The sequence below is a fragment of the Watersipora subatra genome, chromosome 7 (assembly GCF_963576615.1).
Source record: "Watersipora subatra chromosome 7, tzWatSuba1.1, whole genome shotgun sequence".
NCBI lineage: Eukaryota > Metazoa > Bryozoa > Gymnolaemata > Cheilostomatida > Watersiporidae > Watersipora > Watersipora subatra.
In genome coordinates this window covers 24,455,226-24,712,970 of record NC_088714.1, presented here as the reverse complement: position 1 = coordinate 24,712,970, position 257,745 = coordinate 24,455,226, and the positions used below count along the sequence as shown (strand labels likewise).

The 257,745-nt window shown below is 34.6% G+C and overlaps 15 protein-coding genes across 20 annotated transcripts; 5 read left to right on the top strand and 10 right to left on the bottom strand.

The window, feature by feature from the left end:
- Positions 1 to 26,098: 26,098 nt before the first annotated feature.
- Positions 26,099 to 40,307, bottom strand: LOC137400247 (probable glutathione S-transferase 8). Of its 2 annotated transcripts, none has more exons than XM_068086575.1 (6): positions 40,243 to 40,307; positions 30,335 to 30,432; positions 30,081 to 30,242; positions 28,828 to 28,920; positions 27,189 to 27,430; positions 26,099 to 26,488 (listed from the first exon to the last, which is right to left on the bottom strand). In XM_068086575.1, exons 3-6 carry the CDS (start codon positions 30,214 to 30,216, stop codon positions 26,324 to 26,326), a joined length of 636 nt encoding a protein of 211 aa, XP_067942676.1. In that variant the 5' UTR covers positions 30,217 to 30,242; positions 30,335 to 30,432; positions 40,243 to 40,307; the 3' UTR covers positions 26,099 to 26,323. The 2 variants fall into 2 exon arrangements, with proteins under 2 accessions (XP_067942676.1, XP_067942677.1); XM_068086576.1 differs by lacking the exon at positions 40,243 to 40,307 and adding an exon at positions 33,049 to 33,099.
- Positions 40,308 to 41,125: 818 nt separating this feature from the next.
- LOC137400241 (probable glutathione S-transferase 8) lies at positions 41,126 to 53,660 on the bottom strand. Of its 2 annotated transcripts, XM_068086570.1 has the most exons (6): positions 53,611 to 53,660; positions 45,188 to 45,287; positions 44,934 to 45,095; positions 43,786 to 43,878; positions 42,147 to 42,388; positions 41,126 to 41,446 (listed from the first exon to the last, which is right to left on the bottom strand). In XM_068086570.1, the coding sequence occupies exons 3-6, from the start codon at positions 45,067 to 45,069 to the stop codon at positions 41,282 to 41,284; spliced, it is 636 nt and encodes a 211-aa protein (XP_067942671.1). In that variant the 5' UTR covers positions 45,070 to 45,095; positions 45,188 to 45,287; positions 53,611 to 53,660; the 3' UTR covers positions 41,126 to 41,281. The 2 variants fall into 2 exon arrangements, with proteins under 2 accessions (XP_067942671.1, XP_067942672.1); XM_068086571.1 differs by lacking the exons at positions 45,188 to 45,287; positions 53,611 to 53,660 and having other exon boundaries at positions 44,934 to 45,112.
- Positions 53,661 to 54,264: 604 nt separating this feature from the next.
- Positions 54,265 to 61,867, bottom strand: LOC137400113 (probable glutathione S-transferase 8). The gene is made up of 7 exons (XM_068086427.1): positions 61,730 to 61,867; positions 58,764 to 58,803; positions 58,480 to 58,562; positions 58,227 to 58,388; positions 57,244 to 57,336; positions 55,634 to 55,875; positions 54,265 to 54,682 (listed from the first exon to the last, which is right to left on the bottom strand). Exons 4-7 carry the CDS (start codon positions 58,360 to 58,362, stop codon positions 54,518 to 54,520), a joined length of 636 nt encoding a protein of 211 aa, XP_067942528.1. The 5' UTR covers positions 58,363 to 58,388; positions 58,480 to 58,562; positions 58,764 to 58,803; positions 61,730 to 61,867; the 3' UTR covers positions 54,265 to 54,517.
- Positions 61,868 to 62,480: 613 nt separating this feature from the next.
- Positions 62,481 to 74,764, bottom strand: LOC137400269 (probable glutathione S-transferase 8). The gene is made up of 6 exons (XM_068086598.1): positions 74,704 to 74,764; positions 66,537 to 66,636; positions 66,283 to 66,444; positions 65,133 to 65,225; positions 63,502 to 63,743; positions 62,481 to 62,801 (listed from the first exon to the last, which is right to left on the bottom strand). Exons 3-6 carry the CDS (start codon positions 66,416 to 66,418, stop codon positions 62,637 to 62,639), a joined length of 636 nt encoding a protein of 211 aa, XP_067942699.1. The 5' UTR covers positions 66,419 to 66,444; positions 66,537 to 66,636; positions 74,704 to 74,764; the 3' UTR covers positions 62,481 to 62,636.
- Positions 74,765 to 75,375: 611 nt separating this feature from the next.
- On the bottom strand, positions 75,376 to 82,961 carry LOC137400121 (probable glutathione S-transferase 8). The gene is made up of 7 exons (XM_068086432.1): positions 82,824 to 82,961; positions 79,857 to 79,896; positions 79,573 to 79,655; positions 79,320 to 79,481; positions 78,337 to 78,429; positions 76,727 to 76,968; positions 75,376 to 75,775 (listed from the first exon to the last, which is right to left on the bottom strand). The coding sequence occupies exons 4-7, from the start codon at positions 79,453 to 79,455 to the stop codon at positions 75,611 to 75,613; spliced, it is 636 nt and encodes a 211-aa protein (XP_067942533.1). The 5' UTR covers positions 79,456 to 79,481; positions 79,573 to 79,655; positions 79,857 to 79,896; positions 82,824 to 82,961; the 3' UTR covers positions 75,376 to 75,610.
- Positions 82,962 to 83,574: 613 nt separating this feature from the next.
- On the bottom strand, positions 83,575 to 90,599 carry LOC137400260 (probable glutathione S-transferase 8). Its single transcript, XM_068086588.1, has 6 exons — positions 90,583 to 90,599; positions 87,735 to 87,834; positions 87,481 to 87,642; positions 86,231 to 86,323; positions 84,596 to 84,837; positions 83,575 to 83,895 (listed from the first exon to the last, which is right to left on the bottom strand). Exons 3-6 carry the CDS (start codon positions 87,614 to 87,616, stop codon positions 83,731 to 83,733), a joined length of 636 nt encoding a protein of 211 aa, XP_067942689.1. The 5' UTR covers positions 87,617 to 87,642; positions 87,735 to 87,834; positions 90,583 to 90,599; the 3' UTR covers positions 83,575 to 83,730.
- A 4,602-nt stretch (positions 90,600 to 95,201) lies between these two features.
- LOC137400576 (glutathione S-transferase 1-like) lies at positions 95,202 to 99,191 on the bottom strand. Its single transcript, XM_068086905.1, has 5 exons — positions 99,169 to 99,191; positions 98,916 to 99,095; positions 97,933 to 98,025; positions 96,317 to 96,558; positions 95,202 to 95,366 (listed from the first exon to the last, which is right to left on the bottom strand). The coding sequence occupies exons 2-5, from the start codon at positions 99,049 to 99,051 to the stop codon at positions 95,202 to 95,204; spliced, it is 636 nt and encodes a 211-aa protein (XP_067943006.1). The 5' UTR covers positions 99,052 to 99,095; positions 99,169 to 99,191.
- Positions 99,192 to 103,175: 3,984 nt separating this feature from the next.
- Positions 103,176 to 109,090, bottom strand: LOC137400115 (probable glutathione S-transferase 8). Its single transcript, XM_068086428.1, has 5 exons — positions 109,025 to 109,090; positions 108,771 to 108,932; positions 106,288 to 106,380; positions 104,605 to 104,846; positions 103,176 to 103,577 (listed from the first exon to the last, which is right to left on the bottom strand). The coding sequence occupies exons 2-5, from the start codon at positions 108,904 to 108,906 to the stop codon at positions 103,413 to 103,415; spliced, it is 636 nt and encodes a 211-aa protein (XP_067942529.1). The 5' UTR covers positions 108,907 to 108,932; positions 109,025 to 109,090; the 3' UTR covers positions 103,176 to 103,412.
- A 7,636-nt stretch (positions 109,091 to 116,726) lies between these two features.
- Positions 116,727 to 119,594, top strand: LOC137400188 (glutathione S-transferase 3-like). Of its 3 annotated transcripts, XM_068086509.1 has the most exons (6): positions 116,727 to 116,857; positions 116,947 to 117,015; positions 117,548 to 117,711; positions 118,213 to 118,311; positions 118,415 to 118,656; positions 119,299 to 119,594. In XM_068086509.1, exons 3-6 carry the CDS (start codon positions 117,576 to 117,578, stop codon positions 119,458 to 119,460), a joined length of 639 nt encoding a protein of 212 aa, XP_067942610.1. In that variant the 5' UTR covers positions 116,727 to 116,857; positions 116,947 to 117,015; positions 117,548 to 117,575; the 3' UTR covers positions 119,461 to 119,594. The 3 variants fall into 3 exon arrangements, with proteins under 3 accessions (XP_067942610.1, XP_067942611.1, XP_067942609.1); XM_068086510.1 differs by lacking the exon at positions 116,947 to 117,015; XM_068086508.1 differs by lacking the exons at positions 116,727 to 116,857; positions 116,947 to 117,015 and having other exon boundaries at positions 117,462 to 117,711.
- A 7,554-nt stretch (positions 119,595 to 127,148) lies between these two features.
- On the top strand, positions 127,149 to 145,233 carry LOC137400234 (glutathione S-transferase 3-like). The gene is made up of 5 exons (XM_068086565.1): positions 127,149 to 127,270; positions 137,766 to 137,912; positions 142,045 to 142,143; positions 144,011 to 144,246; positions 144,938 to 145,233. Exons 2-5 carry the CDS (start codon positions 137,777 to 137,779, stop codon positions 145,100 to 145,102), a joined length of 636 nt encoding a protein of 211 aa, XP_067942666.1. The 5' UTR covers positions 127,149 to 127,270; positions 137,766 to 137,776; the 3' UTR covers positions 145,103 to 145,233.
- LOC137400057 (uncharacterized) lies at positions 127,789 to 132,212 on the top strand. 2 transcript variants are annotated; one of them, XM_068086366.1, is made up of 8 exons: positions 127,789 to 127,925; positions 128,168 to 128,221; positions 128,460 to 128,567; positions 128,832 to 128,908; positions 129,031 to 129,175; positions 129,466 to 129,570; positions 129,747 to 129,792; positions 131,217 to 132,212. In XM_068086366.1, the coding sequence occupies exons 6-8, from the start codon at positions 129,520 to 129,522 to the stop codon at positions 131,438 to 131,440; spliced, it is 321 nt and encodes a 106-aa protein (XP_067942467.1). In that variant the 5' UTR covers positions 127,789 to 127,925; positions 128,168 to 128,221; positions 128,460 to 128,567; positions 128,832 to 128,908; positions 129,031 to 129,175; positions 129,466 to 129,519; the 3' UTR covers positions 131,441 to 132,212. The 2 variants fall into 2 exon arrangements, with proteins under 2 accessions (XP_067942467.1, XP_067942468.1); XM_068086367.1 differs by lacking the exons at positions 127,789 to 127,925; positions 128,168 to 128,221 and having other exon boundaries at positions 128,319 to 128,567.
- A 5,343-nt stretch (positions 145,234 to 150,576) lies between the features above and the next one.
- On the top strand, positions 150,577 to 153,750 carry LOC137400233 (glutathione S-transferase 1-like). Its single transcript, XM_068086564.1, has 5 exons — positions 150,577 to 150,637; positions 151,790 to 151,945; positions 152,468 to 152,566; positions 152,643 to 152,884; positions 153,521 to 153,750. Exons 2-5 carry the CDS (start codon positions 151,810 to 151,812, stop codon positions 153,683 to 153,685), a joined length of 642 nt encoding a protein of 213 aa, XP_067942665.1. The 5' UTR covers positions 150,577 to 150,637; positions 151,790 to 151,809; the 3' UTR covers positions 153,686 to 153,750.
- Positions 153,751 to 157,159: 3,409 nt separating this feature from the next.
- LOC137400230 (uncharacterized) lies at positions 157,160 to 239,943 on the bottom strand. The gene is made up of 10 exons (XM_068086557.1): positions 239,866 to 239,943; positions 238,475 to 238,594; positions 231,774 to 231,835; positions 227,115 to 227,424; positions 225,723 to 225,842; positions 225,115 to 225,176; positions 191,915 to 192,224; positions 190,429 to 190,548; positions 189,509 to 189,570; positions 157,160 to 157,565 (listed from the first exon to the last, which is right to left on the bottom strand). The coding sequence occupies exons 1-10, from the start codon at positions 239,918 to 239,920 to the stop codon at positions 157,551 to 157,553; spliced, it is 1,236 nt and encodes a 411-aa protein (XP_067942658.1). The 5' UTR covers positions 239,921 to 239,943; the 3' UTR covers positions 157,160 to 157,550.
- Positions 232,751 to 235,283, top strand: LOC137399600 (uncharacterized). The gene is made up of 4 exons (XM_068085779.1): positions 232,751 to 233,056; positions 233,584 to 233,808; positions 234,031 to 234,929; positions 235,274 to 235,283. Exons 1-4 carry the CDS (start codon positions 232,751 to 232,753, stop codon positions 235,281 to 235,283), a joined length of 1,440 nt encoding a protein of 479 aa, XP_067941880.1.
- Positions 235,738 to 238,329, bottom strand: LOC137399599 (uncharacterized). Its single transcript, XM_068085778.1, has 3 exons — positions 238,107 to 238,329; positions 236,816 to 237,087; positions 235,738 to 236,685 (listed from the first exon to the last, which is right to left on the bottom strand). Exons 1-3 carry the CDS (start codon positions 238,327 to 238,329, stop codon positions 235,738 to 235,740), a joined length of 1,443 nt encoding a protein of 480 aa, XP_067941879.1.
- Positions 239,944 to 257,745: the final 17,802 nt, after the last annotated feature.

Here is a 257,745-nt window from a genome sequence, read left to right as displayed (position 1 = left end):
GGAAAAAATGAAAATGTTAGGGAATACAAGCTGAGACGCAAAAGGTAAAGACTTGGAGGTATATATGTTGTCAAAAAGCATAAAAAATTCTCATAAACTAGTTAATACAAACTATGGAACACGAGCTATGTCATGATAACCTGTAATTCCTCACAAACACTTTTACACTTCTATAGCCTGTTTTAGGGGTTAAGATATTATTATAAACAAGTTTTTTTTATAATGTCCGCCTAAAGAGATTTTTAAAGCCTGATTGAATAGTGTCAAACCGGCCATTGCTAACACCACCGTTCTGGTGTGCCGGGCAGTCAGTTATATTTCGTAGGCAAAGCTTCTTGGTTAGAGTGGATCTAAACTCTAACACTTGTTCCGGAATTTCTCTCGCCAGCTCCTCATGAGTTTTGAGAAATACGCTATAAAGACTGTCATTAACATCCGCTTTCCTGAGATGGTCGGCGAATGTTGGAATCAGTTTTCCCCGACGGGCAATTCCTCCATTCACTGTTGCCATGATTGAGATGATGTCTCTCTGTAACAGGTCGTAGTGTGTCTGGTCAGTATCAGATGATCTACAAGTCACGGCGTCTTTTTTCTGTCCACGAAATGAGGCGTGGAATAGCTTTAGAGAAGCTAAGAAATCTGAGCTGGTACGCCAAACTCTTGCTCTCTCTTCCTTTGGTGCATTCTCTGGTATCAGAGCTTTAAAGAGTTCCTTTGGAAGCTCCTCCATAGCACCATTTTCCGCATTGAATTGTTTGAGAATTTTCTCAATCATTGCACAGTCGTCTGGTCTCAGGTTAGGTTGCACTCGCTTGTTCTCGGCACTAGGAGCCGGGTCATATTTGGAACCTGTCAACATAATTGTGGTATCTGGTAGATATGTTTTTAAAGCTGGCTTAAAAAATGATTCAATCCTCATTCAAAAATCAACAATTCAGCTCCCAAGTCTTTAGCGACATACATGTAGGCTGTGACAAGAATTGATTCAATTCAGTATTTAAGCGCGAAACACCACCATTAAATTCTCATTTCTTTAGCTATCCTAACTTCATTGAATCAGTTTAATTGAATTCATACAAATAGACAAGATCGGTTTGGTATCAATTCTTTCCAAAAATTGACTTATGGCTATATATCAAAATAGCAATAAACCACAATCACTAACTTAACTACACACAACAAAATTTCCACGAGTATTAATGCGTTTAGCAATTGATATAATTGTTTATTATTTTTGTAGTTTAATGAAACTAGCTGCAAAACAAACGCTATCATTGTTGCAGTTAACTTATTAACATGAAAGCGGCCGACTCAATTGAAAGCATAATTAACCCACTGCAGATAAACCATAGAAATAAACATCAATGATACTTACCCAGACAGATGGTACAGACCATATTATAGTCATTCAATTATTAATAACAATCAATCTTGTCACAATCAATACTCATAGAGGATCTATTCTTCAGACCTGAACCCTTGTATATAGTACATATCAATCAATTTATCTTTGTATAAGTTATCCTGCATTACTTATTTGAAGTCATCCTCTCATGTAAATTTTCTTTTAACTTTTACACAAGTAATCTCAAACTAAATATGAATTGTTCACTACTATCTTGCATTCAGGATTCTTCTACAGTTTCCGTTTTATTGGATAATATGCCTGCAAATAGAGGCTTTTTGTTATTTTGTTATCAGCAAAATAAAAGATTACTAACTAACTTATTAACTCGAGTGCCCATCTCTAGTATCTGGTAGGGGTTTATATACATGTGTTATGAATTAGCATCATCATGGTAATGACACAATCGTTACGTATGTTTTCACGACGCGGTTTGTTTGCAAGGTTGCATCATCCAAAATGGAAATGACAAAGTTCCAAAAGTTAAGCGAGTTTTGTTACTAGTAGACTTTTAATGAAATGTTTCAAGATTGTGAAAGACAGAAACGGGACTTGCGAATGATGTGCAAGAAAATGCTGCGCAAGCTATTCCATTTTAAACATTTTTCATACTTCAGTCGTTACTATTTTGAAAGCCTGCTGCTAAGCAAGACAGGAGACACCGTTATGACCTCCAGCGTAGAAGTCCCTATTTGTTTAACGAAGTGTCAGCGGTAATCCGCATCATGTGACTGTCCATTGAAAGACTTCGCGCACAATAACTTAACGTGCACACAACTCCAAATCCGTACGATGGAAACAATGATAGATTCCTGTCAATGAAAAGTATCCTACTGTTATTTCTACTGTTAATAGTTAGCGCCGGTACTAGTATACCTTTATCTGACTTGTGGTCACTCAGCCTCACACTGTTGGAAGCTTCCTGCACCTGACAAGACTGTACCAATAGGATCTGTAATTCAACAAACATAATCAGTCTTTATCAGAGCATATTTGTCATTTGAACTTTCTCATCAATCTTTTCAAGAATGCTGCTAATCTACTCCGTGTGTTCATGTCGGGAACTTGGCTATGAAATTGCGGAGTAAACCATGATTTTTAGACGTAGGTTTTTAGGATTACATTTTTTTGAGGAGTTTACTTTAGGGCTGCACGTTAACATCATCCCTGACTGCTAAGTTTTTAAGTAATGCGTTTCATAAAACTGCCTATAAAAATTACTGAAATATTGCGCAGCAATTTGAGAGTTGTGTGAACATGAGAGCATTGGAAACGTGCGTCAAGATAAAGTACTTTGTACTGTTATAATGGTACTTATAATTATACCATCATTTATAGTAAGATTTGGGAATTTTTAATGTTTTTAAGGAAACTGAAAATAAAAGATTTTTCGTTGGTTGCTACCACAGCATCTGATTAAATTTTATAAAAGCAAGGTTAATCTTTAAGTACTAAGAAATATTGCTGGCTTAATGAGATATTGAAATAATGATATAGTATAGCTAATAATGATTGACCGAGCACATAATGGACTTCACTGCTCTCATAAATTGCAGTAGCGTTTGTGGACATTTTTGTTTCCTTACATTCAGGATTATTCGGGAAGCACCAAAAATGGTGACATTTTGCTTTCAAAACTTTGGTTCAACAGATAGTGTGATACAAACTTTAGGCTTCTCGTTCGTGGCTGGGTTACACATGGCTGATAGGATGTCTTGGAACCTTAAGTCTCCGTCTTTCACATAGATTGCGCCCTTTTTACCATGCCCTGTGACGACTACCATCAACCCCGAGCTGTCCTCCTTACTCGCTGCCGTTAGAATCTTGACAAGCATGTCGTCAGCCGTAAGGTCTTTCCAGACTGTCGGCTGCAGCTGAAAGTGCTTCAGCACCTGCTCCAAAGAGTCACATTCGAGCTCGGCTCCTTCTCGGCCAATCGTACCACACAGTATGATTATCTCCGGGGGTTTTGGCAGGTAGTAGTGTCCATTTTGTTTTTTGGCCCATGCCAAGAGAGATTTCATTCTTGTTTGCTGTGCAAGTTTACGGGGACTCTTTTTAAGGCGGTTATTGAAGTGAAGAGCATTTGCTCTGTCCTCATCACTCAGGAGTGCCAGAAATTTCTGTGTTCCGATATAGTCGTTTTTTATGGCATATATATGCAGGATTGTATTCCCATCTGTCCCCGGAGTTGTAGCCATCTGTTTCGCCTCTAGTGTGAAAACAGAGCAAGGTAATGCATAGCCATAAAATGACTTAAAATTTGTTACAATTGTATATCTGTAGAGGAGTTATCTGTAAAGATGTTGAGCATTGTATGATTATTTGGTGTGGTACTATGAAGGTGTAATAAGCTCAATTTGTATGGCAAGGTAGGAAATGCTATTTTAAGAAAAAATACATTTAACAAGTTGTTCTTTGACAATGTTGTTTGGAACAAATACATAACTAAACTATTCACTGTTAAGCTTCAACTTACTATCACGTTCACATATGAATTTGTTCGCAATGAAAAACTCCTTTTTACCGATTACCAGTTTCTTAATTTAGTTTTTATACATAATTCAAGTTTTTACATATAATTTTTTACATAGTTTCATGTAATTCATGACTTTTAATGCTATTATTAATTGATATTACATTGAAGATTTGTTTTTAGCTATGAAACGATTTGGACAAAGTATGTTTTCTTAAAAGATTATATATTTTAACATATGAAGCAAATATCAAAGCAGTCTAACTTTGTATGTCGAGGGTTGATTATAATAGGGGTTGTATTCCCGAGCAGGTTTTTGTCATAAAGCATGACAACTTAGCAAAAAAGAGCCGTAATAAGGATAACGGAAGTTTTTCAGCTGCCTTTTCATCATATTTGTTGTATTATGTTATCCTCCCTTTTGATGTCCGTCTGTCTGTCCGAAGCCAGGGTTGGAGGAAATATTTCATTGTACATGGTTCAACTTTCAACATGGTGGACTGACACTCTAACAACTGCCCCAATTAACCACCTTCTAGCAGTTCAGAATAGTTGCACGCATACTTCTTATGTCTGACGATCTATCACGACACACTAGTCTGCCCTGCCGGGTACTAGTATCTATGAAGATCTCCGATAACAATTATTGCTGATGCTTATCTACCATCATCAGATCATACTCAAGTAATTTATCATGTACTGTTGTCCAACCTGATCAAGGCATAAACTACCTATTGTATTTTAGCTAAAATTGTGAAGGTTATTTGGTTTGAATATTAATGTATAGGGATAGCTCTTTAGTTATATATGTTCTTACTTAACACCTTCCTGCTCTTAGTCATGGAAAAGATTTTTAGATATAACATCATATGAGGCAATGTTAACAAAAACACGTTCGCGTGTTATTTGTTCACTCATTAAAACTGCACTAAGAAGAATTTATCGTACTTGGTTTACAATAATAGGTGAATTTCTACTCGGCACCTGTCAAAACATATATTGAATACTATCTATTAGAACATCTGTGAATCAATAAGGCTTCGATTAATTTAATTTAGGTAATAAAACCATCAATTGCCAATAGAATGCTGTCTTAAGAAAGCATTGCTTATCAATACCTGTAATCAATACGTAATCTACTGCTCTCCATGATCAACACAGGTTGTTGTGATACAGATCTTTTTTGGCCCATAATTTTGAGGCTATAAATTGAGTTTTTATACAGCGGTAAAGTAGCGACACACCCCTATGTGGCGTTGCAACGCCATCATAGAAACAGTTGTGTCACTCTCATTCGCTCAGTATTCACTCAGTATCACGGTTTGGAAGCTAAACACCCATGTGATGCTCCATTTTTGTGCCAAGAAAATGTTCCCAGCAAATAACGCCATCGCACTTGCATAGCTCTTGCTTTCTTGTCGGTAAATATGTGGAAACAACAACCTTGACATGAAGCGTTGCACAACCATTGCTCTCTATAGCTCCTTATAGAAACACTATCTGCTTGTCGACCCAGCATAGCCCTTCTGCACTGGCTCACTCAGGTGTCGCTAAGCTATATGCTGTATAAAAACTTAGTGTTTGTCTCAAAGCCCAGTATGTTGGTTTCTGTTTAGAGCACTTCTTACTCATTCCTCTATGGAAAACGTACTTCAGCAGAGAGCACACTTGAAGATGAACTCGCTAAGAATTTTAGTTGAGCTTATCAGAAAGTATTGGTGTTTTTTTATTATTTCCGATTTTTTCATGTTTGAGGAGATCTACATGTAACTGCCAGGATGTTTTAAGATTAAAATCGACAAACTTCCTTGTGGTTAAAATGCTCAAAAGCAAAATATGTGCCAAAATGACATCACTAGTTGCTTAGCTGCAGCGTAATTTGCAGCATCTCTATTATGTTGGTTTTTCTGCAACTATAGACATCATAATCGCACATTTGCCTGAATCAGAGCGTTTTAACCACAATCAAGTTTTGTTGATTTTAATCTTGAAACATCCTGGCAGTCAGATCACCTCAAACATCAGAAACAATCGAAAATTATAAAAACTACTTATGCTTTTCGATAAAATCTACTAAAATTTTGTTTAAGTTCATCTTTAATGCATTTTAACGAGCCCAGAAATGTTGAGCTCTTTGCTCTAGATAAGCTACATCATATGCCTTATTACTGCCCAATAGCAAAGCATATTATACCTATTTGCAAAAGTTTATCGCAGACTATCCCTATTCACAACCATGAATAGATAAAATTGTGTCTTCAGCTGTTGAAGTACCATGTATTCATCTTGATTTTGTATCATCAAACATCATCCACGCAGCATCCACTTACCTGAGCTGGTGAAAGAAATTATCTCCAGCAAACTTTTTACTTGGACAATTGGCACTTTAGACAGTATGTTCAAGCGGTCTAAAGCAACGAGATTGTTTATGAGGAATTTGGCTAATTCCTTATTGTTGTATAGCAATCCTCGAAAACCGCTGTCACCACAAGGGTTCTGCTCTGTTATGATGTCAACAAGCAAGTGGCTGTTGTGTGACACTTCAGTGAGGATTCGCAGTTCATTCCAATGTTTATTTCTTGCAGCAAGATGCATGACCTTACACTGATCACCATGTCATGTTATTTCCAACCGAGTTAGCCTCTCTTCGAGGTTTAAGGTTTCCAAAACCTTTTTCACCATTTCAGGCTGTTTGAGGTCTACGGCCTGATGCAAAACTGTTTCACCATTTTGATCGGTAGTTTTAAACAGAGAGAGACATTATTTTTTTGGAAGGCTGCCAATGATGCTGGACAGCGTGTCTAAGCTCTGCTGCTGTACAGAAATGTGTAGTGGCGTGCTACCATTTTCGTCTTGATGTTTCAGCACGTCAATCTTCTGTTCTTCTGGGATCTCTTTTAAGATTGCCTCAACAGCAGCAGTACTGCCATGGCTTGCAGCTTGATGCAGTAGCAAATTCTCATTGCATGGTGTGTAAGGCACGAGAATCCGAATGCATCCAGTGAACTCCTTTTTGACCGCAAGGCCAATAGCTGTTCGTTCAGCTTTTCTAGTTTTCGGTGCGAATACGAATGGTAGCGCGGATTTAGGCAGTAGGTTTATGAGCTGTTCAAGCAAGACCTCATTATTTTTCTCGACAGCCATGTGCATCACGGTTTGTCCTTTTTGTGTTTGCTGCTTAAATAGTTGTTGACGAAGCCTTTTTTCAACAGATTTTACAAAGCAAGAGGCTAGTTCAAGATCCTCATTTTGAATGCAAAGATGCAGAACAATTAGTTGACTGCTGTTGGTACATGGTGTCTGAACTCGTGTTATGTTGCTTTATATCAGTGGTAGGGTTTCTGAGGTCTCTTGTACATTATACTTAGTGTCTGAACTCGTGTTATGATGCTTTATGTCAGTGATAGGGTTGGTGAGGTCTCTTGTACATTATACTTGGTGTCTGAACTCGTGTTATGATGCTTTATGTCAGTGATAGTGTTGGTGAGGTCTCTTGTACATTATACTTGGTGTCTGAACTCGTGTTATGTTGCTTTATGCCAGTGATAGGGTTGGTGAGGTGTCTTGTACATTATACTTGTTGTCTGAACTCGTGTTATGTTGCTTTATGTCAGTGATAGGATTGGTGAGGTCTCTTGTACATTATACTTGGTGTCTGAACTCGTGTTATGATGCTTTATGTCAGTGATAGGGTTGGTGAGGTCTCTTGTATATTATACATGGTGTCTGAACTCGTGTTATGGTGCTTTATGTTAGTGATAAGGTTGGTGAGGTCTCTTGTACATTATACATGGTGTCTGAACTCATGTTATGATGCTTTATGTTAGTGATAGGGTTGGTGAGGTCTCTTGTACATTATACTTGGTGTCTGAACTCGTGTTATGATGCTTTATGTCAGTGATAGGGTTGGTGAGGTCTCTTGTACATTATACATGGTGTCTGAACTCGTTTTATGATGCTTTATATCAGTGATAGGGTTGGTGAGGTCTCTTGTATATTATACTTGGTGTCTGAACTCGTGCTATGTTGTTTTATGCCAGTGATAGGGTTGGTGAGGTCTCTTGTACATTATACTTAGTGTCTGAACTCGTGTTATGATGCTTTATATCAGTGATAGGGTTGGTGAGGTTTCTTGTACATTATACATGGTGTCTGAACTCGTGTTATGATGCTTTATATCAGTGATAGGGTTGGTGAGGTCTCTTGTACATTATATTTGGTGTCTGAACTCGTGTTATGATGCTTTATGTTAGTGATAGGGTTGGTGCGGTCTCTTGTATATTATACATGGTGTCTGAACTCGTGTTATGTTGCTTTATGTCAGTGATAGGGTTGGTGAGGTCTCTTGTATATTATACTTGGTGTCTGAACTCGTGTTATGTTGCTTTATATCAGTGATAGGGTTGGTGAGGTCTCTTGTACATTATATTTGGTGTCTGAACTCGTGTTATGTTGCTTTATATCAGTGATAGGGTTGGTGAGGTCTCTTGTATATTATACTTGGTGTCTGAACTCGTGTTATGTTGCTTTATGTCAGTGATAGGATTGGTGAGGTCTCTTGTACATTATACTTGGTGTCTGAACTCGTGTTATGATGCTTTATGTTAGTGATAGGGTTGGTGAGGTCTCTTGTACATTATACATGGTGTCTGAGCTCGTGTTATGTCGCTTTACGTCAGTGATAGGGTTGGTGAGGTCTCTTGTATATTATACTTGGTGTCTGAACTCGTGTTATGTTGCTTTATATCAGTGATAGGGTTGGTGAGGTCTCTTGTACATTATACTTGGTGTCTGAACTCGTGTTATGTTGCTTTATATCAGTGATAGGGTTGGTGAGGTCTCTTGTACATTATACTTGGTGTCTGAACACGTGTTATGATGCTTTATATCAGTGATAGGGTTGGTGAGGTCTCTTGTACATTAGACTTGGTGTCTGAACTCGTGTTATGTTGCTTTATGTCAGTGATAAGGTTGGTGAGGTCTCTTGTATATTATACTTGGTGTCTGAACTCATGTTATGTTGCTTTATGCCGGTGATAGGGTTGGTGAGGTCTCTTGTACATTATACTTGTTGTCTGAACTCGTGTTATGTTGCTTTATGTCAGTGATAGTGTTGGTGAGGTCTTTTGTACATTATACTTGGTGTCTGAACTCGTGTTATGTTGCTTTATGTCAGTGATAGGGTTGGTGAGGTCTCTTGTACATTATACTTGGTGTCTGAACCCGTGTTATGAATCTTTATGCCAGTGATAGGGTTGGTGACGCCAGAAAACGGAAGGCTGACCTGTCAACAAATGAAGGTTACATTTGTACTGGTTATACAGCTTACCTCACCCATGAACCTTGTTCTATGTGAGTTGATTATCAAAAGTATTTATAGCCTGTATCTATTATTAAGCCTCGTTATCAGACATGTCGTAAGTCATGATGGCTTAAGTCATGTGATTATATTATGCTTTATCCCTGCCCACAAGATTTCAAACAAGTTTATCAAAGCATTTCAGGCTTCTTTAGCCTCACCAACCATTCTCATTGGAAAAGTAATAGGCTGCGCTATAGCGTTCAAATGTAATCGATGAAAGAGATTTCATGTTTTTTACAAAAATATGTCAACTGAGCAATCAATCACAAGGTTTACGTGAAGCATTGAATGGTATTGTCAAAAAGCTCCTGTGAGCCGTATGAGATGTTATATATGTGTATATATCCATCCTGACATGGCCTTATGTGTATTATATTTATAGGTACACATATCCATCCTGACATGGCCTTATGTGTATTATATATATAGGTACACATATCCATCTTGACACGGCCTTATGTGTTTTATCTATAAAGGTACTTATATCAATCCTGACATGGCGTTAGGTGTATTATATATGAAGGTACAACATAAGTACCTCTTATATAGTTATCATATGTGTGAACATAAGTAGGCCTACATTCTTATATAGTTATCACGTAGCTACATTTCTGACTAAGCTCTAGTTTAGTAGCAGCCTATATGTAACCACACCTTTTTTACCTATCTCTCGGGCTACTTCTCCCTTTTTATGGCTGTAAGGGTGGCCCTGTTTTCTTGGTCTATAATCGTATTCCATGTCTAGCGATGTATAAAAGTTATATCTCATTATAGTAGTTTCTGTAGCCACACCCTGCCTTGTTGTTTAAAACTTCACTCATGTTTTTACTGCTCTGAATATGGCCTTTTTCAGTCATTTCCGTGGCTACAATCTATCTAGTTATTCCTGTGAATATATACATACTCCTGTCTAGTTATTCCGGTGACTACACTTCAGTTTAATTAGGTTTGTGAGTACACCCCTGTTCAATTATTCTGTGACTACACACCCGCTTAGCTACTACTGCTGCTAGTATTCTCCTGTTTAATTACTTCTGTTACTTCAGTCTTGTCTAGTCATTCTTGTGACTACTCCCCACTTTAATTAGGTTTGTTCAAACATCCCTGTTCAGCTATTCTGCGACTACACTCCTGTTTAATGATCCCTGTAACTATTCCTCTGTGTAGTTGTTTCAGTGACTACACTAAGCTACCTGTATATTCTCATCTGGTTATTTCTGTTACTATTCTCCTGTCTTGTTTTGTCAAGGCCGCGCTACCTAGCCTATCTACTATGTGTTTAGGTGTGCCATGGCCTTGCTGCACTCTCGAATCAAGCATGTACATTATAACAGTCCGACTTCATCTGGCGCACTTGGTACTGTTTACAAGCTACATTGTCATGGAAAACTAAACCACAGCTTCACTGTAACAAGAAGAGTCAAACCAATTGCATCATCTGGGTCATGAGGCTTGTTAAGTCACCTTGACCTTGACAACTCGTGTGATGTCAGACCTCATGGCTTCATTCAGTACCATGAGAAGATATTGCTCTTACTTGAGAGTCATGCTGAAACATGGATTAGAGAGGGAGAGAAAAAGGGAGCTAGCTGTGATATGAGATATCAAGGGAAGTAACTGTTGCTATCGCAACCCATAGAATCCATTTGATTATCTTGTGCTGAGAATTAAACAGGACATTGTCTCACCTGTATCTTGTATTGTTTTGAATGTTCAGAAATGCTGAACATTGAAACTCATCTTGGTGCTTTGCTAAATTTTAGTTTTTAACCTTTAGGAAAATGAACCTCTGCCGGTTAATTTTTAAAGTATATTTTGTGCGGAACAGCAAAATTGAATAAAACTGTGCGGTAAGTTGACATGGTAAGTCAAATTAGTGAGACATGGTGAGTTGGTAAGCGCGATTGACATGCAACATACTGACTGATGACACCGTAAAGCATAAAAATAATGTCATCAGCCAAAGGAGACTAGTTAGGTACAAATTGTTATACAAAATTAAATACTTTTTATATAATAAACAAGAGTTGTTAGCTGCAATAACCATCACATAACTGAGTATTAGATCTGGAAAAAATGAAAATGTTAGGGAATACAAGCTGAGACACAAAAGGTAAAGACTTCGAGGTATATATGTTGTCAAAAAGCATAGAAAATTCTCATAAACTAGTTAATACAAACTATGGAACACGAGCTATGTCATGATAACCTGTAATTCCTCACAAACACTTTTACACTTCTATAGCCTGTTTTAGGGGTTAAGATATTATTATAAACAAGTTTTTTTTATAATGTCCGCCTAAAGAGATTTTTAAAGCCTGATTGAATAGTGTCAAACCGGCCATTGCTAACACCACCGTTCTGGTGTGCCGGGCAGTCAGTTATGTTTCGTAGGCAAAGCTTCTTGGTTAGAGTGGATCTAAACTCTAACACTTGCTCTGGAATTTCTCTCGCCAGCTCCTCATGAGTTTTTAGAAATACGCTATAAAGACTGTCATTAACATCCGCTTTCCTGAGATGGTCGGCGAATGTTGGAATCAGTTTTCCCCGACGGGCAATTCCTCCATTCACTGTTGCCATGATTGAGATGATGTCTCTCTGTAACAGGTCGTAGTGTGTCTGGTCAGTATCAGATGATCTACAAGTCACGGCGTCTTTTTTCTGTCCACGAAATGAGGCGTGGAATTGCTTTAGAGAAGCTAAGAAATCTGTGCTGGTACGCCAAACTCTTGCTCTCTCTTCCTTTGGTGCATTCTCTGGTATCAGAGCTTTAAAGAGTTCCTTTGGAAGCTCCTCCATAGCACCATTTTCCGCATTGAATTGTTTGAGAATTTTCTCAATCATTGCACAGTCGTCTGGTCTCAGGTTAGGTTGCACTCGCTTGTTCTCGGCACTAGGAGCCGGGTCATATTTGGAACCTGTCAACATAATTGTGGTATCTGGTAGATAGGTTTTTAAAGCTGGCTTTAAAAATGACTCAATTCAATCCTCATTCAAAAATCAACAATGTAGTTCCCAAGTCTTTGATGACATACATGTAGGCTGTGACAAGAATGGATTCAATTCAGTATTTAAGCGTGAAACGCCACCATTCAATTATCATTTCTTTAGCTATCCCAACTTCATTGAATCAGTTTAATTGAATTCATACAAATAGGCCAGATCAGTTCGGTATCAATTCTTTCCAAAAATTGACTTATGGCTATATATCAAAATAGCAATAAACCACAATCACTAACTTAACTACACACAACAAAATTTCCACGAGTATTAATGCGTTTAGCAATTGATATAATTGTTTATTATTTTTGTAGTTTAATGAAACTAGCTGCAAAACAAACGCTATCATTGTTGCAGTTAACTTATTAACATGAAAGCGGCCGATTCAATTGAAAGCATAATTAACCCACTGCAGATAAACCATAGAAATAAACATCAATGATACTTACCCAGACAGATGGTACAGACCATATTATAGTCATTCAATTATTAATAACAAACAATCTTGCCACAATCAATACTCATAGAGGATCTATTCTTCAGACCTGAACCCTTGTATATAGTACATATCAATCAATTTATCTTTGTATAAGTTATCCTGCATTACTTATTTGAAGTCATCCTCTCATGTAAATTTTCTTTTAACTTTTACACAAATAATCTCAAACTAAATATGAATTGTTCACTACTATCTTGCATTCAGGATTCTTCTACAGTTTCCGTTTTATTGGATAATATGCCTGCAAATAGAGGCTTTTTGTTATTTTGTTATCAGCAAAATAAAAGATTACTAACTAACTTATTAACTCGAGTGCCCATCTCTAGTATCTGGTAGGGGTTTATATACATGTGTTATGAATTAGCATCATCATGGTAATGAGACAATCGTTACGTATGTTTTCACGACGCGGTTTGTTTGCAAGGTTGCATCATCCAAAATGGAAATGACAAAGTTCCAAAAGTTAAGCGAGTTTTGTTACTAGTAGACTTTTAATGAAATGTTTCAAGATTGTGAAAGACAGAAACAGGACTTGCGAATGATGTGCAAAAAAAATTCTGCGCAAGCTATTCCATTTTAAACATTTTTCATACTTCAGTCGTTACTATTTTGAAAGCCTGCTGCTAAGCAAGACAGGAGACACCGTTATGACCTCCAGCGTAGAAGTCCTTATTTGTTTAACAAAGTGTCAGCGGTAATCCGCATCATGTGACTGTCCATTGAAAGACTTCGCGCACAATAACTTAACGTGCACACAACTCCAAATCCGTATGATGGAAACAATGATAGATTCCTGTCAATGAAAAGTATCCTACTGTTATTTCTACTGTTAATAGTTAGCGCCGGTACTAGTATACCTTTATCTGACTTGTGGTCACTCAGCCTCACACTGTTGGAAGCTTCCTGCACCTGACAAGACTGTACCAATAGGATCTGTAATTCAACAAACATAATCAGTCTTTATCAGAGCATATTTGTCATTTGAACTTTCTCATCAATCTTTTCAAGAATGCTACTAATCTACTCTGTGTGTTCATGTCGGGAACTTGGCTATGAAATTGCGGAGTAAACCATGATTTTTAGACGTAGGTTTTTAGGATTACATTTTTTTGAGGAGTTTACTTTAGGGCTGCACGTTAACATCATCCCTGACTGCTAAGTTTTTAAGTAATGCGTTTTATAAAACTGCCTATAAAAATTACTGAAATATTGCGCAGCAATTTGAGAGTTGTGTGAACATGAGAGCATTGGAAACGTGCGTCAAGATAAAGTACTTTGTACTGTTATAATGGTACTTATAAATATACCATCATTTATAGTAAGATTTGGGAATTTTTAATGTTTTTAAGGAAACTGAAAATAAAAGATTTTTCGTTGGTTGCTACCACAGCATCTGATTAAATTTTATAAAAGCAAGGTTAATCTTTAAGTACTAAGAAATATTGCTGGCTTAATGAGATATTGAAATAATGATATAGTATAGCTAATAATGATTGACCGAGCACATAATGGACTTCACTGCTCTCATAAATTGCAGTAGCGTTTGTGGACATTTTTGTTTTCTTACATTCAGGATTATTCGGTAAGCACCAAAAATGGCGACATTTTGCTTTCAAAACTCTAGTTCAACAGATAGTGTGATACAAACCTTAGGCTTTCCGTTCATGGCTGGGTTACACATGGCTGATAGGATGTCTTGGAACCTCAAGTCTCCGTCTTTCACATAGATTGCGCCCTTTTTGCCATGCCCTGTGACGACTACCATCAACCCCGAGCTGTCCTCCTTACTCGCTGCCGTTAGAATCTTGACAAGCATGTCGTCAGCCGTAAGGTCTTTCCAGACTGTCGGCTGCAGCTGAAAGTGCTTCAGCACCTGCTCTAAAGAGTCACATTCGAGCTCGGCTCCTTCTCGGCCAATCGTACCACACAGTATGATTATCTCCGGGGGTTTTGGCAAGTAGTAGTGTCCATTTTGTTTTTTGGCCCATGCCAAGAGAGATTTCACTCTTGTTTGCTGTGCAAGTTTACGGGGACTCTTTTTAAGGCGGTTATTGAAGTGAAGAGCATTTGCTCTGTCCTCATCACTCAGGAGTGCCAGAAATTTCTGTGTTCCGATATAGTCGTTTTTTATGGCATATATATGCAGGATTGTATTCCCATCTGTCCCCGGGGTTGTAGCCATCTGTTTCGCCTCTAGTGTGAAAACAGAGCAAGGTAATGCATAGCCATAAAATGACTTAAAATTTGTTACAATTGTACATCTGTAGAGGAGTTATCTGTAAAGATGTTGAGCATTGTATGATTATTTGGTGTGGTACTATGAAGGTGTAATAAGCTCAATTTGTATGGCAAGGTAGGAAATGCTATTTTAAGAAAAAATACATTTAACAAGTTGTTCTTTGACAATGTTGTTTGGAACAAATACATAACTAAACTATTCACTGTTAAGCTTCAACTTACTATCACGTTCACATATGAATTTGTTCGCAATGAAAAACTCCTTTTTACCGATTACCAGTTTCTTAATTTAGTTTTTATACATAATTCAAGTTTTTACATATAACTTTTTACATAGTTTCATGTAATTCATGACTTTTAATGCTATTATTAATTGATATTACATTGAAGATTTGTTTTTAGCTATGGAACGATTTGGACAAAGTATGTTTTCTTAAAAGATTATATATTTCAACATATGAAGCAAATATCAAAGCAGTCTAACTTTGTATGTCGAGGGTTGATTATAATAGGGGTTGTATTCCCGAGCAGGTTTTTGTCATAAAGCATGACAACGTAGCAATAAAGAGCAGTAATAAGGATAACGGAAGTTTTTCAGCTGCCCTTTCATCATGTTTGTTGTATTATGTTATCTTCCCTTTCGATGTCCGTCTGTCTGTCCGAAGCCAGGGTTGGAGGAAATATTTCATTGTACATGGTTCAACTTTCAACATGGTGGACTGACACTCTAACAACTGCCCCAATTAACCACCTTCTAGCAGTTCAGAATAGTTGCACGCATACTTCTTATGTCTGACGATCTATCACGACACACTAGTCTGCCGGGTACTAGTATCTATGAAGATCTCCGATAACAATTATTGCTGATGCTTATCTACCATCATCAGATCATACTCAAGTAATTTATCATGTACTGTTGTCCAACCTGATCAAGGCATAAACTACCTATTGTATTTTAGCTAAAATTGTGAAGGTTTTTTAGTTTGAATATTAATTTATAGGGATAGTTCTTTAGCTATGCATGTTCTTACCTAACACCTTCCTGCTCTTAGTCATGGAAAAGATTTTTAGATATAACATCGTATGATGCAATGTTAACAATAGCATGTTTGCACCTTATTTGTTCACTCATTAAAACTGCACCAAGAAAAACTTGTCGTAGTTGATTTACAATAATAGGTGAATTTCTACTCGGCACCTGTCAAAACATATATTGAATACTATCTATTAGAACATCTGTGAATCAATAAGGCTTCGATTAATTTAATTTAGGTAATAAAACCATCAATTGCCAATGGAATGTTGTCTTAAGAAAGCATTGCTTATCAATACCTGTAATCAATACGTAATCTACTGCTCTCCATGATCAACACAGGTTGTTGTGATACAGATCTTATCCATAATTTTGAGGCTATAAATTGAGTTTTTATACAGCGGTAGTGTAGCGACACACCCCTATGTGGCGTTGCAATGCCATCATAGAAACAGTTGTGTCACTCTCATTCGCTCAGTATTCACTCAGTATCACGGTTTGGAAGCTAAACACCCATGTGATGCTCCATTTTTGTGCCAAGAAAATGTTCGCAGCAAATAATGCCATCGCACTTGCATAGCTCTTGCTTTCTTGTCGGTAAATATGTGGAAACAACAACTTTGACATGAAGCATTGCACAACCATTGCTCTTTATTAATATTAGCTCCTTATAGAAACACTATCTGCTTGCCGGCCCAGCGTAGCCCTTCTGCACTGGCTCACTCAGGTGTCGCTAAGCTATATGCTGTATGAAAACTTAGTGTTTGTCTCAAAACCCAGTATGTTGGTCTCTGTTTAGAGCACTTCTTACTCATTCCTCTTTGGAAAACACACTTCAGCAGAGAGCACACTTGAAGATGAACTCGCTAAGAATTTTGGTTGAACTTATCAGAAAGTATTGGTGTTTTTATTATTTCCGATTGTTTTTTATGTTTGAGGAGATCTAACTGCCAGGATGTTTTAAGATTAAAATCGACAAACTTCCTTGTGGTTAAAATGCTCAAAAGCAAAATATGTGCCAAAATGACATCACTAGTTGCTTAGCTGCAGCGTAATTTGCAGCGTCTCTATTATGTTGGTTTTCCTGCAACTATAGACGTCATAATCGCACATTTGCCTGAATCAAAGCGTTTTAACCACAATCAAGTTTTGTTGATTTTAAACTTGAAACATCCTGGCAGTCAGATCACCTCAACATCAGAAACAATCGAAAATTATAAAAAATACTTATTCTTTTCGATAAAATCTACTAAAGTTTTGTGTAAAGGTGCGTTTACACTGGCCGACACCGAATCCGATTAGGTGCCAATACCCCGACTCAGACATTTCACGTATCGGTGCTGACACCGACTCCCCCTTTACATTGCAACAATCGAAGTATTTTTGTCGGTACCAACAGCCAATCACAGCGCTTCATCGTTCTGGCCTTCACCCAACCACGCAAAGACGAGGACACTTAAAAATCAACGCGCTTGATGTGGAAAATTCCTCTATAAACAAGTCTGTATCAACTTGTTTTATCAATGAACTAACTTGATTTTTTGGTACTCTCGCGTTCACATCGTTGCTAGCCATGCTGATTCACTATCAGAAAGAGCGCGAGGGAAAGTTTAATGAGGCTCCTAGCTTCTGATTGGCTGATGAGCGTCCGATTTGTTGGTGCAACTGGGCACTGCTGGGTTGCACCGATACCAATTTTCAGATCGGTGCTGACACCGATCTCTCTGTTCACACCTGCCGACACCGTCTCATCAAATTAGTCGGTACTCGACAAAATCGGCCAGTGTAAATGCACCATAAGTTGGTCTTTAATGCATTTTAACGAGGTACCAAAAATGTTGAGCTCTTTGCTCTAGATAAGCTACATTATATGCTTTATTACTGCCCAATAGCTAAACATAATACATGTATACCTATTTGCGAGAGTATATCGCAGACTATCCCTATTCACAACCATAAATAGACAAAATTGGGTCTTCAGCTGTTGAAGTACTATAGATTCATCTTGATTTTAAATCATCAAACATCCACACATCATCTACTTACCTGAGCTGGTGAAAGAAATTATCTCCAGCAAACTTTTTACTTGGACATCTGGCACTTTTGACAGTATGTTCAAGCGGTCTAAAGCAACGAGACTGTTTATGAGAAATTTGGCTAATTCCTTATTGTTGTCTAGCAATCCTCGAAAAACGCTGTCACCACAAGGGTTCTGCTCCGTTATGATGTCAACAAGCAAGTGGCTGTTGTGTGCCATTTCAATGAGGATTCGCAGTTCATTCCAATGTCTATTTCTTGCAGCAAGATGCATGACCTTACACTGATCACCATGTCGCGTTATTTTCAACAGAGTTAACCTCTCTTCGAGGTTTAAGGTTTCCAAAACCTTTTTCACTATTTCAGGTTGTTTGAGGTCTACAGCCTGATGCAAAACTGTTTCACCATTTTGATCGGTAACTTTAAACAGAGAAAGACATTCCTTTTTTGGAAGGCTGCCAATGATGCTGGACAGCGTGTCTAAGCTCTGCTTCTGTACAGAGATGTGTAGTGGCGTGCTACCATTTTCGTCTTGATGTTTCAGCACGTCAATCCTCTGTTCTTCTGGGATCTCTTTTAAAATTGCCTCAACAGCAGCACTACTGCCATGGCTTGCAGCTTGATGCAGTAGCAGATTATCGTTGCATGGTGTGTAAGGCACAAGAATCCGAATGCATCCGATGAACTCCTTTTTGACCGCAAGGCCAATAGCTGTTCGTTCAGCTTTTTTAGTTTTTAGTGCGAGTACGAATGATAGCGCAGATTTAGGCAGTAGGTTTATGAGCTGTTCAAGCAAGACCTCATTATTTTTCTCGACAGCCATGTGCATCACAGTTTGTCCTTTTTGTGTTTGCTGCTTAAATAGTTGTTGACGAAGCCTTTTTTCAACAGATTTTACAAAGCAAGAGGCTAGTTCAAGATCCTCGTTTTGAATGCAAAGATGCAGAACAATTAGTTGACTGCTGTTGGTGATCTTTAGCAGGGGCAGCCCGGCATCTTTTGGTATCATTTTTAGCAGTTTTGTTATCAGTGGTATAGGTCTCCTTGAGCCACACTTTGCTAGACTGTGGGCTATGGTGTCTCCTTGCGTGTTTACGCACTGTAAAAGCTCAGGAATGTCCGAGATGTTCACGAGGTCTAACGCAGAGATGATGAGTTGGATCTGGGCTCCGTAGCCTAACAAATGGAAGACAGTCTGGCCATCTAGAGTTTGGATTAGTAAAAGTTTGCGTCTGTCCTCCGGGTCTACACATTCAAGTGCCCAAAGAATCCTTTCCCTGTTTTTGGTACCAGCTAATACGTGCAGGATTGTCTCCCCACTACTGTTTTGTTGTTTGAACAGATTGAGCCGTTCCTGTCGTGGAGTCACATCAGCTAATTTCTCAAATGCCTCCTTGGTGCTCGATAGCAAGGTACTTTCGAGTGTGCTCATCGTAGCTTGGTATATTGAATCCGGATTAAGTTCCTACTTTGTAACACCTACAAGTAGATTAGATTTTGTCCAAATCTCCAAAGATAAAAAACGCATTGGCATGCATGGTCAGCCTGTGCAGCTAACTATGCATTGTCGGTATGAGGTCTGTTGGCAAACATATCTGCTTGGATAGTCACTAGTTAGAAATGATTTTTCATACATAAACAGCCCAATATTTATGATGGTCATTATGCATTGCATTATTGCAGAGTTGAGGTTATCTCAAGGTATCCTAGTTAGGCAATAGGTTGTGTGAATTTAAATCAAACCAACAACTAAAACTGTTATTAATTTAATATGCCATTACCTATTTTTAAACAAACGACTTTTCAAGTTCACCTGACAAAACCATTACTGTGAGAAACAGTTTTGCTAAAACATTTAGTGGGCAGCTCTATCAGCCACCTGCTAAATGTTTCCGGAAAAATATTACCAGTTTATGATGTTGACTAACCCTTAGAGGCATGCTGGTTCAGTCATATCATTAACAGGATGTCATCAGCATGCGAAGAAAGACTATAATTTTCTATAGTTAAGTGGTATTATATTGTCCAACTTAACTAATTCTGTCACATTTTCATCTGATGCCTTGCAGTTATTCATCTAGTAGAGTGTAACTATGAGCATTTGTTATATAAAGATCACACCAGTCACTGTACAAACTTGAGTTGTATAGACATTTGAATGATGATGTATAAGGCAATTCCAGGTCATTAAACAGTTTATTGAACAAGCCCTTAGTTTGAACTTTAGCACCGCGTCATTCTTAATACCTCCACTGCTAAATTCTAAATCATCTAGATCAGAAGTGCTAGGTCTTTTACTGGTTGTTACGTGTTATATGTTTGCTAATCATGTTGGAATTTAATCCAATTTTGACTCGCTAGAACACAGGTACATCAGTTATGCTGTTAGATTTCACATTATTATTTTGCTCTACTTTATTAGCAATAATTTCATTTCAAACAGAAATGTATTCCAAATTATGCCATACAAGAATCATAAAAAGGGCAACAGCTCATTAATCAAATCAAAGATATGGTTTGATACATGCATCAAACTAAACTCTATATAGAGTTTAAGATTCCTTTCTCTGTGAGTAGAACAGATACCAGGTGAAACGTTGTTAAAGGAGCTAGTGATAACAATATTTATTAAAATAATTGTTAGATGTTATATGCAACTTGTTCATAATTTCAAGTAAAAATCGAGGATTCAAACTATGAAAAATCTTGGAACATTGACGTAAAATAAACATTAAGCGTACTCAGAGTGAGAAGATTTGGAAATTGTGATGAGATATCAAATATACTAAATACATACAAGACTCATTCTCAGTGCACTCATCTCTAGTTAGTTGAGCACTCCGCTATCTAAAAACTTTCGGAGTGTATTAATATTTTAAAAGTTTGATTGTAATAGTTTTATAATCTATGGACTATACAAGTTGTAAGGTCAGTCACTTTCATGAGACAATGTAATATGCAGTCGGAGGCGAGCGTATAACTTCCTGTCTATACATAATGTAGGTTGACTTTAATGGTGTGATCACATCAAATTCTAGCATTCTAGAAAGTATAGATATTTTTCTATCATTTAAGCTTTTGTTGTTGTTTTAGGTGACCTGACTGCCAGGATGTTCCAAGATTAAAAATAACAAAATGTGATCACAATTCAAACGCTCAGAAGAACAAAGTGTGCCCAAAAATAACAAAAATAGTCGCATTCCTGTTTATAAGTGATAATTATATGGTCTCATCAGCATCGGGTGCTCATATGTTTACAGAGCATTTAGAGCAATACTATGGGACAAATCATTTGAAGCATCTATAGCATTGTACATGTATCCGAGGCTATATTTGAAGTTATATTCTCACAACCATAAGCAAATACACAATAAAATGTATGTCAATAGAGACGCATAACACTGCAACTTGAATGCAATAGCCAATGTCAGTAACAAGAGGGAGAGACAGCCACATGACTTAATTAACATAATTTTGAATAAAGTCTGGGCAGTCTTTTTCTTCTTCACGTTTTAATTGCGATCAAGTTTTGTCAATTTTAAATCAAATTATAGAATAATGTCTATCCTTTCCAATAAAAATCTATCGGAATTTGATGTGTTCACGTCTATATTAGCTGGCGTTCGTAAATACTCAAAGTTGGTGTGACTCTATTGATTCTAATCTTTAATTGCATACTTCAACAATAATCATCAAAAGAGTGGCTATATTTCTTGGTGTTCCATAAAAATTCCATGGTGTTCGAAGTGTTGCTTTCTGTACAGGCTAAAAGTGGGGCCCACAATAAGTTACCTTAGCTCAAGAGAAGATTAATGTATCAGCAGAAATTCAAGTGTTACAGTTGAAGCCGATATGTTAAACTTAAATGATTGCGTCACATTCTCAATGACTTATTTCAATTATTTAGATACAGAGGGAGAGTGATAACATAGCTGATCACATGCTATGTATCAGAATGAGTAATGTCAAAAGCTTGCACAGTGATACATTCAGCTTTTATTAACTCTATTGTTGAGTATTGCATGGGAACAGCTGGATAAACAGTGTGCTCGGCTCACAAAAACAATGCGCAGCGAACAAACGCCTTCTTTTTGTAAATGTAATTACTATTCTTATTGGAGTTGGGCAGGTTATATAGCCTCAGTTAACACTGACTGTAAATACCAAGGTTTGGGTGCCATTTCACCAAGGTTTGGGTACCAATCATTATCGAAAGACTGGGTTTATTATTGAGCAGTCTTTATTGTGGTAATCAATAGTCATATTTTACAACATGTTTTTCACAAGGCACCAATGTACCGACTTTCATTTGCCATCATGATGAATACACGCCGTGTACGGTGGGAAAGGTTAGGTCTCTTCCCTCTGCCTAGCACTAAACTATGCACTCACTGCCTATGGCAGCAGCACAAGATGCCCACAGGTAGAACTTGTAACAACTAGCTATTTTGGATTTAATAGCTTCTGTTCACAATCAGAGCTGACATTTATTTTGGAGGATGGTGGACCCAGCTTCTGAGATGAACAGGCAGCCACATATGCAGTATTATTCGATATACCTTCCTAAGTAGCTTGACGACAAACAGCCTTTTATGGTCATACTTGTGAGGTTTACATGAATCTCACAAATATATCTCGTGAATAAGGCAGGTTCCCTTATTTACAGTTAGTATTCTGTTTTTATCATCTGCCGGACATGTCTAGCTTGTGAAATATTGAAAAACTAGTGTGCCAAAATATTGGTGACTGTTTTAATTATATTTTAAAATGCTTTGAATGTTTAGATGTAATTCAAATTTAGCAAACGCAATGCAGTACAACTGATAGAGGCTCCACGGGCCATTAAAGGACAATGCCAGACGAAAAGTTGATAAAGCAAAACATTCTTTGCATCATATAGCAAGCATTTTGTCAGTTTAGTGTCCATTAGCAATCTATCTAGGTCATCACTCACAGGCCCATTTGCTATCTAGGTCATCACTCATAGGCCCCTCCACTATCTAGATCATCACTCACAGGCCCATTTGCTATCTAGATTACCTCTCATAGGCCCCTACACTAACTACGTCTTCTCTCATAGGCCTCTACACTAACTAGGTCATCACTCATAGACCTCTACACTAACTACATCTTCTCTCATAGGCCTCAACACTAACTAGGTCATCACTCATAGACCTCTACACTAACTACGTCTTCTCTCATGGGCCTCTACACTAACTAGGTCATCACTCATAGATCTCTACGCTCTCTATATTATTACTCATTATACCTCTACGCTCTCTAGTTATCACTCGTATACCTCTACGCTATCTAGTTATCTAAATAGTTTCCCTAACTCTGGTGATAACCAACATGATAGATTCACAATTGCAGCCTTCCGGTTTGTATCATCTTTCAACTAGTAACTAAGCATCATTACTAACACGGTTCCTATTATAACATTCCTACAAAACTGGCTTTCTTTATACGGTTATTAAATGGTCACAGGTTGTTACTGTCAGGCCACATGAAATAGGTTTAAACTTTTTTTGACAATCTATGGTGTTTTTGTGATGGCTGCGATTGACTGTTCGTTTTTAAGCTATTAAGAGCTTGTGATCACATGTCCACATATTTTGCACCTACAACGCAGCAGAGTAAGACATGGTGAATCTTTTGATACCAAATAGCTGTAATGTGCATTTTGTTGCAAGTCAACTTTTAACAATCATAAGCAAATACAAAATATGTTAACTGAGATGGGTAACACTACCGCTTGAACGCAATAGCTGATATCATAGCAAGACGGATAAACAGGAAGTGCCATTTTTTTAGCAGTTTAACTGCAATCGAGTTTTGCCGATTTTAATCTAAAAATGTCCTGCAAGTCAAATTACCTAAAACAACAAATAAAATCTCAAATGATTGAAAAATACACTTTCTGATAAAATCTTTTAAACTTTGAGTTGAGTAACCCTCCAAGGTTAAAAACTGTCAACTATCATGTCTTTGGATGTGATATGCTAACCACCATATCCAAGAAACATTAGAAGGAGCTTCTTCTGATTTGTAATCAAATCATGAAAAGATATCATATGCCATGTAAAAACGTTTAGTGATTTGATTACAACTTAGAGAAATCATCTTTAAAAACCACAACAGTTGAAATGAACACAAATATTTAGAGTAGATCTCACACTGATTGAAGAATGTAAATTGAGGAGAAGATATTGGTGCTCCTAGAATCACTAATATGCTGCACATGCTGTCTTACATACATGTATATTGAAAGTCAAGTGATAGTTCTCCTTCAAATTGAATGTTACGGCCTGATACTGCCATGTTTATATTGTAAACATGGTATTGTATATATTGTAAATGATAGTTCCCCTTTTATTGGAATGTTACAACCTGAAGCTGCCATGTTTTTGCAAATTTATTCACCATGATGATGTCTGTCCTATAAATATTTCTTAAATCATGCCCCAACACTTAGAAGGCTGGGCCTGACATAATTCGGGGAGTTGCTTTCCCACCTGATTTTATGCCGGAGCGGACTCGAATGCGTAGCTTCAATGTGGTTGTTTGTACCTCTGGTTTCTTGAGGAATACGGAACGTTAGTCACTTTGTGCCTAATATGTGTTCAATCAATATCTGAAGTTTGAAACCGATTGGACTATTAGTTTCTTAAATATCGCCAAAATAGCGAGCGCATCTCTAACTGACCAGCAGTAAAATGACTGCTGGCAGAACATTAGTTTCTAAAGACACACTGATTAAAACTCTTAATAATGAACAAACAAATTATAAAAAATAGAAAGCTTTTTCCTCAGCAAAAATGAGGTTTATAGTAAAACTAATTGTTTTTCTATTCATAACAAATATAAACACTCTATCAGACTTGATGTACAGTAATCATTATGTTTCTTCAGTTGTCTCTAGAACATCACTTCCATGAAAAAGCGTGAAAAAATTGCACTACTTGATTTCTGATTTTTTGATTGGTTTCTATAAGATTGGAGCTTAAAAATGATGCTCAGCTCAAAATGAAAAGTGTTATTGTAAGTATTTATCCTAGTTAATGGAAAATTGTTAGTGTGGTTAATTCTGGATCTGGAGACCCTCTAGTATACACAAGAACAGATCTCAGTGTTAAATACTGGTTAGCCGTGCTTTCCACCATAGTTTACAATAACAAATAATCATAACATTGGTGTTAAATGATACATAAAATTGGAATATCGGTGAATGATTGGAGGAAAACATTTTAATCAGATAAAGCATACCAAATCGCAATAACGGACAACAGCCGAACAACAAAATGTTTACTCCAGCTCTGTTACAGCTCAAAAATTGTTGCAATTTCTTTATATATTAAAAAAACATACCTTCGGCGAGTTTGTTGTGTAGCTGACCAAAGCGTGTCATGCTCTCATCACAAAAAATTTGGTTATAGTCCAGCGATTGCAAAAGAGTTGCCTTTGCCCGTGATAGCTAATTGAATACTCCAATGTATTCAAATTGTTTGATTGTATTAATTCAACTACGACAGGTACGCCACTTGCTACACAAAGTAGCCAATGGTTCGATTAGGCTTTTAATTTGTTTTCGAAGCATTCTGAATGGCGTGATATTTGAAGATGAGTAGTGGGGAAGTTCCATTTCCCAACTCGCTTTGGCTTATTTTACACTCTGTTGTCATTCGTACTTAATCATTGACTGTCAGGTCTTCGCATTCCTAACGATCATTTGTAGAATACATTGTTGTCTCACTATTTTCTATTTCCTATGAATGTCAGTTACCAGAATGCTTTTAAGCTAACATCTGAATAGTGGTAAGATTAAAATCAAATAGCACGCATATTGTAACCCACTACAGCAGTAAATTGCAAGGGTATCAACTTGTTATTTCTGACATTTTTACTGAACTAGCAGTGCCATTGTGCAATAGCAATACCTTTTCATACGAAATATGATAGAACCGGGCTGATCCGCGAAAGCTCCATTTAAAAGTTGCCATAATTATAAAAATAAGTATTTATTAAGCAACTCAACTTTGTATAGAGCAATGATTGTTCTATATTTTGTATGGCTTGAACACACCTGGGGTTTTGGATAACAGCAAAAAGTGCTCGGCAGAAATAAACAGAAAGATAAATAGAATAAACTAGTGAAGACAATCACACATGGAGTTGCTCTCTTTTTGTAAAACCATATGCTGTAACTCTTGACACAAATTATTGTCTCTATATTCTGACAGTAAATATACTAATCTCAGTTCCTTAATAATGCTTTATACTGTAGCCTCGGGTCGATCAGCCAGGTATTTAGTTAGCTTTGAATCAGCAGCTACCTTCGCTGTGAACTGCTTAGCCCATGGTGTCAAGGTCATGATGTCTGGAGTACCGGTTTTGCTGAATTCCATGGCCGCAAACAGAAACAGGTCAGCTAGGCCGAGCTGCAATGAAAGAAACCTCATAAAAACATCAAATTGTCTACTTGCACAATTTGGTAAGACAACTCCAAACTTACTTACAGCCTCTGCATGTGTTTTTCTTAGCATCTTACATGTAAATGCAATGAAGTTTTATCGATTTTAATCTGGAAACATTTAGACAAGCAGATCACCTCAAACATAAAAAGCAATTGCAAATGGTAGAAAAGTACTACTACTTTTTGATAAAATGTACAAAAATGTTGTGCAAGTTTATTTTTAATGAATATGCACACAAAAAAGTGATTTCAAACAAATATATAAAATAATGACATTGTACGAAAACCCGATACTGAGCATAAAAAGTTTTCAGTTCAATTTGTTATGCCACAAATTCTATGAATGTCTTTTAAGGTTGTTTAAGACACAACTAAAAAAAATTTATTTATTGTGTTATAATCTTGCCATTATTAGTACCATTTCATGGAAAAGATTTTACTAATTAATTTTTACAATTAGCTTCAGAAGATCGAATTTTTTTTAGTTATGACGAAAATAGTGAGCATCAAACATAACAAAAATTTTTTTGAAATTAATTTGATGATGGAAAACTCTAAAAATAAACTTTGCCGGCAAAAAGTTGAAGACCTCAAGAATAATAGTAATAATAATAAGAATTTAAAGGCTCAAGTAAACTTATCTTTGTTGACACTGTCACGCTTACCTCATTACTGACTATATATTTCTTTCCTCTCTTTTTAGCCAAAGATTCGACATACTCAAGAACCTTTGTCCATTTAGTCTTTGCTTTTTGCAACAATTCCTCGCTGTTCTCAGGGACGGGTACGAGTTTGAAGACTTGCCAATTGTAGATATTAGGTAACGCATACATATTGATACAATCTTGGGCGCACTCAGTAACCAGGTCATGCAAGGTCTCCTCCCATTGAGTTTTTCCGCTTAGCCCTAGAGCAATAATCATAGTGTAAAGAAGGGAAGCGTGTTTGTTTAAAAATTACCTCCTTCACCTAATAAATATCATGACTCACTAGTACCGATCAAAATGCCTACATTTATCTCTGACAAGAATTTTATCCTTAATGTAACTAGTGATAAACTTGTACCAAATATTTAGTCAATTTTATCAGGAATAGCGGTATTTTTTATTATGTGCAATTGTTTTTTGATGTTTGAGGTGATCAGATTGCCAGGATATTTCGAAATAAAAATTGGTAGAACTTGATCTCGATTAAAACGCTCAGATCAAACGAAAGTGTGATAATGACGTTTATAGTTGCAAAGAGACTTATGAAATCGAGGCGTGTAACGCTTCAACCTATAGCAATAGCCGATATCAGCTGTCGCACTGACAACTAGTGATGTCATTTTACACGTATTTCTATTTCTGAGCATTTTAACCACAATCAAGTTGTGTTGATTTTAGACTTGAAACAAACTGACAATCAGGTCATCTCAAACATCAAAAACAATCCCTAATAATAGAAAAATACTGATACTTTCTGATAAAATCTACAAAAGTTTTGTGTAGATTCATCATTTACAGATCCATCATCTAGGTCATAAGGTCATAAGGTCATAAGCATTGGTTTGTAGAAGATGAGTGTTAGACAGAATGGCACTCCATGCTTTAAATGCTGGATCTTAGACTACAACAGGTACCCTGAGGCTAAGGACATCTTGGAGAATAGACACACCGCGAAAGAATGTAGATTAAAGCCTAATAATGTCAGACACCAAAGAATAAAAGGGCAGCAAAACACAGGCAGCAAAATAAAATTAGGGACATACTTTTCCATCTTTAGATCAGAGGAAAGTCATTTCCTTGCAATATTTTACTGCTTGCCTAAGTAGGTTTATAATGTGTATTTATTTATTAAATCATATAATAAAAATAGAGAGAATTAAATGAAAACTTTTGATTTAAATCTGTAACTATAACATGGCTATTGAAATATACAGTTTCACAGAACCCGTATTTTGCAAAGAATATGGCATTTTGCTAAAACCATTTTTGCCATGATTGATCATTATTTGCAGGGTCTCTATTTAAACTTTCACTGCATGAGAAATGGTTTTGACTGAAAGGCTCTCTCCCTGGGATTGTTAATTCGACCCGTTTTTACATCCTCTGTCCTAGTAAAACTGTCACCACTATGAACCCCTCGTGATTGCTTGGATAATCATGATCTATAAACATTGTAGTTGCACACAGCATAATCATAATATGTCCACCAAATCATTTACAACAAACAACCCATTAGAAACTGAGATTTAAGAACCTAAAATCATTGAGAATTTTTGCGAGCGCTCAGAACAAAATCCAGCCTCGAGAAATAAGTTACCTAGTTTTCTTGCTACGTGTCTCGCTATAACATTGGAGTTACACAGCATCCCTTCAGTGGTCTCCAGAACAGGTAGCTGGCCAAATGGTGTCTCTGCAATAAACTTATCTTGTAAGAGAAATTCATAAATATTAGCTGAAATATGAGCCTGTAGAAACTCAAATATAATGCAAACATTGTATTTGAAGTAAATCGTGTTCAAATATTTGAAGAACGGTGCACATCGGCCCTGTAATACGCATCAGATTAAGAAAACTTTAAACGGTATAAAAATTAAATGTTGACCATGCCGTCGCTCTTCAGATTACAACTCAGTTTTGCTAACACTGCTTCTTATCTTTCTATCTAAGAAAGACGGAATTTCTAGTATTTGAAAAGGCTAAAAAAATATCCACACTACGTTATTGCTTTAGAACACAGGCTAAGGCATATCAGCCTGCAATGCCTAAAAGTGAGATTATCTCAATGTCATTTGTACAGACAATAGTGACTCGCGCCATGTACGATTTTCTAATTATTTACTTGTCCAGACACCTTTTAGTTGGTGGCTCACGAGGATTTTATGTAATAAATTGATTTGAGCCATCCTTGCAGGACACACTAGTGGCTCTACCAACCGGCAGATTCTTCACTGAACCACAACTTAGAAAAATCTTACAAAATGCTGGCCACTAATAAATTTTCAGTCAACTTGTGAAAGACGTAATGCCATTATTATGGTAAATTTTAGGTGATGTAACTCAACATGCTTTGGCTTTTTTATTACAATAATGCGGAGTATTTATTTTCACCAATTTATCGACCACCTAATGTTTGATTTTTTAATAGTGAGTACTAACCAAAATGGCACCCAGCCTTTGAAAAACTGATTTATAGAGCTTTGAGTAGTGGTGGATGCCATTTTTATTTTTTCATTGAGAGCAACTCAATACCATTACACTTGTTAGCGAGCTAGATGCTGGCTCGCTACATGAGCATTCCAAGAAATTTCCCCCCTTTCCCAAACAGCCTACCTTCTTGCAGAGGAAGGGGGGGGGGCACTACCGTGCAATAATTTTTCTCAAGTGATTGCTAATGCTATGGGTGTGAAAGGACAGACAAACAAACCAGACAGACCATATTAACAACTTCTTCCCTCAGCCAGTCATCTAACCGCTTATCTAATGATGAACAAAGAATTGTCTGCTGAAATCCGCACACAAGATGGCACCTGCCATTCAGGAAACTGATTGCACTAGGTCATCAGTACTTACTCGGTTTGTATGCTGCAAAGTCATCACCGGTGATACGTGTGTCATCAAACTTTTTTCCAGCCACTACGTAAAGCATTCTGATAGCTTCTCCTCTGGCTCTCAGAGGAAGGTAGACCAGCTTGTCTTTGGTGGCCATTTTTAGTTAGCTTTCTAACCTGTGATCTGCAAGTGAAAATAAAAATTTGTTCCTCAATTTTACCGCTAGCAACAAGCACAAGGGTTGCTTTCTTTTGAGAAATGAGAGCAATACTTACCAGCTGTGCACCCTGCCAATTAGTCGCTCGATGTGTCTATTTAGTGACTGGCTGGCTATCACTGCAAATGGCCCCTTCTACCATCTTAGCAACAGCATCTAAAGCAAACAGGACAGCTTAATATTTTAGTGCTGCGATGGTTTTACAAACTAAAATTAAAAATGCGGGATGTCACATTAATAGTTGTTAAATATAAGGCGTAACAACCTTTTCATTTTACAAAATTTAGATTTGCTTTTCTCAGCATAGCTTTTATCTTAAGGCCATGTTAAACCACCATTGATGCATTCTACCTGCTTACCTACCAACTCGTATAATAGCATTGAACTGTTGTTACAGACCTAAAGCAGATATTGTTTTAGATATGAACTTTATTAATATGGAACCATGAGACATAAAATAATAACGATTATTGAAGTAAAAACACTTTTGCATAAAACTGTTCTCTGTGGGTTGGCAAAGTGTTGGTGTTTGGTAAAAGGTGTAGGGGATTTTATGGGTACATAGAAATTTAATAGATGGTCAGGTAGGTTGGAGATATGATTTGAGTATTTTAGACAGCAAATATATTGAAACACAGCTCATCAGCATTTCAAGCATTTAGACGCTGGGCATAACTGTCCATATCAGGTAACATAACCCTAAACATAGTTTTTGAAAGCATTTTATTTTGTTGTTGTTTGTTTTGGAACTGTTTTAAAAATAGGTTAAAATTTAGTGGTATTGCACACTTTTCGCAATAAACAAAGATTTGAGCTGCTCAACTTCTCAAGATACAATGCAATACATGAAAAATTAAACTCAAAGAATCAACCTTATATCTTGCAAATGCACCTCAACAAAATAATGTCCACTGGCACCAACCACTTCTGACTTCCCCTCAACAAAACCAACTTTACTAACCTGAAAACTGTAGAAAGAGCTGAAATTAAGGCCAGAATGGGTGCTATTCCTTTCTTTGATGCAATTTTTTAACATCTCTTGAAGTGGTTAACTACTAGATGTACCAACTGTGACTTTATGTCATAGAAGGCAAAAGGTTTTCATTGCACTTTTTTGTAAATAACAATCATAACATTTGCCTACGGCAAAGATTTATTATATTATAAAAATTCTAAATGAAAGTTCTTCATCTGACAGTGAAGTGATTTGTATTGAAAAGGTTTATAGCATTGTCACAGCTCTAATATTTTTAGTGAACGCAAAAACTGCTGTGTCATGTCTACTATTAAAAAAAATCAATCCTGCGTCTCCCACCTCGCATACAAACAAACAGCTTCTCTGACTAAACCAATATAATACCCTTGTTCTCTTCATCATATTTGAACAGAGTAAACAGACATCAAATGTCTACCATCATACGAGAGTGAAATCTGCTACTTGCTACACCATTCAACTACTGCTTGCAGTGCTGGCCTTTTTACACTACAGCCATATATAGATAATAACATCACAAAACAATTTCATACTCACTGCATGGATCCTGTCATATTGCAAAAGTGGGTTTAGCTAACCTGTACAGTACTTAAAAATGCCTGTATATTCTAAAGCATATACATTAGAAATTGTCTTAAAGGCTGACTTGCAACATAATTCACATTACAGTTATTTGGTATAATAAGATTCACCATGTCTTACTCTGTTGTGTTGTAGATGCAAAATATATGGGAATGTGATTACAAGCTGTTAAAAGCTAAAAAACGAACAGTTAATCGCAGCCACACGAAACCGCCATTGTTTGGATTCGCTTTCCAAAACTGCTCAAATGGGACGTAGTTGTTACAGGATGGTTTCTGTTTACACTTTCATGCAACCTCATTCGTCGAAATATTTTCACTAATATACTTCACGCATTCAATAAAACCATGTCTATTGTTCTTACACGCCTGTTTTATCGTCATTGTGATGCTGTCACTTTTAGTACTGATATCTTATAACTTACCGTAAAAAATCGTTAAACTTTTTAACCTTAGCTCGAAGGAGTACATATCATTGTCTGCTAATCATGACGAGTCTGTTGGTTACCTGTGATAATCGAAAAGTACTGCAAAAAATATTTGCGAAGTATTGGGTCACATGATCAGATTACGACTTGACGATTGAATAATGTCGAAACAAAACTGTAAAGTAGCGAGCATCTAAATTTAATACGGGAACTTCGGTAAAACCTGAAGTGTTTGTCATAAACTAGTGCTACGATATGTTTTATAGCAAGCTTTTTATTGGTCTTTCAATACACGTGAGAACATCACATGACAAGACGATAACCGAACTGTAATGACAACGTCAGATAAATAAACAGATTCCAATCTATGGCGGCTTTTCGTTTTTGAGCTTTTAAGGGCTTGTAATCACATTTCCACGTATTTGGCACCTACAACACAACAGAGTAAGACATGGTGAATCTTTTGATACCAAATAACTGTAATGTGAATTTTGTAGTAAGTCAACCTTTAAGAGTTGCGCTGACTTATTTACAGTGGTTTTGAGAAAAAAATCTAATTTTGGCTACTTGAAAATAAGGAGTTTCATTGTATTCATTATAATAACATTGATACAAGCTGATCGAACTAGAGGTAAGTTTTCAGCGGTATTATTGGATGTAAGTACATTATAACTTACACTACAATATGTTGTTTAGTTCAGGTAATATTTGTTCGTGATGAAACAATTGCTTAGATAACAGCCACTTCATAATATGGGTTACCACTTACTTCAAACACCAACGCATATGGAATATTTAGTTGGTGAACATAACCTCTCTATAGCTCATTGTTGTTTAAAGGTTATTTGAAAGGAGAATTTTATGAATTTGTAGTTGTGAAAGGTCTTTGACTTGCCAACCAGCTGAGAAACTAAAAACAATTGCAATTAAAACAATTTCTAAGAAACAAGGCAGTGATGCCCTATGAATCTACGAAACTGGGAGCCTAAAGGTCGCGTCATATAAATACATCTAGTGATTTCATTACAAATTAGATCTCATACTGATTGAGGAATGTAAAATGAGGAGAAAATATTGGTGCTCCAAGAATCACTCGTATGCTAAACATGCTGTTTTACATATATTGAAAGAGATAATTCTCTTCAATTTGAAAGTTACGAACTGAGGTTGCCATGTTTATGAACATTTATTCCTGGGCCTGACTTAATTCGAGGAGTTGCTTTCCCACCTGATCTTATGCTTGAGCAAACACGGCTGTGTAGCTTTGTTGTGGTTGTTTGTACTTCTGGTTTATAGAGGCATATGAAACTTTGGTCACTTTGTGCCTAATTTGTTTTCAGTCAAATTCTGAAACTTGTAACCAATTGGACAATTAGTTTCCCAGATATCACCAAAATACCGAGCGCATTTCTATCTGACCGGCAAATATAAAATGTCTACTGACAGAGCATTACTTTCTAATGACACACTAATTGAACTTTGAAATTTGAAACCGTTTAGAATTCTTGGTAATGAAGAAACAAATTAGAAAAATCAGCCAGCTTTTCCTCAGCACAGAGGAGCATCATACTAAAACTATTTGTATTTCTATTCTATGTAACCATTAACATTCCATGTAACCACAAACAAAGCTTTATAGTAAAACTAGTTGTATTTCTATTCTATGTAACCATTAACATTCCATGTAACCACAAACAAAGCTTTATAGTAAAACTAGTTGTATTTCTATTCTATGTAACCATTAACATTCCATGTAACCACAAACAAAGCTTTATAGTAAAACTAGTGGTATTTCTATTCTATGTAACCATTAACATTCCATGTAACCACAAACAAAGCTTTATAGTAAAACTAGTGGTATTTCTATTCTATGTAACCATTAACATTCCATGTAACCACAAACAAAGCTTTATAGTAAAACTAGTTGTATTTCTATTCTATGTAACCATTAACATTCCATGTAACCACAAACAAAGCTTTATAGTAAAACTAGTTGTATTTCTATTCTATGTAACCATTAACATTCCATGTAACCACAAACAAAGCTTTATAGTGAAACTAGTTGTATTTCTATTCTATGTAACCATTAACATTCCATGTAACCACAAACAAAGCTTTATAGTAAAACTAGTTGTATTTCTATTCTATGTAACCATTAACATTCCATGTAACCACAAACAAAGCTTTATAGTAAAACTAGTTATATTTCTATTCTATGTAACCATTAACATTCCATGTAACTACAAACAAAGCTTTATAGTAAAACTAGTTGTATTTCTATTCTATGTAACCATTAATATTCCATGTAACCACAAACAAAGCTTTATAGTAAAACTAGTTGTATTTCTATTCTATGTAACCATTAACATTCCATGTAACCACAAACAAAGCTTTATAGTAAAACTATTTGTATTTCTATTCTATGTAACCATTAACATTCCATGTAACCACAAACAAAGCTTTATAATAAAACTAGTTGTATTTCTATTCTATGTAACCATTAACATTCCATGTAACCACAAACAAAGCTTTATAGTAAAACTAGTTGTATTTCTATTCTATGTAACCATTAACATTCCATGTAACCACAAACAAAGCTTTATAGTAAAACTAGTTATATTTCTATTCTATGTAACCATTAACATTCCATGTAACTACAAACAAAGCTTTATAGTAAAACTAGTTGTATTTCTATTCTACGTAACCATTAACATTCCATGTAACCACAAACAAAGCTATATAGTAAAACTAGTTGTATTTCTATTCTACGTAACCATTAACATTCCATGTAACCACAAACAAAGCTTTATAGTAAAACTAGTTGTATTTCTATTCTATGTAACCATTAACATTCCATGTAACCACAAACAAAGCTTTATAGTAAAACTAATTGTTTTTCTATTCTATGTAACCATTAACATTCCATGTAACCACAAACAAAGCTTTATAGTAAAACTAGTTGTTTTTCTATTCTATGTAACCATTAACATTCCATGTAACCACAAACAAAGCTTTATAGTAAAACTAGTTGTATTTCTATTCTATGTAACCATTAACATTCCATGTAACTACAAACAAAGCTTTATAGTAAAACTAGTTGTATTCCCATTCTATGTAACCATTAATATTCCATGTAACCACAAACAAAGCTTTATAGTAAAACTAGTTGTATTCCTATTCTATGTAACCATTAATATTCCATGTAACCACAAACAAAGCTTTATAGTAAAACTAGTTGTATTCCTATTCTATGTAACCATTAATATTCCATGTAACCACAAACAAAGCTTTATAGTAAAACTAGTTGTATTCCTATTCTATGTAACCATTAATATTCCATGTAACCACAAACAAAGCTTTATAGTAAAACTAGTTGTATTCCTATTCTATGTAACCATTAACATTCCATGTAACCACAAACAAAGCTTTATAGTAAAACTAGTTGTATTTCTATTCTATGTAACCATTAACATTCCATGTAACTACAAACAAAGCTTTATAGTAAAACTAGTTGTATTCCCATTCTATGTAACCATTAATATTCCATGTAACCACAAACAAAGCTTTATAGTAAAACTAGTTGTATTCCCATTCTATGTAACCATTAATATTCCATGTAACCACAAACAAAGCTTTATAGTAAAACTAGTTGTATTCCTATTCTATGTAACCATTAATATTCCATGTAACCACAAACAAAGCTTTATAGTAAAACTAGTTGTATTTCTATTCTATGTAACCATTAACATTCCATGTAACCATAAACAAAGCTTTATAGTAAAACTAGTTGTATTCCTATTCTATGTAACCATTAATATTCCATGTAACCACAAACAAAGCTTTATAGTAAAACTAGTTGTATTCCTATTCTATGTAACCATTAATATTCCATGTAACCACAAACAAAGCTTTATAGTAAAACTAGTTGTATTTCTATTCTATGTAACCATTAACATTCCATGTAACCACAAACAAAGCTTTATAGTAAAACTAGTTGTTTTTCTATTCTATGTAACCATTAACATTCCATGTAACCACAAACAAAGCTTTATAGTAAAACTAGTTGTATTTCTATTCTATGTAACCATTAACATTCCATGTAACCACAAACAAAGCTTTATAGTAAAACTAGTTGTATTTCTATTCTATGTAACCATTAACATTCCATGTAACCACAAACAAAGCTTTATAGTAAAACTAGTGGTATTTCTATTCTATGTAACCATTAACATTCCATGTAACCACAAACAAAGCTTTATAGTAAAACTAGTGGTATTTCTATTCTATGTAACCATTAACATTCCATGTAACCACAAACAAAGCTTTATAGTAAAACTAGTTGTATTTCTATTCTATGTAACCATTAACATTCCATGTAACCACAAACAAAGCTTTATAGTAAAACTAGTTGTATTTCTATTCTATGTAACCATTAACATTCCATGTAACCACAAACAAAGCTTTATAGTGAAACTAGTTGTATTTCTATTCTATGTAACCATTAACATTCCATGTAACCACAAACAAAGCTTTATAGTAAAACTAGTTGTATTTCTATTCTATGTAACCATTAACATTCCATGTAACCACAAACAAAGCTTTATAGTAAAACTAGTTATATTTCTATTCTATGTAACCATTAACATTCCATGTAACTACAAACAAAGCTTTATAGTAAAACTAGTTGTATTTCTATTCTATGTAACCATTAATATTCCATGTAACCACAAACAAAGCTTTATAGTAAAACTAGTTGTATTTCTATTCTATGTAACCATTAACATTCCATGTAACCACAAACAAAGCTTTATAGTAAAACTATTTGTATTTCTATTCTATGTAACCATTAACATTCCATGTAACCACAAACAAAGCTTTATAATAAAACTAGTTGTATTTCTATTCTATGTAACCATTAACATTCCATGTAACCACAAACAAAGCTTTATAGTAAAACTAGTTGTATTTCTATTCTATGTAACCATTAACATTCCATGTAACCACAAACAAAGCTTTATAGTAAAACTAGTTATATTTCTATTCTATGTAACCATTAACATTCCATGTAACTACAAACAAAGCTTTATAGTAAAACTAGTTGTATTTCTATTCTACGTAACCATTAACATTCCATGTAACCACAAACAAAGCTATATAGTAAAACTAGTTGTATTTCTATTCTACGTAACCATTAACATTCCATGTAACCACAAACAAAGCTTTATAGTAAAACTAGTTGTATTTCTATTCTATGTAACCATTAACATTCCATGTAACCACAAACAAAGCTTTATAGTAAAACTAATTGTTTTTCTATTCTATGTAACCATTAACATTCCATGTAACCACAAACAAAGCTTTATAGTAAAACTAGTTGTTTTTCTATTCTATGTAACCATTAACATTCCATGTAACCACAAACAAAGCTTTATAGTAAAACTAGTTGTATTTCTATTCTATGTAACCATTAACATTCCATGTAACTACAAACAAAGCTTTATAGTAAAACTAGTTGTATTCCCATTCTATGTAACCATTAATATTCCATGTAACCACAAACAAAGCTTTATAGTAAAACTAGTTGTATTCCTATTCTATGTAACCATTAATATTCCATGTAACCACAAACAAAGCTTTATAGTAAAACTAGTTGTATTCCTATTCTATGTAACCATTAATATTCCATGTAACCACAAACAAAGCTTTATAGTAAAACTAGTTGTATTCCTATTCTATGTAACCATTAATATTCCATGTAACCACAAACAAAGCTTTATAGTAAAACTAGTTGTATTCCTATTCTATGTAACCATTAATATTCCATGTAACCACAAACAAAGCTTTATAGTAAAACTAGTTGTATTCCTATTCTATGTAACCATTAACATTCCATGTAACCACAAACAAAGCTTTATAGTAAAACTAGTTGTATTTCTATTCTATGTAACCATTAACATTCCATGTAACTACAAACAAAGCTTTATAGTAAAACTAGTTGTATTCCCATTCTATGTAACCATTAATATTCCATGTAACCACAAACAAAGCTTTATAGTAAAACTAGTTGTATTCCCATTCTATGTAACCATTAATATTCCATGTAACCACAAACAAAGCTTTATAGTAAAACTAGTTGTATTCCTATTCTATGTAACCATTAATATTCCATGTAACCACAAACAAAGCTTTATAGTAAAACTAGTTGTATTTCTATTCTATGTAACCATTAACATTCCATGTAACCATAAACAAAGCTTTATAGTAAAACTAGTTGTATTCCTATTCTATGTAACCATTAATATTCCATGTAACCACAAACAAAGCTTTATAGTAAAACTAGTTGTATTCCTATTCTATGTAACCATTAATATTCCATGTAACCACAAACAAAGCTTTATAGTAAAACTAGTTGTATTTCTATTCTATGTAACCATTAATATTCCATGTAACCACAAACAAAGCTTTATAGTAAAACTAATTGTTTTTCTATTCATAACAAATATATGCACTCTATCAGACTCGGTGTACAGTGATCATTATGTTTCTTCAGTTATCTTTAAAATATCACTTCTATGAAGGAGCATGAAAAAATTTTTTATTAATTCATTTTTACTTCTTTGATAGAGTTCTATAAGATTGGATGAAAATGACGTTCAGCTCAAAATGAAAAGTGTTATTGTAAGTTGTTATCCTATCCTCAACTCAAAATGAAAAGTGTTATTGTAAGTTGTTATCCTATCCTCAGCTCAAAATGAAAATGTGTTATTGTAAGTTGTTATCCTATCCTCAGCTCAAAATGAAAAGTGTTATTGTAAGTTGTTATCCTATCCTCAGCTCAAAATGAAAAGTGTTATTGTAAGTTGTTATCCTATCCTCAGCTCAAAATGAAAAGTGTTATTGTAAGTTGTTATCCTACCCTCAACTCAAAATGAAAAGTGTTATTGTAAGTTGTTATCCTATCCTCAGCTCAAAATGAAAAGTGTTATTGTAAGTTGTTATCCTATCCTCGGCTCAAAATGAAAAGTGTTATTGTAAGTTGTTATCCTATCCTCAGCTCAGAATGAAAAGTGTTATTGTAAGTTGTTATCCTATCCTCAGCTCAGAATGAAAAGTGTTATTGTAAGTTGTTATCCTATCCTCAGCTCAGAATGAAAAGTGTTATTGTAAGTTGTTATCCTATCCTCAACTCAAAATGAAAAGTGTTATTGTAAGTTGTTATCCTATCCTCAGCTCAAAATGAAAAGTGTTATTGTAAGTTGTTATCCTATCCTCAGCTCAAAATGAAAAGTGTTATTGTAAGTTGTTATCCTATCCTCAGCTCAAAATGAAAAGTGTTATTGTAAGTTGTTATTCTATCCTCAGCTCAAAATGAAAAGTGTTATTGTAAGTTGTTATCCTATCCTCAACTCAAAATGAAAAGTGTTATTGTAAGTTGTTATCCTATCCTCAGCTCAAAATGAACAGTGTTATTGTAAGTTGTTATCCTATCCTCAGCTCAAAATGAAAAGTGTTATTGTAAGTTGTTATCCTATCCTCAGCTCAGAATGAAAAGTGTTATTGTAAGTTGTTATCCTATCCTCAGCTCAGAATGAAAAGTGTTATTGTAAGTTGTTATCCTATTTAAAGGAAAGTTGTTCATATGCTTAATTCTAGATCAGGACAACCTCTAGTATACACAAGAACAGATCTCAGTGTTAAATACTGGTTAGCCGTGCTTCCCACCATAGTTTACAATAACAAATAGAGGAAACTAATCCAAGCATGGAGAATAGTCATAATATCGGTGTTAAATGATACATAAAATTGGAATATCGGTGAATGATTGGAGGAAAACGTCCTAATCAGACAGAGCATATCAAATTGCAATAATGGACAGCAGCCGAACAACAAAAAGTTTACTCAAGCTCTATTACAGCTCGAAAAATTGTTACAATTTCTCTATAATTATATTAAAAATACTTACCTTCATCTAGTTCGTTTTGTAGCTAGCCAAAACATTTGATGCTCTCACCACAGAAAATTTGGTTATAGTCCAGCGATTGTAAAGGAATGATTAGGATTACAAGAGTAGTTGAATACTACAGTGTATTCAAATTGTTTAATTGTATTATTCAACCGCGACAGGTGTGCCACATGCTATAAAAATAGCCAATGGTTCGATTAAGTATTTAATTTGTTTTTGAAGCATTCTGAATGGCGTGATATTTGAATACTCCAATGTATTCAAGTTGTTTGATTGTATTAATTCAACTACGACAGATACGCCACTTGCTACACAAAGTAGCCAATGGTTCGATTAGGCTTTTAATTTGTTTTCGAAGCATTCTGAATGGCGTGATATTTAAAGATAAGTAGCGGGGAAGTTCCATTTCCCAACTCGCTTTGGCATATTTTACACTCTGTCATCATTCGTACTTAATCATTGACTGTCTGGTCTTTGCATTCCTAACAATTATTTTTAGAATACATTGTTGTCTTACTATTTTCTATGTCCTATGAATGTCAGTTACCAGAATGTTTTTAAGCTAACATCTGAATAGTGGTAAGATTAAAATCAAATAGCACGCATATTTTAACCCACTACAGCAGCATATTGCAAGGGTATCAACTTGTTATTTCTGACATTTTTACTGAACTAGCAGTGCCATTGTGCAATAGCAATACCTTTTCATATGAAATATGATAGAACCGGGCTGATTCCGCGAAAGCTCCATTTAAAAGTTGCCATAATTATAAAAATAAGTATTTATTAAGCAACTCAACTTTGTATAGAGCAAAGGCTGTTTTATATTTTGTATAGCTTGAACACACTTAGGGTTTTGGATAACAACAAAAAAGTGCTCGGCAGAAATAAACAGAAAGATAAATAGAATAAACTCCTGAAGACAATCACACATGGAGTTGCTCTCTCTTTGTAAAACCATATGCTGTAACTCTTGACACAAATTATTGTCTCTATATTCTGACAGTAAATGTACTAGTCTCAGTTCCTTAATAATGCTTTATACTGTAGCCTCGGGTCGATCAGCCAGGTATTTAGTTAGCTTTGGATCAGCAGCTACCTTCGCTGTGAACTGCTTAGCCCATGGTGTCAAGGTCATGATGTCTGGAGTACCAGTTTTGCTGAATTCCATGGCCGCAAACAGAAACAGGTCAGCTAGGCCGAGCTGCAATGAAAGAAACCTCATAAAAACATCAAATTGTCTATCTACACACTTTGGTATGACAACTCCAAACTTACTTACAGCCTCTGCATGTGTTTTTCTTAGCATTTTAAATGCAATTAAGTTTTATCGATTTTAATCTGAAAACATTTAGACAAGCAGATCACCTCAAACATAAAAAGCAATTGCAAATGGTAGAAAAGTACTACTACTTTTTGATAAAATGTACAAAAATTTTGTGCAAGTTTATTTTTAATGAATATGCACACAAAAAAGTGATTTCAAACAAATATATAAAATAATAACATTGTACGAAAACCCGATACTGAGCATAAAAAGTTTTCAGTTCAATTTGTTATGCCACAAATTCTATGAATGTCTTTTAAGGTTGTTTAAGACACAACTAAAAAAAATTTATTTATTGTGTTATAATCTTGCCATTATTAGTACTATTTCATGGAAAAGATTTTACTAATTAATTTTTACAATTAGCTTCAGAAGATCGAATTTTTTTTAGTTATGACGAAAATAGTGAGCATCAAACATAACAAAAATTTTTTTGAAATTAATTGGCCGATGGAAAACTCTAAAAATAAACTTTGTCGGCAAAAAGTTGAAGACCTCAAGAATAATAGTAATAATAATAATAATAAGAATTTAAAGGCTCAAGTAAACTTATCTTTGTTGACACTGTCACGCTTACCTCATTACTGACTATATATTTCTTTCCTCTCTTTTTAGCCAAAGATTCGACATACTCAAGAACCTTTGTCCATTTAGTCTTTGCTTTTTGCAACAATTCCTCGCTGTTCTCAGGGACGGGTACGAGTTTGAAGACTTGCCAATTGTAGATATTAGGTAACGCATACATATTGATACAATCTTGGGCGCATTCAGTAACCAGGTCATGCAAGGTTTCCTCCCATTGAGTCTTTCCGCTTAGCCCTAGAGCAATAATCATAGTGTAAAGAAGGGAAGCGTGTTTGTTTAAAGAATACCTCCCTCAACTAATAAATATCATCACTCACTAGTACCGATCAAAATGTCTACATTTATCTCTGGCAAGAATTTTATCATTAGTGTAACTAGTGATAAACTTGTACCAAATATTTAGTCAATTTTATCAGGAATAGCGGTATTTTTTATTATGTGCAATTGTTTTTTGATGTTTGAGGTGATCAGATTGCCAGGATATTTCAAAATAAAAATTGGTAGAACTTGATCTCGATTAAAACGCTCAGATCAAACGAAAGTGTGATAATGACGTTTATAGTTGCAAAGAGACTTATGAAATTGAGGAGTGTAACGCTTCAACCTATAGCAATAGCCGATATCAGCTGTTGCACTGACAACTAGTGATGTCATTTTACACGTATTTCTATTTCTGAGCATTTTAACCACAATCAAGTTGTGTTGATTTTAGACTTGAAACAAACTGACAATCAGGTCATCTCAAACATCAAAAACAATCCCTAATAATAGAAAAATACTGATACTTTCTGATAAAATCTACAAAAGTTTTGTGTAGGTTCATCATTTACAGATCCATCATCTAGGTCATAAGGTCATAAGGTCATAAGCATTGGTTTGTAGAAGATGAGTGTTAGACAGAATGGCACTCCATGCTTTAAATGCTGGATCTTAGACTACAACAGGTACCCTGAGGCTAAGGACATCTTGGAGAATAGACACACCGCAAAAGAATGTAGATTAAAGCCTAATAATGTCAGACACCAAAGAATAAAAGGGCAGCAAAACACAGGCAGCAAAATAAAATTAGGGACATACTTTTCCATCTTTAGATCAGAGGAAAGTCATTTCCTTGCAATATTTTACTGCTTGCCTAAGTAGGTTTATAATGTATATTTATTTATTAAACCATATAATAAAGATAGAGAGAATTAAATGATAACTTTTGATTTAAATCTGTAACTATAACATAGCTAATGAAATATACAGTTTCACAGAACCCCTATTTTGCAAAGAATATGGCATTTTGCTAAAACCATTTTTGCCATGATTGATCATTATTTGCAGGGTTTCTATTTAAACTTTCACTGCATGAGAAATGGTTTTGACTGAAAGGCTCTCTCCCTGGGATTGTTAATTCGACCCGTTTTTACATCCTCTGTCCTAGTAAAACTGTCACCACTATGAACCCCTCGTGATTGCTTGGATAATCATGATCTATTAACATTGTAGTTGCACACAGCATAATCATAATATGTCCACCAAATCATTTACAACAAACAACCCATTAGAAACTGAGATTTAAGAACCTAAAATCATTGAGAATTTTTGCGAGCGCTCAGAACAAAATTCAGCCTCGAGAAATAAGTTACCTAGTTTTCTTGCTACGTGTCTCGCTATAACATTGGAGTTACACAGCATCCCTTCAGTGGTCTCCAGAACTGGTAGCTGGCCAAATGGTGTCTCTGCAATAAACTTATCTTGTAAGAGAAATTCATAAATATTAGCTGAAATATGAGCCTGTAGAAACTCAAATATAATGCAAACATTGTATTTGAAGTAAATCGTGTTCAAATATTTGAAGAACGGTGCACATCGGCCCTGTAATACGCATTAGATTAAGAAAACTTTAAACCGTATAAAAATTAAATGTTGACCATGCCGTCGCTCTTCAGATTACAACTCAGTTTTGCTAACACTGCTTCTTATCTAGGAAAGGCATATCAGCCTGCAATGCCTAAAAGTGAGATTATCTCAGTGTCATTTGTACAGACAATAGTGGCTCGTGCCATGTAAAATTTTCTAATTATTTACTTGTCCAGAGACGTTCTGGTTGTGGCTCACAAGGATTTTATGTAATAAATTGATTTGGGTCATTCTTGCAGGACACACTAGTAGATGCACCAACCGGCAGATTTTTTACTGAGCCACAAATTAGGAAAATATTACAAAACGCTGGCCACTATTAAATTTTCAGTCAACTTGTGAAAGACGTAATGCCATTATTATGGTAAATTTTAGGTGATGTAACTCAACATGCTTTGGCTTTTTTATTACAATAATGCGGAGTATTTATTTTCACCAATTTATCGACCACCTAAAGTTTGATTTTTCAATAGTGAGTACTAACCAAAATGGCACCCAGCCTTTGAAAAACTGATTTATAGAGCTTTGAGTAGTGGCGGATGCCATTTTTATTTTTTCATTGAGAGCAACTCAATACCATTACACTTGTTAGCGAGCTAGATGCTGGCTCGCTACATGAGATTTCCAAGAAATTTCCCCCCTTTCCCAAGGGGGGGGGGCACTACCGTGCAATAATTTTTCTCAAGTGATTGCTAATGCTATGGGTGTGAAAGGACAGACAAACAAACCAGACAGACCATATTAACAACTTCTTCCCTCAGCCAGTCATCTAGCCGCTTATCTAATGATGAACAAAGAATTGTCTGCTGAAATCCGCACACAAGATGGCACCTGCCATTCAAGAAACTGATTTCACTAGGTCATCAGTACTTACTCGGTTTGTATGCTGCAAAGTCATCACCGGTGATACGTGTGTCATCAAACTTTTTTCCAGCCACTACGTAAAGCATTCTGATAGCTTCTCCTCTGGCTCTCAGAGGAAGGTAGACCAGCTTGTCTTTGGTGGCCATTTTTAGTAAGCTTTCTAATCTGTGATCTGCAAGTAAAAATAAAATTTTGTTCCTCAATTTGACCGCTAGCAACAAGCACAAGGGTTGCCTTCTTTTAAGAAATGAGAGCAATACTTACCAGCTGTGCACCCTGCCAATTAGTCGCGCTCGATGTGTCTATTTAGTGACTGGCTGGCTATCACTGCAAATGGCCCCTTCTACCATCTTAGCAACAGCATCTAAAGCAAACAGGACAGCTTAATATTTTAGTGCTGCGATGGTTTTACAAACAAAATTAAAAATACGGGATGTCACATTAATAGTTGTTAAATATAAGGCGTAACAACCTTTTCATTTTACAAAATTTAGATTTGCTTTTCTCAGCATAGCTTTTATCTTAAGGCCATGTTAAACCACCATTGATGCATTCTACCTGCTTACCTACCAACTCGTATAATAGCATTGAACTGTTGTTACAGACCTAAAGCAGATATTGTTTTAGATATGAACTTTATTAATATGGAACCATGAGACATAAAATAATAACGATTATTGAAGTAAAAACACTTCTGCATAAAACTGTTCTCTGTGGGTTGGCAAAGTGTTGGTGTTTGGTAAAAGGTGTAGGGGATTTTATGGGTACATAGGACTTTAATATATGGTCAGGTAGGTTGGAGATATGATTTGAGTATTTTAGACAGCAAATATATTGAAATACAGTTAGCTCATCAGCATTTCAAGCATTTAGACGCTGGGTGTAACTGTCCATATCAGGTAACATAACCCTAAACATAGTTTTTGAAAGCATTTTATTTTGTTATTGTTTGTTTTGGAACTGTTTTAAAAATAGGTTAAAATTTAGTGGTATTGCACACTTGTCGCAATAAACAAAGATTTGAGCTGAGCAAGATACAATGCAATACATGAAAAATTAAACTCAAAGAATCAACCTTATATCTTGCAAATGCACCTCAACAAAATAATGTCCACTGGCACCAACCACTTCTGACTTCCCCTCAACAAAACCAACTTTACTAACCTGAAAACTGTAGAAAGAGCTGAAATTAAGGCCAGAATGGGTGCTATTCCTTTCTTTGATGCAATTTTTTAACATCTCTTGAAGTGGTTAACTACTGGATGTACCAACTGTGACTTTATGTCATAGAAGGCAAAAGGTTTTCATTGCACTTTTTTGTAAATAACAATCATAACATTTGCCTACGGCAAAGATTTATTATATTATAAAAATTCTAAATGAAAGTTCTTCAGCTGACAGTGAAGTAATTTGTATTGAAAAGGTTTATAGCATTGTCACAGCTCTAATATTTTTAGTGAACGCAAAAACTGCTGTGTCATATCTACTATTAAAAAAAATCAATCCTGCGTCTCCCACCTCGCATACAAACAAACAGCTTCTCTGACTAAACCAATATAATACCCTTGTTCTCTTCATCATATTTGAACAGAGTAAACAGACATCAAATGTCTACCATCATACGAGAGTGAAATCTGCTACTTGCTACACCATTCAACTACTGCTTGCAGTGCTGGCCTTTTTACACTACAGCCATATATAGATAATAACATCACAAAACAATTTCATACTCACTGCATGGATCCTGTCATATTGCAAAAGTGGGTTTAGCTAACCTGTACAGTACTTAAAAATGCCTGTATATTCTAAAGCATATACATTAGAAATTGTCTTAAAGGCTGACTTGCAACATAATTCACATTACAGTTATTTGGTATAATAAGATTCACCATGTCTTACTCTGTTGTGTTGTAGATGCAAAATATATGGGAATGTGATTACAAGCTGTTAAAAGCTAAAAAACGAACAGTTAATCGCAGCCACACGAAACTGCCATTGTTTGGATTCGCTTTCCAAAACTGCTCAAATGGGACGTAGTTGTTACAGGATGGTTTCTGTTTACACTTTCATGCAACCTCATTCGTCGAAATATTTTCACTAATATACTTCACGCATTCAATAAAACCATGTCTATTGTTCTTACACGCCTGTTTTATCGTCATTGTGATGCTGTCACTTTTAGTACTGATATCTTATAACTTACCGTAAAAAATCGTTAAACTTTTTAACCTTAGCTCGAAGGAGTACATATCATTGTCTGCTAATCATGACGAGTCTGTTGGTTACCTGTGATAATCGAAAAGTACTGCAAAAAATATTTGCGAAGTATTGGGTCACATGATCAGATTACGACTTGACGATTGAATAATGTCGAAACAAAACTGTAAAGTAGCGAGCATCTAAATTTAATACGGGGACTTCGGTAAAACCTGAAGTGTTTGTCATAAACTAGTGCTACGATATGTTTTATAGCAAGCTTTTTATTGGTCTTTCAATACACGTGAGAACATCACATGACAAGACGATAACCGAACTGTAATGACAACGTCAGATAAATAAACAGATTCCAATCTATGGCGGCTTTTCGTTTTTGAGCTTTTAAGGGCTTGTAATCACATTTCCACGTATTTGGCACCTACAACACAACAGAGTACGACATGGTGAATCTTTTGATACCAAATAACTGTAATGTGAATTTTGTAGTAAGTCAACCTTTAAGAGTTGCGCTGACTTATTTACAGTGGTTTTGAGAAAAAAATCTAATTTTGGCTACTTGAAAATAAGGAGTTTCATTGTATTCATTATAATAACATTGATACAAGCTGATCGAACTAGAGGTAAGTTTTCAGCGGTATTATTGGATGTAAGTACATTATAACTTACACTACAATATGTTGTTTAGTTCAGGTAATATTTGTTCGTGATGAAACAATTGCTTAGATAACAGCCACTTCATAATATGGGTTACCACTTACTTCAAACACCAACGCATATGGAATATTTAGTTGGTGAACATAACCTCTCTATAGCTCATTGTTGTTTAAAGGTTATTTGAAAGGAGAATTTTATGAATTTGTAGTTGTGAAAGGTCTTTGACTTGCCAACCAGCTGAGAAACTAAAAACAATTGCAATTAAAACAATTTCTAAGAAACAAGGCAGTGATGCCCTATGAATCTACGAAACTGGGAGCCTAAAGGTCGCGTCATATAAATACATCTAGTGATTTCATTACAAATTAGATCTCATACTGATTGAGGAATGTAAAATGAGGAGAAAATATTGGTGCTCCAAGAATCACTCGTATGCTAAACATGCTGTTTTACATATATTGAAAGTGATAATTCTCTTCAATTTGAAAGTTACGAACTGAGGTTGCCATGTTTATGAACATTTATTCCTGGGCCTGACTTAATTCGAGGAGTTGCTTTCCCACCTGATCTTATGCTTGAGCAAACACGGCTGTGTAGCTTTGTTGTGGTTGTTTGTACTTCTGGTTTATAGAGGCATATGAAACTTTGGTCACTTTGTGCCTAATTTGTTTTCAGTCAAATTCTGAAACTTGTAACCAATTGGACAATTAGTTTCCCAGATATCACCAAAATACCGAGCGCATTTCTATCTGACCGGCAAATATAAAATGTCTACTGACAGAGCATTACTTTCTAATGACACACTAATTGAACTTTGAAATTTGAAACCGTTTAGAATTCTTGGTAATGAAGAAACAAATTAGAAAAATCAGCCAGCTTTTCCTCAGCACAGAGGAGCATCATACTAAAACTATTTGTATTTCTATTCTATGTAACCATTAACATTCCATGTAACCACAAACAAAGCTTTATAGTAAAACTAGTTGTATTTCTATTCTATGTAACCATTAACATTCCATGTAACCACAAACAAAGCTTTATAGTAAAACTAGTTGTATTTCTATTCTATGTAACCATTAACATTCCATGTAACCACAAACAAAGCTTTATAGTAAAACTAGTGGTATTTCTATTCTATGTAACCATTAACATTCCATGTAACCACAAACAAAGCTTTATAGTAAAACTAGTGGTATTTCTATTCTATGTAACCATTAACATTCCATGTAACCACAAACAAAGCTTTATAGTAAAACTAGTTGTATTTCTATTCTATGTAACCATTAACATTCCATGTAACCACAAACAAAGCTTTATAGTAAAACTAGTTGTATTTCTATTCTATGTAACCATTAACATTCCATGTAACCACAAACAAAGCTTTATAGTGAAACTAGTTGTATTTCTATTCTATGTAACCATTAACATTCCATGTAACCACAAACAAAGCTTTATAGTAAAACTAGTTGTATTTCTATTCTATGTAACCATTAACATTCCATGTAACCACAAACAAAGCTTTATAGTAAAACTAGTTGTATTTCTATTCTATGTAACCATTAACATTCCATGTAACCACAAACAAAGCTTTATAGTAAAACTAGTTGTATTTCTATTCTATGTAACCATTAACATTCCATGTAACCACAAACAAAGCTTTATAGTAAAACTAGTTATATTTCTATTCTATGTAACCATTAACATTCCATGTAACTACAAACAAAGCTTTATAGTAAAACTAGTTGTATTTCTATTTTATGTAACCATTAATATTCCATGTAACCACAAACAAAGCTTTATAGTAAAACTAGTTGTATTCCTATTCTATGTAACCATTAATATTCCATGTAACCACAAACAAAGCTTTATAGTAAAACTAGTTGTATTTCTATTCTATGTAACCATTAACATTCCATGTAACCATAAACAAAGCTTTATAGTAAAACTATTTGTATTTCTATTCTATGTAACCATTAACATTCCATGTAACCACAAACAAAGCTTTATAGTAAAACTAGTTGTATTTCTATTCTATGTAACCATTAACATTCCATGTAACCACAAACAAAGCTTTATAGTAAAACTAGTTGTATTTCTATTTTATGTAACCATTAATATTCCATGTAACCACAAACAAAGCTTTATAGTAAAACTAGTTGTATTCCTATTCTATGTAACCATTAATATTCCATGTAACCACAAACAAAGCTTTATAGTAAAACTAGTTGTATTTCTATTCTATGTAACCATTAACATTCCATGTAACCATAAACAAAGCTTTATAGTAAAACTATTTGTATTTCTATTCTATGTAACCATTAACATTCCATGTAACCACAAACAAAGCTTTATAGTAAAACTAGTTGTATTTCTATTCTATGTAACCATTAACATTCCATGTAACCACAAACAAAGCTTTATAGTAAAACTAGTTATATTTCTATTCTATGTAACCATTAACATTCCATGTAACTACAAACAAAGCTTTATAGTAAAACTAGTTGTATTTCTATTCTACGTAACCATTAACATTCCATGTAACCACAAACAAAGCTATATAGTAAAACTAGTTGTATTTCTATTCTACGTAACCATTAACATTCCATGTAACCACAAACAAAGCTTTATAGTAAAACTAGTTGTATTTCTATTCTATGTAACCATTAACATTCCATGTAACCACAAACAAAGCTTTATAGTAAAACTAATTGTTTTTCTATTCTATGTAACCATTAACATTCCATGTAACCACAAACAAAGCTTTATAGTAAAACTAGTTGTTTTTCTATTCTATGTAACCATTAACATTCCATGTAACCACAAACAAAGCTTTATAGTAAAACTAGTTGTATTTCTATTCTATGTAACCATTAACATTCCATGTAACTACAAACAAAGCTTTATAGTAAAACTAGTTGTATTCCCATTCTATGTAACCATTAATATTCCATGTAACCACAAACAAAGCTTTATAGTAAAACTAGTTGTATTCCTATTCTATGTAACCATTAATATTCCATGTAACCACAAACAAAGCTTTATAGTAAAACTAGTTGTATTCCTATTCTATGTAACCATTAATATTCCATGTAACCACAAACAAAGCTTTATAGTAAAACTAGTTGTATTCCTATTCTATGTAACCATTAATATTCCATGTAACCACAAACAAAGCTTTATAGTAAAACTAGTTGTATTTCTATTCTATGTAACCATTAACATTCCATGTAACCACAAACAAAGCTTTATAGTAAAACTAGTTGTATTTCTATTCTATGTAACCATTAACATTCCATGTAACTACAAACAAAGCTTTATAGTAAAACTAGTTGTATTCCCATTCTATGTAACCATTAATATTCCATGTAACCACAAACAAAGCTTTATAGTAAAACTAGTTGTATTCCCATTCTATGTAACCATTAATATTCCATGTAACCACAAACAAAGCTTTATAGTAAAACTAGTTGTATTCCTATTCTATGTAACCATTAATATTCCATGTAACCACAAACAAAGCTTTATAGTAAAACTAGTTGTATTTCTATTCTATGTAACCATTAACATTCCATGTAACCATAAACAAAGCTTTATAGTAAAACTAGTTGTATTCCTATTCTATGTAACCATTAATATTCCATGTAACCACAAACAAAGCTTTATAGTAAAACTAGTTGTATTCCTATTCTATGTAACCATTAATATTCCATGTAACCACAAACAAAGCTTTATAGTAAAACTAGTTGTATTTCTATTCTATGTAACCATTAACATTCCATGTAACCATAAACAAAGCTTTATAGTAAAACTATTTGTATTTCTATTCTATGTAACCATTAACATTCCATGTAACCACAAACAAAGCTTTATAGTAAAACTAGTTGTATTTCTATTCTATGTAACCATTAACATTCCATGTAACCACAAACAAAGCTTTATAGTAAAACTAGTTATATTTCTATTCTATGTAACCATTAACATTCCATGTAACTACAAACAAAGCTTTATAGTAAAACTAGTTGTATTTCTATTCTACGTAACCATTAACATTCCATGTAACCACAAACAAAGCTATATAGTAAAACTAGTTGTATTTCTATTCTATGTAACCATTAATATTCCATGTAACCACAAACAAAGCTTTATAGTAAAACTAGTTGTATTCCCATTCTATGTAACCATTAATATTCCATGTAACCACAAACAAAGCTTTATAGTAAAACTAGTTGTATTCCTATTCTATGTAACCATTAATATTCCATGTAACCACAAACAAAGCTTTATAGTAAAACTAGTTGTATTTCTATTCTATGTAACCATTAACATTCCATGTAACCATAAACAAAGCTTTATAGTAAAACTAGTTGTATTCCTATTCTATGTAACCATTAATATTCCATGTAACCACAAACAAAGCTTTTTAGTAAAACTAGTTGTATTCCTATTCTATGTAACCATTAATATTCCATGTAACCACAAACAAAGCTTTATAGTAAAACTAGTTGTATTTCTATTCTATGTAACCATTAATATTCCATGTAACCACAAACAAAGCTTTATAGTAAAACTAGTTGTATTTCTATTCTATGTAACCATTAATATTCCATGTAACCACAAACAAAGCTTTATAGTAAAACTAATTGTTTTTCTATTCATAACAAATATATGCACTCTATCAGACTCGGTGTACAGTGATCATTATGTTTCTTCAGTTATCTTTAAAATATCACTTCTATGAAGGAGCATGAAAAAATTTTTTATTAATTCATTTTTACTTCTTTGATAGAGTTCTATAAGATTGGATGAAAATGACGTTCAGCTCAAAATGAAAAGTGTTATTGTAAGTTGTTATCCTATCCTCAACTCAAAATGAAAAGTGTTATTGTAAGTTGTTATCCTATCCTCAGCTCAGAATGAAAAGTGTTATTGTAAGTTGTTATCCTATCCTCAGCTCAGAATGAAAAGTGTTATTGTAAGTTGTTATCCTATCCTCAACTCAAAATGAAAAGTGTTATTGTAAGTTGTTATCCTATCCTCAGCTCAAAATGAAAAGTGTTATTGTAAGTTGTTATCCTATCCTCAGCTCAAAATGAAAAGTGTTATTGTAAGTTGTTATCCTATCCTCAGCTCAAAATGAAAAGTGTTATTGTAAGTTGTTATCCTATCCTCAGCTCAAAATGAAAAGTGTTATTGTAAGTTGTTATTCTATCCTCAGCTCAAAATGAAAAGTGTTATTGTAAGTTGTTATCCTATCCTCAACTCAAAATGAAAAGTGTTATTGTAAGTTGTTATCCTATCCTCAGCTCAAAATGAAAAGTGTTATTGTAAGTTGTTATCCTATCCTCAGCTCAAAATGAAAAGTGTTATTGTAAGTTGTTATCCTATCCTCAGCTCAGAATGAAAAGTGTTATTGTAAGTTGTTATCCTATCCTCAGCTCAGAATGAAAAGTGTTATTGTAAGTTGTTATCCTATTTAAAGGAAAGTTGTTCATATGCTTAATTCTAGATCAGGACAACCTCTAGTATACACAAGAACAGATCTCAGTGTTAAATACTGGTTAGCCGTGCTTCCCACCATAGTTTACAATAACAAATAGAGGAAACTAATCCAAGCATGGAGAATAGTCATAATATCGGTGTTAAATGATACATAAAATTGGAATATCGGTGAATGATTGGAGGAAAACGTCCTAATCAGACAGAGCATATCAAATTGCAATAATGGACAGCAGCCGAACAACAAAAAGTTTACTCAAGCTCTATTACAGCTCGAAAAATTGTTACAATTTCTCTATAATTATATTAAAAATACTTACCTTCATCTAGTTCGTTTTGTAGCTAGCCAAAACATTTGATGCTCTCACCACAGAAAATTTGGTTATAGTCCAGCGATTGTAAAGGAATGATTAGGATTACAAGAGTAGTTGAATACTACAGTGTATTCAAATTGTTTAATTGTATTATTCAACCGCGACAGGTGTGCCACATGCTATAAAAATAGCCAATGGTTCGATTAAGTATTTAATTTGTTTTTGAAGCATTCTGAATGGCGTGATATTTGAAGATGGGGAAATTTCATTTTCCTACTCGCTTTGGCATATTTTATGTAATGTCATCATTCATGCTTAATCATTGACTGTCAGATCTTTGCATTCCTAACAATCATTTTGAGAACATATTGTCTTACCATTTTCTACGTCTCATGGAGGTCAGTTACCAGAATGTTCCCAAGCTAACATCTGAATAGTTTTAAGATTAAAATCAAATAGCGCGCATATTGTAACCCACCAAACCAGTAAATTGCAAGGGTAGCTACATGTTATTTCCGAAATTTTCACTGAACCAGCTGTGTCATTATGCAATAGCTTGGTACCTTTTCATACGAAATATGATGTAATCGGGTTGATTCCAAAAAGGCTCATTTTTAAAAGTTGCCATGATTATAAGCGTTGGCATTTATTGAGCATCAGTCACCTCAAATTTGTATAGAGCAATGATTGTTCTATATTTTGTTTCGTTTGAACACACCTGAGATTTTGGATAACAACAAAAAAGTGCTCGGAGAAAATAAACAGAAAGATATAAATAGAATAAACTAGTGAAGAAAATCACACATGGATTGGCTCTCTCTTTGTAAAACCATATGCTGTAACTCTTGGCACAAGTTTTACTGTCTCTATATTCTGACAGTAAATATACTAATCTCAGTTCCTTAATAATGCTTTATACTGTAGCCTCGGGTCGGTCAGCCAGGTATTTAGTTAGCTTTGGATCAGCAGCTACCTTCTCTGTGAACTGCTTAGCCCATGGTGTCAAGGTCATGATGTCTGGAGTACCGGTTTTGCTGAATTCCATGGCCGCAAACAGAAACAGGTCAGCTAGGCCGAGCTGCAATAAAAGGAACCTTATAAAAACATTAAGTCGTCTATCTACACATTTTGGTAAGACAACTCCAAACTCACTTACAGCTTTGATAATGAACTCACACAAAATGCTAGTAGATTTTATTAAAAATTATCGGTATTTATAAAAAATTTATGATTGTTTTTGATGTTTGAGGTGTTCTGATTGTCAGGATGTTTCTAGATTAAAATTGATAAACTTGATCCTGATTAAATCAATCAGATCAATAGAAAGTGTGATTATGACATCACTAGTTGCATAGAGACTGATAGAATAGAGACAGGTAATGCTCCGACTTGAAGGCAATAGCTGATATCAGTTTCATAGCATTTTAATCACGATCAAGTTTTATCGATTTTAATCTGGAAAAATCCTGTCAATCAGATCATCTCAAACACCACAAACAGTTGCAACGAATAAGAAATTACATTGACATTGAAAATTATTTTCAAAGGTGATACTGAGCATAAAAGTTTTCAGTTCGAATTATTTTGACACATATTCTATGAATGTTTTTTGAGAATGTTTGCAACTCAGGTCAGAAAAAGTTTATCTATATTGTTATAATGTTGTCATTTTTACTACCAAAGCATATAAAAAATTTTATTGATTATTTTTTCTGGTTAGCTCATGAAGATCGAAGAAATGGTTTTCAAATTATTACCAAAATAGTGAACCAAAAATGCCAACAATTCTTTCAAAATCACATTTCCCAAAAAAATATCATTTATATTGAAGAAATTTTAGCATTATAAATTTCACTGTGTAGAGAAGTTCCTACTGATCATTTTATATGCATGCTTCATGAAGATCAAATCAACGGTTTCTGAGTTATGACGAAAATAGTGAGCATAAAACATAACCATTTCTTTGAAATCAATTTGCAGATGAAAAACTCTAAAAATAAACTATCTGTGTTGGCACTTTCATGCTTACCTCATTACTGACTATATATTTCTTTCCTCTTTTTTTAGCCAAAGATTCGACATATTCAAGAACCTTTGTCCATTTAGTCTTTGCTTTTTGCAACAATTCCTCGCTGTTCTCAGGGACGGGTACGAGTTTGAAGACTTGCCAATTGTAGATATTAGGTAACGCATACATATTGATACAGTCTTGGGCGCATTCCGTAACCAGGTCATGCAAAGTTTCCTCCCATTGAGTCTTTCCACTTAGCCCTAGAGCAATAATCAAAGTATAAAGAAGGTGGGCGTGTTTGTTTAAAGAATACCTCCCTCACCTAATAAATATCATCACCCACTAGTACCGATCAAAATGTCTACATTTATCTCTGGCAAAAATTTCATTATTAGTGTAACTAAAGATAAACTTGTACCAAATATTTAGTCAATTTTATCAGGAATAGCGGTATTTTTAATTATTTGCATATTGTTTTTTGATGCTTGAGGTGATCAGATGGCCAGGATATTTCGAAATAAAAATTGGTAGAACTTGATCTCGATTAAAACGCTCAGATCAAGTGAAAGTGTGATAATGACGTTTATCGTTGCAAAGAGACTTATGAAATCGAAACGTGTAACGCTTCAACCTATTGCAATAGCTGATATCAGCTGTCGTAATGATAACAACTAGTGATGTCATTTCACACATAATTCTATTTCCGAGCGTTTAATCACAATCAATTTGTGTTGATTTTAATCTAGAAACATCCTGGCAGTCAGGTCATCTCAAACATCACAAACAATCCCTAATGGGCCCTAATGATAGAAAAATACTGATACTTTCTGATAAAATCTACTCAAACTTTGTGTAAGCTCATCATTAACATCTCCATCACCTAGGTCATAAGGTCATAAGGTCATAAGGTCATAAACATTGGTTAGTAGAAGAGAAGTGTTAGACAGAATAGTACTCCATGCTTTAGACACTAGATCTTAGACTAAAACAGGTACCCTGAGACTAAGGACATCATGGAGAATAGATACACTGCAAAAGATTGTGGATTAGAGCCTAATGATGTCAGGGACCAGAGTAAAACTAGGGACATACGTTTCCATCTTTGGATGAGAGGAAAGTCATTTTTTTGCGATATTTCACTACTTGCCTAAGTAGGTTTATAACGTATATTTATTTATTAAACCATCTAATAAAGATAAAAAGATTTAAATGAATACTTTGCTTTAAATCTGTAACTTTGACATCGCTATTGAAATATGCACTTTTACAGAACCCTATTTTGCAAAGAGTATGGCACTTTGCTAAAACCATTTTTGCCATGATTGACCACTATTTGCAGGGTTTCTATTTTGACTTTTACTGCATAAGAATTGGTTTTGGCTGAAAGGCTCTCTCACTTGGATTTTTAAATCGATCCGTTTTTACATCCTCTGCCCTAGTAAAACTGTTACTACTATGAACCCCTTGCGATCACTTAGATAATCATGATCTATACAGTGGAATTGCACACAGCATAATCATAATATGCCCATCAAATCATTTACAACAAATAAACCATTAGAAACTTCGAAATCATGAGAATTTTTGCGACTGTTTAGGACAAAATCCAACCTCAAGAAATAGGTTACCTAGTTTTCTTGCTACGTGTCTCGCTATAACATTGGAGTTACACAGCATCCCTTCAGCGGTCTCCAGAACTGGTAGCTGGCCAAATGGAGTCTCTGCAATAAACATGTTTAGTAAGAGAAATTCATAAATATTAGCCGAAATACGAGCCTGTAGAAGCTCAAATGTAATACACACACAGGGTTTGAGGTAAATCATGTTCGAATACTTGAAGAACGGTGCATATCGGCCCTCTAACACGCACCAGATTAAAAAAACTTTAAACCGTATAAAAATTAAATGTTGACCATGCCGTCGCTCTTCAGATTACCACTCAGTTTTGCTAACACTGCTTCTTATCTTTCTATCTAAGAAAGACGGAATTTCTAGTATTTGAAAAGGCTAAAAAAATATCCACACTACGTTATTGCTTTAGAACACAGGCTAAGGTATATCAAGCTGCAATGCCTAAAAGTGAGATTATCTCAATGTCATTTGTACAGACAATAGTGACTCGCGCCATGTACGATTTTCTAATTATTTACTTGTCCAGACACCTTTTAGTTGGTGGCTCACGAGGGTTTTATGTAATAAATTGATTTGAGCCATCCTTGCAGGACACACTAGTGGCTCTACCAACCGGCAGATTCTTCACTGAACCACAACTTAGAAAAATCTTACAAAATGCTGGCCACTAATAAATTTTCAGTCAACTTGTGAAAGACGTAATGCCATTATTATGGTAAATTTTAGGTGATGTAACTCAACATGCTTTGGCTTTTTTATTACAATAATGCGGAGTATTTATTTTCACCAATTTATCGACCACCTAATGTTTGATTTTTTAATAATAGTGAGTACTAACCAAAATGGCATCCAGCCTTTGAAAAACTGATTTATAGAGCGCTGAGTAGTGGCGGATGCCATTTTTATTTTTCCATTGAGAGCGACTCAAGATGACACCTGCCATTCAGGAAACTGATTGGACTAGATCATCAGTACTTACTCGGCTTGTATGCTGCGAAGTCATCACCGGTGATACGCGTATCATCAAACTTTTTTCCAGCCACTACATAGAGCATTCTGATAGCTTCTCCTCTGGCTCTTAGAGGAAGGTAGACCAGCTTGTCTTTGGTGGCCATTTTTTGTTAGTTTTCTAATCTGTTTTCTGCAAGTAAAAATAAAACTTTGTTTCTCAATTTTACCGCTAGCAACAAGCACAAGGGTTGCCCTTTTTAAGAAATGAGAGCAATACTTACTAGCTGTGCACCCTGCCAATTAGTAGCTGATGTGTCTATTTAGTGACTGGCCGGCTATGACTGCAAATGGCCCTTTCTACAATCTAAAGCAAACAGGACACATAATAGTTTAGTGCTGCGATGGTTCTACAAAATAAATTAACAATGAGGGATTTCACATTAATAGTTGTTGAATATAAGGAGTAACAACCTTTTCATTTTACAAAATTTAGATTTGCTTTTCTCAGCATAGCTTTTATTAAAAGGCCATGTTAAACCACCATTGATGCATTTTACCTGCTTACCTGCCAACTCATTTAATAGCATTGAACTGTCAATGCATACCTAAAACAGATAATATATTAGATATGAACTTTATTAATATGGAACCATGAGACAAAAATGATAACAAATATTGAAGTAAAAACAATTTTGCATTAAACTGTTCTCTGTGGATTGGCAGGGTGTTGGTGTCTGGCATAAGGTGTAGTGAATTTCTGGGTACATATGACTTTAATGGATGGTCAGGTAGGTTGGAGACATGATTTGAGTATTTTAGACAGCAAATATATTGAAACACAGTTAGCTCATCAGCGTTTCAAGCAATTAGATGCTGATCATAACTGTCCATATGAGGTAACATAACTTTAAACATAATTTTTGAAAGCGTTTTAATTTTTTGTTGTTTGTTTTTTGGCTGTTCTGCAAATAGTTTAAACTTTACTGGTATTGCACACTTTTTGCAATAAACAAATATTAGAGCTGAGCAAGATACATTGCAATACATCAACCTAACATCTTGCAAGTACATCTCAACAAAGTAATGTCCACTGGCACCAACCACTTCTGACTTACCCTCAACAAAACCAACTTTACCAGCCTGAAGACTGTAGAAGGAGCTGAAATTAGGGCTAGAATGGGTGCTATTCCGTTCTTTAATGCCACCTTTTAACATCTCTTGAAGTGCCTAACTACTGAACTGTAACTTTATGTCATAGAAGGCAGAATGTTTTCATTGCACTTTTTTTGTAAGTAGCAATCATAACATTTGCCTACGGCAATGAGTTATTATATTATTATATTAAGTTCTTCATCTGACAGTGAAGTGATTTGTATTGAAAAAGTTTATAGCATTGTCACAGCTCTAATTTTTTTAGTGAATGCAAAAACTGCTGTGTCATGTCTACTATTAAAAAAAATCAATCCTGCGTCTCCCACCTCGCATGCAAACAAACACCTTCTCTGACTAAACCTATATAATACCCTTGTTCTCTTTACCATATTTGAATAGAGTGAACAGACATCAATTGTCTACCATCAAACGATAGTGAAATCGGCTGCTTGCTACACCTTTCAACTACTGCTGGCAGTGCCAGCCTTTTCACGCTACAGCCATATATGGATAATAACATCACAAAACTATTTCATACTCACTTCACAGATCCTATCATATTGCAAAAGTGGATCTAGCAAACTTGTACAGTACTTAAAAAATGCCTGTATATTCTGAAGCATATACATTAGAAATTGTCTTGTTGCGCTGACTTATTTACAGTGATTTTGAGAGAAAAATCTAATTTTGGCTACTTGAAAATAAGGAGTTATTCTTGTATTCTTTATGATAACACTGATACAAACTGATCAGACTAGATGTAAGTTTTCAGCGTTATTATTGGATGTAAGTACATTATAACTTACACTACAATAAGCTGTTTAGTTTATGTAATATTTGCTCAAGATGAAACAACTGCTTAGATAACAGCAACTTCACAATAAGGGTTACCACTTACTTCAAACACCAGCCCATATGGAATATCTAGTTGGTAAACATAACCTCTCTATAGCTCATTGTTGTTTAAAGAACATTTGAAAGGAGAACTTTATGAATTTGTAGTTGTTAAAGGTCTTTGACTTGCCAACCAGCTGAGTAACTAAAAACAATTGCAATTGAAACAATTTCTAAAAAACAAGGCAGCGATGCACTATTAATCTACAAAACTGAGGGCCAAATTGTCACATCATATAAAAACATTTAGTGATTTCATTACAAATTAAACAACATACTTTTAAAAATCACAACATAATTAAAAAGAACACAAATATGTATAGTAGATGTCACACTGATTGAGGAACGTAAATTGAGGAGAAAATATTGGTGCTCCTAGAATCACTCGTATGCTACACATGCTGCCTTAATATATTGTAAGTGATAATTCTCCTTCAATTTGAATGTTACGGCCTGAGGTTGCCATATTTTTGCGTATTTATTCACCATGATGTCTGTCCTATAAATATTTTTTAAATCATGCCCCAACACTAGAAGGCTGGGCCTGACTTAATTCGAGGAGTTGCTTTCCCACCTGATCTTATGGTTGAGCGAACTCGGCTGTGTAGCTTTCTTGTGGTTGTTTGTACTTCTGCTTAATAAAGGAATACGAAACTTTGGTCACTTTGCGCCTAATATGTTTTCAGTCGAATTCTGAAACTTGTGACCAGTTGGACTATTAGTTTCCCAGATATCATCAAATTACCGAGCGCATTTCTAACTGAACGGCAAATATAAAATGTCTGCTGACAGAGCATTACTTTCAAATGACACACTAGTTGAACTTTGAAATTTGAAACTGTTTAGAATTCTTAGTAATGAAGAAACGAATTAGAAAAAATCATCAAGCTTTTCCTCAGCACAAAGGAGCATCATACTAAAACTAATTGTTTTTCTATTCATAACAAATATATGCACTCTATCAGACTCGGTGTACAGTGATCATTATGTTTCTTCAGTTATCTTTAAAATATCACTTCTATGAAGGAGCATGAAAAAATTTTTTATTAATTCATTTTTACTTCTTTGATTGAGTTCTATAAGATTGCAGCTTGAAAATGATGTTTATTTCAAAATGAAAAGTGTTATTGTAAGTTGTTATCCTAGTTAATGGAAAGTTGTTAATATGGTTAATTCTGGATCTGGAGACCCTCTAGTATACACAAGAACAGATCTCACTGTTAAATACTGGTTAGCCGTGCTTTCCACCATAGTTTACAATAACAAATAGAGGAAACTAATCCAAGCATGGAGAATAGTCATAATATCGGTGTTAAATGATACATAAAATTGGAATATCGGTGAATGATTGGAGGAAAACATTTTAATCAGACAGAGCATACCAAATCGCAATAATGGACAGCAGCCGAACAACAAAATGTTTACTCCAGCTTTGTTACAGCTCAAAAATTGTTGCGATTTCTTTATATATTAAAAAAAACATACCTTCGGCGAGTTTGTTGTGTAGCTGACCAAAGCGTGTCATGTTCTCACCACAAAAAATTTGGTTATAGTCCAGTGATTGCAAAAAAGTTGCCTTTGCCCGTGATAGCTAATTGAATACTCCAATGTATTCAAGTTGTTTGATTGTATTAATTCAACTACGACAGATACGCCACTTGCTACACAAAGTAGCCAATGGTTCGATTAGGCTTTTAATTTGTTTTCGAAGCATTCTGAATGGCGTGATATTTAAAGATAAGTAGCGGGGAAGTTCCATTTCCCAACTCGCTTTGGCATATTTTACACTCTGTCATCATTCGTACTTAATCATTGACTGTCTGGTCTTTGCATTCCTAACAATTATTTTTAGAATACATTGTTGTCTTACTATTTTCTATGTCCTATGAATGTCAGTTACCAGAATGTTTTTAAGCTAACATCTGAATAGTGGTAAGATTAAAATCAAATAGCACGCATATTTTAACCCACTACAGCAGCATATTGCAAGGGTATCAACTTGTTATTTCTGACATTTTTACTGAACTAGCAGTGCCATTGTGCAATAGCAATACCTTTTCATATGAAATATGATAGAACCGGGCTGATTCCGCGAAAGCTCCATTTAAAAGTTGCCATAATTATAAAAATAAGTATTTATTAAGCAACTCAACTTTGTATAGAGCAAAGGCTGTTTTATATTTTGTATAGCTTGAACACACTTAGGGTTTTGGATAACAACAAAAAAGTGCTCGGCAGAAATAAACAGAAAGATAAATAGAATAAACTCCTGAAGACAATCACACATGGAGTTGCTCTCTCTTTGTAAAACCATATGCTGTAACTCTTGACACAAATTATTGTCTCTATATTCTGACAGTAAATGTACTAGTCTCAGTTCCTTAATAATGCTTTATACTGTAGCCTCGGGTCGATCAGCCAGGTATTTAGTTAGCTTTGGATCAGCAGCTACCTTCGCTGTGAACTGCTTAGCCCATGGTGTCAAGGTCATGATGTCTGGAGTACCAGTTTTGCTGAATTCCATGGCCGCAAACAGAAACAGGTCAGCTAGGCCGAGCTGCAATGAAAGAAACCTCATAAAAACATCAAATTGTCTATCTACACACTTTGGTATGACAACTCCAAACTTACTTACAGCCTCTGCATGTGTTTTTCTTAGCATTTTAAATGCAATTAAGTTTTATCGATTTTAATCTGAAAACATTTAGACAAGCAGATCACCTCAAACATAAAAAGCAATTGCAAATGGTAGAAAAGTACTACTACTTTTTGATAAAATGTACAAAAATTTTGTGCAAGTTTATTTTTAATGAATATGCACACAAAAAAGTGATTTCAAACAAATATATAAAATAATAACATTGTACGAAAACCCGATACTGAGCATAAAAAGTTTTCAGTTCAATTTGTTATGCCACAAATTCTATGAATGTCTTTTAAGGTTGTTTAAGACACAACTAAAAAAAATTTATTTATTGTGTTATAATCTTGCCATTATTAGTACTATTTCATGGAAAAGATTTTACTGATTAATTTTTACAATTAGCTTCAGAAGATCGAATTTTTTTTAGTTATGACGAAAATAGTGAGCATCAAACATAACAAAAATTTTTTTGAAATTAATTGGCCGATGGAAAACTCTAAAAATAAACTTTGTCGGCAAAAAGTTGAAGACCTCAAGAATAATAGTAATAATAATAATAATAAGAATTTAAAGGCTCAAGTAAACTTATCTTTGTTGACACTGTCACGCTTACCTCATTACTGACTATATATTTCTTTCCTCTCTTTTTAGCCAAAGATTCGACATACTCAAGAACCTTTGTCCATTTAGTCTTTGCTTTTTGCAACAATTCCTCGCTGTTCTCAGGGACGGGTACGAGTTTGAAGACTTGCCAATTGTAGATATTAGGTAACGCATACATATTGATACAATCTTGGGCGCATTCAGTAACCAGGTCATGCAAGGTTTCCTCCCATTGAGTCTTTCCGCTTAGCCCTAGAGCAATAATCATAGTGTAAAGAAGGGAAGCGTGTTTGTTTAAAGAATACCTCCCTCAACTAATAAATATCATCACTCACTAGTACCGATCAAAATGTCTACATTTATCTCTGGCAAGAATTTTATCATTAGTGTAACTAGTGATAAACTTGTACCAAATATTTAGTCAATTTTATCAGGAATAGCGGTATTTTTTATTATGCGCAATTGTTTTTTGATGTTTGAGGTGATCAGATTGCCAGGATATTTCAAAATAAAAATTGGTAGAACTTGATCTCGATTAAAACGCTCAGATCAAACGAAAGTGTGATAATGACGTTTATAGTTGCAAAGAGACTTATGAAATTGAGGAGTGTAACGCTTCAACCTATAGCAATAGCCGATATCAGCTGTTGCACTGACAACTAGTGATGTCATTTTACACGTATTTCTATTTCTGAGCATTTTAACCACAATCAAGTTGTGTTGATTTTAGACTTGAAACAAACTGACAATCAGGTCATCTCAAACATCAAAAACAATCCCTAATAATAGAAAAATACTGATACTTTCTGATAAAATCTACAAAAGTTTTGTGTAGGTTCATCATTTACAGATCCATCATCTAGGTCATAAGGTCATAAGCATTGGTTTGTAGAAAAGGAGTGTTAGACAGAATGGCACTCCATGCTTTAAATGCTGGATCTTAGACTACAACAGGTACCCTGAGGCTAAGGACATCTTGGAGAATAGACACACCGCAAAAGAATGTAGATTAAAGCCTAATAATGTCAGACACCAAAGAATAAAAGGGCAGCAAAACACAGGCAGCAAAATAAAATTAGGGACATACTTTTCCATCTTTAGATCAGAGGAAAGTCATTTCCTTGCAATATTTTACTGCTTGCCTAAGTAGGTTTATAATTTATATTTATTTATTAAACCATATAATAAAGATAGAGAGAATTAAATGATAACTTTTGATTTAAATCTGTAACTATAACATAGCTAATGAAATATACAGTTTCACAGAACCCCTATTTTGCAAAGAATATGGCATTTTGCTAAAACCATTTTTGCCATGATTGATCATTATTTGCAGGGTTTCTATTTAAACTTTCACTGCATGAGAAATGGTTTTGACTGAAAGGCTCTCTCCCTGGGATTGTTAATTCGACCCGTTTTTACATCCTCTGTCCTAGTAAAACTGTCACCACTATGAACCCCTCGTGATTGCTTGGATAATCATGATCTATTAACATTGTAGTTGCACACAGCATAATCATAATATGTCCACCAAATCATTTACAACAAACAACCCATTAGAAACTGAGATTTAAGAACCTAAAATCATTGAGAATTTTTGCGAGCGCTCAGAACAAAATTCAGCCTCGAGAAATAAGTTACCTAGTTTTCTTGCTACGTGTCTCGCTATAACATTGGAGTTACACAGCATCCCTTCAGTGGTCTCCAGAACTGGTAGCTGGCCAAATGGTGTCTCTGCAATAAACTTATCTTGTAAGAGAAATTCATAAATATTAGCTGAAATATGAGCCTGTAGAAACTCAAATATAATGCAAACATTGTATTTGAAGTAAATCGTGTTCAAATATTTGAAGAACGGTGCACATCGGCCCTGTAATACGCATTAGATTAAGAAAACTTTAAACCGTATAAAAATTAAATGTTGACCATGCCGTCGCTCTTCAGATTACAACTCAGTTTTGCTAACACTGCTTCTTATCTAGGAAAGGCATATCAGCCTGCAATGCCTAAAAGTGAGATTATCTCAGTGTCATTTGTACAGACAATAGTGGCTCGTGCCATGTAAAATTTTCTAATTATTTACTTGTCCAGAGACGTTCTGGTTGTGGCTCACAAGGATTTTATGTAATAAATTGATTTGGGTCATTCTTGCAGGACACACTAGTAGATGCACCAACCGGCAGATTTTTTACTGAGCCACAAATTAGGAAAATATTACAAAACGCTGGCCACTATTAAATTTTCAGTCAACTTGTGAAAGACGTAATGCCATTATTATGGTAAATTTTAGGTGATGTAACTCAACATGCTTTGGCTTTTTTATTACAATAATGCGGAGTATTTATTTTCACCAATTTATCGACCACCTAAAGTTTGATTTTTCAATAGTGAGTACTAACCAAAATGGCACCCAGCCTTTGAAAAACTGATTTATAGAGCTTTGAGTAGTGGCGGATGCCATTTTTATTTTTTCATTGAGAGCAACTCAATACCATTACACTTGTTAGCGAGCTAGATGCTGGCTCGCTACATGAGATTTCCAAGAAATTTCCCCCCTTTCCCAAGGGGGGGGGGGGCACTACCGTGCAATAATTTTTCTCAAGTGATTGCTAATGCTATGGGTGTGAAAGGACAGACAAACAAACCAGACAGACCATATTAACAACTTCTTCCCTCAGCCAGTCATCTAGCCGCTTATCTAATGATGAACAAAGAATTGTCTGCTGAAATCCGCACACAAGATGGCACCTGCCATTCAAGAAACTGATTTCACTAGGTCATCAGTACTTACTCGGTTTGTATGCTGCAAAGTCATCACCGGTGATACGTGTGTCATCAAACTTTTTTCTAGCCACTACGTAAAGCATTCTGATAGCTTCTCCTCTGGCTCTCAGAGGAAGGTAGACCAGCTTGTCTTTGGTGGCCATTTTTAGTAAGCTTTCTAATCTGTGATCTGCAAGTAAAAATAAAATTTTGTTCCTCAATTTGACCGCTAGCAACAAGCACAAGGGTTGCCTTCTTTTAAGAAATGAGAGCAATACTTACCAGCTGTGCACCCTGCCAATTAGTCGCGCTCGATGTGTCTATTTAGTGACTGGCTGGCTATCACTGCAAATGGCCCCTTCTACCATCTTAGCAACAGCATCTAAAGCAAACAGGACAGCTTAATATTTTAGTGCTGCGATGGTTTTACAAACAAAATTAAAAATACGGGATGTCACATTAATAGTTGTTAAATATAAGGCGTAACAACCTTTTCATTTTACAAAATTTAGATTTGCTTTTCTCAGCATAGCTTTTATCTTAAGGCCATGTTAAACCACCATTGATGCATTCTACCTGCTTACCTACCAACTCGTATAATAGCATTGAACTGTTGTTACAGACCTAAAGCAGATATTGTTTTAGATATGAACTTTATTAATATGGAACCATGAGACATAAAATAATAACGATTATTGAAGTAAAAACACTTCTGCATAAAACTGTTCTCTGTGGGTTGGCAAAGTGTTGGTGTTTGGTAAAAGGTGTAGGGGATTTTATGGGTACATAGGACTTTAATATATGGTCAGGTAGGTTGGAGATATGATTTGAGTATTTTAGACAGCAAATATATTGAAATACAGTTAGCTCATCAGCATTTCAAGCATTTAGACGCTGGGTGTAACTGTCCATATCAGGTAACATAACCCTAAACATAGTTTTTGAAAGCATTTTATTTTGTTATTGTTTGTTTTGGAACTGTTTTAAAAATAGGTTAAAATTTAGTGGTATTGCACACTTGTCGCAATAAACAAAGATTTGAGCTGAGCAAGATACAATGCAATACATGAAAAATTAAACTCAAAGAATCAACCTTATATCTTGCAAATGCACCTCAACAAAATAATGTCCACTGGCACCAACCACTTCTGACTTCCCCTCAACAAAACCAACTTTACTAACCTGAAAACTGTAGAAAGAGCTGAAATTAAGGCCAGAATGGGTGCTATTCCTTTCTTTGATGCAATTTTTTAACATCTCTTGAAGTGGTTAACTACTGGATGTACCAACTGTGACTTTATGTCATAGAAGGCAAAAGGTTTTCATTGCACTTTTTTGTAAATAACAATCATAACATTTGCCTACGGCAAAGATTTATTATATTATAAAAATTCTAAATGAAAGTTCTTCAGCTGACAGTGAAGTAATTTGTATTGAAAAGGTTTATAGCATTGTCACAGCTCTAATATTTTTAGTGAACGCAAAAACTGCTGTGTCATATCTACTATTAAAAAAAATCAATCCTGCGTCTCCCACCTCGCATACAAACAAACAGCTTCTCTGACTAAACCAATATAATACCCTTGTTCTCTTCATCATATTTGAACAGAGTAAACAGACATCAAATGTCTACCATCATACGAGAGTGAAATCTGCTACTTGCTACACCATTCAACTACTGCTTGCAGTGCTGGCCTTTTTACACTACAGCCATATATAGATAATAACATCACAAAACAATTTCATACTCACTGCATGGATCCTGTCATATTGCAAAAGTGGGTTTAGCTAACCTGTACAGTACTTAAAAATGCCTGTATATTCTAAAGCATATACATTAGAAATTGTCTTAAAGGCTGACTTGCAACATAATTCACATTACAGTTATTTGGTATAATAAGATTCACCATGTCTTACTCTGTTGTGTTGTAGATGCAAAATATATGGGAATGTGATTACAAGCTGTTAAAAGCTAAAAAACGAACAGTTAATCGCAGCCACACGAAACTGCCATTGTTTGGATTCGCTTTCCAAAACTGCTCAAATGGGACGTAGTTGTTACAGGATGGTTTCTGTTTACACTTTCATGCAACCTCATTCGTCGAAATATTTTCACTAATATACTTCACGCATTCAATAAAACCATGTCTATTGTTCTTACACGCCTGTTTTATCGTCATTGTGATGCTGTCACTTTTAGTACTGATATCTTATAACTTACCGTAAAAAATCGTTAAACTTTTTAACCTTAGCTCGAAGGAGTACATATCATTGTCTGCTAATCATGACGAGTCTGTTGGTTACCTGTGATAATCGAAAAGTACTGCAAAAAATATTTGCGAAGTATTGGGTCACATGATCAGATTACGACTTGACGATTGAATAATGTCGAAACAAAACTGTAAAGTAGCGAGCATCTAAATTTAATACGGGGACTTCGGTAAAACCTGAAGTGTTTGTCATAAACTAGTGCTACGATATGTTTTATAGCAAGCTTTTTATTGGTCTTTCAATACACGTGAGAACATCACATGACAAGACGATAACCGAACTGTAATGACAACGTCAGATAAATAAACAGATTCCAATCTATGGCGGCTTTTCGTTTTTGAGCTTTTAAGGGCTTGTAATCACATTTCCACGTATTTGGCACCTACAACACAACAGAGTACGACATGGTGAATCTTTTGATACCAAATAACTGTAATGTGAATTTTGTAGTAAGTCAACCTTTAAGAGTTGCGCTGACTTATTTACAGTGGTTTTGAGAAAAAAATCTAATTTTGGCTACTTGAAAATAAGGAGTTTCATTGTATTCATTATAATAACATTGATACAAGCTGATCGAACTAGAGGTAAGTTTTCAGCGGTATTATTGGATGTAAGTACATTATAACTTACACTACAATATGTTGTTTAGTTCAGGTAATATTTGTTCGTGATGAAACAATTGCTTAGATAACAGCCACTTCATAATATGGGTTACCACTTACTTCAAACACCAACGCATATGGAATATTTAGTTGGTGAACATAACCTCTCTATAGCTCATTGTTGTTTAAAGGTTATTTGAAAGGAGAATTTTATGAATTTGTAGTTGTGAAAGGTCTTTGACTTGCCAACCAGCTGAGAAACTAAAAACAATTGCAATTAAAACAATTTCTAAGAAACAAGGCAGTGATGCCCTATGAATCTACGAAACTGGGAGCCTAAAGGTCGCGTCATATAAATACATCTAGTGATTTCATTACAAATTAGATCTCATACTGATTGAGGAATGTAAAATGAGGAGAAAATATTGGTGCTCCAAGAATCACTCGTATGCTAAACATGCTGTTTTACATATATTGAAAGTGATAATTCTCTTCAATTTGAAAGTTACGAACTGAGGTTGCCATGTTTATGAACATTTATTCCTGGGCCTGACTTAATTCGAGGAGTTGCTTTCCCACCTGATCTTATGCTTGAGCAAACACGGCTGTGTAGCTTTGTTGTGGTTGTTTGTACTTCTGGTTTATAGAGGCATATGAAACTTTGGTCACTTTGTGCCTAATTTGTTTTCAGTCAAATTCTGAAACTTGTAACCAATTGGACAATTAGTTTCCCAGATATCACCAAAATACCGAGCGCATTTCTATCTGACCGGCAAATATAAAATGTCTACTGACAGAGCATTACTTTCTAATGACACACTAATTGAACTTTGAAATTTGAAACCGTTTAGAATTCTTGGTAATGAAGAAACAAATTAGAAAAATCAGCCAGCTTTTCCTCAGCACAGAGGAGCATCATACTAAAACTATTTGTATTTCTATTCTATGTAACCATTAACATTCCATGTAACCACAAACAAAGCTTTATAGTAAAACTAGTTGTATTTCTATTCTATGTAACCATTAACATTCCATGTAACCACAAACAAAGCTTTATAGTAAAACTAGTTGTATTTCTATTCTATGTAACCATTAACATTCCATGTAACCACAAACAAAGCTTTATAGTAAAACTAGTGGTATTTCTATTCTATGTAACCATTAACATTCCATGTAACCACAAACAAAGCTTTATAGTAAAACTAGTGGTATTTCTATTCTATGTAACCATTAACATTCCATGTAACCACAAACAAAGCTTTATAGTAAAACTAGTTGTATTTCTATTCTATGTAACCATTAACATTCCATGTAACCACAAACAAAGCTTTATAGTAAAACTAGTTGTATTTCTATTCTATGTAACCATTAACATTCCATGTAACCACAAACAAAGCTTTATAGTGAAACTAGTTGTATTTCTATTCTATGTAACCATTAACATTCCATGTAACCACAAACAAAGCTTTATAGTAAAACTAGTTGTATTTCTATTCTATGTAACCATTAACATTCCATGTAACCACAAACAAAGCTTTATAGTAAAACTAGTTGTATTTCTATTCTATGTAACCATTAACATTCCATGTAACCACAAACAAAGCTTTATAGTAAAACTAGTTGTATTTCTATTCTATGTAACCATTAACATTCCATGTAACCACAAACAAAGCTTTATAGTAAAACTAGTTATATTTCTATTCTATGTAACCATTAACATTCCATGTAACTACAAACAAAGCTTTATAGTAAAACTAGTTGTATTTCTATTTTATGTAACCATTAATATTCCATGTAACCACAAACAAAGCTTTATAGTAAAACTAGTTGTATTCCTATTCTATGTAACCATTAATATTCCATGTAACCACAAACAAAGCTTTATAGTAAAACTAGTTGTATTTCTATTCTATGTAACCATTAACATTCCATGTAACCATAAACAAAGCTTTATAGTAAAACTATTTGTATTTCTATTCTATGTAACCATTAACATTCCATGTAACCACAAACAAAGCTTTATAGTAAAACTAGTTGTATTTCTATTCTATGTAACCATTAACATTCCATGTAACCACAAACAAAGCTTTATAGTAAAACTAGTTATATTTCTATTCTATGTAACCATTAACATTCCATGTAACTACAAACAAAGCTTTATAGTAAAACTAGTTGTATTTCTATTCTACGTAACCATTAACATTCCATGTAACCACAAACAAAGCTATATAGTAAAACTAGTTGTATTTCTATTCTACGTAACCATTAACATTCCATGTAACCACAAACAAAGCTTTATAGTAAAACTAGTTGTATTTCTATTCTATGTAACCATTAACATTCCATGTAACCACAAACAAAGCTTTATAGTAAAACTAATTGTTTTTCTATTCTATGTAACCATTAACATTCCATGTAACCACAAACAAAGCTTTATAGTAAAACTAGTTGTTTTTCTATTCTATGTAACCATTAACATTCCATGTAACCACAAACAAAGCTTTATAGTAAAACTAGTTGTATTTCTATTCTATGTAACCATTAACATTCCATGTAACTACAAACAAAGCTTTATAGTAAAACTAGTTGTATTCCCATTCTATGTAACCATTAATATTCCATGTAACCACAAACAAAGCTTTATAGTAAAACTAGTTGTATTCCTATTCTATGTAACCATTAATATTCCATGTAACCACAAACAAAGCTTTATAGTAAAACTAGTTGTATTCCTATTCTATGTAACCATTAATATTCCATGTAACCACAAACAAAGCTTTATAGTAAAACTAGTTGTATTCCTATTCTATGTAACCATTAATATTCCATGTAACCACAAACAAAGCTTTATAGTAAAACTAGTTGTATTCCTATTCTATGTAACCATTAACATTCCATGTAACCACAAACAAAGCTTTATAGTAAAACTAGTTGTATTTCTATTCTATGTAACCATTAACATTCCATGTAACTACAAACAAAGCTTTATAGTAAAACTAGTTGTATTCCCATTCTATGTAACCATTAATATTCCATGTAACCACAAACAAAGCTTTATAGTAAAACTAGTTGTATTCCCATTTTATGTAACCATTAATATTCCATGTAACCACAAACAAAGCTTTATAGTAAAACTAGTTGTATTCCTATTCTATGTAACCATTAATATTCCATGTAACCACAAACAAAGCTTTATAGTAAAACTAGTTGTATTTCTATTCTATGTAACCATTAACATTCCATGTAACCATAAACAAAGCTTTATAGTAAAACTAGTTGTATTCCTATTCTATGTAACCATTAATATTCCATGTAACCACAAACAAAGCTTTATAGTAAAACTAGTTGTATTCCTATTCTATGTAACCATTAATATTCCATGTAACCACAAACAAAGCTTTATAGTAAAACTAGTTGTATTTCTATTCTATGTAACCATTAACATTCCATGTAACCATAAACAAAGCTTTATAGTAAAACTATTTGTATTTCTATTCTATGTAACCATTAACATTCCATGTAACCACAAACAAAGCTTTATAGTAAAACTAGTTGTATTTCTATTCTATGTAACCATTAACATTCCATGTAACCACAAACAAAGCTTTATAGTAAAACTAGTTATATTTCTATTCTATGTAACCATTAACATTCCATGTAACTACAAACAAAGCTTTATAGTAAAACTAGTTGTATTTCTATTCTACGTAACCATTAACATTCCATGTAACCACAAACAAAGCTATATAGTAAAACTAGTTGTATTTCTATTCTATGTAACCATTAATATTCCATGTAACCACAAACAAAGCTTTATAGTAAAACTAGTTGTATTCCCATTCTATGTAACCATTAATATTCCATGTAACCACAAACAAAGCTTTATAGTAAAACTAGTTGTATTCCTATTCTATGTAACCATTAATATTCCATGTAACCACAAACAAAGCTTTATAGTAAAACTAGTTGTATTTCTATTCTATGTAACCATTAACATTCCATGTAACCATAAACAAAGCTTTATAGTAAAACTAGTTGTATTCCTATTCTATGTAACCATTAATATTCCATGTAACCACAAACAAAGCTTTTTAGTAAAACTAGTTGTATTCCTATTCTATGTAACCATTAATATTCCATGTAACCACAAACAAAGCTTTATAGTAAAACTAGTTGTATTTCTATTCTATGTAACCATTAATATTCCATGTAACCACAAACAAAGCTTTATAGTAAAACTAGTTGTATTTCTATTCTATGTAACCATTAATATTCCATGTAACCACAAACAAAGCTTTATAGTAAAACTAATTGTTTTTCTATTCATAACAAATATATGCACTCTATCAGACTCGGTGTACAGTGATCATTATGTTTCTTCAGTTATCTTTAAAATATCACTTCTATGAAGGAGCATGAAAAAATTTTTTATTAATTCATTTTTACTTCTTTGATAGAGTTCTATAAGATTGGATGAAAATGACGTTCAGCTCAAAATGAAAAGTGTTATTGTAAGTTGTTATCCTATCCTCAACTCAAAATGAAAAGTGTTATTGTAAGTTGTTATCCTATCCTCAGCTCAAAATGAAAATGTGTTATTGTAAGTTGTTATCCTATCCTCAGCTCAAAATGAAAAGTGTTATTGTAAGTTGTTATCCTATCCTCAGCTCAAAATGAAAAGTGTTATTGTAAGTTGTTATCCTATCCTCAGCTCAAAATGAAAAGTGTTATTGTAAGTTGTTATCCTATCCTCAGCTCAAAATGAAAAGTGTTATTGTAAGTTGTTATCCTATCCTCAGCTCAGAATGAAAAGTGTTATTGTAAGTTGTTATCCTATCCTCAACTCAAAATGAAAAGTGTTATTGTAAGTTGTTATCCTATCCTCAGCTCAAAATGAAAAGTGTTATTGTAAGTTGTTATCCTATCCTCAGCTCAAAATGAAAAGTGTTATTGTAAGTTGTTATTCTATCCTCAGCTCAAAATGAAAAGTGTTATTGTAAGTTGTTATCCTATCCTCAACTCAAAATGAAAAGTGTTATTGTAAGTTGTTATCCTATCCTCAGCTCAAAATGAAAAGTGTTATTGTAAGTTGTTATCCTATCCTCAGCTCAAAATGAAAAGTGTTATTGTAAGTTGTTATCCTATCCTCAGCTCAGAATGAAAAGTGTTATTGTAAGTTGTTATCCTATCCTCAGCTCAGAATGAAAAGTGTTATTGTAAGTTGTTATCCTATTTAAAGGAAAGTTGTTCATATGCTTAATTCTAGATCAGGACAACCTCTAGTATACACAAGAACAGATCTCAGTGTTAAATACTGGTTAGCCGTGCTTCCCACCATAGTTTACAATAACAAATAGAGGAAACTAATCCAAGCATGGAGAATAGTCATAATATCGGTGTTAAATGATACATAAAATTGGAATATCGGTGAATGATTGGAGGAAAACGTCCTAATCAGACAGAGCATATCAAATTGCAATAATGGACAGCAGCCGAACAACAAAAAGTTTACTCAAGCTCTATTACAGCTCGAAAAATTGTTACAATTTCTCTATAATTATATTAAAAATACTTACCTTCATCTAGTTCGTTTTGTAGCTAGCCAAAACATTTGATGCTCTCACCACAGAAAATTTGGTTATAGTCCAGCGATTGTAAAGGAATGATTAGGATTACAAGAGTAGTTGAATACTACAGTGTATTCAAATTGTTTAATTGTATTATTCAACCGCGACAGGTGTGCCACATGCTATAAAAATAGCCAATGGTTCGATTAAGTATTTAATTTGTTTTTGAAGCATTCTGAATGGCGTGATATTTGAAGATGGGGAAATTTCATTTTCCTACTCGCTTTGGCATATTTTATGTAATGTCATCATTCATGCTTAATCATTGACTGTCAGATCTTTGCATTCCTAACAATCATTTTGAGAACATATTGTCTTACCATTTTCTACGTCTCATGGAGGTCAGTTACCAGAATGTTCCCAAGCTAACATCTGAATAGTTTTAAGATTAAAATCAAATAGCGCGCATATTGTAACCCACCAAACCAGTAAATTGCAAGGGTAGCTACATGTTATTTCCGAAATTTTCACTGAACCAGCTGTGTCATTATGCAATAGCTTGGTACCTTTTCATACGAAATATGATGTAATCGGGTTGATTCCAAAAAGGCTCATTTTTAAAAGTTGCCATGATTATAAACGTTGGCATTTATTGAGCATCAGTCACCTCAAATTTGTATAGAGCAATGATTGTTCTATATTTTGTTTCGTTTGAACACACCTGAGATTTTGGATAACAACAAAAAAGTGCTCGGAGAAAATAAACAGAAAGATATAAATAGAATAAACTAGTGAAGAAAATCACACATGGATTGGCTCTCTCTTTGTAAAACCATATGCTGTAACTCTTGGCACAAGTTTTACTGTCTCTATATTCTGACAGTAAATATACTAATCTCAGTTCCTTAATAATGCTTTATACTGTAGCCTCGGGTCGGTCAGCCAGGTATTTAGTTAGCTTTGGATCAGCAGCTACCTTCTCTGTGAACTGCTTAGCCCATGGTGTCAAGGTCATGATGTCTGGAGTACCGGTTTTGCTGAATTCCATGGCCGCAAACAGAAACAGGTCAGCTAGGCCGAGCTGCAATAAAAGGAACCTTATAAAAACATTAAGTCGTCTATCTACACATTTTGGTAAGACAACTCCAAACTCACTTACAGCTTTGATAATGAACTCACACAAAATGCTAGTAGATTTTATTAAAAATTATCGGTATTTATAAAAAATTTATGATTGTTTTTGATGTTTGAGGTGTTCTGATTGTCAGGATGTTTCTAGATTAAAATTGATAAACTTGATCCTGATTAAATCAATCAGATCAATAGAAAGTGTGATTATGACATCACTAGTTGCATAGAGACTGATAGAATAGAGACAGGTAATGCTCCGACTTGAAGGCAATAGCTGATATCAGTTTCATAGCATTTTAATCACGATCAAGTTTTATCGATTTTAATCTGGAAAAATCCTGTCAATCAGATCATCTCAAACACCACAAACAGTTGCAACGAATAAGAAATTACATTGACATTGAAAATTATTTTCAAAGGCGATACTGAGCATAAAAGTTTTCAGTTCGAATTATTTTGACACATATTCTATGAATGTTTTTTGAGAATGTTTGCAACTCAGGTCAGAAAAAGTTTATCTATATTGTTATAATGTTGTCATTTTTACTACCAAAGCATATAAAAAATTTTATTGATTATTTTTTCTGGTTAGCTCATGAAGATCGAAGAAATGGTTTTCAAATTATTACCAAAATAGTGAACCAAAAATGCCAACAATTCTTTCAAAATCACATTTCCCAAAAAAATATCATTTATATTGAAGAAATTTTAGCATTATAAATTTCACTGTGTAGAGAAGTTCCTACTGATCATTTTATATGCATGCTTCATGAAGATCAAATCAACGGTTTCTGAGTTATGACAAAAATAGTGAGCATAAAACATAACCATTTCTTTGAAATCAATTTGCAGATGAAAAACTCTAAAAATAAACTATCTGTGTTGGCACTTTCACGCTTACCTCATTACTGACTATATATTTCTTTCCTCTTTTTTTAGCCAAAGATTCGACATATTCAAGAACCTTTGTCCATTTAGTCTTTGCTTTTTGCAACAATTCCTCGCTGTTCTCAGGGACGGGTACGAGTTTGAAGACTTGCCAATTGTAGATATTAGGTAACGCATACATATTGATACAGTCTTGGGCGCATTCCGTAACCAGGTCATGCAAAGTTTCCTCCCATTGAGTCTTTCCACTTAGCCCTAGAGCAATAATCAAAGTATAAAGAAGGTGGGCGTGTTTGTTTAAAGAATACCTCCCTCACCTAATAAATATCATCACCCACTAGTACCGATCAAAATGTCTACATTTATCTCTGGCAAAAATTTCATTATTAGTGTAACTAAAGATAAACTTGTACCAAATATTTAGTCAATTTTATCAGGAATAGCGGTATTTTTAATTATTTGCATATTGTTTTTTGATGCTTGAGGTGATCAGATGGCCAGGATATTTCGAAATAAAAATTGGTAGAACTTGATCTCGATTAAAACGCTCAGATCAAGTGAAAGTGTGATAATGACGTTTATCGTTGCAAAGAGACTTATGAAATCGAAACGTGTAACGCTTCAACCTATTGCAATAGCTGATATCAGCTGTCGTAATGATAACAACTAGTGATGTCATTTCACACATAATTCTATTTCCGAGCGTTTAATCACAATCAATTTGTGTTGATTTTAATCTAGAAACATCCTGGCAGTCAGGTCATCTCAAACATCACAAACAATCCCTAATGGGCCCTAATAATAGAAAAATACTGATACTTTCTGATAAAATCTACTCAAACTTTGTGTAAGCTCATCATTAACATCTCCATCACCTAGGTCATAAGGTCATAAGGTCATAAGGTCATAAACATTGGTTAGTAGAAGAGAAGTGTTAGACAGAATAGTACTCCATGCTTTAGACACTAGATCTTAGACTAAAACAGGTACCCTGAGACTAAGGACATCATGGAGAATAGATACACTGCAAAAGATTGTGGATTAGAGCCTAATGATGTCAGGGACCAGAGTAAAACTAGGGACATACGTTTCCATCTTTGGATGAGAGGAAAGTCATTTTTTTGCGATATTTCACTACTTGCCTAAGTAGGTTTATAACGTATATTTATTTATTAAACCATCTAATAAAGATAAAAAGATTTAAATGAATACTTTGCTTTAAATCTGTAACTTTGACATCGCTATTGAAATATGCACTTTTACAGAACCCTATTTTGCAAAGAGTATGGCACTTTGCTAAAACCATTTTTGCCATGATTGACCACTATTTGCAGGGTTTCTATTTTGACTTTTACTGCATAAGAATTGGTTTTGGCTGAAAGGCTCTCTCACTTGGATTTTTAAATCGATCCGTTTTTACATCCTCTGCCCTAGTAAAACTGTTACTACTATGAACCCCTTGCGATCACTTAGATAATCATGATCTATACAGTGGAATTGCACACAGCATAATCATAATATGCCCATCAAATCATTTACAACAAATAAACCATTAGAAACTTCGAAATCATGAGAATTTTTGCGACTGTTTAGGACAAAATCCAACCTCAAGAAATAGGTTACCTAGTTTTCTTGCTACGTGTCTCGCTATAACATTGGAGTTACACAGCATCCCTTCAGCGGTCTCCAGAACTGGTAGCTGGCCAAATGGAGTCTCTGCAATAAACATGTTTAGTAAGAGAAATTCATAAATATTAGCCGAAATATGAGCCTGTAGAAGCTCAAATGTAATACACACACAGGGTTTGAGGTAAATCATGTTCGAATATTTGAAAAACGGTGCACACCAGCCCTCTAACACTCATCAGATTAAGAAAACTTTAAACGGTATAATAATTAAATGTTGACCATGCCGTCGCTCTTCAGATTACAACTCAGTTTTGCTAACACTGCTTCTTATCTTTCTATCTAAGAAAGACGGAATTTCTAGTATTTGAAAAGGCTAAAAAAATATCCACACTACGTTATTGCTTTAGAACACAGGCTAAGGTATATCAAGCTGCAATGCCTAAAAGTGAGATTATCTCAATGTCATTTGTACAGACAATAGTGACTCGCGCCATGTACGATTTTCTAATTATTTACTTGTCCAGACACCTTTTAGTTGGTGGCTCACGAGGATTTTATGTAATAAATTGATTTGAGCCATCCCTGCAGGACACACTAGTGGCTCTACCAACCGGCAGATTCTTCACTGAACCACAACTTAGAAAAATCTTACAAAATGCTGGCCACTAATAAATTTTCAGTCAACTTTTGAAAGACGTAATGCCATTATTATGGTAAATTTTAGGTGATGTAACTCAACATGCTTTGGCTTTTTTATTACAATAATGCGGAGTATTTATTTTCACCAATTTATCGACCACCTAATGTTTGATTTTTTAATAATAGTGAGTACTAACCAAAATGGCATCCAGCCTTTGAAAAACTGATTTATAGAGCGCTGAGTAGTGGCGGATGCCATTTTTATTTTTCCATTGAGAGCGACTCAAGATGACACCTGCCATTCAGGAAACTGATTGGACTAGATCATCAGTACTTACTCGGCTTGTATGCTGCGAAGTCATCACCGGTGATACGCGTATCATCAAACTTTTTTCCAGCCACTACATAGAGCATTCTGATAGCTTCTCCTCTGGCTCTTAGAGGAAGGTAGACCAGCTTGTCTTTGGTGGCCATTTTTTGTTAGTTTTCTAATCTGTTTTCTGCAAGTAAAAATAAAACTTTGTTTCTCAATTTTACCGCTAGCAACAAGCACAAGGGTTGCCCTTTTTAAGAAATGAGAGCAATACTTACTAGCTGTGCACCCTGCCAATTAGTAGCTGATGTGTCTATTTAGTGACTGGCCGGCTATGACTGCAAATGGCCCTTTCTACAATCTAAAGCAAACAGGACACATAATAGTTTAGTGCTGCGATGGTTCTACAAAATAAATTAACAATGAGGGATTTCACATTAATAGTTGTTGAATATAAGGAGTAACAACCTTTTCATTTTACAAAATTTAGATTTGCTTTTCTCAGCATAGCTTTTATTAAAAGGCCATGTTAAACCACCATTGATGCATTTTACCTGCTTACCTGCCAACTCATTTAATAGCATTGAACTGTCAATGCATACCTAAAACAGATAATATATTAGATATGAACTTTATTAATATGGAACCATGAGACAAAAATGATAACAAATATTGAAGTAAAAACAATTTTGCATTAAACTGTTCTCTGTGGATTGGCAGGGTGTTGGTGTCTGGCATAAGGTGTAGTGAATTTCTGGGTACATATGACTTTAATGGATGGTCAGGTAGGTTGGAGACATGATTTGAGTATTTTAGACAGCAAATATATTGAAACACAGTTAGCTCATCAGCGTTTCAAGCAATTAGATGCTGATCATAACTGTCCATATGAGGTAACATAACTTTAAACATAATTTTTGAAAGCGTTTTAATTTTTTGTTGTTTGTTTTTTGGCTGTTCTGCAAATAGTTTAAACTTTACTGGTATTGCACACTTTTTGCAATAAACAAATATTAGAGCTGAGCAAGATACATTGCAATACATCAACCTAACATCTTGCAAGTACATCTCAACAAAGTAATGTCCACTGGCACCAACCACTTCTGACTTACCCTCAACAAAACCAACTTTACCAGCCTGAAGACTGTAGAAGGAGCTGAAATTAGGGCTAGAATGGGTGCTATTCCGTTCTTTAATGCCACCTTTTAACATCTCTTGAAGTGCCTAACTACTGAACTGTAACTTTATGTCATAGAAGGCAGAATGTTTTCATTGCACTTTTTTTGTAAGTAGCAATCATAACATTTGCCTACGGCAATGAGTTATTATATTATTATATTAAGTTCTTCATCTGACAGTGAAGTGATTTGTATTGAAAAAGTTTATAGCATTGTCACAGCTCTAATTTTTTTAGTGAATGCAAAAACTGCTGTGTCATGTCTACTATTAAAAAAAATCAATCCTGCGTCTCCCACCTCGCATGCAAACAAACACCTTCTCTGACTAAACCTATATAATACCCTTGTTCTCTTTACCATATTTGAATAGAGTGAACAGACATCAATTGTCTACCATCAAACGATAGTGAAATCGGCTGCTTGCTACACCTTTCAACTACTGCTGGCAGTGCCAGCCTTTTCACGCTACAGCCATATATGGATAATAACATCACAAAACTATTTCATACTCACTTCACAGATCCTATCATATTGCAAAAGTGGATCTAGCAAACTTGTACAGTACTTAAAAAATGCCTGTATATTCTGAAGCATATACATTAGAAATTGTCTTGTTGCGCTGACTTATTTACAGTGATTTTGAGAGAAAAATCTAATTTTGGCTACTTGAAAATAAGGAGTTATTCTTGTATTCTTTATGATAACACTGATACAAACTGATCAGACTAGATGTAAGTTTTCAGCGTTATTATTGGATGTAAGTACATTATAACTTACACTACAATAAGCTGTTTAGTTTATGTAATATTTGCTCAAGATGAAACAACTGCTTAGATAACAGCAACTTCACAATAAGGGTTACCACTTACTTCAAACACCAGCCCATATGGAATATCTAGTTGGTAAACATAACCTCTCTATAGCTCATTGTTGTTTAAAGAACATTTGAAAGGAGAACTTTATGAATTTGTAGTTGTTAAAGGTCTTTGACTTGCCAACCAGCTGAGTAACTAAAAACAATTGCAATTGAAACAATTTCTAAAAAACAAGGCAGCGATGCACTATTAATCTACAAAACTGAGGGCCAAATTGTCACATCATATAAAAACATTTAGTGATTTCATTACAAATTAAACAACATACTTTTAAAAATCACAACATAATTAAAAAGAACACAAATATGTATAGTAGATGTCACACTGATTGAGGAACGTAAATTGAGGAGAAAATATTGGTGCTCCTAGAATCACTCGTATGCTACACATGCTGCCTTAATATATTGTAAGTGATAATTCTCCTTCAATTTGAATGTTACGGCCTGAGGTTGCCATATTTTTGCGTATTTATTCACCATGATGTCTGTCCTATAAATATTTTTTAAATCATGCCCCAACACTAGAAGGCTGGGCCTGACTTAATTCGAGGAGTTGCTTTCCCACCTGATCTTATGGTTGAGCGAACTCGGCTGTGTAGCTTTCTTGTGGTTGTTTGTACTTCTGCTTAATAAAGGAATACGAAACTTTGGTCACTTTGCGCCTAATATGTTTTCAGTCGAATTCTGAAACTTGTGACCAGTTGGACTATTAGTTTCCCAGATATCATCAAATTACCGAGCGAATTTCTAACTGAACGGCAAATATAAAATGTCTGCTGACAGAGCATTACTTTCAAATGACACACTAGTTGAACTTTGAAATTTGAAACTGTTTAGAATTCTTAGTAATGAAGAAACGAATTAGAAAAAATCATCAAGCTTTTCCTCAGCACAAAGGAGCATCATACTAAAACTAATTGTTTTTCTATTCATAACAAATATATGCACTCTATCAGACTCGGTGTACAGTGATCATTATGTTTCTTCAGTTATCTTTAAAATATCACTTCTATGAAGGAGCATGAAAAATTTTTTTATTAATTCATTTTTACTTCTTTGATTGAGTTCTATAAGATTGCAGCTTGAAAATGATGTTTATTTCAAAATGAAAAGTGTTATTGTAAGTTGTTATCCTAGTTAATGGAAAGTTGTTAATATGGTTAATTCTGGATCTGGAGACCCTCTAGTATACACAAGAACAGATCTCACTGTTAAATACTGGTTAGCCGTGCTTTCCACCATAGTTTACAATAACAAATAGAGGAAACTAATCCAAGCATGGAGAATAGTCATAATATCGGTGTTAAATGATACATAAAATTGGAATATCGGTGAATGATTGGAGGAAAACATTTTAATCAGACAGAGCATACCAAATCGCAATAATGGACAGCAGCCGAACAACAAAATGTTTACTCCAGCTTTGTTACAGCTCAAAAATTGTTGCGATTTCTTTATATATTAAAAAAAAACATACCTTCGGCGAGTTTGTTGTGTAGCTGACCAAAGCGTGTCATGTTCTCACCACAAAAAATTTGGTTATAGTCCAGTGATTGCAAAAAAGTTGCCTTTGCCCGTGATAGCTAATTGAATACTCCAATGTATTCAAGTTGTTTGATTGTATTAATTCAACTACGACAGATACGCCACTTGCTACACAAAGTAGCCAATGGTTCGATTAGGCTTTTAATTTGTTTTCGAAGCATTCTGAATGGCGTGATATTTAAAGATAAGTAGCGGGGAAGTTCCATTTCCCAACTCGCTTTGGCATATTTTACACTCTGTCATCATTCGTACTTAATCATTGACTGTCTGGTCTTTGCATTCCTAACAATTATTTTTAGAATACATTGTTGTCTTACTATTTTCTATGTCCTATGAATGTCAGTTACCAGAATGTTTTTAAGCTAACATCTGAATAGTGGTAAGATTAAAATCAAATAGCACGCATATTTTAACCCACTACAGCAGCATATTGCAAGGGTATCAACTTGTTATTTCTGACATTTTTACTGAACTAGCAGTGCCATTGTGCAATAGCAATACCTTTTCATATGAAATATGATAGAACCGGGCTGATTCCGCGAAAGCTCCATTTAAAAGTTGCCATAATTATAAAAATAAGTATTTATTAAGCAACTCAACTTTGTATAGAGCAAAGGCTGTTTTATATTTTGTATAGCTTGAACACACTTAGGGTTTTGGATAACAACAAAAAAGTGCTCGGCAGAAATAAACAGAAAGATAAATAGAATAAACTCCTGAAGACAATCACACATGGAGTTGCTCTCTCTTTGTAAAACCATATGCTGTAACTCTTGACACAAATTATTGTCTCTATATTCTGACAGTAAATGTACTAGTCTCAGTTCCTTAATAATGCTTTATACTGTAGCCTCGGGTCGATCAGCCAGGTATTTAGTTAGCTTTGGATCAGCAGCTACCTTCGCTGTGAACTGCTTAGCCCATGGTGTCAAGGTCATGATGTCTGGAGTACCAGTTTTGCTGAATTCCATGGCCGCAAACAGAAACAGGTCAGCTAGGCCGAGCTGCAATGAAAGAAACCTCATAAAAACATCAAATTGTCTATCTACACACTTTGGTATGACAACTCCAAACTTACTTACAGCCTCTGCATGTGTTTTTCTTAGCATTTTAAATGCAATTAAGTTTTATCGATTTTAATCTGAAAACATTTAGACAAGCAGATCACCTCAAACATAAAAAGCAATTGCAAATGGTAGAAAAGTACTACTACTTTTTGATAAAATGTACAAAAATTTTGTGCAAGTTTATTTTTAATGAATATGCACACAAAAAAGTGATTTCAAACAAATATATAAAATAATAACATTGTACGAAAACCCGATACTGAGCATAAAAAGTTTTCAGTTCAATTTGTTATGCCACAAATTCTATGAATGTCTTTTAAGGTTGTTTAAGACACAACTAAAAAAAATTTATTTATTGTGTTATAATCTTGCCATTATTAGTACTATTTCATGGAAAAGATTTTACTAATTAATTTTTACAATTAGCTTCAGAAGATCGAATTTTTTTTAGTTATGACGAAAATAGTGAGCATCAAACATAACAAAAATTTTTTTGAAATTAATTGGCCGATGGAAAACTCTAAAAATAAACTTTGTCGGCAAAAAGTTGAAGACCTCAAGAATAATAGTAATAATAATAATAATAAGAATTTAAAGGCTCAAGTAAACTTATCTTTGTTGACACTGTCACGCTTACCTCATTACTGACTATATATTTCTTTCCTCTCTTTTTAGCCAAAGATTCGACATACTCAAGAACCTTTGTCCATTTAGTCTTTGCTTTTTGCAACAATTCCTCGCTGTTCTCAGGGACGGGTACGAGTTTGAAGACTTGCCAATTGTAGATATTAGGTAACGCATACATATTGATACAATCTTGGGCGCATTCAGTAACCAGGTCATGCAAGGTTTCCTCCCATTGAGTCTTTCCGCTTAGCCCTAGAGCAATAATCATAGTGTAAAGAAGGGAAGCGTGTTTGTTTAAAGAATACCTCCCTCAACTAATAAATATCATCACTCACTAGTACCGATCAAAATGTCTACATTTATCTCTGACAAGAATTTTATCATTAGTGTAACTAGTGATAAACTTGTACCAAATATTTAGTCAATTTTATCAGGAATAGCGGTATTTTTTATTATGCGCAATTGTTTTTTGATGTTTGAGGTGATCAGATTGCCAGGATATTTCAAAATAAAAATTGGTAGAACTTGATCTCGATTAAAACGCTCAGATCAAACGAAAGTGTGATAATGACGTTTATAGTTGCAAAGAGACTTATGAAATTGAGGAGTGTAACGCTTCAACCTATAGCAATAGCCGATATCAGCTGTTGCACTGACAACTAGTGATGTCATTTTACACGTATTTCTATTTCTGAGCATTTTAACCACAATCAAGTTGTGTTGATTTTAGACTTGAAACAAACTGACAATCAGGTCATCTCAAACATCAAAAACAATCCCTAATAATAGAAAAATACTGATACTTTCTGATAAAATCTACAAAAGTTTTGTGTAGGTTCATCATTTACAGATCCATCATCTAGGTCATAAGGTCATAAGCATTGGTTTGTAGAAGATGAGTGTTAGACAGAATGGCACTCCATGCTTTAAATGCTGGATCTTAGACTACAACAGGTACCCTGAGGCTAAGGACATCTTGGAGAATAGACACACCGCGAAAGAATGTAGATTAAAGCCTAATAATGTCAGACACCAAAGAATAAAAGGGCAGCAAAACACAGGCAGCAAAATAAAATTAGGGACATACTTTTCCATCTTTAGATCAGAGGAAAGTCATTTCCTTGCAATATTTTACTGCTTGCCTAAGTAGGTTTATAATGTGTATTTATTTATTTATTAAATCATATAATAAAAATAGAGAGAATTAAATGATAACTTTTGATTTAAATCTGTAACTATAACACCACTATTGAAATATACAGTTTCACAGAACCCCTATTTTGCAAAGAATATGGCATTTTGCTAAAACCATTTTTGCCATGATTGATCATTATTTGCAGGGTTTCTATTTAAACTTTCACTGCATGAGAAATGGTTTTGACTGAAAGGCTCTCTCCCTGGGATTGTTAATTCGACCTGTTTTTACATCCTCTGTCCTAGTAAAACTGTCACCACTATGAACCTCTCGTGATTGCTTGGATAATCATGATCTATAAACATTGTAGTTGCACACAGCATAATCATAATATGTCCACCAAATCATTTACAACAAACAACCCATTAGAAACTGAGATTTAAGAACCTAAAATCATTGAGAATTTTTGCGAGCGCTCAGAACAAAATCCAGCCTCGAGAAATAAGTTACCTAGTTTTCTTGCTACGTGTCTCGCTATAACATTAGAGTTACACAGCATCCCTTCAGTGGTCTCCAGAACTGGTAGCTGGCCAAATGGTGTCTCTGCAATAAACTTATCTTGTAAGAGAAATTCATAAATATTAGCTGAAATATGAGCCTGTAGAAACTCAAATATAATGCAAACATTGTATTTGAAGTAAATCGTGTTCAAATATTTGAAGAACGGTGCACATCGGCCCTGTAATACGCATCAGATTAAGAAAACTTTAAACCGTATAAAAATTAAATGTTGACCATGCCGTCGCTCTTCAGATTACAACTCAGTTTTGCTAACACTGCTTCTTATCTTTCTATCTAAGAAAGACGGAATTTCTAGTATTTGAAAAGGCTAAAAAAATATCCACACTACGTTATTGCTTTAGAACACAGGCTAAGGTATATCAAGCTGCAATGCCTAAAAGTGAGATTATCTCAATGTCATTTGTACAGACAATAGTGACTCGCGCCATGTACGATTTTCTAATTATTTACTTGTCCAGACACCTTTTAGTTGGTGGCTCACGAGGATTTTATGTAATAAATTGATTTGAGCCATCCCTGCAGGACACACTAGTGGCTCTACCAACCGGCAGATTCTTCACTGAACCACAACTTAGAAAAATCTTACAAAATGCTGGCCACTAATAAATTTTCAGTCAACTTGTGAAAGACGTAATGCCATTATTATGGTAAATTTTAGGTGATGTAACTCAACATGCTTTGGCTTTTTTATTACAATAATGCGGAGTATTTATTTTCACCAATTTATCGACCACCTAATGTTTGATTTTTTAATAGTGAGTACTAACCAAAATGGCATCCAGCCTTTGAAAAACTGATTTATAGAGCGCTGAGTAGTGGTGGATGCCATTTTTATTTTTTCATTGAGAGCAACTCAATACCATTACACTTGTTAGCGAGCTAGATGCTGGCTCGCTACATGAGCATTCCAAGAAATTTCCCCCTTTCCCAAACAGCCTACCTTCTTGCAGAGAAAGGGGGGGGCACTACCGTGCAATAATTTTTCTCAAGTGATTGCTAATGCTATGGGTGTGAAAGGACAGACAAACAAACCAGACAGACCATATTAACAACTTCTTCCCTCAGCCAGTCATCTAACCCCTTGTCTAATGATGAACAAAGAATTGTCTGCTGAAATCCGCACACAAGATGGCACCTGCCATTCAGGAAACTGATTGCACTAGGTCATCAGTACTTACTCGGCTTGTATGCTGCAAAGTCATCACCGGTGATACGTGTGTCATCAAACTTTTTTCCAGCCACTACGTAAAGCATTCTGATAGCTTCTCCTCTGGCTCTCAGAGGAAGGTAGACCAGCTTGTCTTTGGTGGCCATTTTTAGTTAGCTTTCTAATCTGTGATCTGCAAGTGAAGATAAAATTTTGTTTTTCAATTTTACCGCTAGCAACAAGCACAAGGGTTGCCTTCTTTTGAGAAATGAGAGCAATACTTACCAGCTGTGCACCCTGCCAATTAGTCGCGCTCGATGTGTCTATTTAGTGACTGGCTGGCTATCACTGCAAATGGCCCCTTCTACCATCTTAGCAACAGCATCTAAAGCAAACAGGACAGCTTAATATTTTAGTGCTGCGATGGTTTTACAAACTAAATTAAAAATACGGGATGTCACATTAATAGTTGTTAAATATAAGGCGTAACAACCTTTTCATTTTACAAAATTTAGATTTGCTTTTCTCAGCATAGCTTTTATCTTAAGGCCATGTTAAACCGCCATTGATGCATTCTACCTGCTTACCTACCAACTCATTTAATAGCATTGAACTGTCAATGCATACCTAAAGCAGATAATATATTAGATATGAACTTTATTAATATGGAACCATGAGACATAAAATAATAACAATTATTGAAGTAAAAACACTTTTGCATAAAACTGTTCTCTGTGGGTTGGCAAAGTGTTGGTGTTTGGTAAAAGGTGTAGGGGATTTTATGGGTACATAGGAATTTAATATATGGTCAGGTAGGTTGGAGATATGATTTGAGTATTTTAGACAGCAAATATATTGAAACACAGTTAGCTCATCAGCATTTCAAGCATTTAGACGCTGAGTGTAACTGTCCATATCAGGTAACATAACCCTAAACATAGTTTTTGAAAGCATTTTATTTTGTTGTTGTTTGTTTTGGAACTGTTTTAAAAATAGGTTAAAATTTAGTGGTATTGCACACTTGTCGCAATAAACAAAGATTTGAGCTGAGCAAGATACAATGCAATACATGAAAAATTAAACTCAAAGAATCAACCTAATATCTTGCAAATGCACCTCAACAAAATAATGTCCACTGGCACCAACCACTTCTGACTTCCCCTCAACAAAACCAACTTTACTAACCTGAAAACTGTAGAAAGAGCTGAAATTAAGGCCAGAATGGGTGCTATTCCTTTCTTTGATGCAATTTTTTAACATCTCTTGAAGTGGTTAACTACTGGATGTACCAACTGTGACTTTATGTCATAGAAGGCAAAAGGTTTTCATTGCACTTTTTTGTAAATAACAATCATAACATTTGCCTACGGCAAAGATTTATATTATAAAAATTCTAAATGAAAGTTCTTCAGCTGACAGTGAAGTAATTTGTATTGAAAAGGTTTATAGCATTGTCACAGCTCTAATATTTTTAGTGAACGCAAAAACTGCTGTGTCATGTCTACTATTAAAAAAATCAATCCTGCGTCTCCCACCTCGCATACAAACAAACAGCTTCTCTGACTAAACCAATATAATACCATTAATAGCATTGTCACAGCTCTAATATTTTTAGTGAACGCAAAAACTGCTGTGTCATGTCTACTATTAAAAAAAATCAATCCTGCGTCTCCCACCTCGCATACAAACAAACAGCTTCTCTGACTAAACCAATATAATACCCTTGTTCTCTTCATCATATTTGAACAGAGTAAACAGACATCAAATGTCTACCATCATATGAGAGTAAAATCAGCTGCTTGCTACACCATTCAACTACTGCTTGCAGTGCCGGCCTTTTTACACTACAGCCGTATATAGATAATAACATCACAAAACAATTTCATACTCACTGCATGGATCTTGTCATATTGCAAAAGTGGGTTTAGCTAACCTGTACAGTACTTAAAAATGCCTGTATATTCTGAAGCATATACATTAGAAATTGTCTTAAAGGCTGACTTGCAACATAATTCACATTACAGTTATTTGGTATAATAAGATTCACCATGTCTTACTCTGTTGTGTTGTAGATGCAAAATATATGGGAATGTGATTACAAGCTGTTAAAAGCTAAAAAACGAACAGTTAATCGCAGCCACACGAAACCGCCATTGTTTGGATTCGCTTTCCAAAACTGCTCAAATGGGACGTAGTTGTTACAGGATGGTTCCTGTTTACACTTTCATGCAACCTCATTCGTCGAAATATTTTCACTAATATACTTCACGCATTCAATAAAACCATGTCTATTGTTCTTACACGCCTGTTTTATCGTCATTGTGATGCTGTCACTTTTAGTACTGATATCTTATAACTTACCGTAAAAAATCGTTAAACTTTTTAACCTTAGCTCGAAGGAGTACATATCATTGTCTGCTAATCATGACGAGTCTGTTGGTTACCTGTGATAATCGAAAAGTACTGCAAAAAATATTTGCGAATTATTGGGTCACATGATCAGATTACGACTTGACGATTGAATAATGTCGAAACAAAACTGTAAAGTAGCGAGCATCTAAATTTAATACGGGGACTTTGGTAAAACCTGAAGTGTTTGTCATAAACTAGTGCTACGATATGTTTTATAGCGAGCTTTTTATTGGTCTTTCAATACACGTGAGAACATTACATGACAAGACGATAGCCGAACTGTAATGACAACGTCAGATAAATAAACAGATTCCAATCTATGGCGGCTTTTCGTTTTTGAGCTTTTAAGGGCTTGTAATCACATTTCCACGTATTTGGCACCTACAACACAACAGAGTAAGACATGGTGAATCTTTTGATACCAAATAACTGTAATGTGAATTTTGTAGTAAGTCAACCTTTAAGAGTTGCGCTGACTTATTTACAGTGATTTTGAGAGAAAAATCTAATTTTGGCTACTTGAAAATAAGGAGTTTCATTGTATTCATTATAATAACATTGATACAAGCTGATCGAACTAGAGGTAAGTTTTCAGCGGTATTATTGGATGTAAGTACATTATAACTTACACTACAATATGTTGTTTAGTTCAGGTAATATTTGTTAGTGATGAAACAATTGCTTAGATAACAGCCACTTCACAATATGGGTTACCACTTACTTCAAACACCAACGCATATGGAATATTTAGTTGGTGAACATAACCTCTCTATAGCTCATTGTTGTTTAAAGGTTATTTGAAAGGAGAATTTTATGAATTTGTAGTTGTGAAAGGTCTTTGACTTGCCAACCAGCTGAGAAACTAAAAACAATTGCAATTAAAACAGTTTCTAAGAAACAAGGCAGTGATGCCCTATGAATCTACGAAACTGGGAGCCGAAAGGTCGCGTCATATAAATACATCTAGTGATTTCATTACAAATTAGATCTCACACTGATTGAGGAACGTAAAATGAGGAGAAAATATTGGTGCTCTTAGAATCACTCGTATGCTAAACATGCTGTTTTACATATATTGTAAGTGATAATTCTCTTCAATTTGAAAGTTACGAACTGAGGTTGTCATGTTTATGAACATTTATTCCTGGGCCTGACTAAATTCGAGGAGTTGCTTTCCCACCTGATCTTATGCTTGAGCGAACACGGCTGTGTAGCTTTGTTGTGGTTGTTTGTACTTCTGGTTAATAGAGGCATACGAAACTTTGGTCACTTTGTGCCTAATTTGTTTTCAGTCAAATTCTGAAACTTGTAACCAATTGGACAATTAGTTTCCCAGATATCACCAAAATACCGAGCGCATTTCTATCTGACCGGCAAATATAAAATGTCTACTGACAGAGCATTACTTTCTAATGACACACTAATTGAACTTTGAAATTTGAAACCGTTTAGAATTCTTGGTAATGAAGAAACAAATTAGAAAAATCAGCCAGCTTTTCCTCAGCACAGAGGAGCATCATACTAAAACTATTTGTATTTCTGTTCTATGTAACCATTAACATTCCATGTAACCACAAACAAAGCTTTATAGTAAAACTAGTTATATTTCTATTCTATGTAACCATTAACATTCCATGTAACCACAAACAAAGCTTTATAGTAAAACTAGTTGTATTTCTATTCTATGTAACCATTAACATTCCATGTAACCACAAACAAAGCTTTATAGTAAAACTAGTTGTATTTCTATTCTATGTAACCATTAACATTCCATGTAACCACAAACAAAGCTTTATAGTAAAACTAGTTGTATTTCTATTCTATGTAACCATTAACATTCCATGTAACCACAAACAAAGCTTTATAGTAAAACTAGTTGTATTTCTATTCTATGTAACCATTAACATTCCATGTAACCACAAACAAAGCTTTATACTAAAACTAGTTGTATTTCTATTCTATGTAACCATTAACATTCCATGTAACCACAAACAAAGCTTTATAGTAAAACTAGTTGTATTTCTATTCTATGTAACCATTAACATTCCATGTAACCACAAACAAAGCTTTATACTAAAACTAGTTGTATTTCTATTCTATGTAACCATTAACATTCCATGTAACCACAAACAAAGTTTTATAGTAAAACTATTTGTATTTCTATTCTATGTAACCATTAACATTCCATGTAACCACAAACAAAGCTTTATAGTGAAACTAGTTGTATTTCTATTCTATGTAACCATTAACATTCCATGTAACCACAAACAAAGCTTTATAGTAAAACTAGTTATATTTCTATTCTATGTAACCATTAACATTCCATGTAACCACAAACAAAGCTTTATAGTAAAACTAGTTGTATTTCTATTTTATGTAACCATTAACATTCCATGTAACCACAAACAAAGCTTTATAGTAAAACTATTTGTATTTCTATTCTATGTAACCATTAACATTCCATGTAACCACAAACAAAGCTTTATAGTAAAACTAGTTGTATTTCTATTCTATGTAACCATTAACATTCCATGTAACCACAAACAAAGCTTTATAGTGAAACTAGTTGTATTTCTATTCTATGTAACCATTAACATTCCATGTAACCACAAACAAAGCTTTATAGTAAAACTAGTTATATTTCTATTCTATGTAACCATTAACATTCCATGTAACCACAAACAAAGCTTTATAGTAAAACTAGTTATATTTCTATTCTATGTAACCATTAACATTCCATGTAACCACAAACAAAGCTTTATAGTAAAACTAGTTGTATTTCTATTTTATGTAACCATTAACATTCCATGTAACCACAAACAAAGCTTTATAGTAAAACTATTTGTATTTCTATTCTATGTAACCATTAACATTCCATGTAACCACAAACAAAGCTTTATAGTAAAACTAGTTGTATTTCTATTCTATGTAACCATTAACATTCCATGTAACCACAAACAAAGCTTTATACTAAAACTAGTTATATTTCTATTCTATGTAACCATTAACATTCCATGTAACCACAAACAAAGCTTTATAGTAAAACTAGTTGTATTTCTATTCTATGTAACCATTAACATTCCATGTAACCACAAACAAAGCTTTATAGTGAAACTAGTTGTATTTCTATTCTATGTAACCATTAACATTCCATGTAACCACAAACAAAGCTTTATACTAAAACTAGTTGTATTTCTATTCTATGTAACCATTAACATTCCATGTAACCACAAACAAAGCTTTATAGTAAAACTAGTTGTATTTCTATTCTATGTAACCATTAACATTCCATGTAACCACAAACAAAGCTTTATAGTGAAACTAGTTATATTTCTATTCTATGTAACCATTAACATTCCATGTAACCACAAACAAAGCTTTATAGTAAAACTAGTTGTATTTCTATTCTATGTAACCATTAACATTCCATGTAACCACAAACAAAGCTTTATAGTAAAACTAGTTGTATTTCTATTCTATGTAACCATTAACATTCCATGTAACCACAAACAAAGCTTTATAGTAAAACTAGTTATATTTCTATTCTATGTAACCATTAACATTCCATGTAACCACAAACAAAGCTTTATACTAAAACTAGTTGTATTTCTATTCTATGTAACCATTAACATTCCATGTAACCACAAACAAAGTTTTATAGTAAAACTATTTGTATTTCTGTTCTATGTAACCATTAACATTCCATGTAACCACAAACAAAGCTTTATAGTAAAACTAGTTGTATTTCTATTCTATGTAACCATTAACATTCCATGTAACCACAAACAAAGCTTTATAGTAAAACTAGTTGTTTTTATGTTCTATGTAACCATTAACATTCCATGTAACCACAAACAAAGCTTTATAGTAAAACTAGTTGTTTTTATATTCATAACAAATATACACACTCTATCAGACTCAGTGTACAGTAATCATTGTTTCTTCAGTTACCTCTAAATATCACTTCTATGAGACAGTGTAAAAAAAATTGCACTAATTGATTTTTGTTGATTTCATTGAGTTCTATAAGATTGGAGCTTAAAAATGATGCTCAGCTCAAAATGAAAAGTGTTATTGTAAGTTGTTATCATAGTTAATGGAAAGTTGTTAATATGGGTAATTCTGGATCTGGAGACCCTCTAGTATACACAAGAACAGATCTCAGTATTAAATACTGGTTAGCCATGCTTTCCACCATAGTTTACAATAACAAATAGAGGAGACTAATCCAAGCATGGAGAATAGTCATAATATCGGTGTTAAATGATACATAAACTTAGAATATCGGTGAATGACTGGAGGAAAACGTCCTAATCAGACAGACATATCAAATTGCAACAACGAACAACAGCTGAACAACAAAAGGTTTACTCAAGCTCTGTTACAGCTCGAAAAATTGTTACAATTTCTTTATAATTATATTAAATATACTTACCTTCATCAAATTTGTTTTGCAGCTGACCAAAACATTTGATGCTGTCACCACAGATAATTTGGTTATAGTCCAGCGATTGTAAAGGAATGAATAGGATTACAAGGGTAGCTGAATACTACAGTGTATTCAAATTGTTTAATTGTATTATTCAAGTACGACAGGTGTGCCACATGCTATAAAAATAGCCAATGGTTCGATTAGGTATTTAATTTGTTTTCGAAGAATTCTGAATGGCGTGATATTTGAAGATGGGGAAATTTCATTTTCTTACTCGCTTTGGCATATTTTATGTTATGTCATCATTCATGCTTAATCATTGACTGTCAGACCTTTGCATTCCTAACAATCATTTTGAGAACATATTGTCTTACCATTTTCTACGTCTCATGGAGGTCAGTTACCAGAATGTTCCCAAGCTAACATCTGAATAGTTTTAAGATTAAAATCAAATAGCGCGCATATTATAACCCACCACAGCAGTAAATTGCAAGGGTATCCACATGTTATTTCTGAAATTTTCACTGAACCAGCTGTGTCATTACGCAATAGCTTGGTACCTTTTCATACGAAATATGATGTAATCGGGTTGATTCCAAAAAGGCTCATTTTTAAAAGTTGCCATGATTATAAACGTTGGCATTTATTGAGCATCAGTCAACTCAAATTTGTATAGAGCAATGATTATTCTATATTTTGTATAGTTTGAACACACCTGAGATTTTGGATAACAACAAAAAAGTGCTCGGAGAAAATAAACAGAAAGATATAAATAGAATAAACTAGTGAAGAAAATCACACATGGAGTTGCTCTCTCTTTGTAAAACCATATGCTGTAACTCTTGGCACAAGTTACTGTCTCTATATTCTGACAGTAAATATACTAATCTCAGTTCCTTAATAATGCTTTATACTGCAGCCTCGGGTCGGTCAGCCAGGTATTTAGTTAGCTTTGGATCAGCAGCTACCTTCGCTGTGAACTGCTTAGCCCATGGTGTCAAGGTCATGATGTCTGGAGTACCGGTTTTGCTGAATTCCATGGCCGCAAACAGAAACAGGTCAGCTAGGCCGAGCTGCAATAAAAGGAACCTTATAAAAACATTAAGTCGTCTATCTACACATTTTGGTAAGACAACTCCAAACTCATTTACGGCTTTGATAATGAACTCACACAAAATGCTAGTAGATTTTATTAAAAATTATCGGTCTTTAAAAAAAATTTATGATTGTTTTTGATGTTTGAGGTGTTCTGATTGTCAAGATGTTTCTAGATTAAAATTGATAAACTTGATCTTGATTAAATCAATCAGATCAATAGAAAGTGTGATTATGACATCACTAGTTGCAATGAGAATGATAGAATAGAGACAGGTAATGCTCCGACTTGAAGGCAATAGCTGATATCAGTTTCATAGCATTTTAATCACGATCAAGTTTTATCGATTTTAATCTGGAAAAATCCTGTCAATCAGATCATCTCAAACACCACAAACAGTTGCAACAAATAAAAAATTACATTGACATTGAAAATTATTTTCAAAGGCGATACTGAGCATAAAAGTTTTTAGTTCGAATTATTTTGACACATATTCTATGAATGTTTTTTGAGAATGTTTGCAACTCAGGTCAGAAAAAGTTTATTTATATTGTTATAATGTTGTCATTTTTACTACCAAACCATATAAAAAATTTTATTGATTATTTTTTCTGGTTAGCTCATGAAGATCGAAGAAATGGTTTTCAAGTTATTACCAAAATAGTGAACCAAAAATGCCGACAATTCGTTCAAAACAATTTTCCCCAAAAAATATCATTTACATTCAAGAAATTTTAGCATTATTAATTTCACTGTGTAGAGAAGTTCCTACTGATCATTTTATATGCATGCTTCATGAAGATCAAATCAACGGTTTCTGAGTTATGACGAAAACAGTAAACATAAAACATAACCATTTCTTTGAAATCAATTTGCAGATGAAAAACTCTAAAAATAAACTATCTTTGTTGGCACTTTCACGCTTACCTCGTTACTGACTATATATTTCTTTCCTCTCTTTTTAGCCAAAGATTCGACATACTCAAGAACCTTTGTCCATTTAGTCTTTGCTTTTTGCAACAATTCCTCGCTGTTCTCAGGGACGGGTACGAGTTTGAAGACTTGCCAATTGTAGATATTAGGTAACGCATACATATTGATACAATCTTGGGCGCATTCAGTAACCAGGTCATGCAAAGTCTCCTCCCATTGAGTCTTTCCACTTAGCCCTAGAGCAATAATCAAAGTATAAAGAAGGGAGGCGTGTTTGTTAAAAGAATACCTCCCTCACCTAATAAATATCATGACTCACTAGTACCGATCAAAATGTCTACATTTATCTCTGGCAAGAATTTCATCATTAGTGTAACTAAAGATTAACTTGTACCAAATATTTAGTCAATTTTATCAGGAATAGCGGTATTTTAAATTATTTGCAATTTGTTTTTTGATGCTTGAGGTGATCAGATTGCCAGGATATTTCAAAATTAAAATTGGTAGAACTTGATCTCGATTAAAACGCTCAGATCAAGTGAAAGTGTGATAATGACGTTTATATTTGCAAAGAGACTTATAAAATCGAAGCGTGTAACGCTTCAACCTATTGCAATAGCTGATATCAGCTGTCGCAATGATAACAACTAGTGATGTCATTTCACACATAATTCTATTTCCGAGCGTTTAATCACAATCAATTTGTGTTGATTTTAATCTTGAAACATCGTAGCAGTCAGATCACCTCAAACATTAAAAACAATACCTAATGATAGAAAAGTACTGATACTTTCTAATAAAATCTACAAAAGTTATGTGTAGGTTCATCATTTACAGATCCATCACCTAGGTCATAAGGTCATAAGGTCATAAGGTCATAAGGTCATAAGGTCATAAACATTGGTTAGTAGAAGAGAAGTGTTAGACAGAATAGTACTCCATGCTTTAGACACTAGATCTTAGACTAAAACAGGTACCCTGAGGCTAAGGACATCATGGAGAATAGATACACTGCAAAAGATTGTAGATTAGAGCCTAATGATGTCATGGACCAGAGTAAAACTAGGGACATACGTTTCCATCTTTGGATGAGAGGAAAGTCATTTTTTTGCGATATTTCACTACTTGCCTAAGTAGGTTTATAACGTATATTTATTTATTAAACCATATAATAAAGATAGAAAGATTTAAATGAATACTTTGCTTTAAATCTGTAACTTTGACATCGCTATTGAAATATGCACTTTTACAGAACCCTATTTTGCAAAGAGTATGGCACTTTGCTAAAACCATTTTTGCCATGATTGACCACTATTTGCAGGGTTTCTATTTTGACTTTTACTGCATAAGAAATGGTTTTGGCTGAAAGGCTCTCTCCCTTGGATTTTTAATTCGATCCGTTTTTACATCCTCTGCCCTAGTAAAACTGTTACTACTATGAACCCCTTGCGATCACTTAGATAATCATGATCTATACAGTGGAGTTGCACACAGCATAATCATAATATGCCCATCAAATCATTTACAACAAATAAACCATTAGAAACTTCGAAATCATGAGAATATTTGCGACTGTTTAGGACAAAATCCAACCTCAAGAAATAGGTTACCTAGTTTTCTTGCTACGTGTCTTGCTATAACATTGGAGTTACACAGCATCCCTTCAGCGGTCTCCAGAACTGGTAGCTGGCCAAATGGAGTCTCTGCAATAAACATGTTTAGTAAGAGAAATTCATAAATATTAGCTGAAATATGAGCCTGTAGAAGCTCAAATGTAATACACACACAGGGTTTGAGGTAAATCATGTTTGAATATTTGAAAAACGGTGCACACCAGCCCTCTAACACTCATCAGATTAAGAAAACTTTAAACGGTATAAAAATTAAATGTTGACCATGCCGTCGCTCTTCAGATTACAACTCAGTTTTGCTAACACTGCTTCTTATCTTTCTATCTAAGAAAGACGGAATTTCTAGTATTTGAAAAGGCTAAAAAAATATCCACACTACGTTATTGCTTTAGAACACAGGCTAAGGTATATCAAGCTGCAATGCCTAAAAGTGAGATTATCTCAATGTCATTTGTACAGACAATAGTGACTCGCGCCATGTACGATTTTCTAATTATTTACTTGTCCAGACACCTTTTAGTTGGTGGCTCACGAGGATTTTATGTAATAAATTGATTTGAGCCATCCCTGCAGGACACACTAGTGGCTCTACCAACCGGCAGATTCTTCACTGAACCACAACTTAGAAAAATCTTACAAAATGCTGGCCACTAATAAATTTTCAGTCAACTTGTGAAAGACGTAATGCCATTATTATGGTAAATTTTAGGTGATGTAACTCAACATGCTTTGGCTTTTTTATTACAATAATGCGGAGTATTTATTTTCACCAATTTATTGACCACCTAAAGTTTGATTTTTTAATAATAGTGAGTACTAACCAAAATGGCATCCAGCCTTTGAAAAACTGATTTATAGAGCGCTGAGTAGTGGCGGATGCCATTTTTATTTTTCCATTGAGAGCGACTCAAGATGACACCTGCCATTCAGGAAACTGATTGGACTAGATCATCAGTACTTACTCGGCTTGTATGCTGCGAAGTCATCACCGGTGATACGCGTATCATCAAACTTTTTTCCAGCCGCTACATAGAGCATTCTGATAGCTTCTCCTCTGGCTTTCAGAGGAAGGTAGACCAGCTTGTCTTTGGTGGCCATTTTTAGTTAGTTTTCTAATCTGTCTTCTGCAAGTAAAAATAAAACTTTGTTTCTCAATTTTACTGCTATCATCAAGCACAAGGGTTGCCCTTTTTAAGAAATGAGAGCAATACTTACTAGCTGTGCACCCTGCCAATTAGGAGCTGATGTGTCTATTTAGTGACTGGCCGGCTATGACTGCAAATGGCCCTTTCTACAATCTAACGCAAACAGGACACATAATAGTTTAGTGCTGCGATGGTTCTACAAAATAAATTAACAATGAGGGATTTCACATTAATAGTTGTTGAATATAAGGAGTAACAACCTTTTCATTTTACAAAATTTAGATTTGCTTTTCTCAGCATAGCTTTTATCTTAAGGCCATGTTAAACCACCATTGATGCATTTTACCTGCTTACCTACCAACTTGTATAATAGCATTGAACTGTTGTTACAGACCTAAAGCAGATATTGTTTTAGATATGAACTTTATTAATATGGAACCATGAGACATAAAATAATAACGATTATTGAAGTAAAAACACTTTTGCATAAAACTGTTCTCTGTGGGTTGGCAAAGTGTTGGTGTTTGGTAAAAGGTGTAGGGGATTTTCTGGGTACATAGGAATTTAATAGATGGTCAGGTAGGTTGGAGATATGATTTGAGTATTTTAGACAGCAAATATATTGAAACACAGTTAGCTCATCAGCATTTAAAGCAATTAGATGCTGATCATAACTGTCCATATCAGGTAACATAACCTTAAACATAATTTTTGAAAGCGTTTTAATTTTTGGTTGTTTGTTTTTTGGCTGTTTTGCAAATAGTTTAAACTTTACTGGTATTGCACACTTTTTGCAATAAACAAATATTTGAGCTGAGCAAGATACAATGCAATACATCAACCTAACATCTTGCAAGTACATCTCAACAAAGTAATGTCCACTGGCACCAACCACTTCTGACTTACCCTCAACAAAACCAACTTTACCAACCTGAAGACTGAAGAAGGAGCTGAAATTAGGGCCAGAATGGGTGCTATTCCGTTCTTTGATGCCACCTTTTAACATCTCTTGCAGTGCCTAACTACTGAATATACCAACTGTAACTTTATGTCATAGAAGGCAAAATGTTTTCATTGCACTTTTTTGTAAATAACAATCATAACACTTGCCTATGGCAATGAGTTATTATATTATAAAAATTCTAAATGAAAGTTCTTCATCTGACAGTGAAGTGATTTGTATTGAAAAAGTTTATAGCATTGTCACAGCTCTAATTTTTTTAGTGAACGCAAAAACTGCTGTGTCATATCTACTATTAAAAAAAATCAATCCTGCGTCTCCCACCTCGCATACAAACAAACAGCTTCTCTGACTAAACCAATATAATACCCTTGTTCTCTTCATCATATTTGGACAGAGTAAACAGACATCAATTGTCTACCATCAAACGAGAGTGAAATCAGCTGCTTGCTACACCTTTCAACTACTGCTTGCAGTGCCGGCCTTTTTACACTACAGCCATATATAGATAATAGCATCACAAAACCATTTCATACTCACTGTACGGATCCTATCATATTGTACAAGTGGGTCTAGAAAACTTGTACAGTACTTAAAAAATGCCTGTATATTCTGAAGCATATACATTAGAAATTGTCCTAAAAGTTGCGCTGACTTATTTTCAGTGATTTTAAGCGAAAAATTTAATTTTGGCTTCTTTAAATAAGGAGTTATTTTTGTATTCTTTATGATAACACTGATACAAACTGATCAGACTAGATTTAAGTTTTCAGCGGTATTATTGGATGTAAGTACATTATAACTTACACTACAATAAGCTGTTTAGTTTACGTAGTATTGGCTCGTGATGAAACAACTGCTTAGATAACAGCCACTTCATAATATGGGTTACCACTTACTTCAAACACCAGCCCATATGGAATATCTAGTTGGTGAACATAATCTCTCTATAGCTTATTGTTGTTTAAAGGATATTTGAAAGGAGAATTTTATGAATTTGTAGTTGTGGAAGGTCTTTGACTTGCCAACCAGCTGAGAAACTAAAAAACAATTGCAATTGAAACAATTTCTAAAAAACAAGGCAGCGATGCACTATTAATCTACGAAACTGGGAGCCAAATTGTTACATCATATAAAAACATTTAGTAATTTCATTGCAAATTAAACAATTTACTTTTAAAGATCACAACATAATCAAAAAGAACACAACTCTTTATAGTAGATCTCATACTGATTGAGGAACGTAAATTGAGGAGAAAATATTGGTGCTCCTAGAATCACTCGTATGCTACACATGCTGTCTTACATATATTGAAAGTGATAACTCTCTTCAATTTGAAAGTTACGAACTGAGGTTGTCATGTTTATGAACATTTATTCCTGGGCCTGACTTAATTCGAGGAGTTGCTTTCCCACATGATCTTATGCTTGAGCGAACTCGGCTGTGTAGCTTTGTTGTGGTTGTTTGTACTTCTGCTTTATGGAGGAATACGAAACTTTGGTCACTTTGTGCCTAATATGTTTTTAGTAGAATTCTGAAACTTGTAACTGATTGAAATATTAGTTTCTCAGATATCACCAAAATACTGAGCGCATTTCTAACTGACCAGCAAATGTAAAATTGCTACTGACAGAGCATTACTTTCTAATGACACATTAATTAAACTTTTGAAATTTGAAACCCTTTAGAATTCTTGGTAATGAAAGAACAATTTAGAAAAATCAGCAAGCTTCTCCTCAGCACAGAGGAGCATCATAGTAAAACTATTTGTTTTTCTATTCCATGTAACCATTAATATTATTTTATGTAACCACAAACAAAGCTTTATAGTAAAACTATTTGTTTTTCTATTCATATATACATAACTAATATAAACTCTATCAGACTCGGTATACTGCAACCATTATGTTTCTTCAGTTATCTCTAGAATATCACTTCTATGAAAAAATGTGAAAAAAATTTACTACTTGATTTCTGCTTCTTTGATTGGTTTCTATACGATTGGAGCTTAAAAATTCTTGGTAATGAAAGAACAATTAAACAATTAAAAAGAACAATTAACACTTAAAAATGATGCTCAGCTCAAAATGAAAAGTGTTATTTTAAGTATTTATCCTAGTTAATGGAAAGTTGTTAATGTGGGTAATTCTGGATCTGGAGACCCTCTAGTATACACAAGAATAAGTCTCAGTGTTAAATACTGGTTAGCCGTGCTTTCCATCATAGTTTACAATAACAAATAGAGGAAACTAATCCAAGCATGGAGAATAGTCATAATATCGGTGTTAAATGATACATAAAATTGGAATATCAGTGAATGATTAGAGGAAAACCTTTGTAATCAGATAGAGCATACCAAATCGCAATAATGGACAGCAGCCGAACAACAAAATGTTTACTCCAGCTCTGCAATAGCTCAAAAATTGTTGCAATTTCTTTATATGTTAAAAATATTTACCTTCATCTAGTTTGTTTTGTAGCTGACCAAAACATGTGATACCGCAAAAAATTTAGTTACAGTCCAGCGATTGTAAGGGAATGAATAGGATTGCAAGGGCAGTTGAATACTACAGTGTATTCAGGTTGTTTAATTGTATTATTCAACCACGACAAGTGTGCCACATGCTATAAAAATAGCCAATGGTTCGATTAGGTATTTAATTTGTTTTCGAAGAATTCTGAATGGCGTGATATTTGAAAATGGGGGAATTTTATTTTCCAGCTCGCTTTGGCATATTTTACACTCTGTCATCATTCGTGCTTAATCATTGACTGTCAGTTCCTTGCATTCCTAACAATCAATTTGAGAATACATTGTTTTACCATATTCTATGTCCTATGGATGTCAGTTACCAGAATGTTTCTAAGCTAACATCTGAATAGTTTTAAGATTAAAATCAAATAGCACGCATATTTTGTCTCACTACAGCAGTAAATTGCAAGGGTATCTACATGTTATTTCTGAAATATTTACTGAACTAGCAGTGTCATTGTGCAATACCTTGCCACCTTTTCATACAAAATATGATAGAATCGGGCTAATTCCAAAAAGCCCGTCTTTAAAAGTTGCCATGATTATAAAAATTGGCATGTATTAAGCATCAGTCAACTCAACTTTGTATAGAGCAATGATTGTTCTATATTTTGTATAGTTTGACCACACTTGGGATTTTGGATAACAACCAAAAAGTGCTCGGCGGAAATAAACAAAGATAAATAGAATAAACTAATGAAAAAAATCACACATGGAGTTGCTCTCTCTTCATAAAACCATATGCTGTAACTCATGACACAATTTACTGTCTCTATATTCTGACAGTAAATGTACTAGTCTCAGTTCATTAACAATGCTTTATACTGTAGCCTCGGGTCGGTCAGCCAGAAATTTAGTTAGCTTTGGATCAGCAGCTACCTTCTCTGTGAACTGCTTAGCCCATGGTGTCAAGGTCATGATGTCTGGAGTACCGGTTTTGCTGAATTCCATGGCCGCAAACAGAAACAGTTCAGCTAAGCCGAGCTGCAATTAAAAGACCCTCATAAAACATCAAGTTGTCTATTTACACAATTTAGTAAGACAACTCCAAACTCACTTACGGCTTTGATAATGAACTCACACAAAATGCTAGTAGATTTTATTAAAAATTATCGGTATTTATAAAACATTTATGATTGTTTTTGATGTTTGAGGTGTTCTGATTTCCAGGATGTTTCTAGATTAAAATAGATAAACTTGATCCTGATTAAAGCAATCAGATCAATAGAAAGTGTGATTATGACATCACTAGTTGCATAAAGACTGATGAGGTAGAGACATGTAATGCTCCATCGTGGAAGCAACAGGGGATATTAGTTTCATAGCATTTTAATCATGATCAAGTTTTATCGATGTTAATCTGGAAACATCTTAACAATCAGATCATCTCAAACATCACAAACAATTTCAACTAATAAAAAATTACCAATATTTTTTGAAAAATGCACAAAAAATTTGTGTAGGTTCATCTTTAATGAATAAGCACACAACAAACTAATTGCAAACAAATATATAAAATAATGATATTGAAAATTATACTTAAATGCGATACTGAGCATAAAAGTTTTCAGTTCGAATTGTTTTGAACATATTCTATGGATGTTTTTTGAGAATGTTTGAAAATCAGTTCAGAAAAAGTTTATTTATATTGTTATAATTTTTTCATTTTATTACCAATGCATAGAAAATGCTTTACTGATTATTTTTTCCGATTAGCTCATGAAGATCGAACAAATGGTTTTTAAGTTATGACCTAAATAGTGACCAAAAATGGCGACCATTTTTTCTCAAAAAACATAATTTATATTGAAGCAATTCTAGCATTATTAATTTCATTGTGTAGACATTTTCCTACTGGTCATTTTATATGCATGGTTCATGAAGATCGAATCAATGATTTCTGAGTTATGACGAAATTAGTGGGCATAAAACAACAACAATTTCTTTGAAATTAATTTGCAGATGGTAAACTCTAAAAATAAACTATCTGTGTTGGCACTGTCACGCTTACCTCGTTACTGATTATATATTTTTTTCCTCTCTTTTCAGCCAAAGATTCAACATACTCAAGAACCTTTGTCCATTTAGTCTTTGCTTTTTGCAACAATTCCTCGCTGTTCTCAGGAACGGGTACAAGTTTGAAGACAAGCCAGTTGTAGATATTAGGTAACGCATACATATTGATACAATCTTGGGCGCATTCAGTAACCAGGTCATGCAAAGTCTCCTCCCATTGAGTCTTTCCACTTAGCCCTAGAGCAATAATCATAGTATAAAGAAGGGAAGCGTGTTTGTTTAAAAATTACCTCCTTCACCTAATAAATATCATGACTCACTAGTACCGATCAAAATGTCTACATTTATCTCTGGCAAGAATTTCATCATTATTGTAACTAATGATAAACTTGTACCAAATATTTAGTAAATTTTATCAGGAATAGCGGTATTTTTAATTATTTGCGAATGTTTTTTGATGCTTGAGGTGATCAGATTGCCAGAATATTTCAAAATAAAAATTGGTAGAACTTGATTTCGATTAAAAAGCTCAAATCAAGCGAAAGTGTGATAACGACGTTTATAGTTGCAAATAGACTTATAAAATTGAGGCGTGAAACGCTTCAACGTATAGCAATAGCTGACATCAGCTGTCGCAATGATAACAACTAGTAATGTCATTTCACACTTACTTCTATTTCTGAGTGTTTAATCACGATCAAGTTTTGTCGATTTTAATCTTGAAACAACCTGGCAGTCAGATCACCTCAAACATCAAAAACAATCCCTAATGATAGAAAAGTACTGATACTTTCTAATAAAATCTACAAAAGTTATGTGTAGGTTCATCATTTACAGATCCATCACCTAGGTCATAAGGTCATAAGGTCATAAGCATTGGTTTGTAGAAGAGGAGTGTTAGACAGAATAGCACTCGATGCTTTAGACGCTCAGGTAACAGGTACTCTGAGGCTAAGGATGTCATGGAGAATAGACACACCGCTCCATGCTTTAAATGCTGTATCTTAGACTACAACTGGTACCCAGAGACTAAGGACATCATGGAGAATAGACATACTGCAAAAGAGTGTAGATCAAAGCCTGATAATGTCAGGGACCAGAGCAAAACTAGGGACATACTTTTCAATCTGTAGATAAGAAAAAGTCTTTTTTTGCAATGTTTTACTATTTGCCTAAGAGGTTTTATAATGTGTATTTATTTATTAAACCATATAATAAAGATAGAGAGAATTAAATGAAAACTTTTGATTTAAATCTGTAACTATAACATCACTATTAAAGTTTACAGTTTCACAAATTCCCTATTTTGCAAAGAATATGGCATTTTTGTTAAAACTTTTTTGCCATGATTGGCCATTATCTGCATTCTGCAGGGTTCCTATTTTAACTTCTAGGGCATGAGAAATCGTTTTGACCGATACGCTCTTTCACTCAGATTTTTAAATTGACCCTTTTCATCCTCTGTCCTAGTAAAACTGTTAGCACTATGAACCCCTTGTGATCACTTGGATAATCATGATCTATACAGTGGAGTTGCACACAGCATAATCATAATGTGCCCATCAAATCATTTACAGCAAATAATCCATTAGAAACTTTGAGATTTAAGTGTCTAAAATCATTATGAGAATTCTTGCGGACCGCTCAAGACAAAATCCAACCTCAAGAAATAAGTTACCTAGTTTTCTTGCTACGTGTCTCGCTATAACATTGGAGTTACACAGCATCCCTTCAGCGGTCTCCAGAACTGGTAGCTGGCCAAATGGAGTCTCTGCAATAAACTTATTTGGTCAGAGACAGTCAAAGATGTTAGCTGAAACATGAGCTTGCAGAAGCTCAAATATAATCCAAGTATTATGTGGGGTAAAGCTTTTAGGAATATTAAAAGATCTCTGCACATCGGCCCTCTAACACTCACCAGATTAGGAAAACTTTGAACAGTAAAAAAATGTTGACCAAACCATCGTTTTTTAGATTACAACTCGGTTTTGCTAACCCCAGCTTTATATCTTTCATTCGAAATTATTAAAAGAACAAGTTTCTAGTAGTTGAAAAGACCAATAAAATATCCACACTACATTATTTCTTTAGAACACAGGCTAAGGCATATCAAGCTACAATGCCTAAAAGTAAGATTATCTCTGTGTCATTTGTACAGACAATAGTGACATGTGTCATGTAAATTTTTTTAGACATTTAGGCTACTTGTCCAGAGACGGTGTAGTTGTGGCTCACAAGGGTTTTATGCAATAAATTGATTTGGGTCATTCTTGCAGGACACACTAGTGGCTGTACCAACCGGCAAATTCTTCACTGAACCACAACTTAGGAAATTCTTACAAAATGCTGGCCACTAATAAATTTTTAATCAACTTGTGAATGGCGTGACATCATTATTATGGTAAAGTTTAGGCATTGTGGGTCAATATGCTTTGGATTTTTTATTATAATCATGTGGAGTAGTTACTTTCACCAAATTTCCAAACATCTAAAATTCAATCTTCTGTTAGTAATTACTAACCAAAAAGGCACCCAGTTCTTGAATAATTGAATCATAGAGCGCTGAGTAGTGGCGAATGTCATTTTTATTTTTTCGTCAAGAGCAGTCCAATACCATTACACTTGCGAGCGAGCCAGATGCCGGCTCGCTCCAAGAGCACTCCAGCAAATTTCCCTTCTTTCCCCAAACAGCCCACCTCCTTGCAGTGGAGGGGACACCATGTAGCAATAGTCATTCCTTTCAAGTGATTGCTAAGGCTATGGGTGTAAACGGACGGACCATAATAGTAACCTCTCCGTTCTACCAGTCATCTAATAACTCATCTATGTGTATAAATCTCAAAGTTTGTCTGTCTGTGTGTACTTCGGTTTGTCCAGTTATAGCTATTAAAATCTTGGAATGAAAAGCTCACTGAGTGATAGATTTGAACTCACAAAGATTGCAACTGCAAGCATTGCAACTAGCATTCCATAGTTCTCATCATATACCGTATACCGTATGCACACGCTAAATGTGCACTTTTAATTATTAACTAATATTACCTTTTGCATTCGTTAGTTATTTTTTGAAAATATTTAAAAACTAATTTTTTGCTACCACTACCTATTTCTTCAATTCGTAATTTCTAAATGTGCTAATTCAAATTCAAATGTGCCGTTACACTTCTATTTCCGGTTTTTCGTAAGGTTTGATTGCTGAATCGGCAAAGGCTAATACTTGTCAGGCGAACAATTGTATTATCTCAAGTAGGAGTAGCTTTTACATTCTTTCTCCGTTCAGTCAGACAAAGTACCAGACAAAGACAGTCCGATATCTCATTTTTGTATTGAGTAGGATACCAGTATCGAGAGGTACCGGTATCGTCGTATTCGAAGTTTTGGTGGATAGCTTCTGCTGGAACAGTAACCTTTTTATAGAACACATGCTTCTATGCACAAATTGTTATTATTAATTCAACATATTCAAGATTTTTATTTTGTTTTCTCAGTTCGTATAAATTGTATCATTACTGAATCAGCTTTTATTGTAATCGTAGCAAAACAGACTCATTCTTACTAGTGGGCTATTACTTGCTAATTATTTCACATTTAAATTTTAACACTTTTATAGTTGTTTTATTTTGTTTTTTAATTTATGTTTTAAAAATTTTCTTCATGGCATGAAGTTTGAAAGTTACAGTTGTTTGACAAAATTTGAAAACCGTTACAGTCAGGCCTGCCAACCCAAGAGTGGGGCAATGCGTGAGATTTGGTTTTTGGGCAATTGATGTATCAATGATAGTATATATAAAATTGTGGAAATTGGGGCAAAAATCTCACGCATTTCTCACGCATTTCGTTTTTTCTTTCGGGTGATTGTGTGAGTTTCACGCCTAATGCGTGAGAGTTGGCAGGTATGTCTACAGTCGTTTTATTTTTTCTCTTAATTTATTTCAACTGCCCAAAACACTTTCCTTATGATATGAAGTTTAAAAGTTAGAATGGTAACTGTTGTTATATGTAAAACAAAAATAAATTTTTTGTGCAAATTTTTTTATTACCCGGAGTAACGCCGGACATTCACCTAGTCTAATGATGAACAAAGAATTGTTTGCTGAAACCTGCATACAAGATGACACCTGCCATTCAGAAAACTGATTGCAACAAGTCATCAATACTTACTTGGCTTGTATGCTGCGAAGTCATCACCGGTGATACGTGTGTCATCAAATTCTTGTCCAGCCACTACATAGAGCATTCTGATAGCTTCTCCTCTGGCTCTCAGAGGAAAGTAGACCAGCTTGTCTTTGGTGGCCATTTTCAGTTAGCTTTCTAATCTGTCCTCTGCAAGTGCAAATAAAGATTTGTTCCTTAATTCTATTGCTAGCAACAAGCACAAGGGTTGCCTTCTTTTGAGAAATGAGAGCAATACTTACCAGCTGTGCACCCTGCCAATTAGTAGCTCGATGTGTCTATTTAGCAACTGCCGGCTATCACTGCTAGTGGCCCTATCTACTATCTAAAACAAACAGGGCGTATAATCTTTTAGTGCTGCGATGGTTTTACAAACTATATTAACAATATGGAAAGTCACATCAATAGTTTTTGAATATGGTTCAACAATATGGAAGATCAATATTCAAGAACAATATTTCTTGAATATAAGGAATAATAACTTTTTCATTTTATAAAATTTTGATCTGCTTTTCTCAGCGTTAACGTGGACTTTAGATAAAATAAATTTTATCTAAAGGCCATGTTAAACCAGCACTAACGAATTTTACCTGCCTGTCTACCTACCAACTGTATAATAGCATTGAACTGTTGTGACAAACCTAAAGCTGATAATATCTTAGATATGGACTTTATTAATATCGGTCAAGGCCATTCAAACAACTCAAACCATGAGACAGAAAAATAATAACAAATGTTGAAGTAAAGTTAAGCAGTTTTGTATAACGCTGTTCTCGGTGGATTGGCAAAGTGTCGGTGTCTAGTATAAGATGTAGTGGATTTTTTGGGTACATAGAAATTTAATAGATGGTCAGGCAGATTGGAGGTACGATTTGAGTATTTTAAATAGCTAATATCTAAAAACGTAGTTAGCTCATGAGCATTAAGAGCATTTAGACGCTGGTCATAACTGTCCATAGCATATAACGCAAACCTAAACATAATTTTTGAAAGCGTTTTAATTTTTTGATGTTTTTCTGCGGCTGTTTTGCAAATATTTTAGATTTTACTGGTATTACAAACTTTTCAAAATAAACAGAGATTTGAGCTGAGCAAGATGCAATGCAATACATAAAAAGTTAAACTAAAAAATCAACCGAATATCTTGCAAGTGTATTTCAACAAAATAATGTCCACTGGCACCAACCACTTCTGACATCCCCTCAACAAAACTAACTTCACTAAGCTGAAGACTGTAGGAGAAGTTGGAATTAGGGCCAGAATGGGTGCTATTCCTTTCTTTGACCCGTTTTTTTAACGTTTCTTTAAGTGCTTATCTACTGAATATACCAAATGTGATCTTATGTAATAAAAACTAATAGGTTTTTATCACATTTTTCTTTGTGTAAATAACAATCACAACACTTGCCTACAGCAAAGAGTTAATATAATAAAACAATTCTAAAGTGAAGTAATTTGTAAAAGGTAAAAGTAAAAGGTAGGCCTATTGAAAAAGTTTATAGCATTGTCACAGCTCTAATCTTTTTAGTGACCGCGAAAACTGCCATGTCATGTCTTTTATTAAAAACAATCAATCATGCGTTTATCACCGCATGCAAACAGGCTCCTTCTCTGACTGAAATAATATAATACCCTTGTTCTCTTCATCACATTTGAATAGAGTGAACAGACATCAATTGTCTACCATCAAACGAGAATGAAATTGACTGCTTGCTACACCTTTCAACCACTGCTTGTAGTGGCGGCACTTTTACACTACAGTCATATATAGATAATAACATCCTAGAACTATTTTATACTCACAGATCCTATCATATTGTAAAAGTCGGTTTAGCAAAGTTGTACGGTACTTAAAAAATGCTGGTTTATTTTGAAGCTTATGCATAAGAAGTTGTCTTACCAGTTGCGCTGACTTATTTACAGCGATCTTGAGAGAAAACCCTAATTTTGGCTACTTGAAAATAGGGAGTTTTTATTGTATTTTTTATGATAACATTTATACTAACTGATCAGACTAGATGTAAGTTTTCAGTGGTATCATTGGATGTAAGTACATTATAAGTTACAATACAATAAGTTATTTAGTTTAGGTAATATTTGCTCATGATGAAACGGCTGCTTAGATAACAGCTACTTCATAATATGGGATACCACGTACTTCAAAGACCAACTCGTATGGAATATCTAATTGGTGAGCATAATCTTTACAGCTTATTGTTGTTTAAAGGAGATTTGAAAAGAGAATTTTATGAATTTTTAGTTGTGAAAGGTAGATTCTTTGACTTGCCATCCAACTAATCGGGTTTGTCTCCCTGGTTAGTTGATTCTTTGACAGTATGCACGTATAAGCACTGCTTACTGCACTTTGCTGTGGCTGCCCATGCTCTAATCCCATGACCAATCACAAGCGAAACGAGTGTTTGGGAGCTTTATGATAAATGCATACCTGCACACAACTCCCGAGAATTATTCTTCAACGGCCGTACCCAAACCCCTGTATCAAAATCCCATCCAAAAATTTAACCATTTTTGTGTGAAGTCGTTTAAGTATAATAATGATACAAACACATATAAACCTATTTAAATATGTTACCAAGTCTTTGAAAAGTGTAGACAATATACTAAAACTTACTCATCTGATCGAATTATACATAAATAGAAAGGTTAATTTGACCTAAAATCGCCATTAAAACCTGACAAGCCTTTTTTGATTAAAATTAAGACCGGTCAACAAAACGCCCATAAAGCCGTGCGACAGATGGTAGAACCATAAAGCCGTGCACATTTCACAAAAAAAACGTGCACATTTCACCAGTCTATGGCATTGTCCAATTGCCGAAGGTTTCCGTAATAAACGTAGAAGTACTGAAAAGTAATCGTTTCTTTTTTGCCGATTTAAAGATAACTCTGACACTTTGGACACTTATAATGAGTACTTTGGTATTCCAACTGATATCCAAAGCAGTGAAATTAAAGGAAATGACGATGAAATTTTTTAACAATTCTTATAAGATTATTACAATATTTAATTATAAGAATAATTATTTGATTTTGTAAGATTATTATAAGATTTAGTTATAAGAATAATCATTCGAATTTACAAGATTGAAGTATATAGTGACCGATGGTGTGCAATATGTTACAGACATTATTTTCTAAAAATTTTATTGATGATACTACGGCTGTGCCCAATATCGTGGTACTGCCGAGCCGTTTTAATATCTGCAAAATTAAGTAATACATTTTCTTATAGATATACAGCTATTTCTAGGACAACCAGCTACAACCTGTTTAGATTTTTAAATTCAGCATAATTTTTGGATATAAATACAGAAATTTAGATAAATATCAGAACTTCTTGATATTTGTTGCTATGACGTTTTGAAATGCAAACAAAATTGTGCATCGGTTTTTGTTTTTCATACTTTAACACCATTTTTCTCAGAAGTATGTTTTCGCACTAATGGTAAACATGCATTCAGTTTATTGACCATGAAATTTGCTGTAATTAAGCTGGAATCAATTTTTTTGCAAAATAACTGAGATTTTTCTCCTTCTGCAAGTGTAGATAACTCTAAATCTCACACACCCGACTTCTATGGTTTCTGTGACATGACCCATTTCTTTATTTTGCTCCAGTTTGCAAAAAACTTCTAGACACATGTGAATGTTAATGCTTGCTTTCTGTTACAGATACTGTCAAAACCATTCTACATTCAACACATCCAACTTTCAAACTGTGTATATTACACAGCAGCTTGCCATTTTACTTGTAATATTGCATTTATCCTATTGCAGGGGAGAGATATAAACATATAATCTTTTTCTTTCATTATTGCTGCTTGTTGTATATAATAACACCCAATACATTACAGCTACCATTGCAGCTACCTTTGCAGTTCTCCTATTGTACTGCAGTGCCATTTGACTGCTAATATTGCATTTCTCAACCAGCAGTACCCTTTCTTTTTTCCATTATCCCTTTGGTCATGGGCTCTATGACAGGGGAATTTCTAGTAAATATTTAGCAAGAATCGTAAAGTTATGTTAGTACTTTTAGACTAGTAAAAAGTATCAAATTGTGATTCTGTTTATATTCTGATTGATTATCAAGTTAGTAGCTGAGTTTATGCCCAGCAGAGTTGAGGAAAGACTATTCTGCAAATGTGTAGGCCCTACTGCAAAAAATGATCACCGAGTTCATGCTATTAGCTTTTTTGCTAGTGACCAAGATGGCATCTCCAAGCATCACATAAACCTACCAACTAATATGCATTTAAGGTATTTACTTTCGTACCTATTCAATAGTTAAACCTACTGATCAAAAGAACTTTATTGAAATAGAACTTCATTTGGCTGGCTTTGAGATATTACAACAGCGCAGATCAAAATTGCCTGGCAAAATGTAACTGGCAAAATGAATCTAACTTTCTTAGGATTTGTAGCGAAATTCAGCTCAATCAATGGGAACAACAATGTGATGAGCCACAGCGCTGGGCTGTTTGACTAATATTTCTGTTTTCGTAGAAAAGGCTTTATGAATATTTTGTTTTTATTTAAGCTGATTTATAAAAGATTTGTGTTTACATTTAAATATGAATATTTGAGTGAATCCCTGTGAGTAAAACAAAGTTTTTTTCCTTCAAATTCTATTGCAGGTGAGTTTTATTTAGTGCTGCTATACTTCCTTTAAAAATGCTGTTGCACTTCCTGTAAGAAATGCTGTTGTAAGTTTTGTAAGGAATGCTGTTGTACTTCCTATAAGGAGTGTTGGTGAACTTCGTGTAAAAAATGCTATTATACTTTCAGTGAAATTCTTTTGTACTTTCTGTGAAGTGTCATTGTACTTTCTGTAAGAAATGCTTTTGTAGTTCCTATAAAACATGTTAACACTCAATTGTGTTATTACCCTATTATAGGCCTATTTTAATAAAAAGAAACAACATTGCATATTCCTTTTATATTATTACTAGTTGAGTGCACGGTTTTGGTGGAGAAACAAGAAGCAGCTTATAGAGAGTGGTAGGCGATGTAAATGCCATTGGCTAAATTGAATAATTACCCAATGCCAAAATTAGCAAACTGGCTAATTTGTGTAACTTATGCTAGTAACTCAAGTTATGTTGCTAAACTTACCATAATATGAGCCGTGAAAGCCGTGATCCATGAAGCCAGCTCGTGTGATGTTACCCATCACACAAAGTCGTTATGCGTATTATAACCGATGTAATAAGTATGTGTACAGTTATTCCATTGTATCACAAGTAGGCCGTTCAACCTATTAAATTAGCTCACCTGTCTCCAGACCTGGAGGATCCAGGTGAAGGATCCTCTAGTGTGAAGCAGATTTTTTGTTCCTAAAATGTTATTGCTTTGAGTGGACACATGAACAACAGACCAACAAACGAATGAAAAGCATTGATATTTATATATATATAAATTTACACATAGCCTAGCTTTCGGCTTGCATACTAAAACAATAATTAAAACCAGAACCTATAATTTCAGTACAGTTTTCTCTGAACCAGGTAAATAGAACTTCAAGTAACATTTGAATGTGATTACTACAATAATTTTCTCTTTTTTTTATATAAACTTTCTTGCATGGCACAGGAACAAAAGCTAAAATGAAAAGTGTGGAGTTGTTACACTTATGCTTGTTCCCAGTAGCAGTTTGCAAATACGTGGTCTCTTGCAACTTATTTTTCAGTCATAATATTTTTGGGACATGCTTTTGTATTCAAGATATGACATAATCTAGTGATTTGCACAGCTAAAAGCACTAGTATTAAAAGCTAAAATGATCAATTACTGACAGGCCTTGTATGAACAACAATTGTCAGCTGGTGAGTGAGCACGGGATGATCATTTCTGCCATACTACTTTCTGGCCCATTGATATCATTCGAATTTCTTATTACAAGAAGTTGCTACAAGTCACAACTCGAGTGGAAAAATGAAAATTTGCAATTGATGCTCAATCAAGTTTTTTAAAGGTCATTAAAGTAGGAGATACTATAGCTAAATATTAGTCTCGCACTAAATTATGATGCATTGAGAATTTGTTGTGAGTCTATTTCATACACCTTCGAGTGAGAAACTCCCTTTGAATTGCTTCAAATAGAATGGAAACTTATTTTTGCATGACACCAGGCCACAGGTGCTACAAGCACCTGTTACAAGCACTTGCTACAAGCACCTGTGTTAGAGCATTTTAAACCTTGCGCACACTTTCTTGCTACAGTAGTTGGTGTAATGGAGCATACCACTGCAAACTTTATGTGCTCTTCTTTAGCCGAGCCATTCAGTCTTTAGCATTCTAAATATGCAGACTACTCTGTCCTGTATGACTAGTATTGGGAGGTCTGTACTGGTCTAGTTTACGTTGAACTTTGACCTAATGCATCCTTGTAGGTAACACGTATAGTTCAACTGATTGTTGTAGACCAAGAATGTAAACACAAAAAAAATTTATTTATGAATATAGAGCCAAAAATCCAGGAGCAACCAAACAGAGCTCTCAAGATTTCCAGCAATGTGGCTGAATGATGATTGTAAAACTATGAGATCTACCTAGTTGACATATATGCTAACAGCTTATACCCATAACACCTCAATTAGCTCAGCTGTTCTCAATTGAGGGTAGCACTCCTATTATAGCAGTTGGAGCTCAGCTTTACCTTTTGGTAGCCGCTGTGTTAATAGCTCTCGCTATCAAATATGCCTGCTTACATCTTTAATCAGAGTTAAAGAGCCTATTAAGGAAAATTCAACCCAACTGCAAGAAGATACATGTTTTAATCCTGTCCAACCGACATATGTACCTAACATTATGATCCTGGATTAACTTACAAAATTGAAATAAAGCATTAAAAATAAAATGAATAACTTATTTCCAAATGGTGGCTGGTGAAGCTTTTGAAAACCCTAGAAACTCAGACTGCTTATTTAAAAACATATACTGTGTAACAAATAATGACAAATATCGCTAGCAGACCACTAGACAACATGTTCTTGCATTTTTTCATTGATTGTAGCTTTGGTTTGTTCATCCCAAATATGAGTGTGCCATGAATAGCAGTATTATAAACTTTTTTTGTCATATATTACAAGTTCTTTTATATCATAATAAATGCAAAAGGTAATATTAAATGATAATAAAAAGTGCAGATTTAACGTGTGCAATCGGCAGAAAGGATATATAGCATATGGTAAGAGCAATGGGAATGGTAAAAATGGCTTAGCCTTGTGGTTACACGTGCTTGTTAGTAGACTTCTCCTTCGAATGTTGCAAGTTCAAATTCAGTATGACTATTCAGTAATCCAGTGATTATTGATGTTAAAACTTTATCTCTATAACTGGGCAGATGGCCACAGATGGCTGACCAACACTGACATTTATATATATAGATTTAATAAATTGTTTGCTCATTTTAATCATTGATGTTTTAATGCCACTTATCAAACCCGTATTAAGGATTGCATCATTCCTTCAACTCTGGTTTATTCACATAGCATGACTTCACATCTGGTGTTAGTAGTTATTTCATGAGTTTGGGTAAAACCTAATTTCAGGCAAAGCTAACAATTACAAAGCTTACAACTCTCCACAAATACCTCACAGCACTTGCGATATAAAATAATGGAAATAACGTAATGATCTACCAAGTAGGTTACATATACAAAAAGATCATGCACTGCACTTACATTGAAATTAGAAATAGCTTAGCTTTAAATATTCACAAGGTAAAGACATTGGTTTTTAATATGGTCTGTATAGGGCCAGCAAGCTATTTCCTGTGAGAAGCTAAGCATGTCCCAGCTGGCAATGTATCAATAACTGTCATTGAGCATTCAGAGACATTCCAGTGTTAGTGGAGTGTGACCAAATGCAGCAATATGACCTTGATAAAGGTGAGCATATAAATAGTTCGCATTGGTTTGGTCTCAGTAAGCGCTTGTGACAGTGGTCAGTCCAGGCCCTAAGGAATTGAGAAGGCAACTCCAATCGCATAAGCATCCTTGGTGAGGAATTCATTAATAGCGGCTCCAAAAAGAAGCCCGCAAAGGTTTTAGGTAAGTTAAATAGAACTACGGCAATGAAAGCTAATTAAAGGATTTGAAGATTATTTTGGCTGTATTTAAACCAATGAAACGTCATGTAGGTGTGTAGTTGGTTAGAATCAGAGAGTCAGAGCTCGGAAGCTTGAGACACAACAGCGGCATCAGGCCAGGTAAGTATGACTTATTTATAATTTGGGTGGTGCAGTTATGATGCGAGGTGTCAAAAAATTAGATTAAATTGTTATAGAAAAGGTATGGGGCATGCCTTCGATTGCTGTTGAAGTGACTCGGCTTCTGCCTTGCTCATTGCTGTCTACTAGTAATAGCTAGAACCCGGACTGTATTCCTGGCTTTGTGTCACTTCAATATCTAAACGATTCGTGCTGTAGCTGCTGGTTTACCACCAAAATACGCCGCCAGCAAAATACTTTTCTCATACTTTTGGAATATATAGCTAGCTACTATGGCTGCTACTACTGAAGGCTCACTCTAGCCATACTTTCCTCCTTTCTCGATTCAATGGAATGCTCATAGGCTAGCAGGGGTTAGTAAAGAATGCCCTAGTCATTAGTCATAGGTCCTATTGCAGCACGGCCTTGCTAAGAACGAAGCGTGGTCATGACAGGCTTGTCACCAGTGTAAATGTATGTCAGTGTTTATTAGCTACAAGAGGGTGAAACATGCAGACTATTTTGCTTCTAGACTCCTTAAACTTTGTCAGCTACTAAACATGTCGCAAAAAGACAAGCTTGTGTACTTTGACTTGCGAGCCAGAGGAGAGGCCATCCGTATGCTGTATGTTTTGGCAAATCGAGAGTTGGTAGAAGACAGACATGACCCAACTCAGTGGAAGACTATCAAACCAAGTATGTATCTGGTACATCAAGTTTCTAATCAAACTGCCTTCAAGTTTAGTCTTTGTTCAAATTTGTAAACATGGCTTTAATCCCATTAGGCTCGTGCAAGTCAATAAAATCTTTTTCTCCAAATAGTTCAATCATGAGTGTAAAGTAAGAATGTACTAAACTTGGATAAAGCTTCAAGACAAAAGTTACTTCGATGAGCTTGGATATGATTTCTAGCTAGATATTTAGCAGTAACCAAAATGTTGTTTGAAACTCATCGTATTGTCATGTTGGTAATGTTTCACTCTATTGCATTTGTTATAACGGAGTCCAAATCATTCCAACTTAGAGCTAGCATCAAGTTGGAAATGGCAGTGAAGATCACTAGTCAAAATTAAACGTGTACGTGTTTTTGATGTTGCCAACTACACGTTGAAATATTGCTGGAAAGATATTGAAACACAATGACGCATCAAATGTGAAAATCTTTGAACAGATGATATTATTTTTCTTCCTTTTAAGCTCTAGATTTGCCACTTGGTCAAATGCCGATTTTAACAACGGAAGATGGAGCACTATGCTTATCTAACACCATCTGTAGATACATTGCAAAGAAGTTCGGTAAGTATTTTTGAATGTCTGATTTAAAATAACCTGAGGTGATTGTTACCATTACTTTTTGTAATACCTTCAAACATCCTAAAACATAAAACATCATATTCAGGACTGCTTGGAGAAGGTCTGTGGAATGAAACACTTAATGACCTCGTAGTAGAGACATTCCAGGAATTCCTAAACCACATGGTGACAAAGATATCGTCTTGGAAATTCCGTAAATGGAGGCCAGAACCAGAGAACAGCGCTGAGATATTAGAGGAAGTCTGGCATTACTTGAAGAAAAGGCTGGAATATGTAGAAGCTATTGCCGAGAAGAAAGGCAAACACCATTTTATACTTAGTGATAAGGTATGAAATTGGTTTGAGGACTTACTTTTTGATGTATGTAGCAACCCTTGTTAGAAATCATGAGAAACTTGTGACCATGAAGGAGCATCACATAAAGGTTGTTTTTTTTAGCATTTTGATTACCTAACCAGAAAGGCCTGTAAAAGAGTTATTTCAAGTGGTCGCTGGAGCTTATACTAATGCTTGTGTTAGGTTTAGCTACGGTGCAATGTCATCACACAGTTAAAGTTTCAATATGTAGCTATCACAAAACTAATTTGAACAGCAGCTGCCTTGCATCCATTCATGTTTGTGGAATACTTAGGTAAGAAATCAAGTATCAAATGAGGTGTTCGAGTCATTAGCATGACGAAGAATGACGACTACTCAAACAGCTAAAAAATTAATATAGAGTTTTGTTTATAAACATTTGAATAACAAGTTATACTCATATTTTATCGATACTAAAAAGAGATTGCAAAATTGCATTATTGCACTAACCTTTACAAATTTTTAGTGAGTGTACGTGATACAAGACTTAGTATTGACATAGCTCGGAGTAACAGCCATTTGTTTATGGAGAGATTAAAAACTTGATGACGACATGCTGGTAGCTGAACAGTATTGCTGAAAGACATCCATTGTTTGTGTTACCTGTTGCAGATACAACTGGCAGATGTATGGGTCTATACAACTCTGGAGTGGGCAAAAAGAATTTACCCAGATGCCATGGAGATGACCGAGTGGACCAAAGAGTTTGTCGCTAAATTTCAGTCTGATCCAGTGATGAAAAAATATCTCGCTGAGAGGCCAGAGACTGACTGATGGTTGGCGGGTGACTAGGCCAGAAGGAGTTGTACTGTTCATGATATACTTTCAAAGGTTGAATTGAACATGAACAATTCCTATGTAACGATTTGCTGGAACTATGTTTAATATTAAATAAAAGTTTTCAGTTAACTATGCTTGAAATTGCAAAGCATCCAGAACCTGAATAGATTGAGGGTTAATGGTGCCTTTACAGATCAAAGCAGCTGGCAATAGATGCAGCATATATTTGGTCAGGTTGGTTTTTCAAAAGTTGATGATGGTATGCCAAAACTTAGAAAAGTGTCATTTAATGCAAAAGACATCCCTCTGCTTTATGCATCAATGATTCAGTTAGCTAGGCCAGAGGTTAGCCAACTTATAAAACCTTATATGTACTTGTTGGAAGGTATTGTTAGCCCACCCAAACATTTTTTACAGGCGGCACCAATATATGATAGTAGGTAACTCCTCGACGAAAGTTGCTGCTGTCTTTTTTATAAAATAGGTTGCAAATCCTATTTTTTTGCGCAGCTTAACTATCAATATTTTCTAGAAGCCATCCTGTGCCTTCTTAGAAGAACTTGGCAGTTTAACTCAGAGTTTGATAGGAAAATCTCTTTCAGTTCATCTTTCTCTAGAGGCTGCTTGTAATGTGAGAAATAACCCTAATAGTTTCAGAAAAGCTGGCCTATTCATCCTTTTTGTGGAGAAGCACCCTCTAAACAAAGTACAATTTACAACTTTCCTTTGAAACTCTTGTAGTTCTGGCGTTTCCTTGTCAATGCTGTCTTACTCTTAACCTTGACAGCAAGACTATTGATACGCATGTATTGAACAAGTTTTCTTTGATTTGACCCTGAGGAGGCCTCTTTTGAAGATGTTTAGGTCAAGTTTGTAGAGCTGTTTTGATAAATCACAGCTTGCAAGAAACTCATGGAGCAAGATAAAATCCAAACCTAAAATTTACAAGCTAAACTTAGTCTGAAATGCAACATTGACTAGCAGGCCCTCTTCACCAACCTTCATACATAAAATTTAATCAATAATTTGTGAGATGTTGAAAAACATGTAAATGATTACCTTAGAAATATGTAGCCCGTGATAGTCACGTTTTAGAGTTGTGTTAGTTTTTTCTAACACGCTAACTGCGCTGCAAGGCTGTCAAATGTCAATGCTATAGCCTTTTCTAGCTTGGATATAAACTGATTCAAAACATTAGCATGTTCTTTGTCCTGGCAAAGAACCAATAACCAATAACCAACACATGGCATTCTATTTAAAACCTTCTCGGTAAGTGTATTTGTTGATACGGTGACAAACCTATGAAAATATGTCTATTGACAAATTTGACACCACTTCCATGAACACTGTGCATGCATCTGTGCCTGCACACATGCATGCAATATTTGTGTATGCTCTTGTATGAATATACTACCTTGGTGAACACGCCTGTTTAAATGCAACATTTACACAAATATAAACGTGTATACATTACAAGCCTTATAAACACATCAGAATTTGTGAGAGCATTTTCATAAATTTATCTGTGTATGGAAGATCACCATATGTGTGAATGGTGACACTTTCATAAATTTACCTGTATTATTACTCAGTGGAAATACATAAAGACTCACTCAAATCAAACATTAGCTTTAGCTTTAAGCTACACAAATGCCTGTAATTGCTATTTATAAAAAAGCAAATACTAGAATTGCTGGTAACATATAGATCAGTATCAGGGGCGGATCTAGGAAAAAATGTGTGTGGTGCAAAATTTGTGTGATGTATCTAGGGTGAGAGGGATGCGTGGGGCCACCCTCTTGCCTGGCCCTGCGCTAGCGGAACTTTTTAGAATTTAGGCATCTTAGGATGAAGGAGGGGTGTTTTTGACCCCAAAAAAGTGTAATCATTTGTTTGCAGCAAACAGCAAGTTTAGAGGTAAAAATTGACATTAGATATGATTAATTAAATTGGTGTTTTATAATGTTTATTATACTACGTATATCAAGATTACACGTAAACAGAAAGTTAACAAACATTTGTGCAATAAAATAAAATCAAGACAAAATCAATCAAAAAAACCTCAACAGCCATTTGGTTTGGCTCTGCAGAAATAAGCCATCATTTCTGCAAACTACCATGAAAAATGTTTTGTAGCATTAGCTACACAACGATGATCTTATAAAACAGACATAGTAGGGCATACTTTTTGGATACGTTGTTTTGTTGTTGAAAGAAATGATTCAAAGTTCATTTTTAGCCTTTCTTCTGAGACATTTTGCTTTTAAAATTGCTTGTAGTACTTTTTTCAAAAAAGTTGCGGCTCAATTGAAGATGTCTATTGAGACCACCGTCATTTGTTTATAATCTAAACAAATTCAGGTCCAATTTATTAAAACTTGATCATTATTACGAGCCCTACTAGGCTGTTTTCGCTCATTTCCTTCCAAAGCAAGTTCTCAGTGAAATGAAATGTAATTCACTCAATTCTTGATGGATTTTAAATCTTTTTTTTATTGTTTTGCCATATTTAGAGTGGTGCATTTGCACTACATGCACCACAGTAGATCCGCCCCTAAGTATACACAACAAAACTTATTCTTTTAACCAGAAATAACAATATCCTGTTTTTTTTTGTTTTTTTTTCTGCTATAAATAACAGAGCTAAAAACCCAACTGACATGGTGTAGTTTCTAGTTGGAAGTTGTGTAATCAAACTTTCCTGCCTTGCTTATTTATTGACTACACATCAAACTGCTTATTTAAAAAAAAGGGTGGGTCTTTAACGACCCTTCAATGTATCCAAAAAACCTTAAACTCTTGAGCTATAGGTACTGATTTAGATTAGCTATGTTTAGTTAGAGTTAAGGATATGAGCGACCACATCCTGTACCTGTAGACAGGAACAGCTGTGTATATGTGAGTGAAGATGTTCTGTTGTTGACAGCCTGCCTTTCACATGTAGGCTTAAGTAAGATAGTAGACAAATAATAGAAGTTTTTCAAGTCTTTGTAGTGCTCAGGCTACATTCCTATTGCTGCCAAAGGTAAGCTAGAACAGAAGAGCTCATCGGTATGTTATGCAAACCTCATCGACCTCCCTTCCTGCTATAGAGGTTACGGAGTTGGCATACAAATACTTGTGCTAGATTGCCATAGCATGATTAGTATGACTCATCATGAATTTAAAAAAGTGAAATGTGTAAATCTATGCAAAAGTGGTTTAGGAGTTGTCAGACCTTTCCAAGGTAATAGCTTATAGATCATTAAACATGAAACAGATAATACATACAAATTTATTGATTGTTACAAAACATCTCCTTGAACACAATCTACATGTAAATATGCACTTGGTAGAACTGTTAAATGTTACCACCAATATTGACCAGACTTGGAAAAAACTTAGTTATTTAAAATAAACTTGAGAGCTGTCTGACCCGTATTTGATTTTGAAAGTTGAAACTGCAGACAGTAAACAGTATAAATGGGGAGTAATGCTCGAGCAATAACAACGAGAGTTGGTAAGCTAGTCAGTTGATACCCTTTATAACTATGTGTACATCTACAGAAATATATATTAGTCTTAATTAATATCACTTGTTAATACTACTACTATTTCTATTGATAATATTATTACCATGAATGTTATAAGTACTCTGGCAGTGAGAGTTCAAAAAGGGGTCACTCAATCTACATGTATGTATTTAGTATTAGATTATGATGTGTTGCTCGGTTCTTGAGAGATTTCACCACTGCATTTTGCCATGCTGTTAGTGTTTCTGTTATATTATTATCATCAGTATTTTTACCATCATTGGTTATTAGTTGTCTTTATAAGGGTCTTCACACAAGTTTTTGGAATTGAATTTGTAAACAATTTTTTCAGGCATGACAAAAACCTCAAAAGTCAACTGTAAGTTCATGTAAGCTGATAATTTAACTGTGTCCTCAAAGTAATTTTCCAAATATCAATAGCAATCCATTCTTGCATACTATTTACCAATAGCAGTCATTTATTGCATACTATTGACCAATAGCAGTCATTTATTGCATACTATTGACCAATAGCAGTCATTTATTGCATACTGTTGACCAATAGCAGTCATTTATTGCATACTATTGACCAATAGCAGTCATTTATTGCATACTATTGACCAATAGCAGTCATTTATTGCATACTATTGACCAATAGCAGTTATTTATTGCCGACTATTGACCAGTAGCAGTCATCTATTGCAGACTATTGACCAACAGCAGTGATTTGTTGCAGGCTATTGATCACAGATCTTAATATCCTTTTAGTAATTACACATTACAAAAGACGCTTCTATAACTTAAATTCCTTATAACGTAAGTGGCAAGTCGGTCCGAATTCTCAAATTCGGTTTCAACAATGAGACCTTCGTAGCTAGCCTAAAAATATTGCTTTCTCTCTTGTCACTCTTGGAAGAAAAAGCAATGTTTAAGGGTATGTACATGTATCTCTATTCTATATACTAGTACCCTGGCAATTTAGTTCATCGTTAGAGATTGTCAAGAGCGTTGAAACGGCAAAAATAAATAGCGGCGCAATAATTCTGAAACACTTTAAAGGTTGACTTGCAACAAAATTCACATTACAGTTATTTGGTATCAAAAGATTCACCATGTCTTACTCTGTTGTGTTGTAAGTGCCAAATATGTGGAAATGTGATTACAAGCTCTTAAAAGCTCAAAAACGAAAAGCGGCCGTAGATTAGAATCTCTTTATTTCGATGACGTAACCACGAAATTTGGTCATCGTCTTGTCACGTATGTTCTCATGTGAATTGAAAGGCCAATAAAAAGCTCAATATAAAACTTATCGTAGTCTAGTTTATGACAAACACTTCGGGTTTTACCGAAGACCCTGTATCGAATATAGATGCTCGCTACTTTACAGTTTTATTTCGGCATTATTCAATCGTCAAGTCGTTCTCTGATCATGTGACCCACTACTTCGCAAATAATTTTTGCAGCACTTTTCGATTATCACAGGTGACCAACAGGCTCGTCATAATTATCAGACAATGATAAGTACTCTTTCGAGCTAAGGTTAAAAAGTTTAACGATTTTTTACGGTAAGTTATAAGATATCAGTGCTAAAAGTGACAGCATTACAATGATGATAAAACAGACGCGTAAGAACAATAGACATAGTTTTATCGAATGCGTGAAGTATATTTGTGAAAACATTTCGGCGAATAAGGTTGCAAGAAACTGTAAACAGAAACCATCTCTCACAACTACATCACATTTGAGCCGTTTTGGAAAGGGAATCCAAACTACGGGGGTCTCGTGTGGTTGCGACTTTCTGTTCGTTTTTGAGCTTTTAAGAGCTTGTAATCACCTTTCCACATATTTTGCACCTACAACACAACAGAGTAAGACATGGTGAATTTTTTCATATCAAATAACGGTAATGTGAATTTTGTTGCAAGTCAACCTTCAAGGCCGTCTATAGGTGCAGGTGTTTGAGTGTCGGTCTACCAAACTGAATGCCACGAGTTTTATTCTTGTGGAAAAGAATAACTTATCCTAATCTTGAACCCTGGTGATGAATAAATAAACAGTCGGACAAACACTGCTCCTAAAACGTATTGTAAAGTTATATTTTTATTTTACTTTATTTTAGACTTATTAAATATTTTGCTATACTTTTCCTTTTCAGAATAAGCGTTACTGTCGAAAAAAAATGAATAGAGCTGATGCAAATTGACATTGCAGCTGTGCGCTCTCCTTTATATTTTGTAAAATTATCATAATCATGAACTATAAACTGAGTACAATTGATAAGAAAAAGTCAAAAACTTGTCAATACAAACTAATAACACAACAGTTACGGTGCAGTCTTTAAATTAAAAAGTTGTCTAGTTTTTTTCTTCTGAAAAGGCCAAAGGAGTGAATTTGTGGAAACCTTAGAGCAGATTAGGCAATTTACATGTATTTTACTGGTTGTATAATGCAAAATCGCTCGTGTGCCAAAAGATCTCATGAGCAAATGGTCCCAATAAGTTCTATACCAGAATATACCATTTGCGGTAGAGATCCCTAAATGGGAAAATCTGAAAGAAGTATAACGTAAAATCGCTATAGCACAAACTTTTCCAGAAAGGATTATTAACGTTGTAGGAGCATCCACTGTGCTTATTTATCATATGACATTTTTTACTTTGGAGTGTTTTGTCTGCTTTATAAATAACTAAATAAAAACGCTAAACTGAACACCATACTTTACTCTCAGGCTTGTCTCAGATAGAATTTCTTTTACAAACGTCAGAAGTAAACAAATCCTGACATACCTGTGAACAGGCTAACTTATGCTATGAATATCTTATATGAATACAAGATTCCTTTTCATCACCCTTAATCATGCTCCCTGCTTATGCCATTTCTAATTGTTATTAGCAAAATAGTTTTACAATAATATAATACTACTAATTATTATCTCTATTATTGTCATAGTGATACATGTACCATTATTATTACAGATTATAGTAATATATCTTCTACTATTATTATATATGCACTATTAATATAGTAATATATCTACATATATTACATATTAAAATTAGTAAAACAGACTATAACTTTAGATATAACACTTTATTACTAATAGTTTCATGTTTGGTAAGAGCAATCTTTAAAAGATTGCTCTTACCAAACATGAAACTATCAGTAATAAAGTGTTATATCTAAAGTTACAATCTGTTTTATTGATTTTAACTTGCTCTGATTTTATCATTGAGCACTCTGCTCAGATTTTACACTTTTACTCATATATATTACATATTATATAGGTATATATGTAATGTATATAAGGCCTACATATATTACATATGATATATGTGTATAAACATATAATATGTAATATACATACATGTGCATGCACACGCACACACTCACGCACGCATGCACACATATATATTAAATATATTTATTTACATATGTATACTATTTATTCATCTGTTACTTGGGTACAACTGTTTATTATTTGGTTCACCAGTATGCTCTCTATCTCTTACCTTATGGCCAACTGTTGTAGATATTAATATAAGTATTCCTTTATCTCACATAGAGTACATAACTCCTAAGCAAATACTATAATCATGGTTAAAAATTAGAGCTGTCATTATTTTAACAACTCCAGGCTACAATTGCTGTTGTCATTAGGCAGAGGAAAAACCTAGAATAATTGTTGCTATTGTTACATGTATTAGGGTTAATAGCATTGAGTTCTTGCAAGTTGGTTTGTCAAGTTAGTAAACAAGAGTTTGCCAAACAGTCAACCAGGTTATTAAACCCAAGATACATTGGGTAGCATGTTCATCGGTAAATGTTAGTAACCACACACTGCTCGGTTAGGGTTAGTGATTCCACTCTCTACACTAGTTTCTTACTTTGTGTTTTTACTCGTGTTATCAGACTGTTCTTAGTGTCCAAGTGTATCACAACAGATTCAATATGCACTTTCTATGCAGTAACTTACTAACCCTCTGCATATAAATACTGATCGCTGTGCTGATAAATATAGCTCACATTAGACTTCCTCCAGTCTGTGGCTGTATCAATAGACAAGAGCCAATAGATACAAATCTAGCGCGCACTACTAAAACCTTGGTGGGAAATATAAGCATTACGTTAGATCATTGTTAAGTCATTTCCAGGCCACTCAGCTTGGCAGATTTCCACTCAAAGGTGTCAGATGACCAGCATTTTCTCTGCATAAGATATACTGGCACACGGACAGAGTTTATCAGTGATTGCTTGCGGATGTTAAACATCGGATAGATCAACTGGAATAAAAGGTAGTGTCTAATTAGCTTCAACCTCTGTCTTTAATACTTAAAAAAAGTTTTTAAAAGTTCACTGTATGTTGTATATACTTTCACAATTAAATTTGCTCCTGAAATGTAATATATTCTACTAATTGATAGCGCTGTAGAAGTCATTTACTAACTAGGTTTTATATTCTTCTTCATACTCCCCAGTAGAGCTTGCACTAAATACAATGTGTGCCTAATGGTGCGTTTACACTGGCCGATTTTGTCACCGATTTTGTCGTGCACAGACAAATTTGATGAGTCGGTGTCGGTCAGATATAAAAAAGATAACGATTTGTGAGTTTCTAGACCGCAGTTCCTAACTCGGTTTGAAAACTGTGTAGCTGTGTTGGCGATTATATGTAATCAGTAGTACCATTGACGTAAGAAAATAGTTTTGTATAGTTTTTAAAAGAAACCTTTGACATCAGTGTTAAACGTCCTGCTCTAGCGGGCAATATTTGTTTCTTTTTTGCATTTTTAATGCGAGCGGCATCGTGGGCCAGCATCGTGCTGCACGCTTGCAGTCAAAACTCTTCTTCTTGTAAATTAAGAATGATTACTGGCATTAAAGAATGGTTACTGGTGTTTTGCTGGTGCTGGAAATGTCTAGATTTATTCTAGATACTAGAAATATAAGGTATACATATAAAAGAGTGATAAAAACATAATACATTGAAAAAATACCAAAAAGGTTTACTGTTCTTAATAAAATGTTACGCTGCTAAAAATAGATCCTAGACAGATGTTTTATAAGCAACTATGTTCTTGATGACAGTTTGTGTGGCAACAGTGTCTTCTAGTGCAGTCTGTTAAATTTCTAATTGTAATTTTCCTTCGAAATATTGGATCAAGTTTTAGATTTTATTTTAATTATTTTAGGTGGTAGATGTTGGCATAGAACTGGCGATTTCCAAGTCGAAATCAACAATCAAGGTATGTCTTTCTGAGGTTGTGATCTAAAGTTGATGTGACGTGATGCTGTCAAAGTATCTCTATTTCATTTAATCAGCGGTAAAAGTTCATCATGGGATTAATTTTATCATAATTTTTGCTACATCAACAAAATATATATTTTATAAACTTATTATGCAACGCTTAACGGAGCAGAAAAGATTTTGCCATATTGTATTATTCGTTAACTTTTTTATCTTTATCAAATGTTTATTTTCAGTTTCATGCTCTACTGATCCATGATAGTCTCACTAACGCATTAGACCAGCCTGCTGACATTATTATAGTACCAAGACATGATTCTGAGCGAAGTCATTACTCCCTAATGGTTAGTATTCTTATGCTGCACTTTTATACTAAAAGACTATGTCAAGATATTAATTTTGAGAACAATTAGTGTTGCATGGCTGTGCATAGTTATTATAATTGTTTTAAAAATTTAAAACAGCACATCTTTTATATAGCATGTAACTTGAATAAGGTAACTGTTTTGTAGACACGGAAATACTTGCTCTGCGTGTATCTATAACATGCAACTTGCATTAGCTTGCATAGCTTTATATACAAGTTGTATACGGTACTCTGTTTGCAGCTGGTAGATAGGAAACTTTGAAAAATTCATTCAATGGACTCTCTTTCTTACAAAGGACAACAGACCATTGAAAAAAGGTGAGCATGAAATTCTTCACTAGGTTTGTCGGTAAATCTTACAAAAAGCAACAGTTATTGCCTTTGCATTCTAGCATAAATGGTTTAATCCAAAAGCTCACTGTTAGCAACAATATTTACAGGAAGCTTGTTTCTGTTGATGAGAGGTTTGCTGATTATGCTGTGACAGATAGTGACAACATGCTGTGACGGCTATGCAACAGAAAGATTGTGTAAGCTGTGGACTGTATGTTACCAAGGTGAAGCTGTGGACTGTATGTTATCAAGGTGAGTGACACTCTCATTCGTAGAGGTCTCAAGACTTCAACAATTATTAGTAGGAAACGTCTGGTTGGATTATTTATCTACACATTAACTATTACTAAGGAACCTAGTCCTATTCTGTCAATTTTCACTGTTAACCACAATTTTTTTTCACCAAAATTAGTGTGATTCCTTGTAGGGGGTTATGCAATAATCTTGAACTTTCTAGATATTCGGCACATTTTTGTTGTTGTAAACTTACTAAAGAATAATTCTAAGAATCTCCATTTTTATAATGTTATTAATATTTTCAGCATGCGCAACGATATGTTGAATCGTTTGAGCTAGAAAATAGAAAAGATGGTGATATGTCTTTAAATCCTTCCACATACCGTAAAGAATTATTGGCAAGTATAAAGGTATGTGAAACAATAACTATTCCCAGCAGATTTAGCACATCTGTATATCTTGTATGTAAATAGATGTTAAGATACTTCCTCACTTATTTGGTTTAATTTTCTCAACCTGAACTAACAACTTTTTAACATTTTTGCATTGAATTTCGTTTTTAACCAGTTGTCTTTATTTATGTTAGGAAGATGGTCGAGCATTGGCGGATATCAAGCTCTCTATTGAAGCAGGTAGGTTGAAGATGTAAGTCACATTCAGGCTAACAAGTTTTATATTTGTATCATAATAATACATAAAAATTATTTTACTGTGTTCACCAATCTAGAGCATGAGAATACTATTCTGATATCTTTAAATAGTATAGTGTTGGTATCTATGGACATTACCTGCTTTATATATATCTAATGCATGTTCTTAACCCTTTGGCTACGGCGCGCTTACGGCCGGGAAAATACCACCGTACGGAGGCAATTACTAGGGCGATTTGAGCCTTCGGCATGACTGCATAAAAACTGCAGTAACTTACATCACTATTCTGATAGTTACATAAATTAATATGCATAGGAAAGCTGAGAAATTTCTCTACAAGCTGATATTTTTCTATGCAGATAGCTTGCAAATGCTTTCCAGCAAAAGTCTCAATTTGTTGAAGCTATTAATTTTTTTTATACACCATTTTCAATTGTATTTTCCTAATTGATAAAGGTAATTGGCAATGTTGTATAAATAATACATGCACGGATTCATAGGTTCTCAACAATTTGCAAAAAAAATTGGTCGTCAAAGAGCATTGAAAGTGGAGTTATGAGCTCCGATGCATTGCGGGAGCACCACTCGAAATTCTCAGTGCGTGACCCAAAAGACCAGCGAAAAATGGAGGCCTGACAATGTCGCCTAAACTTCGCTATAACGTACATGCAAATTGGAATAGAGCTATAAATGAATATGCATTTGAAAGCTTAGAAATTTCTCAACAGGCAGCCATTTATTCCCTGTAGATCGTCCCTGCAAAGTTATTCGTCTGTGAATATTTCTATCAACATTGTGATGTGTCAATGTTGCCACCTTTCTATCATAAAACATCGATAACAAATACATTTTTGGAAGCAATAACTCTGTGAAAATGGTTTATGATAAGCATCTGCACAGTGTCATATGTTTGCAAGAGTTTGCAAAGAAACTGGTTGTCCAAGTCATCCTTTCCAAGCCAGCAAGCTTTCATCTATAGATATGAATTTACCAGGCAGTGAAACAGAATATAACCGGTCGCATATCATGGCAAAAAGATCTTCTAACTTGAAAAATCTATGTGTTTCATGAAAAATCGCGTGTGTTCATGATGAATAGATTTCCATAAAAGAACACATCTTTGCAAAGTGTATTGCTTGCACATGCGTATTAGGTATTATTTATAACCTCAAAACAGTATTACAAAGCCGACGGAAATTGATCAAATTACTCATTTTAATGCTGTTTTTTTAATAAATAATATATTTTAAAAAAGGTCTATCGAAGGCCGAATTATTTCGAGATCCGTACGCTGAGACAATGCTCGTATTCCGGGCTTTTATGGATTTTGGAAGCAAAGGGTTAACTAGATCAAAACTTTGTGGAGTAGTCTGTAATGTTTTCTATTTATTTATTTGTGTAATAGCCAAGGAAGAATCCACCAGAGTTGGAGCAGTGAAGTGTTTCACGACAACAGAAGATCATGAAGCTACCAACTGGAATGGCAAGGAGCTTACAGAAAACCCTGTGGAATTTCCTGCTGTCTCACTAGATGCTCAGCTTATGTATTATAAAATCAAGTACCTGAAGCGCTATAAAACACACCATACTAGTTATGGTGTATTTAATGTAGTTCCAGCCGAAGATTAGGAACATTGTCGACAGGAGCATATATCTGGAACATATTATGGTATTCAGACGGTAAATGAGACCATTTTATATTATCTTAAAGAGAGTAGCTCTGACTATCCGGTCATTAGTCGGCAACTTATTAGACTGAGTCCAGCTGTACTAGAAGCTTACGAGTCATGGTGTAAGAAGTTGACTCCAAAAGATGACAATAGTAGGCCATCTCCAGCATATTATGGTATGGAAAAATCCATTACGCATAGCTAAACATATGCTTTCCTGTTATGCTTTCCAATGTACACATGTATGCGGATAACTGGCATATCTTCAATATGTTTTAAAACAAAATTTTATTGTTTGTTCACACTGGACTATTATAGTGTATTACCTTTTATTTGATGCCCTGATCCAGTAGTAACTACTGTTTTATTAACTTTTATGTTGCATACATTTATATAGTTTAGCCATCCTGTATTTCTAGTCAGTTTGTTTGCATTAGTGGAATATGCATCAAGGCAGTGTGTACTCAGCTGTACTCAGTGTATACTTTTTCTTTACACAATTTTGCAACTTGGTGTATTCAACTTTTTCAATGGTTTTTCTATTTGGTACATATTATATTTCGTTGAGAAATGCTATGTAAATCTAAATAGTATATAACTTTTACATACAACATACAATGATAATACCTTCTCATAACTCTAAGCTTTAGTTTGTATAATGTCATAAAACTTTTATGTAGCCAGTCTAATACTTGCTCTTCAAGTCCATGAAGTTGAAATAAGATAACTGTTTTGTAGCCAGGCTAATAATTGCTGAAAAGTTAGGTTTTAACATGTATTTAATAGAAATATAACTGTTTTGTAGCTAGGCTAATATTTGCTGAAAAGTCAGGTTCTAACATGTATTTTATAGAAATATAACTGTTTTGTAGCCAGGCTAATATTTGCTGAAAAGTTAGGTTTTAACATGTATTTAATAGAAATATAACTGTTTTGTAGCTAGGCTAATATTTGCTGAAAAGTCAGGTTCTAACATGTATTTAATAAAAATATAACTGTTTTGTAGCTAGGCTAATATTTGCTGAGAAGTCAGGTTCCAATATGTATTTAATAGAAATATAACTGTTTTGTAGCTGGGCTAATATTTGCTGAAAAGTTAGGTTTTAACATGTATTTAATAGAAATATAACTGTTTTGTAGCTAGGCTAATATTTGCTGAAAAGTCAGGTTCTAACATGTATTTAATAAAAATATAACTGTTTTGTAGCTAGGCTAATATTTGCTGAAAAGTCAGGTTCTAACATGTATTTAATAAAAATATAACTGTTTTGTAGCTAGGCTAATATTTGCTGAGAAGTCAGGTTCCAATATGTATTTAATAGAAATATAACTGTTTTGTAGCTGGGCTAATATTTGCTGAAAAGTCAGGTTCCAATATGTATTTAATAGAAATATAACTGTTTTGTAGCTGGGCTAATATTTGCTGAAAAGTCAGGTTCCAATATGTATTTAATAGAAATATAACTGTTTTGTAGCTAGGCTAATATTTGCTGAGAAGTCAGGTTCCAATATGTATTTAATAGAAATATAACTGTTTTGTAGCTGGGCTAATATTTGCTGAAAAGTCAGGTTCCAATATGTATTTAATAGAAATATAACTGTTTTGTAGCTGGGCTAATATTTGCTGAAAAGTTAGGTTTTAACATGTATTTAATAGAAATATAACTGTTTTGTAGCTGGGCTAATATTTGCTGAAAAGTTAGGTTTTAACATGTATTTAATAGAAATATAACTGTTTTGTAGCTAGGCTAATATTTGCTGAAAAGTCAGGTTCTAACATGTATTTAATAAAAATATAACTGTTTTGTAGCTAGGCTAATATTTGCTGAGAAGTCAGGTTCCAATATGTATTTAATAGAAATATAACTGTTTTGTAGCTGGGCTAATATTTGCTGAAAAGTCAGGTTCTAACGTGTATTAAATAGAAATATAACTGTTTTGTAGCTAGGCTAATAATTGCTGAAAAGTCAGGTTCTAACATGTATTTAATAGAAATATAACTGTTTTGTAGCTAGGCTAATATTTGCTGAAAAGTCAGGTTCCAATATGTATTTAATAGAAATATAACTGTTTTGTAGCTGGGCTAATATTTGCTGAAAAGTCAGGTTCTAACGTGTATTAAATAGAAATATAACTGTTTTGTAGCTGGGCTAATATTTGCTGAAAAGTTAGGTTTTAACATGTATTTAATAGAAATATAACTGTTTTGTAGCTAGGCTAATATTTGCTGAAAAGTCAGGTTCTAACATGTATTTAATAAAAATATAACTGTTTTGTAGCTAGGCTAATATTTGCTGAGAAGTCAGGTTCCAATATGTATTTAATAGAAATATAACTGTTTTGTAGCTGGGCTAATATTTGCTGAAAAGTCAGGTTCCAATATGTATTTAATAGAAATATAACTGTTTTGTAGCTGGGCTAATATTTGCTGAAAAGTCAGGTTCTAACGTGTATTAAATAGAAATATAACTGTTTTGTAGCCAGGCTAATATTTGCTGAAAAGTCAGGTTCCAATATGTATTTAATAGAAATATAACTGTTTTGTAGCTGGGCTAATATTTGCTGAAAAGTCAGGTTCCAATATGTATTTAATAGAAATATAACTGTTTTGTAGCTGGGCTAATATTTGCTGAAAAGTCAGGTTCTAACGTGTATTAAATAGAAATATAACTGTTTTGTAGCTAGGCTAATAATTGCTGAAAAGTCAGGTTCTAACATGTATTTAATAGAAATATAACTGTTTTGTAGCTAGGCTAATATTTGCTGAAAAGTCAGGTTCCAATATGTATTTAATAGAAATATAACTGTTTTGTAGCTGGGCTAATATTTGCTGAAAAGTCAGGTTCTAACGTGTATTAAATAGAAATATAACTGTTTTGTAGCTGGGCTAATATTTGCTGAAAAGTTAGGTTTTAACATGTATTTAATAGAAATATAACTGTTTTGTAGCCAGGCTAATAATTGCTGAAAAGTCAGGTTCTAACGTGTATTAAATAGAAATATAACTGTTTTGTAGCTGGGCTAATATTTGCTGAAAAGTTAGGTTTTAACATGTATTTAATAGAAATATAACTGTTTTGTAGCTAGGCTAATATTTGCTGAAAAGTCAGGTTCTAACATGTATTTAATAAAAATATAACTGTTTTGTAGCTAGGCTAATATTTGCTGAGAAGTCAGGTTCCAATATGTATTTAATAGAAATATAACTGTTTTGTAGCTGGGCTAATATTTGCTGAAAAGTCAGGTTCCAATATGTATTTAATAGAAATATAACTGTTTTGTAGCTGGGCTAATATTTGCTGAAAAGTCAGGTTCTAACGTGTATTAAATAGAAATATAACTGTTTTGTAGCCAGGCTAATATTTGCTGAAAAGTCAGGTTCCAATATGTATTTAATAGAAATATAACTGTTTTGTAGCTGGGCTAATATTTGCTGAAAAGTCAGGTTCCAATATGTATTTAATAGAAATATAACTGTTTTGTAGCTGGGCTAATATTTGCTGAAAAGTCAGGTTCTAACGTGTATTAAATAGAAATATAACTGTTTTGTAGCTAGGCTAATAATTGCTGAAAAGTCAGGTTCTAACATGTATTTAATAGAAATATAACTGTTTTGTAGCTAGGCTAATATTTGCTGAAAAGTCAGGTTCCAATATGTATTTAATAGAAATATAACTGTTTTGTAGCTGGGCTAATATTTGCTGAAAAGTCAGGTTCTAACGTGTATTAAATAGAAATATAACTGTTTTGTAGCTGGGCTAATATTTGCTGAAAAGTTAGGTTTTAACATGTATTTAATAGAAATATAACTGTTTTGTAGCCAGGCTAATAATTGCTGAAAAGTCAGGTTCTAACGTGTATTAAATAGAAATATAACTGTTTTGTAGCTAGGCTAATAATTGCTGAAAAGTCAGGTTCTAATTTGTATTGTAATTAGAAGAAAAAGTATAACTGTTTTATGGGCAAGCCAAAACTTGCTGTAGTCATATAAAATAACTGCTTTGCAATGTAGTACATATGTAATAGTTTGTAATAATAATAGTATCAATGTACAAGCCCTATTCAAGAGTATACTAAAAACCATTTACAACAACAGCCTCCTACAACTACGCGGTACAACTAGCATTAGCAGTTTTGTAGTTCCATAGAAACGACCTTGTCAACGTTCAGTTATATTGTAGGCGCCAAAATTTATTTTTGTGTACATTCCGCAACCGATTTAGGAATTGCGGCTAGAAACTCACAAATCGTTATCTTTTTTATATCTGACCGTCGGTGTCGGTGTCGGTAGGTGTGAACAGAAAAATCGGTGTCGGCACCGATCTGAAAGTCGGTGTCGGAGCTACCCAGCAGTGCCCGGTTGCACCGACAAGTCGGGCGCTCATCAGCCAATCAGAAGCTAGGAGCCTCTGGTTAAATGAGCCTAGGCTTTAATGACAGTGCTAAGTTTATGAAACGAAAGGGCTAGGTTTAATGAGAGGCTAGAAGACTGTCATTAAACTTTCCCTCGTTCTCTTTTTAATAGTGAACCAGCATGGCTAGCAACGATGTGAACGCGAGAGTACCAAAAAATCAAGTTTTTTTCTTTAATTTAAATTAATTAAAAGTGAATAGCCAGTTGTACGACTACTACTAGTTCTACTACTAGTACGACTGTAAATACAACTGTCAAGAAATTTGCCGGCCCTTACTTGGCACGATTTAGATTATGTCATACAGAAATAAATTGCGTGTGATTTCATTCAATGTTTTATTAGCGAAGGAAATTCACTAGCTGAGGAGCGTACGGACATTTGCTCTGTCCACTAAGTGAGCGTTGCTCCCTTATATACAATAAAATTGCCCGTTCCGGCTAACGGGACCGAGTGAGAACACCGGCTAGCAATGTTTAAATGGCCAATTATTAGGCCCGCTAGTGCGTTGATATGACAACATAAACGACGACAATTGATAGCATAACGAGTAACAAGGCCAACAATAAAAAGGCAATAAAGAGAGAATAAAAAGGACAACTCATATAATAAAATATTTACAGACATATAAAATATATACAAACAAATAATTACAAGAAGTGTAAAGTGTTGGCCCGGCGTCCATCGCACTACTACTACCACAAATATACATTCACCATTCAATCTTCTTCATTATTCATTTTATTTATTGTAATTACTCGGACGAAAGAACTGCACGTACAGTTCTTTGCTCGGATTTTCATTGCCTCATCATTCATTTATTGCTTGGCATTCAGTAGTTGCTTCTAGCAGTAGTAGTAGGAGCAGTAGTAGTAGTGTAGTACTAGTATATAATTTTCCACATCAAGCGCGTTGATTTTTATGTGTTTTAAGTTTAATCGTCTTCGCGTGGTCGGGTGAAGGTCAGAACGGCGAAACGCTGTGATTGGCTGTTGGTACCGACAAAAATCGTTTGATCGTTGCAATGTAAAGTGGGAGTCGGTGTCGGCACCCATACGTGAAATGTCGGAGGTACCTGTCTGAGTCGGGGTATTGGCACCTAATCGGAGTCGGTGTCGGCCAGTGTAAACGCACCATAAGTATATGTATTCTTTAGTATCTTAAAGTGCTTTTAGGTTTTCTATGTAATTGGCTCACATGCAAAAGAAAAATTATGGTAGTTTGTTCTGCGATTGAGTACACCATACTACTTTATAACCAAGTCAAGTAGGATCGGCCAGTGAGCGTGTTGTCCACAACTGTACGATCAATTGGATGATACTTTGCTTTTGTAATTTTGTTGGCGGCTATACTGAAATAATTTACATTGACTAATGTAGCATGACATAATATAGTGAGTTATAATTGTACTATATTATAATATTATACCATACCATTTCACGATATAATATAGTGAAATATAGTACAGTATATTATAATTGTAGTATATTATAATATTATATCATACCATTTCACAATTTAAATAATGAAATGTAATATATTATAATTGTACTATATTATAATATTATACCATACCATTTCACATTGTATCATGTCATATCGATAAGTATGTCACATGATATGATATCATATCGTAACATATAATATCGTATGATGTCATATACTGTAATCTACTATCACACAATATCATACCATATGGTATTATATGGTGCAATGTAGCAAAATACAATTAAACAAATTTTAATATAGTGTAGCAATATATTAAAATATTATTACATGTGATGCAATATGGTTGTAATGCAAAATAAGTTAAATGTGTTGTAACTTTTTATATTATTGTGCTTTCCGTATCGATTAGCTACCGCTTTACAGAACTCACTATCATGGCAGAACAGAATAAGATGATTTATTTTGATATGCGAGCTCGAGGTGAAACAATCCGTATGCTTCATGCTCTCGCTGGTGAGAAACTGGCAGAGGATCGGCTTGATGCTTCTAAATGGCCTCAGATAAAGTCAAGTAGGTACCACCTTATCTGGACAGTTTATGTGACATGCTGACTTGCATTGCCAGTATTCATTGTCACATAGCCAATGTGTTTAAAATATTAGACAGCCAATGTACATAATACACGGGTGCTTACTCAGTATCCCGTACAAATCAACTTTTAAGAAAAAGCTCAAAACCAAATTACACAAACATAATCTACATGTATATCAATAAATCCTATTTTGTTATTTTGTGTGCATGTGTTTGTTAATTCAGGCAAAATGCTATACATTTCTACATTCTTTGACAGATTTCCTCTAAACTTCACTCGTATATGCTCTGTGCAATCCACCAGATCGCTAAAAATATCTGGTTTCAAAATGCTGTTTAGTTTCTGAGAACCAGTCTCTTAAACACTCACCTGCTGACTGTCTGATTTATAATGAAAGAAATCTATCCTCCGGCTCATGACAGCAAGCCGGCCATCATTCTAAGCTATTTTTTTATACTTGGTGAACTCATAAAGATATTCTTAGCTCACTCTATACACATATAGGATTAATCAGATTTTTTAATCAAACATCCATCGGCTCCTAAAAACCCGCTATTAAAACACCCATCTGAGTAGAAGCTCAAGAATGCAAGTGTGCATTATGCATTAAGGACAACCACGCCCAAAGAATGCTTTCTTGAATTGTTGTTGTGAAACTAATGCAGCAATTTGCATTAAAAATCTACACACATGCAGTGAGCGACTTGATTGAAAATAAAAAGGGGATAGGCAAGCTTCAATGCTAGCCTATATTAAAAAATCTCACTCCGCTATTTTGTGCCCACGCTTGTGTGGGAGTGTGTATGCGTGCCTGTTAGTGTGTTTTGAATTTTTTGCGGTTTTCCTCTCAACTTCGCGCGGGTGTGCTCCGGTGCCTTCTGTTAGGTTGCTAAAAATATATTTTCTTCAACAATGTGTAACTCCTGGAAAGTAGCTTCTTAAACACCCACCTAAATGTTATGGGATTAGAAAGAAAAGAAATCTAAGGCATCTATAGGTTTACTGCTAGTACATGATAACTGTAATGATAGAGTTAGGATTTACTGTTATTAAAATATAAAAATTATTGTAATTTTAATGAAAAAACAATTCTGATACATACTTATTATTCATTTAACAATTGATAATCCTAATATTCTAGCCAAAGCAGACCTGTTAAAGATTGATCAGTGTAGACATAATATTTAGCTAACCTATCTGTTGAAACTTCAACCATTCAGAGTAAATTTCTTACCAGCAACTCTGATAGCCCATTCATTGTAGATAGAACCTGCAATCATCTGGTCATCACACTCATTTCTAACTCAAGCTTTCACCTCGCTTTGGTGTCATCACAGCCATTAATAGTTTGTTTGTCTGAACAAATCTAAGAATCTATGTTTGTTATCATCGTTAAAGGGTCGACAGAATGCTCATTAAAAGCTCTGTGCTACAATTAAAGAGCAAGGTACCAAACAAGCTCAAGGCCAGATTGGGTAGCAAGTACTAGTACCACCAAAACACTATCAATGGCCTTTTTCTTAAACTTCCTTTGCCTGTTGTTTTCAGGTTCACTCATCATTCTTTTTTAAACCTTTTCTCTTCCCCCCACGGCTTCTTTTAAACTATATGATGTCTTATTAATATAATTATATCAAAGATACATAAACATTATACCAAGTGCATATAGAACACATAAGATAAGAATATTGTATATGCTGTTGTATAGTCTATATCAAAAATATATAAACATTATACCATGTTCATATTAAAAACACAAGGTGAGAATACTGTAGGTAATCATTTTGCTTCAATACCTTCTTGATTAGAGTTTTCCTTTGTTGATAATAATGTATAAACAGCTTTAAAATATTTATACATATAGGCTAGTGAATGGCTACATACCTAGCAATTCAAAAATCTCTAATTTTCGATATTTTTTGACCAGCAATCAATATAAAATGCTACAGTAAGATGATATAATGATACAAAACCTTGTCAGTAGTAACAATAACATTATTATAGTAGTAACATATTAACACTGAAATTAATCACTATTCTCACTAACACAGGCTATAACCCCTGCAGCTATGGAGTGAAAGTAGAGGATAAGGGTTGTGACTATTATACATGCATTTTCGTTAATGAATGGCATTGAGTTCTTGCAAGTTAATTTGTCTAATTAGTACATCAGAGTTTCGTTATCAACTTCTAATCAAGCTATAAAACCTAAAGTGCTTCGTCAATTTTTATCCACTTGGTAAATTTTAACTAACGTCCAATCCTCAATCATGATTACTTCGTGTGATACTGCTCTCAAAACTACTCTGTTAATTTGTTTCTACTTTAACAGAAACGCCATTTACACATACCAAGTCTTAGGGAAAAATAATAACTTCCACCACGTGGAAAGCGCGAGAGAAAATGGACAAGGATAGATAACTCCAGCTTAACATTATAGCGCACTTAATAAAAGAATATTTTCCTAGAGTGCGTTTGATATAAGCCAAAATAATTAATGGCTCTTCCTGTGGTGTACTCTTCCTCAGTACTCTGTTCTGCCAAGCAGCAGGTCAGTGGTTTAAGCCCTTACTAGGTTTCAGGAAGGGCATCGGTCTTAAATTGATCTTATGTTAGGGTAGGCAACCCTGAAAGAAACCTAGAGTAGGCTATTAGAAACCACCTCAGAAGCTAGCCAATAAAGCTCACAAAATCTGTACACCAAGCCTTTGGAAAGTATCATGACAAGTAGGACATGCCTATGTCCATTTTGAGAAAACCGTAGTGTACCCCATTGATTTTTAAGCTATAAAGCAGTTTTTTCAGCTACTTGCATGATAGTTTTATTTGTAGTCAGTAGTCAAACAAAACAGTAAAAATAACAATGCTGGTTTACTGCAATAGAAAACCAGTCATCCGCATGCAATCTCTGTCACAATTAGAACATCTCTACTAGTGTTGTTATAGACTATAGAAGATGCTAGGAAGCACCTGCGGCCTAGTGGTCTAGTGAACAACCGGGCTGGGGCTTACCTAATTCTCAGCAAAACCACTGGCGGTTACAGGAAAGACATCCGATCTTAAATTGCTCTCTGCCAAATCAACTAACACTAAAAGGCAATTACCTAACTGTAGTTTGTTGTAATGGAACATTCTCTGAGGCATTCAGCAGATTTTCGGCACTGCCAATATTAAATTTAAAATGTAAAATATAACATAAAGATATTCATATCATAAAAGTATGTACAGCTTAGCTCCTTTTCTATTTTATTAATATGGTGTCTAGTCTTTCGAGTGTGGTTATAAATTGCCAACATTGCTTTATAATCGTAAGAACAATGTGAGACAGCCACCGTACTGCATGACAGTTGATCAGCCGTAGCTTGTTCTGGCTAGCAACAGAGTGCCATAGCAACTTTTACAAATTCCATGCTCAGACGTAACACCATGGTATGTGATTTGGGTGATTTGATGCATATTTAATAGTGGCTGATAAAATGTAAGTTCTACCTAATTAGTAACTGCCAGATAGCTGCTAATTGATAGCTACTTTTGTCCAATTTCTTCACCTTTCCTGCCTTATCACCCCACCCACCCTTTTCCCCTCTCCTCTTTGTTCAGCATATTTTTAATAATGACAATAGTATTAGGAATAGCTAGCCATTTTCCAGCTTGCTTGGTAACAAATACTGCTGGAGAGGGACTTTCTCACATATCAGTATTAAATAGACTTATTCACCAAAGAAGGGAAACCACAGGCTAAGAAGAACTTATGACTCAGCAGATGGTTTGCGGCTAAGCATGGGCAAGGGTCATATGGGCCTGTGTGATGGCATCAAATACATCGACGATTACAAAATGATTGGTTAAACGTGCCTGCTACTGGCGAATGCCTTTACTTAGCAGATAAGATAATTATGCCTGTCAGCAAAAAGGGGTCATTATTTAGCCTTGGCAGGTCGCATACGTCTGTCGGCAGAAAAGGTGTCAGTATTTAACTTGGGCAGATCACCTAAGCCTAACCCCTTAAGAGGGGTCAATCTTTAGCTGACTTAGCTTGCCTGAAATACTGGCTTGCCTGAAACCTTCATGCTGAATCATGGTTCTACAATCTTACATGTATATCTATAGCTATTGATGCACCTCTTGGCCAGCTGCCCATTTACACCACCAACAAGGGACGTCTTTGCCACTCCACAACCATCTCAAGATATGTTGCTAAAAAGTTTGGTGAGTTCCATTGATAATTTATGGAGAACTTCTTCTGCACTGATTACTTAAAACAGAATCCATGAGCATTTCTGTTGACCAGCTGAATGAGAACTGAGTATATGTTAAAATAACTTACAATATAACAAGAAACAAAATTTTATAAATTTTAATTTGTTATATAACAAACTCAATAAAATAGTTTAATGTTTTCACACACTAGAAATGTTTTCACAATTTTAGGTTGCTATTATTATTCTAAACAGCCTAAAGAGATTTTGATGAAATGACCCTGCAAAGTTTTGTCTTCTCTTGGTACCTGGATGTTTCCTGATAAAGCACAAAACCCAATGAACCCAATGAACCACACAAACCCGATGACAAAGTTCTATCTTTCTCAAACCGACATTCTTTAAAGGTTGACTTGCAACAAAATTCACATTACAGTTATTTGGTATTAAAAGATTCACCTTGTCTTACTCTGTTGTGTTGTAGGTGCAAAATATGCGGAAATGTGATTACTAGCTCTTAAAAGCTCAAAAATTAACAGTTAATCGCAGCCACACGAGACCGCCGTAGTTTGAATTCTCTTTCCTAAACGGCTCAAATGGGACGTAGTTGTACAAGATGGTTTTTGTTTACACTTTCACGCAACCTCATTCGTCAAAATATTTTCACAAATATACTTCACGGATTCAATAAAACCATGTCTATTGTTCTTACATGTCTATTTTATCGTCAGTGTAATGCTGTCACTTTCAGCACTGATATCCTATAGTCTACCGTGAAAATTCGTTTAATATTTTAAAATTAGCTCGAAGGAGTACATATCATTGTCTGATAAACATGACGAGCCTGTTGGTCACCTGTGATAATCGAAAAATGCTGCAGAAATTATTCGCGAAGTATGGGTCACATGATCAGATTACGACTAGATGATTAGATCAAGCCGAAACAAAACTGTAAAGTGGCGAGCATCTATATTTGATACGGGGTTTTCCGTAAAACTCGAAGTGTTTGTTATAAACTAGTCCTATGAGAAGTTTTATATTGAGCTTTGTTTTGGCCATTTGTTTTTTCAATTCACGTGAGAACACCACATGACAAAACAATAACCAAATGTAATGACTACGTCAGAGAAATAAACTGATTCCAATCTACAGCGAATCTACCATCTTGTACAACTACATCCCATTTGAGCCGTTTTGGAAAGAGATTCCAATCTACGACAGTCTCGTGATGGCGCCGATTAACTGTTCGTTTTTTAGCTTTTAAGAGCTTGTAATCACATTTCCACATATTTGGCACCTACAATTCAGCAGAGTAAGACATGGTGAATCTTTTGATATCAAATAACTGTAATGTAAATTTTGTTGCAAGGCAACTTTTAAGATAAACTTGCGCAAAACTTTTAGTAAATGTTATAACAAAATATCGTTATGTATAATAAATATAAATATGTTTAAATTTTGATGTTTTAAGTGATCTGATTGGCCGGACGTTACAAGATTAAAACTGATTAAAACACTCAGATCAAACGGAAGTGGGATTATCATTTCTATAGTTGCAAAGAAACCGACAGAATAGAGACATATATTCAACACATACATATAACATTCCAACTCGTCTGCAATAGCTGATATCAACTACAGCAACGATAACGACTAGTGACATCATTTCGCACTTTTTTTTTCTGAGCGTTTTAACCACAATCAAGTTTTGTCGATTTTAATCTTGAAACATCTTGGCAGTCAGATCACCTCAAACATAAAAAACAATCACAAATGCTAGAAAAATACCGATACTTTCTGATAAAATCTACAAAAATGTTGTGCAAGTTGATCTTTAATGAATTCACAAACTAAGTCACTGTACTGTTTTCTTTCAGGGCTGGTGGGAGAAGGTCTTTGGAATGAGACACTCAATGACCTTGTAGCTGAGACTCTCCAGGAATTTGTCAACAGTTTTATTCCAAAGGTCTTCTCTTGGAAAGTGAGGAAAAGACGTCCAGAGCCGGTGGATGGAGAGAAGCTTGTAGAGGAAGCAAAAAAGGATTTGTTACGCCGACTAGCGTATATCAGAACTTTGAAAACAGGAGAACACAACTTCCTATTTAGTGACCAGGTGATCTACATACATGCAGTATAGTAAAATTTAATAATAATATAAGGTATACTGTATATAATACGCATATAATACACATTAAATATAAACTAATATATATAATACAAGCAGAATGCCCGTCATTGCATGGTATTAAAAGACCGCTTATAAATAGTGGCTGGTAATGTAATTGCCTGCCACTTACTATTAGCCTGGCACAATGCCAATGGCTAATTTGAGGAAGTTAGTAAACTTACTAATAAGAGCCAATAATAATGTACAACTAATCCGCTGCATCTCGCTTAGCTTAATTGGTTAATTTATCGCCTGGTAAGGGGGGGGGGGGTTTCAGTATTAAATCTTCTGCGATATGGATTTGTCATTGCTATATACTAACCAGCTATAGCTGAACAGACCGAATGATTGATGACAAACTTTGAGAGATATATATATAGAAATATACATAATGTATATTACATATATATTATGCAATATATACAACTTTGACAAGTTGTACACACATATTCACATCTGAGGGCATGTTTTTACAAAAGTTCAATAATCAAAGCCTTCCTTATAAAAAAGAATACACAGTGTTTTTCTATTTCATGTGTACCTATGTATTTAGCTAGCTAAATCTACAAGAGAGAATCGAAAAAAGATAAAGGCCGCACTCAATAGCATTATTGTTTAGTATACAACTTTGTTTCAGATACAACTAGCAGATGTGTGGGTGTACACTACACTAGAATGGGTGAGACCAGTCTATCCTGACACAATGGAGATAACCCCGTGGATCAAGGAATTTGTTTTGAATTTTGAGTCAGACCCAGTAATATGTAAATACCTGGCAGATCGACCAATCACGGCTATTTGAACATTGTACAGTCTAGCGATAGTTCTACACTCTATTCTTACTGTTCTTACTTATATGCCTTCTTTAAAAGTTTCTTCAGTAGACTCAATGTGAGAGACAAATATCTGCAATATAATAATGCTATAAATAATGTTTGCAATAATATTTATAAAGCTTGAGCGTTATAGAAAGCCATAACTTTGCTGTTAAGCACTCATACTCTTAGTTCTATTTAAGATGAATCTCTAACAAACTCTAAAACAAAACTTTTAATGGAGTCTTCCATTACACTTGAACATCTCCAAAGCAATAAAGATGTTCAAGTGTAATGGGGGTAGGGGGAGGGGGTCAAGGATTGATATGGTAGGATTGTTTGTTGCTTTTCTAGTAAATGAAACTAGATCTATATCATTGCTCAATATTTTGAGGAAAGTTAATGATGCTCAGGCTTACATAAAGCTATTAGTTGAGTCAGTGTGTCAGACAAAATGATCACAAAATATTAGGTGAGCTTTAACTAAACAGACGAAACTACTGCTTTGTTTCATAAACTTTGCTGAAAATTGCCCTAGCATGAACGACAGGTAAAAAGCAGCAAGTAATGCACTGACTTACACTGTTTTCAACCAAAATGCATATAATAAACTCTGAGAGCATAATATGCTGTTGTTGCAAAAAATACTCATCAGGATTAACTAGCAAGGCTTTTACTGAACCACTAATTAGGGAAGTTTTTCAGAGAGTGATCAATTTCTTGTCAGTAATTATAAATGTTAGTTGCTGGTAAACTCCTAGAGAATCCCAGCAACAAGTCATTGAGTGTTTCATTTCAAAGACCTTCGAACTATCCTGAGAGAAAACAGCACATTGACTATGTTGGTAAGCTCATTATATAGCCAATACTCATTAGCTTTTTTGTGGTTGTAGCAGTGTAACACTGACAGCACTGCATGAGCAACCCTTTGAAGACCAAGTATGATATTCACTTAGCTCGTTGCAAGCAGAGGCTACACACATTTTTTAAGAGTATTGTATGCAAGCAATTGCTCTGAGCTCTTGGCTAAAGATGTCTGAGTCCAGTGGTCAGGAAACCGGGACGACTAGAGACCCGCCCAGTTGCAGACAGTAAATTAAGGTTGGACGTCATTTTTGTCATCGCAAGTGGCCTCTTTTGAAAATGGAACCCGACCTGTTGTTTTCAGGTCAGGTGGTCTAGACTGTAGACCACCTGGCTATGGTGATATTTTTACTATTATTTTTGGCAACCAGCATTTCAGTTTATGAACAGCGTTACAAATGGAATTACAGTACAACCATTGACAGAACTACCTTATAAAGTGAAGAGTTGCGGTGGTTCCAGTTCACCTTTTGCTTCATCTACTGGTGATGATCCTGATTGAGGGAAACTAGTGGCAAATTTCCTATCACTTGGCACATACCAGCATTGGTAGACCAGCTCTCTACACTGTATTAATTGACCAGTTTCCTACATTCTAGAATATATGTAGGTATGGTTATTGCATCTGTCGGTTTCTCAGTGTACAGGACTGCCAGGATACTGTAAGTGATCAATGGACTGCCAGGATACTGTAAGTGATCAATGGACTGCCAGGGTACTGTAAGTGATCAATGGACTGCCAGGGTACTGTAAGTGATCAATGGACTGCCAGGGTACTGTAAGTGATCAATGGACTGCCAGGGTACTGTAAGTGATCAATGGATTGCCAGGGTACTGTAAGGGATCAATGGACTGCCATGGTACTGTAAGTGAACAATGGACTGCCAGGGTACTGTAAGTGATCAATGGACTGCCAGGGTACTGTAAATGATCAATGGACTGCCAGGGTACTGTAAGTGATCAATGGACTGCCAGGGTACTGTAAGTGATCAATGGACTGCCAGGGTACTGTAAGTGATCAATGAACTGCCAGGGTACTGTAAGTGATCAATGGACTGCCAGGGTACTGTAAGTGATCAATGGACTGCCAGGGTACTGTATGTGATCAATGGACTGCCAGGGTACTGTAAGGGATCAATGGACTGCCATGGTACTGTAAGTGAACAATGGACTGCCAGGGTACTGTAAGTGATCATTGGACTGCCAAGATACTGTTAGTGATAACAATTAAAGGAATGAGCACTTTATACAGTACAACAGCAAATACTGCCCTTACAATCACTAATTTATTATTGATACTAGTTCAATAAACAGAACTATTTGCTATATAATGCAATAAGAAATCAATGTAATAGTATAATAAGGAAACATATATTTCTAGCAAACACTGAAAGGCAAAAGCAAAACAACATTGTAAAATTGTGGAATTGCCTCATCATGACATCACTATGTTTTGAAATTGCAAGTCTCATAAATACATTAAACCTTTTGTGGCTGGACCAGTTAGGAATAATTTCAGTGTTTTTTGTTGGAAATTTTCGGAATTATTGTCAATTGCATGTCAAAGGAAAGCACTCTGATGGATTAAATCTCCCAGTAAGTTGGTGATGCCAAAGCACATGTATACAAAAAGCAAATTTCTCTTCCACTTTTTGGGTAACTTTCCCTTAATGTGTGCAGCTCTGGAGAAGGTGAGGTATGCGCACAAAGTTCCACATTGCCTTTGCATTATATCTCACTTGGTTAATAATTGTAGCATCTTTGACCTTTGAGCTCTGTTGCAAAAAGCTGCTAGATAAACAAAAAGTGGTTTAAAAAGTTAAAAACCTTTGGGTCACCATACTTGTAGAAATCTGGCAGAAAAAACTTAAATCAAAATTAATACACTGTAAATCTAGTTGACTACTTATTATACAATCATGATGAGCAGGTCATAGAAAACAATCAATATATCAATAGATGATAATAACAAAAGATAACAAGGTATCTGTAAGCGTAAAATTAATTGTATGAATTAGCATTGTATGAATATTGTTTTATGTAGAACTGTACCAGGTTACACAGTCTTGGTTTTACTCAGCATGATAGAAAATAAAATAATATAACTAGAGAAAAGAAGAGAACTGGAACAACTACAATCACTATTAGTAGCTAGTAAAGATACTCTCAAAGTTCTGCATGAGTAATTTCTAATTGTGTAAGAGCTAGTGTACTTTGTGATTAGTTTCTACTACGCAAATTATCTCATCATATTTCATCAGAACTGGTCTAGGAATGATTGTCTTACAAAATAAATAATTCTGCTAAGTCATTTTCAATTAATTTGTTTACGCCAAATATTAATATACATCCTATTGGTCTGACTGATGAAAGTATGATGTAATTGATATGTTCTCAATTTTTGAACTAAAGAAATAACAAGAGCTTGCTGTTCAGTCATTGAAAAAGCATTGTATCGCACTCCTTGGTATGTGCCTTTTTCATACCCATGGTGTATGCATTGTATCATTCCTTGGTGTGTGTGTATTGTATCACCCCTTGGTGTGTGTATTATATCACCCTTTGATGTGTGCGTTGTATTACCCTTGGTGTGTGCATCGCATCATACCCTTGGTGTGTGTATTGTATCAACCATTGGTGTGTGTTATATCACCCGTTGGTGTGTGTATTATATCACTCCTTCATGTGTTCATTGTGGCACCTTTTGTTATGCGCATTGTATCACACTCTTTGGTGTCTTTGTATCACACCGTTTAGTACGTGCATCTATATTCATAAATCTAAATATTTGTTTGTCTGTATATCCAGTTAATGGCTCATACTGTAATTGAACTTGGTAGCACTGGTTTTGGAGACAGGCACCCTAACTACTACACTACACGGGCACCTTGCCATACTAAGGAATAATTGCTTAATTTAGCATGCTTGAAAATCATGATTGCTTGAGAGATCATGACGCGTAATAATTATAGGTACAATTATTGCATGCTGTTGCAAGCTGGCTGCTTGGTTTTATGGGGTGTGGTTGGCTTCGCATTCATGCATCTGCTGAATATATGGGTGCAATTCCTGCGGGGTGAAATATTTTTTCTTAACGCCCTATGGAAAGACGGACACAACTCTTGCTATAAAAAATAATTCGACTAGCTCAAGCTACTAGCTTAAGTTACTTAAATTCATCAGGTAAAGAAACTTAGTCAATGGCAACTACGCTATCTTCTACTGTTTATAAGCTGTTTTAGCCTTGAGCAAATGTGTATGATAAAAAGTAAGAAATGTTTTTCATCAATCTGTTTAAGCTATGCCTCAAGCTTTAAAATATTTGACTTATGCATTGGCCGGATACACACAGAAATGAAAAACACATTTGTTTAAAAGTTAGAATGGTAAATGTTGTTTATGTTGATTAAAAATAAACCTTTTGTGCAAAATCTTTTTTACTATTTGTGCAACGCCAGGCATTCATCTAGTTGTACTATGTGTCAAAAGTTGACTACACTGACATAGAGTTTCTATCAATATCGATGTTGATGTTAGTTCCTATTAGTGTGGGTGTGCAGTAGATATGCATTGAGCAACAGTTAAAGTCTCTGCGCCTTCATTAATCTGAAGTTGTCCTTACATGCCACTTTTTCAGGATGACTTGCAAATAGAAACCTTTTTATCATCATCGAACATGTTTTTATTCATTTAACTATCATAATTTAGAAAGTCAATTATTAATATATAGTGGTTTATAGATTTATAGTGGTTACAATGTTATTAATGGTGATAACAATCCTACCCTGCTCAGTTTTTAATTAACCTAGTGTACCGCAATTAAGGCAACAATATTATTAAAAAAATGCATTGTAATAAAAAGGTTCTGCAGCAGAAAAGGCCTGCTGCATATACAGTATATACGGTTTGCAGTAAAAGCAGCCTGCAGCAAAAATTATGTCTACAGGAAAAAGGGTTCATAACACAGTTACTTTCAACAAAAATATTTTGCCACAGAAGGCTACAGTTTATATATCATGCGTACTTGAAAATCTTATGCAGTGTGTGTGCCAAATGTTAAAGCCAGACAAACTTTTAAAATAATGCAGAGTATATAATGAGCTAAAACGAATTATATACAAATAAGTTTAATCACAACGTAAAGAATAATATCTACAACTTCCAGAATTACCATTTAGCTAAAATGACATGCTTTATTCCACCTGTACTTTTGTAGTTTCTTGCTCTATATATTGCTTTCATCTGTCTCTGATCACCGTTGGAAGGTTTCAGCACTTTTACTAAGTTACCGGTGGTTAACGACTACATTACGATCAGCTGTCGATAGGCCAATCAATAGGCCGCATTGTTAGCATTCCTTTGATTGCCTGTTCTATATTCTGCTGGTCCTAATGTAGGAGCTGAGCAAGCTCCTGCAAGTGATGCAAGCTTTACGAAGCGTCTATATAGCAGACAATCAGTCATTTATAAATAAAATATTGCATAAAAAACCGACAAGCCACGTATACTGGACTGACTTGGCACTAACTACACTACACATATGCGCACATGTCATTCACAAGCTACGGTGATGCAAGATAGAGTAAATAGGGGGCCTATAAAAGGCTGGTTAAAATATTCTAAACAAACCATTAGTAACTGATATCTCAACTCAACTGGTAAGTATCAAGAGTACTCTAGATGGCTAATTAAACTCTAACCATACCTGCTCTGGTAGCAAAAAAGACTTTCAAGATGCGTTGTGATGAAATACTGAGAAACTAATAAATGCTAATTTTAGTTAAATTATTTATATTGTTTTAAAACCTAAAAAGTTTGAGATCAGTTTATGAACAGCATCAGCACACGAGTGACTTTTTTTAAAAATGAGGATGTAAAATACCATTGTGAAACAAATGGGAGTAGATGTGGATATTTAAGTGCTTTTCAGAAACTTTTGTTGAAGTAGGAGTACTGAAATATGTTGTTAGTATCTCCTCCTTTGAACAAATGAGCTAACTGTGCATCCTTCCATGCCAAAGGAAAACAACCATCGATCAAAATTCTGCTTCATTAACAATTTAACAAATTTTAAGTTTATTGTTTTTAACACTCGTTAATCTGAAAACAAATATTCAAACAAAACTTACTGACATGCATGCAATAATTATTCTCAAAAAGGAAAAAAGTATCTTAGTTTTTTGTTGCTAGAAATCTAGTTATCTAACCAGTGGTGCGCAGCTAATTATCACAAAGCCAAGCAGCTGTTAAGGAAAGGTGTTTAACTTTCCTGAAAGAACACGTTGTACCTTCAGCTTGTAACAGCTTAGCTGCAGGATTTAAATTTATTAATCCACTGGCTTTTCTCTGTAAAGGGTATATTAAGGAGTCCGGTGTCTGCTTGCATTAGCTCTGACGGTAAGATGGAACACTGTGTTACTAATACTTATTGCTGTTATTGTGGTTTACTTAATGTTTTCTTAGTTTTATCATACTTTTTATAGCTAATTGCTGTTGGTTACTGTCCTAGAATGAAATTTTTGTATGCAAGATATTTTTGGTGTATAAAAACAACTTCGAATTTACCGGACATTTTAATCTTACGATTATTCTCATTGCGTTGTTATTGAAATTTGAATCTCTGTCGATGGATGTGGGGTTGATGTCGCTTTTAATACTACTTTCACTATAAGTAGAAATACTCTATTTTTTGTATATTATTACAGTTTTATAGGGATTTTTCTAAGCTTTTTAGTATATTAAAATGCTGACTCTCTTAAATCATCTTTGAGGTGGGTCTTTTTGAGTGCAACGAATGAATATGTTGGCAGAAACTTTCAGACGTCACAAAATGGCAGACGAAGATAAGCTGGTCTACTTTAGTGTCAGAGCTCGTGCTGAGCCAATTCGAATGCTCTATGTTCTCGCTGGAGAGAAGTTTGTGGATGAGAGGCATGATTTGGCTGACTGGCCAGGCAAGAGGGAGGGTGAGTAGATTATGTTTTTAGGTTGCGTCTACTTGCAAGTGCTCTCGGTAAGAGCTTAACAATGTAGTGAGCACAGGCGAGGATTTAGCAAATAAATTAGGATTAGTCCAGTAATACGATGGTTAAGCATTCCGAAAATAATTGATAAACTTTTTTGGAGTACTAATGTAATATGGAAAATTATACTTATGTACTTATGTAAAATTATGCTATTTTATGCTCAGCCTGTGATCCATGTTGTGCCTTTAATTTCATATTGTACTCTTCGCGAATCAAAGGTATAAGAGTTGGTTGGCGTTTCACTAAGAACTTCTCTCAGGCTTGGTTTAGGTCTGACCGTCTTTTGCCTTCGACTTGATAGTACAAAATTAAGAAAATTCAACAAAATATGCATTGTGCTATATAAGACGTCTATATCCAGTTGCTTTCGGCTTTAATGTTGTCAAGGTTAAAATGCATCTCTAGTTGATGGATGTCTCCTTGCTCTGTATGTACGCTAGCATTGTACTTGTTATTATGTAGTTCTTAACCCACCCCTTGGACAATTGCCAATATTCACCACGAAGGAAGGCCTTCTCTGCCAGACCACTACGATCTCCAGATATGTTGGCAAAAAACTTGGTGAGCATCTAGTGGCATCAATGTTATACCTGCAACACATGATTTCAGTGTGTTTCAACTGCTGTCATTTTTCCAGGCCTTGTTGGAAATGGCTTGTGGGATGAAACCCTCAATGATCTCATAGTCGAAACACTTCAGGAGTTCATCAATGATTTCGCTACAAAATTTATCTTATGGAAGATTCTGAAAATAGTTCCGGAGCCGGATGACAGTGATAAAATACTAAATGAGTTGAGAGAAGGACATCTCCGGAGGATCGAGTACATACGATCAATTTCTGAAAAGAAGGGAGGTCACAAATTTCTGCTTGATGATAAGGTAAGTTTTAGCAGAAGTGTGTGGTTACAGTACTTCAAGCGTTTAAAAACAATAACAACCATTGACTTTAGTTTGCTGCCATACATTGCTCTTTGCTGATGACTGGCAAAATCCAGTATTTCATTCTATTGTTACATCTATTAAAATTTAATGCATGATACATTAAATTTTATTGTAATATAGGCCTGAAAAGTGTATTTTGAATCGAACGGTGAGTTTTCAGCAACTCCGTGAATGATTGAAAATGAGTCACAAAACGATAAAATGTAGCATAAAATGCTGCATTATCAGTTTTTGAAAGTTGGCTCGCAAGTTAAGAAGCAACTGAGATGATACTTAAAGTAATAGTTTAACATAATTTATTCTATGAAATTGTTTGAGCAAAATTTAGTAAACAGTAATATTCTTTTGTGTGTACAACTTAACAAAACTTCACATAATTCAAATTTGTTTTACCCTTTGCTTCTTCTACTTGTCCATTTGAGACCAGACCTGTGACAGGAAAGCACCAACTTAAGACAAGCAGGGTAAAAACTCTACAGCTATCATTACAACAGGACACACATAATGAGTTATTATCGTCTTTTTCTAGTAGAGAAAAATGAATGGTCAAGCGAGTTTTTACGGTTTTTCCAGATGCAATTAGCAGACGTGTGGCTCTACACAACACTGGAGTGGACTAGACCAGCATTCCCAGACGCGATGGAGATAACTCCCTGGGTTGTAGAATACGTGTCCAAATTTGAAAATGATCCTACTATGAAAGAATATCTGGCTTCAAGACCAGAGACTCTAATCTAGTTAGGGTGGCTCCAAGAGACCCAAGCCACTGACATTTTATCCCTGCAATCGAACTGCTTATTGTATTTATCCATATATACTAAATTAGTGATACTTCTAACAACTTGTGAAGACTAGCTTGATACTGATAATAAATATATTGGCTGGTACCTAATAAGCTTCTTGCTTGGCTAAAAGTTACCTGTTTGACAATGTCGATAAACCACTATCCAAATTCAGTTAAGCGAAACAGTAGACCTCATGTTATGCATACATCAGCAAAAGTCAAAACTTGTCACATCCTCACAAAGTAAACTTACTGACAGAAGTAACGACAAAACTTACTGAACAGAAGTTCAATAGTCTCAACTTGTAAGTTGTGTACAAATAATTTGTACACAACAAAGTTGTGTACAATAATAACCTATATATAAAGTTTGTCCAGCTATAAGAAAAAAGTTTTAAGAACCCAAACTTACTTTGAACTGGAATTGAACCACTTCTGCAAACACCCAGGCTAACCACTACGCTATATTGCATTTGCTACGCTATGGAATAATTGTGCACATAATTATACAGTGCCTGCAAGAGTTCCATTAGCACACTTCAAGATCATGACGCGCAAGTCAAGCGGGCTTCACGGTTCTCCGTGCAGCAAAGATTTAGACTAGCAAATAACTAATTGAAGTTACCCAAATCTACTGGGTAATCATTTTATTACCCGCGCGACGCCGTGCCTTCAGATAGTCTCCACGGTAATAAGAGGTGTGTCCGTCTATTGGTCTGAAACCATGCTCAGAGGCTGAGCAAAAATGAATCTCAAGGGAATCGAACTTAAATATTTGGCTTAGAAGCCAGGTGCACTAGCAATTGCGCCATAAAACGGCTATGCTGCATTATAGGTAATTGTGTGAGAAAATGGAATTGTACACAAATTGTTTAAATAAGAACCAGCAACCAAACAATCGTTTGCGAATTGAAAAAGATCTAACAGTTAACAAATTTGCCAATTTCGTCCAATTTGCTAATTAATGTCGAAAGTTTTTCGACATTTGCAAGGTGGTGAAAATTTTAGCATAATCTGACTCATAATTGGCTAGTGTAAAGATAGCCCAAGTGCGTAATAATTAAGAATGAGTAGTCAATCCTAATCTGTGTGTACTCAAATCTTTCGCATAACAATAGCCTTGTGACTGCACACTATACTCACAACCAGTGAGAGCTGCACCTAGAAGTTGTCTTCTTACATTTTATTAATGAATATAAAGCAGACAAACACTTTCATTTTGGATCTATGATAGCTATCATTACTATCATTGCTGGAATACTAAAGTATTATCAATATTCTTTTTTTTTCTAGTCGAAAAGCTGTTTTTAACATTGCTATAAAAACTGCAGTTTCCAAGAATGCCATAAAAAAACTGCTGCTTGACAAATTGACTTGTAGATAAATAATTATTTTCAGAAAAAAACACAGCTTTATAATCCCATTTGACCAACATCATATAATAGCTGAACAAAATCATTAAAGATTGTTTGTTGGACCCTGATATATAACAGTAATTTACAGATCCCTTCCACTCACATTTAGCAATCACATCAGCTGAGGCTATAAAATAATATGAACAATCACATGAACAATAGTTTCAAAATCTAGGCACAATAACTTCAAGATACAAGTTTACTTTGTGTCTTGGAAAATATTCCTATTGTAATCTGTCAAATATTTTATCCTTTATTTGCAATCTTATCGGCATCTTCCCAGAATGGTTGTTCCGGGAAAATGTTCTGGTTGCTAGAGTGCCAACATTTACTACTATCATTTAAATGACTAGCAAAATGCAACTAGCTTTTATGTAGTATTCTATAAATTAGAATAATTTGTTTGCAGTTGTAGGAATTTTATTGTGGATTGTCTTGCTATTTCAAATGTGGGTTTGTAAAAACGCCATAATTGCGTAAGCGTTATCAGAATTATATAACGAAACAACTTGACTGTATTATTTTTTATACACTGGTTTACTAAAAAAGAATTCTTTTGCTCCTCCTACCTACCTATATAGTACAATCATGCTATTTAACATTTCTCACCCTCAACCATAGACCTATTAACTATACTATATTAGTATAGTTAATAGGTCTATGATCGGTGCCAAGCCACAAGGTTTTGAGCCACTGCAAATATTAAGTTGTTGCGAAATTGAGTCAGTAATCTTTTTGTTTTGTTTTACAAAACATCACGTAAGCATTTTTAAGCAAATCTTTAATTACAAATGTATCTTTTAGCAAAATAATATAACGTATTTACATAGCTGTTTATCGGAGTTTTTTCGTGTTAAGAATAAATGGTAACACTTTCATGAAAGGGAATAAATCTTCTCAAAAATACATCATTAATTATTTTGTATTTGTTTATATTGGAAAAATATCTTTTATACGCTGTAATATGAGTACACTTTTGTAAAGTGGTATTACATAAAATATTGAGTAGTTACGATTATGTTCTGAACAAATAAAATGCATATTAAAACAGTTGTCCACTTTGTTACGATTCTGAGAGCTTGAAAAAACTCTACTTCATTTCACTGTAAATATTTATGTTAGTGTCCCGTTAGACATTCATTGTAAGAATGAAGGCAACAGAAGACGAGTCTCTTATCTTTACTGCATTTGCTGCAAGCACACACTTTTTTAACAACTTTATATTGCTACTAATGCTTCCAAGTCTCAACTGTAGCACCTTTTGAAACAACGACGGCGTGTAGCTCACCAAGGAACATGGATATAATTGTGTATCTACAATTTTATTTGACCTTGTTACTACAATAGTGCATAGTCAGTAGCACTGCCAGGCTGTATCTCATTTGTTTGGTTCACAAAAAGTGTAAGAGACTAAGCAACGTAAAGCAAACTTTAGTAGTCTCCTTCAATGTAGGGCAGTTATATTTTTGTACAAGACAGCCTGCCTGTGGTCAGTAGTCAAAGTCGCTTACTGCTTGCAATATATATCTTAAAAAGTTAGTTGAAATGCACTACACTTTCATATTGCTTCAACCCTAAAAGAAAATCTCAGTGGGTCATCGTGTATTCATAATTGACTTTTTGTATTCGTCATTTCATCTTCTATATAGGCCTACCTACAGGCCTATATTTACGTAATCAGGGAATCAAATCTACCAAAGTCTGCCTTAAATTACTAAACTTCATGACAACATTTTGTTATAAAGCCATTAGAGAAGTACAAAGTTTGTCTACAATTTGTTCCGTTGACTCCTTATGTCTTAGTGCCATAAACATAGATAGCTAACCAATCCAATTTAAGCAAAGTTTAAAAAATTGTATGTGGCAGTTGCTTTATTTTATTCTGATGCGAAAACAACAAGATCATGAGAAGACAACTACATGTATAAAAGAAGTTAGGTCAGAAGTTGGAGGTTAGAAGGTTGCACCTCCTAACCTCAAAGGAGGAAATGGTTGCAGATGGTTTTTCATTGGTTTAAACTTTTTTATTTCTAAGATAAAATATGATCAGCAATTTCTAGCGCTTAAAATAACATAAACTATGAAAAACCACAGCTAATAAAAAGCAACAATTAAGCCAAAGTTAATTTCTTCAATTTAAAAATAAATGTTGCATAGTCAAATCTACAGATAATAAATGACATCTTATATTACGCGTAGATATACATAGAAAAACCTTACCATTTGCATGTTTTAAAAAATGACGCAGCACGTGAGTGGCAACTATTTCATTATAATAATAAAGATATATATATGCAGAATCGATCTGCTAGTTTGCATGCCAAGTATTGCAAATCATGGAAGAACAGCGATGGACTTTTTTGGTGCTACTTCAGTTGGTTTTTCAGCCTCTTTATGTTTGTCTTTAAATAGCAGAATCCTAAACAAACCAACAAATATCATCATACAGTCATACCACTAGTTATTTTTAATTGAATATTTAATAGATTAAATACCAAAATTGAATATTAAACTATCCAATTATTAAATTAATCATTCCAATTTTGTATGTCTTCTTTAGACTACTTTGTAAGACTGTTAGGATGCAAAAAGTTAAGGTGGGTTAAAGTTACGTTAAGAACTAAAGAGTTAAGGTACCACCACACATGACAATTTTTTTGTTGGTTCTGACCGAAATCACAAAATGAACAAAAACACAGAATTGTTCAGCCGAAATTCACAGAATTGTGCAGAGCTGTGCATGCACACCTCTGCACAATTCTGCACCTCTTCACAACGATGCAGAAATTAAGAACTCACAAGAGATGTTTTCAATTCTCCAATTGTTTTAACCAATATTTTACATCCATAGGAGCTACATTAGCCAAGGCCTTTAGCAACACTCCAGGCCTTTGAGACAATGTGGAAAATGTTTATCTGTTACCAACAGACGTGCAGTTTCAGTTCAGCAGTGTTGGCGGGGATTATGTTGAGAATTTGTTGCGTGGGCTAAATGCAAATAAAGCTACAGGAATAGATTCAATCCCAGCAAAGCTTGTGAAAATTGCAGCACCTGATTTAGCTTATGCTCTAGCTCATATTATAAATACTATCTTACAATTAGGTATATTCCTTGACAGCCTTAAATGGAAAAAGTTAAACCTTTGTTTAAGAAGGGTTCACCAAAGCTTTTATCAAATTATAGACCAATATCTATATTGCCAGTTTTTAGTAAAATTTAGAGAAAGTTGCTAATGCACAAATATGCCAATATTTAGGAAATAACAGCATTCTTATGACAAAATAATTTGGTTTTAGAAAAAAATCGAAACACTAATCAAGCATTAATTGAGCTCACAAATAAAGTTTATCAGCTAAGAACCATGGCAGAACAGTATCAGAGATATCTCTTGATTTTAGTAAGGCTTTTGACACTATTGACCACAATAATTATACTCATTCACAAATTAAAATATATTCACTTTTCATCGTCTTCTATTCACTGGATAAAAACTACTTGGAATATAGAAAACAAGTAACCTTTATAGAAAACTATAAATCTAGCTTTTCAGGTATAAATTGCGGCGTTCCTCAAAGTTCTATCCTGAGTCCAACTTTATTCTTAATATATATTAACCATCTTGTGTTATCTACTAATCGTCTAAAACCTACACTATATGCGGACAACACAAATTTATTTTTTGATTCTAACAGTTTGAATAACGACAATAATATAGTCAGTGATAAACTTAAAAAAACTTGAACAATGGTGTAATACAAATAAATTAACAGTAAACATGGACAAAACAATGTACATTGTAATGAGAAATCATCAAAAGAAAATTAAATTAGAAAAATCTATAAAATTATTTGATTCAGAGTTGAAAGAGACATCTTATATCAAATTCTTAAGAATTCATTTGGACAATCACCTGATATGGGACACACACATCAATAAAGTAAATAAGCAGATAGGATCTATGTCAGGCCTGATTAGTAGATGTTCTAAATTTTTACCCAGAAGTATTATGAAACTAATACACAACGCATTTATTAACTCAAAAATTAATTACTGCCTTGAGTCTTGGGGAAATGCTCCACTTTGTTACTGAAAGAAATACTAATATCGTACTAATAACAAAAGCGTCTAATGCACATAATATTTAATAAACCACCACTAGCTTCATCTTGTTTCCTGTTTGTTCAGCTGTCTGTGTTGCCTGTTGACAAACTTCATCAGTATAAAATTCTCTTGATAGCTCATTCAAAATTTTATTCAAGTGATGACGAAACCAAAAAGGATCTACACTATAACACCAGATTTTTAGAGACCAACCTATACCTGTACCATTATTTTATACTGCTTCAGGTCAAAAAACAATCGAATTCAGAGTACCATCACAATCGAACAGTCTTCCAATAGACTTACGCAAAACCTCTGCATTTACTAGTTTTAGAGTAAATATGAAAAGCCATTTGTTAAGCCTATATTCCTAGAGGGAAGACCTGCTGTTCAAGTTGGCCAATTCTCGTGGGCCCAGCCGCCCTAGCGCCTCGAGTAGCCGCAGTGTACTGCGCATGTGGGCCTCATCACGCTTTAACAATAGGAACTAAGTATCAATATTTTGTTCAGCCTAATCAATATTATAACTATATCTTTATTTTTGCTTAATGTTATATTTCTACTAAGTGATGAAATAAAACACACACGCACGCACCCACCTACGCACGCACGCACGCACACACAGTCTTGTAAACGCATGCAATTGGGGACGCGATATTTTTACCATCACTTTGAGGACAATTTTCATCTATCATTAAGAGCTTTAAAAAATAACATATTAAGACATTTTTTGTTGGGTTTACAAATGCACTGATTTTTGGAGCTGTAATCTTATCCGTTTTTCAGTTATAGCTCATGAGAATTTAACACTAACTTTGGGGACATCACATCACACACTTGTATAAATTTTTTATCTAATAAATGGGGACGTTTGCGTAGAGAAGATAACTCTGGCTTATTTTTGTTTTTTTCAACCATTTTGGAGTTGTCGGTACGTGATACTTTTACCACACTTTCGTAAATGTGCTTGAAAAGTTATCCATCACTCAATTTTTCCCCAAATGTCAACTTAGAAGTTTAATAGTTCTTTATTAAACCTATTTAAAGTACTAATTCTACACATGTATGGTGCGCAAAGGTTGAATCGACCTTAGACTTTTATGTTTAGTAATAAATTCAGTGTAATCAATTGCTTCACAGAATTTACGGTGATCTGTTCAAGTTAAGGTTTTGAACTGCAAACAGCCAGGCCTGGGTTGCAGGCTGATGTCTATTTAGATTTAAGACTTTTCAACATTTAACGCGAGTATGTTCAAGGTAAACATTTTAACATAGTTTTCATAGAACTCTTAAGCCCTGAATAGGCAACAAATTTAATTACTATAATCGATAAAGTATTTTGCTACATCTCATTTTATCACTACCAAAAGCAGCTATCAGAAAATTTACATTGCGTGATCATGAGGTAACTTTTTAAAAAAAAAGTAAAAATAACCAGGCAAGCAAATGTGAGTAATTTTTTTTAAATCAGGAAGCCAAATAAATTTGGATACAGTTAATTTTAGTCATACTTTTCTGTTTGGTTGCACACGATGATTACCACTTTTAATTTAAACTTTTGTGCAATTCCTTTGTTTGTAAGCCATGCATGAAAAGCCAAGCATAGGCGGAGACATATTAGAATCAAGCTTTGGAAATGAAGCATTGGTATCTCCAATATGCCTAATGTAAGCCCAATAACTTTTACCTTATAAAAATATCATTATGTTTAATAAAACGTGTTATCCGTACAAAAAATTTGCCTTCTATTACATTTTCTTAAAAATATATTGAGTTGCCCATCTTTGCAAAAACCATACATTTAATTGTAATCTATTCAAATATTTAATAACAAGATTGACTCAACTTTTAGTGCAGATATGACCAAAAGCATGCAAAATATTTTAACCATTAGCTTGGGAGTGTTAAATAAATACTATCACTGCACACACTGATTTGAGCTATCTCGGTACTATTGAAATAAACTTTGTTCCATTTGAAGGCGTGTACGTCATCCAAATTATGTATGATACTACAGTCAATGTTTTTTGAAGTAATTGGCCAGTTATTGTAACTGCAAACCGTCAAAAATAATCTCAAATATGTTGTCATACAATTTTCCTGATGTATGATGTAAACATAAAAGAAAAGTGTGTTTGTATTAGTATACAGGTATATTAGTTATTTAGGTACAATTGACAAACTATTACAAGTGCACACGATATCATAAATTTGCTCAATGCTAGTCTAATAGGGAGTCTGTACTTTTCACCATCAACTATTTAGAGGTCAATATGAACACAAGGGAATGTTTGGTATTTTAATCAGCAAGTTTGTAACCATTAGTTTAACAAATTAGTAGAAATATTATCATGAAAATATATCCCGATATTGGTTGTAGAAAAATTATCGCAGGAGTGTATGATATTTTTACCATTGATTTGGGGACACTTACTGATTATTTTATTTGATATCACAGTCATCATCATTCCTAATACCATTGCTGCTCGATGTTCCAAATTTAATGCCAAAATATTAACCCTAATGAATATACAACTTCTTAAGCAGTTTCCTGAGCACATTGACCAATTACAACAAAAGAGCACAGTCATTCATAGAGTATGTCAACACCATTGCAACAATATGTCCCCAATTTGATTGTAAAATTATTCTCACAAGTGTGTTTGATATTTTTACCATTGATTTGGGGACATTGACTGATTATTTTATTTGAGATCACAGTCATGATTATTCCTAATACCATTGCTGCAAGATGTTCCAAATTTAATGCCAAAATATCAACCTCGATGAATATGCTTCTTAAGCAGTTTCCTGAGCACATTGACCAATTATAACTAAATAACTCAGTCAGTCATGGAATATGTCAACTCCATTGCAACAATATGTTCCCAATTTGATGGTAAAATTATTTTCACAGATGTGCATGATATTTTAACCATTGATTTGGGGACATTGACTGATTATCTTATTTGAAATCACAGTCATGAATATTCCTAATACCATTGCTGCTCGATGTTCCAAATTTAATGCCAAAATACCAACCCGAATAAATATGCTTCTTAAGCAGTTTCCTGAGCGCATTGACCAATTATAACAAAAGAAACAGTCAGTCATAGAATATGTCAACACCATTGCAACGATATGTCCCTAATTTGGTGGTAAAATTATTCTCACAGGTGTGTATGATATTTTAACCATTAATTTGGGGACATTGACTGATTATTTTATTTGAAATCACAGTCATCATCATTCCTAATACCATTGCTGCTCGATGTTCCAAATTCAATGCCAAAATATCAATCCCAATAATTATGCTTCTTAAGCAGTTTCCTGAGCACATTGATCAATTGTAACAAAAGAACACAGTCAGTCATAGAATATGTCAACACCATTGCAACCATATGTCCCCAATTTGATGGTAAAGTTATTCTCACAGGTGTGTATGATATTTTAACCATTGATTTGGGGACATTGACTGATTATTTTATTTGAAATCACAGTCATCATCATTTCTAATACCATTGCTGCTCAATGTTCCAAATTTAATGCCAAAATATCAATCCCAATAAATATGCTTCTTAAGCAGTTTCCTGAGCACGTTGACCAATTACAACAAAATAACTCAGTCAGTCATAGAATATGTCAACACCATTGCAACAATATGTCCCCAATTTGATGGTAAAATTATTCTCACAGGTGTGTATGATATTTTAACCATTGATTTGGGGACATTGACTGATTATTTTGTTTGAAATCACAGTCATCATCATTCCTAATACCATTGCTGCTCGATGTTCCAAATTTAATGCCAAAATATTAACTCCAATGAATGTGCTTTTAAGAAGTTTTCTGAGCACATTGACCAGTTAAAACAGAAGAACACAGTCAGTCATAGATAATGTCAACACCATTGCAACAATATGTCCCCAATTTGATGGTAAAATTATTCACACAGGTGTGTATGATATTTTAACCATTATTTTGGGGACATTGACTGATTGTTTTGTTTGAAATCACAGTCCTCATCATTCCTAATACCATTGCTGCTTGATGTTCCAAATTTAATGCCAAAATATAAATCCCAATAATTATGCTTCTTAAGCAGTTTCCTGAGCACATTGATCAATTATAACAAAAGAACACAGTCAGTCATAGAATATGTCAACACCATTGCAACCATATGTCCCCAATTTGATGGTAAAATTATTCTCACAGGTGTGTATGATATTTTAACCATTAATTTGGGGACATTGACTGATTATTTTATTTTAAATCACAGTCATCATCATTCCTAATACCATCGCTGCTCGATGTTCCAAATTTAATGCCAAAATATCAACTCCAATGAATATGCTTTTTAAGCAGTTTTCTGAGCACATTGACCAATTAGAACAAAAGAACACAGTCAGTCATAGACAATGTCAACACCATTGCAACAATATGTCCCCAATTTGATGGTAAAATTATTCTCACAGGTGTGTATGATATTTTAACCATATATTTTGGGACATAGAACAATTATTATGTGTGAAATCACAGTCATGAACAATCTAAAAACCGTTGCTGTAAGATGGCCGTTATTTGACAGCCAAATATCTCAGACATGTTTACGCTGTTTTAAACATTTGTATGGTCGCATTACCAATTATGATAAAATAATGTGCAGTTTTAAGCCATGTAAATTCATCATGCCAAGATGTCTCAATTTGATCACAGAACTATTATCACATATGCATATGACTTTACAAATTTTTGTAAGTTCACTTACAGTCACTAATCATTTCAAAGCATCTAGGCTGTGGAAAAATCTCTCTAATTTAATGGCACAAATATCACAGGAAGTTTTAGTTGTATTTGAACCATTAGCTTGAAAAAATTGATCTATAATTGTAAGTGCACACTTATTCGCCAACCATCTTAAAGCGAATGTGTGAGAAGACTTCACCAATTTTGTGCTAAAACTAATATTGCAACTGTGAATGATTTTGCTTCCATTAGATTGAAACATTGATCAATTATTACCAATCTACACACAGTGATCAAGCATCACATAGCTATTGTGACAAGATGTCCCCAAATAGATGCTAAAATACCATCACCAGTGTTTATAATTATGTAACTATTCTGGGAAGTTGGCCAATATGCAACTCCGCTCACAGTCGTACAACAGCTCAAAGTATCTGTAATAAAATGTCCCTAATGCTCGCTTCATTATCTCCACAAAGCTTGTATGATTTTTTAATCATTTGCTCGGGGATATTGAGCAATTATTACAAAAGCAGTTTGAGTGATATAGCATCTCAACGCCATTGTGCTATGTTGTTGCTAATTTGAGGCTTCAAATATAACCACGAGTTTGCATGATCTTTTAACCATTGGTTTGAAATAATTGTCAAAATTTACTGGTGCATACATAGTATTAATTCATATCAAGGATGTTACAAAAAGTTTCCTTCAGTTTGTTGTTACATTTGATGACAAAGAATAAAATATCTCTAATTTAGAAAGATGAATACCACAACAAATACTTATTATATTACAACCATTAGTTTGGAACATTACACAATGATTATAAGAGCACAATTAGTCGCCACCAATCTCAAAACATTTGTAATAAGATGTTCCCAAATTGATGGTAAAAATATCAGTGCATGAACATTTGCTTGTATGGCCATTGGTTTAAAAACATAAAGCAAATATCATAACTGTACATACAGTCATAAAATTTTTCAATGCTGTTTCAATAACTACGAATATTATCAAAACCGTTAATTAAAATACAACCATTACTTTTAGAATATTAATGAATAAATTAAGTATACTTTCATCCATAAAAAATTCATGAAACATTGAGAAATCGGAGGTGTGTTTGTTGTTTCAACGATTAATTTTGCAAACATTAGTTTAACCAAATAATAGAAATAGCATTGCAATAATATATCCTCATTTCGGTTTTGGAATTATTATCATGGGTGTGTATGTCATTTAACCTATTAGTTTGGGATTTTTACCAATTCTTGTTCGAAAATTATTAGGTGTATTAAAAAATATTTATTTTCTTTCAAATATTTGCATGATAGAAACTATTGAGCCTAAAATTGGCACACATACACAAGACAACAACACTAATGCAATACAAATATAATATAATTTGTGTACAGCTAAAAGACAATATTGCAACTAAAGGTGATTTGCTGTCCGCTAAGTAGGTATTTGCCAGAATTATTTATCTTCAGAATCTGTGAAACAAAATACAACCTGTCAAACACATTTCACTTGCTATGCCTGTTTGGCTTTTAATTCATATTGAAGTTTTTAAAAATAAAAATAGACAGTAACTATCAAATTCTTTAAGTATTTAATAAATTTTCAAGTATAACATTTCAACGTGAAACCTTGGGCAATATTTAACTAAGTCGGTATTGTTTATGATAATAATCATCTATGTGAGCAACATCCAATAATATGAAATATTTTGAAAAGGTGATTTGTCTTTACCGTTAACTGTTGTTCACTTTACTTTTTCGATTCAAAACACATGGCATAACTCTTTGGCAACTGTGCAGTAAGTTGATGGATTGTGAAAGCTGTTTAGATTGGCAAATATGTACGCATGTCTTTAAAAAAATGGGCATAGTGGAAACCATGTGATATAAAATAAAAGTGAGCATGACTATCTGATGTTGCAAATAAAGTTTAAAATCTTGTGCCTAGGTAGATTTTCGACAAATTATTTGCAGTGTCTGTGAGATTTACAAACTACCATTTCATTAACAACATGTCTCACTCACTGAATCTGCTTGGTTTTTAGCTAACCATAAAGCCGCGCACAGAATAGAATATTATAGAACTGCGTAGACATAAAATGCTAAGTTCATTTAATATTTGTAAAGCGTCTATGCTATTGAGCACAAGCTTTATAAGAGTTTAGGATCTTATTTGTCTTTGATTTAGTGTACAAGCAGAAAATGTTATAATCTTGTCATTGTGCATGAGCAGCGCTGAACTTTACTGATTGCAGTATTGAATAAGTCTCTTTGTTCCCTAAGTTTAATTGATCCTTGTTCAATATTACATAATCATAAGCAGAACAAGACATGTTCAATGTATGACAGGCAAAGTTTCAACAGTCATAAACATGTTGGCTCAGAAAAATCTCAAACAGCGCAGAAAGTTTATCAATGCTGTGAGACTTTTTCAAAGCAATTATTAATAAAAAGGGGTGGCTATATACATGTATGAGCTACGCAAAGTAAAGTGAGATGAGTTTTCCAATCTTTAAAACTATAGGTAAGCTTTTCAACAAAGGTAGTGAATGGCCAGCTATAGAATAATTCTAAAAAAAATGTTTAGTTCAAATTAGCAATCACAATAGAACAATAAGTAGGTTATTGCACTATTGCTATTGATATCTAAAATTATTTTGTTACAATGCAATTTCTAAAAAGACTTGTGTAGTTTTTCAAACAAAATTACAAATTGACAAAACAGGAGTTTTGGCTTGTGACCTTCCTTGAGTAAAGGACCAAAAGTAATAACTTTGTCAGCAGTAATAACAAACAGTTGACAAGGATCTTCAGGCAATTTTGCAAGTGTGCTTTTGCGAATTTTCAACAAGGGATCTACCAGTTGGTAATTATTGGTGCTCAACACAAGTTTTTGTTTAACTTCGTGTCTAAATTATCAGAAATACTTTTGCAAATTGGTATCATTCCTGCAGACTTTTTATTATTGTGAATTTTATAAGCAATTATCAGCCTCTCTTGCTTCATATAAAATTAGCATTGTAATTAAAACCGTTAAATATTTTTAAGTGTAGTATGTTATGGAGAGCATATCTTTAAAGAAAAAATTTCTTCTCTGGATGAGAGACTGTGTAAAAGTCGCAAACCATATGATCTTATTATTGCCTGCAAGTAACCGTATTGCATAATTTCCTTTGTTCTATTAATAGATCTTGTTGCTGTTTGATGTTGCATCATGATTACCTGGACCCTTGCTGCTTAATGTTTAGCAGAAAATAAGTGGAAAGTAATAATATTTACTTGGTTCAGGAGATTCTCTACCAACACTGAAAGTATACCAAAACGACGGATATTAAACAAAAATTATTACAAAAACAACGACACTAGAAAACAACTTTGCAATAATTACTCACTATTAAAGTTCTTGCTGTGCAAGCCGGTACATCAACCGAACTATCTAATGTGATGCAAAAGAAAAAAACTTTGGAAGTGTGTTATTCCAACAATCAACTTTGAGAATCATGCATTTTGGGTTTAAAATATTTTTTCCAATTGCAATTTAAATTAAAAACTAAAGCAAATCAGTAAATACATGACTTCAAACCTTCTATAGTTAGGGTGATATAATTCTATTGTCTATCATAATTTTCTTCTGGTATAAGTTGCTCATGGTTAAATTGCATTAAAATTGTCAAAATACTAAATTTCTCTTGAGAAATTGAAAAAGGTTTTATAAGAAATACCCTTCATATTTGTTTTAAAATGTAACTGTTCAACTCTTTGTAAATTCGATAGTCCAATTAAAGAATTAATTTGTGTTCCATATTACGTTTTGTTTTTCATAATGTTATCAAATAAATCATTTGACAATATTGCCCTATGTCAGTATAGCGTATGATAATAGTAGTCTATGGGAACAACATCAATTTAGATGAAATATTTTAAAAATATGATTTGTCTTGATTGTTAGCTTTTGTTCATTTTATTTTTTCTATTTAAGATGCATGTGATAACTCTTCAGAAACTATGCAGTGATTTGATGCACTGCGAAAGCTGTTTAGATAGGCAAATATGTACGCATTTCCTTAAAAAATGGGCTTAGTGAAAATCATGTGATCTGAAATGAACGTGAGCACGACTATCATTAATCCAAAACAAATGTAATATTTCCTGTTTGAGGCTAGCTAGGTGATGTTGCAAATAAAGTTTAAAACCTGGCACCTGGATAGATTCTTAAAAACTATTTGCAGTGTCTGGGGATTTTGAAGCCACCATAGCATTTACAACATGTCTCACTTGCTGAGTCTGCTTGCATTTTAGCTAACCATAAAGCTTTGCGCAGAATAGAATACTGTAGAGCAAAGTAGATAGAAAATACTAAATTCATCAAATATTTGTAAATTGTATATGCTAGCAAGAGCAAACTTTATGAGAGTAAACATTTGATTTGTCTTTGATTGGTGTATAAAGCATCAAACGTTATAATCTTGTTATTGTATATGACCATCAGTACTGAATAAGTTTCTTTGTTCTCCAGATTTAACTCCTGATTCTTCGATATTGCATAATCATAAGCAAGACACTACAGGCTCAAGGTATGACAGGCAAAGATTGAGAAGCGATAACATGTTGGGTCAGACAAATCGCAAACAGCATCAAATATTCACTAATGCCGTGAGACTTTTTCAAAGTAATTATGGAAAAAAGAGCAACTATCAGTAACACAAAGTACAATTAGATGGGTTTTCCAAACATTAAAACTGTAGATAAAATTTACAACCAAAGTTGTCAATGACCAGTTATAAAATAATTCTCATAAAACTGATTAGTTCAAATTAGCAATCACAATAACAATAGAACAATAAGTAAATTATTGCACTATTGATATCTAAAATTAGTTTGCTACACTGCAATCTATAAAAAATTCTTGCGAATGTCAAATAGGATGTTTCCATGAGAAATATTTGACAACATCGATCTATGTCTGTATAGTTTATGATAACAGTGATCTTTGTGTGCAACATCAATTCAGATGTTATATTTTGAAAATATGATCCGGCTTGATTATTACAGGTGGTTCACTTTATTTTCTCTATTTAAAACATATACCATTACTCTTTGGCGCCTGAGCAGTAATTTGATGCATTTTGAAAGCTATTTATATTGGCAAATAAGTACGCATTTTCTTAAAAAGATTGGCATAGTAAAAACAATGTGATTTAAAGTGAATGTGAACATGAGTATCATTAATACAAAACAAATACAATTTGTTCTGTTTGAGGCTAACTGGGTGATATTGCAAATGAAGTTCAAAATCTCGCACCTAGGTAAATTATTGACAAATTATTTGCAGTGTCTGTGAAATTTACAAGCTACTATTTTATTAAAAACATGTCTCACTCACTGCATCTGCTTGGTTTTTAATTAACAATAAAGCCTTGTGCCAATAGAATATTATAGAATGGAGTAAATGGAAAATAATAAACTCATTGAATATTTGTAAATTGTATAGCAAAAATTTTATGGATGTAAACATCTTATTTGTCATTGATTTGGTGTGTAAAGCATCCAATGTTATAATCTTGTTATTACAGATGACCAGCAGTACTGAATAAGTTTCTTTGTTCTCTATATTTAACTTGTGGTTCAGCGATGTTACATAATCATAAGCAAGACACTACAGGCTCAAGGTATGACAGGCAAAGGTTGAGAAGCGATAACATGTTGGCTCAAACAAATCTCAAATAGCACGAAAATTTTACCAATGCTGTGAGAGTTTTTTAAAGTAACTATTAGAAAAACAAGCAACTATGACCAACAAAAAGTTAAATGAGTTGGTTTTTCAAACATTAAAACTGTAGGTAAGCTTTCCAACAGAAGTAGTCAATGGCCCGCTATAGAATAATTCTCATAAAACTGTTTACTTCAAATTAGGAATCACAATAACAACAGCACCATAATTAATTTATTGCCCTATCGCTATTGATATCTAAAATTAGTTTGTTACAATGCAATCTATAACAAATAATTGCAAAGTTTTTGGAACAAAACTAAAAATAGCAAAATAACAAACGTTTACCTGTAAACTTTTTTAATTAAAACAGCGCAAGTAATAACTTTGTCAAGAATAATTAAAAAAACAGTTAACAAGAAATTGCTAGCAGTTTTGCCAGTGTGATTTTGAAAATCTTTGACCAGCGATCTACTATTTGGTATTTTTTGGTGATCAACAGAAGTTTTGATTTCATTTTGTGTTTTAATTATAAAAAATGTTTTTCTTTATATTGGTCTAACTTCTTTAGATTTTTTATTGTTGTGAATTTTTACAAATAGATAGCAGCCTCTCTTGCTTTATATAAAACAAGCAGATTGCCCGATTTTGCACGGGTAATAAAAATGACGGTTTCAAATGAAGGTGTTTTTTTTTATTTCTGCGTACTGCATTTATTTCTGTGTACTTTTTATATATTTGTGTAATTTATACTGTGCCTGTTTCAGTTCTACTACAGCTCTCTACTGATTGCAATATTCTTGCTTATCATATCAATCAAGCTTATGAGAGAGTCATGTAAGTTATGCATTGTTATGTTAAAACAATGCATACTTATTATAAATGAACATACAATAAAAGACAAAAAGACACTGATATTTATATATAGATTTTCAGTATGCATTGCTTATTTGCTGAGACGTTAGCTAAGCGCATTTGGCTTTGTATCGTATAACAAACAAAGTTTCATGCATTCACTGAACCGTATTAGGCTCTTACATATATACACTACTGAAATCCAGCTAAAATTATATATGATGAATACTACAATAAAATTAAAAAAATTTTAATCTGTTGCATTCCCATGAACGAAGTAAAAATAAACATTAAAAAAATCATTCATGTTGACGATTATTTGCGGTCAGTATTTCACACCCATTTAACACCCCAAAAAATCTTTTTATTGTTTGCGAGTATGCAAAAACACTTTGCCTTTTTGTATACTTAATTTTTTGCCAATTTCATGTGCAATCTCATGTGCACACTTTCACAATTATGCTATTAAAAGTTATGCATGACTTCATTTCTACTTCAAACTCAGTTCAAAAGTTCTATAGTTGCCTATGAAATCTTTGTTGAGTAATAAATATACATATTATGACACTTTTTTAATTTACTTTTAGGAACTATTAATGATGATACACATGTATGATGTACAAAGGATAACTCAGCGTTAGGCCATTAGCGATTGACATAAACAGACAACAAATTTAATTACGTTACTGAATTAATTTTGTTGCCGTATCTCATTTTATACTGCTAGCAATGCCAGTTATCAACATATTTACATTGCGTCAGCATGAGTTAACTATTATAAACAAAAGTAAAAAGAACAGGTGAGGTGATGACAAGCACTTTTTTCAAAAATCCAAAAGCCAAAAAGAATTAAATATATTCATTAAATGTTGACACTGCTGCTTAGTTTTACACATTGATAACCGCAATTGATTAAACTAGAAACTTGTATAATTACATTGTTTTCAAGCCATACATGAAAAGCAAGCCTAGGGACATAGGAGTTAAATTACAATCAAGCTTTAGATAAAAGATTGGTATTGTTAACATACTCAATATAAACTTGATGAAATATATATATTTTCTAAAACAACTATAAGTATTTTCAATGAGGAGCGATAAATGTATGGCAGAATTTTCCATCTAGCTGTTTCATTCTCTAAAGATTTACTACCTTGTCAAACAGCAACGAAAGTTTTTTAGTGGAGCTGATGAAAGAATACTACATAGTAAAAAAGTTCAATGATGGACCGTTGGTCTGAGAAAGAAAAAGCAGAAAATTTCATTGAATTCTAACAACATACAGATCTCAGATTACAAATTTGCAGAGACACTTGAAATTGGTTTAATAATGTTTGTTTTAAATGTTTTGAACCAAAATTATCAGACATTCAAGTTAACTTTTAAAATATATTTTAAATCAGAATTTTGACCATTATTATTCATAGATATAGGAAAAATATAAACGAGTTAGAGAAAGCATTGGAGGCTACATGTTTTATTTTAATATTTTATTCAGTCTAAAAATATCAAGGAAGGATGATGTAGTAAAGTTCTTGCAAAGACATACAATGGATCAAGATTTGAAGTCAATGAAGTACATGTACAGAGATCTTATGCTTAAGACTATGTGAAATTAACCTGAGATTTTATGCAGCTATAACTTATGTAAGAAATGTACGTAATGAATTCAAACAAATCTTTTGAATAATAAAGCGCAATTTTTTTTAATTGCGTATAAACTACAACCATACTAAAAATAAAAGCTAGTAAGTAAAGAAGGATGCATATGTGAGAATATTTGAAAAAGTACAAGAGCTCTCAAGGATTATTAAAGGCCTGAACTATTGAAGGAAACAAACGAGACACACTTTCAAATGTCTTCTGAGCGTGTATAACTGCTGACCAAATACATTATATTGTAAAAAAACTCTGCAAATGCTAAACTACAAAATACATTTGTAATGCAGAAGAGCAAATATAGCCTTTAGCTAAACATAAGTTCAAAAATAATATAAACGCTCAATTTGCTTCTGAAGCTACATTTTAAAAAAAACTCACAAATATTGTGACTTTTCACTCACAAATATTGTGGGTTTTCATCTCTTGTAATTTCATTCTTGTAGCAACTCGCAAATATTGTGAGTTTTTACAAGGTAGAAATTAGCTCCCCAATAGGATATAATGTCCCCAATTGTTAGGTAAAAAGTTTCTATGAGAAGAAAACTCCGAAAATATTTGCCTACTCACAAATGGAAACAGGTCAAATGTGTGTAAGAATTTAACAAACTTTATGGGGACTTACATATTTTTACACACACCCACACTCACAGATGTTCTCATACAAATGCAGGCAATTGGGGACAGTGCTCAGATTTTGTCGGGAGTTGGATTAAACTATATATTTTTTAGTTTTTTATAAGAAAAAAGGGTTTAAAAGATTGGGGACGTCCCCAATTTCCAAACGTCCCCAATTTGTCTGTTAAATTCTGGTGTGAGTCCCCAATTGCATGCATTTACAAGTTCGCACGCACGCACGTACGTACGTACGCACGCACGCACGCACGCACACACAGTCTTGTAAACGCATGCAATTGGGGACGCGATATTTTTACCATCACTTTGAGGACAATTTTCATCTATCATTAAGAGCTTTAAAAAATAACATATTAAAACATTTTTTGTTGGGTTTACAAATGCACTGATTTTTGGAGCTGTCATCTTATCCGTTTTTCAGTTATAGCTCATGAGAATTTAACACTAACTTTGGGGACATCACATCACACACGTGTATGAATTTTTTATCTAATAAACGGGGACTTTTGCGTAGAGAAGATAACTCTGGCTTATTTTTGTTCTTTTCAACCATTTTGGAGTTGTCGGTATGTGATACTTTTCCCACACTTTCGTAAATGTGCTTGTAAAAGTTATCCATCACTTAATTTTTCCCCAAATGTCAACTTAGAAGTTTAATAGTTCTTTATTAAACCTATTTAAAGTACTAATTCTACACATGTATGGTGCGCAAAGGGTGAATCGACCTTAGACTTTTATGTTTAGTAATAAATTCAGTGTAATCAATTGCTTCACAGAATTTACGGTGATCTGTTCAAGTTAAGGTTTTGAATTGCAAACAGCCAGGCCTGGGTTGCAGGCTGATGTCTATTTAGATTTAAGACTTTTTAACATTTAACGCGAGTATGTTCAAGGTAAACATTTCAACATAGTTTTCATAGAACTCTTAAGCCCTGAATAGGCAACAAATTTAATTACTATAATCGATAAAGTATGTTGCTACATCTCATTTTATCACTACCAAAAGCAGCAATCAGAAAATTTACATCGCGCGATCACGAGTTAACTTTTTTAAACAAAAGTAAAAATAACCAGGCAAGCAAATGTGAGTAATTTTTTTTAAATCAGGAAGCCAAATAAATTTGGATACAGTTAATTTTAGTCATACTTTTTTGTTTGGTTGCACTTGATGATTACCACTTTTAATCTAAACTTTTGTGCAATTCCTTTGTTTGTAAGCCATGCATGAAAAGCCAAGCATAGGCGGAGACATATTAGAATCAAGCTTTGGAAATGAAGCATTGGTATCTCCAATATACCTAATGTAAGCCCAATAACTTTTACCTTATAAAAATATAATTATGTTTAATAAAACGTGCTATCTGTACCAAAAATTTGCCTTCTATTACATTTTCTTAAAAATATATTGAGTTGCCCATCTTTGCAAAAACCATACATTTAATTGTAATCTATTCAAATATTTAATAACAAGATTGACTCAATTTTTAGTGCAGATATGACCAAAAGTATGCAAAATATTTTAACCATTAGCTTCGGAGTGTTAAATAAATACTATCACTGCACACACTGATTTGAGCTATCTCAGTACTATTGAAATAAATTTTGTTCCATTTGAAGGCGTGTACGTCATCCAAATTATGTATGATACTAAAGTCAATGTTTTTTGCAGTAATTGGCCAGTTATTGTAACTGCAAACCGTCAAAAATAGTCTCAAGTATGTTGTCATACAATTTTTCTGATGTATGATGTAAACATAAAAGAAAAGTGTGTATGTATTAGTATACAGGTATATTAGTTATTTAGGTACAATTGACAAACTATTACAAGTGCACACGATATCATAAATTCGCTCAATTCTAGTCTAATGGGGAGTCGGTACTTTTCACCATCACAAGGGAATGTTTGGTATTTTAATCAGCAAGTTTGTAACCATTAGTTTAACAAATTAGTAGAAATTTTATCATGAAAAGATATCCCAATATTGGTTGTAGAAAAATTATCGCAGGTGTGTATGATATTTTTACCATTGATTTGGGGACACTTACTGATTATTTTATTTGATATCACAGTCAACATCATTCCTAATACCATTGCTGCTCGATGTTTCAAATTTAATGCCAAAATATCAACCCCGATGAATATGCTTCTTAAGCAGTTTCCCGAGCACGTTGAACAATTATAACAAAATAACTCAGTCAGTCATGGAATATGTCAACTCCATTGCAACAATATGTCCCCAATTTGATGGTAAAATTATTCTCACAGATGTGCATGATATTTTAACCATTGATTTGGGGACATTGACTGATTATCTTATTTGAGATCACAGTCATGATTATTCCTAATTCCATTGCTGCAAGATGTTCCAAATTTAATGCCAAAATATCAACCTCGATGAATATGCTTCTTAAGCAGTTTCCTGAGCACATTGACCAATTATAACAAAAGAAAACAGTCAGTCATAGAATATGTCAACACCATTGTAATGATATGTCCCCAATTTGATGGTAAAATTATTCTCACAGGTGTGTATGATATTTTAACCATTAATTTGGGGACATTGACTGATTATTTTATTTGAAATCACAGTCATCATCATTACTAATACCATTGCTGCAAGATGTTCCAAATTTAATGCCAAAATATCAATCCCAATAATTATGCTTCTTAAGCAATTTCCTGAGCACATTGATCAATTATAACAAAATAACACAGTCAGTCATAGAATATGTCAACACCATTGCAACCATATGTCCCCAATTTGATGGTAAAATTATTCTCACAGGTGTGTGTGTGTGTGTGATATTTTAACCATTAATTTGGGGACATTGACTGATTATTTTATTTGAAATCACAGTCATCATCATTACTAATACCATTGCTGCAAGATGTTCCAAATTTAATGCCAAAATATCAATCCCAATAATTATGCTTCTTAAGCAATTTCCTGAGCACATTGATCAATTATAACAAAATAACACAGTCAGTCATAGAATATGTCAACACCATTGCAACCATATGTCCCCAATTTGATGGTAAAATTATTCTCACAGGTGTGTGTGTGTGTGATATTTTAACCATTAATTTGGGGACATTGACTGATTATTTTATTTGAAATCACAGTCATCATCATTACTAATACCATTGCTGCAAGATGTTCCAAATTTAATGCCAAAATATCAATCCCAATAATTATGCTTCTTAAGCAATTTCCTGAGCACATTGATCAATTATAACAAAAGAAAACAGTCAGTCATAGGATATGTCAACACCATTGTAATGATATGTCCCCAATTTGATGGTAAAATTATTCTCACAGGTGTGTATGATATTTTAACCATTAATTTGGGGACATTGACTGATTATTTTATTTGAAATCACAGTCATCATCATTCCTAATACCATTGCTGCTCGATGTTCCAAATTTAATCCAAAATATCAACTCCAATGAATGTGCTTTTTAAGAAGTTTTTTGAGCACATTGACCAATTAAAACAGAAGAACACAGTCAGTCATAGACAATGTCAACACCATTGCAACAATATGTCCCCAATTTGATGGTAAAATTATTCTCACAGGTGTGTGTGATATTTTAACCATTAATTTGGGGACATTGACTGATTATTTCATTTGAAATCACAGTCATCATCATTCCTGATACCATTGCTGCTCGATGTTCCAAATTTAATCCCAAAATATCAACTCCAATGAATGTGCTTTTTAAGAAGTTTTCTGAGCACATTGACCAATTAAAACAGAAGAACACAGTCAGTCATAGACAATGTCAACACCATTGCAACAATATGTCCCCAATTTGATGGTAAAATTATTCTCACAGGTGTGTGTGTGTGATATTTTAACCATTAATTTGGGGACATTGACTGATTATTTTATTTGAAATCACAGTCATCATCATTTCTAATACCATTGTTGCTCGATGTTCCAAATTTAATGCTAAAATATCAATCCCAATAAATATGCTTCTTAAACAGTTTCCTGAGCACATTGACCAATTACAACAAAAGAACACAGTCAGTCATAGAATATGTCAACACCATTGCAACCATATGTCCCCAATTTGATGGTAAAATTATTCTCACAGGTGTGTACGATATTTTAACAATTAATTTGGGGACATTGACTGATTATTTTATTTGAAATCACAGTCATCATCATTCCTAATACCATTGCTGCTAGATGTTCCAAATTTAATGCCAAAATGTCAATCCCAATAAATATACTTCTTAAGCAGTTTCCTGAGCACATTGACCAATTACAACAAAAGAACACAGTCAGTCATAGACAATGTCAACACCATTGCAACAATATGTCCCCAATTTGATGGTAAAATTATTCTCACAGGTGTGTGTGTGTGTGATATTTTAACCATTAATTTGGGGACATTGACTGATTATTTTATTTGAAATCACAGTCATCATCATTTCTAATACCATTGTTGCTCGATGTTCCAAATTTAATGCCAAAATATCAATCCCAATAATTATGCTTCTTAAGCAATTTCCTGAGCACATTGATCAATTATAACAAAAGAAAACAGTCAGTCATAGGATATGTCAACACCATTGTAATGATATGTCCCCAATTTGATGGTAAAATTATTCTCACAGGTGTGTATGATATTTTAACCATTAATTTGGGGACATTGACTGATTATTTTATTTGAAATCACAGTCATCATCATTCCTAATACCATTGCTGCTCGATGTTCCAAATTTAATCCCAAAATATCAACACCAATGAATGTGCTTTTTAAGAAGTTTTCTGAGCACATTGACCAATTAAAACAGAAGAACACAGTCAGTCATAGACAATGTCAACACCATTGCAACAATATGTCCCCAATTTGATGGTAAAATTATTCTCACAGGTGTGTGTGATATTTTAACCATTAATTTGGGGACATTGACTGATTATTTTATTTGAAATCACAGTCATCATCATTCCTGATACCATTGCTGCTCGATGTTCCAAATTTAATCCCAAAATATCAACTCCAATGAATGTGCTTTTTAAGAAGTTTTCTGAGCACATTGACCAATTAAAACAGAAGAACACAGTCAGTCATAGACAATGTCAACACCATTGCAACAATATGTCCCCAATTTGATGGTAAAATTATTCTCACAGGTGTGTGTGTGTGATATTTTAACCATTAATTTGGGGACATTGACTGATTATTTTATTTGAAATCACAGTCATCATCATTTCTAATACCATTGTTGCTCGATGTTCCAAATTTAATGCTAAAATATCAATCCCAATAAATATGCTTCTTAAACAGTTTCCTGAGCACATTGACCAATTACAACAAAAGAACACAGTCAGTCATAGAATATGTCAACACCATTGCAACCATATGTCCCCAATTTGATGGTAAAATTATTCTCACAGGTGTGTACGATATTTTAACCATTAATTTGGGGACATTGACTGATTATTTTATTTGAAATCACAGTCATCATCATTCCTAATACCATTGCTGCTAGATGTTCCAAATTTAATGCCAAAATGTCAATCCCAATAAATATACTTCTTAAGCAGTTTCCTGAGCACATTGACCAATTACAACAAAAGAACACAGTCAGTCATAGAATATGTCAACACCATTGCAACCATATGTCCCCAATTTGATGGTAAAATTATTCTCACAGGTGTGTACGATATTTTAACCATTAATTTGGGGACATTGACTGATTATTTTATTTGAAATCACAGTCATCATCACTCCTAATACCATTGCTGCTCGATGTTCCAAATTTAATGCCAAACTAGCAACTCCAATGAATATGCTTTTTAAGCAGTTTTCTGAGCACATTGACCAATTAGAACAGAAGAACACAGTCAGTCATAGACAATGTCAACACCATTGCAACAATATGCCCCCAATTTGATGGTAAAATTATTCTCACAGGTGTGTATGATATTTTAACTATATATTTGGGGACATAGAACAATTATTATGTGTGAAATCACAGTCATGAACAATCTAAAAACCGTTGCTGTAAGATAGCCGTTATTTGAGAGCCAAATATCTCAGACATGTCTACGCTATTTTAAACATTTGTATGGTCGCATTAACCAATTATGATAAAATAATGTGCAGTTTTAAGCCATGTAAATTCATCATGCCAAGATGTCTCAATTTGATCACATAACTATTATCACATATGCATATGACTTTACATTTTTTTGTAAGTTCACGTACAGTCACTAATCATTTCAAAGCATCTGGGCTGTGGAAAAATCTCTCTAATTTAATGGCACAAATATCACAGGAAGTTTTAGTCATATTTGAACCATTAGCTTGAAAAAATTGATCTATAATTGTAAGTGCACACTTATTCGCCAACCATCTTAAAGCGAATGTGTGGGAAAACTTCACCAATTTTGTGCTAAAACTAATATTGCAACTGTGAATGATTTTGCTTCCATTAGTTTGAAACATTGATCAATTATTACCAATCTACACACAGTGATCAAGCATCTCATAGCTATTGTGACAAGGTGTCCCCAAATAGATGCTAAAATACCATCACCAGTGTTTATAATTATGTAACTATTCTGGGAAGTTGGCCAATATGCAACTCCGCTCACAGTCATACAACAGCTCAAAGTATCTGTAATAAAATGTCCCTAATGCTCGCTTCATTATCTCCACAAAGCTTGTATGATTTGTTAACCATTTGCTCGAGATATTGAGCAATTATTACAAAAGCAGTTTGAGTGATATAGCATCTCAACGCCATTGTGCTATGTTGTTGCTAATTTGAGGCTTCAAATATAACCACGAGTTTGCATGATCTTTTAACCATTGGTTTGAAATAATTGTCAAAATTTACTGGTGCATACCTAGTATTAATTCATATCAAGGATGTTACAAAAAGTTTCCTTCAGTTTGTTGTTACATTTGATGACAAAGAATAAAATATCTCTAATTTGGAAAGATGAATACCACAACAAATACTTATTATATTACAACCATTAGTTTGGAACATTACACAATGATTATAAGAGCACAATTAGTCGCCACCAATCTCAAAAAATTTGTAATAAGATGTTCCCAAATTGATGGTAAAAATATCAGTGCATGAACATTTGCTTGTATGGCCATTGGTTTAAAAACATAAAGCAAATATCATAACTGTACATACAGTCATAAAATTTCTCAATGCTGTTTCAATAACTACGAATATTATCAAAACCGTTAATTAAAATACAACCATTACTTTTAGAATATTAATGAATAAATTAAGTATACTCTCATCCATAAAAAATTCATGAAACATTGAGAAATTGGAAGTGTGTTTGTTGTTTCAACGATTAATTTTGCAAACATTAGTTTAACCAAATAATAGAAATAGCATTGCGATAATATATCCTCATTTCGGTTTTGGAATTATTATCATGGGTGTGTATGACATTTAACCTATTAGTTTGGGATTTTTACCAATTCCTGTACAAAAATTATTAGGTGTATTAAAAAATATTTATTTTCTTTCAAATATTTGCATGATAGAAACTATTGAGCCTATAGTTGGCACACATACACAAGACAACAACACTAATGCAATACAAATATAATATAATTTGTGTACAGCTAAAAGACAATATTGCAACTAAAGGTGATTTGCTGTCCGCTAAGTAGGTATTTGCCAGAATTATTTATCTTCAGAATCTGTGAAACAAAATACAACCTTTCAAACACATTTCACTTGCTATGCCTGTTTGGCTTTTAATTCATTTTGAAGTTTTTAAACATAAAAATAGACAGTAACTATCAAATTATTTAAGTATTTAATAAATTTTTAAGTATAAAATTTCAATGTGAAACCTTCGACAATATTTTACTAAGTCAGTGTTGTTTATGATAATAATCATCTATGTGAGCAACATCCAATAATATGAAATATTTTGAAAAGGTGATTTGTCTTTACTGTTAACTGTTGTTCACTTTACTTTTTCGATTCAAAACGCATGGCATAACTCTTTGGCAACTGTGCAGTAAGTTGATGGATTGTGAAAGCTGTTTAGATTGGCAAATATGTACGCATGTCTTTAAAAAAATGGGCATAGTGGAAACAATGTAATATAAAATAAAAGTGAGCATGACTATCTGATGTTGCAAATAAAGTTTAAAATCTTGTGCCTAGGTAGATTTTCGACAAATTATTTGCAGTGTCTGTGAGATTTACAAGCTACCATTTCATTAACAACATGTCTCACTCACTGAATCTGCTTGGTTTTTAGCTAACCATAAAGCCGCGCGCAGAATAGAATATTATAGAACTGCGTAGACAGAAAATGCTAAGTTCATTTAATATTTGTAAAGCGTTTATGCTATTGAGCACAAACTTTATAAGAGTTTAGGATCTTCTTTGTCTTTGATTTCGTGTACAAGCAGAAACTGTTATAATCTTGTCATTGTGCATGAGCAGCGCTGAACTTTACTGATTGCAGTATTGAATAAGTCTCTTTGTTCCCTAAGTTTAATTGATCCTTCTTCAATATTACATAATCATAAGCAGAACAAGACATGTTCAATGTATGACAGGCAAAGTTTCAACAGTCATAAACATGTTGGCTCAGAAAACTCTTAAACAGAGCAGAAAGTTTATCAATGCTGTGAGACTTTTTCAAAGCAATTATTAATAAAAAGGGGTGGCTATATACATGTATGAGCTACGCAAAGTAAAGTGAGATGAGTTTTCCAATCTTTAAAACTATAGGTAAGCTTTTCAACAAAGGTAGTAAATGGCCAGCTATAGAATAATTCTAAAAAAAATGTTTAGTTCAAATTAGCAATCACAATAGAACAATAAGTAGGTTATTGCACTATTGCTATTGATATCTAAAATTATTTTGTTACAATGCAATTTCTAAAAAGACTTGTGTAGTTTTTCAAACAAAATTACAAATTGACAAAACAGGAGTTTTGGCTTGTGACCTTCCTTGAGTAAAAGACCAAAAGTAATAACTTTGTCAGCAGTAATAACAAACAGTTGACAAGGATCTTCAGGCAATTTTGCAAGTGTGCTTTTGCGAATTTTCAACAAGGGATCTACCAGTTGGTAATTATTGGTGCTCAACACAAGTTTTTGTTTAACTTCGTGTCTAAATTATCAGAAATACTTTTGCAAATTGGTATCATTCCTGCAGACTTTTTTATTATTGTGAATTTTATAAGCAATTATCAGCCTCTCTTGCTTCATATAAAATTAGCATTGTAATTAAAACCGTTAAATATTTTTAAGTGTAGTATGTTATGGAGAGCATATCTTTAAAGAAAAAATTTCTTCTCTGGATGAGAGACTGTGTAAAAGTCGCAAACCATATGATCTTATTATTGCCTGCAAGTAACCGTATTGCATAATTTCCTTTGTTCTATTAATAGATCTTGTTGCTGTTTGATGTTGCATCATGATTACCTGGACCCTTGCTGCTTAATGTTTAGCAGAAAATAAGTGGAAAGTAATAATATTTACTTGGTTCAAGAGATTCTCTACCAACACTAAAAGTATACCAAAACGACGGATATTAAACAAAAATTATTACAAAAACAACAACACTAGAAAACAACTTTGCAATAAACACTCACTATTAAAGTTCTTGCTGTGCAAGCCGGTACATCAACCGAACTATCTAATGTGATGCAAAAGAAAAAAACTTTGGAAGTGTGATATTCCAACAATCAACTTTGAGAATCATGCATTTCGGGTTTAAAAGATTTTTTCCAATTGCAATTTAAATTAAAAACTAAAGCAAATCAGTAAATACATGACTTCAAACCTTCTATAGTTAGGGTGATATAATTCTATTGTCTATCATAATTTTCTTCTGGTATAAGTTGCTCATGGTTAAATTGCATTAAAATTGTCAAAATACTAAATTTCTCTTGAGAAATTGAAAAAGGTTTTATAAGAAATACCCTTCATATTTGTTTTAAAATGTAACTGTTCAACTCTTTGTAAATTCGATAGTCCAATTAAAGAATTAATTTGTGTTCCATATTACGTTTTGTTTTTCATAATGTTATCAAATAAATCATTTGACAATATTGCCCTATGTCAGTATAGCGTATGATAATTATAGTAGTCTATGGGAACAACATCAATTTAGATGAAATATTTTAAAAATATGATTTGTCTTGATTGTTAGCTTTTGTTCATTTTATTTTTTCTATTTAAGATGCATGTGATAACTCTTCAGAAACTATGCAGTGATTTGATGCACTGCGAAAGCTGTTTAGATAGGCAAATATGTATGCATTTCCTTAAAAAATGGGCTTAGTGAAAATCATGTGATCTGAAATGAACGTGAGCACGACTATCATTAATTCAAAACAAATGTAATATTTCCTGTTTGAGGCTAGCTAGGTGATGTTGCAAATAAAGTTTAAAACCTGGCACCTGGGTAGATTCTTAAAAACTATTTGCAGTGTCTGGGGATTTTGAAGCCACCATAGCATTTACAACATGTCTCACTTGCTGAGTCTGCTTGCATTTTAGCTAACCATAAAGCTTTGCGCAGAATAGAATACTGTAGAGCAAAGTAGACAGAAAATACTAAATTCATCAAATATTTGTAAATTGTATATGCTAGCAAGAGCAAACTTTATGAGAGTAAACATTTGATTTGTCTTTGATTGGTGTATAAAGCATCAAACGTTATAATCTTGTTATTGTATATGACCATCAGTACTGAATAAGTTTCTTTGTTCTCCAGATTTAACTCCTGATTCTTCGATATTACATAATCATAAGCAAGACACTACAGGCTCAAGGTATGACAGGCAAAGATTGAGAAGCGATAACATGTTGGGTCAGACAAATCGCAAACAGCATCAAATATTCACTAATGCCGTGAGACTTTTTCAAAGTAATTATGGAAAAAAGAGCAACTATCAGTAACACAAAGTACAATTAGATGGGTTTTCCAAGCATTGAAACTGTAGATAAAATTTACAACCAAAGTTGTCAATGACCAGTTATAAAATAATTCTCATAAAACTGATTAGTTCAAATTAGCAATCACAATAACAATAGAACAATAAGTAAATTATTGCACTATTGATATCTAAAATTAGTTTGCTACACTGCAATCTATAAAAAATTCTTGCGAATGTCAAATAGGATCTTTCCATTGGAAATATTTGACAACATTGATCTATGTCTGTATAGTTCATCATAACAGTGATCTTTGTGTGCAACATCAATTCATATGTAATATTTTGAAAATATGATCCGGCTTGATTATTACAGGTGGTTCACTTTATTTTCTCTATTTAAAACATATAACATTACTCTTTGGCGCCTGAGCAGTAATTTGATGCATTTTGAAAGCTATTTATATTGGCAAATAAGTACGCATTTTCTTAAAAAGATTGGCATAGTAAAAACAATGCGATTTAAAGTGAATGTGAACATGAGTATCATTAATACAAAACAAATACAATTTGTTCTGTTTGAGGCTAACTGAGTGATATTGCAAATGAAGTTCAAAATCTCGCGCCTAGGTAAATTATTGACAAATTATTTGCAGTGTCTGTGAAATTTACAAGCTACTATTTTATTAAAAACATGTCTCACTCACTGCATCTGCTTGGTTTTTAATTAACAATAAAGCCTTGTGCCAATAGAATATTATAGAATGGAGTAAATGGAAAATAATAAACTCATTGAATATTTGTAAATTGTATAGCACAAATTTTATGGAAGTAAACATCTTATTTGTCTTTGATTTGGTGTGTAAAGCATCCAATGTTATAATCTTGTTATTACAGATGACCAGCAGTACTGAATAAGTTTCTTTGTTCTCTATATTTAACTTGTGGTTCTGCGATGTTACATAATCATAAGCAAGACACTACAGGCTAAATGTATGACAGGCAAAGGTTGAGAAGCGATAACATGTTGGCTCAAACAAATCTCAAATAGCACGAAAATTTTACCAATGCTGTGAGAGTTTTTTAAAGTAACTATTAGAAAAACAAGCAACTATGACCAACAAAAAGTTAAATGAGTCGGTTTTTCAAACATTAAAACTGTAGGTAAGCTTTCCAACAGAAGTAGTCAATGGCCCGCTATAGAATAATTCTTATAAAACTGTTTACTTCAAATTAGGAATCACAATAACAACAGCACCATAATTAATTTATTGCCCTATCGCTATTGATATCTAAAATTAGTTTGTTACAATGCAATCTATAAAAAATAATTGCAAAGTTTTTGGAACAAAATTAAAAATAGCAAAATAACAAACGTTTACCTGTAAACTTTTTTAATTAAAACAGCGCAAGTAATAACTTTGTCAAGAATAATTAAAAAAACAGTTAACAAGAAATTGCTAGCAGTTTTGCCAGTGTGATTTTGAAAATCTTTGACCAGGGATCTACTATTTGGTATTTTTTGGTGATCAACAGAAGTTTTACTTTCATTTTGTGTTTTAATTATAAAAAATGTTTTTCTTTATATTGGTCTAACTTCTTTAGATTTTTTATTGTTGTGAATTTTTACAAATAGGTAGCAGCCTCTCTTGCTTTATATAAAACAAGCAGATTGCCCGATTTTGCACGGGTAATAAAAATGACGGTTTCAAATGAAGGTGTTTTCTTTTATTTCTGCGTACTGCATTTATTTCTGTGTACTTTTTATATATTTGTGTAATTTATACTGTGCCTGTTTCAGTTCTACTACAGCTCTCTACTGATTGCAATATTCTTGCTTATCATATCAATCAAGCTTATGAGAGAGTCATGTAAGTTATGCATTGTTATGTTAAAACAAAGCATACTTATTATAAATGAACATACAATAAAAGACAAAAAGACACTGATATTTATATATAGATTTTCAGTATGCATTGCTTATTTGTTGAGACGTTAGCTAAGCGCATTTGGCTTTGTATCGTATAACAAACAAAGTTTCATGCATTCACTGAACCGTATTAGGCTCTTACATATATACACTACTGAAATCCAGCTAAAATTATATATGATGAATACTACAATAAAATTAAAAAAATTTAATCTGTTGCATTCCCATGAACGAAGTAAAAATAAACATTAAAAAAATCATTCATGTTGACGATTATTTGCGGTCAGTATTTCACACCCATTTAACACCCCAAAAAATCTTTTTATTGTTTGCGAGTATGCAAAAACACTTTGCTTTTTTGTATACTTAATTTTTTGCCAATTTCATGTGCTTGGTGGACAATTTCATGTGCAATCTCATGTGCACACTTTCACAATTATGCTATTAAAAGTTATGCATGACTTCATTTCTACTTCAAACTCAGTTCAACAGTTCTATAGTTGTCTATGAAATCTTTGTTGAGTAATAAATATACATATTATGACACTTTTTTAATTTACTTTTAGGAACTATTAATGATGATACACATGTATGATGTACAAAGGATAACTCAGCGTTAGGCCATTAGCGATTGACATAAACAGACAACAAATTTAATTACGTTACTGAATTAATTTTGTTGCCGTATTTCATTTTATACTGCTAGCAATGCCAGTCATCAACATATTTACATTGCGTCAGCATGAGTTAACTATTATAAAAAAAGTAAAAAGAACAAGTGAGGTGATGACAAGCACTTTTTCAAAAATCCAAAAGCCAAAAAGAATTAAATATATTCATTAAATGTTGACACTGCTGCTTAGTTTTACACATTGATAGCCGCAATTGATTAAACTAGAAACGTGTATAATTCCATTGTTTTCAAGCCATACATGAAAAGCAAGCATAGGGACATAAGAGTTAAATTACAATCAAGCTTTAGATAAAAAGATTGGTATTGTTAACATACTAAAAATAAACTTGATGAAATATATATATTTTCTAAAACAACTATAAGTATTTTCAATGAGGAGCAATAAATGTATGGCAGAATTTTCCATCTAGCTGTTTCATTCTCTAAAGATATACTACCTTGTCAAACAGCAACAAAAGTTTTTTAGTGGAGCTGATGAAAGAATACTACATAGTAAAAAAGTTCAATGATGGATCGTTGGTCTGAGAAAGAAAAAACAGAAAATTTCATTGAATTCTAACAACATACAGATCTCAGATTACAAATTTGCAGAGACACTTGAAATTGGTTTAATAATGTTTGTTTTAAATGTTTTGAACCAAAATTATCAGACATTCAAGTTAACTTTTAAAATATATTTTAAACCAGAATTTTGACCATTATTATTCATAGATATAGGAAAAATGTAAACGAGTTAGAGAAAGCATTGGAGGCTACATGTTTTATTTTAATATTTTATTCAGTTTAAAAATATCAAGGAAGGATGATGTAGTAAAGTTCTTGCAAAGACATACAATGGATCAAGATTTGAAGTCAATAAAGTACATGTACAGAGATCTTATGCTTAAGACTATGTGAAATTAACCTGAGATTTTATGCAGCTATAACTTATGTGAGAAATGTACATAATGAATTCAAACAAATCTTTTGAATAATAAAGCGCAATTTTTTTTAATTGCGTATAAACTACAACCATACTAAAAATAAAAGCTAGTAAGTAAAAAAGGATGCATATGTGAGAATATTTGAAAAAGTACAAGAGCTCTCAAGGTTTATTAAAGGCCTGAACTATTGAAGGAAGCTAACGAGACACACTTTCAAATGTCTGCTGAGCGTGTATAACTGCTGACCAAATACATTATATTGTAAAAAAAACTCTGCAAATGCTAAACTACAAAATACATTTGTAATGCAGAAGAGCAAATATAGCATTTAGCTAAACATAAGTTCAAAAATAGTGTAAACGCTCAATTTGCTTCCGAAGCTACATTTTAAAAAAAAACTCACAAATATTGTGAGTTTTCATCTCTTGTAATTTCATTCTTGTAGCAACTCGCAAATATTGTGAGTTTTTACAAGGTAGAAATTAGCTCCCCAATAAGATATAATGTCCCCAATTGTTAGGTAAAAAGTTTCTATGAGAAGAAAACTCCGAAAATATTTGCCTACTCACAAATGGAAACAGGTCAAATGTGTGTAAGAATTTAACAAACTTTATGGGGACTTACATATTTTTTCACACACCCACACTCACAGATGTTCTCGTACAAATGCAGGCATTTGGGGACAGTGCTCAGATTTTGTCGGGAGTTGGATTAAACTATATATTTTTTAGTTTTTTATAAGAAAAAAGGGTTTAAAAGATTGGGGACGTCCCCAATTTCCGAACGTCCCCAATTTGTCTGTTAAATTCTGGTGTGAGTCCCCAATTGCATGCATTTACAAGTTCACACACACACACCGAAAATGTCGACGAAATGCTTTTTATTGGTTGAACAAATGATTAGCTATTGCAATTTTAGCAGCTTTTGCAATTGGTATATTCCTAAACACGTATTATGACACAATAACAGTGCCAGCGCAATTCAACATAGTACATACGATGCAACTGCATGAATTGCGCAATCAAATCAGTTGCATCGTATTTACTATGGCAAATTGTGTTAGTATTTTTCTTGCGTGTCGCATTATGTGCCTTGAACTATATAAATTGCAAAAGCTGCTAGAATCGTGCTCGCTAATAAATTGTTTAGGCAATTAAAAGCGTTTCGTTGACGATTTCGGTGAGCATGCCCAGCTCTGACAATTCTGTGAGTTTAGTCCGAGTAATTCTGCGTTTTTCATTCATTTCGTGATTTCGGTCCGATTCAACGAAAAAAATCGGCACATGTGGCCGCATCAAGTCTGTCCCTCTCCATTTAACAAGATGAAGGCTACATTATCTCACAGCAACATAAATAAATTCTTTTGGCATGTCAACGAGCATATCGGTTGAGAATTCAGTGACATCAGCCTTAGTAACTAGCAAAGCAGCTATGACAGTTGTCACATACTTTTACTAAAGGTACACGAGAATGTCTCTAATACCTTGCTTAGAAATCCTGTCAACATGCCTCCTAACAAGCAAGTTAGTGACAATCCATTCATCACTATGTTTCCATGACGCGTATGATGCGGAAATTTGAGCCAATCCACAAGTTAACTGCATCATGGAAACAGCAGCAATCTGCCAGCCAATTGAGTTTTACGATTGTAACGTTTCGCAAAACTTTATCGAATCCTTTATGCTTGCAAATAATGGAAACAGCACTTGCGAATGATGCGCATTAAAATACCGGGCCAGTTAATCAATTTTAACATTTTCAAAATTTCTGTTCATCTTTTTGTGATCGAGTTTCACATGTTTGCGTCGCTAACACGTGCGTCACTAACTGCATCGTTAATTATTAACTTATTATGTAACACTCCTTACCTTTTTACAACCTTGTGCCGGAGTCAATTCGCATCATGTGAATTTCCATAGAAACACCTAATTCGCACGGTAACGCAACATGCGCACAATTCCAAACCCGCATGATGCGAATCACGCATGTCATGGAAACATGGTGCATGAGATGTGATACTTCGCCATGCTTGCATAAAAAATCGCTATTAAAATCTTGAAATCAGTAGTCAAACAGCAACTCGGTGATACTGATAACCGTCTACTTGCTGCTTACCGGCATACCGATTTACCCCCTACTTTACGATCGCTGACTGGTTTTCTGACCTGGTTGCATGTACATACCAAGTTCAATTTATCGAGCTCGTGCTCCAAGTCCTCCAGTGACATTCCATACATCGTTTCATCTGAAATATTGAACAGGTCATCTGCAAGACTGTTACAGGCCCTAACAAGTATTTCATAAACTAGTCTAATGTCTTTGAGTTCTCTGCTCAATTTGGCCAAATCACCATTAAAATTTATTTATGTCTACATAGATTGACGTTGGATTAAATTACTGGCCAAATTTTTTTTATTTATTTCTCAACGTTGTCTCAGCTTTTACATAGATAAAACAGAGAGCTACAAAGATAGGGAGATAAAGAAACCAAAAGATAAAGAACCCTAGACAAGAGAAAGAAAGACAGTGAGAAGAGAGACAAAGAGAAAGAGAGAAAGAGGGAAGGGAGACAAATAGATAGAAAGAAAAGACGGAAAGACAGCAAGACAGAAGGATAGTGAGAAGAGAGACAGAAAAAGAGAAGGACGATAAATAGATAGAGAGAAGAGACGGAAAGACAATGAGACGAGAGACAGAGAGAAAAAAAGAGAGAAAGAGGAAGGGAGACAAATAGATAGAGAAGAGACAGCAAGACAAAGAGACAGTGAGAAGAGAGACAGAGAGAAAGAAAAAGAGAAAGGAGACAAATAGATACAGAGAAGAGATAGAAAGACAGGGAGAAGAGAGACAGAAAGAAAGAAAGAGGGAAGGGAGACAAATAGATAAAGAGAAGAGACGGAAAGACAGCAAGACAAAGAGACAGATCAATATAGAAAGCACTGCAACTTTTCACTGGCCATAAAGACAAATAACATGAATTTTAGTAATTATGGAAGAAGTCATCAGGAGGAAAGTTTTTGCCAACAATATAATATCTTGAGATCATGCATTAACATATTTTAAACTATCTTAGTGTCAAATATAGATACCGTTAGATACTTACTGGCCAGACTGCTTTTTTGCTTGTGAGAAGCACTCTTAAGAGGCGAGCACACTGGACAGTCACTTCCATTGCAGCTTTGCCAATGCTCTATGATTTGACGTGAGGTTACACAATGAGCAACTAAAACGGTGGATATATATTATTATCACTAAAATACAACCAAGTTGAAGTGAAAATGTAAGCTTTTACGTAAACAAAAAATGGCAAGCCTGAAGGAAAGTAAAGGCCGGTCTCAAGAGAATAGATGTAAAAATCCAGCTTTTCGGGACAATTGATACAAAAACAGCTGCCAGCTGTTAAAAACCACAACAGGAGTGGTTTTTAATAGAGTTGCCCCGATTTCGGTATCGGAATCGGTGCCGATATGGGTGTTAAGTATTTGAATCGCTATCGGCCGATCTTTTCTTAAAAAATCTGAAACTTTATAAACTTTTTACAGATCCACTACTAAGCAGAAAACAGTATTTCAGCCTGCTATCATCAAGATCATCAGCTGCAAGTTCCTTACTCTTACCTAACGAATTCCGGGCCTGCCACACTATTTATTTTATATCCAAAGCCTGATCCACATCAACACAGCTGAAGAACCTTTTTGCTTTAGTTAGGATATGATCACAAAGTGTGGTATTTTACAATTACAGCGATGGGATTTATTGCAGCCAATCACAAAAAAGATGACAAAAGAGAGAAACAAAAATGCAGTGTAATATTTCTATTTACTAGCATTACGAAAGTAATTTGAGCAGCCGATGCATAGTCATCTATCTCTCTCTTGATCCTGGCGATACATAGCTTGTTTGTTAGTTTGTTCTCATTTGGTTTGGTTGTGAATGTAGTTTGTTTCTCTCTTTTATTATATTTATTTACACATTAAATTTTGAAGTTTGTCTAAATATGGTCCTACAGATCATTTGATGATCTAGTTCTTGTGAGTAAACTATTACCGGTTTTACTATAAGGGCGTGTTCATAAATAATAATTTGACATTTAGAGTTATTTGATGCCACTACACATGCACATTTGCTCCCATTATAAAATTCTTTGAATTAATTGATACAGTATTCTCTTGGCTTTCAAATAATAAAAAAAATTACTGCTTTCAAAATAGGAGTTCTGGAGCTATGAAGTGCAACATGCGTAAATGATGGGACATTTGTGATGTCCCATCATTAAATAACTTGAATAAAATAAATGGCATCAAATAACTCAAAATGTCAACTTACTATTTATGGACACCCCCATCAATTAAATATGCTGCTCTTTTGCAGGTGCTGCTAATTGTTGATGTTTTTGCTGACAACAGTAAATAAATACAAACAAATAAATCCATTAATATTTATGTTTTCTATAATAAAATGAACAATTATATATACAACACAAAAGATCTGAATCGGATTATTTTTCAAGAAGAATCGATATATCGGATTGGTATTTGAATCGGCTGGTGAATTTAGAATCGGGGCATCTCTAGTTTTAATGCACATACCTTGGCACTGTGTCCCATCAGAACACACCATCATGTGTTGTAACACATCTTTCATAGTCTTACAATACATGAGTGTACAAACACGGGCAACTTCTCCGTTCGACTGCTCACGACGCTGACATTTGTGAGCATGTAACAGCAGAACAAGTTGCTGCTGCAGTCGTTTCCTCTTGGCACTGATTGCTGCCTGCGAAACATTACTTGATTGAGGGGTAGCAATTTGGCCTGAACCAATCATCTCCTGACCAGGTGCACCAGGACCCGGCATTGAACCGTTTCCATGATGGGACATGCTGCTATCATTCATAGACTACAAAGCATATAAGGTAGAAAAGTGAACATATTAAAATACAGAAAGTTTATTTCCTGATTTATGTTTACTGGATATGTCATAGACTTCCAAGTGATGTCAAACTTCTGCCAGGTGTGTGAGAAAGGACCAAAGAAGGAGGACAGTGACTATACGAATTCTGGAAGAAACACCAAGATGCTTGTGAGAAGAACCATGACAGCTCAAGCGGCGCTATGGAAAGGGAAGCGGTAAAGATTATCTGGCAGAGATCTACAGCAGGGCCTTTACGATATACTACTCTGCTTGGTGTAGGGGACAGTGCAGCGTATGATGCGGTGAACAGTCTGAACGTGTATGGTGATATCAGTGTCAACAAGGAAGAGTGTATAAATCATGTTGCTAAGCCCTTGACAACTCACGAAGTATTTAGGGTCCTAAAGTATTTTGGTTGGTTGTAGGTAAGAAGTCATTGCTGCAGGCAGAAGCCAAAGATGAGCAGAGGTTGATGAGAAAGAGCACTAGTGATAGCAAGAGGAAGTCAACAGCACATCGCAGAATTGCTGAGCAACAGAGACAAAAAGAAAGGTGGCCTAAACGGCGGAAAAATATGGTGACTGATTCAGAGGTATGGTGAAACACTGGTCAGAGTAATTGGCTAAAATCAGTGGCTGGGAGATTAAAATTTTAAAACTGAACTTACACTTTCAAAATCGTTTTTCTCTAACTTGCTTCTTGTGATTCCATGTGCTAGCAAAGATTATAGATGAAAGAGGATGCGATATACCGTATTTTCATAAAGTTTCACTTCTATATTAAGAATTTGGTGTAGACCAAAATAATAAGAACAGATTTTGGCTAAAACAGTGCCTGAAAGATAAAACTTTAAAAACTGAACATCAATTTTCCCCAAAACCATTTTCTCAAACTTGCTTTTTTGTGATTTCGAGGAGCTGACAAGGATTACAGAGAGAAGATGTGATATATTGTCATGAGATTTAACTTGTATATTCAGAATCTTGTGTAGAACTAAATAATAGAAACAAATTTTGGCTAAAACCAGCACTTGTTTTGTTATTCTGTAAATCATAGGTTACAGTTTTGTCATATCGATTGGTATAGGCTACATTTATGTGCACAATTTCTTTTGTAATTAGTACTAAAATTTGTGCTTTTATCATTTATAAAAGCACATTCTGAGCTTCAATTTGACACCAAGAACAAGCATTATGGTGTAGCAGCTGATTCAGTAATTGAAATTTGTGAAGCTCTAAAAATATATAAATAGTAATATCTCAAAAACTGCTGCATCAACACAGTGATTTTTTTAGTGGTTGGTAAGTACCTATCTGTCAAACAGTACGCATAATTTCAGCTGTCTATGTCCTTTTTGAGCCAAGATAAGTGTTATCCTGGATGAGTACCAGGAGGACAGTGACATAATTGACAATATTACTTTGATTTAAAACAATAATAATAATAATTGTTTTTTAAGTCTAAGTTATGTAAGTAAGTTTGATTTACGTCAACAAAAGGGAGTATGCTAACACACATGAAGGTGTGAGGTTCCGTGTTAGAAATGGTGTAATTCAAAAGATGGTGTAATTCAAAAGATGGTGTAATTCAAAAGTTTGAGAAAGATGCAAGGTCAACTGTTACACAATAGGTTTATTAGGTAATAAAATAAAGTTTCTTTTATGGAATGCAAATGGTCTGAGAAACAAGACACATTCCTTACAACATATAATTGATAACCAGCATCCATACATTTTAGCAATTACCAAAACAAAGCTAACACTTAGTGTAGGAGATGCTGAACTTTGTTCAGGGTATACATATTATAGAAGAGATAGGCAAACAGGTATTGGATTGGGGGGAGGAGTGTTGATTGCTGTCTCCAATAAGTGTCCATTGATAGTTACTGATTGTTTTTATCTGAAAGTTCAGAAATTTTTATCTCTGTGCTTGGATTGTAGTGGCTACCGTTTTAACTTTGCTTGTTACTATAGACCCCCAGGCAGTCAGATTTTAATGACCTACTGGTATGGTATGAAGAGGCAACATGTCCCAACATCATAGTAGCTGGAGATTTTAATCTCCCAGCAATAAACTGGTCTACTGAAAAGGGTGTTGCTAAGGCCAATGATAATAGAGTAGCATTGCACAGAGAATTTATTGATTTTGTTGAAATAAATGGCTTAAGTCAGACAATAACTACCCCCACTCATATAGATGGAAATATATTAGATCTGGTCATATCACACTTGAATATTGATGATACCTCATGTGAGCCTAGTATTAGCGATCATCACATTATATTCAATGAAATAATAATTTCAAGAAAACATAACATTAAAGACGCTGTGCATACTCCTCGACCTGGCTATTTTCAGTTTAACAAGGCAGATCGAGAAAAATTAGATCAATATTTTTCTGATATGTACTTTAAAATACGACATCTGTCAACACAATCAAATACCAGTTCAGATCAATTGTGGTCTACTTTTAGGGATTTATTTATGAGCGCAGTGGAGCAAGCTGTACCTCGTGGGACACCAGGCAATAAACAAAAGCCGTGGATAACCTGTAGCACTATTCGGCAACGGAGAAAACAAAACTGACTATTCAAAACCTTTGTTTTAACTAAAACTGAAGAGTCTAAAGCACGACTAAAACATCATGTTAAACTTTGTAGAAGACTGGTTGAAGCCGACTATAGAGGGGACATAAATAACACCATACGCAAAGAACTGACCAATGGCAACACAAAGCCGCCATTTAAGTACATTGCAAATAGATGGAAGATGCACAACACTATTAAAAGCATTGGGAACAGTGCAGTTTGCTCACCCTTACAAATCGCAAATACCTTTGCTGTTGCGTTCCCTTCAGTGTTTACTGAGAATAATGGCCAGTTCAGTGCTGTCTGCCTAAATATAATGTTCAGGTTGCTAATGATTCCATCCAGTTTAATCCACACGGTGTTCATAAAATGCTAATCAAATTAGATGCTAGAAAGGGTTCAGGGCCTGACGGCTTATCTGCTGCACTGCTCAAATTTTCTGCAGATGGAGTATATAAAGTTTTGACAATAATTATGCAACATTCCTATGCCACCTCAACAGTTCCCTTTGACTGGCGAAATGATCGGGTAGTGACTATTTTTAAAGATAAAGGTATTAGAGAGTGTCCATTGAATTACAGACCCATTTCTTTGACCTCAATAACCTCAAAATTAATAGAACACATAATAGCAAATGACATTCGTACATACCTAGAGCCAAATAAAATTTTGTCAGAAAGACAGCATGGATTTAGACCAAAACACAGCTGCGACTCGCAGCTCCTTATAACGAAATCTGAATTGGTCAACAATTATAACAACAATGAACAAACAGACTTGATAGTGCTGGACTTTTCAAAGGCGTTCGATGTTGTTCCTTTTGCTAAATTGCTTTACAAACTAAAAATAGTAGAAATTAATGACAAGACTATCCATTGGATAGCAAACTGGCTTTATGAAATTATGATAGGCATATGTCTGTGGTTGTTGAGGGTGTTGACTCAGACCCACAGCCTTGTAACATCAGGAGTTCCTCAGGGTTCTGTGTTGAGGCCTCTTCTCTTTCTTATATACATTAATGACATGCCTAATGTAATCAAATATGCCCAACTTAGATTGTTTGCTGATGACTCATTACTTTATCACAAAATTAAAAGTAAGCAAGATCAGTTACATCTTCAAGAAGATTTAAAAAACTTGGAGAAATGGTCAAAAGACTGGCAGATGAATTTTAATGTCAGTAAATGGGAGCACTTGTCTATAGCAAGAACTAATCCCAGTGTTGCAGTCTATTCATTAAATGGAAAAGATGTACAACAAGTAACATCCATAAGATACTTGGGTATTAATATAGACCAAAAGCTAAATAATGATGAACAGGTTCAGTATGTATCTAAAAAAGCAACCTCTACATTATATATGTTAATGCGGGCGCTAAACAGAGCATCTAGCAGAACAAAGTCACAAGCTTTTAAATCTATCTGTAGGCACATAATAGAATATGCTTCATGCGCATGGTCTCCTCATCAAGCAAGGTATATTCAAAAATTAGAGAGCATTAGTAGAAAATCTTTCCGATGGGCATATAAGATGAAGTAGAAAGACTCAATTTCATTGAAAATGAAAGTTTTAAACCGGCATACTTTAGAAGACCGAAGATCAGAAATAGATAGAAATATGCTCAATAGAATTTTTAGTAATAACATAGCCATTGATATAAAGAACCGTGTACTACATAGCAAAATGAGTGGAACTCGAAGAGGGGTAATTAGAAAAGCAATATCTTGTGATGTGTCCAAATATTGGTACTTTAATCGTATTTTGGCATTGATTGGATCTGAGCCCAATGCCTTGTCAGCAAGCACAGTCTCAGAGTAAAACTCTGATGACAATATTCTATTTACTATTTATTTGTTGGTTCTCTTATCGCCTTGTAGAATTTGGTCGTCTTGTCATGATATCAATAGCATAACAATAACATAAATACTTGTAAGTAAAAAAAACAAAAAACAGCACTGACATTTACTTTATTCATTTTCTCCTTACTCCTTTGATCAAAGATCCTAATTTTAACATCCACAATATAACAATTATTTCCTAACTAAAAAAAATGAAAGAGTTAATATCTCTATAATGCACCCACACGGAAACGAATGAGATAACCAAGTAGACTAGACTAGCATTTCCGGTGACAACAAGAAGCGTTTAGGCCGCCCCCCTTTTTTGTGCTAGTCAATCGTAGTGATTGACTAGATCAATAACATCAGCCATGAGAATGGTTAAACAATGGTCATGGATTTCCACAGCTAAGATAGTAATTATTGCTCACATTAAAGAAATGATGATTATAGTTTATTACTCTAATATATGCTTATTATTTAAAGCAATTCAATAGCTACATGACTTGCAAAGGCACTGAATAGATAGTGTTAAGTAAGTAAGTTAATGCAATCAGTTACTTATAGATAAGATAGATAGTCATACTGGGGTTGTATTACATTGGTGTGATAGGAAGCTAATTGACTGCCATCAACCGAAACCATAGATATAGTAAACCCTAGATTGGCGAATAGCTATCATTACAATAGAGCAAAAGTGAGGCCTATTATTGGCTGTTGTTCTCGCGATACGTCGCAGTGATGTGCATAACGACAACAGAGCCTTCAGCTGAGCAATGAGTTTAGTTACTGTAGTGAAAGCATGCTTGTCCTACTAGTTTGTAAGTTATAAACATTACAATAAGACCAAATTCTTGGTGAAATGTCATCAGAAGAGACTACAACACCTCAGGTATGTGAACCCACAACACAAATTTTAAATACTTGATAAACTAAACCTTTGCACATGTACTATATCATCGGGTCACGTTGTAAGTTGTTACTGAAAACCAACTACCAACTCAACTGAACTTACTTGTCATATCATGGTCTCATAACAACGAACATACCTTTCTATCATTATTCTGAAATGAAAGTGAAGTGAATGAATGCTTGGGACTATCAAAAGAAAGAGTGTCTAGACTGATTACAACAACACATATTACAACCTTGTCTCTCAGCTGATAGGGTGGTAATCTAGCTTGGCATGATTGATCAAATCCCTTTTCTGTCTCATTTCAAGTAATGTAATGATATTCATTCTACTACATGTATGTATTGTTAATGTTTAGGCTAAGAAAAAGTCAAGCCGCAGCTGATGCTGTGCCTATGAATGTTCAAGCAATCCTGAAAAATGCCCAGATCTGGCATTTCTCCGCTTTCCAAACATAAAACGAGCTGAAACCCGTAATGCTTACCTAAGGCAGTGCAAAGACAGGATTGAACTCCAACATCAAGCTCTGTATTATGCAGTGGATATTTTCAGAAAGACTGCTACAAGGTTCCACTAAGCATTGGAAGAACCAACGCTAAAATCTGATGCAATATCTACAATATTTACAGCTTATCTAACCAGCCTTCAGCCAAAAGCTGTGAAAAGACGGACACCAACCATAAGAACAGAACGCCTGCCGAAACGTGGAAGAACACCTCAGACAGCAGCCAGCACCAAAATACTTGACCTTGAAAATATTCCACTTGGTGATACTACTATCCATGATGATGAGCAACCTGCAGCTTCTGACAATCAGGACACACCTACAGCCTTGACAACGAGCTGCCGACGTAGTGGTAGACCTAAACAGCCTGCTGTCACACGTATCTCAATATTAAAGAGAAGAATCGATTAGAGCCGAGGAATAAGATTCAAAATAATTTGATCACAATACTGAAAAAGGACAATAAACTTAACAATATAGAGGCTAAATCGATGGATGGATGTCTAAGAGAATTATTATCAAATGAAACCACAAACAAAGCTAGAAAGACTAAAAAGACTTACAGCAAAAAGGTAAAAGAGTTTGCCATAATATTGTTCTATTATTCGCCCAAGGCTTATGAATACCTGCGGACACAACTTACATTGCCAAATTCACGCACTATCCGATCATGGTTTTGGTCATGATAGATGTCATCAAAAATTTGAAGAGTGCCATCTGCAGATAACTGCTTCTAAATCTCATTTGATTCATTAGTTTGTTATTAGTATAATTTCTATTTGGTCATTCTTTGTATTATCAATGATGTAGAAGCTTCTAAATCATTGGTATTATCCATTACCATGCGTCTAAGATTCTTGCCCTTCTCATCCAAAGTCAGTTTTATATATTATCAATAAAATATGCAGTCTCACATGCACAAACTATGGAAAAATTGAGCAGTTTTTAGCGTTAAGTCAATAGGAGTTCATAGACCAGCTGATTCACTTTACACATCACCATGATGTTGCGTCATGCTAATTATAGGCCTCACTTGTTTTGATTATTCGCATATCTAGGGTTTACTATATCTATGACTGAAACTATTGATACTGTATAGTGATAGAGTGTTTCATTGACACCCCAGTCCACAAACAGCCCTTGCATGTAATATTAGATTTCAATACATTTCCAACAAGTACATAGACTAGCTAGAAGCAAAAAATTTTTCGAACTGGCAAAATGGCTCTTCCTACCAGGCAAAGAAATGTTCTTTATATCAATCAACTGTCAAATCAAATTTGACAGAAAATTACATACATAATCATACAGAAATTCTGTGAATTTTTGTATCTGTTATAATTATACCTTTTTGTAATTCTGACACAAGTTGTCTTCTCCTGAATGTTTATACTTATCTGCCAGTTCAGGAGTTGTCTTGCCTCGCTTGGGCACCAATGTTTGTTGCTCTGTACTATGAGTGTTAGCCACTGTTGTATTACCAGTATATAGCCTCTCTCGGGCGTCAATTTCAAACGCTGGTTGCAAACTCAAATATCGTTGTCGTATCAATAATAGATCGGCCTATCTCAGGCTTCGATATAAAGTATATTTATCAATAACAAGCCTCGCTTGGGCATAAAACAAATGAAGAAAATCGTTCAAATAGTTTGTGATATAATAAATGTATATCTCGTCAAAATGAGCAATAAAAAGGTGTCTTCAGAAACGTACTAATATTATCGTAGTATTCAGCCAAATGGCTTTATCTCCTTGAGGTAAAACAGTAGTAAAAGGGGTATATAATTTCACCCACTTGGCCTCCCTGGCCCGCTCTCTGCCTTAATCACTTTTAGAGGCTCCTTATATACAAGCCATTTGAGAATAACAACTTTTAATTGGCTTCTAGTCAGCATTTTGCAAACTTTGTGCAATCGGTGACTAGGCCTATCGCAACAGATTAGCTGTGGTGGAGGGTCTGAGCTCATCTTTCTGGGAAGCCCATGATGCTTGAAAAACTTAGCCAATTTTCTGAGTGTGGAATTTATAAAAGTGTCTCTATCTCTTTTGTTTTTAGCTTTAAAAATCTAGAAAAATTCTTGAGTATATATTTTGCTCCATTTCTTTCATTACTATAAACGTCATATTTAAAAAAAATTCATTCTGACTGTGAAAATTATTAAAGCTTATTTTTTTAGAGGCTCTGCTTGCTGCTAGAAGCCAGCTCCTTGGGAAATTCCATGATTAAATGGAATCCTATGGAGACATAGTGGAAAGGACTGTTTTTCATGAGTGCGATAGTTTCTGAGGACTGTTTTGACATTTCCAGTGTATAGTAAAACAAAAATTAGCATAAAACATAAAATTTAAAACTAACATAAAGTAAAAGCATAAAATACAAAGATTAAAGTGTAAGTTCAAATCATGCAGTTACTGTTTATGTAACGCACTCATTCTTTTTATTGTAGCTCGGGGATGTACGCATGGAGGCTCTCTTCTACTCAGCACAGGCATTTTATAGGATTGGATAACTGCTCAGCTCTCACGTCTCTCCTTCCAATGTTTATGCAATTTCTGATGTGTTATGTTGAATCTGAATAAGTATACTAGAAATTCTCCTGTCATACAGCCCACTGCTGATAATGGAATAAGTGATAATGGAAAAAAGAAATGGCAGTGCTGGTTGTTGAAAAAGTAGTTGTCAGCAGGAATTGACAGAGTATAGTGTAAATGAAAGCAATACTATTATCTCAAACCTATGTTTTACAACAATAAAATAAATATTAATTAAAGCTGTAGGCCTAACCTACTGTAATGTATGTAATTTAACAACAACAATAAGGAAATATGATTATTATAATTCTGAAATGCAAAATTAGAAGTAAAATGGCTAGCTACTGTGTACTATACACAGTTTGAAAGTTGTTGTGTTGAATGTAGAATGGTTTTGATAGCGATCTTTAACAGAAAGCAAGTATGACGGTTCACGCGTCTGGAGGTTTTTTGCAAACTGGAGCAAAATAAAAAAATGTTCTTGTCATAAAAAGGCATTGTAGTTCGGTCCTAGCTTGTACATAAGTTGTAAAGAATTTTGGCTAACGTTTTAAAAAAATTAATGAAACCTTCGGTAATTGGACAAAAAACATAGGCTGATAAACTGTGTACTACGTTTATTACAGAAACCTTCGGATAAATTCGATTATAAGTAAACAATGCTATAGACTGGTGAAATGAGCACGATTTTCTCGTGAAATGCGCACTGCTAAATAGTTCTACTATCTGTCGCACGGCTTTATTGGCGTATCGTAGGCTGGTCTTAACTTTTATTAAACCAAGGTTTTCAAGCTTTTTGTGGTGATTTTTGGCCGAATTAATCTGTCTATTTATGTATAATCCGATCAGATGGGTAAGTTTTAAGATACTGTCGACACTTTTTAAAGACTTGGAAATATATTTACATAGGTTTATATGTGTTTTGTATCGTTATTATACTTCAACGACTCTACAAAAAAATGGTTAAATTTGTTGATGAGATTTTGTTACAAGGGTTTGCGACACTGTTGATGAATAATTTTCGTAAGTTGTGTGCACATGCATTTATCATAAAAACTCTCAAACTTCGCTCCACTTGTTTGGTCGTGGGATAAATAAATGTATATATTATGGTGAGATACAGTGATTTGTGGTTTTCCTTCCAGTTAGCATCTGACATCCTGGGGTAGTCTGTGTGTTGTGTCTAAGATGAATAGGTGATTAAATTTCTTTTCTGTGTGTATTGTTGTCATCAATGGTCATAGATAGTAGTTTCTGGTTTCCTTGGCAAAGTAGGTTCTCCTGTTTTCTTCCAGAACTGATATCTGACAGTAGTTTGAAAAAGCTTGAAAACCTTTACAGTTGTTTTCTTTTTCCTCTTAATTCATTTGAGCTGCTTAAAAATGTTTGTTCAAGATATGAAGTTTAAAAGTTAAAATGGTAAATGTCAAATATGGTAGGTTATATAAAAATAAATTTTCTGTCCAAAGACTTTTTTATTACTCGCAACGCCGGGTAGTACAGCTCATAGTTGATGGCAGTCGATTAGCTTCCCATCACACTAATGTAATACAAACCTAGTATGACTATCTATCTTATCTATGAGTACCTGATTGAATTAACTCACTTAACACTATCTATTCAGTGCCTTTTCAAGTCATGTCGGAAAGGAATTGCTTTAAATAATAAGCATGTATTAGAGTAATAAACTATAATCATCATTTCTTTAATATGAGCATTAATTACTATCTGAACTGTGGAAATTCATGATCCTTGTTTAACCATTCTCATGGCTGATGTTATTGATCTAGTCTAGGGCTGGGCAAAGATTAATAACATTCAGCCAATCTCGGCTGAATGTTATTCGGCTAGTCAATCACTGCGATTGACTAGCACAAAAAGGGGCGTGGCTTAAACACTCCTTGTTGGTACCGGAAACGCTCGTGTTGTTATTGCTCTAAGGAAAAATAACTCTATGGCCTAGCCTGTCTTGACAAACTGTTGTTTTACTCGCCTCCTCTTCGAGGGACAACTCCGCAAAAACAACAGTTTTTCAAGACAGGCTACTCAAACCTGGTCAGTTTCTGGGTCGTCTTTTGTAGGGGTGGAGCTTAATCCAGAAATGCAAAAGCTTAGTCGTCCTACCATAGACCTATTAACCATTGAACTCAAAACCCTTGGAATGGCAAAGGTCATTCGCGAGTATGGAAGTCTGGCCGGCGCCATGTTAAGTTAACGTTTGAGTATACTTCATTGTGTTCAATGTGAGAAAGAAATCTAGTTTAAGATTTAACAGCTATGGAAGATCAATGGAACAGACTACTGAGATTACTACTGATAATTTATGTAAGAGACAGAAGGGTGTAGGCACGCAGTGCTATTGCTATTCCATGAACTGCAAACATCGCAGGAATGAACTTTCAAAGGAAAGGGTATGACATACCTACTACTAGTTCTATTACTGTTGCTAAAGTCTACTACTACTACTAGTTGTGGTACTACTAGTTAGTGCTGCCACTAGTTAGTTCTACGACAACCAGGCCTGCCAACCTAAGAGTGGGGAAATGCTTGAGATGTGGTTTTGGGGCAATTGTTGTATCAACGATAGTATATATATATATTTATACATTGTATATATATTATCATTGATACATTAATTGCATCAATATAAAATTTTGGAAATTGGGACAAAAATCTCACGAATTTCTCACTCATTTTCATTTTTTTAGTGTGATTGTGTGAGTCACACGTCCAATGCGTGAGTCTCACGCCCAATGCGTGAGATTTGGCAGGCCTGACTACACCAGTCACTTGGTGAGTGAGAGTCGATCAGTGTCACTACTGAGTGTACAAGTTTGACTGTATGTTGTCGGTGATTAGATGAATTTATAAGCTAGTGAATGAACTTTTTCCTCCTTCAGAACTGTCAGGGTTAGAAAGTTTGAAAGTTTGCAGAAAGCAGCAATCCCGCTAAAATTGGCATCGCGGATATTATAATGCTAAAACAAAAGCGTGATAAACTGCCAAGCTAGGAATACATCAGTATTGGAAGCTCTGACAGATCAGCGTATCAGACTGCTGCTAAAAGGCCAAATTGAAATAGCAACTCAATCAATGGAGATGGGCACTCCTATAGTTCTCCTTGCAACTTGTTTTGACAATGACGCGATATTGCAATGATAAGCCGGAGTAGCAAAGTTCACAACAAGTACATAATATTGATATTGCAAGGCCTACTACTACTTGTAGGCAATTAATTGTAATAGACAACAATTATGCACCAGTAGTTTGTTTTCAAGTGTCTGTAACTCTATTTCCTTTAGAAGAACAAAAATAACAGTAATGCTGTCAATACTAACTAGCCAAAGCAAAAATAACAACACGCTTGTATAATTAGCCCTATTAGTTATGGCCTTTCTAGGTTTAATAGTTACACGCAGACAGTGAGGAGGCGTGTAGTGACGAGGCGTGTAATGACGGCTTCTTCTGCTGGCAGGGGGCTGAATGAATTCTATTTACTCAAAGCTTTGTAGTTTCCTGGCTTCCCGCCTCTTTGGGTAGATTGTATTTGCTGTATGTTCCCTCCTCAATGGGTTGATCCTCTGCAGGCTGTCTGCTGCAGGCTCCTATGGCTTATATTAGCCTCTTTCTGCGCCCTCTTTCTGCGCCCTCTTTCTGCGCCCTCTTTCTGCGCCCTCTTTCTGCGCCCTCTTTCTGCGCCCTCTTTCTGCGCCCTCTTTCTGCGCCCTCTTTCTGCGCCCTCTTTCTGCGCCCTCTTTCTGCGCCCTCTTTCTGCGCCCTCTTTCTGCACCCTCTTTTGCTGCTTGGCTCGCTGCCAAGTTGCTGTGCCTGGCTCGCTGCCAGATGCGCTCTCTATGTGCCCTCTTTTTGCTACTTGGCTTGCTGCCAAGTTGCTGTCTCTGGCTCGCTGCCAGATGCGCTCTGCTTTCGCTTGCTGCCAGCTCTTCCTTATATACTTGTTCTCGGATTAGTGTCAAATGTCACTGGATTCTTACAACATTTTCGTAATGTCTATTTCTAGTGCAGTGGTTCCCAACTACCTTGGAGCCATGGACCCCCTGAGCTATTTATCTAAAAGTCATGGACCCCTTTATAAACATCATAATATATGGTGTTTATAACAATGTATTGTAAACTGGCGTACATTATAAATTAGAATAATATAAGAGTCAATAGATTTGGCATGTTTTTATCTATTTACTTACATAAAGGAATGCTATACTAAATTGCTTTGACTGTTAATTTTTAGTTTGTTAGTGCGATAGATTATACTTCTTGTTTTTCACCAAATTCTCGACCTTTGTGGAAATGGTTGACAAAGCGCATCGGATGTCATTTTCAAGTCCTAGTCGGTTTTGTTGTTTCGATTTGAAAACAACCATGGAGGAGAAAGCGGACTCGCATAATTATGTAGACACAAATGGGAGCAGAGTTTGAAGGGTATGATGTTTGGCTGTCTGTGGATGAATCATGGAAGGCCAAAGTTCTTCAATGGTTCTATCTTCATAAACATCTTTGGTTATTTTACTGATCTGCTAGTTTGATTTTGTTGTCAAATAAATATAGTTGCCAAATATTGTCACAATTATGATCAGTCAGCTGCCATTAACAAGCATTCATGACATTAAAAGTCGCCATTGTGAAATGACCCAAATTTGGTTTTACATTTAGATTTTGATTATGAAAACTACACTGCACAGCGTTGCTGCTGTCCCATCTTATTGGCCAGGTCAAACAATGTGACAACGACAAAAGACTTTGCTATTTCACATTATAGGTGGTAAAATATTAATCAAACACTAGAGAAAAAAGACAGTTGTTTGGGTGAATTCGGGTAAATTATATTCAAATTTAAGCATATACTAAGACCCCTACCAATCTGAAAATTGGTAAAAATAAGTAAGCTGACATGTTTTATTTTCCATGGATCTTAGTAAATCGCTGAAATCGAAGAGGGAAAGAGAGAATTACGTGTTTGCTGGTTACAGGTTTTGTTGTGTTGTACTACAAACTGGAAATCAGGTAATATCCAGCGATTGACGCACATAGGTAATAAAAGTCTAGACCCAAAAACCTAACAAGACAACGCGACCACCCCGCGGGAACTGCATTAGCCCGGTAACCCAGGCTAGCACAATCCCAACAGACTTCGATCATTAAACCCCGCTCATATGATAGCCGTTTTCTATCCTTTTAGGGTTTTATATCATTGATCCAACCACTATGACAGAAATAGCTGTAAATATCTAGCTAGAAAAACCAATACTGGCACCAGCCTGTGGACCCCCTCAAAACCTCCTGTGGACCCCTAGGGAGTCCATGGACCACCAGTTGGGAACCACTGTTCTAGTGTCTCGGATGCCAGCCAGCGGTCCTTTCTGTCATTTAATATATGGCGTCTTGACAGTTGACATCTTATGGGATTCCATGATGATGCGATACGCCCGCCCGCCCGTGAATGAAACTAATGATTTGTACAAGACTTGTCTTCTATTTCAGCCAGCATTCTTTTTCTGACATTTGATATATGATGCCTTGACAGTTGACATCTTATGGGATTCCATGATGATGCGATACGCCCGCCCGCCCGTGAATGAAACTAATGACTTGTACAAGACTTGTCTTCTATTTCAGCCAGCATTCTTTTTCTGACATTTGATATATGATGCCTTGACAGTTGACACCTTATTGGATTCCATGACAATGCGATACACTCATGAATTAAACATAAGTCTTAAACTTAAAATTAAACTAAGACAATAATTTTTACAAGATTGGTAATAACATGAAAACCGTCAATAGCTGATTCATATAAAATGGATTTTGCTACAATATTCATTCTGAGACAGTTACAATAATCTATCTTACATAAAGCAAAAGATATATTCATATTTCTTGCTTTTTTATATTCATTACATCAATTCTATTTTTCAAAACATTAAAATTCATGCATAGTTATATTATGATTTCACAAAGTCATATTATCTATAATAAATGATGTTATAAGCTATATCTATAAAACGTGTTGTAAATATTCGGTTCGTTTATGACTGGTCGATGGTTCGATGTATGTATGGCCTTGCTTGTGCGTGTCCCTGTAATTGATTAGCGTATGGCTATACATCTTCATGATTAGTGGTGACATCATATACAGTCAGGCTTGTTAATATCTCTTCATCAACTCGAATGGTTAGACCGCTACTATGTTTGATACATGAGAGCATAGAGGTAATACATCAATTATTACGTTGTTTGTAGCAGTGGGGAGAGATTGCCGTTAGTCTTAGTTTTTCCAAGCTTCCTATGCCGGCGTTACCTGCCAAACAATTTACTTATAAATTGTTTTGACAAGCAACAGCTGTTGTAGCAAGGCTTCCAACACGGTTGCTGACCTAGCTTGGCAGATTTTTCATGCTGCCCTGTCATCACTTTTATCACTGATGCAATCCTATCTCCGCAGTCTGACTGCTGATCTGTCAGAGCTTCCAATACTGATGTATTCCCAGCTTGGCAGTTTATCACGCTTTTGTTTTAGCATTACAATATCCGCGATGCCAATTTTAGCGTGATTGCTGCTTTCTGCAAACTTTCAAACTTTCTAACCCTGACAGAACGAAGGTTTTTTACTATTTAAATTTGAAATTTTTATTATATAAATATAGCAGTAAGGAGATAAAAGTAATAGTACTACTGTTATTACTACTGTTGCTAACTAACTACTACAGTTTCATTTTAATTTTTAGATTTCCAAACAAAGTAACTGAGAACTCTCGTTATTACAATGGTATCGCAACCGCAGAAGAGTAAATAAGCCTGGTCCTTGGGCACTTGTCTTCAACAAAAATTTCACTGATCCATGTTTTGACAGAACAGGTCAAAATGTTCGGCTGAAACTAAATGCTGCGCCCCCACTGTTTACACTGCCCAGTGATTTAAAGGTTTATTTTTCAATATTGAATGGTGATTTTCATTGATTAAGTTCAAAACAATATTGTCAAGCACAGCGCTGCCAGGTTGTTCTATATATAAATTTAGATATATCTAAATTTCTTTCAGAAACCTCAAACAGCACGAAAAACAGTGACAGCTGCCACAGCAAGTGCTTATGAATATGTCTGCAGCTTAGCAGAAGATGTTGATGTGAATCTCTCTAGTAATGCATCTGTGGCAATGGTTAGTACTTCTTTGCAGTATTTCTGCAATTTGTTTGTTGTCATTTCTATTGAAATATTTTTTCATTCTTCACTTTCTATTGCTCATGGGTGCAATCCATTTTTGATCCATGCTTGATAAAGAAATTTCCATTAAGCGTTATGCCTAAGATCACCGTGATTGATTTTCAGCAAAGATTGCCACATTTTCATTTTACATAGCGTTATGGTAGGACTTTGACGTATTTTATTTTACCTTATTTTATTAGCTGTGTTGTTGTATCTTTAGGGTACTATGTTTCATGTGAATAAGACATTCATTTTTGTTGATTTTCTGTAATTGTTATAATTGATGCTTTTGTTTAGGTGGTTGGAATAATAATCCTACTGTTACTCAGTTTAAGGCTACCTTTTGCAAACTTATCAGCAAATGTGGTGCAAAATTGGAGACTGGTAAGACAGGTAATGTTACTGCTCAAAACAAGATTCTCATCATACAGGCTACTCTAGAAGTTGATCAGTTTGTGGAGCCCAAAATGATTTCAGATGTCAAACCTCTGTTATAGGTAACTGTATAGTCTATATAGCTGGCTACATTGTGTGAAAGCTAACTAAAGTGCTGCCACGTGACATTGGCCGTCAGTCGCTGGTTACCAGTAAGTCAAGTATCCAGTACCGACATCTCTATACTCTACTCGAGCTACAAAACAATGGAGGACAGGTGTCATCAGGATCCTGCTAGGTTAGCTGCAAATCGATACTTTCGTATTAATGCAAAGCTAGATCCACTCCGTTGTGTGGTGTGTGTTATCAGTAGTGTAGGATCTAGTGATGTGCTATGCCTTGGGAAACACCTTATGGACACAGCAGATGGCATATCCAACCACTGCTTCATTGATGAAAAACCTTATTCAGTCGTTTTATGATCTTCGATGGTATCATTATGCTAAAATCGAACATTCAAACTGCAAGGTGCATCTTTGCGGCATAAAATACTACAGCAGTACCTTTTAAAAGCCAGTAATAATGTAATCACTGTAATATTCATCTGTAGCTGTTGTTGTACTGCTATTTCTAATCTGATATAGTTCTAAGAAACCCTGATGCACCTTGGCTCAATATCCAGTGATAGACAAATCTCCTTTTACACAGTTTCTGTAACTTGTATGTATAGGTTTGATATCTGGTTACACTAATTCCTGAATTTCCTTGTTTGCATTATTTTGATTATCCTCTATTACAACTGTTTTAATTTTCGTTTAGTTGTTGCAGTAGTTTATTCCATTTTTTACAGATACTGTATTATACATATCATACATTCATGAGCTATTATCACTTAAATCTTGAAAACGGTTTGTTTTGGCAGCATATGTGTTGTTTTTATCGAAATACTTCATGTGCTATGTTTCTGCATTATGGTTTATGCATATGTAATATAATCTGTAATATAATGGAACAGTTGTTATTTGTCTAAATATATCATTTGCTGGGTTTATGCATCTGTAATACAACAGTTTGTATGAATAATATGGCCCACAATAACCTATTTTACATTCACTTATCATTTATTATATTCTACTCCATATGTTATAAATAGGTTTTCTTTTATCAGGGCACTCTAAATGTTGTGTAGGAGAAGTTTTCATTAGCATCCAGGTGGAAAATAACCATTCAACATGCACGTTTCTGTAATTTTTCACTGTCTATTGACAAACGGAACTAGTACACGATTAGCTCCCCAATATGGCGCATGCATTACGTACTGTCATCAATGTAAAAGTCAAGTGATTGCCATTCCAGAGGTTTTATGTAAGTTCAATGCTATTAACTATACTAGACTGGGCAATGCCAAGCTGTGGTGTCCTACAAAAATAGTCACATTCTTTGCGACGTAACGCCCATTGCTTTGTTCACATTCACCTAGTCAGGCAAGTGAGTCATCATTGTTTACATTGAAAGAATGAAGAGACATTTTTGTTGCTACATGTAATTTGACATAACTGCTAAAATACACAAGATATTTGTTTCAAATTTTAGATACAAAGTTTATACACTATGCACATTTCACTCTGCAAATTTGTAAACATAAAGTTGAATATTTCATTCGGAAAGTGCGAGTAAAAATCTATATTGATCCATTCTAAAAATATTGCAAAATTATCAATGTTGCCCATGCTATGGGCTAACATGTCAGGTATCTAAGAGTACAAACTGATTTCAAATGCACACACACTGGTAAATAGTACACTGATCGCAGTCTGCCATAAATAAAAATGTTGGTTCTTGGGTGTTGTGCAAACAGCATAACACCAAGATAACAGAGCATAGCATCAGGATCATAAACAGTTATGTTATAATCTTGATAATATTGATAATAAGAATGAAATATCTTTGGTACAGCAGTTGGCTTTAGTATGGCAGCCATCTTCATACCATGAGGTTTACGATAGGAGTCTATTGTAAAATGATCAGTGCAGAGCACAGAGTATTTAGAAGGCATCCAGTCTTTGTTGCGTCTGTCTAGGTGTTTTTCTTCCGATGGAAAGGTGTGCAAACTCAGTTTACTGTCTTTTGCTGGAGTATTAGAACACCCAAATGCACAGCAAAAATTTCTACTCCTCTTGCCCTGCAAAATATTCAGTAAATGATTACATTCTTAAGAGACCATCATAAAGTAAAAATCTTTCTGGTTGGGTTTAGCTACATCTATATATATATTTCTCAAATGTGGTCGTATGTGTATTCGTCGTTTTGATTGTCCAGCTAAAGCTATTACTTTAGCATTGTGCCCACACGTTATGATGCCTTTATCTATATATATATATTTTTCAAAGATAGTGTGCCCGTCCGTATGTGTGTTTCTCCGTCTATAGCTATAGGGCACACTAATTATTTTGCCAATGCGGCTACGCATTACGATGCTCCTGTTAAAAAATATTTTTGTAAAGTTCAGTTACTGTATCTTGGTTAGAGGGTAATTCTTCTCATGCATGCGGACAAGTATACTGTATTCGTGAGAAGCGTTTTGACATTTTCTATCCTTTTGGTCAGACAAAGTATGATATCTCATTTTTATATTTGTACCAGTATCGAGAGATAACAGTATTGTCGTACTTAAAGTTTTGATGGATATCTATCTATCTATCTCGATAAAATATCTCTTGTGGCCCGATAAGCCTTTAGAGATAAGATGCGACTATAACGATAAAAGAGATCAGATATTCTTGTAAAATCGAGAGTTAAATAAAATCTGCTATTGAGCTTGTTCCATATATATATCAAAACTTCATGACTCGGTTAAAAAATGAGAACTTCATGGCATCTGTATTAATAGTGTGCCTAATATTAGACCCACGAGTAAAATAGGCGGAGTTGCACAGTGTAAACTTTTTAAAATCGACCATAAGGTCTTGATTTAAAATTTTCAGTAAAGTGTTTTTATCCTTAGTGCATCTTCTCTCTTCAAGAGTGTGCCAAAACATGTTTTCCATTGAAGATGTAATACTGTCATACTTCTAAAACCGTTTGCCCATCTGAACGCTCTTCTGTTTATGGCTTCTAAATCCCTAATGATGTACATAAAATGTGGATTCCACACCTCTGAAGCATACTCCAGTAAAGGACGACATACACTAAAATAAGCCGTTCTCTTAACAGCATGGGAAGTTCCTTTGAGAGTTCGCATAAGCATGTAAAGGGTGGCATTAGCCTTACGCATAATAAAATTTATATGATCACTAAAATTGAGCGATTTAGAAACCTGTATGCCCAGGTATACAAAGGAATGGGATGAAATAAGCGGAGTGCCTCCATAACTGTATGTATGCAAAAATTTAACCGGCTCCATTGACGTGGATGTGCATTTAGCTACATTAAATTTTAGCTGCCAAGATCCGGCCCACGCAGCAACTCTGCTCAACTGGTCCTGCAATGCTTGGCTGTCGGACACGCAACTAACAGGCCTGTAAAGGATGGCATCATCGGCAAATAAGCGTATAGATGTTGATGGACAGTTTAAAGCATCTGGCAGGTCATTGATGTAAATGAGAAAAAGTAGTGGTCCGAGCACTGAACCCTGAGGCACACCCGAGGTCACCTGGGTCGGCTGAGAAAGACAACCATTAACGATGACCCTGAATGTTCGACCCGAGAGCCAGTCTCGGATCCATGCCACTATGTTTGGATTTAGGCCATAGTATATAAGTTTATGCAATAATTTATTGTGAGGGACCGTATCAAAGGCTTTACTAAAATCTAGAACTAAAACGTCTACTTGAGTATTGTGATTGTTATAAGAAGCTAAATCTGATATTGTATGAATAAGCTGTGATTCACAGCTGTGTTTTTTGCGGAAACCATGTTGAGTTTCACTTAGGATGTTGTTATGATCGAGAAAGTTGCGTATGCTGTGAGCAATAATATGCTCAATTAACTTCGACGGGACGCTAGTCAGAGCAATTGGCCTGTAGTTAAGCGGTGCTTTTCTGTCACCTTTTTTGAAAACAGGTACGATGTTTGCACACTTCCAGTCTCTTGAAACACACCCTGTATTTAGGGAATGTTTAAAAATTAGTGTCAAAGTAGGAGCTATGTCTGTAGCTAAAAAATTAAGTAGTGCAGGACTGAGATTATCCGGGCCTGAGCCTTTACGGTGGTTGAGAGATTTCAGGATGGCCAGAACACCTTCCTCACCAATATCAATATCTGCCTGCGAGTCAACAGCCCTATCAGACATAGTGGCCGAGACCTCAGGAGTGAGGCCGTCATCGACAGTGAAAACGGATTTAAAATTCTCTGCGAAGCACATTGCCATATCTGAATCAGTTACACAATTGTGTAAGTGATTTATGTTAGAGCTATTTCCCCCCTTTGCTGCCTTGGATAGGAGTTGGAAAAGAGGCTTTGAGTCCCCATTATTAAGGCTTTCAGTAATGTGTGATTCTAAAAATTTGTTATAATCCCGTTTAATGAGGCGTTTGGATAAATTGCCAATCGCTTTTAGTTGTTGTAAATTGTGGGGGTAGGGTACTTTTTGAAAGTGTGGAAGAGTCTTCTTTTCTTACGACTCACTGTCCTGGCCTCTCGTGACAGCCAAAATCTCTTAGTTCTTGGTTTCCGCTCTGGGATTAGTAAATTAGCTATGTTTAAAATGTTGTGCTTAAAAATGTTCCATAAAAAATCTGTTGTACTTGAACTCACTAGAGCTTGAAGATGGTTATAAAGATTTGCTGTTTGTTCCCTTATGCTAACCACTTGAGCCTTGCCAAAATCAAAAAGCGTTCTAGTCGTGCGGGAAACCTGAGGAACAGTTTGTGGCAAAAAACTAGAAAAATCATAGCACAAGGTTGTGTGGTCCGAGAGGCCAACATCGGCATCCTTAAAAATAGGGCAGGGCTTAAAATTCGAAAAAATCAAATCAAGTATATTGCCTCTGCTATGGGTGGGAAAAGTTACATGCTGCGCGAGATCATATTTTGAAACAAAAGATAAAAACTGTTTGGCTAGCCCTCGGCCACCTTGCGAAACGACCGGCTTATCAAGGGTCCATTGGATCTCGGGAAGATTAAAATCACCCAGTAAAACAAAATTACTATCTGTACTATCCTCAAAAAAAAAATTAAAAAGCGAACTCATTTGAGTTGAGTTTGGAGGACGATAGTATGCCACGAAACAAACACGGATGCCGTAAATGATCAACTTGACAACAAGCATTTCCTCAAGGGGATCAACGAAGGAACTCAATACTTGGACATCTTTAGTTAATTTTATTGCGACTAAAATGCCACCGCCTTTTGTTGGCCGATCTCTGCGAAAAATTTCATAATCCCCTAACTTTAGCTCATTGCTAGAAACCAGTGGATCCAAGCAAGTTTCAGTGAGTACGATGACAAGTGGACTGTAGTCTCGGACAAGGGTTTCCAAATAGTGTGTTTTATTTCGGATACTATTGCAGTTCCATAAAATCAATGTCATGGCTGAGTATTTCTAGTGGTCTCCCTATTTGATACTTTTTGGAGAACCCTCTCAAACAAAGGGCAGTCACCGTGGCTCGTTGCATCATGATCCAACGACCCACAGTTACAGCACTTTAGAGGGTTAGTGCAATTTTTGTGGTCATTCTCTGGAGGGATTTCCTCACTGCAACGGCGACAAATTTTGTTAGAAGAGCATTTTGATGCGAGATGGCCATACCCCCAGCATTTGTAGCACTGAAGAGGCCTTGGCTTGGGTGGACGGGCCCTCTCGACATTTAGCTTTAAGCAAAGTTGCTGGATATAAATCCCATCCTCAATTGCATTGTGCAGATCATTCATTTCCTTAAAAATAAATTTTACGGTACCGGAAACTGTTTTGTTCCTAAACATAAATCTGACAACCTTATCACAAGAAGGGTAAGTTAACTTAACATAATCGAGTAATTCATTTTCGGAAATATTTTCAGGGACCCCAAAGCAAATACCTTCCATGCGCGGTGAAGGTCTTTGAGGGCGTCTTAGCTTACAATTTTCAGTTGTGGGATTCCATTTTTCCAGTAGCTGATCAACAGATGAAGATTTCTCAAACTGTATCATTAGTTTAGGGTCGTTTTTGTCATGTTCAAACCGATTCAAAAACATAATAATTGGATTGTCTAACAGGTTGCTGATACTGTGCCTGATGGCCACATGATTGAGCGCCAGAGCTTTGTTGCCAAAGCTATGTACAACAACACATTTGCTGGGATCAAAATCCACTCTATTAGGACGAAGTTTAGCCGTTTTTGGATGGCTCACTAGTGTGGCATCAGGCTGATTTGGTGATTTGACTACTGAGCTAAAACTTTTAATGTGAGCAGAGCCGGTGCCCATGGGCTGTTGTTCTGTCTGAGTAAGATCAATGTTATCATTAGTGCAGGAATTCTTTAGATGTTCAATGAGATTGTTTGTTGCATTTAATTGAACTCTGAACTCGGTTAGGGTAGTAGCAAGTTTTGTTTCTAATGTTTCAGTGATTTGTTCTTTAATTTAAATCAGAGAGGTACCAACTTTTTGTTCAAAAGCCTTCAGCCCATCAACATCTATTAATGATTGGACGTGCTGTTGAGAGCCAGCAACTAGTTTCTCAATTCTGGATTCGATGGTCTTGAAATTTGGGTGGTCACACCCAACACAGTACCAATGCACCCCAGGTATTGCTAAAGACTTGGCTAACTCCCTACTAAACTACCGATATCTTCTGGTAGAACAGTGGCATTTTTAAACACACACTTCTATGCAAGATTTGTCATTATTAATTCAACATATTCAGGATTTTTATTTTGTTTTCTCAGTTCGTAATAATTGTATCATTACCAAGCCATCCTTTATAGTAGAGATGCCCCGATTCTAAATTCACCAGCCGATTCAGATACCGATCCGATATACCGATCCTAATTGAAAAATAATCCGATTCAGATACCGATTCAGATCTTTTGTGTTGCATAGATAGTAGCTCATTTTATTATGCAAATACAAACATAATGCAAAGAAAACATGAATATTATTGTATTTATTTGTTTGCATTTATGGAAAAAAATATATACATATGCACATACTGACATACCGTGCATGTAGTAACAAAACAGTCCATGTTTCTTGTAATTTGTAAATAAAGGTAATTACTGTTAGTGGTACAGTTCTATCTGTGATAACGGAGTCCCTCTTCTATTGTTAGATGAACTGCTGTGCCTGTACAAGTTTATAGCAAATCAATGTTTCCTTTAAAAACCGTTAGTGATTCAATTATCTCAGTCAGACGTCTCTTTTCTTCCATCATTATCAATGTAGCCAAGCGTCCTGAAGGGGGATTCCCTTGCAACAGATGTTGGAGGACAGGCTACATACCGATACGCCACTGGGGTTACCGTTTTTTGTACAATACAAACGATCCATTGTATCGTCAGGATCAAGAGAGTGATAGATAACTTTATGCGTCGACTGTTTAAATTACTTTCGTAATGCTAGTAAATAGAAATATCACACTGTGTTCTTGTTTCCCATTTTTGTTATCTTGTTCGTGATTGCTTGCAATAAAACCTATCGCTGTAATTGGGAAATACCACACTTTTTGTTTACGTTCTGGCTAAAAAGTTTCCTTCGCTGTGTTGATCAGGCTATAGACATGAAATAAATTGTGTGGCAGGCCTGAAATTCATTAAGTAAAAGTAAGAAGCTTACAGCTGATGAATTTTTATTAGTATAGCAGGTTAAAATACAGTTTTCTGCTAAATGGTTGATCTGTAAAAAGTATCGGCAGGTTCAGATTTTTAAAGAAAAGATCGGCCGATACCGATTCAGATACTTGACACTCATATCGGCACCGATACCGATTCCGATACCAAAATCGGGGCAACTCTACTTTATAGTAATCGTAGCAAAACCGACTTAATTTAGCTATTACTTGCTAATTATTTCACATTTATATCTAAACCCTTTTATAGTTGTTTTATTTTTTGTAATTTGTTTGACTTGCAATACTTTTTCTTCATGATATGTAGTTTGAAAGTTGCAGTTGTTTGACACAGTTTGAAAACCTTTACAGTTGTTTTTGTTCTATAAAATTATTTCAACTACGAAAAAAACATTTCTCATGATATGTAGTTTGAAAGTTAGCATGGCAAATGTTGTTATATGTTAAAAACAAATCAGTTTTCTGACCAAAGACTTTTTTATTATCCGGGCAATGCCGGGTAGCAAAGCTAGTTCTTAAATATAACACAGCCGTCACCATACTCATTTGCTAGCCTATGTCCACCTGCCATGGTGATGAAAAACTTCATGAAATGGGCAACACTTCGTCTACTTCGCGGTTGGCACCTCTTGGTGCGAAACAACTTTTCAAATTGTAGTGCCAGCAATGAACTTTAGAAAAACATTTTGGCAAAACAGTTATTTGTACGCATATCTTGAAAGAATCCACAAGGTTCCTTGCTCTATATATCTAGATACCTTTCACAACCACACTTGAGAATAATTGGAGCAAAGTTTACCTTTGAATCCTTTCCAGTGCTGGTAGTTGCTACACTCTCCATGACTTTCTACTTAAACTTATGGCCTGGACTAGGTGAAGTGAACAAAGCAATAACGTTGCGTCACAACGCAATGGTAACACTCTCATGAAACGGAAAAAAATCTTCTCAAAAATACATCATTAATTATTCTGTATTTGTTTATATTTGAAAAATATCTTTTATAGCTGTAATATGATTACACTTTTGTAAATCGGTATTACATGAAATATTGAATAGTTACGATTATGTTCTGAAGAAATAAAATGCATATTAAAACAGTTGTCCACTTGGTTACGATTCTGAGAGCTTGAAAAAATTCTACTGCATTTTACTGTAAATATTTATGTTAGCGTCTCGTTAGACATTCATTGTAAGAATGAAGGCAACAGAAGACGAGTGTCTTATCTTTACGGTATTTGCTGCAAGCACACACTTTTTTAACAACTTTATATTGCCACTAATACTACTAAGTCTCAACTGTAGCACATTTTGAAACAACGACGGCATGTAGCTAACTAAGGAACATGGATTTAATTGTGTATCTACAATTTTATTTGACCTTGTTACTACAATAGTGCGTTGTCAGTAGCACCGCCAGGCTGTATCTCATCTGTTTGGTTCACAAAAAGTGTAAGAGACTAAGCAACGTAAAGCGAACTTTTGTAGGCTCCTGCAATGTAGGGCAGTTATATTTTCGGACCAGACAGTCTGCCTGCTGAGAGGCTTTCTAGGTGTAATATATCTTTCATCAGACCATACTGTCTACCAGCTTCGCATGCTGTAAAAGTTGCGTGACGATATCACCTTAGTGCTACTAGCGCACCTAATCATACGTAGGGCATGGCTGACAGCTCCAGCCTTGCTCCGCTGAGACCTACAGTAGATGGCAATGCTGCTCAGAGTACGACGTCACAGAAGCCTGCAAACTTCAGTGCCAACACTCCAGGTAACTTCCATGCACCAGTAGATGAACCCAGGCTAGACAGTACATCACGACCCCAAGACCAGTTTGTACCAAAAACTGGTCTAAGCCGGTGAAACCTGACATGTTCTCACTTCACTAAGCGGATAGACACAGTAATTGTCATAGTATTAATTTGGTACAAATGTCTCATATATAACCAGTTTCGCATTCATAACTGCGCTTCTTTGCATGTTGGTCTGCAACAAGACAATAATATTCATACTTTACCTTTACATGGTTGCAGGAGAATATTAGATTAAACTATGCAATATCATTTTAGTGTATATTGATATGAACTCTACTATGTGTAGGTGAGAAAAAACTGACAAACATGATGGTTTAGGGGTTACACTTTCTAATACTGCTGTTCACAAGACCTTTGTTTATAACTATTGCTTATGTTTTCCAGCAGCTGCCATATTAACTCATATTATTTTGCCTCATGAACTATAACATCATAATTGTATATACCAAGGATGGTTATTGGTTTTTGTAGGAATTTTTAAAGTTATTTCCTTATGTACACAATTTCCTACACATTACATCCTGTATTATTATTGTCTGTTGTTTGAAATATGATTTATCATATCACTGTCTGTGCATAGTATTTTATGCATTCATAGTATGCCTTTTTACGTCTACTAGTACTTTGGCCATGGCCATACGGTGGGACAGGCACGACCCTTATTACAGTGAAGTATGTATACTGTGTACCTAGCCTGTGGTCCAACAGGGTTTTCTGTGTGAGTTAACCTGCCATAAATGATTATACTATCAGAAATCCGACAAACGGATCTCTGATTGAGGTGTTTTTGGTTCTCTTTAGTGTTTTTGATGTCTCTGGTTGAGAGTCTGAAATGTCTATCGGTGTCTTTGACGTCTTACTAGTGAACTTTAAACTATGACAACACACTAACATTACGGAGGCTATAAAAAGTTGTAGCAACTAGATGGAATATTACGCAAACATGAAGTTTGTTCTCATAACGGTGAAAACTAGAAGTTGCAACATTTTTTGGCAATTTTGAAGCTAAACAACGGTTTTTTGTGCATGATTTGAAATTTTTTATACAGAAGTAAAATACATGAGCTTGTTAATATTTTTACAGTTATCTTGAAACTGTTGAAAGTATATTTTTGCGCCCAGAAAAAAGTGTGTGTTACTTAAAGATAAAAGCAATATGCAGTTTTACTTGTATTTTGCATATTGACCAGCTTTATAATACCATGCTTCAATCATTCTCATTGAAAAATCTAAATGAGATATGCTATTTTATCTTATCACTTTTAATTTGTTGTTATTGATTATCCACTCCTTGTACTTTTAAGCTTAACTTCTCAACAACTCATAATGGCAAGAGTTAAAATATAAGTTTCTTCTCAATTATTATTTAGATTTATTTTGAAATAGACATTGATACTGTTAACCTTTAACATAAAAACAGCTATTATTCCTACAAGCACCCTATACAGGCTGTGTTTGCAGAAAAATACGAAAGTCTGTTTGTTGTAGAATATTTATAAATAAGCTGTCACAAATTCTAGTCTTAGTTGTATACATGTTGGGTGCGTACAGATGTGCGTGTGTGGTTTTATTATTACTAGTATGCATGGCAATCCCTTACACTATGAGAGATCGTCATGAGTGATGAGTATGATTATCCATTAAAGTAGTAATGTGACTGAGTTGTGTAGTGGTAACACGCTTGCCTTGGAATCTGATGCCCTGTGTTCAACTCCTGTGTGAAGCAAATTTTTTTTCTTAACTCTCTTAGCGTGGCTTTGGACAGACGAACTTGTCTCTAATTATAGTAAAGATTAGCTGCGCAGACCTGGAGGTTCCGAGCTCAAATCCTCTGTGAAGCAGATTTTTCTTCCATCAACTTTTTCGCTATTACTGGACAGGCGAGCCAAAAAATGCTGACATTTATATATATACTCATGCTACAGACAGTACTTTTTCGGCTGTTGAAGCCTCATCAGTGCAGCTCAGAGCAGGAAAAGGAGACAAATCCCATCACCAATGAGAGTTGGCTTCCTGCCATGAAACAACTAAGTTGCCTCACAGAATGTATATAGTGTATATATATGCCAGCATTCTATATATGTATACATGTAAGATATATATATATCTAATATGTATATACTAACTGTGCTACCCGGCATTGCCCGGGTATTAAAAATCAGCTTATAAACAATTAGAGGTAATGAGAGTTGCCTGCTGCTTGCTGTTAGCCTGGCATATTGTCAATGGATAATTTGAGTAAGGCGAACGGGAGGTTTCGAGATCACATCTTCTGCTTTACAGATTCTTTATTCCAAGATTTTAATAGCTTTAGATAGACATATACAATGACGAATGACCAGCACTAAGAAATAAATATATAGATTCACCTTTGCCTTGTGTTTTTTACAATTTTATTGTATGGTACTTTGAGTCATATTTGGACATGTAGCATATTTTGCTTTGACTATTGTGAATATGCTCTGTGCATGACCACTGCATAACACATCATGCATGTCTCATGATTGCGTAATCGATGTGAAGTAGGCGTTTCTATTCAAGAATATTCTAGAAGTTTTGTTTTTGTTTATAAGCAAGCACTGCTCTGCGGTAAGAATCAATTCTACTTCAGAATTTATTAATTCAGGCCATTTAATAAATCTAATTACATACAATTTAATTACGAGTAAATAAATTTTGTTACATTTTAATGACAGATCACCTTGCTCATCTTATCATCCTAGTTACAATAACTAACAAGCTAACATTTATGAATATATAACTAGTGATACAACTCTTTGGCCTATCAAGTGCAAACAACTGAGTGAGTACTTGCAGCATGAGAAATGACTTTGATGCAGTTAACTACCAATTACTAACACAGTCAAATCTACCAAAGGAATCTACCAAATCAGGGAATCAAATCTACTAAAGTCTGTCATGAATTACAAAACTTCCTGACAGCATTTTGTTATAAAGCCATTAGAAAAGTACAAAGTTTGTCTACAATTTGTTTCGTTGACTCCTTATGTCTTAGTGCCATAGACATAGATAGCTAACCAATCCAATTTAAGCAAAGTTTAAAAAATTGTATGTGGCAGTTGCTTTATTTTATTCTGATGCTAAAACAAGATCATGAGAAGACAACTACATGTATAAAAGAAGTTAGGTCAGAAGTTAGAGGTTAGAAGGGCACAATGAGAAGACAACTACATGTATAAAAGAAGTTAGGTCAGAAGTTGGAGGTTAGAAGGTTGAACCTCTTAACCTCAGAGGAGATGGTTGCAGATGGTTTTTCATTGGTTTAAACTTTTTTATTTCTAAGATAAAATATGATCAGCAACTTTGATCGCTTAGAATAACATAAACTATGAAAAACCAAAGCTAATAAAAAGCACCAATTAAGCCAAAGGTTATTTTTTCAATTTAAAAATAAATGTTGCGTAGTCAAATCTACAGATAATAAATGACATCTAATACAACGCGTAGATATACATAGAAAAACCTTATCATTTGCATGTTTTAAAAAATGACGCAGCACGTGAGTGATAACTATTTCATTATAATAATAAAGATATATATATATATATATATATATATATATGCAGAATCGATCTGCTGGTTTGCATGCCAAGTATTGCAAATCATAGAAGATCAGCGATGGACTTTTTCAGTGCTACTTCAGTTGGTTTTTCAGCCTTTTTTTGTTTGTCTTTAAATAGCAGAATCCTAAACAAACCAACAAATATCATCATACAGTCATACCACTAGTTATTTTTAATTGAATATTTAATAGATTGAATATCAAAATTGAATATTAAACTATCCAATTATTAAATTAATCATTCAAATTTTGTATGTCTTCTTTAGACTCCTTTGTAAGACTGTTAGGATGCAAAAAGTTAAGGTGGGTTAAGGTTACGTTAAGAACTCAAGAGTTAAGGTACCGCCACACATGACAATTTTTTTGTTGGTTCTGACCGAAATCACGAAATGAACGAAAAACACAAAATTATTCAGCCGAAATTCACAGAATTGTGCAGAGCTGTGCATGCACACCTCTGCACCTCTTCACAACGATACAGAAATTAAAAACTCACAAGAGATAGCCAATTGTTTTAAACGACATTTCACATCCATAGGAGCTACATTAGCCAAGGCCTTTAACAACACTCCAGGCCTTTGAGACAATGTGGAAAATGTTTATCTGTTACCAACAGACGTGCAGTTTCAGTTCAGCAGTGTTGGTGGGGATACGTTGAGGATTTGTTGCGTGGGCTAAATGCAAATAAAGCTACAGGATTAGATTCAATCCCAGCAAAGCTTGTGAAAATTGCAGCACCTGCTTTAGCTTATGCTCTAGCTCATATTATAAATACCAGCTTACAATTAGGTATATTCCTTGACAACCTTAAGATAGCAAAAGTTAAACCTTTGTTTAAGAAGGGTTCACCAAAGCTTTTATCAAATTATAGACCAATATCTATATTGCCAGTTTTTAGTAAAATTTAGAGAAAGTTGCTAATGCACAAATATGCCAATATTTAGGAAATAACAGCATTCTTACGACACAATAATTTGGTTTTAAAAAAAAATCGAAACACTATTCAAGCATTAATTGAGCTCACAAATAAAGTTTATCAGCTAAGAACCATGGCAGAACAGTATCAGAGATATCTCTTGATTTTAATAAGGCTTTTGACATTATTGACCACAATAATTATACTCATTCACAAATTAAAATATATTCACTTTTCATCGTCTTCTATTCACTGGATAAAAACTACTTGGAATATAGAAAACAAGTAACCTTTATAGAAAACTATAAATCTAGCTTTTCAGGTATAAATTGCGGCGTTCCTCAAAGTTCTATCCTGAGTCCAACTTTATTCTTAATATATATTAACCATCTTGTGTTATCTACTAATCGTCTAAAACCTACACTATATGCGGACAACACAAATTTATTTTTTGATTCTAACAGTTTGAATAACGACAATAATATAGTCAGCGATAAACTTAAAAAAACTTGAACAATGGTGTAATACAAATAAATTAACTGTAAACATGGACAAAACAATTTATATTGAAATGAGAAATCAAAAGAAAATTAAATTAGAAAAATCTATAAAATTATTTGATTCGGAGTTGAAAGTGACATCTTATATCAAATTCTTAGGAATTCATTTGGACAATCACCTGATATGGGACACACACATCAATAAAGTAAATAAGCAGATAGGATCTATGTCAGGCCTGATTAGTAGATGTTCTAAATTTTTACCCAGAAGTATTATGAAACTAATACACAACGCATTTATTAACTCAAAAATTAATTACTGCCTTGAGTCCTGGAGAAATGCTCCACTTTGTTACTGAAAGAAATACTAATATCGCACTAATAACAAAAGCGTCTAATGCACATAAAATTTAATAAACCACCACTAGCTTCATCTTGTTCCCTGTTTGGTCAGCTGTCCGTGTTGCTTGTTGACAAACTTTATCAGTATAAAACTTTCTTGGTAGCTCATTCAAAATTTTATTCAAGCGATGACGAAACCAAAAAGGATCTACACTATAACACCAGATTTTTAGAGACCAACCTATACCTGTACCATTATTTTCTACTGCTTCAGGTCAAAAAGCAATCGAATTCAGAGTACCATCACAATCGAACAGTCTTCCAATAAACTTACGCAAAACCTCTGCATTTACTTTACTGCATCTACATTTATTTTAGAGTAAATATGAAAAGCCATTTGTTAAGCCTATATTCCTAGAGGGAAGACCTGCTGTTCAAGTTGGCCAATTCTCGTGGGCCCAGCCGCCCTAGCGCCTCGAGTAGCCGCAGTGTACTGCGCATGTGGGCCTCATCACGCTTTAACAATAGGAACTAAGTATCAATATTTTGTTCAGCCTAATCAATATTATAACTATATCTTTATTTTTGCTTAATGTTATATTTCTACTAAGTGATGAAATAAAACACACACGTTCGCACCCACCTACGCACCCACGCACACACACAGAAATTGTCGGCGAAATGCTTTTTATTGGTTGAACAAATTATTAGCTATTGCGATTTTAGCAGCTTTTGCAATTGGTATATTCCTAAACACGTATTATGACACAATAAAAGTGCCAGCGCAATTCAACATAGTACATACGATGCAACTGCATGAATTGCGCAATCAAATCAGTTGCATCGTATTTACTATGGCAAATTGTGTTAGTATTTTTCTTGCGTGTCGCGTTATGTGCCTTGAACTATATAAATTGCAAAAGCTGCTAGAATCGTGCTCGCTAATAAATTGTTTAGGCAATTAAAAGCGTTTTGTCAACGATTTCGGTGAGCATGCACAGCTTTGACAATTCTGTGAGTTTACACTGAGTAATTCTACGTTTTTCATTCATTTCGTGATTTCGGTCAGATTCAACGAAAAAAATCGGCACATGTGGCCGCATCAAGTCTGTCCCTCTCCATTTAACAAGATGAAGGCTACATTATCTCACAGCAACATAGATAAATTCTTTTGGCATGTCAACGAGCATATCGGTTGAGAATTCGGTGACATCAGCCTTAGTAACTAGCAAAGCAGCTATGACAGTTGTCACATACTTTTACTAAAAGTACACGAGAATGTCTCTAATACCTTGCTTAGAAATCCTGTCAACATGCCTCCTAACAAGCAAGTTAGTGACAATCCATTCATCACTATGTTTCCATGACGCGTATGATGCGGAAAGTTGAGCCAATCCACAAGTTAACTGCATCATGGAAACAGCAGCAATCTGCCAGCCAATTGAGTTTTACGATTGTAACGTTTCGCAAAACGTTATCGAATCCTTTATGCTTGCGAATAATGGAAACAGCACTTGCGAATGATGCGCATTGAAATACCGGGCCAGTTAATCAATTTTAACATTTTCAAAACTTCTGTTCATCTTTTTGTGATCGAGTTTCACATGTTTGCTTCGCTAACACGTGCGTCACTAACTGCATCGTTAATTATTAACTTATTATGTAACACTCCTTACCTTTTTACAACCTTGTGCCGGAGTCAATTCGCATCATGTGAATTTCCATACAAACACTTAAATTGCTCGGTAACGCAACGTGCACACAACTCCACATCCGCATGATGCGAATCACACATGTCATGGAAACATGGTGCATGAGATGTGATACTTCGCTATGCTTGCATAAAAAACCGCTATTAAAATCTTGAAATCAGTAGTCAAACAGCAACTCGGTGATGCTTATAACCGTCTACTTGCTGCTTACCGGCGTACCGATTTACCCCCTACTTTACGATCACTGACTGGTTTTCTGACCTGGTTGCATGTACATACCGAGTTCACTTTATCGAGCTCGTGCTCCGAGTTCTCCAGTGACATTCCATACATCGTTTCATCTGAAATATTGAACAGGTCATCTGCAAGACTGTTACAGGTCCTAACAAGTATTTCATACACTAGTCTAATGTCTTTGAGTTCTCTGCTCAATTTGGCCAAACCACCATTACAAATTATTTATGCGCATGTGTTGGATTAAATTACTGGCCGAGTGTTTTTATTTACTTCTCAACAATGTCTCAACTTTTACATAGATAAAAACAGAGAGCTACAAAGACAGGGAGATAAAGAAACCAAAAGATAAAGAACCCTAGACAATAGAAAGTGAGAAGGGAGACAGTGAGAAGAGAGACAGAGAAAAAGACAGAGAGAAAGAGGGAAAGGAGACAAATAGGTGGAGAGAAGAGACGGAAAGACAGAACGAGAGATCAATAGAAAGCACTGCAACTTTTTACTGGCCACCAAGACAAATAAAATGAATTTTAGTAATTTAGGAAGAAGTCATCAGGAGGAAAGTTTTTGCCAACAATATAATATCGTGAGATCATGCATTAACATATTTTAAACTATCTTAGTGTTAAATATAGACACCGCTAGATACTTACTGGCCAGACTGCTTTTTTTCTTGTCAGCAGCACTCTTAAGAGGCAAGCACACTGGACAGTCACTTCTATTGCAGCTTCGCCAATGCTCTATGATTTGACGTGAGGTTACACAATGAGCAACTAAAACGGTGCATATATATTATTATCACTAAAATATAACCAAGTTGAAGTGAAAATGTAAGCTTTTACGTAAACAAAGGATGGCGAGCCTGAAGGAAAGTAAAGGCCGGTCTCAAGAGAATAAATGTAAAAAATCCAGCTTTGCGGGACAATTGATACAAAAACAGCAGTCAGCTGTTAAAAACCACAACAGTAGTGGTTTTTAATAGAGTTGCCCCGATTTCAGTATCGGTGCCGATATGGGTGTTAAGTATCTGAATCGTTATTGGCCGATCTTTTCCTAAAAAATCTGAAACTTCATATACTTTTTACAGATCCACTACTAAGCAGAAAACAGTGTTTTAGCATGCTATCATCAAGATCATAAGCTGCAAGTTCCTTACTCTTACCTAACGAATTCCAGGCCTGTCACTCTATTTATTTTATATCCAAACCTGATTGACATCAACACAGCTGAAGAACTTTTTAGCTTTAGTTAGGACATGATCACAAAGTCTGGTATTTCCCAATTACAGTGATGGGATTTATTGCAGCCAATCACAAACAAGATAACAAAAAAGGGAAACAAAAATGCAGTGTAATATTTCTATTTACTAGCATTACGCAAGTAATTTGAGCAGCCGATGCATAAAGTCATCTATCTCTTCCTTCATCCTGGCGATACATAGCTTGTTTGTTGGTTTGTTCTCGTTTGGTTTCGTTGTGAATGTAGTTTGTTTCTCCCTTTTATTATATTTATTTACACACTAACTTTTGAAATTTGTTTAAATATGGTCCTACAGATCATTTGATGAGCTAGTTCTTGTGAGTAAACTATATATATTACATTTGTGTTGTCCGATCATTTACGCATGTTGCACTTCATAGCTCCGGAACTACTATTTTGAAAGCAGTAAAGTTTTTATTATCTGAAAGCCAAGAAAATACGGCATTTATTAATTCAAAGAATTTTATAATAGGAGCAAATGTGCATGGGTAGTTGGCATAAAATAACTCAAAATATCAAATTATTGTTTATGGACACGCCCATAAATTAAAAATGCTGCTCTTTTGCAGGTGCTGCTAATTGTTGTTTTTGTTGACAACAATAAATAAATACAAACAAATAAATCCATTAATATTTATGTTTTCTATAATAAAATGAACAATTCTCTAAACAACACAAAATATCTGAATCGGATTATTTTTCAATAAGAATTGATATATCGGATCGGTATCTGAATCGGCTGGTGATTTTAGAATCGGGGCATCTCTAGTTTTTAATGCACATACCTTGGCACTGTGTCCCATCAGAACACACCGTCATGTGTTGTAACACATCTTTCATAGTCTTACAATACATGAGTGTACAAACACGGTCAACCTCTCCGTTCGACTGCTCACGACGCTGACAATTGTGAGCATGTAACAGCAAAACAAGTTGCTGCTGCAGTTGTTTCCTCTTGGCACTGATTGCTGCCTGCGAATCATTACTTGGTTGAGGGGTAGCAGTTTGGCCTGAACTGATCATCTCCTGACCAGGTGCACCAGGACCCGGCATTGAACCGTTTCCATGATGGGACATGCTGCTATCATTCATAGACTACAAAGCATATAAAATAGAGAAGTGAACATATTAAAATACAGAAAGTTTATTTCCCGATTTATTTTTACTGGATATGTTGTAGACTTCCAAGTTATGTCAAACTTCTGCCAGGTGTTTGAGAAAGGACCAAAGAAGGAGGACAGTGACTATAACGAATTCTGGAAGAAACACCAAGATGCTTGTGAGAAGAACCATGACAGCTCAAGCGACGCTATGGAAAGGGAAGCGGCAAAGATTATCTGGCAGAGATCTACAGCAGGGCCTTTACGGTATACTACTCTGCTTGGTGTAGGAGACAGTGCAGCGTATGATGCGGTGAACAGTCTGAACGTGTATGGTGATGTCAGTGTCAACAAGAGTGTACAAAACATGTTGCTAAGGCCTTGACAACTCACATGGAAAAACTCAAACTTCAATATAAAAATACTCCAGCTCCTATTTCTGGTAAAGACAAGCTTACAAAATATTTAGTAAAAAATATGCATTCTTATTATCGCAATGCTATCAAATCGAATTCAGGTGACATTGATGCAATAAAAAGAGCAATTTTGGCCACACCTTATCACATAACATACAATGACTCGCATCCCCAGCATGATTACTGTCCTGACAATGGCTATAAAAATCCCAACAGAGCACCTTCGAAATCTGACGTACCGAATGCTTTGTTGAAAATGATCTTGCCTGTGTATGAGACATTGTCTGACAGGAAGTTGTTGGAGCGGTGTGCAAAAGTTAATACGCAGAATGCGACTGAATGTTTGAATAGGGAAATCTGGTGACGTTGCCCGAAAACCCAGTGGCATGGTAAGCGTGTGGTAACAGTCGAGTGCAATGATGGCTGTGATGGTCTTCAATAGTGGTAGGACCGAAGTATTTAGGGACCTAAAGTATTTTGGTTGGCTGTAGGTAAGAAGTCATTGCTGCATGCAGAAGCCAAAGATGAGCAGAGGTTGATGAGAAAGAGCACTAGTGATAGCAAGAGGAAGTCAACAGCACATCGCAGAATTACTGAGCAACAAAGACAAAAAGAAAGGTGGCCTAAACGACGGAACAATTGGTGACCGATTCAAAGGTATGGTGAAATACTGGTCAGAGTAATTGGCTAAAATCAGTGGCTGGGAGATTAAAATTTGAAAACTGAACTTAAACTTTCAAAATAGTTTTTCTTTAACTTGCTTTTTGTGATTCCAGGTGCTAGGAAAGATTATAGAAAAAAGAGGATGCGATATATTATCATGAAGTTTCACTTCTATATTCAAAGTTTGGTGTAAACCAAGATAATAAGAACAGATTTTGGCTAAAAACAGTGCTTGAAAGATAAAATTTTGAAAACTGAACATCAACTTTCCTCAAAATCATTTTCTCAATCTTGCTTTTTGTGATTTCCAAGAGCTGACAAGGATTACAGAGAGAAGATGTGATATATTGTCATGAGATTTAACTTGTATATTCAGAATTTTGTGTAGAACTAGATAATAGAAAGAGATTTTGGCTAAAACCAGTACTTGTCCTGTTATTCTGTAAATCATAGATTACAGTTTTGGCATATCAATTGGTATAGGCTAGATGTATGTGCTCAAATTTTTTGTAATTAGTACCAAGATTTTTTAGAAAAAATCGAAACACTAATCAAGCATTAATTGAGCTCACAAATAAAGTTTATCAGCTAAGAACCATGGCAGAACAGTATCAGAGATATTTCTTGATTTTAGTAAGGCTTTTGACATTATTGACCACAATAATTATACTCATTCACAAATTAGAATATATTCACTTTTCATCGTCTTCTATTCACTGGAAAAAAACTACTTGGAATATAGAAAACAAGTAGCCTTTATAAAAAATTATAAATCCAGCTTTTTAAGTTTAAATTGTGGCGTTCCTCAAGGTTTTATCCTGGGTCCAACCTTATTTTGAATATATATTATTGATCTTGTATAATCTACTAATCATCTAAAACCTACACTATATGCTGACAACACAAATTTATTTTTTGATTCTAACAATTTGAATAATGACATTGATATAGTCAATAATAAACTTAAAAAAATTGAACAATGATGTAATACAAATAAATTAACTGTAAACATGGACAAAACAATGTACATTGTAATGAGAAATCATCAAAAGAAAATTAAATTAGAAAAATCTATAAAATTATTTGATTCGGAGTTGAAAGAGACATCTTATATCAAATTCTTAGGAATTCATTTGGACACTCACCTGATATGGGACACACACATCAATAAACTAAATAAGCAGATAGGATCTACGTCAGGCCTGATTAGTAGATGTTCCAAATTTTTACCCAGAGATATTATAAAACTAATACACAACGCGTTTATTAACTTAAAAATTAATTACTGCATTGAGTCCTGAGGAAATGCTCCACTTTGTTATTTAAAAAAAAAAGCTAATATCAAAAAAGCGTCTAATGCACATAATATTTAATAAACCACCACTAACTTCATCTCGGTCCCTGTTTGTTCAGCTGTCTGTGTTGCCTGTTGACAAACTTCATCAGTATAAAATTCTCTTGATAGCTCATTCAAAATTTTATTCAAGTGATGACGAAACCAAAAAGGATCTACACTATAACACCAGATTTTTAGAGACCAATCTACCTGTACCATTATTATATACTGCTTCAGGTCAAAAATCAATCGAATTCAGAGTACCATCACAATGGAACAGTCTTCCGATAGACTTACGCAAAACCTCTGCATTTACTAGTTTTAGAGTAAATATGAAAAGCCATTTGTTAAGCCTAGATTCCTAGAGGGAAGACCTGCTGTTCAAGTTGGCAAATTCCTGTGGGCCTAGCGCCTCGACTAGCTGCAGTGCTACTGCGCATGTGGGCCTCATCCCGTCTTAACAATAGGAACTAAGTTTCAATATTTTGTTCAGCCCAATCAATATTATAACTATATCTTTATTTTTGCTTAATGTTATATTTCTACTAAGTGATGAAATAAAACACACACGCACGCACCCATCTACACACCCACGCACACACACACACCGAAATTTTCGACGAAACACTTTTAATTGGTTGAACAAATTATTAGCTATTGCGATTTTAGCAGCTTTTGCAATTGGTATACTCCTAGACACAAATTACGACACAATAAAATTGCCAGCGCAATTCAACATAGTACATACGATGCAACTGCATAAATTGCGCAATAAAATCAGTTGCATCGTATTTATTATGGCAAATTGTGTTAGTATTTTTCTTGCGTGTCGCGTTATGTGCCTTGAACTATATAAAATACAAAAGCTTCTAGAATTGTGCTCGCTAATAAATTGTTTCGGCAATTAAAAGCGTTTCGTTGACGATTTCGGTGTGCATGCACAGCTCTGGCAATTCTGTGAATTTCGTTCGAGTAATTCTGCGTTTTTCATTCATTTCGTGATTTCGGTCAGAATCAACGGAAAAAATCGGCGCATGTGGCCGCACCTAAGTCTGTCACACTCCATTTAACAGAATGAAGGCTACATTATCTCACAGCAACATAGATAAATTCTCATGGCATGTCAACGAGCATATCGGTTGAGAATTCGGTGGCACCAGCCTTGGTAACTAGCAAAACAGCTATGACAGTTGTCACATACTTTTACTAAAAGTACACGAGAATGTCTCTAATACCTTGCTTAGAAATCCTACCAGCATGCCTCCTAACAAGCAAGTTAGTGACAATCCAGTCATGTTTCCATGACGCGTATGATGCGCAAATTTGAGCCGATCCACAAGTTAACTGCATCATGGAAACGGCAGCAATCTGCCAGCCAATTGAGTTTTACGATTGTAACAATTCACAAAACTTTATCGAGTCCTTTATGCTTAAAATAATGGAAACAGCACTTGCAAATGATGCGCATTAAAATACCGGGTCAGTTAATCAATTTTAACATTTTCAAAACTTCTGTTCATCTTTTTCGGGATCGAGTTTCACATGTTTGCGTCGCTAACACGTGCGTCACTAACTGCACCGTTAATTATTAACTTATTACGTAAAACTCCTTACCTTTTTTCAACCTTGTGCTGGAGTCAATCCGCATCATGTGAATTTCCATAGAAACACCTAATTCGCACGGTAACGCAACATGCGCACAATTCCAAACCCGCATGATGCGAATCACGCATGTCATGGAAACATGGTGCATGAGATGTGATACTTTGCCATGCTTGCATAAAAAATCGCTATTAAAATCTCGAAATCAGTAGTCAAAAAGCAACTTGGTGATGCTGATAACCGTCTACTTGCTGTTTACCGGCGTACCGATTTAACCCCTACGTTACGATCACTGACTGGTTTTCTGATCTGGTTGAATGTACATACCGAGTTCACTTTATCGAGCTCGTGCTCCAAGTTCTCCAGCGACATTCCATACGTCGTTTCATCTGAAATATTGAACAGGTCATCTGCAAGACTGTTACAGGTCCTAACAAGTATTTCATACACTAGTCTAATGTCTTTGAGTTCTCTGCTCAATTTGGCCAAACCACCATTAAAATTTATTTATATGCGTGTGTTGGATTAAATTACTGGCCAAGTTTTTTATTTACTTCTCAATATTGTCTCAGCTTTTACATAGATAAAAACAGAGAGCTACAAAGACAGGGAGATAGAGAAACTAAAAGATAAAGACCCCTAAAAAGAGAAAGAGAGAAAGAAAGAGGGAAGGGTGACAAATAGATAAAAAGACGGAATGACAGCAAGACAGAGAGATAGTGAGAAGAGAGACAGAGAGAAAGAAAGAGGGAAGGACGACAAATAGAGAGATGAGACGTAAAGACAGCAAGAAAGAAAGGGGGAAGGGAGACAAATAGATAGAGAGAAGAGACAGAAAGACAGCAAGACAGAGAGATAGTGAGAAGAGAGAGAGAGAGAGAGAAAGAAAGAGGGAAGGGAGACAAATAGGTGGAGAGAAGAGACGGAAAGACAGCAAAACAGAAAGATGGTGAGAAGAGAGACAGAGAAAAAGAAAGAGGGAAGGGAGACAAATAGATAGAGAGAAGAGACGGAAAGACAGCAAGACAGATCAATAGAAAGCACTGCAACTTTTCACTGGCCATACAGACAAATAACATGAATTTTAGTAATTATGGAAGAAGTCATCTGAAGGAAAGTTTTTGCCAACAATATAATATCATGAGATCATCCATTAACATATTTTAAACTATCTTAGTGTCAAATATCCTTCGTTTTTTTGACGTCATTGATTGCGGAAACGCCGCCATATTTGTGGACAGGCTAGCGACATTATCATTCACTTTGCGTATTCTCGTTCACGTTTTAATAATATTTCTAGTATCATGTCGAGTTTATATCGGGATTCTCTAGAAGCTAGTGTTCAGTATCGTTATGATGAAAAAGCCAGAGACAAAAGTGGATTGGATCCGTATTCCATTGCGAAGAAAGACTTAAACAACGACAAGGAATCCTGGCCTCATATAACCACCGTTGATTTAGTGGAGTTTTTAATATTTAAGAAGTCTCATTATACGACAGATAAACTCCGAAGTTACAAGTCTCTGGAAGCATATAAACTTTTTCAGGACGGGTGGATCAAGGAAATCCTACACAAAGAAATCAACTCATTTCATCTTCTGAAAGCAAAGGTAAGAAAAATTGTCGACATGTTAAAATAGTAATAAAAGTAAACGAATTTTACTAGACCTGAAAACGTGTTAAGAATGAGTTATCACTTGCAGAATACTAGTATATTTTATATTTTATGTCACACTGATAATTCATGTCAGCGAACAAAGGATTTGACACAAAAAAATGTCCTACGTTTGCTCACTTTATTTAACGATCATATCTAAATTTTAAAGCTGATAGTGAGACTATCATTTGCTCATTTGTACGAGTTCTGGAGCAAGCATGAATTATATTGGAAAACCTTTAGGCCATGAAATGAAGATGTGATGCATTATAAAAGTTACTATAAAATTACTAGAGTGTTCTTGTTTGAAACTAATGTATACTTTTAAAGGAGCTTTGCATAGTGATATGTGTGTGCTTGTGTGTATACGTATGTGCATATATGTATATGTATGTTCAGGCTCTCATATTGATAAATTTTCTCTCCAATTTACGGTTGAATTTGGATGTCAAGTTATAGTTGATTCATTTGATGCTTTAGGTCTATTATTCGATGCGGATCCTGGAGAAACCTTTGGAGCCCTGGGTTATTGTTAACAGCAAAGGGGGCATAAGGAGTGGTCACTGCACCTGCATGGCTGGATTGGGGGAAGCCTGTACTCATATAGCCACCTTAATGTTTGCGGCTGAAACATGGACAAAAATTAGACAAGAAGCATCAGTCACAGATGTGCCAGAATACTGGATGTTGCCGTCATCGACTCAGGTACACCGTGAAATGAAGAATTATGTGAATATAAAATAATTGGACTTTTTTATATAGGATTTTACACAATACTTTTGTCATGTTTACAAGTATTCACGGCAAAATTTATTCATAAATAATTTATGTGAAAGAAAAAACTCGCTAATGGAATGTAACAGAAATACAAAGAGAAATTTGTTACTGCTTTATATTTCTTGTATTAATTCTTAATTTTAATTTTAGTTGCAGCATCCGCACAAACAAATAAGAGACATCAACTTTCAGTCAGCGTCAAAGAAACGAAAAACCAGCAAAGTTTCAACAAGCAGTCCCTACATATCGAACTTCCCTTCTCCCACGAAACAGGAAATGCAAAGTGCATATCAGCGCCTGCATCGAAATGGAAAACGGGCCGCAGTTTTAACTATCGCGGAAGGATATGCTGATTACTTTCAGCCCAAGACTGTTACGGGAGACTGGCCCATTGACCTGAAAACTATACATAATACAGATCTCGTAGGTGCAAAATTTGACGATGTGTTGACACATGCAGACAGCTTAGACATTAGTATCACTTCATCGCAAGTCGCATTTGTAGAGGCAGAGACTCGTGACCGTTCCAAGTGTAAGAATTGGCTGAAATACAGAGTTGGCCGCATTACTGCTTCCAATACATATAAAGTTGTACATACAAGCACGAAGACATCGTCAAAATCTGTGTATAAATCAATATGTCAGCCAGTGCAGGTCAGCAGTGCAGCCACTGAGTGGGGAAAGAAGGAGCCGCTAGCCAAGAAAAATTATCTGAGTTTAGTACAAAGTAAACATCAGGGTTTTACAATTCTGGAAAGCGGCCTGATGTTAAACCCGGACTATCCTGAATTTGGAGCAACTCCAGATGGCCTCATCAGTTGCTCATGTTGCGGCTCTGAAGTACTAGAAATTAAATTATCCTCCAGCATGAGATTTAGTAGTGATATTGTTATGCCATATTTAGTAAATGGGAAATTAAAGCGGGAATCTGCATATTATTATCAAGTGCAGACACAATTGTTCTTGACAGACCGCCAGTATTGCGATTTTTTTGTATGGAGCCCGTTCGGCACTCGTATGAAACGAGTTCATCAGGATAAAGAACTGTGGTCTGTCATTTGTCATAAGGAACGCGAATTTCATCGGAATGTAATTATGCCTGAGTTGGTATGTGGTTTTTTTTCCCGTAGCATAACTGCCAAAAAATTGCCTACATATTGTATTTGTGGCGGTGTAGATGATGGCCGTCGAATGATAGCTTGTGATAATGACAACTGTAATATTGTTTGGTTTCATATGGCATGTGTGGATATGAAAAGAGCCCCTGGCAAAGGGAAGAAATGGTTTTGTAGCAATTGTACCAATGCAAAATAAAATCTTCCTTAATCTACTATAATTATTTTACAATACAATATCAGTTAGACCATGAGTGTCTTATTTCCTTGTGATGTAGGGTGCAATAACTCTGATCCTTGAATTATTGCCTAGCAATTTCATGCATAACTCATTTTAATCGCTGTTCAATGCATTCATTTCAAAAATGAATTTGTTTTTAATTTTGGGTATAGTTTAAATTGAACTCAATTTGTTACTATAATTGGTAATGCAACTAATTTACAAATCGAATGGTTAAATTTGGTTAAATTTATTTATTATCTAATATGAACATGAAATAATTTGGTAGTTCAATTATGAATGCAATTCTTATGGAAGGCAAGTAGGTAATAACATTCATAGCAGAGAAAAAAATAAACCAATGAACTAAGAATTGTGTCAGTGTCTCATGTAACTGCGAATAATATGTACATCTTTATTGGTCAATATGCAAGATAACACAAAATGTGAGAAAAATAGATAGTTGAACTAACTGAAACATACATGTTTCGTGAAAGGTTTCTTAATTATAATAGTTGTCTACTAATCAAAGGGGACCACTGATGGACACAGGTTGGTGAGAAAACAGCAGACATGCACAATTTTATCAATAGTAGGAACAATTTCTCCATCTCTAAGCTTTAGGAAGTCTATAGGTATTGTTCCATCTATAATGCCAAATTTTCGGCATACAAGACCGATTACTCGTTCGACATGAATGCGAACATTAGCAATTTTACAGGTTGCCTCTACAGCCAGAGGATGTAGCTGGGATTTGCCTTTAGTAAAAACCGGAATGGCTAATTCAGCTTGATAAAAGCTTACACTCTCTTCTATTGTAAATCCTCTGTCAACCATCACTACGTCGCCTGGCAAAAGATTCTCCAAAATTCCAGATTTTTCGGTTATATGTTTATCCGATGTGCGCCCAACCCAACCGGTAGAAATAAAAGTAATGGCACCCTGCGGGGCAATACCAATCAAATATTTTACTGAGTGATAATGTTTATAATTTGAATATGTATAGACTTTGCTGAGTGGGGCACTCGGTTTTTCAATTTTTAACTCGAAACAATCTAAAATTACAGCAACTTTCTTAGCAAAATATTTTCTGAATGACATCGGCATTGATACTCGCAAACATTCTCTTTCGGGCCATTTCACAAAAAATCTTAGTCTGACATACAAAAGATCGAGAACAGAATGAAAGCATTTTTGAACAGTCGATAGTGATACATCTAGTTGATACACTGTATCTTGAAAACAATAATTTAATCTGAGCTTCATCAGGCATAGCATTAATTGATTTTCCTTTGAAAGACATTTTGACAAATTACTCAATTGGTTTTTAATTAAATCATATACGACTTTCACAGCTTCCAAATCAGGCAGTCCTGTATAAAAAACTACCATTTTATCTTTTTTTTTCAAATGTAGAAATACTATAAAGTCCTTTTCTTGAAAATTTATGCTTCCTGCATGCATCAGCCTCTAATAGACGAGCCTTATTGACATTTTCAATTTTTTCAATAAAATCTAACGTCAGATCTGTTTGAGTAGCTGCCTCAGTAGTAGATACGAAACTGTCAGTTTGTGTCCCTCCTTCACATGTTGTACTTACCAATTCTGCAGGTGCTTCTAGATTGTCTTTTATATGTGAGGCTCGTGAACTTGTTGCATTGTCATGTTCATGGACGATGTTTTCATAGGCAAAGCGTGGGTTCTTGAGGGCCAACAGCGATGATATGGCATCCGCTTCTTTTCTTTTGCCTACCCGTTGTTTGCTACGATAATACCTTGCATGTGATGGCTCTGGCATAGTATCTGCGTGCCTCAAAGCAATCGTTGGTAGCCATGACAGATTATTTCTGTCATGCAAATATGCATTTTCACCTATAACAGCAAAAACAAATTGCATACAGATGATACGTTAACCGTATATATACACACACACACACACACACACCGATATTTATATACATATATGAGCAATCTTTATTGTGGTAATAAATAGTCATATTTTACAATATGTTTTCCACAAGGTACCACAGCAAGTAAACCAACTAAAAACCTGTGTACAACAAAAAAATAAAAAAGAACGCAAAAAAACTATAGTCTAACTAAAAAACTAGTGAATAGTCTTACTAATATAATAATGTTGGAACCGAATGCATAAAATATGTAAAACGCAAGCTTGAGGATTGATATGAGTATTGTTTAAGTAAAAAGTGGACAAATAATAGCTCTGTGAAAATAGTATGCATATCTATGACAACAAATTTCCAGTTATGAAAACAATGTATAATATAAAAATGTTAAAATAGCTAAGGCTATATGGTGAATGGTATTATTGGTCAGAGGATATAAGTCGTGAAGCTTTTTTTGTAAAATAAATAGTGTGTTGGTATATTTTACAGTTGTTGTAGGGTAAAACACATGTAGGCCATATATATGATAGGAATGGATAAAATTATAGTAATATAGTCTGGCAGTATCAAAGTTCATAAGATGACGAATGTTATAAAATAAACTTAGGTTAGATGATATTTTATTTGAAATGAATGAGATGTGGTCTAGCCATGATAAAGATTCGTTGATGATAAAGCCAAGTAGTTTAGAAGTAGATTGTCTTGTTAGGGTACTGTCGAATATAGAAATTGTCAGAGGAAAATTCAATGATAACACATCAGTATAATTAAACGTACGTATACAAATTAATGTCTAAGAGATAAAAATTCAAGGATAACACATCAGTATAATTAAAGTATTAAACGTACATATACAAATTAATGTCCAAGAGATAAAAATTCAAGGATAACACATCAGTATAATTAAAGTATTAAACGTACATATACAAATTCATGTCTAAGAGATAAAACTGCATCCTGCTATAAAATAAACTAAGCACATACCTCCAACAAGGTGTGTTGAACAAACGCGTGTTCTATCCCATCTATCCTCTGATGTGATATCTCTTCGACGGATTGCTGCTTTCCAAAGTCGTCTTCGATCTTCCGATAATTTCTTTGTTTCTTTTCCTTGATGCAGAATAAATTTTGGCACCTTAAAATATCGAAGATGACTTTCTCTGTTGCTGCGGTTGGAGCAACCAAAAATGCCGCAAATTACTGGCATTTTAACTTTAAAATTAAATGCAGAAGCTTCGCGTTTTCAACGGTACAAGTCGTCTATAAAGATGGCGGACTGCGCTAATTCACAGTCCCGCGCTCACGGAATGACGTCACGAAAAAACGAAGGATAGACACTGCTAGATACTTACTGGCCAGACTGCTTTTTTGCTTGTCAGAAGCATTCTTAAGAGGCATGCACACTGGACAGTCACTTCTGTTGCAGCTTCGCCAATGCTGTATGATTTGACGTGAACTTACGCAATGAGCAACTAAAACGGTGCATATATATTATTATCCCTACAAAACAACCAAGTTGAAGTGAAAATGTAAACTTTTACGTAAACAAAAGATGGCGAGCCTGAAGGAAAGTAAAGGCCGGCCTCAAGAGAATAGATGTAAAAATCCAGCTTTTTGGGACAATTGATACAAAAACAGCTGTCAGCTGTTAAAAACCACAACAGGAGTGGTTTTTAATAGAGTTGCCCCGATTTCGGTATCGGAGCCGATATGGATGTCAAATATTTGAATCGTTATCGGCCGATTTTTTCTTAAAAAATCTGAAACTTCATATACTTTTTACAGATCCACTACTAAGCAGAAAACAGTATTTTAGCATGCTATCATCAAGATCAGCTGCAAGTTCCTTACTCTTATCTAACGAATTCCAGGCCTGTCACTCTATTTATTTTATATCCAAAGCCTGATCGACATCAACACAACTGAAGAAATTTTTTGCTTTAGTTAGGACATGATCACAAAGTGTGATATTTCGCAATTACAGCGATGGGATTTATTGAAGCCAATCACAAACAAGATAACAAAAGAGAGAATCGAAAATGCAGTGTAATTTTTCTATTTACTAGCATTACGAAAGTAGTTTGAGCAGCCGATGCATAAAGTCATCTATCTCTCTCTTGATCCTGGCGATACATAGCTTGTTTGTTGGTTTGTTCTCGCTTGGTTTGGTTGTGTTGTGAATGTAGTTTGTTTCTCTCTTTTATTATATTTATTTACACATTAACTTTTGAAGTTTGTCTAAATATGGTCCTACAGATCATTTGATGAGCTAGTTCTTGTGAGTAAACTATTACATTTGTGATGTCCGATCATTTATGCATGTTGCACTTCATAGCTCCGGAACTACTATTTTGAAAGCAGTAAATTTTATATCATCTGAAAGCCAAGAAAGTACTGCATCAATTAATTAAAAGAATTTTATAATAGGAGCAAATGTGCATGTGTGGTAGGAACCAAATAACTCTAAATGTCAAATTATTATTTATGGACAAGCCCATAAATTAAAAATGCTGCTCTTTTGCAGGTGCTGCTAATTGTTGATATTTTTGTTGACAACAATAAATAAATACAAACAATTAAATCCATTAACATTTTTATTTTCTATAATAAAATGAACAATTATCTATACAACACAAAAGATCTGAATCGGATTATTTTTCAATAAGAATCGATATATCGGATCGGTATCTGAATCGGCTGGTGAATTTAGAATCGGGGCATCTCTAGTTTTTAATGCACATACCTTGGCACTGTGTCTCATCAGAACACACCGTCATGTGTTGTAACACATCTTTCATAGTCTTACAATACTTTAGTGTACAAACACGGTCAACTTCTCCGTTCGACAGACATTTGTGAGCATGTAACAGCAGAACAAGTTGCTGCTGCAGTAGTTTCCTCTTGGCACAGATTGCTGCCAGCGAAACATTACTTGATTGAGGGGTAGCAATTTGGCCTGAACCAATCATCTCCTGACCAGGTGCACCAGGACCCGGCATTGAACCGTTTCCATGATGGGACATGCTGCTATCATTCATAGACTACAAAGCATATAAAATAGAGTAGTGAACATATTAAAATACAGAAAGTTTATTTCCTGATTTATTTTTACTGGATATGTTGTAGACTTCCAAGTTATGTCAAACTTCTGCCAGGTGTTTGAGAAAGGACCAAAGAAGGAGGACAGTGACTATACGAATTCTGGAAGAAACACCAAGATGCTTGTGAGAAGAACCATGACAGCTCAAGCGGCGCTATGGAAAGGGAAGCGGCAAAGATTATCTGGCAGAGATCTACAGCAGGGCCTTTACGGTATACTACTCTGCTTGGTGTAGGGGACAGTGCAGCGTAGTATGATGCGGTGAACAGTCTGAATGTGTATGGTGATGTCAGTGTCAACAAGAGTGTACAAAACATGTTGCTAAGCCCTCGACAACTCACATGGAAAAACTCAAACTTCAATATAAAAATACTCCAGCTCCTATTTCTGGTAAAGACAAGCTTACAAAATATTTAGTAAAAAATATGCATTCTTATTATCGCAATGCTATCAAATCGAATTCAGGTGACATTGATGCAATGAAAAGAGCAATTTTGGCCACACCTTATCACATAACATACAATGACTTGCATCCCCAGCATGATTACTGTCCTGACAATGGCTATAAAAATCCCAACAGAGCACCTTCGAAATCTGACGTACCGAATGCTTTGTTGAAAATGATCCTGCCTGTGTATGAGAGATTGTCTGACAGGAAGTTGTTGGAGCGGTGTGCAAAAGTTAATACGCAGAATGCGACTGAATGTTTGAATAGGGAAATCTGGTGACGTTGCCCGAAAACCCAGTGGCATGGTAAGCGTGCGGTAACAGTCGAGTGCAATGATGGCTGTGATGGTCTTCAATAGTGGTAGGACCGAAGTATTTAGGGACCTAAAGTATTTTGGTTGGCTGTAGGTAAGAAGTCATTGCTGCATGCAGAAGCCAAAGATGAGCAGAGGTTGATGAGAAAGAGCACTAGTGATAGCAAGAGGAAGTCAACAGCACATCGCAGAATTACTGAGCAACAAAGACAAAAAGAAAGGTGGCCTAAACGACGGAAAAATTGGTGACCGATTCAAAGGTATGGTGAAATACTGGTCAGAGTAATTGGCTAAAATCAGTGGCTGGGAGATTAAAATTTGAAAACTGAACTTAAACTTTCAAAATAGTTTTTCTTTAACTTGCTTTTTGTGATTCCAGGTGCTAGGAAAGATTATAGAAAAAAGAGGATGCGATATATTATCATGAAGTTTCACTTCTATATTCAGAGTTTGGTGTAAACCAAGATAATAAGAACAGATTTTGGCTAAAAACAGTGCTTGAAAGATAAAACTTTGAAAACTGAACATCAATTTTCCTCAAAATCATTTTCTCAATCTTGCTTTTTGTGATTTCCAAGAGCTGACAAGGATTACAGAGAGAAGATGTGATATATTGTCATGAGATTTAACTTGTATATTCAGAATTTTGTGTAGAACTAGATAATAGAAAGAGATTTTGACTAAAACTAGTACTTGCCCTGTTATTCTGTAAATCATAGATTACAGTTTTGGCATATCAATTGGTATAGGCTACATGTATGTGCTCAAATTTTTTGTAACTAGTACCAAGATTTTGCTATTATCCTTTATAAAAGCACATTCTGAGCTTCAATTTGACACCAAGAACAAGCATTATGGTGTAGCAGCTGATTCAGCATTTGAAATTTTTGAAGCTCTAAAAATATATAAATAGTCATATCTCAAAAACTGCTGCATCAACACAATGATTTTTGTTTGGTTAGTAAGTACTTATCTCCCAAACAGTGCGCATAATTTCAGCTGTCTATGTCCTTTTTGAGCCAAAATAAGTGTTTTCCTAAATGAGTACCAGGAGGACAGTGACCTAAGTAACGACATTACTTTGATTAAAAACAATAATAATAATGATTGTCTTAAGTTAATAAACGAATAAACTCTTTACGCAAGCGAGTTCTAATATTAGTAACCTGTGTTATACTGGAGTGTGGGTCAATTTATTTCTACAATTAATTATCACCCCTTTGTTAGTTCGAGTAATTGAGAACACCCAAACTCCACCATAACGAAAGTCACTGCTTACAGTTAGATTTAATCAACTGCAACATATATTCAAGTAATAGCTACAATGAAGTGCCAAACGACACTTGGGAAAAGCAAATTTACTGCCAAAATTACTGCGTCTATCAGCCAGCGAATATGTTAATAGCTGAGCGGACGTAAAGACCTAATGTTGAAGACTAAGTTAGCCACTAACAGATACCAACGGCAATGTTTTCCTTGTTGCCCAATATTAGTCCAGATGAAGCCTCGGCTGAGGAGCAAAGCTTCGAATATGTTGGAACACAAATGATCTATCCGTGTAGGTAATCCAACCGCAGTCACTAATCGCTCAGAAATTACAAATAAAAACAATAAACATTACAGAACGCTTTCTAAACGGCCGCGGCTGCGAGCAAACTCCAGTTCGGGGTTCCACTTTGTTTGAATCTTGATTAGAGGTTTCCTAATTCAGGAGGTAGTGGAGGGTTGGTTTTGCACAGATCTACTGTGTATCTTTTACAGTGGAAGTATGGCCTTCATACTTTTTGAATTTATTTTTTTTCCATGGCCTTTAACTTTTCATTTGTTTTCAGGCCTGTGTCAGAGTTTGAAGCAATAGATGACCAAAAGTCAAAAGAAATGATAAATTGTGGGATCACCTAATACCACAACTGCTGCAAAACATTGCACCAAACACTGTGATGCATCAATAAGCAGACATGAAATGTATGGCAATTGCTATGCTGCTAGAAATATCAATCATGGGAGTTGTCCAACCATCACAGCTGATGCAATGTGAATATATGGGACATCATTTCGATTGGGAGTTGTCCAATCATCACAGCTGATGCAATGTGAATATATGGGACATCAGTTCGATTGGGAGTTGTCTAACCATTATAATGAAAAACATAATGAATGAAAAACAGCATAAAATTGTTACTAAACCACGATTATTATTGATCAACACCACTTAATATGAAAGAGAATAACTGGCTACAACAATTATTAATGGATATTCAGCGAAGCAAACAACTCTACAGAGTATCAGGCAAAAATGGAGGTAAATCACCAATATTACAAGAGCCAGCCAAATGTATGACTTGTTGGAGCGAAGAAGCAGCCGGCGTGCACCAGATCAGCAACCAGCCATCAGTGAAAGAATCATCTACAACACTTTATTTAGTATATTTAGTTATAGCTGATAACATCATTATACTCTAGAAAATGTTGTATTGTAGAGCAGTAGAAAAATATAGCATAATTATTCATTAACTCAGATATTGTATTTTATGAGAAAATATTGACGAAATGGTTGTAAAAAGAATGGCATAATATGATAATAGTTTCTCTTGCTTCATTTAAATTAGCTAGCTAGTAGCGTCTTAGGACGAGGATTACTGTAAAATTAATTTTATAATGCTGCCACTGTTAGTTTTTGAGTTATGGCCAGTTTTGTACAATTTGTTACCGGACTTAGAATATTTTTCACTTCTCATTCGCTTGTCGTCATGGAATCCCAACCACAGTAAGGAATTTTAGCTCACCGCAAAGAATCTGAAATATAAATTAAACAAAAGCTTATGCAAAGACCGCAAGTAAAACACAACCAACCAATGACATTCGACAATGGCTCAAGGACAAGTATAAAAGAGGGGCAAAATCAAGGGAAGAGCAGGAGAAGCTGGCAGCGAGCCAGATGGCAAAGGGGAGCCGCAAAGAAGAGCCAAGATAGGAGGATTAACATAAGCCCAAGATAGCCAAGGAGCCAGCAGCAACCAGCTCGCCGAGGATAGACTCAACAAACACGATTCACCCAGAAAGAGGTGGCAAGCCAGGAAGCCATAAAGCCCTGAGAGAAGAGAGCTAACTCAGCCGCCCTGTTTACAGTAAGAGCTACTGCTACACGCCTAACAGATACGTACTCATTTAACATAGTAAGGCCATAACAAATAGGGCTAAGCATATTGTTATTTTTGCTTGAGCTAGTAAGCCTTGACAGAATAATTGTTATTTTGACCTTTGGAGAAAAATAGAGTTCGCAGACACTTAGAAACAAACCACTGGCGTGTTATTGTCAATTATAAGATAATTACCTGCAGAGAGTTGCCTACAAGAGATAGTAGGCCTCATAATCTCAATAATACTTGATACTTGGGCTTATCGATACAGCAACGCCTTACTGTCAAAACAAATTGCAAGGATAACTATAGTAGTGCCCATCTCCATTGATTGAGTTGCTATTTCAATTTTGCTTTATAGCAACGGTCTGATTTTTGTGGGGCAGAAGTGCCACTTTGTCTGCGGTCAAAATCTGCCTTGGGAGAAATTGAACTCAAGGTTCAGAGGCTAACCATTACACATAGAACCATAAAACCATAGAACCATTGTAGTATTTCACTCAAAGGAAACTCACAAAAACAGTACATTTCATATTATTATTTAAATATCAAATTATTATTATTAGCCTACTTTTTATATTCATTATTATAATCAATTTTAAATAAATATAATAAAGTAAATTAAATAACAAATTTCTCCCTTGACACCTGCCAACCCAAAAGTGGGGCAATGCGTGAGATTTGGTTTTGGGGCAATTGATGTATCAATGATAGTATATATAAAATTGTGGAAATTGGGGCAAAATTCTCACGCATTTTCATTTTTTCTGTGGGTGATTGCGTGAGTCTCACGCCCAATGCGTGAGAGTTGGCAGGTATGTTTGTTTTTCCACTTTTGGTGAAAGGCATTTTGTTATGATGAGTGGAAAAGGTAATATTACTCCAATGAGAAAAGGCAGTGCCAGTCTGGCTAGTGCAGTTGCATCTAACGCTGGCAACACAGGTTCATGTTCTACATGTTCAAAAAAACTTACCAAATCTAACAGTATTGTTAACAGCAGTTATTCTGGTCAGTTTCATGCACCTTGTCTTGAGTGGGCAACTCGAGAGCTGCTTGTGCTTAGTAAACCTGGTATACGATGGTATTGTACAGAATGCACTGATAAAATACCAGACTATGTCTATGTGCCAAACCTGATGACTACTCTAAAAACTGTAGATCTAAAAATTGACTCCATGTCCAGTTCTTTGAAAGCATCGAATGAAAACAATGATTCAATTAGAGAGGTTTTAACCCAAAATCAAGAACTAGAGTTAAAAATTGACTCGGTATCTGGCTCTTTGAAAACACTGAGTGCGAACAGTGAGTCATTTAGAGAGGTTGTAACCCAAAATAATGAGCTAAAAGAAAAGACTGATATAGTTGATATTACCACTTGCGCACTACTCGTGTCTATGGAGACTTTAAAAAAACAACCACAGCTTTGCTGGTGTGGTAAAAAAAATAGTGAGATTACTCAGATTGCTAAAGGGTTGAAACAGGTATTCATAAACAAGCTACTATCATAGAAAATGAGTCTAAGAAATTCAAGGCAATAGTTCACAACCTTAATGAGATTAGCTTTAGACCACATAATGATGAAATTCATAACATTCTTACAAACATTTCTTTTAATGGCAGAGACCTTAAAGGTTGACTTGCAACAAAATTCACATTACAGTTATTTGGTATCAAAAGATTCGCTATGTCTTACTCTGTTGTGTTGTAAGTGCCAAATATGTGGAAATGTGATTACAAACTCTTAAAAGCTCAAAAACGAAAAGCCGCCGTAGATTGGAATCTTTTGATTTTGATGACGTATCCGCGGAGTTTGGTTATTGTTTTGTCACGTGATGTTCTCGCTTGAATTGAAAGGCCAATAAAAAGCTCAATATAAAACTTATCGTAGCAATAGTTTATGACAAACACTTCGGGTTTTACCTAAGACCCCGCATCAAATATAGATGCTCGCTACTTTACAGTTTCAGTTTGGCCATTCCGTCCGACAATTCAACGTGCGTGTACATGTCTGAGTTGCGATCATGAAAAATCTCAAATTCTGAAGAGTTAAGACCCTGGCGTTTCGAGCCTGACGCTCTATCTGAAGAAGATCCTCAACAGAATCAAACCTCCTAGCAAGTAAGCACCGCTGCTAGCCAACTCTTATGTGCCAAGCTAGCTAGTAGTACCTAATAGTTTTAGCTAGAGAGTGGTAGAACGAATATTATTATATATATACATGTATGATTTTAATGATGATAATTATCGCTTCATATTGCGAAAAAATAATTACAGATTTTTCTCGAATGACAACATTAACAACTTTAATATTTAAATCTAGTGCTGCACTGATATACTATTGGATAACAGCGACCTGATGTATTAGCTATGGTTGCATAGACATCTGTTCATTTCTTTAGGAGCTAATACCACTGGCTACAGAGTGGTGTGTCTGCAAGCGCTGTCAACACATGCCATCTCTTCCTGAATGTTTGTGCTGCCATGATGCTGAGTTTGCGCATCGTCTCCATGACCGCGGGGAGCATGAATGCCTGTGTATGCATCCTGGTGTGGACGAACTTGTGGCGCCTGCACCCCTTGAGTTGGGGTGGAATAATTACCTGCGATATCATAGTGAGTTGGATTTTCATTTAATGCCAACAACACCAAAGCTATGCTAATGTGTCAAGCATTATCTACAATTCTTGTGTTACACATTTAATGCATCGGTTGAACACACATATTCTGAACTCGTGGAACACAAAGAGAACTGTTGCATTTGGCTTGTACATTCACTACAGTAGAGAGTGTATTAGTTTTATGATTTTATTATATAAAGATCGAGATTATTTTGATGATCAGCAATTATTGTTTTTAATAATTGTTTTGGTAGATAATCTATTTCCATTTGGAGAGCCATCGCCAAATGCTCGGAAAAGGTGTGCATACCGCAATCTTGTGTTTTGGCTAATGCCGCAAATCTTGTTTGCAAGTCTGCAAACTCTTCTTCATCATTCGTTGGTGGGAAAAAAGCCCGAATTTTAGACACCAAGCAGGCAAGTAGAGGCCGTCGCTCACCGCGACGAATTTGCGGCATAAGCCAAAACACAAGCTTGCGGTATGCACACAACCTTTGTAACAACATCTGTTGTAATGGACCTCACTCTCAGGTTATGGGAAATTAGATCGGACTGGCATCGCTTGAAGCCTTCCAGCTCCATGGCGTTAGAGCTGGTGGTCTCCGTTGACTGCAAAGTAAAGAAAGTTACGACCAACAATCACTTTCACATTATTTGAATGAATTATTTAGCTAGATCAGCAACTTCATGTTTATGTATTGATAACTACTAAAAAATTTGAGTTTTTGTCAGGCTGTGAAGTAAAGACTGTCAAAGCTTTACCTTGACAAGATGGCTGCTGACTATTAAACCGCAGCTCTGATCCATCATAGTGTAGGCCCCGTATAGTGCGCAATGCCCCGGATTATCGCATCTACCATCACCTGCCAATTCAAGCTCCCAATCGATTGCTGCCATCAATCCCTCGTTATGCAGGGTGTACTGCTCAGCAATACACTGTAAAATATTGTAAAACTTCATTATACAAGATTAATTTGTATCATTATCATTAGTATAAGATTGTAGAATTCTCTTACCCCTTTTTGTGCTATATTATGATGAAGAATCAGCATTTTAAATTATAATAAATTTCGCTTGAAGGATGACATATTTTCATTTCAAGAAAAAATTGTTTCTAAATGTCGTTATTCAATTAGTGTGCCAAGCTTTTACTCCCATTTTCCAAGTTTATGGGTAAATATTAACACTCACACCATGTAAGTATTCTCTTTGCTGGTAGAGGCAAACGATGTGGTTTGGTATCGCGATGTTAAGGAGTGACAGAAAACGAAGGTTCTGCGTAAGACATCCGCCAGAAAAGAGTGATGCAGCTGTCAGCAGGGGGTTGATGACGTGAGCTCTGTTCACCCTGGCAGTTGTTTCCCAAGTGTACGATTGGTGACAGGAGGCACATGTAACCTTGAACTCTACCCATCCGCCTTCTCGCACCATCGTGAATGAGCAGGGGAGGGCGCAGGAATGACTGTGAAATAGTCGCTGGAGTGCTGTCACACTTACTATTATTTTCTCCTCTTTGAAGCAGGATTCGGGTCTGAAATCACCACACAATAGCTGACTTGCAATAAGATTTGTACGACATCATTTCCTGTTATTATATCATATTTGCTTGATCAGAAAAAGAATAAATATATAGCCATGCAATCATGACACAGATTTTACAAAACCTTATCAGAATCCATGATATTGTAAACATAAAAATGTGAGTAATAACTCTGGATATTCTTTATATTTTGTCAAGTTTGGTTAAGTTCAGCTCTATCTTACATGTAATTGGAGAGCGTTTGACGCTGGCCAACATAGCGCTCAAACTCTTCCCAGTCTTCAGTGGTTGGCACAAACTCTTCATCATCTAATACTAATAATAATCATCTAATAATATTAATATGCTTTAAACGATGATACCAGAAAATGACAATAACTATTTTATATAACATATCTATAAGTGAGTGGGGTTAAGAAATTTGGCGAAATTAATCGTGAAACTTATAACATTATTTTATCAATTATAGATTAATATATTACGTTTTACAGATAGATATGCAGTATGAATTAGTTTTGTTACTATAATAAGAATAATACACGTAATTAAAAAAAAAAATACTAATAATATCATATTACAATTAAATGACATTAATATTGTAATATTAAATATAGATTAATACAGTAGTATTAGGAGAATACTAGAAAATAACCCGAGTTACTACTACTAATACAAGTAGTTCATAAAATAAATTACTCACGTGCTTTGGTGACATGTGGAGTATGCAAACAGGTTAGAAAACATGTTGTCTTTGAAATGGCGAAAACAAAGGTAAGAGTAAGCAGGCGAATAAATAAAGTTTGTCACATCCAGCTTCACCCAGTTGCTCCACGCCCGGTGAAGGTCTGGTCTTTTCTTTGCTCTTGGCAAAGAAAAAAGGTGCTTCTCAGCTTGGCAGCTGCACAAACATGATGTGGCGCGTTAGACATTATGACGAATTGAAATTAACAAGGTTAATACGAGAAAGCGTGTCCGCTATTTGCGATAGATCAAACTTGAACTGAAACTAACATTATCTGATCATGTGACTTACAATTCCCGCCATATGGCGCGAACAATTTCTACAGCATTTTTCGACCATCATAGCGGACCAAAAGGCTCATCATATTTATCAGAGGATGATATGCAATCGTTCAAGCTAAGCTTGAAAAATTAAACATATTTTTATGCTAAGTTTTGAGATAGCAGTGCTCAAAGTTGCAGCATTACGATGCCGATAAAATAGACGCGTAAGAACAATAGACATGGTTTTTATTGCGAGCGTGAAGTATATTTGTGAAAATATTTCGACGAATAAGGATGCATGAAAGTGTAAACATAAACTATCTCGTACACATACGTCACATTTTAGCCATTTTGGAAAACGAATCCAAACTATGGCGGTCTCTTGTGGCTGCGATTTTCTCTTAATTTTTGAGCTTCTAAGAGCTTTTAATCACATTCCCACATATTTGGCACCTACAACACAACAGAGTAAAACATGGCAAATCTTTTGATACCAAATAACTGTAATGTGAATTTTATTGCAAGTCAAGCTTCAAAGACAGTAGAAGGCTAGGTAAACCAGGTGGTAGCAAACCAAGACCCATTAAATTCGAGATTTTTACTGAATCTGACAAGTGGGAGTTTCTTAGTAGATGCAATAGACACAAACAAATCAAGACCTCCTTTGCAACATTAGATCTTACTCAGAAGGAAAGAGCAAATGAGTTTGAATTACGTCAAAAAAAGGGAGCTTGCTAACACACATGAAGGTGTGAGGTTCCGTGTTAGAAATGGTGTAATTCAAAAGTTTGAGAAAGATGCATAGTCAACTGTTACACAATAGGTATTAATTAGGTAATAAAATAAAGTTTCTTTTATGGAATGCAAATGGTCTGAAAAACAAGACGCATTACTTACAACATATAATTGATAACCAGCATCCATACATTTTAACAATCACCGAAACAAAGCTAACACCTAGTGTAGGAGATGCTGAACTTTGTTCAGGGTATACATATTATAGAAGAGATAGGCGAACAGGTATTGGATTGGGGGAGGATTGTTGATTGCTGTCTCCAATAAGTGTCCATTGATAGTTACTGATTGTTTTGTGTCTGAAAGTTTAGAAATTTTATCTCTGTGCTTGGATTGTAGTGGCTACCGTTTTAACTTTGCTTGTTACTATAGACCACCCAGGCAGTCAAATTTTAATGACCTACTGGTATGGTATGAGGAAGCAACATGTCCCAACATCATAGTCGCTGGAGATTTAATCTCTCAGTAATAAACTGATCTACTGTAAAGGGTGTTGCTAAGCCCAATGATAATAGAGTAGCATTGCACAGAAAATTTATTGATTTTGTTGAAATAAATGGCTTAAGTCAAACAAAAACTACCCCCACTCAAATAGATGGAAATATATTAGATCTGGTCATATCACACTTGAATATTTATGATACCTCATGTGAGCCTAGTATTAGCGATCATCACATTATATTCAATGAAATAATAATTCCAAGTAAACATAACATTAAAGACACTGTGGATACTCCTCGACCTGGCTATTTTCAGTTTAACAAGGCAAATAAAAAAAAATTAGATAAATCTTTTTCTGATATGTACTTTAAAATACGACATCTGTCAACACAATCAAATACCAGTTCAGATCAATTGTGGTCTACTTTTAGGGATTTATTTATGAGATCAGTAGAGCAAGCTGTACCTCGTGGGACACCAGGCAAGAAATGAAAGCGGTGGATAACACGTAGCACTATTCGGCAACTGAGAAAACGAAACCGACTATCCAAAACCTTTGTTTTAACTAAAACTGAAGAGTCTAAAGCACGACTAAAACATCATGTTAAACATTGTAGAAAGCTGGTTGAAGCCGACTATAGAGAGTACATAAATAACCACATACGCAAAGAACTGACCAATGGCAACACGAAGCCGCTATTTAAGTACATTGCAAATAGATCGAAGATGTACAGCACTATTAAAAGCATTGGGAACAGTGCAGATAACTCACCCTTACAAATCGCAAAACCTTTGCTGTTGCGTTCGCTTCAGTGTTTACTGAGAATAATAGCCAGTTCAGTCGTGGTCTGCCTAAATATAATGTTCAGGTTGCTAATGATTCCATCCAGTTTAATCCACACGGTGTTCATAAAATGCTAATCAAATTAGATGCTAAAAAGGGTTCAGGGCCTGACGGCTTATCTGCTGCACTGCTCAAATTTTCTGCAGATGGAATATATCAAGTTTTGACAATAATTATGCAACATTCCTATGCCACCTCAACAGTTCCCTTTGACTGGCGAAATGCTCGGGTAGTGCCTATTTTTAAAAATAAAGGTAGTAGAGAGTGTCCATTGAATTACAGACCCATTTCTTTGACCTCAATAACCTCAAAATTAATAGAACACATAATAGCACATGACATTCGTACATACCTAAAGTCCAATTAAACTTTGTCAGAAAGACAGCATGGATTTAGACCAAAACACAGCTACGACTCGCAGCTCCTTATAACAAAGTCTGAATTGGTCAACAACTATAACAACAATGAACAAACAGACTTGATAGTGCTGGACTTTTCAAAGGCGTTCGATGTTGTTCCTTTTGCTAAATTGCTTTACAAACTAAAAATAGTAGGAATTAATGACAAGACTATCCATTGGATAGCAAACTGGCTTTATGATAGGCATATGTCTGTGGTTGTTGAGGGTGTTGACTCAGACCCACGCCTTGTAACATCAGGAGTTCCTCGGGGTTCTGTGTTGGAGCGTCTTCTCTTAATTATATACATTAATGACATGCCTAATGTAATCAAATATGTCCAACTTAGATTGTTTGCTGACGACTCATTACTTTATCACAAAATTAAATGCAAGCAAGATCAGTTACATATTCAAGAAGATTTAAAAAACTTGGAAAAATGGTCAAAAGACAGGCAGATGAACTTTAATGTCAGTAAATGTGAGCACTTATCTATAGCAAGAACTAATCCCATTGTTGCAGTCTATTCATTAAATGGGAAAGACGTACAACAAGTAACATCCATAAGATTCTTGGGTATTAATATAGACCAAAAACTAAATAATGATGAACAGGTTCAGCATGTATCTAAAAAAGCAACCTCTACTTTATATATGTTAATGCGGGCACTAAACAGAGCATCTAGCAGAACAAGGTCACAAGCTTTTAAATCTATCTGTAGGTCCATAATAGAATATGCTTCAAGTGCATGGTCTCCTCATTAAGCAAGGCATATTAAAAAATTGGAGAGCATTAATAGAAAATCTTTCCGATGGGCATATATGATCAAATGGAAAGACTCAATTTCATTGAAAATAAAAGTTTTAAACTGGCATACTTTAGAAGACCGAAGATCAGAAATAGATAGAAATATGCTCAATAGAATTTTTAGTAATAACATAGCCATTGATATAAAGGACCATGTACTACATAGCAAAATGAGTGGAACTCGAAGAGGGGTAATTAGAAAAGCAATATCTTGTGATGTGGCCAAATATTGGTACTTTTATCGTATTTTGGCATTGATTGGATCTGAGCCCAATGCCTTGTCAGCAAGCACAGTCTCAGAGTAAAACTCTGATGACAATATTCTATTTACTATTTATTTGTTGGTTCTCTTGTCGCCTTGTAGAATTTGGTTATCTTGTCATGATATCAATAGCATAACAATAATAACATAAATATTTGTAAATAAAAAAAAAACACCACTGACATTTACTTCATTCATTTTCTCCTTACTCCTTTGATCAAAGATCCTAATTTTAACATCCACAATATAACAATTAACTAAAAAAAATGAAAGAGTTAATATCTCTATAATGCACCCACACCGAAGCGAATGAGATAACCAAGTAGACTAGACTAGCGTTTCCGGTGACAACAAGAAGAGTTTAGGCCACGCCCCTTTTTTGTGCTAGTCAATCGTAGTGATTGACTAGATCAATAACATCAGCCATGAGAATGGTTAAACAATGATCATGAATTTCCACAGTTAAGATAGTAATTATTGCTCACATTAAAGAAATGATGATTATAGTTTATTACTCTAATATATGCTTATTATTTAAAGCAATTCAATAGCTACATGACTTGCAAAGGCACTGAATAGATAGTGTTAAGTAAGTAAGTTAATGCTATCAGTTACTCATAGATAAGATAGATAGTCATACTGGGGTTGTATTACATTGGTGTGATAGGAAGCTAATTGACTGCCATCAACCGAAACCATAGATATAGTAAACCCTAGATTGGCGAATAGCTATCATTACAATAGAGCAAAAGTGAGGCCTATAATTGGCTGTTGTTCTCACGATACGTCGCAGTGATGTGCATAATGGCAACAGAGCCTTCGGCTGAGCAATGAGTTTAGTTACTGTAGTGAAAGCATGCTTGTCCTACTAGTTTGTAAGTCATAAACATTACAATAAGACCAAATTCTTGGTGAAATGTCATCAGAGGAGACTACAACACCTCAGGTATGTGAACCCACAACAAAAATTTTAAATACTTGGTAAACTAAACCTTTGCACAAGTACTATATCATCGGGTCACGTTGTAAGTTGTTACTGAAAACAAACTATCAACTCAACTGAACTTACTTGTCTTATCATGGTCTCATAACAGCGAACATACCTTTCTATCATTATTCTGAAATGAAAGTGAAGTGAATGAATGCTTGGGACTATCAAAAGAAAGAGTGTCTAGACTGATTACAACAACATGTATTACATACTTGTCTCTCAGCTGATAGGGTTGTAATCTAGCTTGGCATGATTGATCAAGTGCCTTTTTTGTCTCATTTCAAGTAATGTAATGATATTCATTCTACTACATGTATGTATTGTTAATGTTTAGGCTAAGAAAAAGTCAAGCCGCAGCTGGTGCTGTGCCTATGAATGTTCAAGCAATCCTGAAAAATGCCCAGATCTGGCATTTCTCCGCTTTCCAAGCATAAAACGAGCTGAAACCCGTAATGCTTACCTAAGGCAGTGCAAAGACAGGATTGAACTCCAACATCAAGCTCTGTATTATGCAGTGGATATTTTCAGAAAGACTGCTACAAGGCTCCACTAGGCATTGGAAGAAAACCAATGCTAAAATCTAATGCAATACCTACAATATTTACAGCTTATCTAACCAACCTTCAGCCAAAAGCTGTGAAAAGACGGACACCAACCATAAGAACAGAAAGCCTGCCGAAACGTGGAAGAACACCTCAGACAGCAGCCAGCACCAAAATACTTGACCCTGAAAATATTACACCTGGTGATACTACTATCCATGATGATGAGCAACCTGCAGCTTCTGACAATCAGGACACACCTGCAGCCTCGACAACGATCGTTGTTGAGGCTGTACGTGTGTCCTGATTGTCAGAAGCTGCAGGTTGCTCATCATCATGGATAGTAGTATCACCAAGTGTAATATTTTCAGGGTCAGGTATTTTGGTGCTGGCTGCTGTCTGAGGTGTTTTTCCACATCGGCAGCTCGAGCTGCTGACGTTGTGGTAGACCTAAACAGCCTGCTGTCACACGTATCTCAATATTAAAGAGAAGAATTGATTAGAGCAGAGGAATAAGATTCAAAATAATTTGATCACAATACTGAAAAAGGACAATAAACTTAACAATATAGAGGTTAAATCGATGGATGGATGTCTAGGAGAATTATTATCAAATGAAACCACAAACAAAGCTAGAAAGACTAAAAAGACTTACAGCAAAAAGGTAAAAGAGTTTGCCATAATATTGTTCTATTATTCGCCCAAGGCTTATGAATATCTGCGGACACAACTTACATTGCCAAATTCACTCACTATCCGATCATGGTTTTGGTCATGATAGATGTCATCAAAAATTTGAAGAGTGCCATCTGCAGATAACTGCTTCTAAATCTCATTTGATTCATTAGTTTGTTATTAGTATAATTTCTATTTGGTCACTCTTTGTATTATCAATGATGTAGAAGCTTCTAAATCATTGGTATTATCCATTACCATGCATCTAAGATTCTTGCCCTTCTCATCCGAAGTCAGTTTTATACATTATCAATAAAATATGCAGTCTCACATGCACAAACTATGGAAAAATTGAGCAGTTTTTAGCGCTAAGTCAATAGGAGTTTATAGACCAGCTGATTCACTTTACACATCACCATGATGTTGCGTCATGCTAATTATAGGCCTCACTCGTTTTGATTATTCGCATATCTAGGGTTCACTATATCTATGACTGAAACTATTGATACTGTATGGTGATAGAAAGTTTCATTGACACCCCAGTCCACAAACAGCCCTTGCATGTAATATTAGATTTCAATACATTTCCAACAAGTACATAGACTAGCTAGAAGCAAAAATTTTTCGAACTGGCAAAATGGCTCTTCCTACCAGGCAAAGAAATGTTCTTTATATCAATCAACTGTCAAATCAAATTTGACAGAAAATTACATACATAATCATACAGAAATTCTGCGAATTTTTGTATCTGTTATAATTATACCTTTTTGTAATTCTGACACAAGTTGTCTTCTTCTGAATGTTTATACTTATCTGCCAGTTCAGGAGTTGTCTTGCCTCGCTTGGGCACCAATGTTTGTTCCTCTGTACTATGAGTGTTAGCCACTGTTGTATTACCAGTATATAGCCTTTCTCGGGCGTCAATTTCAAACGCTGGTTGCAAACTCAAATATCGTTGTCGTATCAATAATAGATCGGCCTATCTCAGGCTTCGATATAAAGTATATTTATCAATAACAAGCCTCGCTTGGGCATAAAACGAATGAAGAAAATCGCTCAAATAGTTTGTGATATAATAAATGTATATCTCGTCAAAATGAGCAATAAAAAGGTGTCTTCAGAAACGTACAAATATTATCGTAGTGTTCAGCCAAATGGCTTTATCTCCTCGAGGTAAAACAGTAGTAAAAGGGGTATATAATTTCACCCACTTGGCCTCCCTGGCCCGCTCTCTGCCTTAATCGCTTTCAGAGGCTCCTTATATACAAGCCATCTGAGAATAACAATTTTTAATTGGCTTCTAGTCAGCATTTTGCAAACTTTGTGCAATTGGTGACTAGGCCTATCGCAACAGATTAGCTGTGGTGGAGCGTCTGAGCTCATCTTTCTGGGAAGCCCATGATGCTTGAAAAACTTAGCCAATTTTCTGAGTGTGGAATTTATAAAAGTGTCTCTATCTCTTTTGTTTTTAGCTTTAAAAATCTAGAAAAATTTTGGAGTATATATTTTGCTCCATTTTTTTCATTACTATAAACGCCATATTTAAAAAAAAATTATTCTGACTGTGAAAATTATTAAAGCTTATTTTTTTAGAGGCTCTGCTTGCTGCTAGAAGCCAGCTCCTTGGGAAATTCCATGATTAAATGGAATCCTATGGAGACATAGTGGAAAGGACTGTTTTTCATGAGTGTGATAGTTTCTGTTTTGACATTTCTAGTGTCTAGTAAAACAAAAATTAGCATAAAACATAAAATTTAAAACTAACATAAAGTAAAAGCATAAAATACAAAGATTAAAGTGTAAGTTCAAATTATGCAGTTATTGTTTATGTAATGTACTCAATCTTTTCGTTGTAGCTCAGGGATGTACGCATGGAGGCTCTCTTCTACTCAGCACAGGCATTTTATAGGATTGGATAACTGCTCAGCTCTCACGTCTCTCCTTCCAATGTTTATGCAATTTCTGATGTGTTATGTTGAATCTGAATAAGTATACTAGAAATTCTCCTGTCATACAGCCCACGGCCTGATAATGGAATAAGTGATAATGGAAAAAAGAAATGGCAGTGCTGGTTGTTGAAAAAGTAGTTGTCAGCAGGAATTGACAGAGTATAGTGTAAATGAAAGCACTACTATTATCTCAAACCTATGTTTTACAACAATAAAATAAATATTAATTAAAGCTGTAGGCCTAACCTACTGTAATGTATGTAATTTAACAACAACAATAAGGAAATATGATTATTATAATTCTGAAATGCAAAATTAGAAGTAAAATGGCTAGCTACTGTGTACTATACACAGTTTGAAAGTTGTTGTGTTGAATGTAGAATGGTTTTGATAGCGATCTTTAACGGAAAGCAAGTATGACGGTTCACGCGTCTGGAGGTTTTTTTTGCAAACTGGAGCAAAATAAAAAAATCTTCTTGTCATAAAAAGGCATTGTAGTTCGGTCCTAGCTTGTACATAAGTTGTAAAGAATTTTGGCTAACGTTTTAAAAAATTTAATGAAACCTTCGGTAATTGGACAAAAAACATAGGCTGATAAACTGTGTACTACGTTTATTACAGAAACCTTCGGATAAATTCGATTATAAGTAAACAATGCTATAGACTGGTGAAATGAGCACGATTTTCTCGTGAAATGCGCACTGCTAAATAGTTCTACTATCTGTCGCACGGCTTTATTGGCGTATCGTAGGCT

What these genes read in the sequence shown, in the direction of transcription:
- LOC137400233 (XM_068086564.1), top strand. Translation starts at nt 151,810, where the DNA reads ATGGCAGACGAAGATAAGCTGGTCTACTTTAGTGTCAGAGCTCGTGCT. An exon ending in CTGGCCAGGCAAGAGGGAGG is followed by an intron (nt 151,946 to 152,467) that starts GTGAGTAGATTA and finishes GTTATTATGTAG; the next exon opens with TTCTTAACCCACCCCTTGGA. An exon ending in ATATGTTGGCAAAAAACTTG is followed by an intron (nt 152,567 to 152,642) that starts GTGAGCATCTAG and finishes TCATTTTTCCAG; the next exon opens with GCCTTGTTGGAAATGGCTTG.
- LOC137400057 (XM_068086366.1), top strand. Translation starts at nt 129,520, where the DNA reads ATGTCTTTAAATCCTTCCACATACCGTAAAGAATTATTGGCAAGTATA. An exon ending in AATTATTGGCAAGTATAAAG is followed by an intron (nt 129,571 to 129,746) that starts GTATGTGAAACA and finishes TATTTATGTTAG; the next exon opens with GAAGATGGTCGAGCATTGGC. An exon ending in CAAGCTCTCTATTGAAGCAG is followed by an intron (nt 129,793 to 131,216) that starts GTAGGTTGAAGA and finishes TTTGTGTAATAG; the next exon opens with CCAAGGAAGAATCCACCAGA.
- LOC137400241 (XM_068086570.1), bottom strand. Translation starts at nt 45,069, where the DNA reads ATGGCCACCAAAGACAAGCTGGTCTACCTTCCTCTGAGAGCCAGAGGA. An exon ending in CTTTGCAGCATACAAACCGA is followed by an intron (nt 43,879 to 44,933) that starts GTAAGTACTGAT and finishes AGTTTATTGCAG; the next exon opens with AGACACCATTTGGCCAGCTA. An exon ending in AATATATAGTCAGTAATGAG is followed by an intron (nt 41,447 to 42,146) that starts GTAAGCGTGACA and finishes CTTTCATTGCAG; the next exon opens with CTCGGCCTAGCTGACCTGTT.
- LOC137399599 (XM_068085778.1), bottom strand. Translation starts at nt 238,329, where the DNA reads ATGCCAGTAATTTGCGGCATTTTTGGTTGCTCCAACCGCAGCAACAGA. An exon ending in TTCAACACACCTTGTTGGAG is followed by an intron (nt 237,088 to 238,106) that starts GTATGTGCTTAG and finishes TTGCTGTTATAG; the next exon opens with GTGAAAATGCATATTTGCAT. An exon ending in TAGAAGCACCTGCAGAATTG is followed by an intron (nt 236,686 to 236,815) that starts GTAAGTACAACA and finishes CTCGTCTATTAG; the next exon opens with AGGCTGATGCATGCAGGAAG.
- LOC137400113 (XM_068086427.1), bottom strand. Translation starts at nt 58,362, where the DNA reads ATGGCCACCAAAGACAAGCTGGTCTACCTTCCTCTAAGAGCCAGAGGA. An exon ending in ACACGTAGCAAGAAAACTAG is followed by an intron (nt 55,876 to 57,243) that starts GTAACCTATTTC and finishes TTATTGCTCTAG; the next exon opens with GGCTAAGTGGAAAGACTCAA. An exon ending in AATATATAGTCAGTAATGAG is followed by an intron (nt 54,683 to 55,633) that starts GTAAGCATGAAA and finishes CTTTTATTGCAG; the next exon opens with CTCGGCCTAGCTGACCTGTT.
- LOC137400260 (XM_068086588.1), bottom strand. Translation starts at nt 87,616, where the DNA reads ATGGCCACCAAAGACAAGCTGGTCTACCTTCCTCTGAGAGCCAGAGGA. An exon ending in CTTTGCAGCATACAAGCCGA is followed by an intron (nt 86,324 to 87,480) that starts GTAAGTACTGAT and finishes AGTTTATTGCAG; the next exon opens with AGACACCATTTGGCCAGCTA. An exon ending in ACACGTAGCAAGAAAACTAG is followed by an intron (nt 84,838 to 86,230) that starts GTAACTTATTTC and finishes TTATTGCTCTAG; the next exon opens with GGCTAAGCGGAAAGACTCAA.
- LOC137400576 (XM_068086905.1), bottom strand. Translation starts at nt 99,051, where the DNA reads ATGGCCACCAAAGACAAGCTGGTCTACCTTCCTCTGAAAGCCAGAGGA. An exon ending in ACACGTAGCAAGAAAACTAG is followed by an intron (nt 96,559 to 97,932) that starts GTAACCTATTTC and finishes TTATTGCTCTAG; the next exon opens with GGCTAAGTGGAAAGACTCAA. An exon ending in AATATATAGTCAGTAACGAG is followed by an intron (nt 95,367 to 96,316) that starts GTAAGCGTGAAA and finishes CTTTTATTGCAG; the next exon opens with CTCGGCCTAGCTGACCTGTT.
- LOC137400121 (XM_068086432.1), bottom strand. Translation starts at nt 79,455, where the DNA reads ATGGCCACCAAAGACAAGCTGGTCTACCTTCCTCTAAGAGCCAGAGGA. An exon ending in ACACGTAGCAAGAAAACTAG is followed by an intron (nt 76,969 to 78,336) that starts GTAACCTATTTC and finishes TTATTGCTCTAG; the next exon opens with GGCTAAGTGGAAAGACTCAA. An exon ending in AATATATAGTCAGTAATGAG is followed by an intron (nt 75,776 to 76,726) that starts GTAAGCGTGAAA and finishes CTTTTATTGCAG; the next exon opens with CTCGGCCTAGCTGACCTGTT.
- LOC137400269 (XM_068086598.1), bottom strand. Translation starts at nt 66,418, where the DNA reads ATGGCCACCAAAGACAAGCTGGTCTACCTTCCTCTGAGAGCCAGAGGA. An exon ending in ACACGTAGCAAGAAAACTAG is followed by an intron (nt 63,744 to 65,132) that starts GTAACTTATTTC and finishes TTATTGCTCTAG; the next exon opens with GGCTAAGCGGAAAGACTCAA. An exon ending in AATATATAGTCAGTAATGAG is followed by an intron (nt 62,802 to 63,501) that starts GTAAGCGTGACA and finishes CTTTCATTGCAG; the next exon opens with CTCGGCCTAGCTGACCTGTT.
- LOC137399600 (XM_068085779.1), top strand. Translation starts at nt 232,751, where the DNA reads ATGTCGAGTTTATATCGGGATTCTCTAGAAGCTAGTGTTCAGTATCGT. An exon ending in TTCATCTTCTGAAAGCAAAG is followed by an intron (nt 233,057 to 233,583) that starts GTAAGAAAAATT and finishes TTGATGCTTTAG; the next exon opens with GTCTATTATTCGATGCGGAT. An exon ending in TGTTGCCGTCATCGACTCAG is followed by an intron (nt 233,809 to 234,030) that starts GTACACCGTGAA and finishes TTTTAATTTTAG; the next exon opens with TTGCAGCATCCGCACAAACA.
- LOC137400188 (XM_068086508.1), top strand. Translation starts at nt 117,492, where the DNA reads ATGTCAGTGTTTATTAGCTACAAGAGGGTGAAACATGCAGACTATTTT. An exon ending in GTGGAAGACTATCAAACCAA is followed by an intron (nt 117,712 to 118,212) that starts GTATGTATCTGG and finishes CTTCCTTTTAAG; the next exon opens with CTCTAGATTTGCCACTTGGT. An exon ending in ATACATTGCAAAGAAGTTCG is followed by an intron (nt 118,312 to 118,414) that starts GTAAGTATTTTT and finishes CATCATATTCAG; the next exon opens with GACTGCTTGGAGAAGGTCTG.
- LOC137400234 (XM_068086565.1), top strand. Translation starts at nt 137,777, where the DNA reads ATGGCAGAACAGAATAAGATGATTTATTTTGATATGCGAGCTCGAGGT. An exon ending in ATGGCCTCAGATAAAGTCAA is followed by an intron (nt 137,913 to 142,044) that starts GTAGGTACCACC and finishes GTATATCTATAG; the next exon opens with CTATTGATGCACCTCTTGGC. An exon ending in ACTTCCTATTTAGTGACCAG is followed by an intron (nt 144,247 to 144,937) that starts GTGATCTACATA and finishes ACTTTGTTTCAG; the next exon opens with ATACAACTAGCAGATGTGTG.
- LOC137400230 (XM_068086557.1), bottom strand. Translation starts at nt 239,920, where the DNA reads ATGAAAGATGTGTTACAACACATGACGGTGTGTTCTGATGAGACACAG. An exon ending in AGCTCGATAAAGTGAACTCG is followed by an intron (nt 227,425 to 231,773) that starts GTATGTACATTC and finishes TATGCTTTGTAG; the next exon opens with TCTATGAATGATAGCAGCAT. An exon ending in GCAAAAAAGCAGTCTGGCCA is followed by an intron (nt 189,571 to 190,428) that starts GTAAGTATCTAA and finishes TCAATATTTCAG; the next exon opens with ATGAAACGATGTATGGAATG.
- LOC137400115 (XM_068086428.1), bottom strand. Translation starts at nt 108,906, where the DNA reads ATGGCCACCAAAGACAAGCTGGTCTACTTTCCTCTGAGAGCCAGAGGA. An exon ending in ACACGTAGCAAGAAAACTAG is followed by an intron (nt 104,847 to 106,287) that starts GTAACTTATTTC and finishes TTATTGCTCTAG; the next exon opens with GGCTAAGTGGAAAGACTCAA. An exon ending in AATATATAATCAGTAACGAG is followed by an intron (nt 103,578 to 104,604) that starts GTAAGCGTGACA and finishes TTTTAATTGCAG; the next exon opens with CTCGGCTTAGCTGAACTGTT.
- LOC137400247 (XM_068086575.1), bottom strand. Translation starts at nt 30,216, where the DNA reads ATGGCCACCAAAGACAAGCTGGTCTACCTTCCTCTGAGAGCCAGAGGA. An exon ending in ACACGTAGCAAGAAAACTAG is followed by an intron (nt 27,431 to 28,827) that starts GTAACTTATTTC and finishes TTATTGCTCTAG; the next exon opens with GGCTAAGCGGAAAAACTCAA. An exon ending in AATATATAGTCAGTAATGAG is followed by an intron (nt 26,489 to 27,188) that starts GTAAGCGTGACA and finishes CTTTCATTGCAG; the next exon opens with CTCGGCCTAGCTGACCTGTT.